This window comes from Diabrotica virgifera, chromosome 3, assembly GCF_917563875.1.
Source record: "Diabrotica virgifera virgifera chromosome 3, PGI_DIABVI_V3a".
In the NCBI taxonomy this organism is placed as follows: Eukaryota; Metazoa; Arthropoda; class Insecta; order Coleoptera; family Chrysomelidae; genus Diabrotica; species Diabrotica virgifera.
Genome location: NC_065445.1, coordinates 178336530 through 178624887, shown reverse-complemented (window position 1 = coordinate 178624887; position 288358 = coordinate 178336530). Strand labels below are relative to the sequence as shown.

The following is a 288358-nucleotide window of genomic DNA, read 5'->3' as shown; positions in this document are numbered from 1 at the left end:
CCGGTTAGTGTCGAGGATGCCATGTCTAGACCAGATAGTAACTTATGGTTAGGGGCTATGACAGAAGAACTGCAGTCTTTCGAGGATAACTCAGCATGGGAAGTGGTTGATGTTCCTGAAGATGGTTGTGTAGTGAAGTGTAAGTGGGTATACAAGAAAAAGGTTGATAACTCAGGTAAAGTGAAATATAGTGCAAGACTGGTAGCAAAAGGTTACACTCAAAAATTTGGTGTTGATTATAATGAAACCTTTTCTCCAGTCATAAGGCATTCTACATTAAGACTTTTATTTGCTTTGTCAGCAAATTTGAATTTGGATATTTTTCATCTTGATGTTGCGACGGCTTTTTTAAATGGTGATTTAAAAGAAAAAGTTTTTATGACAGTACCTGAAGGTTTAGAAATTGAAAATAATAAAGTATTAAGGCTAAAGAAAGCCATATATGGTTTAAAACAGTCAGCTCGGTCTTGGTATGAAAAAGTTGATAATTTCTTAATTAATCTAGGTTATAAGAAATCTGATTATGAGCCATGTCTATACACAAAGATGAAAAATAATCTAAAAACCATTATCTCTGTTTATGTTGATGATTTTTTTATTTTTTCTAATGATTCAGATGAATCAGATAATTTAAAGTTGAAATTAAATGAATGTTTCAGAATTAAAGATTTGGGAGAAATTAAGAATTGTTTAGGTATGAGAGTAACTCATAATAAAGAGAATGGTGTTATAACTTTAGATCAAAAATCCTATATTGAACAGTTGTTAAAAAGGTTCAATATGGAGGATTCGAAAGAGGTTTCTACCCCAATGGAAATTAGTTTAAATTTGAATAGAGACGATAATGCATCTGCTCAAGTGCCTTATCAGAATTTAATAGGTGGTCTTATGTATTTGTCAGTTTTGACAAGACCAGACATTTCATATCCTGTAAGTTATCTCAGTCAATTTAATAATTATCATTCAGAAACGCATTGGAAGCATGTAAAACGAATATTAAAATATTTAAAGGCTACAAAAGACTATGGTTTAACTTTTTCAAAAAATGATAATTATTTGAAAGGCTATGTAGATGCCAGTTGGGGGAGTAATTCTCATGACAGAAAATCTTATACGGGCTTCTATTTTCAGTTTTCTGGTGGACCTATTGTCTGGGAAAGCAGAAAACAGAATAGTGTTTCTCTGTCAAGCACAGAAGCGGAATACATAGCAGTATCAGAAGCTGCTAAAGAGGCTATTTTTTTAAAAAATTTGTTGTATGAGATGTTGGGTATTGATGAAATCGTTATACTATATAATGATAATATGGGAGCTCATAAATTAGCAATAAATCCTGTATTGAATAGAAGGACGAAACACATTGATATCCGATATCATTTTGTCAAAGAAGCTGTAAACAAAGGTTTGATAAAGCTGGAATATTTGGACACAGCTAACATGCCAGCTGATCTCTTGACAAAAAGCTTGAGTTCTGTGAAACATAATAAGTTTTTGAAAGAGATTGGTTTAGTTAAGATAGTGTAATAAACATTTGATACATGTTATTTTCTTAATTTGTTTATCTAGTGGGAGTGTTGGATATAGATAAATAAATTAAATATTTTTATAGCAGTGCCATCTACTGGCCGCTTTACTATTTACTGTATAGTGTGTTGCTTTCAACGTTTGTTTAACAAGCAGTCCTTAAAATACAGCCATTGGGTAAACAACGTTTTATTTGTTCCTTAAATCTCCCATTTTTGTTCCTCAACTCTACAATTTACGAACAATACCTAGATTGAAAGCTCTAATATGGACAGAACCTTATTTCCCCCATATTCTGGAAACTAGAATGGAAAATATGAACAAAAATAACATACAGAGGCCTTGGTCCCAAAAACTAATAAAATTATTTCGAGACAAGATACATTCCAGCTAATTAAGGAGGAGGTACCAGTGTCCATTACATCGGAAAGGAATCCAACCCATTTGTGTACTGTTATAGAAAACACAGAGAAACGTAAGGTATTTTGAAAATGCTTATCAGGATCTCAAAGAAGGACACTCAGGAATATTTTTAGCAAGTTCGTCATATCAAGCAAACCTCCAAGTGTGTGGCTAAACACCACTTTACGGGTTACGCCGTTTAAGCTCTCTAGATATATACCCCAGGCTGTAGGTGAAAGATAGGTCGATTTCAGGATATAATTCAGGAATTTTTGAAACCTATCAGGTGTTATAAAGGACGATGCCAGGAATAACTTCTACTAAAATGTAACCAAAAATATTGTACGCTTTTTTTTTAATTGCGATTTTCATTTGTTAAATTTGCAATTTTTATTGATTTTTAATTTTGTAGCTTATATTAGGATATTGATTTTAGAAAAAAACCTACAATTTGAGCTACGGTATGTTTAATTTTGTTAATTAGTTATTGCAAAACAGCCTGCGAAAGGTCCAAAATGGCCGTTTTTTACAATTGCATTATTTATTGTACAGATATTTTCTTTTTATTTTTTTAAAGCTTTAAAATGAAGACCTTTCAATTCCAAACATAAAAAAAATGGTAAAGCCAGATTAACGAATTTGTTGCTTAGATATTATAAATTGTTTATCCCAAGAGGTCAAATGTCGAAAGCTATAACTTTTTGAAAAAAAAATCGTATAGAGTTGGTGAAACATCTAATCTCCTTCTAAAGAGTTATATTTTCATATTCTGATGTAAATAAATGCGTAAAACATTTTTAAACCTCTAATTTTTGGGTTTGAAAATAAGGGGGCAAATTTCGATATAAACATTTAGAGCTGAAGCGGCCCTGTACATCCTATGAGTTTTTAACTTACAGATTATTGTTGCTGAAGTTGAAACAAAGATTTATAAAAAAATAAAAAAATTCTAGGACCAACTGAAGCCGAGATAACTTTTGGGTTTGAAAATAAGGGGGCAAATTTCGTTATAAACATTTAGAGCTGAAGCGGCGCTGTACATCATATGAGTTTCTGACTTACAGATTATTGTTGCTGAAGACAGAACGAAGATTTATAAAAAAAATAAAAATTTTCTACAACCAACTGAAGCCGAGATAATTGTTTTTTTTTTCTTAAGTCGTAGTGCCTTTATTTATAACAATTAAGAAATTATTTTACAGTCATTGACTAAAGAAAGACTTATATTATCTTAAAATAAAAATTATTATAAAATATAATTACACTGAATTATTAAAAATTATTTTTAAAATCGGTGCTTTTGCGAGCGGCCGAATTTTGCAAATCGCCCGGCTCGCTTCAAATCCGCGCGGTCGGAAAATTTTTACGTAGCTTGTATTAAATTTTGACAGAAAACAATTTAATAATATTACCATTATTATACAGTCTATTTACCACTGTATTTGTTTTTCTTGATAAACTTTTATATGTGAAATTTCATTTCTGAAGAAATAATATTACAAAAATGATACATATATATGAAATATATAACTATATTTTTAATTTTTTCATTGTTATATAAATATAATAATAATAATGTTACTTCTTACTATAATATACAATATAAAACTTTTTCTTCTTGTAGTGACTATTCTTTTTGGATTTCACATATAAAAGTTTATCAAGAAAAACAAATACAGTGGTAAATAGACTGTATTTTATAATGGTAATTTTATTAAATTGTTTTCTGTCAAAATTTAATACAAGTTACGTAAAAATTTTTCGAGCGCGCGAATTTGAAGCAAGCCGGGCGATGTGCAAAATTCGGCCGCTTGCAAAAGCACCGATTTAAAAAATAATTTTTAATAATTAAATGTAATTATATAAGTATTACTGTACTTATATTGTATAAGTATTTCTTTAGTCAATGACTGTAAAATAATTTCTTAATTGTTATAACTAAAGGCACTATGATTTAAGAAAAAAAAAAAACAATTTTCTCGGCTTCAGTTGGTTGTAGAAAATTTAAATTTTTTTATAAATCTTCGTTTCGTCTTTAGCAACAATAATCTATAAGTTAGAAACTCATAGGATATACAGGGCCGCTTCAGCTCTAAATGTTTATAACGAAATTTGCCTCCTTATTTTCAAACCCAAAAATTATCTCCGCTTCGTTTGGTCGTAGAAATTTTTTATTTTTTTAAAAATCTTTATTTCATCTTCAGCAACAATAATATGTAAGTTAAAAACTTATAGTATGTACAGGGCCGCTTTAGCTCTAAATGTTTATAACGAAATTTGCCCCCCTTATTTTCAAATCCAAAAATTAGAGGTTTAAAAATGTTTTATGCATTTATTTACATCAGAATATGAAAATATAACTCTTTAGAAGGAGATTGGATGTTTCAACAACTTTCTACGATTTTTTTTCAAAAAGTTATAGCCTTCGACATTTGACCTCTTGGGATAAACAATTTATAATATCTAAGCAACAAATTCGTTAATCCGGCCTTACAATTTTTTTTATGTTTGGAATTGAAAGATCTTCAATTTAAAGCTATAAAAAATAAAAAAATATTATTTGTACAATAAATAATGCAATTGTAAAAAACGGCCATTTTGGACCTTTCGCAGGCTGTTTTGCAATAACCAATTAACAAAATTAAACTTACCTAGCTCAAATTGTAGGTTTTTTAATTTGCTACAACTTTCTATTAAAAAGTTTTTCTCTAAAATCAATATCCTAAGCTACAAAATTAAAAATCAATAAAAATTGCAAATTTAACAAATGAAAATCGCAATTAAAAAAAAAAGCGCACAATATTTTTGGTTACATTTTAGTAGAAGTTATTCCTCGCATCGTCCTTTACAACATCTGATAGGTTTCAAAAATTCCTGAATTATATCACGTTTTTTCACCCACAGCCTGGGGTAATATGTTATGAGGTAGATTAGTTCCTATTTTCTCAGTTATATTTTTCTCCAGTTTCATTGTCCGATACCCGCCCTATCGAGGTCATTTATTATTTCTTCTAACCAAGTATAATCTAAGAGCTAACAACGTTTTCGAGAAAGTATTTTAAGACAGCTGATTTTTTCATATATTGATCCCTATGCTTCCTCGGACACCGTACCGGCCATCTGGCTGCTGATACAGGTTGCCTTCATTACCGCGCAGCACACCTATACGCTTTGAGCTCGTACGTAGAGGGGATATTTACAAATTCGCGAGCGCCAGTAGTGACAAGTCTGTAAACCTTTACCGGAAATTTGACATAAATGTTAAAGTGATTAATTTAAAATTAAAAACATTAATTATAAAAAATATTAGTTGGTCAAAGCTGTGGGATATATTTTTAATGTTTAATGCAGTGGCGAAGCGTCCATGTAACCACTGTTACCATTGGTAACAGTTACAAATCTTACAAATAAATATTTTATGACTACTACGAAATAATTCCATTTATATTTTTTACCAACAGAAATACTTGTTAATAGTACCTAATTCAGTAAATAGCCAACTAGACGCACGAAAATATTGGCGAGATAATGTGAATCCATGGCACGTTATCATAATATTATTATGCTGTTACCAATACTGGCACTGGTAAACGGTACGCAGGAGAAACCTCGCTATCGGTCGGGACTAGCTCTGAAAATTTGGAAGAACCGACGGGTCTAGAGACGGCGCGCGGGCACGCGGTGCATATCGTATTGTTACCATTTTGAAGAATGGTAAAACGTTGGTTTAGTATGTTTAGTACCTATTACAGATTACAGTGTGCGTGCATTCAAACATGGAAGAGTGTTGCTACGTATTGCGTAATTGATCAACTACTTGAAAAGTCATTCTACTTCTATATTTATTTTATATATTATTTTAAAGAAAAAATGATATTATTGAAAATGGAAGAATTAAAATATAAACAATAGTTTTCAAAATCTGTTCTTTTTCCTACTTGTTCATTTTTTATGTTAATTTTATGGTAGAATAATATGTTTAGTTTGTTTATTATTTATTCCCAGATAGCACATGACATCCCGAGGACGTCCGTTTCAGGTCCCAATTAAGTCCGAATGTACGGGGACCTCAATCGGACGTTCCCAGGAATTACAAATCCAGACGTCCCCAGGAAGTACGATTACGGACGTCCCCAGGACGTCTGTTTCAGGTACCGCTAAGTCAGAATGTAATGGGACCTTAATCGGACGTCTCTAGGAATTACGAATCCAGACCAGTTCAGGAATGAATGGATCTAATAACCTATTTGCCATTTGCAGTGTTGCCATACTTTAATTGTTTGATTCTTGTATAATTCCAATCAATGGTATAATATACAAGAATAGTAAGATTAATATATAGAGATAGATTTATAATCTAAACAAAACTTATACAGTTTATCTTCATTTATATCAGTTGATCTTCCTTTTTATAACAGTGTTGGTTAACTTTGAATATAATCTACTGAATAATTTAAATTTCAATTAATGTCTTAATAGTAATCATTAATAAAAAGAATTTAAATTATCTTTTGATTTAAAAACATTTATACAGTTGATCTTTATTTATCTTTTTTTGTAACAATTTTAATGAACTTTGATTTAAAATGCCTCTTTTGAGTTTTTTCTATCCAGTATTTACAGTATACTGATATTGTACTATTTACTTTTCCAAACTTTATTTTTTTGGTACTTCAAAACTATTGAAGCAGCTATTTTTAAATGTAACTTTATGTGACGTGGTTATGTTTGTGAAAAAATTGAGGATACGGCAACGGTGTCATATTATGTCAAGCTAGAACCCTGCCTGGCCAATCATAGGATAGGGATTAGATTAACCGTTATATACAGGAAGGAAATGTTAGGTTCTATTCATTCTACAAAAGATTAACAACTTTCTAATGCAAACAGAGACAGAGGAACAATTTGTACAGCTAGATACAATACTTCAGCAAAAACCCGATTTTAATCCTGGCATAAGTTTTTTTATATAAGGTAGGAACTTAGGTATATTCTTTTATCTACGATTGTAGGTAAAAGAATTATTATCAAAATTTGGAGGAGAAAGAACATAAAAAGACGTCTTATTGTTTGTTAAATTTTAATAAAAAATTGTTTGATATATAGGTATGTAATAGGTATGTGTTTTTTCATTTTAAATGCAGATTTCATCTTTAAAAATTATGAGTAAATTTATATAAAATAATTTTAGACTTTTTTAACATTGTTTAATAGTAATTAAACGCCATGTTTAAAATTTCTGAAAACATTTTACATAATGTCCTAAAAAGGTTTGGTCGGAGGTTCCAAGGAGGTTTTGGACGACCGTCCCAAGGAGGTTTTAGTCGGACGTCCCCAGGAGAGTTCGGTCGGACGTCCTGGGCACGGATGATTTTGTAACATCGGACGTTCTCGGTACGTACCGAGGATTTCCCAGGACCTGAAACGTACGCCCTCAGGAGGTACGAATGTCCTAGTGGTACATCCCGGGTACGTCCCAGGGATGTACTTGTGCTGTTTGGGTTGTTATACCTGTTGCATATACATAATTACATACATATAATTTGGGAATAGTGATTTGTTTAATTTTATCCCACAGGATTGAAAACAAAAACTTATATTTGGGCGGTTCAAAATATTTTTTTAAATAAGATTTTTTTACATCTGGTTTTGGTAACACTTTAGAAAAACTCACGCGTCGCCACTGGTTTAATGTGTTCCGTAATATGTAATTATAAATTATTCTAATAATCTTAGCGCCATCTACACGATAATTGTGAAAGTATCCGAAGTAAGAAATTCGGGTCGGGTATCATTCACAACTGTCACTGGAATGGGTAATACAGAAATCGTCACGCGCAGGTCGCAAAATGAATAAGTACCAAGTTGGATATGACCCTATTCATATACACCCAATTGGCATACATATTAAGAAAAATAAATATATGGAAGAATTGAAGAATATATTTAAGAAAATGAGTTAATGATGTCATGCTATTATATCGCTAAAAAGTATGGACCATGTATGTAATACTTTTATGTTAATAATAATTTGATGGATAATAATTTTGTATTATAAATGGGCAGAAAAACAGAAGAAGACTTGAGCTACCTACCTAACCTATTACAATGATTTGATTATGCTGTATATAAAGTAGTTTTTGAAGAAAGAAGTATATTTCTAAAGCCACAACTTCTACCAGACCAGCAGATCATAGATAAAACATTCATTGAAGTTGTTACACCAATGGACAATTTTTACAATCTTGACCCTTTGGAAATTGTTGAAATTTACAGATTTCAAAGCAGAAGGCAAGCTGGGGGAGAATCAGTGCAATCATTTTTCTAGGATTAGAGAAGACAGCAATGAATTGCAATTTTTAAGCACATCTAAAATCTACGATAAAGAACCAATTTGCCTTGGAATTGCATTCCAAAAGAATACATGCAAGACTTTTTGAAACCAGGAATCTAGACTTGGATCCAGCAGTGGACATTGTCAGTAGTTTGGAAACTTTTGAAAAGGACAGTTATCAATTAAATTACAATAATTCAATTCCATTTTTACATTCCAAATTGTATTAAAAATTCTAAATTATCACAATACATATTTTAAATTTTTTATTATTATACTATAATATACATAGGTATTCTAAAGTTAGCGCAGTTTATCGAAATACAATTGCAATTTTTTATTTATGCGATTGAATGAAAAAAGATTAAATGGCTACTTTTTGTGGACATACATTTTTAATCAAGCAACGATTTGTTCAAGAGAAAATGTTTTTAAAATTGCATAAACATTTAACATGTCAAATAAACCTGTTTTTTACCCAAAATGACTCATTTTGAATACCCCTACTCATCATAACACTCAACAAAACTTTAATAAAGCACATGTGTAAGCTTTCTAGAGTACAGATATTACCAAAGAATGAGTTTCTGACCTTACAGTTAGGTAAATATTACAAGTATATTGATGACAGTGAAAAAGTACAACATAAATTTATATACCTACAGTGATGAGCGCACTAATAACCGGCAAAATAACGCAAAAGATGGAAAACACTACATTGCGAAACAAAAGAGATGAAACTAGTGGAGGTGGAAATTATCGTTATAAACATATAAATTACCATTACATTACATAGTTTCCCACCTTTAGACTTATCAGAGGAGTATGACAACTATCACTGTGACAATAGAATTTTATAAAATATTCCTGTCACAGATGTCTACAGGTGGGAATCTATGTAATATAATGTTAATTATATACAGTGATGAGCACGCTAATAACCGGCAAAAGATGGAAAACATAATACAGTAAAACCTCGATACAACGGACTAATTGGGGGGACTAATTCCATTAAAGCCGAAAGTCCGTTATATAAAAATAACTTTAAAATAAATCAGATTATTTGGAAATGTGTCCTCATTTTGCTATAATAAAAAGTTTATTGAAATTCTTTGTAAAATACAACGTTTGGGATCCACGGGGACCCCGTTATTATGCAATGTATGTTAGTAAAGGCAGGGTTAAGTATGTATAAGATTAACAGGACGTTTTAAATTTTTTTACATTTGACCTTATTTTTGGTACGTTATATCCGAAGTCTGTTAAATAAAGGTCCGTTATATCGAGGTTTTACTGTACATTACGAAACAAAAAGAGATGAAACTAGTGGAGGTGGAAATGATAGTTATAAACTTATAAAATATCATTACATTACATAGTTTCCCACCTTTAGTGATCTGTGGCAGGAGTATTTTACAAAATTCTTCTGTCACAGTGACAGTTGTCATACTCTTCTGATACGTCTGTCTAAAGGTGGGAAACTATGTAATGTAATGTTAATTTATACTTTTATAACGATCATTTCCATCTCCACTAGGTTCATCTCTTTTTGTTTCGCAATGTAGGTTTTTTGTTTATTATGTTTTCCATCTTTTGTGCTATTTTGCCGGTTATTAGCATGCTCATCACTGTATACGTTTATAACAATAATTTTCACCTCCACTAGTTTCATCTCTTTTTGTTTCGCAATGTATTATGTTTTCCATCTTTTGCGCTATTCTGCCAGTTATTAGCGTGCTCATCACTGTATATGTATATACAGTAAGAGCCACCGTACTAGACACATGGGGAGGTACCTAAATGCCACGCTTATGGGCTAATCCGGTCCGTTCTCAGATGTGATTTTCATCACTGTCATATTAATCTGACGTTCTAAACAAGTGAAGGTTCATTGCAACAAGTGAAGGTTCCAGGACTGTAATGGCTCAATATTCCTATGTGTCTAGTATGTTGGCGCTGACTGTAAATATTATATATACATAAACTAGAAATGATCACAGCTGATTAGTTAATTAGCTGAAATGTTAGTAATGTTAGTAACAGCTGAAATGGAAGACTCAGTGTACTCTTTTCTACGATTCCAATATTTCGTTAACAGTCATTAACATCATAGGGACGCAGTTTGAGATTTTAGTCAACAATGTTATATATGTGAAAAAAAGCGGCATTAACAAAAAGAATTGCAGTGAATGTTATTAAAATACCACTAATTATTAAAATCTTTTAAAATTCTTCGCACAGAAAGGTTTCATTGATATAATTGTCTCTAAAACCTTTCTGTGCAACAAATTTTAAAAGATTTTAATAATTAGTGGTTTTTTGCATCGTTATATGTATTATAGGTAGTTATATTTTTCATTTTTAATAACATTCACTGCAATTCGTTTTGTTAATGCCGCTTTTTTGCACATATACCTATAACATCGTTGACTAAAATCTTAAACTGCGTCCCTAATGATGTTAACGATTCTTAACAACATATTGGAATCGTAGAAAAGAGTACACTGAGTCTTCCATTTAAGCTGTTACCCCAATAATTTGTAAATTGATATTATACATATATGTATATATTGTATATATATCTTGGAAAATTCCCTAAAAAAATACAAATATGTATTTAATAAAAGTGTAGGTACAAAATGTATTTATTTAAAAAAATGAACATGAGTAAAACAAATATCATGATAGAATAAATATGAATATAAATAACGTAAATATTGAGGTTGTTGAAGAATATATATCTACCTGTGTCAAATAATCAAAGCTAATAAAGAGATCCAATTATAAACAATAACAATTGAAGTACAAAGAAAAGTCAGATTGGCGTGGGCAGCGTTTGGAAAGTTACGATGGATACTAAAAAGCACAAATACACAAACCCATGTAGTTGATCAGTGTTCTGACGTATGGCTCAGAAACATGGACATTAACAAAGGTCAACATAAACAAAATAGAAATAACCCGGAGAAAAATGCAAAGATCCATGTTGTGAATAAAACTGAAAGGCAGAAAATCAAACAAATGGATAAGAGAGAAAACAAAAGTAAAAAATGAAACTGAACATATAACAGAGTTAAAATGGAGATTTGCTGGCCACAATGCGAGACAGGAAGATAAAAAGATGAAATGCTGAAATACAAAACTGGAGACCGTGGACAGGAAGAAGATAAAGACCTCAGATGCAATAGAGGGGCGATATTGTAAAAGCTGCAGGAACTCACTGGAAAAGCACAGCCGAGGACAGACAGATTATGGAAAGATTTGGGGAAGGCCTATGTTTAAATCCGGGTTGACATTACTAGTGAATAACGAACGTGGCTCACGCTTACGTAATTTGCCCGTGCTATTGTTAGATATTTTATTATCTATTTTCAAACTCGAGCAGTACATTTGTATTGCTATGCAATGCATAAATAATACAAATGTACTGCTCGAGTTTGAAGATAGATAATAAAATATCTAACAATAGCACGGGCAAAATACGTAAGCGTAAGCCACGTTCGTTATTCACTAGTAATGTCAACCCGGCTTAAAGTTCAATAATAGAAAAGGGCTAAAGAAGATTAGGGACTTACACATTATAAGTAATATGTTGGCCACATTCTTCTAAGAATTGGCCAACATTCATATTATTATAATTTCTTAGTAAGTTTGCTAATCTTCCATTTGCCCTCTGGTACCTATTATCTTGTACCTCCTCTAGTCCTGCCTCGAGACGGCTACTAATCAAATCTTGCCTCAGCTGCTCTTTGATTAGCTTTTCTATCAATATGTATGGATTAGGATGGCGGCAACTGAACATGCTATTAAATGCATGGTGAAAGGATTCCGCTGAATTTGTTGTTCTTGGTAACCCTTCCAGAGTAATATTATTGCAATTCCACATGTCAATTGCATAATATGGATTTCTTGGCGGAAGTGTACGTCCAACCCAGGTTGTAATAAAGTAGTCGATAAAACTGTGGCATCTTTCGTCTTCTCCAAAGCTATCAATTAACTCGGTCTCCAATAGTTCGAATACTTGAGAAACCTCTGCTGGTGGCACGAACGAAAGAGCACAAAATGATTTTATTAAGGTTTTAAAGAATTGTTCATCTCTGTAAAGTTGTGCTAAACCTAACTGCTGCACTTTACGCCATATTGCTTGACAAAAATGAAAGAAGCAACCGTGAACTCTAATATTGGGTACTAATCGTCTAAAAGTGTTAACAACTGCCATCTCAAAATCAATTACGATTGTATTAGGTCTTGCTCCAGGTCGAATGATATCGATTTTTTCGAAAATTTTAATCAAACTTCTCTCGTAACTCCGCTCATTTTTGTTTGGCAAAAATGCGTAGATGAATGGTAATGTTTTGTTGTGAAAGACCCCATGTATAATCCATAGTTGGTACCACAGATTCGGAGCACTTTTAAAAGTGCCATCGACAACCCATGTATCACATTGGATTAAACGAGTAAGGTCTAAAGTACAACCAAATATAATTATACGATTTTGATCATCTATTCCAGTATCGCTCAAAATGAAATCCTGAGGTATGGATGTTTTGGTTCTTCTCAACTCATTAGGGATAATTAATTCCCTAAATGAGTGAGGCACTCGTGGAATTACCTGATTTCTTCGGCGTACTTTTCTCACCATCTTTTGCATAGATGTCAGTTGTGGCAAATGAACCTTCGTGTCATCCGATATCCCTTCTAGGGCAGTGTTCACAACATCCCTAGGTGTATAATGACTGGAACTAGCTGCCTCTCTTATCTTGTGTTGCACAGTCATGGGTCCTATTTTATGAGAAGGCCCGTGATTGTGCACTCTTCTGATAATAACGTTTTCGCCATCGTTGCCATCACCGATAGTTATTGCAGAACCGCCACATGATTCGCCGCAGGTCCAATAAGTTCTGCCATTAGGAGTACTCCTAACTCTATGGTAGAAGTACTCTTGGAATATTAATTTTTTTTGGCCTCTCTTTGTCGATATGTACGTTGCCATTGCCACGATACAGGGATACAACTAAGACACTAAGAACTGAACGCACTGACTTTACTCTAAAGACTACTTAATTAACAGCAAATGACCTGCCATAAGAAGAATCACGTGATTTATCTTATGAAAGCAGACTGCACTTATATAGGCGGGGGGCAAAATGAGCGTTTTTTCCTGCTGGTACCTATTACACAAAACCATAGAAAAATTAATTTTTTAAAGATACCTACACAAAATTATTAATGGTCATATTATAATACTTAAATTAATCATATTAGACTGTGCAAGAGATATGCCAGTAAAACAGAACAATAATAACAATAATGATATAATATCTAAGTTTTGTTTCTTACACCGATAGGACATTGCGAAGATCAACGAAAATTTCTTAGAATTTATTAAGGTGACCAACTGTACTCATTTACTGAGTTTTGTACTCTTTTTTCGCAAACCGTACTCTTTGCAAATCCTGTACTCTGAAAGTACTCATTTGTATAATTTTATACTCATTGTGAACGGATAGAATGGATAGTGAACTTTAGAGCAGGGGTCACCAATTAGCGGATCGCGGTCCGCATCCGGACCGTGAGCTAGTTTTGTGCGGACCGTCAATAAATTCAGAATATACCTAGTGTTTGGCAATTTGACTATGTTTGGCTCAAATGAACTTTATTAAAAATCGGTATAGATCAGGGCCTATTTTACCACTAGGCCCATGAGGCCCCTGCCTCGGACCCGCATTTTATTGGGGCCCGAAAACATCACTAAAAGAAAATTTTTATTGAAAAAACAAAATAAATTTTCAAAATGATTTCATTTTACGAACAGGAAATGATAAATGATAACAAATTAGGTTAGAGTGATATTCATGAACCATAAGTCCATAAACCATTCTTAAACCATAAACCATCATAAAAATGCAATAAGAGTAGGTATAATAGATTGCCTTGTCGGCACCAATAACAATAAGCAAAATTTATACACCACTACGAAGAATTACAGATAGGTACAAGAGCCAAGAGGTAGAATTAAAAAGAGTCATCGTCACGTTTTGACGTATTTATTTAAAATGCACTTTTAAATTTAATATTTAGTTTGATGTTTAATGCCGTTTTATGCAAAGATAAGGTATTGCTTGATTGTATGTATTAGTTTTCAGTCCTGTGCATTTTAAGTTCAACTAATCTATTCATTAATCATCAGTCGTTTATTAAATTTCTGTAAACACTTATTTTTCTTATCTAAGTAATCGTTTCGTTATCATGAGTTACAATCATTTAAATGTCAGTAAAAACGAAAAAAGCAAAAAATTAAGAGAACAGAAACGGCAGGCACAAAAAGATGAAATATTATCTTATTTTACACCTCAAAACAGTGCGCAAAAAGGAAGTTCGTCCTCCATTATGAACTTCTTCTTCTTGTTCTATGGCACTACAACCCAAATTGAGCCTTGGCCTTCTTTATTTTTTGCCTCCACACTTTTTTATCTATGACTGCTCTTATCCATACACGGACTTCTAAAAATACTTGTGCATCGCTGGTTACTGTGTCTTCCCAGCACTTTCTAGGCTTTCCAACCGGTCTCTTTCCCTGCATCTGCATCCTAGCGTTCATTGCTTTTTTTGATATAGTTGATTCGCTAATCTGAGACACAACTGTCTACACTACAATCACAATAAAAATGCACTATGTAGAAATAAACAAACCAAGACACGTTGAATGTTCGAGGAGCACTCCCAAATCATGATTTGGGAGTGCTACTCGTGCTTGTTTATTTCTAGTGCATCTTTATTGTGATTGTAGTGTAGACAGCTGTGTCTCCAATTAGCGAATCGACTATAGCCTATCCTCTCCCATTTTTATCACATGTCCAGCCCATTGCAATATTTGTATTCTAATGAAGTCTGACAGGGGTGTTTCCTTATAAAGTTGATAAAGCTCGTTGTTGTATCGAATTGTGAAGATTCCGTTTCCCCTCGCAGGTCCTAGTATTCTCCTCAGTATACTTTCCTTTCGAATGTGTCTAGTTTGTTTTTGGATGTTTCTTTCAGGACCCATACTTCACTGCCATAGCATGCTATTAGTCGAATTAAGGTTTTATAGATTCTCATCTTTTTATTTCGGTAGACACTTTTAGACCGAAATATATTGGAGCGGACTAAATAAGCTCTGTTTGCCTGCGGTATTCTTTTCCGTATTTCTCCATTTTCTGATCTGTCGGCATATTTCTACTCCCAGGTATGTAAACTTTCCAACCGTTTCAATGTCATCTTCAGATATAATATTTTGTGGGACTATATTTTTTCTTGTCGTCTGTATCATTATTTTTGTTTTTTTCTATGTTAATTTCCAGACTTAGCCTTTTCGTTTGCTTTTTTAATTCTGCGTATGTTTCTTCTGCTCCCGTTGATGTTCTACTTATAATATTATTATCATCGGCATAAGCGGCCAATTGAACAGTTCGGTTGGTCAGTAGGTTTCCTTGTCCAATTTGCATTTGCCTAACCGCATACTCCAGTGCCAGGTTAAACAATGTTGGGGCCAGCCCATCTCCTTGCTTCAATCCCTGCGAGACTTTGAAAAAGTCTGTCCGGTGGTTTCGTACTCGTACACGTGCCTGAGTTTCATACATTGTGGCTTTAATTAGTGTAATTAGCTTGTGTGGTATTGCCAATTCAGCCAATATATGAACAGCTTATTACAGAAAGGGACCTAAGTCAGTCTTTTATTATTTTTTGTTAAGAGTGGATTTATTCACTACGGTGGTAGACATATAGTTTATTGTAGAAAGGAACCAGGTTAAATATATTATAATAATAGACAAATCGTATGGCGTACTTCTCGTTTACTATAGAAAAGCAGTTTATATCCAGACAGTTTTTTGCATATACATATCTCGAAAGTTAGTTAACATGACTCGAGTCCCTTTCTGAAATAAGCTGATCATATAGTATAGTCTGTTCCTTTTGATTGAGTCGTATGCCTGTATGAAGTCTAAAGACATGTTGTTGTGAACATGAATGCCGTGTCCCATGATTTGCTCAAGACCTGCTTCTGCTCGACTCTAAATATTTGATCCATTGTCGATCTTCCCCGTCTGCAACCCATTGGATACTCTCCAATTAATATTTTGTACTAGTGGTTGGAGCCGCTGGTTTATAATATACTTACGTGAGGACTTTATAATAATATGCTGTACATAGTAGAGAAATTCCACGGTAGTTTTTGCACTTTAAACAATTCAACAATGTTTAATTATTTAAATATAAATTTTATTTATTGTTAATAAAAATTTAAATTCCTGGTGCAACTATATTTCTATTAAATAATTAATAAATTTAAAAAATTATTATTTGTATTAAATTTTTGTTAGGGGCCCGAAAATTATGTAGTGCCTCGGGCCTGATTTGAAGTAAAATAGGCTCTGGAGATCTCACTTAAGAGATGAATATCTCAACTCCCTTATGAGACAGTTGCACTAAACTCACTCTAAACTTCAGACAGGTTGTACATAAAAAAATTTCATTTTTCTCTTTGATAATTTAATTTTGTAAAGAGTTTTCCCCCTTATTGTTATACTTACTTACTAATCATTAATTTTGAAATTAAGTTAGCTGTAATAAACAATTATCATATGCATTTTTTAATATTCATTTCCTCTCTACTATAAATATTATGTTAAGTAGGAGTACATTTCAGATGTGCATTTAAATAAAATAATTTTCAGATTTAATAAGTTTGCAACAAACACCTTGCACTGAAACTAATGTAGAAAAGATAACATGTTAATTAGCATTTTGTACTATGATTATTTATTTTAAATTCCTCAGTTTCCTTTCTAGAAAATTGAAGATGTCTAAAAACTTCATTAGCATTCAAAATATAAATTCATAATTTTTTAAATATTCTCAGTAACAATTTACAATACTGATTTTTTCAAAATATACCTACTGATAATAACATCAAAACAATACCCAATGAATTTTTATTTTATTTATTGTACCAGGAAAACTTACAGAAAAGTATACAGTAACCAAAAAAACAATCGGATATTATTAGTTTTCCTTTCCATATTAGTCCATGTGTGAGGCCACTTTAGTATGAAAAATGTTTCTGGCTCGATTTCTTTGCGGATTCCTGTTCAAAAATGTCCTCTTTAAACAAATCAGAAGGGTGCCGGGTAAAACAATTTTTTAAGCAAATTTAAAATTACTTTTTTGCCTCGAAAAATGTATTTTTAGGTTTCTTGGGTAATTATAAACAATAAAGTTCTCTTGTCATATTTCTGAAAAGTTGATAGTTTTCGAGATATAGGGGAGATATGCCTGAGACGGCATACTTTTTTTTAAATGTTTTGTAATCGATAACCGATAGAGTTAGAGATAAAAAGAGTTAGTAATAAAAATCAAAGTCAGTGCTAGGACCATTTACATAAATATAATATTATTTTTTAACAACCTACATATTATAGTTTTTTCTGAAAAAATAAATTGTAAAGTATTACATGTGCCATCTCACCCACATACATGTGGGTAAGATGGCATACCCTTGAAATAAAGGCACTAATCTCGACATAAGTCACAAATAATTTTTTTGTAGTCTTGGGTACACCGGCACATTCGGAATATGACCACTTGCCACAAATTTGGTATCTTAGTCAGGTTTCTCGAGAACGAGATAATGAAAAGAGGTCATTACAAAAAATGCAAGCAGCATCTTCCTCGTCACTTGCCTCAACATCGACGGAATCGATTTTGTCGGTTCGAATTCCTCTTAAAACGACTCATAACTGTAACGATAAACTTCAATCATATAACAAAATGAATGCAGTGTAAAAACGCATAAGGGTGAGATGGCATACCTATGCCATCTAATCCACATGCTTAATGCCATCTCAGGCAACATTGCAATCATACCGTTTTTTAACCTAATTTTTGTTAAGCGTATTTTTAAGATATAAATCGATACAGGCGTGATAGGCATAAGGTAAAAGAACATCACAAAATTTAAAAACTTAACTCAGGTGTAAAGACTCGCGAATTATAATGTGATACAAAGAAGGTGAATAAATATTTTGTCCTACTTAATTAACATTCCAAAGGCTACTGCTGTCAAAATAAAACTAACATGCATAAGTTCAACAATGTTGACAAATTTTAACTTAAGGAACTGAAAACTGTCACACTAGGCACCAAATTTGGAATAGTTTACGAAAAACGCGTGATATGCCATCTCAGCCAGTATGCCGTCTCAAGGCCGCGTTCAGAGTGGACGAGCAAAGAGCAAAGAGCAAAGAGCAAAGAGCAACGAGCAAAGAGCAAAGAGCAAAAAGTGCACGTTCATAGTGGACGAGCAAAGAGCAAAGAGCAAAGAAGTGCTAATAGCGGGTAGTTACGCTAGACGAGAGTTTAGTTCTTTTCCACTCGGCAGTGTGGATAGGAGCGGTTAGTTCAGAGAAATAAGGAAAAAAAATATCGTGTTGGTGACACAACCCCCTCCAGGCCGAAACCAAATTTTTCGAGTTATATGGTCATCTATAATAATAACCTATATGTTTCCTGCAGCCGATTTTGATGATATACATAGTTATAAACAAATGAAGATCAAAAAACGGTAAATTTTCGCTTTTTTCGTCTATTACTAAAAAAATTGGGCATTTTAAACAAATTTGAGAGTAATAAACTCATAAACCGTATAAAAAACTTCAATATCGCGTTCGCTGAATATGTCTACCCTTATTGGTTGCTTAGAAAATTGCCAAATAAATCATAAATTTTGAGTTTTTATAAATATTCATAACTTATGTAAAAATTAACTTAGAACCTTCTTATTACACGGAATGCTGAGACTTACGGTGCTTAAATCATACCCTAAATTTCAAAGCAATTGGCCAAATAGTTTAAAAGTTATTTAATTTGTTTATCCAAAATTAATTTTTTTTGCAACACTGTAAGTCAGAAAATGATGAAGTTACAGTAATATTTTGGATAGTTTATAAAAGAAGAAAATTTACAGTATTTATTTAATTTAAAAAAAATGACAAAAAATACTTATAAATATTGCAAAATAATTTTGCAAAAACATGTGAATTAAAAAAATGGGGGGGCTAACTTTGTCCCTAAATGTCCTAGAACAGTTGTTTTTCTTTCTAAATGTGTATAAAAATTCAGTCTTTCTAAATGTGAAAAAATAATTTTTCTACGGGTAACGCTTAAAAAGTTATTCTAATTGTTTATAAGTAAGCAAAAAATCGACATGTTTTTGCAAAATAATTTTATACTGTTTAAAATTATTTTTTGTCATTTATTTTTAATTAAGGTAATAGTATAAATGTTCTTCTTTCATAAACTGTCTCAAGTATTATTGTAACCTCGTAATTTTCTGACTTAAAGTGTTGCAAAAAAAATGAATTTGGGATAAACAAATTAAATAACTTTTAAACTATTTGACCAATTGCTTTGAAATTTAAAATACAATTTAAGTACAAGAAGTCTCGGCATTCCGTGTAATAAGAAGATTCTAAGTTAATTTTTACCTAAGTTATGAATATTTATAAAAACTCAAAATTTATGATTTATTTTGCAATTTTCTAAGCAACCAATAAGGATGGACATATTCAGCGAATGCCATATTAAAGTTTTTTATACGATTTATGAGTTTCTTACTCTCAAATTTGTTTAAAGTGCTTAACTTTTTGGTAATAGAAGAACAAAGCGATAATTTACCGTTTTTCGATCTTCATTTGTTTATAACTATGTATATCATCAAAATCGGCTGCAGGAAACATATAGGTTAATAATATAGATGTCCATACTACTCAAAAAATTTGGTTTCGGCCTGGAGGGGTATGTGTCACGAGAAAAATCTTATTTCTCTGGACTAGGTAGGATATTTGCTCTTTACTCTCACAGTAGTCCATGTAGTGAGACCGCTCGCGTCTGAAAAAATTTCCGATTCGGTCTCTTTGTGGATTCCTATTTAAAAATATTTTAAAATTTCCTTTAAACAAATCTGAAGGGTGCCGGGCGGAATTTTTGGGCAGAAATTGTTTAAACAATTTTTTTAAACAAATACAAAAGATCACGTTTTTTGCTCTGGAACATATATTTTTAAGTTTTGTGGGTCATCTAAACAACAATGGTATCTTGTAAATGTTCTCAAAAATTGATAGTTTTCGAGTTATAGGCAATTTAAAATCTGAAAAATGCGAAAATACCCATTTTCGAGGCCTAAATAAGTACTCATATTTAAATTAGTATTTTTGAGGTTGCCAGATACTTAAATTGAAGTTTAAACATTGAGCCTCAAGACTCTGAAGAGTGATCGCGTCTAACCTTAATTTATACCGTTGTTTTTTAATTGTTAAATATGCGTGTTGATTCGATTTTTTGCCGGTGTGGCGCGCTCTATTTCAAAAATCTCCTATTTTCCTCCGAAAATTATTTTTTCTAGATTTTTTGGGATTTTCTAAATAAAATAAGTTTCTTGACATTTTTCTCAAAAGTTAACAGTTTTAAAGTTATAAGCGATTTAAAATCCAAAAATGAGTTTTTTGTCATTTTTTGGATTTTAAATCGCTTATAACTTTAAAACTATTAACTTTTGAGAAAAATGTCAAGAAACATTCTATTTAGAATATCCCAAAAAATCTAGAAAAAATAATTTTCGGAGGAAATAGGAGATTTTTGAAATAGAGCGCGCCGCACCGGCAAAAAAATCTGATAAACACGCATATTTAACAATTAAAAAACAACGGTATAAATTAAGGTTAGACGCGATCACTCTTCAGAATCGAAGCTGAATGTTTAATCATCAATTTAAGTATCTGGTAACCTCAAAAATACTAATTGAAATATGAATTTTTAAGCCTCGAAAATGCGTATTTTCGCATTTTTCAGATTTTAAATCGCCTATAACTCGAACACTATTAATTTTTGGGAAAAATTACAAGATACCTTTTTTGTTTAGAATAACCCAAAAAACCTAAAAATATATAATAAAAATGGTATACATTTTTATTTTATAGTCGTATTACTCCGTAGAGTAAGTGCACACCTACATTGCCTACATTGGATCCGATTTTCTCCGATCAGATCAGATCAGATCAGATCAGATCCGATCCGATCCGACAGGCGGTGCCTACATAGGGCTTTTCATTCACAGTCATTTTTGTTTCGAGCTTCTGTCATGTGTCACATAATATTAATTTATCTACGTCATACGTTATTGGTATATAAACAATACAAACCAAAGACGTATGGCGTAGATATATCAATATTATGTGACACATGACAGAAGCTCGAAACAAATGACAGTCGATGAAAAGCCCTATTGGATCCGTCTTTCTCCGATCAGATCAGATCCGATCAGACCGGTTTTCCGGCGAGGGTGCCTACATTGGTTCAGTAATCTTCCGACCACCGACCACCGACAATAAGTTCCGATGAAGATGTGTTGAGATGATGACATTGAATATATTTAAACATGTTAGCTTGCAACCCCCAACTTGCAACAAACTTGCAACCAGTTTGCAACCAACTTGCAACCAGTTTGCAACCAGTTTGCAACCAATTTTCAACCAACTTGCAACCATCTTGCAACCAACTTGCAACCAATTTGCAACCAACTTTCAACTAAAATTGCAACTCAACTTGCAACCAATCGGAATGAAACCAAACACTTCTCGATGAGAATAGGAGAAGCTACTCCCGACGTCGGCCGATATCGGATCTGATCTGATCTGATCGGATCGGAGAAAAACGGATCCAATGTAGGCACTCCCATTTAATACTATGAGTTTATTTTTTATTTCGACGTCGGCCGACGTCGGATCTGATCTGATCGGAGAAAATCGGATCAAATGTAGGTGCGGCCTAACTAGGTGCATTTTCCGTTGGAACTTTACCAGCTGCAGACGGGGGATGTGAATTGCATAGTGTAGAATTCCTTCCCTCTCGTCTTCACTGCAGCATCCATTTGACTTGCAAATTGGTCTTGGAGGTGTCACCAGGAAAGTGTACCAATAAGTTTTCAATTTAAAAATCTTTTAGTAATATTTTTAATATTTTCAATATTAATAATTTACTATTAGGATTGAAAACTACTTCGTCTAAAAATATATCTTCCGGAGCAAAAAACGTGATCTTTTGTATTTGTTTAAAAATAGGTATTTATGAAACAGTTTGTGAAGTATGCTTTTTGCGAACGCACGCGATATTTAGAGCTATACATGGCGTAAGTTCGCAAAAAGTACTTCATGCACAGTTTCATACAATGTTTTATCTACTCTACCATAAACAAATAAAAAAACTGTAACTCTTCGTCACTGGAATTCATTTTTATTCTACAATTTTTAGAACTTTGACATTTAAAAATTCTAACTTCTTTCAAACCACAAAACTGTAAAAACTTTTGTCGTAATTTATTGCTCATTATGTCATCACCATGACAACGCCAAAGTTAAGGATATTTGATTATATGAAAGTGTGTTAAAAACAGTGCGAAAAAGTAAGTCCCATTTAAAATACATTGTTACTTCACGCTCACTTTAAACACTTCACGCACTGCCTATCTATAATGACAGTTTTCACAAACTAAAAACTTACACGTAACATAACATAGAGTAGATAAAATTGTTTAAACAATTTCTGCCCAAAAATTCCGCCCGGTGCTCTTCAGATTTGTTTAAAGGGGACAATTTTGAATAGGAATTGACAAAGAAACCGAATCAAAAATTTTTTCAGACGGGAGCGGTCTCACTACATTGACCAAAGAAATCAAACTTGTTTGGTTTCGCCGCTTTGCTCTTTGCTAGCACTCTGTGCACCTCCGTTGGCCAGTATGAGTTTGATTTCTCCGCTTTGCTCTTTGCTCGTCCACTCTGAACGTACGCTGGCATACTTCCCCTAAGCGATTTAAAATCTGAAAAATGCGAAAATATGCATTTGCGATGCTTGAAAAGATTTAATAAAATGACAGATCATTTTTATTTAAGATGGCCCAAAAATACTAAAAACATATTTTCGCGGACAAAAAAGGTGATGTTTGGAATTTGTTAAAAAATATATTAAACAATTTCTGCCCAAAAATTTCGTCCGGCACCATTCTGATTTGTTAATGGGGGTATTTTTTAACAAGAATCCACAAAGAATCAGAACAGTTAGACACAGGCGGATCCGGACCCCGGAAGTGTCATAAGTTTTCGAAACGGACCCTCAGAGAAACTAATTGGTGACCCCTGCTTTAGAGCATTATTAAATTGTTTCAAATGGACCCTTCTAAACAGTAAAATTGAATGGAAAGAAGTTTCTTCACCAGTCAAATTTGTAATGAAGGAAGTAAAAGAGTAAATTTATAATATTTAAATGAAGAAAAATTGAAGAAATGGAACAATAAGAAAATAGAACTTGACAAAAGATGGGTACAAATCTTTGGTCTCTCTTCGTCGATATAAACGTTGCCATTGCCACGATACAGGGATAGCGGAGAGTTGGACAAAACCGGGTAGGTTGATAAAACCGGGTCGTACCCCTTAATTCTTCTATAACTGTCTGCTGCTATCGATTAGACTATTAGACAATGTTAAAATTAGTGTCCCTTTACCACCAACAGTCGTGTGTATTCATTCTACCTCATTTGAATAATCTGTGCCGGAGCAGTAAGACCTTACCAGTTTTTTTATGCAGGACACTCGATTCTTAAGGTAAGTTTATAGCTGTTTTCTCCTCTAATGAATAACTAATGGCCATTTCAAAATTTAATACATGTAACCTAGTGGTACATTACCTTTAATAATTTGGCCAAAAATTTTGAATATTATTTCATAACTTAAAAATTTAAAAAACATGTAATGTCTTGTTTAGTCCTGTCGCCAGGGGGGGTACAACGGCCTCCTTAATTCAGATGGACTTACCCAAGTTTTTTTATATATTTTGACCCGTAGAATACGAATTTTTTGGGTAACAGTTGATCCGGATGTCGATAAGATTGTTATAGACAAAGAACTTGAGGAATTACATAACAGCGATTTCTCGCAAAACAAAACATCTTTTTGTATTTTTTGGGTCATTTTAAGGAAAAAATATTCTTACAAGTTTTTTCGTAGAATGCATAGTTTTCGAGATAACCGCGGTTGAACTTTCAAAAAATCGAAAAATTGCAATTTTTTAACCCGAATAACTTTTGATTAAAAAATAAAGTAGCAATTCTGCTTACCGCATTTGAAAGTTTAAGTCAAATTATATCGGTTTTGATTATTTGCATTGCTAAAAATTAATTTTTTTATTGTTAAACTAATCTATAAACACATAGTGTTTCCCGTGCCTAATACATGCGTTTGAACGCATGCTACGTAGAAATTGCCTCGCTTGCACTCGTAGCTACTCTACCTACTCGTTCGATTTTAAATGAGAAATCATTGAAAACATCACTCACATACTAGGTGTTTATAGCTTTGTTTAACAATAAAATAATAAATTTCTAGCAATGCAAATAATCAAAACCGATATAATTTGACTTAAACTTTCAAATGCGGTAAGCAGAATTGCTACTTTATTTTTTAATCAAAAGTTATTCGGGTTCAAAAATTACAATTTTTCGATTTTTTTAAAGTTCAACCGCGGTTATCTCGAAAACTATGCATTCTACGAAAAAACTTGTAGGAATATTTTTTGCTTAAAATGACCCAAAAAATACAAAAAGATGTTTTATTTTGCGAGAAATCGCTGTTATGTAATTCCTCAAGTTCTTTGTCTATAACAATCTTATCGACATCCGGATCAACTGTTACCCAAAAAATTCGTGTTCTACGGGTCAAAATACATAAAAAAAACTTGGGTAAGTCCATCTGAATTAAGGAGGCCGTTGTACCCCCCCTGGCGACAGGACTAGTTTACGAGTTTGACAAAACCGGGTAGTCCGAAAATCGACAAAACCGGGTACTCGATTTTATCAGTCCTGTTGTTACCTCCAGTTTCTGCAGTGGTTATTTTGCTTTTAGTTAACTACAACATGTGGCTTCTTCTATTGAAGAAGCTAGTTAGAAAGCTAGTAGGAAACATTAAAAAAATCTCCAGTCGTAAAAAAATTAAAACTAAATGAACTGGAAAAAAAAAGAAAAAACGTGGTAAGAAGGGCTGCACCAAAAACAAAATTTTGGAGAGTTTGGAGGAAGAAGATGATAATGACGATGCGTGTCTATATTACAATTAACTATTTTCAAATTAAAATGCGAAGGAAGGCTGGATAAAATGTGTGTCTTGCACCAAATGGGCTTATGACGCCTGTAGTGCATATGATGATGTACTTAGATGAAGTTTTTATTTGTGACTTCTGTTCATAGATTTTCGATTTTTGTTCACATACTTTTAATAAATATTTTATTTTCTACCCATTAGTCTTTTTACATGGTAATTAAGTTACTACCCGGTTTTATCATACCGGTTGGACAACCAACCGGGTATTTTGCAATATTTTCATAAAAATAAAAAAAAAGTAAAAATCTAAGAATATTTTTAAAAATTGACATTGGTATATCAAACTTAAGTCATTTGAGAATATTTCAATTTGCAGCAAACATTTGCTACTTTCACATAGCAAAAGATACAGACGGTTTTTGGAGTGGTACCCGGTTTTGTCCAACTCTCCCCTACAACTAAGACACTAAGAAATAAACACACTTACTCTAAAAGACTACTTAATTAACAGCAAATGACCTGCCATAAGAAAAATCACGTGATTTATCTTATGACAGCAGACTGCACTTATATAGGCGGGGGGCAAAATGAGCGTTTTTTCGTGCTGGTACCTATTACACAAAACCATAGAAAAATTAATTTTTTAAAGATACCTACACAAAATTATTAATGGTCATATAATAAATTAATCATATTAGACTGTACAAGAGATATGCAAGTAAAACAGAACTGTAACCTGAAAGAAAGAAGTACTGAAATTCGTAAGCCTCAAATTTCTATGTGTCAGGCGGCGAAACGGACTGAGTGGTTTCTGAACGTCGTTATAACCTATGTGAATGTCATGATAATTTTAGGTGCTTCAGAAAGGTTATCAGTTTTGCAACAAAAATTTTTATGGTAGAGTACTATTTTCGGTAATACGGAAAAGGTCACGAAAACGGTCCAAGCTTAAAATAAACAATACTTTCAGCAGGACGGGACAACCTCTGTCACACTGCCAGGGAGTTTCTTCGAATACTGTGCGAACATTTTGGGAGTTTTGACTCACAGAACTAACGCCACCAGATGCGTACATATGGGGAATGCTGAAGGAGTCAGTTAGAGCCACCGTCTGCCATTTTGAAATTGCGGACTAGGAATAAAGATTTTTTCATGCTAGAGGCAATGACGGATGTAGAAATTTCCGCTAGGAGGGGAAATTTGCCGTAGGGGGAACTTCCAATGAAAAACCAACCAAAAGACATAAAAAAGATAAACTCAGATTACATAAAAGACACAAATAATAACTTATAGGCATTAAGTTTTCTTGATTAATTGTTTATCTGTTTATTGAAGACGTTTCGTTTACTGCTCAGTAAACATCATCAGTTCATATACAAATGAATGTTATAAGTACTCTTTTGGATGTTGTTGCTTATAACACTCATTTGTAGATGAACTGTTGTTTACTGAAAAGTGAACGAAACGTCTTCAATAAACAGATAAAGTAGCCGAAGTCGTTGTCTTTTTTCTCCACTTACTTGACCGAAAGACCCTACACTCACGAGTGCTCCTTTTTTATATTGGAATTGACGGTTTTATTGTTTTCCAGTTGCAGGTCAGTAGGTATCTAGTTTCCTCTCCTACGCAGAGGAACACCGTCTTTTCCATGTTCATTATCAGACCCCGTTTTTCAAATTCCTCATTCAATTTTCGTGTCATGTATTCGAGATCCTCTTTGTCATTTGCACATATTACTGATCATCGTCAAATTGGAGGATATACAAACAAGTGTCAAGTGTCATCGTCCACCTGTATGCCCATTCCTTTGCATTTCGATTTCCACTGGTGGAGAGCTTTACCAATATAGATTTTAAAAAGTATCTGTGATATGCAGCACCCCTGTCATAGGCCTTTATTGACTTTGAATGGTTCCGATATTCTGTTGCCTACTTATTTTATCTGGGCTTCCATGTTGTTGTATTTATTCTGGACAGCCTTTATGAGTGTATGATTGATTGAAGTTTCCTGGAGTACCTGCCACAGTTTCTAAATCTATGAATGTAAGGTGTGTTGATCTCTATTCCGTGCTAGTTTCTTCTCTATAATTTGTTTCAAGCAGAACACGTTGTCTCTGCAAGATCTACCATCTCGAAACCCGATCTGCTCCTCTTCCCATGGGCAGGGGGGGCCGTAGCCCCCCTGAATTTTGGGGACTGTAGTATTGTATATGGTTATCCAGACCTATACAAAATGTAATGTGCAACATCTATACGCCTGCCCCCCTCCTAGAAATTTTTATATGGGCGCTGGTGCTCTTCCTCTTGGATTTAGTATTCATCTTCGATCATATCTCTGATTATTCTTCCACATATCCTACTCACCGTATACTCGTTACTGAAAGACCTCGGTAGTTAATGCAGTCTATATAATTATTTGTTACCTTTTTTATATATCGAGGTTATGAAAGCTGTTTTCCATTCCTCTGGGCTGCTTTATCCATTGGTGTACTTTGTGAATATGTATGCAAGATATCTAATAAACAATTTTTGCGTTCTGTTTATTATCAATTCTGCTGATATTCCGCAGGGGGACTTTTCCATTTTTACGCTGTTTTACTGCTTTAGTCTCTACTGCTACATCAATTAGTAGGTAGGTGAAACTGGGTAACTGCGAGACACTTTTTTTTCATTTAACCATAAGTCCACTACTATGACATGTATAAACAAAATTTCTTCAGGATTGTACTATCACATGTGTTCATTACACAAGAAAAAGTCAAATTTGAAAATAGCTCTGTCTGTTTAGTTTGTATTCGACACATAAGGTCAATTTGTCATTTGTCTCAGTGTGTTACCCATGGCATGGGTAACACTGAGACAGTATAATATTTATATGAACATAAAGACTTAAATCTTTATTTGAAAAAAAAAACAAATTTAAGTTACAGAGTACTAATTAATTCAAAAAATAGTGATTGAAAATTAACGTACATTTATTAAATTGAAATTTTTCTCGAATGAGAAAAATGAATTTTGCCGTTTAGTATGACTATATCAAACTGGCCTTGGCGATCTCATCTTTGTCTTTTACTAGAAATTTTAGAAAAAAAATACAAAATGTAATTTTTTATAACGTCTTAGTAGCAGTGAGACATGTCTCAATGTACCCCATCTCACTGTTACCCATTTGCCATAAATTTAAAAAAATATTATTTTTATTATTATAAAACTTAGTTTGCTTTGCTAAACTATGGCATCATGTTTACTAATCTACACACAATGTCATGGTAATACTAGATAAATCCTAATAATTAACATGCTTTTATAAAAAATTCTCAAAACACCTGTATTATTTTACAGTCCCCACCAAACAATCTCAATCACAATAAATGCTAAACTGAAACTGCAAGGCCGCCTGAAACATATTAGAAATAAATAACCATGACAGCAAACAAGCACAAGTAATATCTACACATGGCGAAAAGGAGGGAAATATTTAAAGTGTCTCACTGTTACCCAGTTTCCCCTACATACTTGTTCGCCTTCTATATTTATTTCATTTTGTGCTTGATCTCTGTATTCTGTTCTTTCTTCGGTAAGCAGATTCTTATAATGATCTATCCATTTTTTTTGTTGGTATTAGCTGTATTGGGTTAAAGGATTTTTATCGACTTTCATTGTTAATGAATTTCCATGCTTCACTGCATTGTCTACCTCGGATATAAGTATCAATCTATTTCTTTGCACTTTTTATCCCATGTTTCTCTTTTTCCTTGCATGACCTTTCGTCTTGTGTCTTTTTTTGTATTTTCTGCGATCTTTATCTTGTTTTGTGTTTAGTCATTTTAGATATAGCTCCTTCTTTTCCCTAACCAGTTCTTCAATTTCAGAGCTCCACCAATATTTAGCAAAGGAAGACCTAATTTCGAAAAACCGATAAAATTATTTTGATAAATAATAAGAGCATAGTAGACACGTTCAAAATATTTCCCTAATAGCACATGGACGTCCAATGAACATCCTTCCCGGACGTCCGTTTTAGTACGAAGAACGTCTTATTTTGGTCCAAATGTCGCGCTACCAAACATCCCGAGGGGATGGTCAGTGGACGTCAGTTGCACCTTCATTAGACGTCCTAGGTTGGTTCAAAATGTCGCGCTTACTAAGCATCCGGGGAGGATGTCCAATGACGAAAATTGGACTTTCATCTGACATCCAAACAATAGGTCCGGTGGACTTACTTCTATTAAGAATGTATTTTGGGGAATATAAAATAAATTTTTAAATGAACTTTTATTACATATTACATTAATATATTAATTAACTGATATTTATTTATTACTAACAAACGAGACAAACCCACTATCAAAGTTATATAAGAATGCAGCATTAAAGAAATATAAAATAGATAAAATTAGTAATAAAAATAAAATATAAATGAATAGGTACAAACTTGCGTTTCAGTGCTTTAAATACTACCTAAAGCTATTGGTACATTATAAGTTAAACAAATTATATCTCATGAGGTAACTGACTTGCACGCATAGCGGTCAGAGCATACCATACATGTATTTGAACTAATTATGGTCAGACCATAATTCGTTCTGCGATAAAGAATAAGGAAAAGTGAATTGTAACACAGTGAATGGGAAGGAATATAACAAATTAGCTGAAGCAATTCAGAAGGTTAAATTATTCCATTTCCATCCATTCAATGGCACTACAGCCCAAATCGAGCCTTGGCCTCCTTCAATAAGCTTCTCCAATCATTTCGATTTACCGCTGTTCTTTTCCATGAACGCGTTCCCAGGAAGTTCCTGGCATCCTCATCGACTTCGTCTTCCCATCTCTTTTTAGGTCTTCCAACCGGTCTTCTTCCCTGCATTCTTGCATTCAGCACTTTTCTGGGGATTCTATTCTCATGTATGCGGACCACGTGCCCTGCCCACCGTAATCTCTGCAGTTTAGTGTGTTGTGCTAGAGTTGGTTCGCTATATTGCTCGTATATTTCTCTATTATACCTAATTCGCCAGTTGTTATTTTCCCCTATTTGGCCCAGTATCCTACGTAATACTTTTCTTTCAAACACATCTAATGCATTGGCAGATTTCTGTGTCACCACCCATGTTTCGCAGCCATAACTTACTATGGGCCTGATTATTGTTTTATATACCCGGAGTTTTGTTTTCCGGTGTACGTCTCGCGATTTGAATATGTGGCCCATCGCGAAATAGGCTTTATTTGCCAGCACAAGCCTTCTATTTATTTCCGGTTCTTCTTCACTGCTTGCAACCAGATCCATTCCTAGGTACGTGAGTCTATTCACATGTTCTATATCGTCAATAAAGTGTTGTTGCGCCGGTCCATTTGATCTGGTTTGTATGAGTAGTTTTGTTTTATTTGTGTTTATTGCTAGCCCTACTGCTTCTGCACTCTGTTTCAACTCAACGTAGGTTTCTTCCGCTGCATTCATTGTTCTGCTCATTATGTTTATATCATCCGCGTATGCTGCTAATTGGGTAGATTTGTTTGTAAGTATGTTATTTCCACTTACCGTCAACCGTCTAATTACATATTCAAGAACAAGATTAAAAAGCGTTGGAGCCAGTCCGTCGCCTTGTTTCAGTCCTTGCGTTATCGTAAACGCATCAGTGATCTGTCCTTGAATACATACTTGTGCTTCTGTTTCTGTCATTGTCATTTGCACTAGTCGTATTAATTTTGATGGTATGCCAAATTCTTCCAATATATTAGGTAGAATTGTTCTATCTATTGAATCATAGGCTTGTTTAAAATCCACAAAGAGATTGCAAACGTCCATGTCATATTCCCATGCTTTGGCTAGTATTTGTTTAACTGTAAATAGTTGGTCAATGGTAGATCTATTTTGCCTAAACCCTGCTTGATATTCCCCGATGATTTTTTCCGTGAGAGGTTGAAGTCTTCGATTAAGGATGTTTGTGAATATTTTGTATTTCATTTACAAGCTTAAAAATAAAGCTCATATTAAAGTTAACTCTTCTGATAAGAAGAGAATTCAGATTCAAGAAATTGATCATACCAGATTAAGACTATGGCCTACACAATTTAAAAGAACAAGTACATCAGAAATATTCTTTTAACTCTCTCTAACTTTTCAATACATGCTTGAGTAATGGGAAACCAGATCACAGTTGAATTTCCAAGTTGGGGATGACAATTTCTGCATCTGTAAACATGCTAGAATGTCACAAATTTTAATAGTTAAGGAGTCAATATGGCTGTGAGTGATTAAGGGTCCATGACTCCACTCGCCTAAGCAGGAAAAAGAAGGATTATGGACACTGCTGAAGAAATTGGCAAAATCATCAACAATTGATTGTGGTCCACTAAAAACAAAATCATTAAACTTCATGCACCATGGCGTATTAAAATTATTTCTGTTACAATAATTAACATAATTCTAAAAAGAGTTTATATCGTAATTCAGCAATTCTTCAGTATCTAATCTTATAAAACTCTAATGCAACAAGTCACTCAGTGTGTCCGGTCCGGTTTCGATATGTAAAAATTGAATGACGTTTAATAAACTTCATTTTCTTTTGTTATATATTTTTTACAACAGCTCCAGAATGACTGAACTGAATTAGCCAATCTCGCTTTTAAAACATTTGTAGAAATCCAAGGAAAGTTTAAAAGGTGAGAAAATGTGATGAAATTGTTAAGAAAATACTGAAAACAACAATGTTATTGTCATATAGGTACACACAGTTTTATACTCCCTTAGATTTAAGTCACTAAAACTGTGGCTAACTTATCACCTATTTACATTTTTACGTTTCCTGTGAAATCCATGCTTTTGGGACTTTGTTTGATATAATTATGCTATAGTCCTTTTCATGATAATTTTTCAGTGCGTTACAGATGATAGAAAAAAAGGTAAGTCCGTGATAATACACATTTATGACATTTATTCTAACATGACATTTTAGTTAAATCGGACAGTTGTCACATTTTATTTGCAATTTGGCATAAAAACAAATCAATTGTGTTTATTGCATTTATAAAATGGTATTTTCTTTGATTTGTATAGTCTTATAAATTGTACAGATTATATCCGTAGATATAATTCGTAAATAATATTTTCTTTGATTATAGCGCCATGTATCGACAACTAGAATAAATGTTATAAATGTCTGTAATCACAGACATGCCTTTTTTCTGTCACATACAATTTAATGTGTTAGAAAGAAATCAAAAAACTGTGATGCACTGAAATATGCTCATTTACAATTATTATTTAGAATTATTTCATTAAATTTATAATTCTTAAAATTTATTGCATTAATGCACAAACTTTAATTTTCAACTTTATGGCAGAGAAAATAACATGTAACAGTCCCTATTTAGCTACATAAAGATTGTAACCTACAAAATTCATCATAATCGCTAATACAACATAATCCTTCTTCAATAATTCCATCAGCACTAGCACCAAGGAGTCCCGAATTTGTTAGCCATACTCCAGTTGGTAGAACATTACGACTATAATTTTATCTTAGGTGCTCTATGGGCCTATGGCATTTTTTTCATGGGTTCTGCCCCACTGAATGGCTTTTATATAATCAAGAATGTATTCACCTGCAAAGAAAAAAATGTTTTGAGGGTTATGTATACAGGATGGGCCAAAGAAAACAGTACATCTTGATATTTGGTAGTAATTATTAGGTTTTAAGGAAATGACGAAACAGGTCGATTTTTGTTCTAAGGGGAACATTTTTTTACGATACCTACATCCGTCATTTGTCAACTCACTCCTTTTCATTTCCCCAACCCCTTATTTTTAAATAGAAAATATACCATGTGCGGCACATCATTAGAAAGGCATTTAGATGGAGTATTCAGACAAAGCGACCATCCAAGTTTTTTCTTTCGACATCTGCACCGTCTTTGCAACAAACTGTTAATTGATTTGAAGTATAACACCTATTAAAAATGAAACGTAATGCCTATGGTTTGCTAACATGTCATAGTACATAAATAGGTGTTGTGCTTCAAATATATTAAAAGTTTTTTTGCAAAGACTATGCAAATATAGAAAAAAATCGTGAACAATCATTATGTCTGAATGCTCCATCTCAAGGCCTTACTAATGATGTGCCACACATGTTATATTGCCTATTTACAAATAAGGGGTTGGGAAAGGAAGTGGAAGGGAGAGGATTGACAAATCAGCGCTTGGATGTAGAAGTAGCCTATGTCCATTTTTTCTAATTTGATATTTTATGTCCATTTAACAGTAAAAGCATCGTAACATTGGATGCAGAAGTATTCTAAGTCCATCTTTACAACTAGCGATCATATCGGTCAAATCTTGAACTAGCCTATGTTAAGTAGCGCTGAAAAACAAACAAAAAAATGCTCTCCTGTAAAATTTACATCTTGTGACTTAGACTACTTCTGCATCCAAGCGACGAATGATAGAGGTGTTTCGTAAAAATGTGTCCCCCTTAGATCAAAAATTGACCTGTTTCGTCATTTCCTTAAAATCTAATAACTACTGCCAAATATCGAGGTGGACTTATGTTTTCTTTGGCCCACCCTGTATAACAATTATTAACAAAATCTCATTAAAAAAACAGAAGCAGAATAAAATTATCAGACCACAGTCCAGGCTTTTTATTCTTGTTTTTCATTTACTAGGTACAGTAATACACATACTTTGACTCACCTACAAGGATTTTCAACAAGCTATATGTTTCCTGTTTATCCAAAATATCTGGTTCCTTTGCATAGGAGACATCCTGTCTACTATTGGCCTTATCCATATCCCCTAATTCATCATTCACTAAATGTTTTTCTTTTTTTAATACTCTTCTCTATCAGTGATCAGTGGAATTTATTATTTCTTCACTGGACCTGTGGGCTAATATTTCTCCCCTAATGGCCATTAAGTCAATCAGTGAGTGACAAAGATTTTAGCAGATTTTAGATATGCTTGAAAATTGCAATTGCTGTCTTCTCTAAAATACTAGAAATTATTTACTGATTCACCTCCAATTTGGTTTCTGCGTTTCTACTCTACATAATTATGCTCAATGCTCTTCTACATTAAAACTTGAAACCTGTAAATTTCAGCATTATAAATAGGTTAGGTGTTTAGGTTTAGTCTTTAGTAGATCGTCTCTTCTTCTCTTTTTCTTCCCATTTGTAATACAAAATTATTATCCATCAAATATTTTCTTAATCTGTATGCGAGTTGGGTGTATAAGAATAGAGTCATATCCGACTTGGTACTTATTCATTTTGCGACCTGCGCGTGACGATTTCTGCATTACCCATTGCAGTGAGAGTTGTGAAAGATCCAGCGCCCAAGAAATTCATATTTTACCAATAGAACGTCAAAATGATTAGCAAAATCTTAAAAAAATCGATTACAATTTAATTATTTTTTTGCGTTGTAAATATTACGCGATAACAATTAAATAATAAATTTAAAAATTACCGGTGAAAGTTGAATTAGTAATCCGCTAGGAGCGCCACCAGCGAAGCTCAGAGCGTATACGCTGTGAGCTCGTACGTAGAGGGGATATTTACAAATTCGCGAGCGCCAGTAGTGACAAGTCTGTAAACGTTTACCGGAAATTTGACATAAATGTCAAAGTGATTAATTTAAAATTAAAATTAAAAACATTAATTATAAAAAATATTAGTTGGTCAAAGCTGTGGTATATATTTTTACTTTAAATATACTTACGTTTTAAATACTGAATTTAAGTTTTTTTAATGTTCCGTAATATGTAATTAAAATTTAATCTAAAAATCTTAGCGCCATCTACACGATAATTGTGAAAGTATCCGAAGTAAGAAATTCATATTTTATCAATAGAACGTCAAAATGATTAGGTAGCAAAATCTTAAAAAAATCGATTACAATTTAATTACTTTTTTGCGTTGTAAATGTTAAGCGATAACAATTAAATAATAGATTTAAAAATTACCGGTGAAAGTTGAATTAGTAATCCGCTAGGAGCGCCACCAGCGAAGCTCAGAGCGTATACAGGTACTAGGTAGTAAATACAAAATCAGGGTGATTGATTAGTGTGATAAAGCTTAGTAGATCCGCTATAGTAATAGATAGCAATAATAGTTAATAACAAAAATTGTAGTCAACTTTGAGCTTCACATTACAAAATTAGTTAAAATGTTATACGCTGTGAGCTCGTACGTAGAGGGGATATTTACAGAGGGAAATTTGACATAAATGTCAAAGTGATTAATTTAAAATTAAAATTAAAAACATTAATTATAAAAAATATTAGTTGGTCAAAACTGTGGTATATATTTTTACCTTATATATACTTACGTTTTAAATACTGAATTTAAGTTTTTTAAATGTTCCGTAATATGTAATTATAAATTAATCTATTAATCTTAGCGCCATCTACACGATAATTGTGAAAGTATCCAAAGTAAGAAATTATTATTTCATCAATAGAACGTCAAAATGATTAGCAAAATATTAAAAAAATCGATTACAATTTAATTACTTTTTTGCGTTGTAAATATTAAGCGATAACAATTAAATAATAAATTTAAAAATTACCGGTGAAAGTTGAATTAGTAGTCCGCTAGGAGCGACACCAGCGAAGCTCAGAGCGTATAGGGTGTTCGATAACATATAGTGGCAGACCAAACTTTTGTTTTTTTAAATGGAACACCCCATATTTTATTTTATATTCGAAATCTTCTTAACTTCCCCATCATAAAAATATAAAGGTTTGTTATATTATACAGGGTATGTACATAGTTATAATCACTGTTCTATGAAAATCGTAAAAGTTCAGCTCCCTGTATAAATAAAAATAAGCACAACAGCAATGGTTTATTGGTCCGAGACATATAAAGAAAATAGACTTGGCTACTGATATGCCACTCAATGCATCAGGGTGTAACGTCGATATCAAGTACGGTGGTTTAGCTATCTTTGTCTGTCGTGCGAGTGTGAGCTTATCTACCAAGAGGTGGGAGTAACGGAACGACAGTGACACACAGGCGGCGGCCATCATATGCTAGAGAGAGAGAAAGCTAAGCGCCGGTAGAGGGAGATAGATAGACCACCGACCCGAACTGCTCCGCGTTACGCTATTTTTCCGAGTTGGCCAAATCTATGCGTATAAGATCTTTGTTATTGGTATTCTTGTTCTCATGATCATTTTTCAGTGCGTCACAGTTTTTCGATTTCTCTCTAATGCATTAAGTTTGATGAGACGGAAAAAGCGGTAGCTCCGTGATTAAACACAAAAATAATGCAGCATTACAATAGTTATATACATAAGATGTCTATTCCTAACCTACGTTTGATTCGTTGACATTTAGAATGCGCGTTTTTTCTAGCCAATCAAATACACGTATTACGAACATTTGACGAAAACTTCGTCAATTTTGGCCATTTTTTAGAAGTGTCAAAGAGTCAAGTGACGGTTATTATTCAGGTCAGTATTTTGTGTACCTGTCATTTTGAAATTTCGAATTCGACTTCCCTTGTGTTTCACAACTTTTTTGTACATTATTTGGTGTTTTGGTTGAGAATTTAGTTCGTTAAAAGTTAGTTTTGTATTTTGGTTTAGACTTTAATTCGTTAGAAGTTAGTTTATACTCCAGGTCATTATGCAAGAAAAATATCCATAGTAAGGAGACGTAACTCATGGCTGAAGAACCTTAGGAACTGGTTTGGATGTAATAACAATGAATTATTTAGAGCCGCGGTTTCAGAAATAAAGATCGCTCTGATGATTACCAACTTTTTAAGTGGAGACAGCACCTAGAGAAGAAGATAAAAACACAGTTTATGGATAGTTTTGTGTCATTTCTTAATGTTTCCATATTTATAAATTTAATTAACATTATTGTTTACTTTTTAATTTTATTCCCCTTTATAAAAAATACCTACATGTTAACATATTGTGTAAAAATCAAATCTACTAAATTACTAATTAGCTTTATTCATCTAAAGTACGATTCTGGCATCTGTCAGATTCGTCAATAATTACATGAAATAAGTCTCGACACACCCAATACAGTTTATGACGTCATAATTAATGACGCACTGAAAAATGATCATGAGAACAAGAATATAATACCATATTTTTTTGTTGATTGTCAAAATTTATAAAAATGGTTGATATATATTGCTAATTTTCTTTATATCGAATACAGGGTGAGTCAAAACGAAGTACATTATTTTCTCAGTAATTTTAAATAGAATACTCTAATTAATTAAATTAAACTTGCTCTGTAACATGAAAATATCTCGAAAACTAACAAATTTAGGCATAAGGAATATTATACAAAAATTAGAGTACGGTAATGATACTTTTTGATAGTGATATAAAATACCATTTGCATTTAAAATTTCTGAGAAAAGAATGTACTTGCGTTTTGACTCACTCTGTATTCGATATAAGGAAAACTAGCAATATCAACAATTCTTAAAAATTTTCACAATCAATAAAAAAATATGGCACCAATAAACCATTGCTGTTGTGCTTATTTTTATTTATACATACCTGTAACATTAACTTGTTACGATTTTCATAAAAAATTGGTTATAACTTTATAAAAGCCCTATATAACATAACAAACCTTTATATTTTTGTGATGGGAAAGTTAAGAGGATTTCGAATACAAAATAAAATATAGGGTCTATATTCATAGCTATTTATAGCTATATATAGCTATTTATAGCTATTTATAGCTATATATAGCTATTTATAGCTATTTAAAAAACATATTTGGTCTGTCACAAAACATAAGTTGGCTACAATTTTTGTTATTAACTTTTGTTGCTATCTATTACTATAGCGGATCTACTGAGCTTTATCACATTCATCAATCACCATGTACATTGAATTTAAATTATTTTAGGACGAAAAATTGTTTTGTCATTACTTTTTAAACCACAGAAATGTCTGGCAATTATAGTTCATATTTCTAATAATGTTTAAAAACTAATGACAAAAAATTTTTCGTTTTACAATAATTTTAAATTCGATATATTTACCTGTACAAGTGTGCTGCGCAGTAATAAACGCAACCTGTATCAGTAGCCAGCTGCCCGGTACGGTGTTCGAGGAAGCATGGGGTTTATTAAAGAACCAGCTGTCTTAAAATACTCTTTTTTTCGACGTTGCTAGCTTAAGGTCCAGTAGATCTTGATCTTCCATGCCTTCTTTTGCAACCTGTGTTTATTTCAATATTGAGAATATTGACGTAGATGATCCTGATTTCTGATGATAGATTTTGTAGCTATTTTGCTCTTTGCTATTTTATTTTACACACCATATCTTTCTTAATTTCTTCCAGTAGCTCAACCTTTGTTCTTTGTCTAAATTCATGTTCATTTATTTTGGTTGGTCCCTGACATTGCTCTTACGCCCAGTTGCACCATCAGATGTTTATCAACTGATTTGATAACCGCTAATAGGGCTTTTCATTCACAGTCATTTGTGTCGAACTTCTGTCATATGTCGTATAATCCGTGTATATTAATACTATACACAGATTATACAACATATGACAGAAGCTCGAAATAAATGACAATCGATGAAAAGCACTATTGGACAATTTAAATCAAAATCATCATTGGTTATTTTTCAAACGAGTTGCACCATTCTAAAAATCGTATTATAGACCAGGGCGGATCTGTAAAAATATTAATACATTTGGACGTTGAGAGGTGACTCAAATTTTTTTGCAGAAATTGCTTGAAAATAAATCAAATAATAATATTTGAGTTATCCTCCCTCTCAAAAAGGTCCGGAACATTGTTTAAATAATCAAAATGTCAAAAAATTAAGGAAAAATTCGATTTTTTTCTTCGTTTTTTGATTATAACTTTAAAAGTATTCATTTCCGAGAAAAGTTGTACTGACATAAAAGTTGCATAATTAAATTTCCTACAATATATAATTGGCTAAAAATTTAAAAAAATAGTCACCCTTGTTGCAAAATAGCAATAATTGCGAAAAAACCATACAAAAACAAGTATGCGCATTTTACGTTTTTCAACCATTTATGCTACACTTACGACCCTCATATTTCACTCAGAAAAACTTTATGATACAGTAAAATAATACTGTAAATTTCGTTAAGATCGGTTCAATAGATTTTGCAAAATAAATTTTGCAATCCAGCTTTCGTAAAAAAAATTCATTTTTTCAAAATGTTACAGGACTGAAAATAAAGCTGTTCTGAAGCTATTTCCTTGTGGCATTTTTATGATTAATTATTTATATGGGAAATAAGCCACAATTAAAATGAAAAAAATAATTTTATTAACGTTTCGACGCCCAAATCGGGTGCCGTTGTCAAAATACAAAATATTACTAAAATAAACTAAAGTGTTGTTGCTAAGCAAAAAAAATTCTTCTAATAATTTATTTAATCTCACTCATTTATATTGGCAATTCAGACATATATTATACATTTTAAAGTAGAAGACTTTAAAATGATATTGCCAATATTTATGAGTTGCGTTCCTGGGACGACTTACTGAAAGATAGTTCATTCGATTACATGAAATTAACCCCAACTCAAGAATATCCGTCATAAAAAATTATAGCATGTGATATGTCTTTAAAAAGACAACCAAATGCAACGACAGTAAAATTCTCGCGTTAGAGACTTCATAGTAAATCACAAGGGAAAACCAGGAAAAACCTGTGATACTATCCCGACATCGTAAGTATTTGGTCTTACATTAATTTACTCTCAAAAAATAATACCAAATTCTGACTTGTAACATGTTTAAATTATAAATAATATTAATAATACTAGATATATAAGTAATACTAAAATATAAAATATGTACTAGCTCGATATTATTGACTTACTAATCTTGGTATTTTCTTTCTATTGACTTCCTCTTTCAGTATGGGTAACCACATCCTACTGCATTCTACCGAGGAATTTGCGACACAATTGGTTTCATTTAGCATAATTAGAGCCGCTTCTTTGATTTTTCTCTTTTTACTATCTGATTCTTTCAGGACTATACTTGAATCTCTCCACTGAACTCTATGTTCATTATCCCATGCGTGTTGACATATTTGAGATCTCTCAAATTCTCTATTTTTAATATAAGATTGATGTTCACTTATTCTAACGTCTAATGGTCTTGATGTCTCACCTAAATAAAATTGTTCGCATTCACAAGGTATTTTATAAATGCAATTCTTTGTTCTTTCTTGATCATTGTTAGGTTTAGTTTTAGATAGAATAGATCTCAATGTGTTTGTTGTTTTGAATGTTGTTGAAATGTTGAATTTATTTCCTATTGTTTTAAGTTTCTCGGATAGTCCTTTTATATATGGTATTGATATTTTCCTCGTATTATTTCTGGTGAATGTTGTAGGATCCCGTTCTAAGTTGTTCTGTTCCATTCGATCCAATCTTGACAATTCCTTATTTATAAACGATAAAGGATAATCATTTTTTAATAAAACAGATGTTAACAATTGTTTTTCTGCTAAAAAGGAATTTTCGTTAGAACAAGTAATTTTGGCTCTATCATATAAGGATTTAATGATTCCCTTTTTAACGTTGATGTTGTGATTTGACTTGTAATTGAGATATCTGTTGGTGTGTGTTGGTTTTCTATACACTTGAGTCTCATATCCAATATCCTTCTTTGAGATCAAAACATAGAGGAAAGGTAGGCTGTTATTGTATTCCTTTTCCATTGTAAATTTTATTGTCTCTTCTTGATCGTTTATAATATTCAGGAACGTATCCAACAATTCTGATCTATGAGGCCATATTGAAAACACATCATCTACATATCTCCACCATACTGTGGGTTTTAAATTTTGTTTAGAAATAATATTAGTTTCGAAATCCTCCATAAATATATTTATCCTCCATAAATATATTTATGGAGGATTTCGAAACTAATATTATTTCTAAACAAAATTTAAAACCCACAGTATGGTGGAGATATGTAGATGATGTGTTTTCAATATGGCCTCATGATCAGAATTGTTGGATACGTTCCTGAATATTATAAACGATCAAGAAGAGAAAATAAAATTTACAATGGAAAAGGAATACAATAACAGCCTACCTTTCCTCGATGTTTTGATCTCAAAGAAGGATATTGGATATGAGACTCAAGTGTATAGAAAACCAACACACACCAACAGATATCTCAATTACAAGTCAAATCACAACATCAACGTTAAAAAGGGAATCATTAAATCCTTATATGATAGAGCCAAAATTACTTGTTCTAACGAAAATTCCTTTTTAGCAGAAAAACAATTGTTAACATCTGTTTTATTAAAAAATGATTATCCTTTATCGTTTATAAATAAGGAATTGTCAAGATTGGATCGAATGGAACAGAACAACTTAGAACGGGATCCTACAACATTCACCAGAAATAATACGAGGAAAATATCAATACCATATATAAAAGGACTATCCGAGAAACTTAAAACAATAGGAAATAAATTCAACATTTCAACAACATTCAAAACAACAAACACATTGAGATCTATTCTATCTAAAACTAAACCTAACAATGATCAAGAAAGAACAAAGAATTGCATTTATAAAATACCTTGTGAATGCGAACAATTTTATTTAGGTGAGACATCAAGACCATTAGACGTTAGAATAAGTGAACATCAATCTTATATTAAAAATAGAGAATTTGAGAGATCTCAAATATGTCAACACGCATGGGATAATGAACATAGAGTTCAGTGGAGAGATTCAAGTATAGTCCTGAAAGAATCAGATAGTAAAAAGAGAAAAATCAAAGAAGCGGCTCTAATTATGCTAAATGAAACCAATTGTGTCGCAAATTCCTCGGTAGAATGCAGTAGGATGTGGTTACCCATACTGAAAGAGGAAGTCAATAGAAAGAAAATACCAAGATTAGTAAGTCAATAATATCGAGCTAGTACATATTTTATATTTTAGTATTACTTATATATCTAGTATTATTAATATTATTTATAATTTAAACATGTTACAAGTCAGAATTTGGTATTATTTTTTGAGAGTAAATTAATGTAAGACCAAATACTTACGATGTCGGGATAGTATCACAGGTTTTTCCTGGTTTTTCCCTTGTGATTTACTATGAAGTCTCTAACGCGAGAATTTTACTGTCGTTGCATTTGGTTGTCTTTTTAAAGACATATCACATGCTATAATTTTTTATGACGGATATTCTTGAGTTGGGGTTAATTTCATGTAATCGAATGAACTATCTTTCAGTAAGTCGTCCCAGGAACGCAACTCATAAATATTGGCAATATCATTTTAAAGTCTTCTACTTTAAAATGTATAATATATGTCTGAATTGCCAATATAAATGAGTGAGATTAAATAAATTATTAGAAGAATTTTTTTTGCTTAGCAACAACACTTTAGTTTATTTTAGTAATATTTTGTATTTTGACAACGGCACCCGATTTGGGCGTCGAAACGTTAATAAAATTATTTTTTTCATTTTAATTGTGGCTTATTTCCCATATAAATAATTAATCATGAAAATAAAGCAGATAGCAAGTTGAAATTTTTTTTAAGTATAGAAGTCTACTGTACCTTTCATTTGCAATGTTGCAAAATTAAAGTCGATTAACACCACGGCGTCAGGAATTTTTTTAAATAAACATTAATTATTGGTGCTATGCTATGGAGCATGTACCGCCATTAAGAAAAACAAAAAAATACACTTTCTTCAAATAAACTTTTTTATCCGATGCCTAGATTTTGTGTCATTTTGGACCTACTAAAATTTTTTATTTCATTAGTAGGTCCAAAAAGACACAAAATCTAGGCATCGGATAAAAAAGTTTATTTGAAGAAAGTGTATTTTTTTGTTCTTCTTAATGGCGGTACAGGCTCGTTTTTTATTTAAATATTGTATTTAATTGCAGAGTAATTTCCACATACTAATATATTTTTCAAATTTAGCTCTGTACTGCCATTCTTTATTATATTACGAATACGTGTGCCAAATATCTCGAAAAAAATATTAATAATTTCAGCCGCAATCTTGGACCGCGTTTTTGCTACCTGTTGATCGCTACTATTCCCTCTTAATTGCATATTATAACATAATTTTTAATTCCAAACAACTTTTCCTTGTAAGAATTTTCAATACTGTGAAATATAAAGGTACTTCACTCTTGAGCGAAATTCATATTTTTTACATACCTCGTATACTATTGACAAAAATTGATATCTGATAATTTTATCCTATGTTTTAGATATACCATGCAGAGCTTTTTGCAAAAAATTACTTTTTTTGTAAAATGACCACCAAAAAAGTTTTCCATACGGTTCCAAGTTACGCAGACACATTGTATATGAATCATAAGCTTCCTCATCGGACGCAAATTCCCTGGTTTTCTTTATTTATGTTATCTATTTTATGTGTGTGTAAAGTTAATAAAATATAAACCTAAAATGTAACTTATTTAATTAAAAGATAATTCCATAGTATCAATTTGAATTCCGAAACAAATATGGTACCACAGAGCACAAAACAAGTACACAGAATAATTAACAAGATTAACGATTACTTCCAACAAAAACGTTACTCTTCTGCTGCCTTTACTGATGTGTTAGAAACAAGTATTCGATAAAGTTTGGCGTATTGGCCTCACTTCATGTTAGTACTAAAATCCTACCTAACCAATAGACACTTCCTTGTCAGACAAAACTAAGAATACTCTTCTCTGAATGCCATAAAATCAGGTGTACCACAGGGCAGTGTACTCGGACCAATCCCGTATTTGCTGTACACAAGTGATCTTCCTACTATACCGATGGTGATAATAGCCACATTTGCGACGATACACGTATGGTGTGAATTGTTATCGCGTTTTAATGTGATAAGCAAACTATGGCAATCTGTATAAGTCCATTTGAGCGTTGCCCTTAAACATTTGCACATATATTTTTGACTGGATCACAGAATATCGACAAACTGGATTTGACAAATGCTTGTCTAATGCTCAACAATTTATTAACAGAAGCTGTTATGATCTGCTGACAGAATTTAAAAACAAAAGAGTAGAGAACAAGAAGAGGGTCTTTGATTATGAGCGCGAGGATCAACCTATACAGTGTCCCAATGAACAATTTTTTTAACACTATGCTTGATTCAGTTATTACCAATATGGATTTGAGATTTATGGCTTTAAATCAACATCATGAGAATTTCGGTTTTCTGTCCTAGGTAAATTAAAAAAATACTCACACGAACAAATATTTAAAAAATGTCAATATTTACACACCTACGAGTTGATGAGAGCAGTGACTTTCAACCTTACGAAATATATTAAGAATTACAAATAATGATCCCTAATTTACCTAACTTTATAACAGACGTGAAACAGATGCTTCCATACATTACAGAAAATAACTAAAGACATCCTCATTAGAATATTATTAACAATACCGATTAGCACAGCCTCCGCTGAAAGGAGCTTCTCGAAATTAAAACTCATTAAGAATTATTTAAGGAGTATGATGTCACAGAAAAGACTTTCTGCGGTCGCAATTTTGTCTATCGGGGCTGATATAGCATCCAAGCTGGATTACGAGCACGTAATTAAAAAATTCAGCAGTGTAAAAAGTAGAATATTTCTGTTCCTGTACTATTTAAATTAAACTGTTTTTTTAACGTTGGTTGGTCTTAACATCTTAAATATTTTTAGGTTTGTTGTTTGACTAGATTTTGCTTGAATAAAAGTTTAATAATGAAAATGACACATGCTTTTTATTTTAAAAAATCTGTCTTTGTATCTTGCCCACATAAAATTATGATCTTGCGCCAACACTGAGTATAATGTACCGGGTGTTCCAATAAGAATGGATCTCGGCCATATCTCAGGAACCGTTTATAGTACAGCTTTGGGAAAAAATTTTTATAATAAAAGTTGCCTCGAGAAAAGCCTGGAAATTATTTTTATAATTGTAAGTCCACCGCTAGAAGGCGTAATTGAATATCAAAAATTTTAAAATCAAAATTTACCTAACGAAAGGGCACTGAAGATCCGATCATCGTATTCTTCGAATATTTGTTTTCACAAGTTTAAGTCTACCTTTGCAAATAATAGGTGGGGGTGAGTGGGAACCTTGTTCTGAAAATATAGCTGTAAGTTCGGTTCTGCTAAATAGAAACTAATACTACTAAAACTATAAATATTGCAAACTGTGAATTGTTGAAAACAGATCTTTTTCGTCAATGTAAGGAGTTATAATTACGAAACAGCCTAACAAGTAATATGTCAGCTAAGGGGCGCTATTTTATGTTTTTCAGAAATCTAGTTTTCTTTGGAAACTATTAAATACAAGTATGCATTTTTAATCCTGTATTACAAAGTTAGACCAAATTAACAACATAATAGCGAAAACCACATGTCGATACCTTTTTTCTATCTCGAGATATCTTAAGAAACGTATAAATTAAAAAAAAACTGATAATGTCACCGGTAAACGAAGTTAAGGATATCAAAGGGAAAACAGGTAGTGTGCTATGGAAACAAATTAGAGCGTGGCAGTCGCGGAGTGCCGACAGAAGTAAATCTTTCTCATAGATTCGATTATATTTGGTTCGATTCAATTCGATTTCATTCGATTAGATTTACTTTTATTTGCATGAGCATTTTTCAGTGCGTCACAAATGATAGAAAAAAAAGGTAAGTCCGTGATAATATACATTTTAGTGACATGACATTTTAGTTAAATCTGACAGTTGTCATATTTTATTTGCAATTTGGCATAAAATCAAATCAATTGTGTATATTGCATTTATAAAATGGTATTTTCTTTGATTTGTATAGTCTTATAAATTGTTCAGGTTATATTCGTAGATATATTATATAATTCGCAAATTACTTTATTTTCGATCATGGCGCCATCTATTGACAACTAGAATAAATGTTATACATGTCACCGACGAAATGTAATCACCGACGTGCGTTTTTTTCTGTCACATACAATTTAATGCGTTAGAAAGAAATCGAAAAACTGTGACGCACTGAAAGATCCTCATGAGAAAAAGCATATATAAAATATACCCAATTTAATACATAATATATATGGTTTGTCAAACGTAGGAAAGAGTTTGAAAACTTTACAATCGCCGAAAGTTTTAAACTTTTTGCAACGTTTGACAAACTGTACTAGTGATTTTGCCCGTTAATTTTAGGATTAACAATCTTTCAAAAGAACTTTTACTTCAAATTTAATAGTGAATTTAAATATTATTATATAAAATAAATAAGATGTTTAAAAATACAATTTGAGGATAAGTAGGTTGAAAGGAATAATGGAATCAACAACTTTAAAAAGGTCACTTTTGTATAACGGTCTCCCCTTCAATGGGAGTATCTAATAATAAATGAACTCTTCCATGCATTATTTACGATTAAAATTTACACGAAGTATTTACTGTACTTCATCAGTAATTAAATTTTTCGCCAAATTGAAAAAAATATCCGTTACTTTATTAAGAAAAATAATTTAAAGGTTTATGTAACTTTATATTTTACTAATCCTAATATTAACGGGTAAAATCACTAAATCACTAGTATATATTATGTATTAAATTAGATACAGTGGAACCCCGATAAGTCGGCCTCAGATAACCCCGGAAGTCCGGCTTACCCGAACCGATCTTCATCAGAAAAAACAAACATTTTTTCAGTTTGACTGAGTTTTTTACCAAGAAATGAACAATACTGTAGTTTACGACTTACATAATTTAAATGTACTGTGCATATGTATTTCATGTTTTTGCAATTATAATGTGAGTTTATCTCGAAGTATATTGTATTTTATTAATTTTTACCATATTAGAGACTAAGTTTTTCAACCTAATAAAAATATTTGTTGTTTTGAAGCTATTTCCTTGTGGCATTTTTATAATCAACTATTTTTAATGGGAAATAAGCCACAATTTTACCAAAAAAATGATTTTATTAACGTTTCGACGTCCAAATCGGGTTTCGTTGTCAGAATACAAAATACTACTCAAGTAGTATCTACACAAAATACTACTCAAGTATACCCTATTCCACGAACATACGCCTTTTTTGGATTATTCCGACAACGAATATTTTACTGTGCAAAATAAGAAGAACGAAAATAAATTGCAAATTACATTGTTGTTTATTGGAATAATTATTAGCGCCATTTACTTTCGTACTTCTTATGTTGCACAATAAAATATTCGTTGTCGAAGTAATCCAAAACAGGCTTATGTTCGTGGAATGGCCCATAGTATTTTGTATTTTGACAACGAAACCCGATTTGGGCTTCGAAACGTTAATAATTTCATTTTTTTGGTAAAGTTGTGGCTTATTTCCCATTAAAAATAGTTGATTAAAAAAATATTTGTAAAATAAAATATTTTTAAACGATTTTTAATCGAAAAACTTATTAGTCCATTTCCCTGGTGACACCTCCAATATGCAAGCCAAATGGATGCTGCAGTGAAGACAAAAGGGAAGGAATTCTACACTATGCAATTCACAACCCCCGTCTGCAGCTTGGGCAAGTTCCCACGGAAAATGGACCTAGTTACTCTATAGGAGTAATACTAATATAAAAATAAAGAGCCTCTAACAAGAGGTGAAATCGTCGATAAGAGTGCTCGCTGCACTCTCTAATCTAAGTAAAAATTAAGACGGTTTTTGGCTTCGCATTGCAACTGAATAAAAATGGTATACATTTTTATTTTTATATTAGTATTACTCCTATGGAGTAACTAGGTCCATTTTCCGTTGGAACTTTACCAAGCTGCAGACGGGTTTTGTGAATTGCATAGTGTAGAATTCCTTCCCTTTTGTCTTCACTGCAGCATCCATTTGGCTTGCATATTGTAGAAGCCTTGGAGGTGTCACCAGGGAAATGCACTATTTTTCAATTAAAAATCTTTTAAAAACATTTTATTTTACACATATTTTTATTAGATTGAAAAACTTAGTCTTTCATTTAGCAGATGCCGCTACGCACCTACTACCTTCACGTCAGTTGCAATGGGGGACTAATATGTCGAAAAATTTTTACCAGGATTAGAGAAAGCAGTCTATGCATTCTCTGAAGAGGCTCTAACAAGAGATGAAATCGTCGATAAGAGTGCTGGCTGCACTCTCTAATCAAGTAAAAATTAAGACGGTTTTTGGCTTCGCATTGCAACTGAATAAAAATGGTATACATTTTTATTTTTACCATATTCTCCGGCTTTTCGATATCCCGGATCGGCCGCGGCCCCGATTAATCCGATTTATCGAGGTTCAACTGTATATATACAGCGTGTCTACTTAAGTTGGAAACATATGGGAAACTTTTTTGTTATGCATTTTACGAAAAAAAGTTATTCTTTATAAAAAGTTCTGCATGCTCTAAAACCTAAGATTCAATCATCAGATATCAAATTTTCTCAATATTATACGAGGTATGTCAAAAAATATGAACTTCGTTCAGGAGTAAAGTACCTTTATTTCTCCCAATATCGAAAATTCTTATTATGAAAAGTTGTTTGGAAATATAAACTAAGATCAAATATGAAATTACATGGTTCTAATTGGAAAAAAATATTTTCCAAATTTTTCTCAAATTTATTGATACTAACTTCGTTTTCATTTATTAAACATACGATAACTCTTTTATTATTACTTTTACGAAAAAAAGTATTCGTTATAAAAAGCTCTGTATGTCCTAAGGCCGAAGATGCAACCATCAGATATCACATTTTATTAATTTTATACGAGGTATGTCAAAAAATATGATTTTCACTCAAGAGTAAAGTACCTTTATTTTTCACAATATTGAAATCGGTTATTAAAAAAGTTGTTTAGAATTAAAAACTATGTTTCAATATGCAATAACATCCTTCTAATTGAAATATTGTGAAATATAAAGGTACTATAATCTTGAGCGAATTTCATATTTTTTGACACACCTAGTATAAAATTAATAAAAGTTGATATATCATGGTTGTGTCTTAGATTTTGGACCATGCAAAAGCTTTTTATGAAGAATAACTTTTTTTCGTAAAATGAATAATAAACGAGTTATCATATTTGTAATAATTAAAAACGATGTTGGGTATCCATAAATTTGAGAATTTTTTTCCAATTAGAAGCATGTAATTGCATATTTGATCTTAGTTTTTAATTACAAACAACTTTTTATCATAAGAATTTTCGATATTGAGAGAAATAAAGGTACTTTATCCTTGACCGAAATTCATATTTTTTGACATGCCTCATATAATATTGAGAAAATTTGATATCTGATGATTGAATCTTAGGTTTTGGGGCATGCAGAACTTTTTATAAAGAATAACTTTTTTTCGTAAAATTAATAATAAAAAAGTTTCCCATATGTTTCCAACTTAAGTAGACACGCTGTATACAAGGTGCGCCAAACCTCTGGTTTTCTTTGATTACGGCTAAATTATGGGATATACAAAAAAATGTTTTTAACAAAATTAATGTATATCAAAGCCGTCTATAATTTAAAATTATTTTCGATTATACAGGGTGAGTCAGAACGACGGTACGAACCAAAGTTGTTTTTTTAAATGGAACACCCTATATATTAAATCATTTTTAAATATATTTTTTAAAAATATTAAGAATTTATAAAAGCTATTATAGGCCTAAAGTTAACAATTTTCGAAATATGTACACTTTTATTGAGAAAAATGGTAATATTCAAAGGGCTGTAAATTAGGCTTTCCACGTAATAAAAATTTAAATGATATGCCAAAGTTTTTTTAGTATACTGTTATTTTTAAATAAATTAACATATTTGACATATAGCCATAGAGTATACAGTGTGATCACTATTTGCAAATACAAAATTTTCTCATTTTTTTTTAAATGGGACACCCTGTATATGAGTATTGCCTTTTGTAGCAAATATTACAACCTTTCTTTTGGTATAAGGTTGTATGCACCTAACATGTGTCGTTTTGTAGATATTTAAAAAAACTATAGATTTTACGTTTTTGCGGATTTTTTATTAAAAAAATTTTTTGCAAAAAAAATAATTATAATCTGGTTTTAGAAACATACATTAAAATATCAAATATGAAAATAAAAACGTAATTAAAGATTAAAATAAATCGTATACTAGTACAATTCAATTGAATTTAATAACTTAAAATTATTTTACAAAAAATATTTTACCATACTAATGAATGCATAAACTAAACTAGTTACTAAATTAAATAAATAACCAAATTTGATATCTACCCTAGAAATTTTTCTACCCTAGTAACTTTATTGTACCCAATTTTGTTAGTTAAATTGTATATCAGTTTTTAACTTCTTAATTTACCTAAATCTTGAGAACGTATAAAGTATGTTTTGAAACAAATGAACGTTATAGAAGTATATTATGAAGTAAATACATAGTTTCTACATATGTAGTTGTGTCACAAAAGCTGGTAATAATTTCTAATGGTTTCGCCCAAAACAAATGTCATATCCTACAAATGTTCGGTTGAAAAATTGAAATTTAAAATATAAAAAATTGTTACAAAAATTTCAACTATAAAAGTATTACCAGCTTTTGTGACACCAGTTAATACTATTTATATTAATAAATAATTTGGTTGATACATTTAACATTCATTTGTTTCAAAGCATACTCTATAATTATGTTCTCAAGATGTAAGTAAATTTAAGAGGTAGGTAAATTAAAAGTTTAACTGATCTTACTCGTAAATACAATATACTAACTATACTAACTAACAATTAATTTGGTACAGGAAAGTTGCTGTGGTAGAAAAATTTCTAGGGTAGATATCAAATTTGGTTGTTTATTTAATTTAGTAACTAATTTATGCATTCATTAGTATGGTAAAATATTTTCTGTAAAATAATTTTAAGTTATTAAATTCAATTGAATTGTAATAGTATGCGATTTATTTTAATCTTTAATTACGTTTTTATTTTCATATTTGATATTTTAATGTATGTTTCTAAAACCAGATTATAATTATATTTTGTGCAAAAAATTTTTTAATAAAAAATCCGCAAAAACGTAAAATCTATAGTTTTTTTTTAAATATCTACAAAACGAAACATGTTAGTGCACACAACATTATATACCAAAAGAAAGGTTGTAAGTTTTTCTACAAAAGGCAATACTCATATACAGGGTCTCCCATTAAAAAAAATGACAAAATTTTGTATTTGCAAATAGTGATCACACTGTATACTCTATGGCTATATGTCAAATATGTTAATTTATTTTAAAATAACATTATACTAAAACAAGAATGTGTGTGTACTTTGTACGCACGTAAGAAGTTATACTTCTATTATATGATTATATGATTATAAACGAAATTAATATACTTTTTATTTATATTTTATTTAAATATTAAACTAATTTATACTTACTACTTCTCAAACATTTTTATTAAAACAGTGCCAAAAATTAAAATAATAAAAGAATAAAACACACACAAACACATTAAAAATGCCACAAATGATTTCTGAACATTAATTGTCGGAAATTTTTTTAACTAAATACGTATTTTCTGAAAATAAAATTATATAACAAATATACTTACAATCATAAAATGTATAAAAAAAAATAAAAAAATAAAAGTTTCTATTGGGATTCGAACCAACTTACCACGCGGCTGGTATTTGCGTTGTATTGGGGTTCACTCGCATTAAAAGCTTCGCCACAGAGACAGTTTGTCACTATGTGCGAAGATCGACTAACTAAACGGATTAAACTTTTGACATTTTTAACTTATGTAAATCAAATTATTTTGATTTTGAATTGAAATGATTTAGAATTGAAAAAATACAACAAAACATAGAGTAAGAAAACAATATATTAGGTGAATATTGATAGAAATTTTGATGGTAATCAAATTATGTAAATAAAAGTATTACATACTACTTATGTATTTTGGTAGGTTCAAATAGGTAGATATCGGAGCCCGTATAACGACTAATAAATTTCGCAATCACTTGCATCGTGCAAAGTGGCTATGTTCAAATATCATAACAAAATTTGATCAACTATTTATAAAACACTTACCAGTGCAAGATTCATTAGCTTTGAATAAGCGAGATCTGCGGCACTCATACTAGTCACAGTTTGATGGGCTTTCACATTGGCATGCAACAATCATCTCTTCTATGTAAATAAGTCCAAAAATATAATATGAAAACTATTTAAAAAGGCAGTATAACCATTAACTAACTTTTTGTTTGTTGTTTCTCTTCCTACAAATTTTAAAACGCAACAACCATACATTATAACCAAACCACAGTCCCACATGGTCCCACAGCTGCCATATTGGATAATTTTTGTCATGTCATTTGAACATCCAATCAGAACAAAGTTATAATGCGCATGCGCCCGGTCGCTAGGTTTTACCATATAAAAATTCACCGTCATTACGCCCGTAAAGAAGTATAACTTCAAAAACTTTGGAATATCATTTAAATTTTTATTACCTTGAAAGCCTAATTCACAGCCCTTTGAATATTACCATTTTTCTCAATAAAAGTGTAAATATTTCGAAAATTGTTAACTTTAGGCCTATAATACCTTATACAAATTCTTAATATTTTTAAAGAATATATCCAAAATGATTTAATATATAGGGTGTTCCATTTAAAAAAAACACAACTTTGGTTCGTACCGTCGTTCTGACTCACCCTGTATAATCAAAAATAGTTTTAAATTATAGACGGTTTCGATATACATTAATTTTGTTATAAACATTTTTTTGTATATCCAATAATTTAGCCGTAATCAAAGAAAACCAGAGGTTTGGCGCACCCTATATACAGGGTGTCTGCGTAACTTGGAACCATATGGGAAACTTTTTTAATATCAATTTTACGAAAAAAATGTATTCTTTATAAAATGCTCTGTATAGCCTAAAACCTAAGACGCAATCATCAGATATCAAATTGTATTAACAGTATACGAGGTATGTCAAAAAATATGAATTTCGCTCAAGAGTAAAGTGCCTTTATATTTCAAAATATCGAAAATTTTCATTGAGAAAAGTTGTTTGTAATTAAAAATTATGTTATAATCTGCATTTACACTCCTCTAAGTGAAAAATTTTTTTTTGAAAATTTTTCTCAAATCACGACACCCAGCATCATTTTTATTTATGATAACTCCGTTATTATTGATTTTACGAAAAAAATGTATTCTTCATAAATCGTTCTGCATAGTCTAACAACTAAGATAAAATTATAAGATATTAAATTTTGTCAATTTTATACGAGGTATGTCAAAAAATATGAATTTCGCTGAAGAGTAAAGTACCTTTATTTTCACAATATTAAAATTTGTTATGATAAAAAGTTGTTCAGAATTAAAAACTATGTTTCAATATGCAATTGCATTCCTCTAGTTGGAATATTCTGAACTATAAAGGTATTTTACTCTTGAGCGAAATTCATATTTTTTGACATACCTCGTATAAAATTAAAAAAAAATTGATATCTTATGATTAATAATTACTGAGTTATCATAAAATAAAAATGATAGTTATCCCTAATTTGATGAAAATTTTCAATTTTTTTTTCAATTAAAAGAGTGTAAATGCATATTATACCTAACATAATTTTTAATTATAAACAACTTTTCTTAATAACAATTTTTGATATTGTGAAATATAAAGGCACATTACTGTTAAGCGAAATTCATATTTTTGGACACACCTCGTATATTATTGATAAAATTTGATATCTGATGACTGCATCTTAGGTTTTAGAGACTATGCAGAGAACTTTATGAAGAATAACTTTTTTTCGTAAAATTGATATTAAAAATTTTCCCATATGGTTCCAAGTTACGCAGACACCCTGTATATATATATATATATATATATATATATATATATATATATATATATATATATATATATATATATATATATATATATATAAGAGACCAGAAGGGAAGTCTTTGCTGACAATGTTAGAAAACACTTTTTACTTGATCCAAGCTTTCGTAAACTTTAATTAATTGTTTACATCATCAGGGTATACTGCAATAAAAAACGATGGTAGTTTTTTTGGAATAGGACCATATAAATAAATATACTTACAGTAAGTTGTGGTTGTTCACAAAAAGGTGTTGTAAAAAAGTTAATAAAATTCATAAAATGGTTTGAAGTGTAAAAATGATGGTTAAAATAATTTTTGTTACATTGATTACTACAATTGTTTTTTATATTATAAACAGTTTTTTTAAAAACAAAAATATCACAGAATATACTATGACAGATCGGATTATACAAGTATAATTGGCAGGAAATATTAGAATGATTTATCATGAAAAATTAGTTTTTTAAGCTATTCAGCCATGGTCTTGTTATTAATAAGTATTGAGGCAACTTCAATATGATTTGAACAATTATAATGGTGTAATTAAAGTCATTTGAGATTGGTATTAAGTTATTATTATTAAGATATAATCTTAGCTTAATATATAGTTAGCCTTATTATTAAGATATAGGGCTTACAATTCTGTGATAAGAAGGCATCTGTACCAGGCTCTAAGGATACTTGGAATTTTGGAAAAATGATCAGTTTAGTAAACATGACCTTAATGAAGACCGATAATAGGGTAAGGATAGAAGGAAGTCTAAGGATTTAAAGTTAAAGGGATTAAGCAAGGAGATCCGCTGTCCACAGTGCTCTTTAAGTTCTTGTTGGAGACAATATTGAGAGAGAGTGGAATAAGAACGAAATAATCTAAGAAAACAGCTAGATTCTAGCCTTTGAGGACGTGTAATGTTTATGGTAGATTGAAAGGGAACTGCTAAGTATTTTCAATCTTTGAAGTAAAGGCTAGGTAGTATGGACTGAGGTAACGAGTAATAAAACAAAGTATATGAATGGGACAGACCGCATATGAAGAAAACACTATTGATATTACCAAAGATAACGCCAGTAAAGAATATTGCTTTAAAGGTGACGGAGTTTGAGTATCTAGGAGTAACTCTAACAAGTAAGGGGGAAGAAAGCCAAGAAACTGAGAAAATAATTTCGAGAGGAAGGAAGACTGTCGGAGCTCTGCAAAAACTCCAAAGAGCAAAAATATTTCAGAAAGTCAAAATTGAGATTATACCGAAGTAAACCAACCCACAGTCCTTTATGGAAGCGAAACAGAACAAAGAGACTTAGTTGGCTATACGACACGCTGACAAGAAGGGAAGGAAAGAGGATAGAGAGAAAAATTGGTTAGAACATGTAAGGAATCTGGAAAAAATCGAGATAATTGAAGAAATGTGATGTACAGGAGAAGATGGAGGAAAACCGTGGAAAATTCAAGGTATGAGCCTTTAAGGCCTATTGAGCTACAATTATATATAATATGATATTAATATTAAGCGGTCAATCTCAATTTAAAGGAAACAAGGATACTATAATTTGTTAGTTTCTTTATGTTGGTGGTTTATCTTTAGATAGTAAATTGGAATAAATGACACTAAGGTGTTGTATATCAGTTCTTTTGTTTATACAAGAAGGAGTTAGGGCAATGTATGTCATTTCTAGAAATTTTCTTTTTATAGAATTACATTCACTAGACAAAATTTTGGTAGATTCCCAATCCATATTATGTTGTTTGTTTGTGATATGAGTGGCAAGTTCACATCTCTCTGGACGTAACCTGCTATCACTCTTGTGATACTCTTGTTATCCTACTAGATATGTTACTCCTAGATACTCAAACTCCGTCACCTTTAAAGCAATATTCTTTACTGGCGTTATCTTTGGTAATATCAATAGTGTTTTCTTCATATGCGGTCTGTCCCATTCATATACTTTGTTTTATTACTCGTTACCTCAGTCCATACTACCTAGCCTTTACTTCAAAGATTGAAAATACTTAGCAGTTCCCTTTCAATCTACCATAAACATTACACGTCCTCAAAGGCTAGAATCTAGCTGTTTTCTTAGATTATTTCGTTCTTATTCCACTCTCTCTCAATATTGTCTCCAACAAGAACTTAAAGAGCACTGTGGACAGCGGATCTCCTTGCTTAATCCCTTTAACTTTAAATCCTTAGACTTCCTTCTATCCTTACCCTATTATCGGTCTTCATTAAGGTCATGTTTACTAAACTGATCATTTTTCCAAAATTCCAAGTATCCTTAGAGCCTGGTACAGATGCCTTCTTATCACATAATTGTAAGCCCTATATCTTAATAATAAGGCTAACTATATATTAAGCTAAGAGTATATCTTAATAATAATAACTTAATACCAATCTCAAATGACTTTAATTACACCATTATAATTGTTCAAATCATATTGAAGTTGCCTCAATACTTATTAATAACAAGACCATGGCTGAATAGCTTAAAAAACTAATTTTTCATGATAAATCATTCTAATATTTCCTGCCAATTATACTTGTATAATCCGATCTGTCATAGTATATTCTGTGATATTTTTGTTTTTTAAAAAACTGTTTATAATATAAAAAACAATTGTAGTAATCAATGTAACAAAAATTATTTTAAGCATCATTTTTACACTTCAAACCATTTTATGAATTTTATTAACTTTTTTACAACACCTTTTTGTGAACAACCACAACTTACTGTAAGTATATTTATTTATATGGTCCTATTCCAAAAATACTACCATCGTTTTTTATTGCAGTATACCCTGATGATGTAAACAATTAATTAAAGTTTACGAAAGCTTGGATCAAGTAAAAAGTGTTTTCTTTTCACATAAAATTTGCTGAATTCCCCAATAATACAACCTTGTTTTATATATATATATATATATATATATATATATATATATATATATATATATATATATATATATATTAAATTATAGGAATAATATATATTAAATAAAATTAAATCTAATCGAATGGAATCGAATCTATAAGAAGTATTCACTTCTGTCCGCACTCCGCAAGTACCACGCTCTAATTTTTTTCCACAGCACACTACTTGTTTCCACTTTGATTTCCTTAACTTCGTTTACTAGAGACATCATCAGTTGTTTAAAAATTAAGACGTTTCTTAAGATATCTCGAGATAGAAAAAAGGTATTAACATACGGTTTTCGCTATTCTGTTGCTAATTTGGTCTAATTTTGTAATACAGGATTAAAAATGCATACTTGTATTTAATATTTTCCAAAGAAAACTAGATTTCTGAAGAACATAAAATAGCGCCCCTAGCTGAGATATTGCTTATTAGCCTGTTTCGTAATTATAACTCTTACATTGACGAAAATGATCTGTTTTCAACGAGACTAAGTTTGCAAAAATCAATTTAGCAGAACCAGACTTAAAGCCATTTTTTCCTAACAAGGTTCCCGCTCACCCCCACCTCTTATTTGCAAAGGCAGACTTAAATTTGTGAAATCAAATATTCGCAGAATTTTACGAAGAATACGATGATTGGATTTTCAGTGCCTTTTCATTAGGTAAATTTTGTAAAATTTTGATTTTTAAATTTTTGAATTCAATTACGCCCTCTAGCGGTGGACTTACAATTATGAAAATAATTTTCACGCTTTTCTCGAGGCAACTTTTGTTATAAATTTTTTCCCAAAGCTGTATTATAAACGGTTCCTGAGATATGGCCGAGAGCCATTCTTATTGGGACACCCGGTACAAGTCATAATTATTATTTGTCAACAAAAATGCTTATTGTCATTATTGATAAATTGCTGAATAGAGGAGTTAAAAAAATTAAAAGATAATAAAAAAATGTGTTTAATATTTTTATTAGTTATCTATCAAACATCTTGTAATGTAACTGCAATAAACTTAAATAAAATATATTATAATATTTTGTGGGTAATTTACCTACTTATACATAATTATGAACAATGCAATACCTAATTATTTTATTGAACAAAACATATATCTATTAGTGCAGTCACTGAAGGTTTTCACCTCCGATTTCGTTGAACCCCAATCGATTTTTATGAAAATTGGTGTGTAATTAGAGGATACCTTAAGGAACAAAGGTGACATGATGCCAACTTGCGCTTTTACCCTGGGGGTGGATGCCACCCCTTCTCGGGGGTGAAACTTATTTTATTAAAAATAATACCATAAGTCGATAGGGGGACAAATTATAAGCAAAATTTGTTATATAAAGTTATTAAAATAAATCAACACTTTTTGAGTTATTAAAGACCAAAGATTTTATTTTTCGTAAAAAAATGTATGTTTTAAATCGGTTTTTCACGTATAAATCAAAAACTATGTATAAGCTTTTACAAAAAAGTTATTATTACTGACATTGAAGATAATAAAAAATTGAATACATTCCTTACATAAAGAACTACACTAATGTTAGTTCAAAGTGAGTTATTGGCAATTGAATGTGTATTTTTTTCGACGAGTACCTACTCAAATCTAAGTATTCATAACGGGAAAACGATGCAATGTATTCCTGCTAAACATTTGCCAAAGTACTTCGGAATACCTATTTAATGAGCTTCAGAACAAGGTAATAGCGTCAAAATTAAGCAAGTTATAATGAAAATAAAAGAAACGTTTCGAATTTTTTAGGAAAAAGTGAAAAATAAAACATACGCCATTTCCACAAAAATTAAAATTTATAGTAATCCTTACAAGAACTTCTTTATATTAGCATAAGTAATGTTTTCGATAATTTTGACCGGTTTAGAATGCATATTTTTGAAAAAAAGATATAATTCAAAAAAAACATAATTTTTAAAATTATTGTAATTCTCATATTCTTTTGATAATAACTCCAAAAATACTCAATATACGTATCAAATGATATATAACCAAATTTTTGTTTTTTCTATGCCAAATATTCTACCTGTTTTACTATTTCTATAGGGTAAAAAAAATAACCGAAATAGAAACGTTTAAATCTTAAATTTTGCTGTGGGAACCATTTACTTTTTAAAAAGTAAGGGGTTTAAAAGATTAGGTTCAACGTGCTTAAATAGCACTTGGAATTATCTTTCTAACAGTTTTTAGTTGAACCTGATATCGTAAACACTAACGGAGTTATTAAAAAAAAAACAATAACATTTTTTGGAAAAATTTTTAAGATACATTTTGAAAACATTTTGGAGCATAAATTTTAACGCTATCAACATATTCGGGGGCTCATTTAATAGATATTTTTAAGTACTTTGACAAATGTTTAATAAGTTTATGTTATAAAATGCATCAATTTCCCGTTATTTCAGCTTGAATACTTAGAATTTTTTACTCGCCGAAAAAAAATATACCTATTCAATTACCTATAACTCACTTTTAGTTAACATAAATAGGTTTTTGTAGTAAGCGGTTTATTTCATTTTTTATTAGCTTCAATTTTGATAATTATAACTTTTTTGTAAAAACTTACACTTTTTGAGTTATTGATGAAAAATTGGTTAAAAACATGCATTTTTCTCAAAAAAATTAAAATCTTTGATCTTTAATAACTCAAAAAGTTTTGATTTATTTTAATAACTTTATATAACAAATTTTGCTTGAAATTTGTCCCTCTATCGAAATATGGGGTTATTTTTAATAAAATAATTTTCACCCCCGAGAAGGGGTGGCATCAACCTCCAGGGTAAAAGCGCAAGTTGGCACCATGTCACCTTTGTTCCTTGAGATATCCTCTAACCACTCACCAATTTTCATGCAAATCAATGGGAGGTTCAACGAAATCGGAGGTAATAGATCATATCCACCTTCAGTGACTCCACTATATGTAATTAATTATAGTCTATTATGAGCTAAAAATGGTTAAATCCATGGAAAATGTCGGTTGTGCGTTATTGCCCCGGACAAATAGAGTTTCTGCTTGACGTGTCGTCCTAGGTATTTATTAGATTAGATTATTTGACATTATATGAAAACATAACATATTACAAAGTAGCCTTACACCTGCGTAAAACAAAATCTTGAACAACTGTCAGACACTAATTATTATGGTGCAATAACCCCAGAGGTCAGCGATCCCAATCAGCAGTTTTACCTTTGATTCAGAGAATTTGTACTCTACGAGCTCCTTAGTGGGAAAATTTTGGGGTAGTTCTGATTTCTTTCATTATATGTATATGGATTTTGGGCTGCTAAATCCGAATATGAGGCTTGCGGACAAAATTTCTTGCCGAAACATTGAAAAAATCGAAAAATTTCAGCTTTTTTCCGCTTTTTTGCTCAAATCTCAAAAACTATTAACTTTTAGTAAATGGCCTGTTAACAGAAATTAAACTACTTAAAATTATCTACAAATATTACTATTTACTTTTTTTTCAGACAAACCGTTCCGTCTAAAGTGCAAGTTGAAAATTGCCAATTTTTAACGGTCTTGGCAAAACCCACTTTTTAATTCCAAAACTTTATTTTTTATTAGAATGTTGTCATTTGATAAATTTCTCCTAGTTTTCTGTACAAATAATAAATGTTAGTTCATAATATGAATATGGTATGTCTCTTCTCACAGCTTCCATGAATCCATTCCATCCTAAAATACCGAGAATGACTCTGCTTTTCCCTTAGAGCCACAGAAGATCACGCACAAATGGAGTCACAGTTTCAGTTGGTGTGAACATTCCCTTCGGATCTTGATTTCTGATAAACCTTGAGGTTTTGTCCTTTCAAAATGTATTAGTTGAACAGCTCTCTGACTTCCATAAACCTCAGGTGCGGGTTTAGTTTTTAGCCGAGGAATGGATTGGTTAGGAGCTATTGCATGTTTTGGTGCAATACAATAAATGCCATCCATGACGTAAAAAGTGTGGTATCCGTCGATTGTACAGTGGAACCCCGTTAACTCGGATTAATCGGGACCGCGGCCGATCCGGGTTATCGAAAATTCGGGTTAGCCGGAGAAAATGGTAAAAATTATTAAAATATGGTATGCTTACAGATAAACTCCGTTATAATTGGCACACAGACACTTGTAAACCACGTTCGCGTTCCACACATACAAAGCGTCGTCGAGAGTCTCATTTTTAGCTTTCTTAGCTTTGCACCGATTGTCCAAACTGTCTTTTGTTATCATTTTGAACAACATTTTAAGTTTTATTGCCATTACGTAGACAAAAAATCACGCAAACACAACAAAATATGAATATATTTACGCGGAACGAACAATGAGACTTTACTACACACACACAATACCGTCTCGCAACGAGAACGAACTTATGTTATTTAATAAGAGTGAAGACTAAGACCATTGTTTGAAAAATAATTTTTTAATAGTCTTTTCTAAACAATGCTAGACAGTTTCAAGTAAATAAAGGATACTACAGATGCCTATTGGTTTCGATAACACGAGAATGAGCGTTGTCTGCCATGCCAGTTATTTTTACTAAGGTATATTATGTATCAAATTACACAAATACGCATTATCTCTCATTGTATAATGTGTTTGACATTGAAAATTGAAACGAATGAACTACATAGGAATTCGCTAAAACGACAAATTTTTACGAAGAAAGTTTATTATGATAAATAAAATTAGCCTGAAAAATATAAGATATTATAGTATTCGAACAATATGTTTATAAGGAAAGATAAAAGAAAATATTTTAAGATGTTGAAAAGAAATTGGAAAATCCAGCATAAAGGACATACATTTTTATTGTTGTAATGTTTGTCTGATAAAAATCGGTCCGGGTTAGCCGGACTTCCGGGTTATCGGGGGCCGACTTATCGGGGTTCCACTGTATGTACGCTAATCCTTTCTGTCCCAACGCTGCATATATATGTTTTTGAAAAAGTGGGTCTGTATTCCCAGCCGCCGTATATATACGTTCAAGGTGTTAAGGTATCAATTTACCAAAGCCGAAAATATGCGTTGCTTATAAAATTTTAGACTCATTGATGTCCCAATGCCGTAGAAATATGTCCGAAAATGTTAGATTATTGTTCCCAGCCTCAAAATGTTGGCACATAAGACAGGTAATGCGGACCCATTGCCGTATATATTTGTTCACATATTTTAGATATATGCTATATTGTAGCACTGGTAGCAACGCTTATAGGTAGCTGCTAGAAGGTGAAGCGTTTGTAGCCACAGAAAAGACCAGAAAAAAAGAAGCGAATCGAGATACATATGTGCAAGATGCGGAGTCGGCCTTTGCGTAGTGTCACGTTTTGAGGAGTACCACACAAAAGAAAAGTTTTAATGTTAATTTACATTACATTATCTTTTTTAAGTTAGTTACATTTTTTCAAGTTGGTTTGCTCTCTGATGAGTATACTTTTGAAAAGAAAACGTTTCAAGTTGGTTAAAAAAAACTCATTAAAAACATGTTTTGGTCATTTATTTGTTTAATTGATCGATTCGACCGTTACTTGATGGAAGTTCATTCTATCTCACAATAAAACACTGAAAAACGTTTGTTTTCTATACTTCCACAAAATTTATTACAACTATGTTATGAGCGTGTACGAGCAACACGTTCGCAGAGCAGCCGATACTGAAATCGGCGCGTCGGGGTCTCGACCACGTGGTGAAGAATTTGTTGGAAAATTGTGAAATAATTGGCTTGCTGATCTTTTTAGATCAACTGTGAGTAAGACACAGTCAAGCAGGCCAATATTTCTCGGTTGGAAAACGAAATAGAAGAAAAATCTGTATCCTGGATGTGACTAGCCCTGGAAACTTGCATTTATTGAGTTTTCAAGGAGGTTACACTCCTAGATACAGGTAGAGACGAAGAAAGCGGGCCTAGTGCCCTCGGGATATAACTGTGCCTCCGCAGGAATGACACTGTAAGGAGTGGAATTATAGAAACCACTTCGTGCAGAAACGGACACCTGGGTCAGTTATTGAGAACAGTAAGAGGAACCCTACTTATCGCAAATTAAGTAGTGAGACAACCGTGAAGGTCCCTGGGACGGCACCCAGAACTTGGTTGGACAGCGGTCCAACCAAAGGAAAAAAACAGATTCGTCTAAATAGTTAATCCTGATAAGTCGATGGACAATCTTTCGTCCACTGAGCTCCATACTTACGATTTAATTGACATCACCCATTCACAACCCTCACCCATCCCAAGGACAGAGTCAGTGACTGACATAGCCACTACTCCAGTCCAAAATCCCACACACAGCCCGAATCTCTCGATCATAAACGAAGACTCCGAAATGGAGGATATAAACTCAGATTCTTCTATCAAAGAAAATATCGAAGAAAATATCAGAAACCCAGAAGGCTATCAGCTAGACGACCCTGATGATTTCACAGACGAAAGTAACCCTGCATCCCCTCAGGATAGACAAAATGGTTTGGAAATACCCCCTCAGGGAACAAGTAATGAAACAGAACCACTTCTAGACGCTGGATACGACAGCAGAAGATGTGACGGGAAGAAACCCAATAAAAGGCCTTGTAGCAGTCCAGATTCAGATAGAGGACAACCAGACCTGGCCAACACGGTCCAGCAACTAATGGTACAGCTGGATAGAAGGGACAAAGAGGCAAAAGCAGAACAACGTGAGTTCAAGGAAATACTCGAAAAAAGAGAAGCAGAAAATAAGCGCGAACAACAATCGCTCAGAGAACTGATAACTGAATTAAGAGCCATTATAGGTACAAAAGACAACGAAGCCAGACAAATGATGAGTCAGATTATGGAACTGACTAAAACAATCCAAGAATTGACGAATAAACAGACAGTAACCATAACAAGTATAGAAAACGAAATGACTTGGGAACCAACAGAAAATGGTTCAACACACGAAGTAGGACACGCCTCCAACGCTAAAGACACGCCCTACAAAAATAAAGCTTACGAAAACGCAGTCCTGGTAAAAAGGAAAAAACAGGAAGTTACTGAAAGAATAATGCCTAACAAAAAGGCAAGACAAGAAGTAGATGAAAAACCAATCGAAAAGACAACAAAAGACACAGACAATAAAAAAGCAGAAAAGCATAAGGCAGACGAAAATACCGAAGATGATGGCTTCACAATAGTGAAAACAACAAACAAAAGGAAAAATAAGAACAAAGCTGATAAAGAAAACCCAGCTAAACAGCAAAAAGCCACGACAGAACAAGATAACGACAAAAAGAACGAAAAAACAAATGAAAAAAAGAGTCCAGAAAATCAAACGGCCGAAGCCTCAACTCAAGGGGAAACTACACAACAAAAAAGTACCCGAAAACCGCCAGCAATAATATTAAAAACAGTAGCGGCTGGCCAAGATATACTAAACGAGGGTGCAAAACGAGGCATCATTACAGAGAACAAGTTTGCAAAGTCCGGTAGAAGCATTGTAATACAGACCAAAAATAGAGAGGACTACCACGGTATGCTGAAAATTCTAGAAAACATGGGAAATCAGATAGAGTATATAGCATATCCTCTGGACGAAGACATCGACAGGACAAAAAGAGTCGTTATAAGAGGTCTGACAATCTGGACAAACATAGACAACCTAGGAGACGAAATAATCAACCTAGGAATTAAAATAGCGAGGCTGAACAGAATGACGTCGAAAAAAGACGGCAGAGAGCTCCCTCTGTACATGCTCACGTACTATGAGAGTGATATAGAAAAATTAAGGAAAATCACCAACCTATGTCACATGAAAGTTGTTCTAGAAGACGAACACAAAAATAAAAGCGAAGTTTTGCAGTGTTACAACTGCCAGAACTTCTTCCACGGCTCCAGGGCATGCAAATGTTATTCACGTTGTGTAAAATGTGGTGAAAACCATGCCACAAGAAACTGTACCAAAGAAAGCGACACACCAGCAAAATGCGCAAACTGTGGTGAGGCACATACAGCTAGCTACAGAGGCTGCAAAAATGCACCTAAGAAAAAGGGTAGCACAAAACAACAAATACCCAGAGACATAGCCACACATAATGTACAAACAAAAACAAACATTAGCTATGCCGCGGCTACACAAGGAAAGAAAGATACGACACTTACAGAAAACAACGTACTAGCAGCGGTACAGGAACAAATGAAAATGTTCACAAGCATGTGTGAACAAATGACACAGATGTTTCATGCACTGGGGCTAGCTAAAAACGTTTAATGTCGGAACAGTTGGTGGATTTAAGAGTTGGGTCATGGAATTCTGGCGGCTTACGTCGAAAGCTAAACATACTTGACGAGTTTATCAACAGACTCGATATAGATGTCATGGCGCTGCAGGAAACTAAACTTACAGAAAAAGTAAAAACTAAGTTCCCGGGCTATGACATCTATAGAAAAGACCATAGATCTCTCTCGGGGGGCACGGCCATTATGGTTAAAAAAGGAATAAAACACCAACACATTCCGACTCCAGATGGTCTGGTCACCCTAGAAGCATCAATAGTTCGGATCATTGCGGCTGACGAAGCGCTGAAAATAGCCTCAGTGTACGTCAGACCGCAGGATCCGATCTTCGCAGAAGATCTAAACCTAATACTAGACTCAGACGAGCCAACAGTCATCATAGGCGACCTAAACGCGAGATCTCCCAACTGGTTTGACAGAAAAACAAATCGAAATGGTAAACAACTTTGTGGCTATCTAGAAAGAAAAGAAAACACCTTTGCAATCGGACCAGTTAAACCAACACACTTCCAAGGATTAACAGCAACTTACTTGGACATTGCAATCATACATAATATAAGACAACAATACGAGATAGAAACAGTAGATGAGGGAGACAGTAGTCACAACCCAATCATCCTGACCCTTGGTGCATTAGAACTTAATCACACACAACCATACAAGAAGAAAAAGACAAACTGGTCTAATTTCAAAAGAGTCACTAGCGAAAACATAGGAGACATTCCAAACATCAAGAACAAAAGGGAACTAGAAGACAGCGTGATTAAGTTAGAACAAACAATACAGAATGCCATAACAGTCAGCACCAAAGAAGAAACAACAACAATCAAAAGAGGTAGGTTCAAAGACATATCAGATGAACTAAAGGAACTAATACAAGAGAAGAATAGAAAAAGAAGAAGAGCCTACAGAACAAGGGATCAGGAAGACAAAAGAATTGCAAATGAACTGGACCGAGAAGTTAAAAAACAGCTGGAAAACCATAGAAACGAATGCTGGAACAAATATATCCAAGAACTAGATCCAAATAAATCCGGGTTCTGGAAGGTATCAAAAATATTAAGAAATGAAAGGAAACCAATACCTACCCTACACGGACAGCAGGGCTTAGTATACACAGAAGAAGAAAAGGCAGAAGTAATGAAAGACACCCTAGAAGTGGGTAATGAGCAAAACTTCCACGAAAACGAAGATATTGACTTTACAATAGAAGTAGAAAATAATGCAAAAAGAATAAGTAGAAGAATGGGAAGAATAAACCTAGAACACACGTCTCCTGAAGAAATTAAAGAATTAATAAAAAAGACAAATGCAAAAAAAGCGCCAGGGCCTGACAACATAACAAACAGAGCGCTAAAAAACCTGCCAACAAAAACAATAGTCTATATTACGAACATTGTAAACAGTATACTAAGATTAAGATACTTCCCGGATAGATGGAAAGAAGCAAATGTTATTATGATAGGAAAACCGGGGAAAAATGGGACCTTTCCACAAAACTATAGACCAATAAGCTTACTACCAGCGATAAGCAAAATAGTGGAAAGAGTAATCCTGAAAAGACTAAAAGAAGAATCAGAAGCATTAGGAACTATCCCAGAATCGCAGTTTGGATTTAGATCAAGGCATTCATGCGAATTACAAGTATTAAGATTAACTGAATATATAACAAAAGGATTCAACGAAAAAATGTATACAGCGGCAGCTTTCCTTGACGTAAGTAAGGCCTTTGACAAAGTTTGGCATGAAGGACTACTGCACAAAATGCATGAAAATGGTTACAGTGAGGCGATGACATGCCTCCTTGCGTCATACCTTGCGAACCGTAGGTTCAGAGTCCGGATAGGGTCCACCCTGTCCGGGGTCGGAACCATGGAGGCAGGTGTGCCCCAGGGGGCGGTGCTGTCACCTTATCTGTACACCATATACACAGCAGACACACCAACAGTCCCACGAACCCTACTAAGCCTATATGCAGACGACACAGCAATAGCAGCTAGTAGTAGCGACCCAAACCTAGCCAGGAATCACCTACAAAGAGCCCTAAACCAACTGCAAAAATGGTGCATAAAATGGAAAATAGCACTAAACCCCGATAAAACACAGGCAGTAGTATTTCAATATAGAAAAGGCAGACCAGAAAGACAACTAACAATGAACAATACCCTGATAGAATGGAACAACCAAGTGAAATATCTAGGGGTCACACTAGACAAAAAACTTACATATACGGAACACGTAAAACAAACGGTCTATAAAGCTAAAGCCTTAAGAAGTCAACTCAGCCACCTGATAGGGAGTAGGAGTAAATTAAAATTTAAAACGAAGATCAGGATGGCTAATAGTATAATAATACCAACATTAACATATGCATCTGCAGCATGGGGATACACATGCAAATCAAACAGAAAGAAAATTCAAACAATACAAAACCAGATAATAAGAGACGCCCTAAATGTACCTAAATATGTACCGATAAAATATCTTTATAACAAAGACACAAAGCAGAAAAAGATCCTTAGAACGATGGATGAAAAAGCATATGCAATATTCAACGAAATAAGAGACCATCCAAATAGAATACTAAGAGAGTTGACAGAATACGATGAAAATATACGTACTACACACAGAAGGCCTAAACATCAAATAACAGGATATAGGGATGTCCCAGAAGAAGAATAAATAACGAACTCATGAAAAAATAGAAAGTCACAAAGTCGTAGGATCATGCAAAATAGAAGTGGAAAAAAAAAAAAAAAAAAAAAAACACGAACGGCTTGGCTGTTCGTGGAACAGCAAAGTAGCTCACCAAAAAAAAAAAAAAAAAATTGCATACGAAACTTCTATCTAGCCTTCAGCTCTATAAAATATTAGTACTGGCAAAATCAAGGAGACAACAACATAAAATGAAATAATGGACCCATCAGGCCCATTATTCAAGCCACTTAGGCTATAGGCCCATCAGGCAGGTCAATGAGAGACCTAGCGCGATCCTGATCATTGAGACCGTGTCCGGCAAGCACGAGCTTGGTGATCAGACCTGCGGCTGCCCAGCTGGCGAGGAGAACAATACGAAAGTATTGTCAAATTGGCAGCTGTGTGGCCGACACACACAGAGGCTCCGAGCGGAGAGACGCCAATCTAGGTTGGTGTCTCCCCGCTGGGAGCACACACTTAGGGACTCCAGTCCAAAATCATGTTAACAATAGTAAATTCAGTAAAGTAAATAGGGAGAAAAGCTAATTAGCTACCCCTTGAGATAGGTGGCTTAACCACAACCAAGAATAGACGGAGGGTGTTATCATTACCCAATCACCCGAAGTAAAAGTTCAGCCTCCCCCTCGTATTCACGTATGGGGGAGGGGTGGAGGAAAAAAGCCTGGGGGTCAGGCGGGTACCGATCCAAATGATTCGCTCTTTGGGGCGTGACCTGTCTGATTTTCGGACATGCAGGTTCCGTCGACTGGTCGGCGGTACACGCATGTTCCTAGAGGCAGGGTTGAACGCGTGTGTGTGTGTGTGGCAACTATGTTATTACTACAGCTGTTTCGGCAAAGTGCCTTTCTCAAGTGATCACTTTGCCGAAACAGCTGTAGTAATAACATAGTTGTAATAAATTTTGTGGAAGTATAGAAAACAAACGTTTTTCAGTGTTTTATGGTGAGATTTATTTGTTTATTTATATTCGACGTATATATAAGGCAATGGGACTCTAAGCATGAAAAAACCTTTGGGATTGAAAGACCAACATGCAAATTAAGGCCTGGCATAGAAAGGGTTAAAATCAGCGTTTTCGTACACCTGTTGTGTAAAGCGCGGCTGGTCAATTTTCTGCGGATCGCCTGCGATTGCTGACACTTCCAGATAAGCAACACGCTTGCTCGAAGTCTTGTAGCGGCAGTAAGGCCCAGATAGTTGGTCTCGCCATTCCTTGCAGGGTTGGCCGTTTTCTCTAGAAAAAGTACGGCTCAAGAAAATTGGTTGATGTAGTTTCCTCTTTGGGGTTTGGTTCATCCTCTACAGAAGCTGTTCGCCTGGAAGTGTCAGCATTCGCAGGCGATCCGCAGAAGGATGACCTGCCGTGCTTTACACAGCAGGTGTACGATAACGCTGATTTTAACGTACATGCCAAGAAATGCAGTAGCTCCTAAGCAATCCATTCCTCGGATAAAAAAGAAACCCGCGCCTGAGGTTTATGGAAGTCTATGTAGCGTGCAAACCCGCTACTTTGTAGAATTTATTTTAATAAGACCCACTCTGCATTTAGAGGTCCTCTCAGGTAGCTGTTGATTTTCATTTGTAGCAAATATTTATTAGTCGGTCCATTTATATTCTTTTCGTGCACCCTGTATATACATTTTCAATTCTATAATGAAATTAGTGATGCCTGATTTAAATTAGAAAATTATTTCCATCATCTCAAATAATATTTATTGAGAAAATATTATTGCCATTTTCATTTTAAACAGTTTAATTATTTCCAGTTTTCGTTCTTTCTAAATATTTTATTTCTAGCAAAATTATTTATCAAGCCATTAATTTTTTGTAATTTTAAACGTTCAACTTTGTCAATTTCAATGAGAGTGTCTTTTTCGTTATCAGCTAATACTGACCTTCAATTAATTTCTTTTACCTTTATAAATACCATGCTGGTGCCTTTCCGGCTCATTTTGATATTCTTCGCCAAGTAGGTAGCAGCGAGCGCTACAGACCTAATAGGCACCCAGGAGAAGGGCGTGGCCCTAGCTTTTACACCATCTGTTTTGGCCCAGAGGATATAATGCCCCCAGAAAGTAAATCAAGTAAATGGTAAATAGCAGCTCCTCAAGACCCATGGGTTCGACGAACATTTAGAGAACTCCGGAGGCAACAACCGATCCACCAGTACATCAAAACCTGACGCCTCCCGAAGAAGATCATGAGGTGTGGATAACCTAGGACAGCACCGGAAGAAGCCTTCACACCACAAGTTAAGTCTTCCTTAGAATCTTATATTTGCCTGTCAGCAGAGACAGTTTTTTTTATATAAATTAACTTCATAATAATTTCACAACGATGTAGATCCTAAATTATAACCAAAGAAATGAGAAAATAAAGCATTTATACCGAAATTCATTCCTTTTTACTGATAGTGTACCGTATGCCTGGAGAATGCAGAGGAGTATGATGTAAGGACCTTCATAAAGTCTCATGCTCGCCGTGTTGGTGTTGGTGATGTTATGTCGAATTTGTTTCTTGGTCCAATGTTGACTTTGGAGATAGGTTCGATATATCATTGTTAACATGAATACGACAAGCTGTGCAACTAATTCATTTTAAAAGGACGAAACCTCAAGATTTATCAGAAATCAAGATAACAGATCCGAAGGAAAGTTCACATCAACTGAAACTGTGACTCCATCTGTGCCTGATCCTTTGTGGCTCTAAGGGAAAATCAGAGACATTCCCGGTCTCTTAGGACGGAATGGACTCATGAAAGCTGTCACAAGAGACATACCATACCTATGAACTAACATTTATTATTTGTACAGAAAACTAGGAGAAATTTATCAAATGACAGCATTCTAATAAAAAATAAAGTTTTGGAATGTAAAAAGTGGGTTTTGCCGAGACCGTTAAAATTGGCAATTTTCAACTTGTACTTTAGCCCGAACGGTTCGTCTGAAAAAAAAGTAAATAGTGAAATTTGTAGATAATTTTAAGTACTTTAATTTTTGTTAACAGACCATTTACTAAAAGTTAATAGTTTTCGAGATTTGAGCAAAAAAGCGGAAAAAAGCTAAAATTTTTCGCTTTTTTCGCGATTTTTTCAATGTTCCGGCAAGAAATTTTGTCCGCAAACCTCATATTCGGATTCAGCAGCCCAAAATCCATATATAATGGAAGAAATCAGAACTACCCCAAAACTTTCCTAGTCAAAACACAATTTTATTGAATCACTTTTATATTCAGCATTTTGATTTTATATAAAAGTAATACCATTGTAATTAATGTCAGTTATTTTCGATCAATTAAAAGTGAAGTATATTTGTAAAATTTAATCAAGGGTCTTTTTAAAAAGTACCTCTGAATCTGCTTCTGAGATTGAAAGTTTCGAAGTTCATCTGCCACAAACATTCAGGAAAGTTAATTCTGATTTTTACACTTCTTCAAGAAATTAACGCACCACCTTAAAAATGGGCCATTTTTGATGTTTAGAATTTCCTGTTGTCCGATTTATATGATTATTTAAATATGCTATACCCTTATTCTTTAACAATATCGCTGTAATAATATTGTTACTAGACAGATAAATTGTCATTGTATACCGGGAATGGGCGCCCATATACCATGGGCAGGAGGGAGGGCGTGAAACCCCCCTGGATTTTCGGGTGCTTTAAAGCATATATGGTTATCCAAAGTAAACAAAAATATAATGTGAAACACCTTCACGTCTGCCCGCTCCCCTAAAATTTTTTATATGGATGGGCGCTAGTGATACCGGGTGTACCAATCAGACTGATATTTTCTCAAAGTTCGCGTGACCCTGTGAAATATTCTAGCCCTTATAAAACACTGCAGTTAAAACCCAACTATAGCCTCATGTTTTCTTAACACTCTGTTTTTTGATTCATTTACTTATGTTAGATAATAAAAAAGTTAGGTACTTTATCAACTATCTTTGTTTTTCGTCAATACAGGGTGTTTTTAAATAAGTATGGCAAACTTTAAGGGGTAATTCTGAATGAAAAAATAATGACAGTTTACTTCATAAACGTATGTCCGCAAATGCTTCGTTTCCGAGATAGGGGATGTTAAAATTTTTCTTACAAACTGACGATTTATTTATTGCTCTAAAACCGGTTAAGATATGCCAATGAAATTTGGTGGGTTTTAAGAGGTAGTTATTGCGCATTTTCTAAAATACAATTAGGAATTTAATATTCACTATTGGCGCGCATACGGGTAATATGACCCTTATGTGTCAATGGTGAACATACAATTCTTAATTGTACGTCAAAAAATGCACAATAACTACCTCTTAAAACCCACCAAATTTCATTTGCATAGTTCAACCGGTTTTAGAGTAATAAATAAATCGTCAGAAAAATTTTAACACCCCCTATCTCAGAAACGAAGCATTTGCAGATGTATGTTTATAAAGCAAACTGTCATTATTTTTTCATGCAGAATTACCCCTTAAAGTGTGCCATACTTATTTAAAAACACCTTGTATAGACGAAAAACAACGCTAGTTGTTAATGTATATAAATAAATAAAACGGGATAGTTCCAGAAAGTTGGCTGTATAGTATACCATCTAGTTAAATAACTTAACGTGAAGTAAAAACTCCCCGGTGTAGTTGGTATAAAATTTAATTAAGAATTATTAAAGTTTTCGGGCTTAGCAGTCCATCATCACTGATCGCAGTCGCAGTTGCAGATGATGGACTGATAAGTCCGGAAAACGTTCTGAACAATGAATGTAATTGTATACAGGGAGTTTTTTTACTTCACGTTAAGTTATTTAATGTATATAACTTTTTTATTACCCAACACAAGCGAATGAATAAAAAAAAATGTTAAGAAAACATGAGGCTATAGTTAGGTTTTAATTTCACTATTTTATAAATGCTAGAATATTCCACACAGTCACGCGAACTTTAAGAAAAAACACAGTTTGATTGGTACACCTGGTATACAATGACGATTTAGAAGAAGAGTTTGAATGGAACATATGGTCACGTTTATTTGTCACTTCAAAATACTCGTTGATACTCTTGTAGAAGACGACTGCATAAACGCAAATAGCCAACGACGCGGCAGCGTAAACTATTATTAGGCTTGGAGGAAAGTGGGAAAAGAATACGAACGGAGTAATTTAAGTTGGTATCCAGATCAAATAAAATTTCGATGCCATTGATTTGCAAACTCTTTTTCACAAAGAAATTTTTAATATATTAAATTGTTATTTTTAAAATTTAAAAACTTAAAGAGGTATGAAAATTTCAATATAAAATTCAATTAAGTTCAATATTTGTTTGTTTATTGCATATAAATAAAATTTTATAACTTTGAATAGGGAACTTGCACATTTTTTTATTACATAATAATGGTCAGTTTTGTATAAAAATGAGATTTCTAAAATTTCACGCTTCAAAAACTCATAATAACTTAGAAGTACAAATTTAAAGTCTTCGGTATTTTAAAATAGTTCGAACGGCCCGTGACGTCACATAGTTTTACATTAGTTAATTTATTATGGTTATATTTCGCTATGTCTAAGTACACGCTAACGTGTACGCAAATAAAAAAGTTAGGTACACACGAATTAAACTTCATCAAGCCAGTGACGTCATTTTTTAACGTGCGCAGTGAGTGTATATTTTGGTACATGCTATTTTGATATGTTTAGTGTTTGTTTGATAGAAAAATATTTGTTAAGGGAAGGGAAGCAGAACTATTAAGATGTTTCAAACTTAATTGTAATAAATCAATGTATATATAAAAGTATATATTTAGGTTAGCCAAATAAATATATTATGTATTTAGTTTACATGACACGTACAAAATATTGCTAAAATAATTTTTATACGTAAGTTAATTATTATAATCAACTATTCTAAATGGGAAATGAGCCACAATTTAACTAAAAAAATGATTTTATTAACGTTTCGACGTCCAAATCGGACGTCATTGTCAAAATACAAAAATTAGTCAGATTAAATAAATTATTAGAAAAATTTTTTACTAATAAGCAAGAACATTTTTGTTTAATTTAATAATATTTTGTATTTTCACAACGACGCTCGATTTAGACGTCGAAACGTTAATAAAATCATTTTTTTAGTTAAATTGTGGCTTAGTTCCCATTTAGAATTTTGATTACAAAAATGCCACAAGGAAATAGCTTCAGAACAAGTTAATTATTATTAGGCTATTGATTATGTACTATAGAAAGGAACTACAACGTTAACGGGGTTTTATTATTTCATATGGTCAATGAATCTATGAAAAAACCGCGGAGTGCTACCATTTAAAGGGGTGCGTTTTTGAGAAATGGGTGAATTAGTCCCTGAGCACAGGTTACATTAGGGTAAGTTCTATGCACTTTTGGTACAAACACGTCTACATAAAAATTGTGTCTGGTTAAATTTCCTATCTAAATATAACTTTTTAAAGTCAAAGATACTTTTCTTTACAAAAATATATTCAAAAGAAAAAGCACAAAGAAAACCAAAAGAAAGAAATTTTTTTTTTGTCCCATAACTTTTGTCCACGGGGATATAGGTATAGACATTGCTTCACAGAAAAAAAAACTTACATATTTTCTCTTTAAAATGATGTTTGGTAGAAGTCATTAGAATTTACAGTTTTCGAAATATGATTTTTCAAAGTTCGCCACTCACAGCAATTTTGGGCAATTTTCCTTGTTATTTCGCAAATATTGTTCTGTAACTTTTTTCTACGTAACTTTAGTGTTGTATTACCTACCTTAAACAAGATTATAAAAAAGAAGAACACTTCTTTTTGACTATTGACTTTTATAAGATGTTATTACGTTTGAATGACGGTTAAGTTTGTAACAATACATATGTATTTTAATTAAAATAAAACTATTAAAATTAGTCTTAACTTCTATAAAGAGTTAATCCAGAGAACGAATAAAACATGGTGGCAGCTGATTTGTAAAAATACGGATGAGAAAACTCGAAAAATTTAGAGGTTGGTTAGTACAAAAATACAAAGTACGAAAACAGCACAGTTAAGCATCAATTGAAAAAAAAAAAATGCCTGATAACGCTCCAGTTCAAGAATCACCGTCGATAAACCTCACTTTATCACCTCCCGAATCATTTAATTTCCATCCAAGTGATTGGGCACAATGGAAAAACCGTTTTCAACGTTTTAGACGAGGGTGTGGCCTTGATAAAGCATCTGATGGAAAACAAATTGATGTGTTAATTTATGGATGTTAGGTGTGTGTGGTTCGATTAAGTAAAAGTCATTATAAAGTGTTCCGTCTTTAAAACCACTTTTATGCAAGAAATAGTGAAACAAATTGGGAGGTGAGTTTCACAACTATCAATGTATTTACCATTCATCACCTGGGATTACTAAGTTTTCTGTTTTAAAGACGTAGAAAGTAATTGCATACAAATAAACAAGACAAAACTAACCTAAAACCATAAATTTTAAAAAGATATCGCTCTGGTTTTTTGTGCGTTATTGACAAAAATTAAGTATAGTATAAAGCGTTCCATACACGTAAAATTAATAAAATACAATAAAAATATGCCTGATAGTCAAGATCGTGAATTTACGAAATTAAAAGAGTTTATTAAGGAAGAGAACAAGAGATTATCTGAATATTTCATATCTAGTCTTAAGGAGGAAGTAGCCTTCTTAAAAAAAGACATTGATGAACTGAAAGTTGAGAAAGAAAAACAAACTATTAGAGTTAAAAGACTGGAAACTGAAAATGTAGAACTAAAAAATCAAATTGAACGAATTGAAAATAAACTAAGAAAAAATAATATTGTTATTTTCGGCTTAAATGTACAAAAGTCAACACTTCTTGAGGATATCATCCAAGAGTTGAATCAGAGACTGGATATAAGTTTAGTAAATTCAGATATCAGTGGTTTCAATGTCTTTGGTAAAAATCCAACAAATAAATCAGTATTGGTAGAATTCGCAACATATTCAGCAAAAATTAGTGTTCTAAAAAAGTGCAAGCTTCTAAAAGGTACAACGGTGTTCATCGCCGAAGATCTATCCCCATCTCAACAAGCAGTAAGAAAGGAATTATTAAAATACCAATCTGAACTCAGGTCGTCAGGTAAAACGGTGAAGTTGAGAGGAAATAGGCTTATAGTTGATGGTCAATCTTTAACACTGGAAAAACTGTCTATTACTACTACTAACAAGACTGCTGAAGTAACCGACACATTATTGGATGAAACCAGAAAAACAAATCGTTACCCCACTAGAGCAGCATCTTCAAAAAATTAACTTTTTTTTACTGTATATTGTACTTATAGTTTTTTTTTCACCTTTTTTTGTTTTCTAGAATATTTTTAATTTAATAATCATTAATACTGGTACGCTATATTAATTATTGTAACATGAATTCGTTTCTGGAATACATTAATTACACTCCTATTGATACAAAAGTAGTTGACTCCATAAACGAATATAATTTGTGTTCCAATAAGAACTACTCTTTTCGTGTTTTGCACCAAAATATTAGGTCCATTATTAAAAATTTTGATGAGTTTAATATTTACACACAACAAATAGAAAATGATATTGATTGTTTTGTATTAACTGAGACCAGACAAGTGGCATGTATAGATATTTTTAAATTGGATGGATATAATATCCATTATAACGAGGGTAATTTCAATCAAAATGACGGTGTGATAATATTCATAAAAAATAACCTTGACTACGAGGTGGAAATAGTAGAGGTTAACATTTTTAAATTCTTAAAATTAAAAATTAAACTCAATAACATAATGATACTTATTACAGCAATATACCGTTCGCCTGCAACCTCAGAAAGTGCGTTTATTGTAGCCTTAGAAAGTTATTTAAATATAATAAAAGCAGAACCAATCACATATAACATTATTGTTGGCGATATTAATATTGACATACTTGCAGACGATGAAATCGCTAATATTTATTTAAATTTACTGTCCGAATATAATTTTCATTCATTAATAAACAAAATAACGAGACCAAATAAATCGGGAGGTAGCTGTATAGATCATATGTTTGTTAAATCCACTAAAGAGTCTATTGAAGATATTTGCTCTCCTTTCATTATTACATCTTTAACTACCGATCACTTCTGTACAATAGGAGAACTAAACATTAACATGAACATTATTTGTAAAAAAAATATTAATAAATTTAAAAATAGTTACATTAATTATAACACATTAAGAGAAATACTAAGAAAGTATGATTGGAGCGAAATTTTCCTTTTACGTGACGTACAAGATATTGCAACTAAAATTGTAACAACTCTTCAAAAGAAAATAAAAGAATCTACTTATGAAAAAAAAATAAAACGGAACGAAGTTAAACGGAAAAAATGGATAACGTCTGGCATAATAAAATCAATAGACACAAAAAATAAATTATATAAAAAAATGATCCAAAATCCACATAATGAAATTCTTAAACAAGAATACAAAAATTACAAAAATTTTTTGACAAATTTAATAAAAAATACTAAGGCAGAATATTTCAAAAACGTAATTACTAACAAACCCGATAGTAGAAATACGTGGAAGGTTATTCGTGAACTGACCCAAACTGAGGTAAATTCTGTAGGCGTTAAACAGTTAGTAGAGGGTGACCGGGTTATGAACTCTGATTTGGATATCGCTAATACCTTCAATAATTATTTTTCAACTATTGGTGAAAAACTGGCTAACAATATAAAAAAACCGCCATCCAATAATCCGAATAGAATCTCAGTCGCTCAAAGTGCTTTTTTTGATCCAATAACTGAAAGTGAAGTTATAGCGATTATTCAATCCCTTAAGTTGAATAAAGCTCCCGGACCTGATTTATTAAAGGCAGAAATATTAAAAGAAATTTCAGGAGAAATTGTATCCCCTTTAACATATTTATTAAATAAAATTATAGAAAATGGAAAATGTCCAACAGAATTTAAAGACGCAATTATCAAACCTGTATATAAATCAGGAAATAAGGATTTAAGCCAAAATTACCGCCCAATTTCACTAATCTCAAGCCTTGCAAAAATTATGGAAAAAGCGATTAAAACTCGGATGCTAAAATTTTTAGACCTACATAAAATCATATCTAATAATCAATTTGGCTTTGTTGAAGGCAGAGGTACAGATGATGCAATTGCTTCACTAATGGTTTGCATTTATGATTCAGTTGATAGAGGTAAGCCCACATTATGTGTATTTTTAGACTTGGCTAAAGCTTTCGACACAGTAAGCCATAAGCAACTCTTGGAAACTTTGGCTGATGTAGGTTTCAGAGGCAACGTATTAAGATTTTTTGAAAGTTATCTAGATAATAGGGTACAAAGGGTAAAAATAAATGAAAGTATGAGTGAGAGAAATGTGGTGAAGTACGGTGTTCCGCAAGGAACGATTCTTGGTCCATTGTTGTTTATAATTTATGTTAATAATTTATTGTCAATGAAATTAAAAGGTAAAATTATTAGTTATGCAGATGACACAGCTGTACTGTATACTGCAGATAATTGGGAGAATCTAAAATTATTGGCTGAAGAAGATTTAAAAAATTGTTTTGATTGGTTTGCACACAAACAACTAACTGTTAACTTCACAAAAACTTTCTTTTTGCCTTTTGGATCTTACAAAACAAGTCTGCCTAACTACGAAACACTAATAATATCCAATGAAGGATATAAGGATCAACATATTCTGTCTGCTCATTCTGTAAAGTATTTGGGAATTACAATTGATAGTCATTTAAAATGGAACCTACATATTGCGAATGTGACTAAAAACCTTCGAAGTTTACTCTATAAATTTAAATACTTAAGCAATATTTTAGAACAGCGCCTTTTAAAAACTATGTACTTTGCCTTAGTAGAATCTAGATTATGCTATGGGATTCTTGGGTGGGGCGGGGCGTATGGCAATCATTTGGAACAACTAAATGTCGTCCAAAGAAAAATTTTAAAATCAATTTATCGCAAGCCCAAGCTTTACTCCACTGAATTATTATACAAGGAAACTAATATTTTTGATATTAGGCAGCTTTATTTTAAAGCGGTTACTGTATATCAATATAAAAATAAACAAACACTACAGTTTCCGTTGCATGAATACTCCACCAGAAACAGGAATAAAGCGATACCCCCTAAAAGTGAAAAAACAATTGGACAGCGTTGTTTCACTTACCTAGGACCTAGGTCCTTTAACGTTTTACCCATAAATGTTCAGAATGTCAAGAACATAAAACAATTTAAAAATAAATTAAAGAAATATATTATAGATACGCCTCTTTCAGTAATACATGAATTAATTGAAGTTAGAAAATAAAACAAGTGTTTGAATATTGGACTCATAGTTGTTGTACTTAGTTGTGTTTTTTTTTCTCATTTGTTGCTGTTATTTTTTGATAAATACATCGTAGGGATGCTGTATTTTTAAATTTTTTCCAGATTTTGAAATATAATTATTTTCTTTAATTATTTAATTATTCAAAAAACAATGTAATGCTCTTTGCTTTTCCTTTGTTCTCTTATTATTAAGTAATAGATATTATATTATTGTATTGCCTGTGACAAGATAGTGTGTACCTACTCAGGATATTTTTGTTACATAATGAACCAAATTGACCACTGCACAAGCATTCTGCTTCAAGTGGTATTTTTGTGTTTATTTATAGGGAATTATAATGATTTTAATGTATTACCATTGTATGTATTGTATCTTTTCTCTGAATAAACATTATTTATTTATTTATTTAAATAATATGGGGGTAAGAGCTGAAGAAATATTCTCATCATTTTCACCAGTTCCAACTACATATGATGAGACATTAAAACAATTTGAAGATTATTTTATACCCCGTAGAAATATTATCTATGAAAGGGCCAAATCCCTAAATCATAAGCAAGGGAGTGATACTGCAGAGAAATTTATTATTGACTTACATAGTCTATCAAAAACATGTGATTGGGGGACTTTAAACAATGATATGGTTTTATTAGTGTTGATTATCGGAATGAGAGATACAAGCATAAGTGACAAACTGCAACTTGATGCTGCACTTACTCTCGAAAAAGCTGTAACCTGTCTAAGAAAACATCTAAGAAAACATGAGCTGATCGGTCAAAAACAAAACCTAAATGAACCAAATGTTTCTGCTATAAGAAAACAATCAACTTACAAAAAATCACAGAAGCCCCAAAATTGTCAACAGTCAAGTAAAGGTGAGAAAACGAAAAAATGCCCTAGATGTGGATATGATTGGCATGATAAATTAGCAAACTGTCCTGCAAAAAATGCTAAATGTGGTACATGCAAAAATGAAGGACACTACAGCAAGATGTGTTATAAAAATAAAAAGTCCAAAAACAAAAATGTACATGCCATTCAGCAAGATTCAGAGCCTGATAGTGACGAAAACTCTTATGTACATGAAATTAAAGCGAGTGATGACAGGAATGTGTGGACACAAAAACTACAAGTAAGCTGCAAAGAGAGAATGCTTGAACCTATCACATTCAAACTGGATACTGCTGCTGATGTAACAATGGTACCTGTCCAAGTGCTGAGTAATGTAATAAATGAACTACCTCTAAATGAATCTTCGAATAAAGTATTTAGTACAAAAAAGCAAGAAAGATTCAAAATACTAGGTACAGTAAAATTAAAACTAAAATATAAAAATAGGGAAATTACAGAAAATGTATTTATCTCTGAAGAGATTGATGTCCCATTGTTGAGTAGGAAAGCATGCCAAGGCTTATATTTAGTAAAAATAATTTATTCTATAAGCACTGAGACAAATTGGGTCGCAGAATACTCCTCATTATTCCAAGGACTAGGCAATATGGAGGGGGAATACAAAATTGAAATAAAGGAAAATGCTGAACCATATGCTATTTCTGTACCAAGAACTGTTCCAGTTCCATTGAGAGACCAAGTAAAGGAAGCTTTGGAAGAAATGCAGAGAAATGGTGTCATTGTTCCTGTAGATCATGCGACCGAATGGTGTGCCCCAATGGTAGTAAACATAAAGAAAGGAGAAAAAGGGGTCCGTATCTGTGTCGATCTGTCAAGATTAAATAAAAGTGTCAAACGTCAGTTTCACCCAATTCCCGTAGTAGAGCTACAACTTGCAGAGATTAGAGGGGCTAAATACTTTAGCAAACTTGATGCAAATCATGGATTCTGGCAACTTAATTTAGCCGAAGAATCAAGATACTACACAACCTTTTTAACCCCATTTGGAAGATTTAAATTCCAGAAATTACCTTTCGGCATTACGTCGGCACCAGAGGAATTCCAGAAAAGAATGTCACGTGTCCTCGAAGGAGCAAAAAATACTCTAGTCCATATGGATGATGTGCTGGTTTGGGGAAACACAAAAGAGGAACACGATGACCGCCTAAGAGAAGTGCTCGAGAGAATCAAAAAAGCACGTATAACCTTGAATAAGGGCAAAACTGAATTCTGTAAGCAGAAAATCGATTTCTTGGGATTTGTGTTGTCGAAGGATGGGGTAGCACCAGATCCAGGCAAGGTGAAAGCAATTGTAGACATGGAAGCACCAAAAATGTCAAGGAAGTTCAACGCCTCATGGGTACTGTAACATTCCTAGCGCAATTTATCCCTAATAGGAGTGAGATTATGCAACCAATTACAAGTTTAGTTAGTCCAAGCAATGCATTTCTATGGGGCCCAGCACAAAAAGAGGCGTTCCAGAAAATAAAAGAATTGCTTATATCAGCACCTTGTTTAACAATGTATGATGCAAATAAACCTACAATCCTATCCAGTGACGCTTCTACCAAAGGACTGGGAGCTGTATTACTTCAAGTTGAAGGTGGTCATAAGAAACCTGTAGCATACATCTCGAGGACTTTGACTCCAGCTGAACAAAATTATGCAAACATAGAAAGAGAAGCACTAACTCTGACCTGGGCAAGCGATCGACTAAAGAGTTTTCTGATAGGAAAACAATATACCATAGAGACCGATCACAAGCCACTTATACAAATATTTAAAACTAAGCATCTCGATGATCTGTCCCCAAGACTTCAAAGGTTTAGAATACGCATGATGCGTTATGACTACAATATTGTATATACCCCAGGGAAAAATTTATATATTGCTGATACTTTATCTCGTAAACCCATACCTTCAGAAGATGACAAAGAATTAGAAGAAGAAATCGATGCCTTCATTCATGGAGTCACTCTTGCAGGTATTCACACATCTGACGAGAATGTAACACGAGTTGCTAACTCACAAAGCAATGATCAAACCTGTAATCAACTGAAGAACTACATAATGGGAGACTGGCCTCACAAGTCTGCATTATCAGGTAATGTTAAACCATACTACCCAGTACGTCATGAACTATCAGTTGTGGATGGTATCCTTCTTAGAGGAAACCGTATGATCATTCCATGTGAGCTCAGGGCAATGATGTTGGAAAAATTGCACGCTGGCCACTTTGGAATAACTAAAACTCGTCGTCGTGCTCTGGGAACGATGTGGTGGCCAGGAATTTCTCAAGAGATAGAAGCCAAAGTAAGATCTTGTCCTATCTGTATTCAAAACTCGACAAACCATCATGAACCTTTATTGCCAGCTAAATTTCCAGATTATCCATGGCAAGTGATATCAATGGACCTTTTTAAAACTGAAGGAAAATGGTATATCGTCGTAACTGATAACTATTCCAGATTTTTTGAAGTACTTCCTGTTCAGAACATGAGATCACAGGAAGTAATAAACATCTGCAAAACAATATTTGCAAGATATGGTATACCACAGTTGGTTTGTTCCGACACTGGAACACAATTTCATGCTGTTGAAACATCAGAGTTCCAACAGTTCGCAAGAGAATGGGGGTTCTCTACATCGAGAAGTAGCCCACAATTCCACCAAGCAAATGGCGCAGCAGAAGCTGCTGTAAAAGTCGCAAAAACCTTAATAAAGAAGAATAAGAACAACATAGAGATGGCACTTCTGTCCTATCGAAACACACCACTAGAGAACGGATTCAGTCCATCCGAAATGATGTTTGGAAGAAAATTGAGAGATAATCTACCATCAATCGCATTAGCTGAATTTAAATCATCAAAGAAGCTAGTAAGCGCGGAGAGGAAATACCGCTCGAAATATAAAAAATGATGGAAAACATGATGGATTTTGTATGGATCACAGACCTGAAACGACATGGTGAAATTATTAACGAAGTTAATCCAAGATCATACATAGTTAAGACCGCCATAAGCACCATAAGGAGAAACGGTTTTCATCTGATCCCTGCTCCATATCTAAGCAGTATCCCCGATGGAGTATTGAAACAACTGCCAGGGATTCAACAAACAAATTCGACTCCAGAAACTACACCGACTACTCAACAACTAACATCCCAAAGACCAACAAACATTGAGAAAGGTAGTCAGGAAGTGGAAAGTCACCCAACTCAACCCAAAACGCCTGTACGACTTCCAACGCCAACGAAAACTGATGGACCATTTAATATTGAGCAGAGTAAGAATACAACGCGCTCTGGGAGAGCGGTTGTCAGACCTTTACGCTATCGTGAAGATTAATCAGTAGTTATGTTGAAGATGTATCATCTTGAGGGGGGATGTTGTATTACCTACCTTAAACAAGATTATAAAAAAGAAGAAGACTTCCTTTTGACTATTGACTTTTATAAGATGTTATTACGTTTGAATGACGGATAAGTTTGTAACAATACATTTGTATTTTAATTAAAATAAAACTATTCAAATTAGTCTTAACTTCTATAAAGAGTTAATCCAGAGAACGAATAAAACATTTAGGCATATGCAAAGGTACATGTAAGAGGAATAGAAATCAATTACCTTTAAAATGTTCTACTGTATAATGTTGTACGACTTCTTTTAAAGAGCTTATCTTTTTCAAGAGTTTATACTTTTAACGAGTTTTTATATTTTTTACGATTATTTTTGAAATTTTCCATTATAACTTTTTTTTTTACATTTAGGTATATATTATACAATAAAAAAGAAAGCTTATTCTGTTTACTTTAAAATGGTGTATTATAAAAAATTATAGGATTATTTTTGAATAAGATATGCTTTTTCAAAATGTAATAAGTACTTGCAACGATTTTTGATTTTAGGATTATTTTTTAAATTTCTCATTATAACTTTTTTATGTGAGTGTGTGTTATGATTGAATCTTATTTTTTATAGGTAATACTTTGGATCCACTTGACTCGGCCGGACAAACTTCAAAATATGGATTAATTCCAATATTTACTGTCACAGCTCCTGCACCACAAGCTTTGCTTGAAAAAATAGCATGTAAATGTACCAAAGGATGTATAAAAAACTGCGGTTGTAGGAAGAGAGGAATTAGTTGTTCAATATTCTGCAAAGGGTGCATGTGCATGGGTACTAATTGTGAGAAATCTAAGATAACTGAGGTGCCAGAGGAAGATATTGAAGCTAATGCAAACGAAGAGATGGACTTTGATTTTGAAAATTTTTTAAATGTCAACGTTTAAATAATTTTAACTAAATTGATGTTTTCCAAGACCAATGTTTATGTAATTCTTGTAAAAGAAATAATTTTATATAATACAAGTAAAAAAATATCAAAGAATCACTCGGTTTCCATTATTTAAATATAGATGATACACCATTTTAAAGAACAGAAAGTAAGCCCTCTACATTGAGCAATATAAAATATAGTATATTCATGTACAAGAAAAAAAAATTATAATGAGAAATTTAAAAAATTATCCTAAAAAGGATATGCAAGTACTTATTACATTTTGAAAAAATAATATCTTATTCAAAAATAATTCTAGAATTTTTTGTAATACACCATTTTAAAGTAAACAAAATAAGCTTTTTTATTATATTATAATATAATATATACTAAATGTAGAAGAAACAAAGTAATAATGAGAAATTTCAAAAATAAAAAAAATTTCGTAAAAAATAAATTTTTTTTATATTAGGTATTATGTAATATATAATATAATATATTATACATACTATATATAATAATAATAATAATAGTCTCCCGTTTTATACCGCTCACGTGGCTTTGGGAGTATAGCAGGGTAGTCTGCTATATCTAGGGCCTACGGTATACAAGGACTATATATAATATAATATTATATTAATATATAATATATTATATAATATTATTTTATTTTTATACTCTCATACTCTCTTTAAAAAAGTCGTACAACGTTATACAGTAGACCAATTTAAAGGTAATTGAATTCTATTCCTATTACGTGTACCATTGCATATACCTAGAATTACGAACACTATGACACTCTAACTTTTTTATTTGCTTACACGTTAGCGTGTACCTAGACACAGCGTTATATTTAGGTATATTCTTCTTCTCCTTCCTTAGTTTATTGGCCTCCACCTACTTGGGTATTTGGCCAGCTCGTCGTCGGGGAATAAAAGAAAAATATTTATATTCTAATGACATTTATCGTATGTCGTTGTAATAATATATACCAAAACCATTTTGTAAAAGTACAAATTTTCTATGAATAGTTCAAACGATCAAAAACACTTTTAACGTCACATAACTGTATTTTCTACTGACGTTTATAATGTCTAATTTAAAATTATATACAATTTTGTTTACTTTTTGGTGTAAAATGTAAACGCACAACCATATGACGTCACGACGCGTTTTTTGCTGGCTGGAATAATTTGAATTTTTAATCGTCTTTAGGGGAAAAACGAAAGACAAACAAAACTTTTTTATCATTAATACATGTTTTAAATTATGTTCTGTTGATTTATAACATTTTTTTCCAATTTAAAATTTTATGCAAGTTCCCTAATAAAAATGATTTTGTTTCAATACAACGAAAAACCGACACGTAACTCTTTGTTATAATTTATTCCTGTCCAAAAAAATCATCCAAGAAACTTTTTTAAAAAATTTCAAAATACATTCGACCAAAAATTTCAAGTTTGTCAAGACTTTTTTTAGTTAAACTTTTTAGAACATTTTCGAAATTATTTCATTGAATATTTTCCTGTATCTAAATTGCTAAAGGAAGTTGCTCCACTCTTCCACATTTTTTAGAACAGGCAGTTGCAGGCTTGTTGACGAGGGGTGTTGGTCGCGGTGGTAAGGAGATCGCGCAAGCTCCGTAGTCGTTGTCAGGTCACATGCAACTACTCAGTAAGAACACAAAATCCTATGCTGAAACGTTACCGGGTAGTACTCTTCTAGGAGAGTATATTATGCTTTGATATTGTTAAAGAATAAGGCTATATAATATGTTAAAAAATCACTTCAATCGGACAACAGGTTTAGGAAATATGAGACATTAAAAAGACCAATTTTTAAGGTGGTGCGTTAATTTCTTAGATAAGTGTATAATACTACACCAGCATCCAAAATTTCTTTTCAGCATGTGTTCTCAAATGTATTTTGAAATGACTTATAGTATTAAACTGTTTTAAAGAAATTTCACACTAGTTAGTTTTTTTCTGCAGTATGCACCCTCAAATGCGTTTTCAAAGAACCTGCCCAAGAAAACTGTTTAAAACAAATTTCACACTTGTGAGGTTTTTCTCCTGTGTGCACTCTCAAATGTGATTTCAAATTACCTGCAGTTCTAAACTGTGTTAAACATACCTCACACTTGTAAGGTTTTTCTCCAGTATGTGTTCTCAAATGTCTTTTCAAATGAGTTGCAGTATTAAATCGTTTTAAACAAATTTCACACTTGTGAGGTTTTTCCCCAGTGTGTATTCTAATATGTGATTTCAATTCATCTGATCTGCTACACCGCTTAAAACAAATTTCACACTTGTAAGGTTTTTCTCCAGTGTGCATTCTCAAATGTGATTTAAAATTACATGATTGACTAAATCGTTTTAAACAAATTTCACACTTGTAAGGTTTTTCTTCAGCATGTCCTCTTAAATGTGTTTTCAAATGACTTTTTAAATTACCTACAGTTTTAAACTGCGTTAAACAAATCTCACACTTGTGAGGTTTTTTCCCAGTGTGCACTCTCAAATGTCTTTTCAAATGACCTGTCTGACAAAACTGCATAAAACAAAATTCACACTTGTATGGTTTTTCTCCAGTATGCACTCTCATATGTATTTTTAAGTAACTTGCAGTAATACACTGTTGTAAACAAATTTCACACTTATACTTATAAGACTTTACTTCAGTGTGCACTCTCAAATGTGTTCTCACAGTAGCTGCCTGAGAAAACCGCTTTAAACAAATTTCACACTTGTAGGGTTTTTCCCCAGTGTGCACTGTTAAATGCCTTTTTAACCTACTTTTAGTAATAAACTCTGCTAAACAAATTTCACACTTGTAAGGTCTTTGTTCAGTCGCAACTATCATATTTGTGTTTGATGTTTTCCCTTTAGCGCCTTGAGTCATATAATTCCCTTCGTTAGATGAATCTTCAATTAGTGTGTCCATAATTTCCGTTTCGTGTTCATTTTGGAGATAACCTAAAATACAAACCAACTATAATATAAATAAGAAAAGACAGTTTTAGATTTAATTCAATTCGGGGCCACCACCATCGGCTGACCTAGGTTTCTACTTTTCAGTGTCTGCAGAACCGCTTGTGGTGTATCCCGAAGCGAACTAATTCTGGCTGTCCCAATAGGGCTTTTCATTCACAGTCATTTGTTTCGAGCTTCTGTCGTGTGTCACATAATATTAATATATCTACGTCATACGTTATTGATATATACCAATGAGACAAACCAAAGACGTATGGCGTAGATATATTAATATTATGTGACACATGACAAGCTCGAAACAAATGACAGTCGATGAAAAGCCCTATAGGCAAAAGTGATTGATTAGTAGGGTAAAACTCAATAGCTCTGCTATAATTTTAGCCACCTTTGAGCTTCACATTACAAAATTAGTTAGAATGTTACAGGGTGTTCGATAACATAGTGGCAGACCTAACTTATTTTTTTTTTAAATGGAACACCATATATTTTATTTTATATTCGAAATCCTGTTAACTTCTCCATCACAAAAATATAAAGGTTTGTAATGTTATACAGGGTATTTACAGGGTATAAGCAATGGTTTATTAATGCCATATTTTTTTATTTATTTGTCAAAATTTTTAGGAATGATTGATATTGCTAATTTTCTTTAAATTAAATACAGGGTGAGTCAAAACGCAAGTACATTATTTTCTCAGTAATGTTAAATGGAACACCCTGTATTTTATATCATTATTGAAAAGTAACATTAACGTACTTTAATTTTTATATAACATTCCCTATGCCCAAATTTATTAGTTTTCGAGATATTTTCATTTTTCAGAGCAAATTATTTTAGGTGTTTAAATTTATCTAAATTTTAAGTAAGCCATGACTGAATTGACAATTGAAGATTACCGATTATCGATCCGGTAATCAATGTAACACTGTAGCAAATAAAGAAATAAAAATAATTTTACAAACAAAAACACAACCACTACATGCAACATTTTTGAAACAATTAAAAACTATCTTTTTATGTAAATGCAATAAATAAACAAGGAAAATTAGTAATGACTTTTACAAAAAAAACACACAAACACAAAATACAATATTTTGTGAAGACAATTAAACACTACTTTTGTATGTAAATCTAACAATGTAACAAATAAAGAACGAAACATAATTTAAGTAATACATTTTGCAAAAAAACATGTTTGAAAAAATTAGAAGCTACTTTTAATAAAATATTTTTAATATTTAATTACATAAATGTTCAAAATGATCTCCTAACACATTTATGTACGCCTAAAAACGATCATTGAATGCGCTACTTACTCTACGGAGCATTTGTAAATTAACACATCGAAATACACTTTGTATTTTATTTTTCATCTCATTCCTTGTTGTTGGAGGTATTTTATAAACTTCATTATTAACGTAACCCCAAAAAAATCAGTCCAGTTTATTAAATTCTGGTGATTGGGGTGGCCACGCTACTGGTCCATTGAAAAATGAAAATATCTCGAAAACTAATAAATTTAGACATAGGGAATGTTATCTAAAAATTAAAGTACGGTAATGGTAGTTTTCAATAGTGATATAAAATACAGGGTGTTCCATTTAAAATTACTGAGAAAATAATGTACTTGCGTTTTGACTCACCCTGTATTTGATATAAAGAAAATTAGCAATATCAATAATTCTTGAAAATTTTGACAATACATAAAAAATACGGCATTAATAAATCATTGCTGTTTTGTTTATTTTTATTTATACAGGGAGTTGAACTTGTTACGATTTTCATATAAAATTGGTTATAACTTTGTAAATACCCTGTACAACATAACAAACCTTTATATTTTTATGATGGAGAAGTTCACAGGATTTCGAATTTAAAATAAAATATAGGGTGTTCCATTTAAAAAAAACATAAGTTTGGTCTGCCACTGTGTTATCGAACACCCTGTAACATTCTAACTAATTTTGTAATATGAAGCTGAAAGGTGGCTAAAATTTTTGTTTTTAACTTTTATCTATTACTATAGCGGAGCTATTGAGCTTTACCCTACTAATTAATCACCCTGTAGAATCTAGAGAGAGAGAGAGAAAATCCTCTGTAGGTCGGAATGTAGAATCCTTTGTGACTATAATATAGTCATATTATATTGCCTGGGCTTTTTACAAATTTATAAAGACACAGGCTGATAAATAGAGGACTATGGAAGAATCTACAATATACATTCATTACCTGTCCGCTTATCTAGATAAAATTCCAACAGAATTCTGCATCCCTAGTACTCCAATATGAGTAAAATAAAATAAGAAAATACAGCTTTAGATTTAATTCATTTCGGGGGCCACCACCATCGGCTGACCTAGGTCTCTACTTTTCAGTGTCTTCAGAGCTGCCTGTGGTGTATCCCAAAGTGAATTTCTGAAACGAACAAAGAATTGTGAAAATCTCCCACAATATCACTTTTTTTCTTTGACATGTTAGCTATGTGTATGCCAAAGAACCCCGCAGAAATCTTATGGGAAATGACTATCTGTCAAATGTCTGAAACTTTGGGTTCTGGTAGTCCTTGATGTGTAGAACAAAAGACTCAATGGGCGCGTTGCTCCAAAAAATCATGGTTTTAAGATATAAGCCTCTAAAGCAGGGGTGGGCAAAGTGCGGCCCGTGGAAATTTTTTTTAAATTCTTGCTAATATTAAGAATTAAATATAGATAATGCAGCTAATAATTAATACTTTTGCAGCGGGTCATTTTTCCGCAAATTTTCAACATACCGCGGGCAATTATTTGGGTTCCCGACACAGAGTTTTGTCGGCTCCCTCAATGAAATCCATGAAATTTCAACAAATGGAAACGATATGTTTAAAGTAGTTAGGAACTATTTAGAAAATTTTAAATTAACTCGTAGCCACCTAGTAAGTGTAACAACAACTGACGGAGCACTAAATTTAAGAGGAGCTAATATTGTAATGTTGAGAAAACTTAAAGATTACATTCATAAACAATTTCCAGAACATTATTTATTATTTTTTCACTGCATAATCCATCAGCAGGTATTGTGCAAAAATGTTTTGAAAGTAGACAACGTTATTTCAATTACAACAAATATTGTTAATTTTATTTGTTCAAAAGGAATAAATCATCTTACATTCATAGTATTTTTGGAAAAGTTTTATACCACAATATCACAATAGTGATGTCTTATACCACAATCATATTTGGTAGTTAAGTTTAAAAAAGGTTCTTAAAGGAAACTGTGAATTAGGGGAGGAAATTGTTATATTTATAGAAATGAAAAACTGCAACACATTTGCTAAATTTACAAGTTTTGAACGCAAAATGAAACTTTTAAAATGAAACACAAACTATTCATTGTTTGTATAAAAAAGAAAAATTAGTTCAATTATTTCCCTCATTAAAATCATTAAAAACAATGTACCTACCATAAAATTAGTTTAAAATTTATGAAGAAAAACTTTGTAACTTGCTGACGGAATTTGAAAATGGTTTCAAAGATTTTGAAGGTATATCATTTTCCTTATCACTTCTAAGAAATCATTTTTCAGTTCAAAGTGATTCCGTACCAGTCTACATTAAACTAGAAATTATAGATTATTTGCATATTTTTTCAATATTTTTGCATTTTACCAATCTTGTCCAAAAGTACATAGCTAAATTTATAGTTAGACTTATCGATACAATCCATTGAGGACCGGAATTGATGACGCTTTGACTAGATTTCCACCCGAATCATGAACAAGGACATAAAACTAAACTAAAACTTTATAAAACCCATTAAGATTCGATTTTCGTCTTTTAATAAATACTAATATACCTTAAATAAGTTTGGAAATAATAGATAATGTGTTTCATAAATATTTTTTTTATTATTTAATGTTTTCAAAGAAAACAAAAACAATGAAGGGAATCTAAGATTTTTTCAACTTTGTCTATTTTTATTTAAATGACGATTCAAAAACATATTCCGGTATTCATCACTTCACGATTTGACAGACAAAAAAAAAGAATTGAAAATAAAAGTTGTCAAAACTTTAAACGCGTTTTTCTTAAAATTGTTTTTTCAAAGGCGGTGGACATTTTAACTCGAAAGCTACTTGACAGATCCACCTGAAATTTTTCATATTTTCTTTAGAAAGTTCGTGAGATAACGCTGTCGATATATTTTTTTTATTTAACAATATGTTGATTTTCACCCTGTTTACAAAAAAATTTAGTTATTTTGACTTTTAAGTATGTACACCAAAAACTCAACAATCGTTAAAACAAAAAACTCGACAGCATTATCTCAAGAAAATCATAAGTCATAAGCTAATAAAATATTCTTGATTTTTTATTTAATATGATCCAATAAGTTTTAATGTCTACTGCAAAATCCATTTTTTTTAGGTGTCTGTAGAAATATGCCACCGTTGACTTATTTTTCAATATTTGGCCTTGAATTTTTTTTAATATTCTCCGAATTGTACTGAATATGTTTATTAATTCAGAAATAAAATAATTCTACCATAGTTTCAAACAAAATTCACAAAAATGTACTTGAAAAGTTGATTTCAAACCATATCCCCCCCTAAACAAAATTAGTAAGAAGTCGAACATGTTGAGGTAAAAAATATTGCGGCCCTCGGTAATAGACCAAAAACATTTTGTGGCCCTTACTAGAAAAAGTTTGCCCACCCCTGCTCTAAAGTTATAGGTACAGTGAGGACGTTTGAGTTGGAATAAATTCATTTCTCGAGAATGGGCGACTCTGGAGATAAATCCCGAAACAGGTCGATTTTTATTTTTAAATTATAATTTTTTGGCATATATATCATACTAGTGACGTCATCCACCAGGGCGTAATGACGCAATCGATAATTTTTTTAAATAAGAATAGGGGTCTTGTGATAGCTTATTTGAAAGGTTATTCAATTCTCTATTGATTAATATAAACATTAACATAATTATTTATACAGGGTGTCACATTTTTTTTTAATTAAAATAATTGAGACAAAAAGAAGAATGCATATAATTTATTTAATTCAAAATACATTTTACTGCTGTCAGAAAACAGAAAAAATGTTAATTTGAAAAATAAACATTGCTTTTCGCTTCAATTAAATGTTCAAACTGCTAAGAGGCAGGTGGGTGGCAGCTTTAGTATTGAATTTAAGCGAAAACAATATTTGTTTATCAAATAAACATTTTTTCCTGTTTTCGGACAACAGTAAAATCTATTTCGAATTAAATAAATTATATACATTCTTCTTTTTGTCTCAATTGATTTAATTCAAAAAAAAATTTTGGACACCCTGTATAAATATTTATATTATTGTTTATATTATTGAATATAAAATTGAATGACCTTTCAAATGAGCTATCACACAACTCCTATTCTTTTTTAAAAAAATCATCGATTGCGTCATCACGCCCACATGGATGACGTCACTAGTGTGATATAGGTATACGCAAAAAAATTAAAATTTAAAAATAAAAATCGACCTGTTCGTAATTTATATCCAGAGCCGCCCATTCTCGAGAAAATGACTTAATTCCAACTCAAACGTGCTCACTGTACCTATAACTTCAGAGGCTTATATCTTAAAACCTTGATTTACACATCAAGAACTGCCAGAACCCAAAGTTTCAGAGCATTTGACAGAGAGCCACTTCCCATAAGGTTTCTGCGGGGTCCTTTGTCAATCCAAGCAGTTCTTTAAAATCGGGAACAAAAACCGTGAATAAGAGACGATTGTAACTCATTTCCGAAAGAGTTATACAACTAATGAGATGTTATTGTCTTATGCTTCTTTTCATGAGCATTTTTCAGTGCGTCACAAATAATAGAAAAAAAGGTAAGTCCGTGATAGTGATAATACACATTTATGACATTTATTCTAACATGACATTTTAGTTAAATCTGACAGTTGTCACATTTTATTTGAAATTTGGCATAAAAACAAATTAATTGTTTATTGCATTTATAAAATGGTATTTTCTTTGATTTGTATAGTCTTATAAATTTTACAGATTATATTCGTAGATATATAATATTATATAATTAGTAAATAATTTTTTTTCGATTATAGCGCCAGCTATTGACAACTAGAATAAATGTTATTAAATGTCACCGACGAAATGTAATCACCGACGTGCGTCTTTTTCTGTCACATACAATTTAATGCGTTAGAAAGAAATCGAAAAACTGTGACGCACTGAAAGATCCTCATGAGAAAAAGCATATCAGCTTAACCTGGGAAAAATCTCTTTAAGAGGCTACACCAGCACGTCATCACAACGGAAAACGCAATCCCAGATTGCAGCTTTAATTTTGAATATTTTGTTGAGATATTTGGCACACATATTCGTTATATGTATAGTAAAGAATGGCGGTACAGAGCCCAATTTGAGAAATACAGTGCGTCCATAAAGTAACGCATAAATTCGTTATTTCGTAAACCGGTGACTATAAGGAAAAATCCCGAAACAGGTCGATTTTTGTTTTTAAATTACTATTTTTTGGCATATATATCACACTAGTGACGTCATCCATGTGGGCGTGATGACGTAATCGATGATTTTTTTAAATGAGAATAGGGGTCATGTGATAGCTCATTTGAAAGGGTATTCAATTCTCTATAAAATAATATAAACATTAGTATAATTATTTATACAGGGTGTTCAAAAAACATTTTTTTAATTAAACTAAGTGAGACAAAAAGAAGAATATATGTAATTTATTTAATTCAAAATACATTTTACTACTGTCAGAAAACAGAAAAAAAATTATTTGACAAATAAACATTGATTTTCACTTAAACGAAATGTTCAAACTGCCAAGACACAGGTGGGTGGCAGCTTTAACATTGAATTTAAGTAAAAAACAATATTTATTTGTCAAATAAACATTTTTTTCCTGTTTCTGACAACAGTAAAACGTATTTTGAATTAAGTAAATTACATACATTCTTCTTTTTGTCTCAATTATTTTAATTAAAAAAATGTTTTTTTGAACACCTTGTATAAATAATTATGTTAATCTTTATATTAGTGAATAGAGAATTGAATACCCTTTTAAATGAGCTATCACATGACCCCTATTCTCATTTAAAAAAAATCATCGATTACGTCATCACGCCCAGATGGATGAAGTCACTAGTATAATATATATGCCAAAAAATCGGAATTTAAAAATAAAAATCGACCTGTAACAGGATTTTCCCTTAGTGTCGCAGGTTTACGAAATAATGAATTTATGCTTTACTTTATGGACGCACTGTATATTAGCATTTAGCATGTAGAAATTACTTCATAATTAAATAAAACATTACAAAAACGAGCCTGAGCAGCCAATAAGAAGAACAAAAAAATACACTTTCTTCAAATAAACTTTTTTATCCTATGCCTAGATTTTGTGTCATATTGGAACTACTAAAATTGAATATCTACACTCACAGACACAAAATTCGGCCACTAAAAATGTTTGATTAAGTTTGACAACTTATACATTTTCAAAATTCTTGCATCAGTTTGAAGGAACATGTATTGATATCGTTTGCTATTATTCCGGTAGCAAAAGAAATTTTGCTTAGATAGAACTATACGGGCTGAATGGAAGCGTTGTATTTTCTCCCAACTTTAAAAATTCTGTGGAAAATTCAAGAACTGATTTTGTTTCATAGTCCTTTCGTATATAATCTCGGAGGCAAGAAATCGAAAATATTATTATACAGTGTGACCCATTTAGATTGGAAACACCCCTATAAAATTTGAAGTTGTTAACCGATTTTAATCAAATTTTTTTTAATGTCATGTAATAAAAGGTCTATTGCGGGACAAAATATGAAATATTTAGTTAAATTTTCAGGGCATTCTACGATACTTTTTCTTCGTCGAAAATGGAGAATTTGTATTAGCGATTTTTATTAGCGATAGAGTGGCTTCAAATAGCTATGACAAAAATTTCATTAAAATATATTTATTAATAACGAAGTTATGACAACTTAAAATTTTAAAACTCACTAAGCTATGAGTCAAAAAAGAACACCCTGTATCAACAGATAACCATAAAACTAATTATTTTTCAAATAATTTTAATATTAATAATTAACAAGATACTTTTTCTTCGTCGAAAATGGAGAATTTGTATTAGCGATTTTTTTATTAAAAAATTTCTACGCCACTGGATTTAGAGTGGCTTCAAATAGCTATGACAAAAATTTCATTTTAAATTTATTTTAAACATTTTTTTGTCTAGTAGTGGTTTATTATTAAAATTATTTGAAAAATAATTAGTTTTATAGTTATCTGTTGATACAGGGTGTTCTTTTTTGACTCATAGCTTAGTGAGTTTTAAAATTTTAAGTTGTCATAACTTCGTTATTAATAAATATATTTTAATGAAATTTTTGTCATAGCTATTTGAAGCCACTCTAAATCCAGTGGCGTAGAAATTTTTTTAATAAAAAAATCGCTAATACAAATTCTCCATTTTCGACGAAGAAAAAGTATCGTAGAATGCCCTGAAAATTTAACTAAATATTTCATATTTTGTCCTGCAATAGACCTTTTATTACATGACATTAAAAAAAAATTTGGTTAAAATCGGTTAACAACTTCAAATTTTATAGAGGTGTTTCCAATCTAAATGGGTCACACTGTATAAGATTATGTAATAACTGATTAAGCAACATAGAGAAATAGTCAGTCACTTTGACATACCTGTGTCAGTTTTCTAAGTGTAATAGCATGATTCTCTGATCTGTTCTATTAGTCGAGGAAATTAAGTATTTTGCCTGGCAATTTTTTCATCCAGCATGGATTTACTTGAAATTTACACAGAAGGTAGGGAATAGTCCAAGGATCATTTCCTATGACATGCTGCTGTACGCTAAAACCTTGGGGGTAGTTGCCACCCCATCTCGGGGTGGGATTTTTTTATTACATTTTAAACATGTAAGTGGAATGTATAATTCTAAGAAAAAATGTTTTTTACATTTTCTTCGTAAAACTAATATTTTTCGAGTTATTCGTGGTTGAAAGTAACAGTTTTTCGACGGAAAAATCGACTTTTTTAGAGGGTTTTTTGAGAATAACTCGAAATATGTGCATTTAATCAAAAAAACTGTAGATATCAAAATTGTATCTTTTAGTAACACAAACGAAACTGTTTTTCTATAATATTTTTACGACCAATACAAACCGAGATACGGCATGTTAAAAGTTAGCTTTTTTCGTCAAATGCATAATTTGAAATAATCAAAGCCAAATAACGGGAAAACTTTGCATTTTTCCAGGAAAACTTAGATGATGTTTTTTCAAGCATACAATAAGATCTTTCAAAAAAAAAATAATAAAAAGTTTCTAGCATAAAAATTGAGCAAATTATGATAAAAAAAAGTCGGTACCTGTTTTTCTCTACGAAATAAACAGCGAAAACAACCCCCTAACTACCCTTGTAATTAAAAATTGGTCTTCGCCTTTCTGTAATTCCTTTTATATTTAAATTTTCAATACACCCAAGAAGTTTGACCTATTTAAAAGGCCTAATTTTAGGAAAATTGAAGTTTAAAGAAAAATAGATTTTTGCAATTTCGCATTTTTTATAATTTTTTTCAAAATATCTCCGAAAGTACTGGAGATTCGAAAAAAATGGTAGATTACTAAATTGTAGCTTTTTTAATAACTAAAATTTCCTTATACACAGATTTTTATTACAGTGAACAGTTAGTGAGATATAGCTGTTTAAAACATCTATTTACCAGCAAACATCCCCTTATTCGAACCCTTTAAACCCACCTCAATCAAAAATTAAGGGATTTTACGGAATTTAATTTACACAGTCATATAACTCTTCAAAAATCCTACAAAACCGTTATTGAAAAAACTTTTTACCGACAAAAATGAAGGAGCTATGTTTATAAAACTAATTTTTTTTCGAAAAATTCGAATATGTAGTCCCCTTATTTTCAATTTCAATTTATATAATACCACAGATACGATTCGTATACTGGATGATGACTAAAAAACTATTTGTATGTGTATTTTTACATATTTGTAAATTCGTATTTTTGTGTAAATAATAGTTTTTGTAATTCTTTAATTCTACTTTTTTTTCTGTATAAATTACTTATAAAAATAATTGCAATGTTATTAAGGGTGGTTTTTAAGGGTGGAAATATTATATTATATCTTGAAGCATAAAACAATCATTATTTAACCAGTCAAAACCAAATTTTACCTATATTAAAGTTTACAATGTTTTTATATAATTTTTGACAATAAGGGGTAGTTTACACCTCTAAAAATAATCAACGCCCTTGAGCATGATATAGTACAGAGTAAGATGACACTAACCCCAAATTTTTATGTAAATTGATACAAGCCTAAATTATTCTTTTAGGATAAGTAAACTTTTTATACAGCTCCAACAAGGGTGGTTTTAAGGGTTGAAATATGGTATTATATCTTAAAGCATAAAACAATCATTATGTAACTAATAAGAAGTAAATGTTGTTGACAATATTAAAGTTTAAAATGTTATTTTATAATTTTTTACAATTAGGGGTGGTTTTCACCCTTAAAAAACCAAAAGCGTACAACGGCTCAATATAGAAAATGAACTAGAGGGTGAAATGAGCCTAATCCCAAATTTTTGTACAAATCGATGCTGGACGAAAAAATTGCGAGGTTTTGCCATTTTTCCAGCTTCATTTCCTCGACTATATTATCTGTATCTATATGTTCAGTGCAGTAGTGTATTATTTTCTAAGATATTGCAATTCGTTAGTGTTGATCCATAGGTAAGTAGTGTTTGTTTATAATTATTAATTTATTATATTTTTGTGTAATAGAACTAAGTTGTCGAACTATTTCAAAAAATAGATTATTATTAATGAGTTTTATACATAAGTATATTTTACGTAAAAATATTTTGAATTCTAATGCTAGTACATATATAAAGTTTTAGGAGGATTTTTATTCTAGAAATATCAGCAATAGTTAAACATGGCAAAAGTTTATCAAAAGAAAATAAAGTGAGACCTTCCAAGAAAAAGTCCAGTAAAAACCGTGCTAAAATTATGCGAAAATCGAAATTAGAGTTACCACAAATTTTAATAATGTATAAGAAGTAATCTACTGTCGTCATAAATAAAAAATGTGAAAAGCTGTTTCTCATGAAAATTAAATTTGTAATAAATCTATATTTAGGTATTTAGGTACCTGACTACAATACAAATGCCAATTTTTTTTAAGGTAGGTATTATATTCATTGGCGACCATATTTTCGAACTTACTTGTATCTGTCGTTCATTTTTTTATGACTAAACTATATGATACAATATATATATATATATATATATATATATATATATATATATATATATATATATATATATATATATATATATATATATATATATATATGCTTATACAGTACGTAAATCGTTCAGCTGGACATAGCGAATATACATTGAGAGAATTGTGGCAACTGCGCTAAGCTGTGTTAGTTGAAGCTTCTGTTCGAGTACGAGTTTTTGGTGCAATAGAGCTGTTAGAATGAATAGAGTGAGTCAGTTTTGAAGCAAGGCTGTCCATAAATAAATCAAGAACAAAGTTCATGATTAATGAGTTAATAATTTTACTTTAATTTTTAAAATATTCTTTATTTAAAAACTAATTTCAGAACTAAACAGTTTTCCCATTCCCTTAGACCAAAAATATTTAGCTACTACATTGTCATATTTTGACGTTTATTTGTGTCAGTCGAAACGAGTTGTCAATTTTCAGGTTAATGTCCCTTAATGCTAACAACCATATTGTCATCGAGAAAGCTTAGTTGCCACAATTAATAATACAATGTGCGAGTGGCCATAGTTGCCGAGCACGTTAATGTAAATAAAAAAAAAATAATACAATGTATGTATTTATGTATCTAAATATATACAATGTATGTTCCCTATGTCTAGCTGAACGATTTACATACTGTAGTGAAACTTTTAAGTAGAGCTCGGTTTATTTTATAAATATTTATTTACTAATAAAATTGTTTTCTATACATATATTGTCACAATATTGAGCCTTCATCTTAGATAGTGCCAAATACTGCGGACCCATTGTTGCCAAAGTTTCGCAGAACTTTCGAAAAAATGTGTGATACTATCTCCCGAATTAATATTGATGACGCACAGATTTGGCCTCTCAAAAGTGATAAGAACCATTGATAAAGAACTTCCTATTATAATTGTAGCTGATTAGAAAAATATTAATAATATTCTAAACAAGGTTCAAAAGATATAATATTGAGGATATATATCATGAACCATGATATTACAGTCCCTGCTCAATTTATTAGACTCACCCTAGAAATATCAGTTTTTTTCATTCGAAACACCTTAAAAGTATGCTCAAAGTCATAAGAAATTGCTGAATGGGTTAAATAACAATTACTTAATAATATTGTTCTACATAATTAAGTTAAAAATGGTGAAAGTTTTTGATTGAATTGTGAAAACTTGGCAGTTGGCAATAGAATGGGCTAAAAGGGCGCAATGACTCGACTTTTTTCAACTTTAGTTTTTTAGTTAAATTAGTGATTGGTGTTATTCGTAAAATTTACAGTGGTGTGTTAATATTGTTGTATATGAACGTTAGTTTTCAATTTTTTAAATTTATATTAAGATATTAATAGAAATATGTTAATTTCTAAAAGATTGTTAATTTCTAAAATCTTCGATTGGAATTTTTTCATATGGGTGATTGTAAAAATCTTTTTGTTGAGCAAATCTCTTCTGTTGCTGCTTTTTTAGAAAATATTGCATGTTGTCAAAAAGGAATAGCAAAAACATGCAGTGTATTTTAATCTTTAGTTCGAAGGTGGAGTCAAAAACCTAAAGGGAAACATCATGTTACATCGATTTGGAGGGGTTGATATGGAAGAAAGATTTCAGTCACTCCCAGAGGGCAACGATTTTTAATAAATTTGGCTGTAAAACACAGAAGAGTCACCCATAGCGATATACGGAATGAATTGGAAGAATCAGATTGTTCAGTATCGAAGTCCAATGTATGCCAAAATTTGCACAGTATGGGATTCAAATGTCATAGGCCAGTTAAGGAAATATCTAAACAACCAACTATCACCATAAATGCTCAAAAAGGCTTAATTTGGGCCAATTTGCATTAATATTTTATAGTCATATAGTATTTATGCAAATTGGCCGAAATTAAGCGTTTCTTGAGCATTTGTGGTTTTGGTTACTTAACTGGCGTATGACATTTGAATCCCATACTGTACAAATTTCGGCGTACAGTGGACTCCGATACTGAACTCTCTGCTTCTTCCAATTTATTCCTTATATCGCTATGGATGACTCTTCTGTGTTTTACAGCCAAATTCATTACAAATCGTTGCCCTCTGGGAGCGACTGAAATCTTTCTGCCATACCAACCCCTCCAAATCGATGTAACATGATGTTTCCCTTTAGGTTTTTGACACAACCTTCGAACTGAATATTAAGATACTCCGAATTTTTTTGCTACTTCTTTTTGACAACATGCGATATTTTCTAAAAGAGTAGTAACAGAAGAGATTTGCTCAACAAAAAGATTGTTACAATCACCCATATGAAAAAATTCCAATCGAAGATATTCATCTTTTAGAAATTAACATATTTCTATTATCTTAAAATAAATTTAAAAAATTAAAAACTAACGTTCACATAGAACAACCTTGGAACAATATTAACACTCACCACTGCAAATTTTACGAAAATTGAACGCACCAATCACTAATTTAACTAAAAAACTAAATTTGAAAAAAGTCGACTCATTGCACACTTTTAGCCCATTCTATTGCCATCAATCAAGTTTTCACAATTCAATAAAAAAAATTTACCATTTTTAGCTTAATTATGTAGCATGATTATTAAGTAATTGTTATTTAACCCATTTAGCAGTTCCGTATCACTTTGAAGATACTTCAAGGTGCTTGAAATTTAAGAAAAACTTATATTTCTCGGGTGCAGGGCCGCGTTTAGGTCAATTGCCGCCCTAGGCAATTCTCTAGTAGCCGCCCTTCAAACATGTACCATTTTTGCGAAAAAAAATGCAAGCAGAATTTTTTATTTAGGGAGCGTTCAAGTATTATGTAACGCGATTTTTGAAGATTTTTGAGCCCCCCTAACCTGCGTTACGTAATACTTGAACGGTCCCTTAAATAAGAAATGTATTGTTTGGAAATGTATTAAAATGAGGAACATAAAATTTATAAAAAATAATATTTTACACAAGTGAGAAGAACAAAAATCACACTGATCACAGTATGGTATGAATTCACTTTTGACCGGTGAAAATAAACACAGAATGTTTTACATAAAAATGAAAAATTATGATTATGTATAATTTGCAATTTGCACTAGTATAAGATAGGAATGTGTTGCGATAGCAGTAGCCGTTATTTTTTAACTGTTATTTCACTGAAGCTATTTCACACTGTTACATCATTTTCATAATAACTGAAATATTCAGGTAGCTGACTACTTTTTTAATTATTGTAGACCTATAGAAAGAAAACCTACCCGTGTCCTGTCTAGAGTTCACGTCCGTTTTTTTAATTATTAACAATTTAATTTGTATGTAATTTCTACATACATTACGTATATGCAATTTTATTATAAATGTATTAATTAATAAAGGGTCTAATTTGTTTAAACATTTCTTGAAAAAATTATTTTTTTCCAAATACCTATTTCCTTAATCATATCATTATAGTATGGTATAACTAGATCCAAACCCAGACATCCAAAGTGAAAGTTATCCTCCAACAACAAATTGTTCTATATGGTCTACATAATGTTCAGAAAAAAGTCACACCATTTTGAGCGTCGGGTTTAGGGGGGAGAGGGGAGAGAAATCGGTAAATTCGTAGTTTTTTTAGTTTTTCGTCAATATTTTTAACACTATGAGGATTAGCATGAAAAACCATCTATACAAAAATGTTCTACATTAAATTTGAAACAAAAAAGGTCCTCTGCATAATCCGTCTAAAATGAAGGGTTCCAAAGTTATGGAGGTAGTATAGTATAATTGGTCCAAAAAAGGCCTAACCCAGACATTAAAAGTAAAAGTTTTCCTCCAACACCAAATTGTTCTATATGGTCCAGATATTATTCTGTAAAAAGTTACACCATTTTGAGCGTCCGGTTTGGGGGGTAAATAGGGGAGAAATCGGTAAATTAGTAGTTTTTTATGTTTTTCGTCAATATTTCTAAAAATATGCTCTAATGTTCTATACAAAAATGTTCTACATTAAATTTAAAACAAAAAAGGTCCTATACATAATTGTTATAAAATCAACGATTCCACAGTTACGGAGGGTGAAAAGTGGAGGTTTTCGATACTTTTTATATTTTTTGAGCAATTTATAATATTTTTACTGATTGAAAGAAATTTTCTTTAACAGGATTTGCTATTACAGTGGCCGATGGTATGTTAGTGATAAGCCCTTGAAGAAACGTCAACCTCACCACCCAAAATCATCTTCAATTGCCCAAGAAATATAAAAAGTATCGAAAACCTCCACATTTCACCCTCCGTAACTCTGGAACCGTTGATTTTATAACAATTAAGGATAGGACATTTTTTGTTTTAAATTTTATGTAGAACGTTTTTGTATATAACATTGTTTGCGCTTAAACAAAGTTTTAGAAATATTGACGAAAAACGTAAAGAAATAACTAATTTACCGACTTCTCCCTCATCTCCCCCCCCCCCCAAACCTTACGCTCAAAATGGTGTTAACTTTTTACTGAACAATATGTGGATCATATAGAACAATTTGGTATTGGAGGAAAACTTTTACTTTGGATGTCTAGGTTAGGCCTTTTTTTGGACCAATTATACTATACTACCTCCGTAACTTTGGAATCGTTCATTTTAGAAGGATTATGTCTAGGGGCATTTTTTATTTCAAATTTATTGTAGAACATTTTTGTATAAAAGGTTGTTCATGCTAAACCTCATAGTTTTAGAAATATTGACGAAAAACGTAAAAAACTACGAATTTACCGAATTCTCCCCCCTCTCCCCCCAAACCCGACGCTCAAAAAGGTGTGACTTTTTCTGAACATTATATGGACGATATAGAACAATTTGGTATTGGAGGATAACTTTCACTTTCGATGTCTGGGTTATGTCTTTTTTTAATCAATTCTATCATACTATTAATGATCATAGAAAAAGTTAAAGTACCTATATTTTAATAAATAAATTATTTTTATTAAATAATAATTTATTGAACATAATTTATTCATTAAAATATACCTTAACTTTTTCTATGATTAATAGTGATAGTATCATTACAAAAAATATTTTTGAGAAAATATTATTTTTTCAAAAATTGTTTAAAAAATTAGACTGTTTATTAATTAATAAATGTCTAGACAAATTGCATATTTGTAATTTACACAAAAGTACATACAAATTAAAAGAAGAAATATCAAAATTCATTGAGTAGATCCCAAGATATAGAAAATGGTAGTAGTTTTAAGTTGCTTTTTTAGTTTTTGAACTCGTGCATTTTTCGGCTCCCGCCAGGTAGCTGACAACTATTTTAATTGTTGACCTATAGGATGAAAACCTACATGTTTCCTGCCTAGAGTTCGCGTTCGTTTTTTAATTATTAACAATTTAGTGCAATCAACGCAGAAGCTCCCCCTTCACTTACTATGACTAATCATCATTTGAACTACATTTTTAAAAATTCGAGTAAAATATCATCTTTCCGAATACCTATGTAAGAAGATGTTTTGTAAATGTTTATAAACTAGTATTTTTTACTATATTAGATAATTTTTTATCTTTTCTTAATACATTTTGATAGGATCACTTTTCTACTTGCATTTGGCATACGCAGAATTGTCCTATCTTTATTATTTTCTGTCATTTGTTATTGCAAAACAAAGGTCTCTGGGATAAGCAAATAGAATACCTAACTTTTAAACTAATTAATGGATCGGTCTCAAATTTTGGGAGTTTGTTATGTACCCCAATACCCAACTTTGAGTAAAGCGAAACACTACAGTTCTAAGTTAGTTTAGGAAAATAAATAACGATTTTCAGTTATTTTGCAGTTTACAAAGCAACAAATTAACTTTTTGACTTTCAAAAATCGTCATTGTGAAGGTTTTTCAATGTTCTAAAAAAATAAATTTTGTAATTTTATGTCAACTATTTAGCTTTTTAATTGAGTGCAAAATATGGAAAAAATCACATTGATTGCACCAAATTGTTAAGAATTAAAAAACACGATCTCTAGGCAGGAAACATGAAGGTTTTCATCCTATAGGTCAAGTCCACAATAACTAAAAAAGTAGTTAGCTACCTTGATATTAATTTCATTGTCCCGAACATGGTCTATTTCTTGCTTATTTCCCTGGCTGGAATATTATATCAGTGCGACGACACGAATGTTATCTCCTTGTAATAATACAGTTTGAAAATCCCAACTCTAACTCGATTTCCTACTGGTAATCTTTAGTTTCTGCAATATGTGCAATATTGATGTTTTCAGTCAATTCACCGTGTTTGCGGAGCTTCTGGCGGCCCAATAATCACTAAATTGATGACTTCTGTTCTTTTTGGATGAATAGTGTTAGGTTTAAGATAACAGAATGCTATGTTTGTTTTATTTTTGATATGAATGCAATTTCTTTTATTTAGAAACGAACGCCCACTTCTATTTCATTGATGGATGAATGATGAATATACATATTTGTTATTCGATTTTAATTTTTAAATATAAATATTTTTTGTACAGTATTTTTGCCGAACCAGGGGCGTCATTTGATAGGGTTAGGGGAGGCAGTTGCCCCCTCCCCTGAAACTGAAAATGACTGAAATTTACAAAAAAATACTTTCAGTTTTCATTATTACATCATATAATATAATGTATTGTATATTATATAATGCTTGCCCCCCCCCCAATCAAAATTTCAAGCCCCTGTGCCGCCCTCTCACAATTTGCCGCCCTAGGCAGCTGCCTATATTGCCTAATGGATAAAGCAGCCCTGCTCGGGTGAGTCTAATAAATTGAGCAGGGACTGTATATATCACGATATTTATGTGCTGATATCCATTTATAATACAAATATCGAGATATTGAAAAAATTACTCTTAAAATAAGCTTAGAATCGGTATTTTATTGATGGGAAAACGAGATTAATAGAAATAGGAAGGAAACATTGGAAACATTGGAATATGCTTTAAAAGAAGAGCGAAGAAGAGAGAACTTAGGTTTAGGTCCATAGGTTTCTTGGAAGACGAATAAACAATGTACAAAAAGAACAAGCCTATCAGTTTACCAGTGAGATAATACACTATTTTTACCATTTATGATGGCATTCATAACTCACTCCAAACTATTTCAAAACTTTGTATGGTGAACATTTTCGAAAACAGTGCCATTGGTGTGGTAGAAATCTTTAACTATAGCTGAGAATCACTGGCCTTCAGGAAAACAAAGATTTGTTGAGTTTTGTGAGCAATTGTTAACAGCTAATGCAGCAACAGCAGTTTTAGAGAGATATCTTTTCGATTAGTTCAGTCCAAACTTCGAAATAAGTTAAGGTGTCAAAAAACAGCTACATAAGCTTGTTTACCCTTATATTTTAACAAATATAAGTACCTTTTATAAAGGATTTTAGCCCGATCAAGAAATACAAAACTTTACGAAAACCTCAAAAAAAAATAAAGGAAGGATGAAAATTTGGGAATAGGTAGTTGAAATTGTCTATTATTATATAAGACAAAGTTTACAATTCTACATCCCCTCCATTTTACAAAAATAGGAAATAAGGGTTGGTTTTTCATTAAAACTGCTGTATTTTAAAAATAATGAAATAATAAAAAAAATGTAACAGTGAAAAAAAAAATAGTCATCAGAGTGATTTACCTTTAAAGATTGGTCTTAAAATTTTTTTTAGATCTCGACCATTTTATGAGATAAAGCTTATTTTTAATAAGGGTTGAAAGCCAAAAATTTTTAAAACGGTCTTATTCGTTTAGTTTTGTATCAATTAATCTGAAAATTGGTGAACATACTCTTTACAGATCTATTAAGGGCTTGAAATTAAGATTTTCCAAAATTTTTCAAAAAAAATTTCCGGCCAGTGGAAAAATTTTGGAAATATTTTTTTGAATTTTTGAAACAAGAACTGAAAACTTTGGTTTTCCTTGTAAGTATGTACTTACCTAAACGAATTACATGCGCGTGTATGTATCCTATATTATTTTCTTTTTGAATTAAGTTAATAATTTAAAAAACTATAATTTTAAAATACTTGTATTTTTAAGTTAATTATTTCAATATAAACAAATAAAATGAAAATATATGAAAATTTCTCAAAAAAATATTTCTTTTACTAAATATTTATTAGGTTTTCTGAAGTTCATTTAAAAATTAAATTAACTTAATTAAAAATAAATATACTCTATTAAGAGGCTACACCAGCGCGTCATCAATATTTCTTTTCGATAGTTCTCCGAACTTTCAACAGTGCGGCAACAGTGTGTCGGCAGTGTCAGTGACACTATACAGTATACTATCAGAAACAAAGGCACAGTATTGTGTTAACAATAATTATTATACTCATAGGCGCGCTAAATGTTGCCACGTCAGTGAAGTTCGATTTCTTGTTATAGATAATCGTTTTTTAGTAATTCCATTGTGACACAAAATCTAGACATTGGATAAATAAGTTTATTTGAAGAAAGTGTATTTTTTGTTCTTCTTAAAGGCGGCACAGACTCGTTTTTTATATTTAATTTAATTTTAGAGTAATTTCTACATACTAACATGTTTCTTAAATTGGGCTCTGTACCACAATTCTTTACTATATTGCGAATATGTGTGCCAGATATCTCGACAGAATATTCAAAATTAAAGTTGCAATCTTGGAACGCAAATGAGCATGAGGTACTAAAATGATAAAAGGTGCAATGAAAAATCGTTTATTGTATATCGAACTGGATCGTCACTGTTTACATTTAATTAATTAATCTAAATTATTCAAAGTTCATTTTCATCTTCGTCTGATGTAAATTTGTGTCTGAATCAACTTCATTTATAATAGAATCAACTGTAAAATCATAATTTTGGGTCTCTTGGCAGCTACCATCTAAACTATTATCATCTTCATCATCAGAAACTATAATGTATTCATTTTTATGATTTGTTCAATTACCAGTTTGACAACTTCCGCATGCAGCATGAAAACGTTTCTCCTCTTTTTAATACATATTTTTGTCTACATTCTTTATGCACTTTAATTTCATCACAGTCCAAAAGCATTTTGTGTCTATCATCTTTTCTTTCTAAACTTACACTTTTTAATGTTTCAATTCCACGTTTGACAATTACAACTTTTTCGTTATCACATTCTATAGTTATTTTCCTAACAAGTGCAGAAAGTCATACTTTTCCGCACGCGACTGCAGTTTGCCGAACCACGCGAAGCGGGAGTTCGGCAAGCAGTCGAGTGCGGAAAAGAGACTTTCTGCAAGCGTTAGGAACAATATTTTTTCTACGAGTCTTTAAAAAATGACCAAATCTTAATCAATTAATTTAATTAATATGATTATTTCATTCATAGGAGATTCTGACCAATAGAAAGCTACAGACATGCAAATTAAGGTGATAATTTTTGATAATCTTCCGTCGTTAAGCATATTACGTCAGATGCCCTTCGTTGCTACGAAAAAATACATTCAGTGACATTAATGCAAATGTTTTAAAAATTATAAAAGTGATGACTTTCAACCGTCAAATACATATTTATAACAACTGTGTGTTTAATTTCACTAATTAGTACTTACATATATAAATTACAATAAAATTTTGGTTTTGAACAGTTTTATTCATGAAATAATCGCAACAAATTGCACTCGAACTCTAAAATTAATATAGAATTTTAGAGCTCTTGTGCAATTACTACTGAAAATACATACACAAATTAATTCTTTGACAAGGTTGTCAAAACCAAACTTTCAGCATAATTGGTTAGCATGACGACGATCTTGGTTTCCATGACGACGATTCAAAACCACTGTTATTGTCTACTGATTTGACTTTGAAATATTATGTCAAAATTATTTTATTTCATCGAATTCTCGCGTTAATTTCATTAAAACATGAACACAATAAATTATATATTTGAAATAAATTAGTAAATAATATCTAAATATTAGTTTATTGCATGTATTATAATTACTTTAAGGCCATATTAACATATCTAAATTAACACGCGTGCGGAAAAGTAAAACGCGTGCGGAAAAGTAAACCGCCTGCGGAAAAGTAACACGCGTGCGGAAAAGTAAAACTTTCTAAACTAAAACGCGTGCGCGAAAGTAAACATTTTTGCACGCTCGTAGAAAAAATGTTTTTCACAAATAAAACAAGAATTATTATTATTTGTTTCACTGTTCGCACTCATTGTAAATATTTACACAATTATTTTTTAACAAAAACAGATCACTTTTATTGATAATAAGTTATAAATTCAAAAACTTTGACAGCCGAAAACGATAACAAAACACTGCAGTGTGAACAGTGCTTGCTCTAATTTTTTAGGTTATGTTCGTTTACTGTGTTTAGGAAGCGCGCCGTTTTCTCTTTTAAGCAACTTTTTCACCTGTCTTTACGTGCCCCATATATTTTTACCTTTGCAATAGGCGTGTTGTATATATATGTAATATGTTATTCAAGCCTTTTTTAATATGTTCCCATAATTTCATTTAAAAAAAGGCTTTCAGAAAAGAATGGCATCGATTTTATTAAAACATGACATTTTTTTGTAGTTGTTTATAACAAGTGAGCCTTATTTAAAAAGTATGCTATGCATAAGAAAAATAGATACCGTTTTCGAAAGAGTACATTTTCAAGTACGTACAAGAATATTTTAAAAGTTTTTTATGAATTTTCAACAAAGATATTATTGATTGAAATCTTGAAAATTGACTTAAAATAAAAATCAAAAAAATATCCATTTTTTATCGTCATACAAATTTTTATCCTTTAAAGTAACGTTGTGCAATTTTAAATCTAAATGTTAATTAGCCATCTTAAAAGGTAAATCTAAAAGGAATTTTAATTTAAATGATTATATAAATTTTTGTGACAAAAAATATTTGTTGCTCTCAAAACGTGTATTAGTATATTTTAAAACATATTTTTCTAAATTAAATAATTTGTAATTCACAATGAAAATATATTCACGTTAAAATTGATATTTTTCTACAGGTATTATGTTTTTTTCGTACATTTTAATGTTTGATAAATGCCCAAAATTATCGATTTAAAAGTTAGTTAATTTAAAAATGTGACATTTTTGTTGCGCGCGCAATTCAAATAAGCGCCTCTGTTAAGTACTTTAAAAAGGGCTATAGATTAGAAACGAATCAAGATGCAAACAAAGTTTTTAGTCAAAATGTTAGGATAAAAGTACCTCGATGATTTCTAAATAATTTTTTTTATTGCCTTATTTTCCGAAATACAGCACTTTTAATGAAAAACCAACCCTTATTTCCTTATTTTTGTAAAATGGAGGGGGTGTAGAATTGTAAACTTTGTCTTATATAATAATAGACAATTTCAACTACCTATTCCCAAATTTTCATCCTTCCTTTATTTTTTTTGAGGTCAGATTGTTCTTTGATCGGGCTATTTCACGGTTTCTTGTTTACCCAGTTAAATCTGGGACTTCTCATTTCTTTAACTAACAGATGTCGCTACAGCGTCCAATACGCGAATTATTTTTATCTTACTAATGAAGTAAAAACCTCACATGTAGGTAGGTGGTATATAATTTATTAAAAAATTTTTTCTAAAAATGATCCAAGATGGATAAAATCACAAACGTTTTCGGACCAATCAGTCCATCATCAGGTGGTAGAAACCTAAAATAAGCAAACCACTGTATTAAAAAAGCCAAGATGAAATTTGACTGTCTGAAAGTTAGGAAAATTACAACATGTGGTTACTTACTTCAGATCCAAAGTAGTTGGAACTAGCTACATATTTAAGTCAAAAGACCTTAATGTAATAATAATTATGCCATTTAGGCTACAAAAATGTCGACAATAAGTCGATGTCACAAGAAATTAAATTGCAACGGTATTACAAAGTGGTCTTCATCTTGGCCTCAAACTGACAGAATAAAATATGACATTGAACGGATATTGACATCAATTTTTTAGATCTGTCCATTACCAGACTTAATAATCAATTCAACTTTGATATTTGTCGCAAGCCTACACAAACAGATCATGTCATTCACGCATCCTCCAATCATCCTCTCTCCCATAAATATTCAGCTTTTAGAAGTTTCATACATAGACTATACACTATTCCTTTATCAACTCATGAATTCAACAAAGAACTCAATATAATTAAACAAATAGCTGTAAACAATGACTACAGTCCTGACATCATTGATAAACTTATCCGTAAGAGAGAGTCCAATCTCCTCCGGCAATCGGCTTACAATTCTAACCCAACCATCCCTCCTTTATATAGATCATTACCATTCCATAACTCATCAATTTCTGAAAAGATTAAACATATACTTAATAGCTCTGACAATATTAATATTTCATTTAAAGTACATAACACTCTTGGTAAAATCCTATCCAACACCAAAGACTCCATCCACTATATGAATCGCAGTGGTGTTTATAAATTGTCATGTTCTGACTGTGATGCTACATACGTGGGCAGAACTTTTAGGTCTCTTACAGTTCGAACTTCTGAACACTCCAAACGTGACAATACTTCTGCTTTTTCCCATCATCTTAAAGTCAATAAACATCATCTCAAGGTTCCAGAAGGGGTTTCTTTGATCCACAACATTCAAGATAAAAATACACTCAGGTTAGATTTGTATGAGGATTTGGAGATTATCAAGGACATACGTACTAGCCCCAATTGTGTTAATCGTCAAACTTCATTAAACCGTGACTTTACTCCTATACACCATCAATTATTTCCATAATTTAGAATTAACCTTTTACACTTAATTCATATTTTTCTAAATACATCTATTTTATTTCCACAGGGTCCATGCTTCACATGATATTTCTCTTCATTTTTATTTTAAGACATTCTTATTCTTCAGCTTGATAACTCCGAATCCACATCTTTACCTAACTACATGTTACTTAATATACATTTCACAAACCCTCCATCCATTTACAATATATTTTTCTGAACTATTTACCTTTTATTCTTATACACAGGTCTTTTGGTTGTGGTTCGGTTGCTGGTGGTTATTGGACACCTCTAATATACAATCCTTCAGTTCATCTAAGTTAAATTGTTGTTATTAGTGTTTGTGATCATTGGACTGGTAGATATGTGTGTGCCTTTACATGTCTCTTATCCTTTGTGGAGGTAGGTTTAGGCATGTTTGTCTCTTGTCAGTTTGTTGACCACAAACATTTTCATTTTGCTTTCTATTGGCTTTGTTATATTCAACAAGCAAGACCTTCCTCTACTTTTTACTATACATTTATCACACCATTACCTACAATGTTAATCTGAGAACTGTTTTGCCAATTTGTCATGATTATTATGTGATCATTGAGCTGACGGATATGTGTGTGCCTTTGCGTGTCTCCTATCCTTTGTGGAGGTAGGCTTAGGTTTTCATGTCTCTGTTGGTCCAGTAACCACATAAAATGTTCATTTTCTTTTTAACTTTAATTTAATTTCTTTACCTAATTTTATTTTCAATCTCTCTTCAAGTTAGACAACCATTAATTCAAGGCCTACAATTTTTGTTTTATTTTATAATGCATCATTTCTACCTTATTTTCACCCTCGTTTTATTCCCTCTATATTTTTATTTTTAATTTTAATTTTATTATCACATAATTTTCAAACAATAATTTGGCATCATATCATTATTTACTAACTTTCACTTATCGTTTTCTTATTTACAGTTCACAGTACTTTCTCTTAAATAATACATCCATTTAGTACTTTAATCTCAATTCCGTTAAACCATAGTATTTTACTTAGTTGTGTTTTATTCACCCTATTACATCTACTTGAAATTAGACAACCAGTTATACTGTACATTATGACTATCAACTATATTACATTTCATTATAGCCAAATTCCAGATTTATTCACTAATTCTTTTACCTTATAATTATTATCTAATAATTTTCTTTTTATTTTATTTTTATTTTTCTTCAGTTTATTTTTCTTTTTGTTCTTCTTTTTACCAAGTGACGTCATTACCTGTTGGCAAAATTTTCGCTTTCACCGCCATGAAATTTTCATAAATAATTTCATGTGACTATTAATTTAAATTGTTTATTCTTACTCATTTATTTAATATCTAATTAAATTCATTCAGTTAAGTAAAAATATTTTTTATATTTTTTGCATTTCTAAAATACAATATAACTACATACACATAAAATTCCCTAGGTCTTGTCAATATCCGTTCAATGTCATAATTTAGTCTGTCAGTTTGAGGCCAAGATGAAGACCACTTTGTAATACCGTTGCAATTTAATTTCTTGTGACATCGACTTATTGTCGACATTTTTGTAGCCTAAATGGCATAATTATTATTACATTAAGGTCTTTTGACCTAAATATGTAGCTAGTTCCAACTACTTTGGATCTGAAGTAAGTAACCACATGTTGTAATTTTCCTAACTTTCAGACAGTCAAATTTCTTCTTGGCTTTTTTAATACAGTGGTTTGCTTATTTTAGGTTTCTACCACCTGATGATGGACTGATTGGTCCGAAAACGTTTGTGATTTTATCCATCTTGGATCATTTTTAGAAAAAAAATTTTTAATAAATTATATACCACCTACCTACATGTGAGGTTTTTACTTCATTAGTAAGTTTTTATTATGGTATACAGCCAATGAGAGGAATCTTTTCCTTTATATTTTAATTATTTTTATAATTTATGTGTTTATGTGTGTTCACCCACTTAGGAGGTCTGGAGAGACTGAAACATATGTATGGTGATGGATCATCTCTGAACTGAAATGAAACATAAGCTGTCTTTTATTTTACTCAAATTTTGAGTACACGAAACCAACTTTCATTAGAATGTTTCCTAGGTTAATAGACGGAATGTGACTGCATATTCTAGAGTCCCGTTTATCTCCTTTATTTCATTGTCTACTTGCCTTATAATATTGCAAAAGGCAGATATTAAGGATGTACCCAGAAATTGGTAACACGAAAAGTTTAAGATTTATTGTTTACATCTGAGACTTCTCCTTTCATAAATAAAATGATATCTTTGTATGTTAAAATGACTATGAAAAGCAAGGTTGGCAGGTTTAAAACAACATGCTTGAAACCTTGGTTTAAACCAACTGGTTTTTTAAGAAAAAAAAAACCTTCGAAACAGGTTGGGCACAGCAAAAGCCTCCAAACTGGTGTTTTTATTTAAAGTTTTAATACATCTGCAGCAAATGAAGAAAATGAAGATAAATAAATTCTATGTTTGTATTTTCGAACTTAATTATTTTGAATATTATTACATTAAGGGCCGGTTGTTCGAACGCTAATCAACAATGATCACTATCAAATATTTAATTACTGTCACAACTGTCAATGTCAACTTTGTTTGGGTTGCTAAAAACATAATTATGGATTACAATTATGAAATTAGTTGATTAATTATGTTAATAATTGTTATGTTAATTGATTAACTAATCTCATAATTATAATCAATTATGTTTTCAGCAACCCAATCAAAGCTGACATTGACAGTTGTGACAGTAATTAAATATTTGATAGTGATCATTGTTGATTAGCGTTCGAACAACCGGCCCTTAAAGTTTTTTTTGTTATATTAATTTTTTGTGTGTGTACATAAAAGTAAAAGTTGTCTTAATTATTTTTTTCATTGTAGGTCTGGATCCCGCGTATGAAAAAAAAAGTTGATTAATAGCAAGCTGAAAATTTGTTAATAGCTTAAGGGTGTCTAGTCGGACAAACTTTGATATATGGGAACACTGGAACAGGGTCAGTTTCAATTGTGGAACAGGTTGAAAATTTGGAACGGTCAGACCACGAAAACGGCACATTTATTTTGTCCGACAGAACAGACTTAAACTCTCCGAACAGAGATTAAACTCTCATGCAAAAATCAGACTGCTATTTATCACCAAATGGGCGTTTAAATAAGTGGAACTTGTAGAATATGTCAAATGACAGGAATTATGACAGGTGATAAATAGCAGTCTGATTTTTGCATGAGAGTTTAATCTCTGTTCGGAGAGTTTAAGTCTGTTCTGTCGGACAAAATAAATGTGCCGTTTTCGTGTCTGACCGTTCCAAATTTTTAACCTGTTCCACAATTAAAACTGTCCCTGTTCCAGTGTTCCCATATATCAAAGTTTATCCGAATAGACACCCTTAAGCTAGTCACAAATTTTCAGCTTGCTATTAATCAACTTTTTTTCATACGCGGGATCCAGACCTATGTTTATTCCTAGTGTTTTACAAAATAATTTATTCATTTTTAAAGTATTTAGACTGCTAATACTTTAATCAAATAAACCTGGTTTAAATAAAAAAACCTGTTTTTTTGGTTTTTTTTTGGAAAAACCTTGGTTTGTGCCAATCTTGATGAAAAGCAATAGTTTAAGTATGTACTTAGGATCGGTATTATAGAGTAATGGAGAAATAGATTGAGATGCATGCAGTAAAATTAGGCCTGGATGGATGAAGTAGAAGGAAGCAAGTGAGGTGTGTGACAGAAAAATTCCAATCAAGCTGAGGGGAAAATTCTATAAAACAGCCATAAGACGACTATGATGTACGGAACTGAATGTTGGGGAGTTAAAAAGAAAGAGGAACAATGCATGCATGTGACGGAAATGAGAATTCTTAGATGGATGAGTGGAAGTCTAGGTGTGGCACCAAATGATGCCAAAATGAGGGAGCATGGGTTAAGATGGATTGGTCATGTTCAACGTCGAGACGTTAATCACCCAATATGAAGAATTGCTGATTCCTGGAAGGAATAGGAGAGGAAGACCAAAGAAGATCTGGGGAGGCAATTAGGCAGGACATGTTGGTAAAGGGGATTAATATTGATATGACCCAAGATAGAATTGTATGAAAAATGCAATTAGGGAAGCCGACCCCGTATAGCGATAAGGCAGTGGTCGGCTAAGTGCGGCTCCAGAACCGCATGTGACTATTTGGCTCCTTAAGTGGGGCTCCGGCACAAATATCCAAGGAAAGCGCAATAATATTTTTTTATTAATAAAAAATTTGTATGAAAAAAATTACATCTTATTTTAATAAATTAGCATTGGCAACCTTTGTCAAAAATCCTCTTAATAGCCGAGCTGAAATTTTCTCTTTTTAAAGTTGACATTGGTAGCTTTTAAAAATCAAGGAGATATGGCGCTCTAAATTCGAATGTTGTTGTCATGAATTGAAAACATTGGAGAAGATAAAATGTGATCTTAGTTCACAACATAAGTGGTCTGTGTTGTTGTTTTTTGTTTTCAAAAAGTTTCTAGCATCAAAAGTAAGTCAGTTACGCTCAAAATAAAGTTAGTCCCTTTTCTTGGTAAAAAATATCGTAGAAATCACCCATTAATTAGCAGCCCAAATGAAATGAATTGCTACCGCTTTAAAATTTGGTTTAAATTTTGGTTTAAATTTTGGTTTAAAAAATGGTTTAGCCCGGAGTTAAAACGATTAATAATAGAAAAAAAAATATCATAAAAGGTATAAGATGTTCAACAATTATGATGATTTTATTATTTTTCATAACTTAAGATCTGAATGTAGTAGACTAAGTAAAGATTGTTATAATTTATATGTTAGAGATTCTGAATTTAGAATTAATAGTGACTAGTAATATAGCGACTATTAATAGTGAATAGTAATAATAGAAAAGAAAAAACGCTGGACGGAAGAGCCGCCCGAGAACTTTATCGTACTGATCTATTATCGTTATCGTACTAGATACTGGCATTCTATAAAAATAGCAAAGTTACTCGTAATTTTGGAATTTTAGAAACACCTTGTATACTTGAAAATATTTTATGGTTCTACGCATCATTAATTCCTGCATTTGAGAAAATGGTCGATGCCATATTTCGGGGACACACTATAGATGTATAGATTATTGCATAAATCAATAGAATATTATAGTCATACTTTCATTTGAAATTAGTTCATTTTTCTGAGAAATTAATAGTTTACAATATTTATTCTATTTCTATTACGCCAGATAAGAACAAGATATTAGGTACCTCCGAATTCTATCCTACTGCATGGATTTTAATGAAATTTTGGGAGTAGCCCAATCTGATTCAAAGTCTATCCTATAATATACTATGGCGCTTTTACAATGGGGGCGGTTCCCACCACTTCTCGGGGGTGGATCATTTTTATTTTCGAATTACATGGAGAAAAAGGAATATTTTTAAGAAAATTTAAAAATGCATTCTATAATTTGATCACATTTTTTACAAAAACCATTCATTTTAAACCCGTTCAATTTTTTGAAAGTAGAAATAACACTATATTAAAAGGTATTGCAGAAGAAAAATAATGCATTTACATTCTGGTGGATGAGGGGTTAAATGAATGTACTTTTCATTTTTCCTTAAAGTACATTAGTCATATATTTTTTTGCACCCTATCTCGCTTAGTTTGAATGTAACCGGCATTTAATGGTGCTCGTCTTAAAGGCCTTTTCAAACACTACAAAAGGCGTTGATAGCATTATACACCTAAAACCTACCGTTCCTCTGTTATTTCAAGTTGAATACACCAATTTGAGCATGCACCCAAAAACAAACTCTTTTCACCTACCATATAGGCTATTGATTATGTACTATAGAAAGGAACTACAACGTTAACGGGGTTTTATTATTTCATATGGTCAATGAATCTCTATATATGAAAAACCGCGGAGTGCTACCATTTAAAGGGGTGCGTTTTTGAGAAATGGGTGAATTAGTTCCTGGGAACAGGTTACATTAGGGTGAGTTCTATGCACTTTTGGTACAAACACGTCTACATAAAAATTGTTCCTGGTTAAATTTCTTATCTAAATATAACTTTTTAAAGTCAAAGATACTTTTTTTTTACAAAAATATATTCAAAAGAAAAAGCACAAAGAAACACAAAAGAAAGAAATTTTGTTTTTTGTCCCATAACTTTTGTCCACGGGCATATAGGTATAGACATTGCTTCACAGAAAAAAAACTTACATATTTTCTCGTTAACATGATGTTTAGTAGAGGTCATTAGGATTTACAGTTTTCTAAACATGATTTTTCAAAGATCGCCACTCACAGCAATTTTGGGCAATTTTCCTTGTTATTTCGCAAATATTGTTCTGTAACTTTTTTCTACGTAACTTTAGGCATATGCAATGGTACATGTAAGAGGAATAGAAATGAATTACCTTTAAAATGTTCTACTGTATAATGTCGTACGACTTCTTTTAAAGAGGTTATATTTTTCAAAATTTTATACTTTTAACCAGTTTTTATATTTTTTACGATTATTTTTTAAATTTCCCATTCTAACTTTTTTTTCTACATTTAGGTATATGGATATCATATAATAAAAAAGAAAGCTTATTCTGTTTACTTTAAATGGTGTATTATAAAAAATTCTAGGATTATTTTTGAATAAGATATGCTTTTTCAAAATGTAATAAGTAGGTACTTGCAACGATTTTTGATTTTATAATTATTTTTTAAATTTCTCATTATAACTTTTTTATGTGATTGTCTGTTATGATTTAATCTTATTTTTTATAGGTAATACTTTGGATCAACTTGACTCGGCCGGGCAAACTTCAAAATATGGATTAATTCCAATATTATTGTAAAAGCTTCTGTACCACAAGATTTGCTTGAAAAAATAGAATGTAAATGTACCAAAGGATGTACAAAATACTGCGGTTGTAGGAAGACAGGAATTAGTTTTTCAATATTCTGCAAAGGGTGCATGTGCATGGGTACTAATTGTGGGAACTCTAAGATAACTGAGGTGTCAGGGGAAGATATTGAAGCTAATGCTAACGAAGAGATGGACTTTGATTTTGAAAATTTTTTAAATGTCAACGTTTAAATAATTTTAACTAAAGTGATTTTCTAAAACTAATGTTTACGTAATTTTTGTAAAATAAATATTTTTAAATAATACAGTAAAAAAATATCAAAGAATCACTCGGTTTCCATTATTTAATTATAGTTGATACACCATTTTAAAGAACAGAAAGTAAGCCCTCTTTATTGAGCAATATATAGTATATTCATGTACCGGGTGTCCCAATAAGAATGGCTCTCGGCCATATCTCAGGAACCGTTTATAGTAGAGCTTTGAAATAAAAAATTGTATAACAAAAGTTGCCTCAGGAAAAGCCTGGAAATTATTTTCATAATTGTGGGACCACCGCTAGAGGGCGTAATTGAATATCAAAAATTAAAAAATCTAAATTTTACAAAATTTTCCTAATGAAGGGGCACTGGAAATCCGATCGTCGTATTCTTCATAAAATTCTACGCATATTTGATTTAACAAGTTTAGGTCTACCTTTGAAAATAAGAGGTGGGGGTGAGTGGGAACCTTGTTATGAAAAACTGGCTGTGAGTCCGGTTCTGCTTAATCAAATTTTGCAAACTTGGTCTTGTTGAAGACAGTTCTTTTTCGTCAATATAAAAGTTATGATTTCGAACCAACTTACTGAGTAATATGCCAGCTAGAAGGCGTTATTTAATTTTTTTCAGAAATCTAGTGTTCCTTGGAAAATATTAAATACAAACATGCATTTTTAATACCATATTACAAAATTAGACAAAATTAGCAACAGAATAGCGAAAACCGCATGTTAATACCTTTTTTCTATCTCGAGATATCTTACAAAACGTGTAAATTTAAAAACATAACTGTTACTGTCACCGGTAAACGAAATAATTCATTAAAAGTAGTGTGCTATGGAAACAACAAAGAAACATTTTCCAGCTGTCAACGTATATTAGGTCTTTTCAACGCTTCTCATTTGTTTCGAGCCGTTCATATCTCGTATATTAATATTATACACGGATTATACGGCATATGACAGAGGCTCGAAACAAATGAGAAGCGTTGAAAAGCCCTATTACAAAGAAATAAAAACAACTATTTAGTGATGACATAAACGTTCAAATTTTTGCTTAGCATTTTCGTTGCAAACATTTACTCTTTCAAGAGTAGATTGAACAGCAGTCTCAATTTCTGCTCTCGATATGCTTTGAATGGCGTTTAGTATTCTCTGGATAATGTATTCTAGAGTAGTGTATGATGGGCAACAATTTGAATATTTAGGTCGTCACTAAGTAGTTCTTTTTGTTCTGTGTTATATTTAATTTTAATAGTATTGTTTCTCTTTATATTGTTTTAATTAATTATATTTTTATACGTTGACATCTGGAAAATGTTATTTTGTTTTTTTCCACAGCACACTACTTTTCATTAACTTAGTTTACCGGTGATAGTAACAGTTATGTATAAAATTTACACGTTTCTCGAGATATCTTGAGATAGACAAAAGGTATCGACATGCGGTTTTCGCTATTCTATTGCTAATTTAATCTAATTTTATAAAGTATGATTAAAAATGCATACTTGTATTTAATATTTTCCAAAGAAAACTAGATTTCTGAAAAAAATTAAATAACGCCTCCCAGCTGGATTATTACTTATTAGGATGGTTCATTTTTTTGGCTCCCATTTTTTTAAATTGTTGTAATATTTGAATCAGTCATTTTGAATAGGGGTCACTTTTTTAAATATTACAGGAGAGTTAAAAAAACTTCTGATCTTTAAGACTATTAGTAAAATAATTGTTTCAATTAAAATTATTTTTTTTTTAGTATTTTTTGGTTTTAACATTCACTAGACAAGCTGATAAATACTTTGAAAAATGTTTTTTTTAATGTTAAAAGACCTAGAAACAGCATTTTTTTTTAAAAGAGATGACCCGTTTTCAAAATTAACAGGTAGGTATTAAAAAAATAGTCATTATAATGCGAGTATTGTTTATTATACACATTAAATGGCTAAATACAAGCTGATGAATATTTTAAAAATGTGTAAATTTTAAAAAACCTAAAAACCGCAATTTTTTTAAAAAGAGATGACCCATTTTCAAAATGAACAGATTATGTTGTAGAATGGGTATTTCTAGGTGACCCCTTTTCAAACTGAACTGGTTTGCAGGGTATGCTATACTTATGGTAATATTACTGAAAGTTGACCCGTTTTCATATGGAATAGACATGTGTATGTGTATTAACACATTGACGGAAAGTGCGTCAAATGTATAAGCTACATCAATGGAAATTAGATTTCTATAGACATTCTGTCCCTCAACGTGTTAAATACAAATTTAACAAAAGTGGACAATATTCTGTCATATTATGTCAAGAAAGTGGAGATGACCCTTTTCAAAATGACTGATTCATTTATATTTGGCTCTTTGGCTAATAAGTTTGTGGACCACTGGGATAAGGCAAAGAGAATGGTGATGGTGATGACTACTTACTGCTAATAACTTTTGCTAGATCCCATTCGCCTATTCACCATCAATATTTTATTAATAATACTCCTGTCACACATGTGAACGAAATTCGGGATTTAGGTATAATATTTGATTGTAAATTAACATTTTACTCTCACATTGACCATACTGTTTTGAAGGCATTTAAGATGTTGGGTTTTGTATTACGTTCATCAAAAAATTTGTCAATTCACACAATAAAAATCTTATATTGCAGTATCGTGAGATCAATTATTGAATATGGTTCTATTGTCTGGTCACCTAGTTATGCATATCAAATCCTAAATATTGAAAAGGTTCAAAACAAATTTTAACGTTTTGCAGCTTTTAAGATGGGTTTAACAGTTAGAAATTATACTTATGACAATATATTAATGAGATTAAATTTACAAACTCTTGAACGCAGATGAGTCATGTTGGATATTTGTTATCTTCGCAAAATTATCTCTGGTGTTATTAACTCCGAAGAATTGTTAAGTCTTGTATACTTTAATATACCTACTAGATTGACACGAAATCCACAAATATTCAAGAAACATGGTACAAATTATGGTCAATATGCACCAATTAGTAGATTGACCCTGTATGGAAACAAGTTTAGTCATCTAATAGATCTGTTTGGTTCTTCAGTTTCCTCTATTAAACAAGAACTCGGGCGTCGTGAATTTTGAATTTAAAAAATTAAATAGATTTAACAGTTATAATTGATTCAGTTGTTTTCATCATTTGAAAATATTTTATATTCTTTTTATTTTTATGTTTGTGTTTTATAGTTGTAGTTTTACGTGTATCTAAATTTTATATTTTCATTATTATGACGAAAGCTCCGCTTTATTGTATTTTGTATGTATTGGGTTTATCCCGTTAATAAATAAATAAATAAATTAAAATTTACTTTACTTATGTATTTTTTATATCATCTTCAAGCTCACCGTTTCAATTTAAATGAACAATTTTTTTTTCTTAAAATGTATTATATTACCTATAGGATTTTTTTTAACAAAAAAGGGACAAACTTTATTTTAAGCATAACTTGCTTACTTTGATGATAGAAAAAGACAAATATAAATGTTTTTTAAACCCTTAAAAGTTGTGATGAGTTTTCCCCTAAAAGTGCTTCATTTTTTGGTTATTTTATGTTGAAATAATCGATTTGGTATTTGACGAATAAGAACCTACTTTTCATTAGCTACAACTCTGCTTCTACTTGAATTACAGACTTTATACATACACAATTTTTTCCAATTTTTTATCCGCTATATTTTTGCTAAGGATATTTTTTCGATAAAATACTTTTAGAGTTTTTTCCGAAAACTGTCTAAAAATGTGTTTTTTTTTTTGTTGAAAAATGAACATGTTCACTGGCAAATAACTCAAAAAATATTGACTTAGTGAAAAAAACTTTATAGAAGAAAAGTTGTTTGGTCAGTTATCTACATCTTGACTTATTTTAAACATACATTTGTTCACCCCTGAGAAGGGGTGGTACTCGCCCCCAGGGCAAATTTTCCTGCACATTTTTTCTTTGACATAGTAGCTAGGACTAAGTATTAGCCAAACATCAAATTTAAGCTGTTCTTTAAAATGCGGAGCTTTTGCAATATTTTATCATGAGTTAATTTACGAAATAGGCTGATTTGGCTCCCATTTTTTTAAATTGTTGTAATATTTGAATCAGTCATTTTGAATAGGGGTCACCCCCACTTTTTTAAATATTACAGGAGAGTTAAAAAAACTTCTGATCTTTAAGACTATTAGTAAAATAATTGTTTCAATTAAAATTATTTTTTTTTAGTATTTTTTGGTTTTAACATTCACTAGACAAGCTGAAAAATACTTTGAAAAATGTTTTTTTTAATTTTAAAAGACCTAGAAACAGCATTTTTTTTAAAAAGAGATGACCCGTTTTCAAAATTAACAGGTAGGTATTAAAAAAATAGTCATTATAATGCGAGTATTGTTTATTATACACATTAAATGGCTAAATACAAGTTAATTTTATTGTTAGTTATAGATAAAAAAATGTTGATTTATATTTTGGCCAACCCCCCAGACGACTAATGGTCATGGGGGAAAATGTTTTATTAGGTGAGCTATTATGTTACTTTAAGCATTACTGTAGTTAAAAGCAATAAACATTTCTGAATCTGAAATACAAGCTGATGAATATTTTAAAAATGTGTAAATTTTAAAAAACCTAAAAACCGCAATTTTTTTAAAAAGAGATGACCCGTTTTCAAAATGAACAGATTATGTTGTAGAATGGGTATCTCTAGGTGACCCCTTTTCAAACTGAACTGGTTTGCAGGGTATGCTGTACTTATGGTAATATTACTGAAAGTTGACCCGTTTTCATATGGAATAGACATGTGTATGTGTATTAACACATTGACGGAAAGTTCGTCAAATGTATAAGCTACATCAATGGAAATTAGATTTCTATAGACATTCTGTCCCTCAACGTGTTAAATACAAATTTAACAAAAGTGGACAATATTCTGTCATATTATGTCAAAAAAGTGGAGATGACCCTTTTCAAAATGACTGATTCATTTATATTTGGCTCTTTGGCTAATAAGTTTGTGGACCACTGGGGTAAGGCAAAGAGAATGGTGATGGTGATGACTACTTATTGCTTAAATATATTGCTATACTAACCTTTATCAGTATTTTGGTTTTTTTCAAATGGGTTAAGTTCATTTCCATGTTCTATTTCAGTTTTTATGGGACATTTAATTAAGTCAAAATAATCATAATATGTGCCATGTGTACTTTGCCCATTGGATTCCTCCTTAATTTCACATTTGACGCCATCCAGAAGAGTCTCATCCAAGTCATTATACTCTATTTCTACTTTACAAGATTCCTCACTAATTTCTTGTTTTACTTCCATTTGATTACTCGCGTCCATAGAAAAAAGTGTTGTGTGCTCGCGTCGCGTCTAGAAATAAATTTTATATTTTGGCTCCTTGGCAGTCCTTGGCTTCCACAAGGTCAAAGTTGTGACAGTTCTATGTTCTATGAGAATGTAAAATAAAATGCCGCGAAATTCAAATATATTTAATAAGGTTATGTTTCAACTATTTGAAATATTGATGTAATATTTGTGCTGATTAAATTTGTATGTATTATTAGTAAATAATATTTGTGCTGAATTAATGTTACAAGACATTCATAATATAAATTGCTGTCAATCTAGTAGATGTTCTTAAACTATATAAGGCCTACAATATTTTGAGATTATTATTTACTATAAAGGCGGCTGCACAATTGCCCGGGAACGGGAACGAGAACGGAAACGGGAACGGGAAAAAAGTTAACCACTATGTAAATTAATGTTGTAGATGCACAATAACCGAGAACGAGAAGCTGTCCGGTAACGGGAACGGGAAAGTTGACCATGTTTTAACTTTCTCGTTCCCGTTGTATTCCAGAACCAATCAGAAGGCAGTATTAAAAATACTGTCAAATGCCCAATAAAAATTTGTTATTATAAGTATGTGTTTTAGTGACAATTTTTATACATTTTGCATTAAAATAAATGACGAACGATTGATTTCTTTATTGGAAAAATGTCCTCATCCGTATGATTGATGTAGATCATAGTACGTACTTATAGTAATTAGATACAATAATAATATAAATATTTGAATGATATGCTTTTTATCTTTATGCTGACAAACCTTTGCGATTGCACACATATTGTGTAAATTAGTTCCAAGATTATAAAAAACGAAAATATTATAAAAGCTCGTCATCAAATAAATCCATATTTTTAGAGTTAACAGACATGTTCTTTTAATAAAATTAGAAAAAGATCGTTCCACAAAATTTATTTTGAGAAGACAAATAATTAATAACACAAGTGACAGTGACACAAAACAGCTGTTTACCATTTAATTGTGAATCTGCTGATGCTTTCAGTTTCCGTTCTCGTTCCCGTTTCCGTTCTCGTTCCCGTTCCCGGTCAATTGTGCAGCCGCCTTTAATCTACATATTATTTTAAAACTATTTCGGCTAAAATAGGAATATATAATTGGAACATATATGCACGGAGTGTATCGATACTGATTAAAAATTTGGCAACACAGCGGAATGAAGAGAAAAAGGCAACATCGCAATTGATGACGTCCGTAGTCTGACTTTCGGACTACCGCTTTCGAAACTACGATTTTAAAGTACAGATTCTGGTAAAATTTATAGTATTTTTTGAGTCGAACAAGAAAATATTATTAATTAGAAGTTTGTACAAAATAATATTAAAAGTAATTCCTTGTAAGTAACGTTTATTATACAAAAAAATCCAATAACAAGAATATAAACGAGATTCATTTTTTTCGAATCCTAAGAAAACTAATAAGTATTTTTCAAAAATTTAAACGCAGAGTGAAAGATTACGTTAGGACCAAGGGCCCAAAGCCCCTGAAAACTTCTATGTTTATTTTAATAAGTTACAGGGGTGAAAAACTAAGAAAATTTAGTGTGAATTTTAGTTTCAAATATGTCATTAAAAAAAACTTTTTATTCATTCTAAGGGACTTTTGGCCCTCGGTAATAAAGTAGTATTTTATTCTGCGTTTAAATTTTAAAAAAATACTTATTAGTTTTCTCAGAATTCGAAAAAAATTATTACATTTAAAATACAGGCGTCAAAATTATTCATTTTGTTCCTTTCCGCTTAAAGTTTGTCGCACTTATTTAGAAACACTCTGAATTGATAAAGAACAAATCTAGTTGTTAAACATAAGCGAATTAATCAAAAAAACAGAATGTTAAGAAAACCGGAGTCTATAGTTGGGTTTTAATTTCAGTATTTTATAAATGCCCGGTACACCATAAAAATTGAACTGGTTAGCAACAATATTATTACAGCGGTATTGCTAAAGAATTAGGCTATAACATATTAAAAAAATCACTTAAATCTGCCAACAGGTTTAGGAAATAAAAGACATTAAAAATGACAAAATTTTTAAGTGGACGGATTTCTATATGCACGCAAGTTTATATAAAAATATATTATATTGAACTAAAATCATCTTAATAACATACCTTTTAGGCCCGGTCTTTTCACCTCCGAATAAATATTTATTAGGAAGTTTATCCGGCAGATTACATGTAAATCTGTCAAATAAACCTCCGAATAACTTTTATTCGGAGGTGAAAAGACCGGGCCTTAATGTTCTTTATAATTTGGAGCACGAAATATTGTAAAATATTTCAGTTTCCCTGTAAATACAGTGAAAATTATTTAAAAACAAATGAGAACTGTCAGAATTAATCGGTCTACCAATAGATGTTGCCAAGTTTCAACTTCATGGCTTGTTAAGTAAAGGTGGCTATGGTTGTAACATTTATCCGTACCTCTAAAAACTAAACAACACTACTTTAGCTGGCGAGCTTCTAGACAATTGACAGTTCTCTGGATTTGGCGGGCAATTTGAAAAGCACATACATATATTGCACACATAGCACTTATACATATCATTAAGTTTAAGACAGACCTCACTTCGCTTTGTCGATTATCTACATAAATGAAATTCAAAATATACTTATTAATCTAATTATATAATATTAGCAATATTTTAAATCGCAAATTACCCAACACCGGTACCGCCCAAAATCCCGACAGCCAAAATCCCGACAGCCAAAATCCCGACGGCCAAAACATCGACACCATAGAGTTATATATTAACATAGAGAGAGTGTCATTCAGAGCGAAGTGACGACACCATCTTTTTTATTTGGATTAGTGCTGTTTCACTCTTACGCATCCCAAGTAGCAATTTGTCAACGCGACAACGTTGTCTACTGCGTGGCAACGTTTTCTTACAACGTTGTTATTGCCTAAAAGACGACCCTATTCTGCACTGATTTGGTGGACGATTTTTGAGTTGTCTTGACGTTGCCTAGGCAACCTCCTGTTTAAGCAACATCGTTTCGTAACCGTTGCATTAGACAACTGAAGCGACTATAAAAAGCACCTGCGCGTGCAATGGTTGTTTAAGGAGTCAGAGTAGTTATGTTTTTTTACCTATATTTTTAACACCTGTATGGTGAATGCGAAAACCAAAAAGTAAACTGACATCGTATTGGGTATTTAAATTTATATGATATAAATACATAACGGACTTATTACCTGATGTGAAATTTATAAACGCATCTCAGATTACCGTCAAATATGGATATTTCACCTTTAAAAAACACACGCGCTGCTTTTTTTATGACATTTTTGACAAAAAATATGCAAATTTAAAAAATCAAATTTTAATATAAAAGTCAAAATTTATGTTAAAGATGTTCTGTATAAATTTAATGTATTGATGGTGCTTTTAAAGTTATCAGAAAATGCCTGCATTTTTTATATTCTGTGTTTTCATTTTCTTTACATCCCAAAAATCTCAAGTAAAACCAAAATGGCGCATTAAACAATATTACCAATCATTACTAAAAAAATACCTAATTACCAACCTTAGACGGATAAGACAACTTAGAAGTCCAATCGCCAACCAAACCCGGCCGCGCCGACTATCAAAACCATTTTAGAACGCGCCCTCTTATTGGGTGACAGAGGTCATGTGACCAGTGTCAAAAGTGTATCATTCTCATTAACAGCGTTGCCACATTTAGTAGATTTCTACTTTTTTGGCAGATTTTTGATATTTTTTAAAAAAATTCTAGTAGGCAATATTTTTTAGTAGATTTTTGGTATATTTCAACAGAATTTGATCCATTTTTTTCGCATCATGAGGAAACTATAATAAATCTTTTTGAAAAATTTAAACGCAGAATGAAAGACTGCATTATTTAGAAAAACCAAAACGTTTCTTTTGAACGAGATATTTGGAATTAAAAGTCACTAAATTTTTTCTTTTTTTCGCCCCTGTAACGTATTAAAATAAACATTATAGAAGTTTTCAGGGACTTTCAGTCCTCGGTAATAACGTAATCTTTCTTTGTGCGTTTAAATTTTTTAAATACTTATTAGTTTTCTAAGGATTCGCAAAAAACTAAAACATTTAAAATACATTGAACATTTTAACAGACGACATTTTGCGCCTATCCCCTTAAGTTAGCTGTTGTTTTTATTATAAAAAATCCCAAATATATCCCAAAACTTCTTAAAGGCCGCGTCTCACCATCAAATAATTTGAGCAAACTCCGGAAGTACGTCAAAGTGACGTCACAATTGCAGTTTTTTTGAAATTCTAAAAATCTGTGCTCTCACTATCAGTCTAGTTTGATCAAATTTTTTGTATTGAGTTGTCTAACTTGTTTGTACTTTATTTAAAATTACAATTTTTCATTATTATCCACAATGAACACTCAGGATGTGACGTCACTAACTGTCACTTTCAGTTTGCTCAAACCAGTTTGATCAAATTATTTGAAGGTGGGACGCTGCCTTAAGTATATTTTAGTTTTTGATTTAGTAGATTTTAGCTAAAAAATGATAATTACCAGTTGGTGGTTTGGAATAATTAGGTTTCCAATTTTGTGGAATTGCTCCTGGGACATTTAGGACGGATGTGCATATCACTGTATTACTGTATATTTACATGGCCTAAAAAGAATCTACTGATTTTGTGAAAACAAAACTACTGAAAGAGTTAAAACTGACCTGGCAACCCTGTCTACCAAAGCAGATACAAAGATGGTTATCAAATCTCAAATCTACTGATAAAACAATGGAATGGAAACCAGCTATTAAAAAAAAAAACAAATAAACAGGTAGTTAAATAAATCGAAAATTTCCATCAAAATAAAATATATAATAATTAGTTTAGCATTATAACATTTTTAAGTCGTTGCGATTGTTGAAAAAACTGAAGTGTGATATGTAGTTGTCAAAATGGTAATAAATTAGTTGCCCGTATAACTACAGGTTGTAACATCGTAATGTCAGTCGGGGTAGGGGACGTTGGCCGAAACAACTGAAAATGCTCTCGGGCAACGTTGTAGACAGTGCATTTGTTTGTACTGACAACCAATGCGTCGAAAAATTGCTACTTGGGATAGTAAAGCTGCTACAGTTGTCCTCCTCTTCCGTGCCTATATTCACACTGAATGTCATCATAGATTTTCGATACAATGTGTTAGAAAGAGATGCAGCAAACCAGTCCATGAGATCTTGTCGTCAGGAAGCGCGGAAGGTAGGCTCCCTCTATGTTAATATATACCTCTATGATCGACACGCCAAAATCCCGACACGCCAGAATCCCGACAGGCCAAAATCCCGACATATGCAACAATCATCGCGTAAGTAAAATTTCCGACTTTTGTTTAATAATTTTAATACAAAATACTTTTGTTTAGTAACAAAAAATAAAAAACAGATGGCCATAAACAAAAAATAAGAAATAAATGTAATTGTATGTTAAAAAGAACGCTGTGTCTAGGTACACGCTAACGTGTACGCAAATAAAAAAGTTAGGTACACGCGAATTAAACTTCATCAAGCCAGTGACGTCATTATTTAGCGTGCGCAGTGACTTTATATTTTGGTACACGCTATTTTGATATGTTTAGTGTTTGTTGTTTGTTTGATAGAAAATATTTTTATTAAGGGAAGGGAAGCAAAACTAATCAGATGTTTCAAACTTAATTATAATAAAACAATATGTCAAAAATGAATAACCATTTTAAATTTCGTTGCAAGACGAAAATACAGCCGAGCCATATTCTAGTCCAATCAGAGAGTACAGCAAGCACCTCTACCGGTTTCGAAACTTATTAGTCTCTCATCAGGAGGCACATATGCTGCTCTCTCTGATCCAACCAAAACAAACCACAGCGTGCAGTCCAGGATTGTAACGAACGAAATGGCATAGATGCCCTAGCGGCAACTACTAGCAAAAAGATTAAGTTTTCATTCTAATGGCATATAAAACAACATAATGCTTATTCTACATCCCACCAGAATGAAAACAATGGGAACCTTCTCTGATTAATCTCCGAGACTTCTACAAATTGCAAGCCATACGGATGCTGAGACTAAGGAATATAAGGGTTTTCTACAATTTACAATTCACGTCCCATCTGCTCAGCGCGGTAAAGTTCCAACGAGAATGGTTCCCTTCGTACTCCAATCGGAGTAAATGTAAATAAAAATGAATAACCATTTTCAATTTCGCTGCAAAACGAAAATACAGCCGAACCATATTCTAGTCCAATCAGAGTGCAGCAAGCACCTCTACCGGTTTCGAAACTTATTAGTCTGTCATCAGGAGGCACATATGCTGCTCTCTCTGATCCAACCAAAACAAACCCCAGCGTGCAGTCCCGGATTGCAACGAACGAAATGGCATAGATGCCCTAGCGGCAACTGCTGGCAAAAAGACTAAGTTTTCACTCTTTTTTTTTTGTTTTATATGCCATTAGAGTGAAAACTTAGTCTTTTTGCTAGCAGTTGCCGCTAGGGCATTTATGCCGCTATAAGGCATCTATGCACGCTGGGGTTGTTTTGGTTGGATCAGAGAGAGCAGCATATGTGCCTCCTGATGAGAGACTAATAAGTTTCGAAACCGGTAGAGGTGCTTGCTGCACTCTCTGATTGGACTAGAATATGGTTCGGCTGTATTTTCGTTTTGCAACGAAATTGGAAATGGTTATTCATTTTTTATTTACATTTACTCAGAGGAGGTTCCCATTGTTTTCATTCTGGTGGGATGTAGAATAGCATTATGTTGTTTTATATGCTATTAGAGTGAAAACTTAGTCTTTTTGCTAGCAGTTGCCGCTAGGGCATCTATGCCATTTCGTTCGATTCAATCCGGGACTGCACGCTGGGGTTTGTTTTGGTTGGATCAGAGAGACTAATAAGTTTCGAAACCGGTAGAGGTGCTTGCTGCACTCTCTGATTGGACTAGAATATGGTTCGGCTGTATTTTCGTTTTGCAACGAAATTGAAAATGGTTATTCATTTTTGATTTACATTTACTCCGATTGGAGTACGAAGGGAACCATTCTCGTTGGAGCTTAACCGCGCTGAGCAGATGGGACGTGAATTGTAAATTGTAGAATTCTCTCATCTTCCTTAGTCTCAGCATCCGTATGGCTTGCAAATTGTAGAAGCCTCGGAGGTGTAACCAGAGAAGGTTCCCATTGTTTTCATTCTGGTGGGATGTAGAATAGCATTATGTTGTTTTATATGCCATTAGAGTGAAAACTTAGTCTGTTTTTAAAACAATATGTATATAAAAGTATATATTCAGGTTAGCAAAATAAATATTAGTTAACATGATATATCCAAAATACTGCTAAAATAATTATTATACGTAAGTTAATTATACCAGTTTATATTGGTGTTTATTTTTGCTGTGGTGTTTATTTTTATTTATACAGGGAGTTGAACTTGTTACGATTTTCACAGAAAATTGGTTATAACTTTGTAAATACGTTGTATAACCATGGGCGCCCATATAAAAATTTTCAGGGGGGGCAGACGTGAAGATTTTGCACATTTTATTTTGTACACCTTGGATAACAATATATAGTTTAAAGCACCTGAAAAGCTAGGGGGCACGCCCCCCTGCTCATGGGTATGGGCGCCTATGTGTATAACATAATAAACCTTTATATTTTTGTGATATGGCAGATAAGAAGATTTCGAACATAAAATAAAATATAGGGTGTTCCATTTAAAAAACATAAGTTTGGTCTGCCACTATAAATTATCGAACACCCTGTAACATTCTAACTAATTTTAGTAATTTTGTAATATGAAGCTCAAAGTTTGCTAAAATTTTTGTTACTAACTTTTATTGCTGTCTATTACTATAGCGGATCTATTGAGCTTTATCACACTAATCAATCGCCCCGTATATTTTATCTTATTTTTTTCTGCTACCCCTAATCACCAATTTTTGTCTCCTATCTTTTTCATACTGTTTTAGAATGTTGTTAAACTCATTAAAAGAACTAAATAATTGTCCAGACTCCATAGTTAATTAAAAAAAAACACTAAACAAGTAAAAAATAAGGAAACTCTTTACAAATCAATATTAAAGTGTAAACATAACGCGATTAGACAAATTCTAACCACACTCTGACACTCGCGATACTTACAGATACTTATACTACAGCATACACGCGGCTCAAATTAGCGTGTACCAAAAAACCCAGTCATAGTACACGCTAAATAATGACGTCACTGACTTGATGACGTTTAAGCGTGTAGCTATCTTTTTTATTTGCGTACACGTTAGCGTGTACCTAGACACAGCGTAAAAGAAACTTATCAAACCTGTCGGGACATCAAAATACCAAACGTCAGACCGCGTATTTTAAATTTAAGAAATATTTTCAAAAAATTTAATATTTCTAAACTAGACATTACGCTTTCGAGGTGTGAACAGTTTCTGTTTTGCAGCAGTTAAAGTTTGCCACTAGTTTAGGGTCTTAACCTAGCTAACAACCGCCGGTGTTGTTGCTTAAGTGTTTGCATATAGGTAAGTTGAGCATTTTTGCTTATATTTTTTTTCAAGCGGCTTTCTTTTATGCTATTTTGCTTGCTCTTTTTATTTCTTTTTGCTTTCTAGTTATTAATACTTCATTGACTGGTTTTTTCTTACAATGAGTGAGGAAAAGGGGGGCTCAGTCCCCCCTTATCCTGATACTTCTTCTCCGGCTAAAATTGCAATGACTAATAATTCCGAAAAAAATCAAAATCAGACTTCCGACAATAATTCTCAGGAAGAAAAAAAGGTTAATACATACTCCGAAAAAGATCATGGACCTTTTGTAGTATATCTTGAATCTACAAATATACCGAATATAAAAATTGGCACATTCAATACAATTAAAATAGCTCGAGATATATTCAACCTCAAACTTAATGACGTTAAAAAAATAGATAGTAAAGGGCTCAATAGAGTTTCAGTTGAATTTGCCAATTTTCACTCGGCTAACATGCTACTTAAGAACACTCAACTTCTAAATCAGGGATACCAGATATATATACCTTTTAACTTCGTAACCTGCAAAGGTATCGTCAGACAGATTGATACAGATATTGATGAAAAAGAACTTCTTCGGTGTTGCGATACAGGAAATGACATTGAAATTTTACATATAAAAAGATTAAATAGAAGAGTAATTAAAGATGGAGTAACTTCTTATGAACCCACAGGTACGACACTATTTACATTTCGAGGCGTTCTTATGCCCAAAACTGTGTTTTTTTATGGCATACCAAGACTAGTGGACACATATATTGCCCCAGTGACACAATGCTATAACTGTCTTAGATTTGGCCACACAAAAACAAACTGTAAAGGGAAAGAAAGATGTTTTAATTGCGGGGAAAACAAACATGAAGACGTATGCATGACAAAATGTTTTTACTGCAAGGACTCTCACAAATCTATTGACAAGAGCTGCCCAGAATACACAAGGCAAAAGAATATTAAAGAACTGATGGCGTATGAAAATTTGACATTTTTTGAGGCAAGTGAAGCCATTCCAAAATCGTACATCTCAAATAATAAATTTATTTATAACCCGAGAGATTTTCCAAATTTTAAAAATAACAGCAGGCCATTAGAAAATACTCCAAGTACCAGTACAAATAATTCTAACACCATAGAACCATCGCAACGAGGAACAAACAATTTTAGATCATCTACAGTAAAACGTTCCTTTCAACAGGTGGTTCTGAACTCCGACAACAAACGGAGAGTCGTGCAAAAACGTCAAGATAAGCAACCAAATGAAAAGAGTACTTATACACAGCAATTAAGACTAGAAAAGCCAACCTCTTCCCCCACTAGCTCATTTTCTCGTTCAGAACCTTTCAAATCAAGAACCTCAGCTAATTTATCACAAAACTCCAATCAAGCCTGGCAATCCAGTGCATCGCAAAACTTTCAAAATATTGATACCTTTTCTTCAAATGACTTTTTAAACTCATGCCTAAATTTTATTAGTAATACATCATCAGAAAACTTAAATTTACTTAAAAACCATTTATTTTCCCGATTAAACGTAGAGTCCTATATGGACCAAGAGGATAAATCTGATTCTGATTTTAATTAATTAAACATATATCAAATCACATAATCATGAATTCAAAAAAGAAATTAAAAATTATTCAGTGGAATATTAGAAGTATTAAATCAAACAGGGAAAACATAACGAACTTAATTTTCAAAGAAGACCCTGACATAATTGCTATTAATGAAACTTGGCTTAAACAAGATTTTAATTTTTCTTTGAAGTATTATAATGTTGTCAGACAGGACAGAGATGACGGATATGGTGGAGTAGCTACTTGTATCAAGAAATCTATTATTTTTTCTACAATTCAGAAGTACAACTCAGACCAAATCCAATACATAACAACAAAAATTGGTAACTTATACATAATAAACATTTACTCCAATACAAATAATGCCATAACTCTTCCTTTCTTGAGCTCAACAATAGAAAACATAACTACAGAAAACTTAATTATACTAGGTGATCTGAACTCTCACCATCCCCTATGGGATAAATGTCCTACCAATAAGGGAGGAAAAAATATTTATGATTTTATTTTTGATAAAGAATTAATTATCCTAAATGATGGGTCAGCAACATTGTTTCAACCTCCTAATAATAATCTTAGCGCTGTAGATCTAGCCATAGCAAGTAATAATATGGCTCTATGTTCTACTTGGGGTGTCATACAAGATTGTGGAAATAGCAACCATTTCCCCACCTTTGTCATAATAAACAACTGTGAGTTTAACAAAAATGATAGCATCTATACACAAACATACAAAATGAGAAATATTAAAAGAGCAGACTGGTATACATTCCACACTGGGATGATAACAGGAATGCTTGATTTACCGGTAAACTCTAATTACAATGAGTTTTTGGAGGTAGTTAATCAAGTAGCAGATAACTCAATTCCCTATAAAAACTGTAGAACACAGGGTAAACCTTCAAATCCGTGGTGGGATGAAGAATGTTCACTTTGGATTAAAAGCCGCAAACAGGCAATTCAAAACTTTAAACAATCTGTTTCCTTAGAGAACTATATACACGCTAAACGTATAATCGCCCAAACTAAACGAAACCTCAGAATTAAAAAAAGAAATAAATTCATAAACTTCTGTGAATCATTAAATAAGGAATCTAACACTACCTATGTCTGGAATAAAGTTAAAAAATTCTCAAATAACAAAAATTACGGCCAGACATTTCATAACCCAGCAGATAACATTAAAACAGAAATTCTACAGAACATGTCTGCAGTTTTTATTGATCCAAATTTTGAGCTTGACGATATAAACGAGCAAGTTTCCCCTTTTACAATCTGGGAACTTAACAATGCTGTAAATAATAAAAAAAATTCGGCACCAGGTATGGACGACATTCCTTACCTTATGATAAAACATCTACCACTACAAGCTAAACATTTTCTGTTGAATATCTACAATAATTGTCTAAATGGTGACAACCTGCCTGAAGATTGGAAAAACCATAATGTTATAAATATCTTAAAGCCACACAAAAATCCACTCTTGGCCAGTAGTTTCAGACCAATAGTTTTATCCTCATGTGTGCTTAAAACATTAGAAATATTAATCAAGAATCGCCTAGATTGGTCCTTAGAACATAACTGTTCATTCAACAACCATCAGACAGGTTTTAGAAAAGGAAGAGGCACTGCTGACAACTTGACCATCCTTCATTCCACAATTGTGGAAGCCTTTGAATCCTCCCAATCGGTTTTGGCCATCTTTCTTGATATCAAAGCAGCATATGATAATGTCAATATATACAAACTTTATAGCAAACTAAAACTTCGAAATATTCCATCTGCAATAAATAATATTGTGTTCAAAATTTTACAGAACAGACTTTTATATTCAAGATCTAATGATGGTGACTTTTTGGGACCTTTCATGGCAACTAAGGGGCTACCTCAAGGTTCTCCCTTAAGTACCATTTTGTTTAATATTTATATAGCAGAATTGTTTTGTATTAGCAATAATGAAGTTAAAATATGTGGATATGCAGACGACTTGGTTTTGTATATTAAGGGATATGATATCCAAAGCATGGTAAGTAAAATAAACAAAGAATTGGAAAACACATTACACTGGCTTGCAGAACATGACTTGTCCTTATCCAAAGACAAATGTGAAGCTGTATGGTTCACAAAGGGTAGGCGAAGAGATAATCTAACAGAAATCAAAATCAACAACACAGCCATTCCTCTAAAAAATGAAGTGAAATTTCTAGGCATAATTTTTCATAAGCATCTATCATGGGACTTACATGTTGACAATATTATACTCAAGGCAAAGAAAAATATTAACATCCTACGTGCAATATGTAGAGTCTGGTGGGGAGCTGACCCACGAACACTCCTAATGGTGTTTAATGCCTTGATCAGATCTCACCTCGATTATGGTTCCTTCCAATTCAACCCAATATCACAAAAATGCAACAACAAACTTAATGCAGTATTTTTTGAGGGACTTAAGATATGTTTGGGGTGCATGAAGTCTACACCAAATTTGGCAATCTTGGCAGAGTCTGCTCAAATGGACCTAGAACATAGAAGATTATTGTTAGCCTCTAAATTTTTAAGTAAAATCATCATTATTGAGAATCATCCTATAATATTACTCCTAATTGAAATACGTAAAAGACTTATAAACAAACCTAATTTTTATACAAGGAATAATGTACCATACTTGGTTTCGGCATTAGAATATTTTTTTCCATATTTTAAAAAAATATACAAAAGCCCAAATTTTCCATGCTATGAATTAGACTATGATACACTAATGAATCCACTTCCAATTCTAAATTGTAGTATCAAAAAATATGACCCGATGATTAAAGAAAAATTCCTTATGACTACTGAACAATATGGGAAAGACCATACCTTTATATATACTGATGCCTCAAAAAACAAAGAAAGGGTAGGTTTTGGGATATGCATCCCGAGTATTGAATATAATTTCTCCTCAAGACTTCCTGGAGCTCTAAGCATAAGCAAAGCAGAGAGTATAGCAATACATCAAGCGGTGGAAGTCGCAACTACAAAACATCTAAAGAAAGCTATAATATTTTCTGATTCGCTCAATGCAATAACCAATATTAAAACATGTAACATATCTGCTTCAGCAGATATAAGGGCCCTAAAAACAAAGAAACTTATATCTTCAGCCAATGAGAATGGTACCAAAATTCTCCTTTCCTGGATACCTGGACACTCCAATATATTTGGTAACACCCAGGCTGACATACTGGCAAAAATAGGAAGAGACCTGAATGTACCCATGGAAGTACAACTGAATTCCCAGGATGCCCTATCAGTCATCAGAGGAAAAATTACAAAAGAGTACCAAGAAAAATGGAAATCTTTAGTCCATAAGAAGACTTCGCAATACAAAACAATTCAAGACTTCTTTCCTACAAAACCTTGGTATTCAAATTTTCCATATAGAAATAGAAGACACACTACCACCATCATTAGAATGCGCACAGGCCATTGTTTAACAAAACAACATCTGTATAAAATGAATATAAAAGATAATCCTTTTTGTGAATGTGGTCGTCTCGAGGATCTAAACCACATCTTTTTTGAATGCCCGATTAATGTGATTCCTAATTTTGATATATACACAAAATTTATTTCCATGAACTTCAAAACACCGCTCTCTATATACAATATTCTAAGTTCCTTAACGGAAGAATCAGTCAATGTAATTATGCGTTTTCTTGCAATTAACCAAATAAGCTTATAAACTGCAATGCGTTTTCTAGCAATTAACAAAATAAGCTTACAAATTGCAAGGCTCAACTGTTTATATGTATCCGTGTTATATTATGTTGCTATTTGTCATTTAATTTATGTTTTAATTTTTAATCATACTTAACCTGACCCAATTAATCTCATTTAATTATAATCATCACACCTCATCAAAAGCTTCCTTACAAGAACATAGTCAGCGATTTTGGTATTAGAGCCAGACTACGTCAAGATCGCTTATAAATCGTGCTGGTAATCGCCTTGCAGCGAAACCAAAAACAAAAAAAGAAGAAGAGAAGAACCTGTCGGGATTCTGGCCTGTCGGGATTCTGGCGTCTCGGGATTTTGGCTGTTGAGATTTTGGGGTAGACCCATGGATACCTATGTTATACATATAATAGTTATTGGGGACTTAACCATTTTACACCAGTATTTTGAATTTCTCTAATAGAAGGTTTGCTTAAACAATAATTTTTTCTTTTAGGTTTGTTCTTATTACCTGAAAACAATCACTTTTGTTTAAGAAAATTATTATTATCTGGAATATTTCTATCTTCCTTTGGTAGTAGGTGGTAATAATACAACTTTGATATAACTTTAATTATATCTTTTTTATTTGTGGTAATAATATAACTTTCCTATGGTTAATTATTTTATAGAGAAATTCAAAATATACTTATTAATATACTAAAAAATACTGTAAACTATATATACTATATACTAAAAAAATATACTGTATGACACTATGCATTTTCTTGTATCATTTCTATAATTCGTAATAAAAACATAAGTACGTAATATGAGCAACTTAATAAAACATTTACCGTACACAAATTTTTTATTTTAAATACACTTCATTTTTTCATATTAAATACTCAATCCATAACAATACCCCAAAGATACGTCGCTGATCAAAATCTCTGGTGGCGGTTTGGCTTCACTTTTGGTCATAGGATTACTCGTCATCTCTCTTTCCTTGTCTAAGCAAGAAACGATACAAGAATTTGTGCCAGACACAGATTCTTGTACAAGAACTGCGCCAATTTCTGCGCAAAGAAACTTACGTTGCTGCTAGAAGAAACGTATAACCTGCTGGTAAAACATAAATGTCATAATGGCGGCTGAAAATCGGATCATATGATTTATGTCTTGATGAATTTATTTGTGTTTTTGTAGGTATTATTTATAAATATTTTATTGATATATACATATATATATATATATATATATATATATATATATATATATATATATATATATATATATATATATATATATATATATATATATATATATATATATATATATATGGACTACCTAGTCCAGTACAGTAATAACCATATATTTAGCTCCTAGTAAAGCTGAAACTACCAGCCGGGGATTGTAGTCTGCAGTAGTTGGGACTAGTTCCCTCCTCCTGCGGATTGCAGACCCACGGGGGGTTGACCACGACCCATCTGGCGCGTCCCAATGGCTGATAGGGTGAGCCAGTGAGAGGGGGAGGTGCGACATGAAGTTCCGGACTTGTCGGAGGGCATGACGCTCCTTGCACACTCGCTGGTAAGATTGCTAAATAATGTGGGCTTTCACAGAATAGGCACCGCGGATCATGTGGTAGCACAGTTTAGGGGAGGCAGCTGACCTGTGCTTTGAGAGGATGAATGACGAGGACCCATGTGTCGCAGGAGGCAGGACCTGGTATCAGCCCAAATCGTGCGACACATGAACCCTTCCATGAGAGAGTGAATGACTGCTATCATACCGTGCCTGGTAGACGGGTGGTTGCTGAGGAAATGTTTGCCAGGTGTGGGGGCTTGCCTTAACCGGCCGGCCAAGTGGAAGGTAACCACAATAAAAATCCCCTCAAGCTAAGGTGGAACAGCATAAGCCGAAGGTTTGGCGTAGTAGAGGATGCTCCTACGGGACTTAGGGGTTGCTAAGCCGCTATTATGCGAACTCCGGGAAATGGGCGAATCCCTGGTTTTATTAGCCTTCCTGTGTTAATGCGGGGCTCTGGCACAGGTGACCAAAACTTCCCTAGCTACTCGTGGGATAAAACATGGACCAAGAACAAAATAAAAGAAAAGAGGCTGGAGTGATCTCGGACTCGGACGAGTCCTCCAGCTCAAACACTGTCGTGGAGACAATAGAATACGACAGTGAAGCATCAGCGGGAAAACAGGGAACCGCTGATACAATCACGACAGGGACTGAAAGAATGGACCTGTCGGACAAAAAACGTTTGTCTGGGGCTCAGAAGAGGAAACAGACAAAGGAAAGAAAAATGGCAGAAGGTACGTGGGAACAACGACCACGGAAAAGGATGCAGAGGAAAGTGGGCACTTCTAGACCTGCTATCGGGACAGACAAAGGACCCGATAAAGAAGGTAAGAAGAGACCCCGAGAGTACTCTGCTACACCACCCCAGGTCTCCAAAAAGACGAAGCAGGCTCCCAGACCTGCTGACTCTTATACAGAGGCCGCGCAAAGACTCAGGATGGCGATCATAGATCGACGACATTCTGAGGTAACACTGGATCAGGCTCAAGCTGACCTGATCCAGAGTAGGATTGCGGATGCAATGGATGAAGCTCCTTCGGGGAGCAGTAATCCACTGCAGTTCGCCAGAACTACCTTTAGCGGAGGCGTCTTATGGATTACCCCCGCTAATGAACACACCAAAAACTGGCTGGAAGGTGCGGTGGAACGGCTGGGCCGTTTGTGGGAGAACGCGGATTTGACGGCTGTCGAATCCAAAGATCTTCCCAAAAGACCCAAAGTTCTTGTATTCATACCAGGCCAGGCACAGGAAGAGGGAGTTATCCGAACACGACTGGGGCAACAGAACCCAGAACTAAGAGTGGGAGGCTCCTTCTAAACAAAAAAGTAGAGAAGGAAGGAGTACTCCTGGCCTTCTCTATAGAGGAAGTGTCCTTCAGGGCCCTCGAGAGGAACCGTTTCCGAGCTTAGTACAGACTCGGAATGGTCATCTTTAAAGTCCTTGGAGAAAAAGATGGAGGGGAGAATCAGAATCCTCCAAATTAACTTGCAGCACAGTAAGGCTGTTTCGGCTGCCCTTACGGCTGCAAAAAGGGAATTCGATGTGGCCCTTATTCAGGAACCCTGGGTGAACAGGGGAAATATTATGGGGTTAGGGGGAGTTGGAGGGTAACTCATATATGACAGAACCTCCGAGGTACCTCGAACCTGCATTATTATCAAAAAGAAATTTAATGCTGCCGTTAACAAATTTTTGTTTTAGAGACTTGACGGCAGTCAAGATAAGGCCAGGGAAGAGAAGGGTGTCAAGAGCGATTACGCTCGCATCGGCGTACCTTCCATATGATGCACCTGGTTCTCCTCCAACTAAGGAAGTGGAGGAGCTGGTAAGAGACTGCAGGAGATCCAGAACCCAGCTGATCATCGGCTGTGATGCTAATGCACATCATACAACGTGGGGAAGTACGAACACGAATGTAAGAGGTGAATCTATACTCGAATTTGTTATGGAAAACGAGCTGAACATAATAAATTCAGGTAATAAACCGACTTTTGTGACTAGTGCTCGAAAGGAGGTCATAGACATAACGATAGCCACCAACTACGTTAGCAATAAAATTACAAATTGGCGTGTGTCTGATGATGCGAGTTGCTCGGATCACAGACACATACAATTTGAAGTAGGGGAAAAAACATGTACCCTAGAAACCTATCGTAACCCTAGGAAAACTAACTGGGAGGCGTATAAAACAGACCTGGAATATAGTTTAAAACAGACTAAGAATACGATAAGAAATACAACAGACCTCGAAATGGTTGTGGAGCAGCTGCAAAACACAATCATCTCGGCGTATAATGACAACTGTCCTTCAATCAATAAGGAATCCAATAGGAAAGTGCCCTGGTGGAATGAGGAACTACTGTGAGGATATAGAAGGAACTCCAGAATACGCCAGACTCCATAAGATTCTCTCAAAAGGACCTCAGAGTTCGATATATACTCTCCAAACAGAAAACGGAGAGTACACAGAAACAGGGGAAGGAACTATCAGAGAACTGCTGAAAGTCCACTTCCCCGGTTCCCAAGTTACAGACTTAACTTTGGAAAACTGCCAGAAATCAGAACTAGATACCCCTCTGTGGGCATCCAAGGAGAACTGGCAGGCAGCAAAGAAAGTAGTAACTGTGGAAAAAGTAAAATGGCCATTACACTCATTCGAACCTTATAAATCGCCAGGATTAGATGGGATTTATCCAGTACTATTGCAGAAGGGATCCGACCTTCTGGCAAATAGAATATGTACAGTGCTTCGGAGCAGTTTGGCTCTAGGATATATTCCAAAGACATGGAGAATGATCAGAGTAACTTTTATACCAAAACCTGGAAAAACTGGACAGGATCGGGCAAAGTCTTTGAGACCAATAAGTCATGTCTGTTCTGCTTAAGACGCTACAAAAACTGCTAGATAGGCATATACGGGATGGCGTATTGGAAAATAGACCGATACATAAGAACCAGTATGCATATAGAGCAGGAATGTCAACAGAGACAGCATTACATCAGCTTGTATAAAAAGCTGAATATGCTCTCAAGCACAAAGAGGTAGTATTAGCGACCTTTTTGGACATAGAAGGATAGAAGGAGCGTTCAATAACATATCCTTAGAAACAATCTCAAGAGCATCGAGGAGAAAAGGGATCGATGAAATTTGTTGCAAGTGGATAGACCACATGCTACAACAGAGACTCGTATATACGTCCATTCTAGGGGAGACCATTATCGCCCAGGTCTGACGAGGGTGTCCGCAGGGAGGTGTTCTCTCCCCGCTAATACGGAACCTTGTCATGGACGATTTGCTTGAGTCCCTGGAATTGAACGGCCATGAAACCCTGGGCTATGCAGACGACTTGGTAGTCCTTGTTCAGGGAAAATTCCAAAAGATAGTAAGGGAACGCACGCAGCAGGCCCTTAATATTGTCACCAAATGGACTGAGGAAGAAGGGCTGAGAGTCAGTCCTTCCAAAACAGTCACAATTGCGTTCGCCAGAAGAAGGAAGCTGGAGGACTTAGGGCCTCTGATCCTTAATGGTGAACAACTGGAGTTGTCTAAAGAGGTAAAGTATCTAGGGGTTATACTGGACCCAGAACTTACCTGGACTGGAACCAACAGCTTGCAAGAGCAATTAAAAGAGCGGAGGCGACATTAATGCTGACCAGACGCACACATGGAAAACATGGGGACTCTGTCCGAAAATGGCGTACTGGACATATACAACGATAGTGAGACCCATGATAACATATGCATCCTTGGTATGGTGGACAAAGATGGAGCAAAGAACCGCTATAAACAAGATAAGCAGGATACAAAGACTTGCATGCTTGGGAATAACGGGAGCAATAAAAACAACACCGACGGCGGCACTGGAAACCCTGTTAGACCTACCCCTCTTGATATATTTATCAAAGGGGAAGCGAGGATGGGAGCATACAGGCTGCAAGGAAAACCAAGGGATAAATACGAGAACCTTGGGCATAATCAGATTTGGAACCAAGGTGGGGTAAGTATATCTGATACATACACTGCCCACATGGTACCAAAATACACATTTAATAGGAACTTCGGAATAGAAATCAATGACCGAAGGGAGTGGAACAGCATCAGTACCCAAATCAGGGGAACGATCTGGTATACGGACGGATCAAAAACCGATGAAGGCACTGGAGCCGGTATTTTTAGTGAAACAAAGAATGTAGGACTCAGTTTCTCACTAGGAAAATACACAGCTGTGTTTCGAGCGGAAATGTACGCAATTCTGCAGTGTGTCACAATGAACAACTTGAGGGCCTATAAAAATAGACGGATCAATATACTCACAGACAGCCAAACATCACTGAAGGCACTAATGAGCCCGAAAGTGACGTCAAGGCTGGTATGGGAATGCCGGCAAGAACTGGAAGAACTGGCCGAAAGAAATAGTGTAACTCTATTCTGGGTGCTAGGACACACCGGAATAGACGGTAATGCGAAAGCAGATGAGCTGGCAAGGAACGGTTCATCAACTTCATATTTTGGCCCAGAACCTGCTCTAGGAGTACCTAAAACAATAATTAGGGGACAAGTCAGGGAATGGGCCAAAAACAAACACAAAGAACACGGCCGCCTCTACCATGTGTGCTAAGTGTTCATCGCACACGGGCGGCCAACAATAGGGGCGGCCAAAAGCAGACTACTGATGATAATACTTTTTTTAAAACGAAAATAAATTCAAATAATTAAATAGTAATGACTCAGATAATTCGGTAAACTATTATTATTATTACCTGCTAATACTAAAATGCGTTTCATTTATAATTTATAGTTCTTTTTTCATCCTAATATAAACAGAAATATCAGAAAATATTATTTATTGTATGCATTGCTCTTTTGCAAGTATAGTCATAAAGCAGTTCCGGGAATACTTTTTCATTCAAAGCGGCTGGCGGCTTTCGGACTTTTAGATATTTTTCTCGTTCCCATGTAGAGGCGGGCCGCTAAAGTAGAATACCTTCACAGCTTCTCCTGCTCATCGTAAAAGGCAACAAATTGGAGCAGCTGTCCACTCTCCTCTAGCCAAGCTCCTAACCTATCCATGTGTGATAGTTAATACTCCCAACTATCATACGACACCCACTCCTACCCATCATACACGTCCCGATTCCCAAACCTATACCCGAGGAGAAAACCTCTGAAACCAGTGGAGGAAACCACTGAAAACAAACGGATATGCATAGGGATGACGGCTATGTATCATCCTAATATACCGCCACCCCAACCTCAAAGTGTAACACCATCATCCAAAGGGGTGATGGCCCAGAGGTAACAGAGTGGGTTACATGCGATGCCTAAGGGAGATGGCCAATCCGAGTGGAAAACAGCCTTTGAGGGGCAAGGGCGTACTGCCCCATTAAACCGATCAGCACGACGCATTTCGTGGAAAGAAAAATGGGACAAAAAAAGAAAAACAATAAAGGTGGAAGAGAGAGCAGGGGGTTAAAGGGAAAGCAAAAGAGGGAGGGAAAAAGAAGGGACGAAAGTCGAGGGGAGAAAAACTGGAGGCGAGAAGTGGAAGAAAAGGAATAAATCGGATCTAGAACCAGCGCAAACAAAAGCAATGGAAAAGACAGATAAGATAAGAGAGAAAAGAGGAAACGAGGAGAGAAAGAGCAAACCAAGAGAGAGGAAGAAATAAATAGAACAGGAAGAGGAAAAGATGTTGAATATAACAGACAGACAGACATGTCATTTATTAAAAATAATAGGTGAAAATAGTTTTTATCCTTGTGGAATTTGTACTCACCGGAGGGACTGTAGATGTTCAGATACACCTAGCGTCTCTTTGGAAGGACAATGAAGTCGACATTTCAAAGTAACAAGACATTTACTCAACACATACACTACACATAACTCCCCTGAGCTAGATGTAAGTTTAATATGTAATTACGTGGCTAAAGGTTCAACACCAAGGCCAGAGAACAAACAAAAAAAGCATTGTCAAAAACACTGTTAAACATTGCCAACAAGTTTATCGAAACGAAAGCCCGAAAAGTCCGTTTTTAGTTTTTTTATGTGTTTATGTTATCTAGTCACGGTTTATTTTAATTAAGGTGATACAGTAGCGATCAACAGGTAGCCAAAACGCGTTCCAAGATTGCGGCTATAATTTTGAATATTTTTTCGAGATATTTGGCACACGTATTCGTAATATAATAAAGAATGGCGGTACAGAGCCCAATTTGTGGAAAAAATATATTAATATGTGGAAATTACTCTGTAATTAAATACAATATTAAAAAAACGAGCCTGTACCGCCATTAAGAAGAACAAAAAAATACACTTTCTTCAAATAAACTTTTTAATCCGATGCCTAGATTTTGTGTCATTTTGGAACTACTAATGAAATAAAAAATTTTAGTAGTTCCAAAATGACACAAAATCTAGGCATCGGATAAAAAAGTTTATTTGAAGAAAGTATATTTTTTTGTTCTTTTTAATGGCGGTACAGGCTCGTTTTTTTAATATTGTATTTAATTACAGAGTAATTTCCACATATTAATATATTTTTTTAAATTGGGCTCTGTACCGCCATTCTTTATTATATTACGAATACGTGTGCCAAATATCTCGAAAACATATTCAAAATTACAGCCACAATCTTGGAACGCGTTTTCGCTACCTGTTGATCGCTACTGTTTCCTCTTAAATGAACGTTTAAATTAGGATATTAGGATACACATGTAATGGACGTTGCCTCGTCATGGATATTAGTCTAAATGTTCAAGTATTTATCTATTTACAAATTATTATTGTTGTGCATCATCTGCACATTTCATTAAATACTAGTATGTACATTTTTCTAAAGTGTTGAAATTGGAAGAGGGCTGCAAAAATTAAGTCGCACACGGGCGGCCAACACCTTAGCGGCGGCCCTGACAAAGAATACTGGGGGAACGTACCTGGTCAGCGACACGGGAGGCCCTTAATAAGGGAACCCTCAAAACGGAGAGCTGAGGAACTAATAAAGTTACATAGGAGTCAGCTCCTCATAATTACAGGTCTTCTCACGGGTCATTGTGCCCTGAAAGGACACCTGAATAGAATTGGGCTGTACGAAGGGAACCTTAACTGCAGACTGTGCAATAGGGGAACTGAAACAGCATATCATGTACTGTATAAGTGTGAGGCTTTGGATCACAAGAGGCAGGCTATTTATGGACAACCAAAATTAAGTCCAGCAGAATATGCCACCCAACCCATGCTAGGGATATACAATTTGGTACGTGGAACCAAGCTTGTGGATTGGGTGACATAAAAAGTAGGATGGTTGGCACAATAAGCCCATGAGGCTTATGGAGGTCAGACGACCTCCAAAAAAAAGCTGAAACTATAACCAAATATAACTTTAGCTTTCATTGTGTTGCATAATTTTTTAATTGAAGAAAATACAAATAATTCCTAATTTGAATTAAACTGAAGATAATTCTAATGCACATAGTGGGCACAAATATCAAAACAAAATAAAAACACAAATAATCAACCTCAAAGAGCCAGCATAAAAGTTTTGGTTAACATTAAAATGTTAAATTTATAAGTTTTTAAAAGTTTATAAATTTGATAAAATCCTTACAGTGCGCTATGTCAGCGCTTTGAAACTGTTTAAGATTTTTCGGGTGAACGTCATGTCAATTTAGGCTAAACTTCAACGTGTTGACGAAGCGGTCGCCATTTTATTCAACGTAGTATTTGCATCGCTTCAATATTGAACGTGTTTAAGAAATATATTGTAATAGCGCGCTGATTTGAAAATATTTACTTTTTACAATGGTTTTAATTATAAAGTAATTGAAACTTAGGAGATACATATATTGAGGAACAATATTTTCAACATAATTCATATTTCTCGTGACAATTATTACTTATTTATGGTGGGATACTTCATCATCATCCAATGGTTCTGCCAAGTCCAGCACAGCCAGCAGCACTAAAAATTATTTCTTGTTCATTTCATTATCAAAAAACAAAGTTATCGTTGAGCACGATATAAAAATGAACAAAATCAACGAATCTCGTTTTATGTTTAGTTCATAATTCCTAAAACATGCGAGAATACAAAACAAAACCAACTATGAAAGTGTCAAACGGAAAAATACCATTCACCAGACCAGAATGAACGTAGTTTTATTAGGGCTGAAACACAGCTGTTCAGTTGAAACTTATAACGCTGTGTCTACGTACACGCTAACGTGTACGCAAATAAAAAAGTTAGGTACACGCGAATTAAACTTCATCAAGCCAGTGACGTCATTATTTAGCGTGCGCAGTGACTTTATATTTTGGTACACGCTATTTTGATTTAGTGTTTGTTGTTTGTTTGATAGAAAATATTTTTATTAAGGGAAGGGGAAGGGAAGCAAAACTATTCAGATGTTTTAAATTTAATTGTAATAAAACAATAGGTTTGTTCCAACACGACCGAGAACCGTCACGAAACGGTAACGCTCCTGCGCAGTAAAGAAAATCCGTTCCAACAAAAATATGATCGTCATCGGATCGTCCTTCCCACTGTTCCAACAAGAATTGTGATCTTTCGGTGACGGTTTCGTGATGATCATTTCAGTAATCGGGCAAATGCATAATGTGCTGGTTGGACTGACTTGATCACTAGGATTTAATTCTTTAAATTTTTTGAGCCTTTGATCGACTAAAAGCACACAAGCTGTCACCAACAAAAATGACAAATATATGATTACCGTCATGGGACGATAACTGGGCGATACAATTACGAACATGCGCACAACAAACGGTACAAGTAGTTTCGTGACGGTTTCTGGGCCGTCCAAAAGTTCATGTTGGAACAAACCTAATATGTATATAAAAGTATATATTCAGGTTAACAAAATAAATATTAGTTAACATGATAGGTATATACAAAATACTGCTAAAATAATTCTTATACGTAAGTTAACTATATCAGTTTATATTGTTATTTATTTTTGCTGTGGTGTTTATTTTTATTTATACGGGGAGTTGAACTTGTTACGATTTTCATAAAAAATTGGTTATAACTTTGTAAATACCCTGTATAATATAATAAACCTTTATATTTTTGTGATATGGAAGTTAAGAAGATTTCGAACATAAAATAAAATATAGAATGTTCCATTTAAAAAACATTCTAACTAATTTTAGTAATTTTTTAATATGAAGCTCAAAGTTTGCTAAAATTTTTGTTACTAACGTTTATTGCTATCTATTACTATAGCGGATCTACTGAGCTTTAGCACACTAATCAATCGCCCCGTATTACTTCTGCTACTCTTAATCACGAATTTTTGTCTCTTATCTTTTCATACTTTTCATACCTTTTCCAACAAAGTGGAAGGACAGAATTCGAAATAGAGGAAAGAATTATGAAAGGAAAGAAGGTGATAGGAGCTTTGAACTCGCTACTTTGGTCAAAAACCATATCAAAAGAAAAGAAAACACAGCTTTATAATAGCATCTTTAAAAGCGTGGTACTGTATGGATGTGAAACCTGGCAACTGAATAAGCGAACAGAACAGAAGTTGCTTGCACTGGAAATGGACTTCTGGCGAAGATCGGCCTGCATCTCCAGAGTCTCACATATAACGAATGAACGGGTACGAGATGTTATGAATAGAAAAACAAACATAATTGAAGAAGTCCAACAAAAACAACTTTGTTGGTATGGCCATGTACAAAGAATGGAGGAACATCGACTCCCAAAGCTAATAATGGAATGGCAACCCCCGGAAAGAAGGAAAAGGGGCAGACCGAAAACAACCTGGATAAGTGGAATCCAGAAAGCCATGTCTGAGAGAGATCTCCGACCAGGAGATTGGACAGATCGACGCGGCTGGAGAATAGGAACCGGAAGGCGCAGGACGCTATAAACCGGTGTTATATATATCTTTTCATACTGTTTTAGAATGTTGTTAAACTCATTAAAAGAACTAAATAATTGTCCAAACTCCATAATTAAGTAAAAAAAACACTAAACAAGTAAAAAATAAGGAAATTCTTTACAAATCAATATTAAAGTGTAAACATAATGCGATTAGACAAATTCTAACCACACTCTGACACTCGCGATACTTACAGATACTTAATACCACAGCATACACGCGGCTCAAATTAGCGTGTACCAAAAAACCCAGTCATAGTACACGCTAAATAATGATGTCACTGACTTGATGACGTTTAAGCGTGTACCTAACTTTTTTATTTGCGTACACGTTAGCGTGTACCTAGACACAGCGAACTTCGCTACCGATTTTTTAGGCATTCCAAATCACGTGATATAATATGGCTGCTGGATGGCGAAACTGTCATCCATAGGCGTATCCAATGTTTAAACCACTTCATATTTAATTTGCTATCACAATTTCACAAATTTCGCTACACAATTAACAAAAAAAACAAAACCAAACAGGATATTCTTTACAAATTTGTCAATATTCAAGGTAAACATTAGATACGCCATGACCACCCCCCTTAACTATGTCTATGGCCATGTCAGTTTAGCCATCCACCGGCCACCACTGACAGTTCATTGGAATCCCTAATTTTGGTGAACGCAGCCATGGATCATATAGGGCTTTTCATTCACAGTCATTTGTTTCGAGCTTCTGTCATATGTCGTATAATCCGTGTATATTAATATTATACACAGATTATACAACATATGACAGAAGCTCGAAACAAATGACAGTCGATGAAAAGCCCTATGGATGTGACATTGGGAACATGACAACTTGAAAGTGACGTTTCGTTTGCGTTTCGACAGTGACAGTCGACAGTTCCTGCTCTGTGTTTCAGTTATTTGTTTGCATTTTCGATTTCGCTAACGGAAGCGAACGGTAAAAACTATTTAATCCAAAAATAGAAAGCTGGAGTTTATTTCTCTAGTAGTAAGTGAAACTAAATAACCATGGCTCCCGTTGATGTGGATACAGTTCCTGTAAGTACATTTATTTACTTATATCATGATTCATTGTTCCAAACAAATGTAGGGTGTTTCCTTTCCTTGTAAAAACAACTTCTTTTTATTAAATCAAAGTTATAAATTAGAATTCTTTAATAAACTATACAGATTATTGCAATGTATTTTATAAATTTCCTTTCCTTCTTCTCATTATAGTCTTTTTAAAAAATGTTGGTGTTCAATTTGTACCCCTACACAAAAAATGTTTTGTGCAATTTTATTGTTTGTCATTAACATGCATTAAGGTCTGTACTACCTACTTACCCACATATTGGTTAAAAAGGAAGGTTGGAATTGCTTAAGCTGAATATAAATACCTTGGTTAAAAATATTTTTGGTTTAAGAGTGCACATGATTAATAATCATAATAGGGACCTTGCATAAAATTTAAAATTGGAAAAAAATGTTATAAATCACAACAGAACGTAATTTAAAACATGTATCAATGATAAAATGTATCTGGCCACCAGCAGAAGGTTAAGGTTGGATCCTTTCTGTCAAACTCTATTGCAGTTACATCGGGCGTTCCTCAGGGTGGGCACTGCTCACCGATTTTCTTTGATCTGTTTGTGAATTCTATTTTCGACTGCTTTGAAAACAGTGATGGTTTAGCTTTTGCTGACGATTTTAAAATATCAAAGATAATTTCTAGTCCTTTAGACCAACCCCTTCTGCAGGAAGACCTGGATAGATTGACACATTGGTGTACAGTAAACAAACTCAACCTAAATGTCTCAAAATGCTGTTACATTAGTTTTTTCAAAGGTAATAGGAAGATCAATACTTGATATAAAATAAATAATGAAGATCTGAAATATGTTTCAAAAGTTAAAGATTTAGGAGTGATTTTTGACGAAAGTTTGAGTTTTGTTGAACACAATAATTACGTAACAGTTCAGTCTTCAAAAATGTTAGGATTTATTTTGAGACACTGTAGTAATTTTTCAGTTGACACTGTAAGAGGAGTTTATTGTTCTTTGGTGCGATCTAAACTTGAATATGGCTCTATAGTATGGTCTCCATACCATGCAGTTCATAATATGACTGTTGAAAAAATTCAACACAAATTTTTGAGGTTCTGTGCATTTAAATTAGGTGAAACTATTGTAGATCACGATTATTCATTAATAGAAAACAGTTTAAAACTTAATACACTAGAAAATAGACGTAATCAAGTAGGATTAGTATTTTTGTATAATTTAATAAATGGAAATTTAGATTGCTGTGATCTATTACAGTGTATTAATGTTGATATACAAACTATAAATCGAAGAGATGATTTTATAACATTTTATATTCCTTTCCATCACACAAGTTATGGCCAAAATTCACCTACAGATCGTTACTGTAAACTTATAAATGACAAACACATTGAAATTTTTGATATATCTCTGAATATGTTTAAAATTAATTTAAATAGAGTATTTATTTAATTTTTTTGTTAGTTCTAAGGTTACAAGTACCTACCTATTCTTATTCTAATATTTGTTATCTAATTATAATGTTGTTAAAGTATTATTAGTACATATTTAGCTCGTAAACTTATTATTGTTAATTGTATAACTTTTAATGGGGTAATCCAGTCAATAAATAAATAATAATAATAAAAAAGTTTTGTTTGTCTTTCGTTTTTCCCCTAAAGACGATTAAAAATTCAAATTATTCCAGCCAGCAAAAAACGCGTCGTGACATCATATGGTTTTGCATTTACATTTTACACCAGAAAGTAAACAAAATTAATTAGACATTATAAACGTCAGTAAAAAATACAATTATGTGACGTTAAAAGTGTTTTTGTTCGTTTGAACTATTCATAGAAAATTTTTACTTTTACAAAATGGTTTTATTTTCAATAATAAACCTTCTTTTCTTTTCTTCAAAAACGGTATCAAACTCCAATCTCAACAAACTGGAATATATTATTTAAACGACATACGATAAATGTCATTAGAATATAAATATTTTTCCTTTATTACCCTACGACGAGCTGGCCAAATACCCAAGTAGGTGGAGGCCAATAAACTAAAGAAGCAAAAGAAGAATATACCTAAATATAACGCTGTGTCTAGGTACACGCTAACGTGTACGCAAATAAAAAAGTTAGTGTCAGAGTGTTGGAATTTGTTTAATTGCGTTGTGTTTATACTTTAATTTAAATATTGATTAGTAAAGAGATTTCTTATTTTTTATTTGTTTAGTGTTTGTTTTTAAATTAACTATGCAGTGTGGACAATTATTTAGTTGTTTTAATGAGTTTAACAACATTTTAAAACAGTATGAAAAAGTTAAGAGACTATAAATTAATATGTATATTTTTAGTTATAAGTGAAATACAGTATTTAGTATTACAATATAGTACAATATGTTACAATTTAGTATATACAATATTTAGTATTACCGTCCAAAATTAAAATAAAAGGAAGACCTAAAGCTTTCACAATAATAATTAACTTGTTATGAAGCTATTTCCTTGTGGCATTTTTGTAATCGACTATTCTAAATGGGAACTAAGCCACAATTTAACTAAAAAATGATGTTATTAACGTTTCAACGTCTAAATCGGATGTCGTTGTCAAAATACAAAATATTATTAAATTAAACAAAAATGTTCTTGCTTAGTAAAAAATTTTTTCTAATAATTTATTTAATCTGACTAATTTTTGTATTTTGACAATGACATCCGATTTGGACGTCGAAATGTTAATAAAATCTTTTTTTAGTTAAATTGTGGCTCATTTCCCATTTAGAATAGTTGATTATAATAATTAACTTACGTATAAAAATTATTTTAGCAATATTTTGTATGTGCCGTGTCAACTAAATACATACAGTCCGTCTAATTTACTTACTGCTGCACGTCATTATTTATGTTAGAGATCTAAGTTGGCATTGTTGCCCAATTACAAAAAATTCTTGAATTTATTTTAAATCTTTTAAATACATCACACACTTTTTGCGGAAGTGGATTATACAGCAAAACAAATTAATATTCAATTTAAATAAATAAAAACTTTAGAAATAGAAAACAAAAATTAAGTTATAATCTTACGTTAAAGTACATAATAAAAACAGTAAATATAATGAAACAAATACTTATAGTAAAGAATATAAACAAATATGAAGTGTCATCACCGCAACTGTCATATAAATGTTACCAATTTATGCCAAAATATCACCTTCGTTCGATTATAGTTACAGTGTATTCCTAACAAATGTGCTACATAAAAACGCTTTATAATCCATTTATACAAATTAAATGAAACATATTATTGTGTATTTCGTTAAGTTAACATTAATAGAAATCTTTAAATATTATTTCTACGCGTATATATAAAATATGCCTAGTGGCTGTAACGCCAGTGTACTCGGAAAAGTGATTCTAAACAAGAACACAACTACCGCCTAAATATTTCGTGTTGGTATCATGTGACGTCTCGGGCTATGACGCGAATGACGTGTAACAGTAAGTAAATTAGATGGAGTATATATTTATTTTGCTAACCTAAATATATACTTTTATTATACACATTGATTTATTACAATTAAGTTTGAAACATCTGAATAGTTCTGCTTCCCTTCCCTTAACAAATATTTTTCTATCAAACAAACACTAAACATATCAAAATAGCATGTATTTACCAAAATATACAGTCACTGCGTACGTTAAATAATGACGTCACTGGCTTGATGAAGTTTAATTCGCGTGTATGTACCTAACTTTTTTATTTGTGTACACGTTAGCGTTTACCTAGACACAGCGAAATATAACCATAATAATAACTAATGTAAAACTAGGTGACATCACGGGCCGTTCGAACTACTTTAAAATACCGAAGACTTTAAATTTGTACTTCTAAGTTATTATGAGGTTTTGATGCGTGAAATTTTGGAAATCTCATTTTTATACAAAACTGAACATTATTATGTAATAAAAAAAATGTGCAAGTTCCTTATCGTTGAATGTATTCCAATAGTAATTCCAATCCCCATAACTGTTATATTTATTATGTGTATTTTTTCATATTTGTTCCGCATTTTTACTGTTTCCTACTCATCTACTAGTTCAATATAATATTTCTTAATTTTCAAAATGATTTGTAGATAAAGAATCGAAACGTCAAAACAAATATAAAATGTAATTGAATGGTGGGCTGCAACAATGTTGTAAGCGACATATTGGGTCAAAGTGAGGTTTTAATGCAATATTATTGTATATCCAAAGACCAATGCGAGTATCTTTCAATCTGGCTAAAAACATTTTGCCTTCCCTGAGTTTTTATACCGCAATGTTGGTATCCGTATGTTCATAAATAGCTTGTCAATATGTTTTTTTTCATCTCCTGCATAATTTAAATTCTGTTGCTTACAACATTGTTGGAGCCCACCATTCAATTCTCATTTATTAAGTGTGTAGCGAATCTATTTCTTACTTACTTAATGAGTAGACCCATTGATACCTTTTGGTGTTGGGCGAATCTATTTCTATTTCTTCTTATTCTTCTTCTTGATGTGTGTATCCATGACAAATGTTGGCGATCATCTTGGCAATTTTTGTCTTATGTGCAGCAGCACAGAAAAGCTGCATAGATGTTGTGTTGAACCAAGTTCTGAGGTTCTTTAACCAGGATAGAACATCCATCTCTTCTCTTTTATTTACATCTCATAATATTGAATTGTAGAAGTAGTTTTAGTCTTATGTACTTTGTAAGTGCTTTCTATTTCTTTCCTGGATGTTCCTTATTTATTTTACATCAGTGAAATAACCCTTTGTTTATTAAATGTGTTGTTCACTACATTTTTTTCATAACTACCTATTAACCCATTCAATGCGGAAAGCGCACCAGTGCACTTTGTTTATTTTTGATAAAAAGTGAAACGTGCAGTGGTGCGCTCTCGTCACATTAACTTTTAATTTAAATGAAGCATGGCAGCACAGTGCAACTCCCTACTATTTAAGGCCGTACTGAAAGGGTTAAACACTCCCAAATTTATTTTTATTTTTTAAGCTTGGCCAGTCACCAAGGCCCTTAATCCTTTTTTAGTTTTAATTAGGTAAACAGCGTTTCCCAACTGGTGGGTCACGACCCAGTAGTGGGTCGCGGGTGGATTTCAGATGGGTCACTGCGTGGCTCTTACAGTAGCTGAATAACGTAAATATGTATCATCACATATGAGCGATGGGTCGCGAATATGAAAAAACATCACAAGATGTGAGTGGTGTTCTTTGAGATTTAGCTGAGAGAATCATAGTGAACATGCTTGTTGAACTGATGCTCTTTATCAAAAAATATTGAAACTTTGTCACTGATACGATTGCTAAGCCTATGAAAGCGAAAAGTAGATGGATAGTGGACAAGTGAATGCAGCGCAAATGTTTGAGTTTTTGAAAAGCATAGAGCAGATGCAATGAAAAGCTGATAAATCTCATACTACTTCCATATTGGTGTATAAGCTCAAAAAAGAAGGTTGAGTAAACATTTGCCCAACAGTGTAAATACCAAATAAAAATCTAAAATAATGAAAAGCGGAATCTGTTAATCTGTTCACCAGAAAATCAACTATGATACTATGAAAATTAACCTGGGGGTGCCAAACTTTTGCGGTTATGTTTATTTACTTACTACTTCATCAGTAATTAAATTTTCCGCAAAATAACAAAACTATTGGTTACTTTATTAAGAAAAATATTTTAAAGCTTTTTGCTACTTTATATTTAAGGGAATTAGATGTTAAGGGGTACAAATGATAAAAAGGTTTAGTTGAGAAAAATGAAGTCAAAGTTAATTTCACATGGTCAATTCTACAGCGAATTAATCACTTATGGACTTATTTTGAATTAATTTATACATTTTATTTATCTAACTGTAAAAGTGTTTTAAGGGGATGAGCGCAAACTTTCGGCTCCAATGCTATTTAAATGGGATTTATTTTTTTCGAATCCTGAGAAAACTAATAAATATTTTTGAAAAATTTAAACGCAGAATGAAAGATTACGTTATTACCTCGGTTATTACTGAGGGCCGAAAGTCCCTGAAAACTTCTATAATGTTTATTTTAATAAGTTACAGGAGTGAAAAACTAAGAGAAAATTTAGTGTGATTTTGGGGCCATAGGAAAATCAATGAAAAATTTTAAATTATTGAATTCCTGCTTCCCTAATTATTTTACATCAAAAGTCGCAAGAAACTATTTATAGATAATTTAAATCTCTATTCAAAACGAATGTTAGTTTTGTTATACAAATTGAACACATTCCAAAATTTTACAAAAATATAATACATTTTCCAGAATTTTATTAGTACAATCGTGAGAGATTTGACCTCTAAAAATCATCCGCACAAGCTGAAATCCGCACAAAAAGATGCAAAAAAAAGTTTGTCACTACTACCCTACGGGGTATTCCCTAAAACCTCCATATAAATGGTAAAAAAATGGCAGAAATCGCGCAATTTTTATTTATTTAACAGCTGTAAAGAAACTGACTTCATTTGCGACAAAATGCAAAAATTGGTTACGAAAGCTGCTCTTTTCACCTATAAAACACATTTTGATTTTTGTCGATAGGACACTCCACTCAAAATCAATTTTTTAAATAAAATGTGTATAGCCTAGGCGGCAAAAATTCGATATTTTTTAATCAGAGTATCCTATCGACAAAAATCAAAATTTGTTTTAAAGGTGAAAAGAACAGCTTTCGTATCCAATTTTTAAATTTTGTCGCAAATGAAGTCAGTTTCTTTACAGCTGTTAAATAAATAAAAATTGCGCGATTTTTGCCATTTTATGATTTATATGCGGGTTTTAGACGGAAGCCCGGGGGAAGTAGTGGCAAACTTTTTTTGCATCTTTTTGGAGTGGCAAAATTGATATTCTCAGCAAAATTCAACTTGTTGGTATGATTTTTAGAGGTCAAATCTCTCACGATTGGACTAATAATACTCTGGCAAATGTATTAAATTTTGTTTAAATTTTGGATTTTTAGAGGTCAAATGTCTCACGATTGGACTAACAATACTCTGGCAAATGTACTAAGTTTTTGTAAAATTTTGGAATGTGTTCAATTTGTAGAACAAATCTAATATTCGATTTGAATAGAGATTTCAATTCTCTACAAATAGTTTCGTATGACTTTTGACATAAAATAATTAGGGAAGCAGGAATTTAATAATTTAGAATTATCTATTGATTTTCCTATGGCCCTTTTGTCGATTCACCAACTGGTATATATACACCATTTTTAGGCGTCAACGCACTTCGGTAGGGATCTATGGAGGAGTATCACCAAGCTGCAAGCCCTTATCCCTTGCTGTACCGCTCCTCCATAGGCCCATCAGACGCCAGTTTATTCCAGACCAAGTCGTAGATTCTATTGAATTTTATACTACGGCATTGGCCTTTTTATTAATTTCAAATGACCTGGCTGAGGTTCGAACCTCGATTGCAAATCCACTAAACTTGTCGATCGACTGTGCCTTAGCCAACTGGGCCGTCTAGACTGACTATTAGTTTTGTCAGGATTTGAAAAAAATGAACACCATGTCCGTGGTGATATTTTCCAAATCGAATATTCGCTATCTTTGTCATATAACGCGCTCATTCGAACGGAGTGTGCTGACAAGACAGTGACAATTTCAAATATTTGACACTTCTTCTTCTTAAGGTGCCTATCCGTTCCGGATGTTGGCGACCAGCATGGCTATCCTAACTTTGCTTGCTGCTATTCTGAATAGTCCGGTTGTCGATGTATTAAACCACTTTCTCAGGTTTTGAAGCCAAGATATTCTTCTTCTCCCTGGTCCTCTCTTTCCAAATATTTGACACAGTTTCAGGTATATTTTGAGTTATTTATTAAATAATATTGATAGTGTATTTGATATACAGTATGTCCCTGTAAGTTGTATCCATATGGAAAACTTTTTTATTATTAATTTTACGAAAAAAAGTTATTCTTCATAAAAATCTCTGCTTGGTCCAAAACCTAAAATTTAACCATCACATATCAAATTTTTTGAATATTATACGAGGTATGTCAAAAAGTTTGAATTTCACTGAAGAGTAAAGTAGCATTATTTTTCACAATATTGAAAATTGCTATTATGAAAAGTTGTTTGGAATTAAAAACTATATTCTAGTATGCAATTACATCCTTCTAATTGAAAATTTTTTTTTTTTTAATAATTTTGGATAACTAACATTATTTTCAGTTATTTTAATTCAGATAACTCTTTTATTATTAATTTTACGAAAAAAAGTGATTCTTAATAAAAAGTTCTACCTGGTCTAAAACCTTAAATACAACCATCTTATGTTAAATTTTATCAATTTTATACGAGGTATGTCAAAAAATATGAATTTCGCTTAAGAGTAAAATACGTTATTTTTCACAATAGCAAAAATTGTTATTATGAAAAGTTATTTAGAATTAAAAACTATGTTTCATTATGTAATTACATTCTTTTAATTGAAATATTCTGAACTATAAAGGTACTTTACTTTTGATCTAAATTTATCTTTTTTGACTTACCTCGTATAAAATTGATAAAACTTCATATAAGATAGTTGTATTTTAGGTTTTAGACTATCCAGAACTTTTTATTAAGAATCACTTTTTTTCGTAAAATTAATAATAAAAGAGTTATCAAAATTGAAATAACTGAAAATAATGTTGTTATCCATAATTTTTCAAAAAAATTTTTTTCAATTAGAAGGATGTAATTGCATATTAGAATATAGTTTTTAATTCCAAACAACTTTTCATAATAGCAATTTTCAATATTGTGAAAAATGAAGCTACTTTACTCTTGAGTGAAATTCAAACTTTTTGACATACCTCGTATAATATTCAAAAAAATTGATATTTGATGGTTAAATCTTAGGTTTTGGACCATGCAGAGCTTTTTATAAAGAATAACTTTTTTCTGTAAAATTAATAATAAAAAAGTTTTCCATATGGATACAACTTACAGGGACATACTGTATAATTGATTTAATTTAAGTCTAAAGTTAAGTAAATTAATAAAAAGTTATTTATTGTTTATTATTTATGGAAGATCTAAGCACAGAATACACCAGGGTATATTCTGTGATCCAACTATTTTGTTGTTAAAGATGTTCAAAATTTAACCAAGCGTTCCATAGTAACAATATATTATTAAAAAAATCACTTTATAACTTTTCCTCTTTTCTCGATTAAGTCTTAGTTTTTATTGTATAGTATATAAATTATTATAATTAGTGAATACATAGTTAGTGAAAAAATTATCATATTAATTAACTGAATTAATAATTTAAGCGATTATAGAAGTAACAAGTAACAGTTATCCAAGAACATTCAAAAGCCATCTCTTTAGTTAATGATGACAATGTCATTGTCAAGTAATGTTTACATATCCATACCAGTAAGAATTTTACTACACGTAATTTGCCGTGTAAAGAAAGAAAACGTAGGGATAGCCATAAAATATTTTGCGCCTACACTCTTAAAGTTAGTATTTATTATCATTCATCATATTTGAAATTTTGAAAAAACGTTTGCACTTGTCTGCTTCAAATCTGGCATTTGCTTCTCTTTGTCATCTACGAGCTTTACGCATTTCTTTGAGTAAAATAAAATAAAAACTATGTTTAACATTTTATTCTTAAAAAAAAAACACATTTATTCATCATAATCTAAGACCAGGCCCAGTTCAGTGTCTTTTTCATATTCTAATTGAATGTCCACTTCCAATTCTTGGGAGTTTCTTTCATGTTGTGGTTTATTAAAGGTTTCGCGATTTCAAACAAAGCGTGGTGAATGGGAGGTATAAAGGGTAAAAGTTGCATCAAATTTTTGTATTTTGGGAGTTTTATTTTGATGGGACCTTGGCGGAGAGGCGGAAGTTCGATAACCAATGAAATTTTTGCAGGTCCTCGCACTTTTTAGTTTTTCTCAAATCAACAGTGCTAAAGGTAAAACTTCTGACAGTGTATACTTATAAAACAATGTGCAAGGTATCTGCTTTTCAAATAAAACCAGTGCATTCTTCGTAAACCCTTCTCCTTCACTTTGCCGTCCATTATCTCTGTTAAGGGAGCTACAGGAGAGAGGCTTGTACCTTGAACCGGATTTTTTCAAAGCTCAATTATTTTTAAGTTTTTAAATTTCAAGGACAAATTTTTGGACTAACTTGTAGTTTATACACCATAGTCTCTATTAAAAGGTCATTTTAATAAAACAAAACCAAACACATTTTTTAGAATTTTATTTATTAGAGCTAATTTGGTCCAAGGTACAAACCGGTACTGTACCTTGAACCACGTAGTCCTGTACGTTGAACCACCAGTAAATCTTTAAAAATATGTAAAAAAAATTGTGTTATTCAACATTGAACCTCTCAAAATCTAAGTCAAACACATGTACTCCTTTTTGCCTTTCAGACAAACCAGCCAGACTTGGTTCTTTAAGTTTGAGCAAAACATCTTCAATGTCAATGTCAAATTGTTCACCACTTGGGCCAGAATACTTGTTGCTGTTCATAATTCTCTTCAGTTACTGGACCGTTAAGTAGGGACTTACAGCAGTTACTTGTGCAACATAAAACTGTGTCTTCTTTTTTCCCATTAATTTTGTACGGTCCAACATACAAGACGTGATGGCGGTCCAAGGTACAAGACTCGGCCGAAAAGAAAACAAATGTGAATTTAACCTAATAAAACGGTTTTGTTATATTTCTCTCTATGTTGTTTAACTACCTATTAGTAGGGGCACACAAACCTTCTGATTTAATTTACGATATTTGTTAACACAAAAATTAGAAAAGAAAATTTTCTATCCTATAAATAGTTACTTTTCAGGAAATAAAACACGATATTTTTACGATAGCCGCAAACGATTTTTAATCACGTTCTACAACTCTCCCGTGAAAAGGAAAAACCTAGTAAAGTGACTTACTAGGTTTATGCTTAGTATCAATTGTGTGAAACCCCATGAAGCTCTTTATCGACTGGTACTTAAAACTTGTAAATACTTGCATTTTTAAGAAAGTTATTTCAGATGGAAAATCCTAGCAAAATGGTAATTTCAATAAATTTGGTTGGAAAAACCTAGCATCTTGTTATTTTTTTAGAATAAACATAGCAACTTATACAGTGAACGATACATTTCTACTTATTTCAGAAGGAAAAATATAACAAAGGCTTTTACTAAATATTTCCTTTGAAAAGTGTATATATAAATATTTTTTTTAAATTGGAAGTTCCTAATAACATACCTTACCATTTTTAAGCCGAAAGACAAAAACGTCATATTTCTAAACAAAAAACTAGCAAAGTCATTTACTAGATATATCCATATTTTTTCCGGTCATTTAAACTCGGCGAATTATTTTAAAGTGTGTATGCTAGGTATTTCCAATTTAATTCCGCTTTGGCGCGAAAACGAAGGATCTTTTACTATGTTCTTCCAATGCACTTCGTTAAATTATTCAGTCTGTCGAGCCAGTCTCAACTGTGTATACCTACATACTCGTCTGGTGGTGAATTTGTTTTAATCTAATTATATAAAGTTTTGAAAACTATGTCTAAAAGAAAAAACATTATAATGGCTTTGGCTAAGGAAAATAAAGTAGTTTGTGTTCAGGAAGTGGGTGATCTTGAAAAGCGGTGAGTATTAGTTTTTACATTACAAACAAAGTACAATTTTGTTTGTTTGATTTTCAAAAAACAAACAATCAGTAAAATGGTAGATAATTCAAAAGAAATGCTGTAACGAATGCATTCTTTTTGTTATAGGTATAGTGAACTTGCGTCCTTTGGTCAAGATTGTTTGAAATCGATACAAGATACTGTGAAAGACGATTATTTGGTTGATAACCTGATGATGGACGGCTTACAAAATCAAAAGTAGGTTTCTAGATTTATTTATACGGACTTCTGATTATAAAATTAACATATTCTGAATAAATCAACATTTCTTGAAACAAAAAATAATATGAACCGACTTATTTATTACTGTAAAAGGTGATAGGTTACAACAAATTAATTTAGTTGATATTTAGAAAATTCGCATGTCAGCTGATTGTTAATAAATATTTAGGTTACCATTACTTATGTAACAAAAATCGTTATATTTGTGTGCAGTGGATATTCAATTACCAAAACATTTTTCTATTGACTATGTTTCGTGGAAATTATTTTAATTATCTTGCTCATATTCGTATACTAAAAAGTATTTCTTAAACACATTGTGTATTTATAGCAAATGTAGCAATTTTTAATTCTAAACTTCAGAAGTTAAAATATGTGTATTATCATTATTTTTAGAGTAATTTATAAACAAAAATCAAATAAACTAAGCATAACAGTTTATTCAGAAGAGCCTTCGAACTCAAAAGCTTTTGGTTTGGAGTATTATTACAATGATAATAATAATATGGACGTTTGTCGCTAGCATTTTTGATTTTTATTTTTTTATTTTTAGTGATAATGATAACCCCTCTACTAATGAAAACCATTTTTATGATATTCAACCAATATGTTTAGTAAGAGATATTAGGAAGGAAGAAAACACAAAAGTTTATACCGAATTAAAACCGCTACCATTAATTGATGGAACAAAGGATGGTAGTCAAAATGATACGGATGTTAATAATGAATGTCACAAAGAAAAATCGGTTGATGTTATAGACGTTTGTCAGCATAATAAAGGTTACTAAATAAAATATTAATTATTATAAACAATTAGACCAAACTTATACTTTTTAGATGACACAGTTGACGATGACTCAGATTTAGACCCTAGTTATGACCCACAAGAATCTGAAGAAATAAGTTATGAGACAAAGAAAAAAAGGAGAATAGCAAAATTTTTTCAAACTGAAAATGAAAAAAGTGTAGTTGGCACTGTTATGGAAAATGAAGGTTTAGTAGATAAACAATTGAAAGATATAAACCAGGAAACTCTGCCAGGTAAAAATGCTTTGTATTTTGTGTTTCACATGAATTAACTAATATCTACGTTTTTTATAGAAGCACAAATCAGTGATAAAACCGATGAAGGATACGAGAAAAACAGAAAAAAAAGAGCAAGAACAGCGAAAGAGCAAATTGAGAGGCATCTAGAAAAATATCAGTTATTAGAACCATGTAATTGTAAAAAAAAATGTAGAGAATTTTTATCAGAAGAAAGAAGACAAAATATTTGCCAGTCATTTTGGAAAATGAGTTTTGGCGAGAGAAGTCAATATTTTAATGCCAGTATAAAGATTGGGGGTATTAAGAGAAGAAAAGTAGATAGTGAAAATAAACGTCAACACGTCCTTACATACTCGTTGCTCAAGGATGATGGTATTGAAATGAATGTGTGTAAGCAAATGTATTTACATACACATGGAATGAAAACTGATGGTATGATAACGGACTTCAAAAACAGATATAAACAATCTATGGGGTTAGAACTGGTTAAGGATAAACGAGGCTCGTCTGTTCCATCTAACAAGAAGGATCCCATTCTAATAAGAAACCATATTGAATCTTATAATCCGCAAATATCACACTATAAATTGCAACATGCTCCCAATAGAAGATATTTATCTCAAGAGCTATCTATTACTGATATGTGGAAACATTTTTGTGAAACTCATGAAAAAATATCTTATGACAGATATAGAACTGAATTTAATTCACTTAACATTGGATTTGATCAACCAAATCAAGATGAGTGTGACATTTGCGTACATCAAAAAGAGCACAAAAAAATATGTACAATTCCAGAGACTTGTGATCAATGTAATACGTTTAATGATCACCATATGGCATATATTGCTGCCAGAAAAGCGTATGATAATGACAGACAGCACGACTATCCAGACTCATTTAAAGTTTATTGCGCGGATATGCAAAAAGTGTTACTACTTCCAAAGTTATCTTTAAAAAAATCTGTCTTTGTTAGTAAATTAGTTGTGTTCAATGAAACTTTTGCTTCGTTAACAAAAGATGAAGAAAATATTTGCGTTTTGTGGCATGAAGCTATAAGTGGTCGCTCGGCGGAAGATGTGGCATCAGCATATTGCGGGCTTATTCAAAGATCCTCAGTTAACGTAGAGCACTACGAATTTTGGTGTGACAACTGCAGTGCCCAAAATAAAAACTGGAAATTATTTACGTCATTTGTGGTAATTGTCAATTCTAACTGGGGTCCAAACAGTATTACTTTAAAATACTTTGAAGCTGGGCACTCTTTTATGAGAGCCGACAGTGTCCACGGAAACATTGGCAAGCTATGGAAAAAGAGATCCAACATTTATGAAATGAACGACTTAAATGAGCTAATATTAAAAGCCTCTAGAAAAAATAAAACCTTACTAATGAAACATGATGATTTTTATCGCTTTAAAGACGGTGTAAAACAAAGAACAAAAAAAGATGAAAATTTCCCAAAACTTAACGTGATTAAAGTAGTACAATTTAGAAAAGGGTCAAGACAAATGTTTTATAAGAAAAGTCATACTGAAAACGAATTTATTAATTTTGACTTTTTAAAACCTAAATTTAATCTGGAAATGCCTGAGAGCAAAACTGAAGATAGGGGTGTAAATGTTCAAAAAAAACAAAAAATAATTACAGAGCTTCTTCCTGCAATGCTAAGCCAAAAAAGATTCTTTTGGGAGAAACTACCTGTTTCTGAAACATCAAATGATTTACTAAATAATCGAGTTTAGTTTTTATTATTTTTGTTTGTTTTATGTAATTAAATGTTGAATTCAAAAACTTTTTGTAATTTTTCTAATAAAATATATGTAAAAATTATAACTTTACCTACTTTTTATTTTTAAAAACCAAAATGTACCTAACTACTTGATTTTACATAGTTTTAAAGCAATCATAAAGTATCATATTAGCAAGTGTAATATAGTACCTACTAGTTTTTTCCTTGGCAAAAATAGTATGAATTAGGAACTAAGTAAGCATACTAGCTTTTTCCGCAGCAAAATCAATATTTCTTTGCATTTCAAAAATAGTAAGTGACATAGAATTAAAAAAACTGCAAATATTTGGAAAAAACTAAGTTACAGTTACAGGGACATACACTTGAAATCCACTGAACGAAAAAAAAAAACAAAAAATAATATAATTCTATTAAACGGCGATATACTTTTCTTTCTTTTCGTTTCCTGAAAAGTTATCAAAACTCAGTTACTAGGTTTTTCCTTTTCACGGGAGAACTATCCACAGAAAGACGACGATTGTAGAAGAAATTTAGATAAGAAACATTGACAGTTCGCGCGCAAAATAAAAGAAAAATGGGGTGGCCCATGGTACAAGCTGGCCCAAGGTACAAGCCTCTCACCTACTTTTAAAATCATTTACATATATATTTTCTATATTTGTATAGTAGGTTGTATACAGGGTGTTTCATTAATAATTGTCCATATAGTAACTGGAGAAACCTTATCACAAAATACGAAGATTTAACCTAAAACACTTAAATAAAATGTGGTTCCTTACTGAGTTACAGGGTGTTTTATATTTAAAAACTATTTTTGCTCAGAATTTTAAAACTGTTTGACGTATCCTTTTCATACTTGGCAGAAAGTGCAACTACTACTATCAAATACCAAAATTGTAGAAAGTGACGCATACTTTAAATGTGGACCTTTGCGGGTCCAAGGGGAAAGGAAACCGACGAGTCATGGGCGTGCGGTTATTATTAAAAAAAGAATAAGAATTTTAGAACGAATTGATCGTCATAAAAATTATTTTCTTATTTTATAGATTTCTTATATGAAGAAAACGGTGCTACTATAGTATGCGTTCTACCCTGGGGATGCGATCTGCCTGTGAATATCATTATAGTGTTTTGTGGCTTCTTCCCAACTAAAATAGTAAATTGATATGGCAAAGTATAATTTATAAAGTTAAAATAATAATTCTTCCGATTTATGGGTTTCATTTACTTGGTAAAAAATTTTTTGTCGGCACAGTATACCTGTGCCGCTAAACGATAATCTTTTCTCAGAGAAGCGTTACACACAATAATGAAAATCTTTACAAAGTGAATAAAATTCATAAATCAGAAGAATTATTATTTTAATTTTCCAAATTAATACTTTGTCATATCAATGTACTATTTTAGTTGAGAATAAGCCATGAAATTAGCTTATTCCCAACAAAAATAGTAAATTAATATGACAAAGTATTAATTTGTAAAATTAAAATAATAATTCTTCTGATTTATGCGTTTTTATAACTTTGTAAAGATTTTATACCGGCACTTTAATATAATAGAGGTTATACCCCGCAACCAACGGTAGACCGCGAGGTATAACAGAAACGCGACGATAGACCGCATATTATAGTAGCACCAAGCAAGCAATTTGATTCAACCCAGCCTGAGAGACTTGCTCAGCCCTTGATGACATTCGGGTGTAACAATTCATTGGAGCGAGGTAAAACTCGAGTAAAACAGGAGACACTCTACCGCGCTCCAATGCTCCAGACCATCCCTTTCCCCCCTATAGCACTCTGATGCGCGATAGGGGCACAACTATCAGCCAAATGCTCTTCACGTGGGAGTTTTGCGTAACAGAACTCCAACGTGGTGCCCTAATCGATTGCAAATTCAGGCTAGCGTGAGGCGCTTTAATCCTGTTTCATCTAGTGACTTATCCGCGTAACTAAAATTGCTTGCTTGGGCCCCAAGCCTCTGCTCTGGGCTAGGCCCGGATCAGAGACTTGGTGCTCAAGGGTTTGGGCCCTACGAGCCCGTGTTTTTTGCTGTTTTTTTTGTTATTTGGCGGCTTGCGCCGGTTTTTGTTAGTAATTTTTTAATTTTTTTGGAGGCCGAAGCCGTTTTTTGTTTTTTTTTTTAATTTTTTTTGGTAGTATGTCTCTGAAAAATAAAATCTGATTAATGGGGCCTAAACAGTGTTGCGCTTATCTACGTTGATAGAGATAAATATAAAAAATATGTTCAAATAAAAACTTACGTTATATATCACCTAATCTGAGTCATCTATGTCGTCTTCAGATTCATCACTAGTATCTTCACCTAGATGCACAACTATTGGTTCAATGGTAATTTCAATGAAGTTATCAAGGTTCCACATTTTCTTTTCTTCTTTCACTACATGTTCGATACATTTTATCCACGATTGTGAGGTCACATTGCTGACGGCACCATTAAGTAGATTTTTAACATCATTTAATTTATAAGTAAAGTTGTTCCTTGCTACTTCATTTTTTATTTGAGCCCATATAAGTTCTATCGGATTTAATTCGCAATGGTATGGCGGCAATCGAAGTACAATTACGCCTCGTTCTCGCGCCATTTCATCTACTACATATTTAATATATTTATCTTTATGACACCGTGCTAAGTTTAGTAATTCGGTCTTCAAATTTTGTTCATTGAATTTAATATTTTTTTTAGTAAGCCAATTCGCAATCTCTGCTTTTCTCCATTTAGTGGTTGGTAACTGTTCTACACGCCGGGAGTGATATGGAGCGTTATCCATAACAATAACAGATCCTGGTTGAATTTTTAATAGAATATCTGAAAACCATTTTTCATAATGATCTGCATCCATTTCCTCATGGTAATCTATAGTTTTTTTAGAAACAAATGCATTTAAACCTCCTTCAACAAATCCAGAGTCGCTACCAATATGGGTAATAATAAGGCGTTTTCCCTTTCCAGATGGGGCTTTTAAACCTGTCGACAAACCATCTAGGAAAGCTTGTCGTTTGTTTTTCACATTTAAATCCTGCCAAATTTTAGTCACTGTATGTCCTTCATTTAACCATGTTTCATCTGTATAGTATATCTTTTTTCCATCTCTTCGAAATTCTGCAATTTTTTTCAGTTACCGTCTGCGCCATAAAATGATTTCTTCTTTTTCAATAAGAGTACTATTCCTCTTTCTCTTTAAATACCTAAAGTTCATTTCACGTAAAGTACGTAACAAAACACGTCTTGATATTTTTGGAATATTTTCATTAGATTGAAGGGAAAGAGCAATTTTTTTTATAGTTGGTAATTCGTTTTTAAAATAAAATTCATGTACTGCACGACGAATGGCCTGTTTCGTCGTATCATCCAATTCTATTTGTTTCCTTCCTCTTGTCTCAACCTTCAAAGTATTACTATCGTTTGTTTTATCTACTGTTTTAATGACTCTGTACACACTAGCTTCCGAAACTTTTGTTAAAATACTACATAATGTAACTACATCGCTTACATTCATATTTTGTTCTCTGGCTCGAAGTCCTTCAAATACATTTCCGATCATAGCTTTTTCTTCAGGTGTTAAATTGTGGCGTTTCTTTTTAATACACGGTTAACTACTACTACTGTCAGACATATTTATTTTTTGTCACTACAGTGGAACCCCGATAAGTCGGCCCCCGATAACCCGGAAGTCCGGCTAACCCGGACCGATTTTCATCAGACAAACATTTCAACAATTAAAATGTACTATCCGTTGCAAGATAATTCAGATGGAATTCCCCAGATTATTTTGTGCTTGATATCGGCCCAGTCTCTTAATCTGGGGAATTCCATCCGAATTATTTTGCAAGGGATAATATTTATGTAATATAATATTTGAGAGATAATGTGTATTTGTGTAATTTGAACTAAGTATACGATAGTAAAAATGACTCATGGCACACGGCGGCGGCGGCAGAGCGACGGTCATTGTCTCGGATTTATCGGAAACAACAGGCACCTGTTATTCCTTTATTTATTTCAAACTGTCTTAGCATTGTTTAAAAAAGACTAAAAGACTATTTAAAAAATTATTTTTTAAACAATGGTCTTAGTTTTCACTGTTGATAGCATCGTTCCGATTGTGACTATATTGTGTGTAGTACAGTCTTGTATTGTTTGCTTCCGTTTGCTTAGGTTTGTGTTTGCGTGTTTCTAATAATTTAGATGTGTAGTTCACGTTATTGCAATTATAACGGAGTTTATCTGTAAGTATACCGTATTTTATTAATTTTTGCCATATTCTCCGGCTAACCCGGATTTTTGATAACCCGGATCGGCCGCGGTCCCGATTAATCCGAGTTATCGAGGTTCCACTGTACTTAAATTGAATTAATTAAACTAAATTACTCACAGTTTAGTAAATGTAAAATCACCTTCCACTAATAACACTACAAATAATTCTGTTTTTAATTATTATTTGTCACTACTTAAATTGATTTGAATTAAACTAAATTACTCACAGTTCAGTAAATGTAAAATCACCTTCCACTAATAACAATACAAATAATAATTATGTTTTAATTCTTATTTGTCACTAAATTGAATTAAACTAAATTACTCACAGTTTAGTAAATGTAAAATCACCTGCCACTACTTAATAACACTACAAATAATTCTGTTTTTAATTATTATTTGTCACTACTTAAATTGAATTAAACTAAATTACTCACAGTTCAGTAAAGGTAAAATCACCTTCCACTAACACTACAAATAATTATGTTTTTTATTATTATTTGTCACTACTTAAATTTAATTAAACTAAATCACTAACAGTTCAGTAAATTTAAAATCACCTTTTACTAATATCACTACAAATAATTCTGTTTTTAATTATTATTATTTGTCACTAAATTACTCACAATTCGCAAAACGTAAAATCAGCTGTCTGGTTTATGAAATACCTTTCAGCGCGCTCATGAAATGACTTACAGAAACACACGTACCCTTGAACGCTGCCGCTGTTGCCAGTTACATCGCCTTAATCTGCGACGACATTGTCGATCTCGGACAGTGCCTAAGGTTAGAGAAAGATATAAACTACGACCTTGCAGATAACGTTCAGTTAAATTATATATGCTGGCAACGTTCAATATTCTTAGAACTGCAATCTTGTCAAAAAGGTTTTAAATAGACCAGTCAAATTATTATTGAAATGTATTTGATATAAAATGAGATCTCTTCTCTCGGAACGTATATTCTAAACAGTCAGACAAAGAAGGTTTTTGTCAATTTTTAAGCGATTAAACAGATTCTGCAATAATCGACTAATTTGTTTATTAAATAGTAATTAAATTTTCTTATTTTGTCGATTTTCCGACAACAAAAATATTTTTTTAAAAAGGGTAAACGTCTAATTTTACTTGCCTATGAAAAGTTATTAAAACATGACTCACTTTCTACAATTGTGGTATTTGAGAGTAGACACCCTACTAAATTATGATAAACAAACGTTTCTAGCTACTACCAGAGGCGTACGACAGGGGATGGTGAATGGTTGACCCTTCTCAAATTCTACGCCACTGGAGGAATTACTATTTGAGTGCCATTTTTAGATTCTCCAATACCTTCTACGTAAATAATATACTCCTCATTGGTAACGATAAAGTCATTAGTTTTCGAGATATTTGAAGTTAAATATGAAACATCACAGTTATTTTGATTAATTTATGATATGATTCATATGATTAAAATTTAAAAATATTTTGTACCCAGTACTTTAAAACTATTTGACGTATCCTTATTATACTTGGCAGAAAGTATAGGTACTGTACACCCTACTAAATTAAGATAAATTAACGTTTCTAGCTTCTACCAGAGGCGTACGACAGGGGATAGTAGCTGGTTGACCCTTCCCAAATTCTACGCCACTGACGAAATTACTATTTTAGTGCAATTTTTTGATTTTGCAATACTTTTTATGTAAATAATATACTCTTCATTCGTAACGATAAAATGACTAGTTTTTGAGATATTTGAAATTAAAAATGAAGCGACACAATACATTAATTAAAATAACCGTGTCGTTTCATTTTTAACTTCAAATATCTTGAAAACTAATGACTTTATCGTTACAAATGAAGAGTATATTATTTTCACAGAAAGTATTGGAGAATCCAAAGATTAAACTAAAATAGCAATTCCGCCAGTGGCGTAGAATTTGGAAAGGGTCAACCATTCACTTTCCCCCGTCGTACGCCTCTGGTAATAGCCAGAAACGTTTATTTAACATAATTTAGTAGTTTGTACAGTATCTATACTTTCTGCCAAGTATGAAAAGGATATGTCAAATAGTTTTAAAATGTTGAGCAAAAATAGTTCTTAAATTTTTAGATAAAACACCCTGTAACTCAGTAAGGAACCACATTTTATTTAATTGTTTTAGGTTAAATCTTCGTATTTTGTGCTAAGGTTTCTCCAGTTACTATATGGACAATTAATAATGAAACACCCTGTATAAATATTTTGTGTTATTATTTCGCTCGTTTGGAATACTTTTTTAAGAGCTCGAGTTATAAAGATGATAAGCGATTCACCAAAAATAATATTCAACACCTTACAGGCAAATGGATAAAAGTGTAAACTAAATTTACATTCAAGATGCAGTAGAAATAAACAAACCAAGACACGTTAAATGCTACTAGGAGCACTCCCGAATCCTAATTTACAATGTATAAACTTTGTAGATCATGATTTGGGATTTACAATGTACAGTAGAACCCCGATTATCCGTGCTCCTCGGGACCGAAGGGTGGCACGGATAATTGAAAAGCACGGATAATCCGAACATGTATTCCTTATGTATAATACATATTATGTACGTATACACATACATATGTACCTACCATAAAAAATTACAGAAAAAAATAAATCTTTCATTATGAGTATCTCTTTCGTCATATAGAGTTTCTGTCAAGTGATTTACGATGACGCTATTTTAATAAAACCTCAAAAACGCAACTTAAGTAATAGAAAATCATAGCACGGATAATCCGCACCCGGATAATCGGGGTTCTACTGTATATACATTGTAAATTATGATTCGGGTGTGCTCCTAGTAGCATTTACCGTGTCTTGATTTGTTTATTTCTACTGAATATTTATTGTAAATTTAGTATAGTTATATCTGTTTGACGCAAGCTCGTTTTATATATTTCGTAAGTAGCCAAACTAGAACTTGCGAAATGTCACCACCAGTAGTTTAATTCACCTGTATCTCTTTTCCATTAAATTTTTAGTACTATCTAGTATTATTTTGTGCACTTCACTCATTTTACAATTTTTGTCACTTATATTAGCATCTAATCCCCTCATTTACTTGATTTACATGCAAGACATTTTTTATTATTTTAAATTTTTTTTTAAAGTTTGTTGATCCTAAAATTTTGTAAAAAATTGAGTGGAGTCACTGTAGATGATTGCCATCTACAGTTGATTGATTGGATCCGCCGTCGCATGACGATGGGCAAAATCACTATGTAGTAGTGAATAAATTCGTTCTAAAAATTGTACACTGCACGTTTCTAGTTTACTACCTCTGACCCTTTTGCATGCTATCAGCCATTAAAAAATAATGTATAAATTGATTTTTGAACAATAACATCAAGGTTCTCTAATGGCCGTCGCCATTAGCTCCGAAGCATAAAACCAATTACAAATTGTGTTGTGATCCCCTAAGAACCGTTACCGATTTGAAAATTGGATGAATCTCAACCCTAATGTTTATCAACCATTAATAAAACAATACCGGACTAGATCACCGAGGTTATAATGCGCGTGATGTTTTAATTTACATAAAAGGGTAATTTCTTAAATAATTCAATCACTAACAGCCCGGTAAATGAACGTTTTGGAATGTAATTTTCAGCGTCACGATGGATTTGCTTGAAAATTTGGACTTAGGTTCGACTTACCCTCTGCTTCAAAGTTGGAGTTGTGCCGTTAGTTGCTTTTACTTTGGGGGTGAAAAAACATGCTTTTAAAATAAGTCTGAGAATGGATAAATTGACTAAATCTAAGCAACTTTTGTTCTACAGAGTTTTTTTTTAACAATATGTACTTTTCGAGTTATTTGCTAATGAAAATCTTCAACAAAAAAACAAACACGTTTTTTCAGATCGGTTTTTCGCAAATAACTTAAAATGTACCTAAGTATTTTATCGAAATATATATTCTTAGCAAAAACATAGCCTATAAAATACGAAAAAAAAAGGCGTATTCATGAATTCTATATCTATAGACTCAGTAAAAGCAAAGTTGTAGCTCATGAAAAATACGTTCTTAGTGTAGTGTGTGTTGAGTAAATGTCTTGTTATTTAGTAAAGTCGACTTCATTGTCTTTACAAAGAGACGCGTATTGTAGAGATTTTCGCGATTTTTTTTTAAAGGAGCTAACTTTATTTTGAGCGTAGCTCGCTTAGTTTTTGATACTAGAAACTTTTCAAAAAATAAAAATAACAAAAGTTTTAACGAGTTTTCCCCGAAAAGTGCTTCATATTTTGGATATTTCACGTTGAAATATTCGATTTGGAATTTGACTAATAAAAGCGCATTTTTCATGAGCTACAACCAAAGAATATATAGCTCCTAGAAGAAGCTTTTATATGAAACAGATGGTCACGTTTATAAGCAGGCTTGTTGACGAGGGATGTTGCGCCGCAGTGCGGGCGGTGGTACTATGCACCTCCATGTCACCTACTCAGTTGGAACGCAAAATGCTATGCTAAAACGTTACAGGGCCGTATCTTTCTATTAGAGTAAATATTCGTTGCTACAACTTTGCATTTACTAGGTTTATAGATTTCATGAATACAGAATACACCATTTTTTCGGTTTTGAAGTGAAAACTTCTTTAGGGACGTTGTGCACTTTTTGGATGGGGAAAAAGTATTAAATTAGCGACCATCATCGCTTCGACGAAATAAATTTTTGAACTGAAAATTTCTTTAGGGACGTTGCGCACTTTTTGGATGGGAAAAAGTATTAAATTAGCGACCGTCATCGCGACCATCATCGCTTCGACGAAATAAATATTTAAAGTGAAAACTTCTTGAGGGACGTTGTGTACTTTTTGGATGGGGAAAAAGTATTAAATTAGGGAACGTCACCGCTTCTACGAAATAAATTTTTGAATTGAAAATTTCTTTAGGGACGTTGTGCATTTCTTGGATGGGGAAAAGTATTGAAATTTGCGACCGTTATCACTTCGCTAAAATAAATTTTGTACGTATATAAATTACGTGTATGTATACATAAATAGCATAGGGCATACGCATCGCGTATATGATATAGGTATAGCACTTCTTTTTGGATGGGGAAAAAGCATTGAGCTCGTAATTTATTTACTATACAGCGTTTCCCAACCGGTTACAGTAGCTGAATAACGTAGATATATTATATCATCATGGGTGAGGGATGGGTCGCAGACATAAAAGGTTGGGAATCACAGTACTATATGTTTTCACTTCTTTCGGCACTCCCACGAGTGCCTTCAATTTTTTTTATAAGCTACATTTTTGCTAAGAATATTTTTTTCGATAAAATACTTATCGTCCGTTTTTTAACGGTAAAATATTGCAAAACCTCGAAATTTTAAAGAACCGCTTGTATTGACATGAAATTTGGCATACACATAGCTAATAAGTCAAAGAAAAAAAGTGATATTGTGCCGATATGTGCTTTTGCCCTGGGGGTGCTTTTCACCCCCTGTTGGGGGTGAAGAAATATTCGTCCAAAGTAAGTCAAAGATCACGGCATTTTAACCCTTACATCTTTATATATTTTAGAAACTGTTTGCTTAATTCGTAAACACATGCATGTTTTTCCAGCAAGGCCTCGTCATGACTACTCCACCAGAAATTCAAATTTTGATGTCTATTTACCGATCCCGTCCTCTGAGTTAGTAAAGAAATCTATATTATATTCCGCAAAGAAACTATACAACCATCTTCCTTTACAACTCAAATCTGCAACATCTTTCCCCAAGTTCCGTAAAATGACAAAAGCTCATCTATCTAAAAGACCATATTATTCAGTAGAAGAGTTTCTTAATGACTAACTAAGAAATTACAGTAATGTACAAGTAACCAAACTTATCTATATTTGGGTGTCACATGCAGCAGCTTAAACTTATTAGTTCCTATGTCTATAAATAGTTTACTTTGTTGTATATTCACTTTGCAATTTCTATAAATTGTTGCAATATATCGATTTTGTTTTTTTTTTCTTTACTTTATTAACTTATATTTTGTATTTATGTATATTTTTTTATATTGACGATTTATCAAATTTCAGAAAATTGTATTTGTTATTGTTATATATTATTTACTTATTTTTTCTGACTTTAATTAGGCTTTGTCCATAAAATTTGTATTTTCAGTGACAATAAAGCATATTTCTATTCTAAGTCAGGAAATGGATAAACTGGCTAATTTTAAGTAACTTTTGTTCCATAGAGTTTTTTCACTAAGTCAATACTTTTCGAGTTATTTGGCAGTGAATATGTTCATTTTTTTTTAACAAAATAACCACGCTTTTAGACGGTTTTTCGGAAATAACTCAAATAGAAAGTATTTTTTCGAAAAAACATTCTTAGCAAAAATATAGCTTACAAAAAAGTGAAAAAATGGTGTATGTATGAGGTCTCTAAACCTAGTAGAAGCAGAGTTATAGCTAATGAAAGATAGGTTCATATTCGTCAAATTACAAATGGAATACTTTAACGTGAAGTAACCAAAAATGAAGGACATTTCGGGGAAAACTCATTACAACTTATTTAAAGTGTTTAAAAAAAGCTTCATTTTTGTTTTATAAAAAAATTTCTAGCATCAAAAGTAAACAAGTTACGCTCAAAATAAAGTTAGTCCCTTTTTGTTTTGGTAAAAAAATCGAGAAAATCACCCCCTAATTAGTATCTTAAATGAACTTAATCGTTACGACTTCACAAGTTTCTTGACTCGTATATGTATTGTTTATATGATCTGTAAGTTTCATCGTTTCAAAGACCTTATTATTGAAAGGGCTGTAGTAAAAAGGGGTTGAACGATTCACTGATCGCGAATGTATGCAAATTTAGAAACACCAAATCTTAATCAATTTTTGTCTAACAGAAAAACAAAAAAAATACATGATACTCAGAAAAGCAATGCTGACTTTTTTTGTTTCTCGACATTTTTGTTATCTAACAATTTTTAAGTTATTTTGAAAAAAAAGGATATTTTTCAAAATTAAAATTTTTAAAAATTTTACTTTGAAACCAAATTTTTTCAAAAATAAGCACTTTGAATCGATGAAACTTACAGATCATATAAAAACAACATAAGTTAAATAATTTGTGGAGCGGTAACGATTAATTTCATTTAAGTTGCTAATTAGGGGGTGGTCTTCCCGATTTTTTTTTTGCCAAAACAAAAGGGACCAACTTGATTTTGAGCGTAACTTGCTTAATTTTAATGCTAGAAACTTTTTGTAAAAATAGAAATAAAGCTTTTTTTAAACACTTTAAAAAAGTTATAATGGGTTTCCCCAAAAAGTGCTTCATTTTTTGGATATTTCACGTCGAAATATTCTATTTGAAATTTGGTGAATATGAATCTATTTTTCATTGGCTATAATTCTGGTTCTACGAGATCCAGAGACCTAAGGCGTACACCACTTTTTTTACTTTTTTATAGGATATATTTTTGCTAAGAACGTTTTTTTCGACAAAATACCTACTTTTTGAGTTATTTGCGAAAAGCCATCTAAAAATGTGGTTATTTTGTTGAAAAATGAACATATTCACTCGCAAATAACTCGAAAAGTGTTGACTTGGCGAAAAAGCTCTATAGAACAAAAGTTACTTAAAATTAGTCAGTTTATCCATTTCCGGACTTATTTTGGACATATATTTTTTCACCCCCAACAGGGGGTGAAAGTCACCCCCAGGGCAAAAGCACACATCGGCACAATATCACTTTTTTTCTTTGACATGTAAGCTATACGTATGCCAAATTTCATGTCAATCCAAGCGGTTCTTTAAAATTTAGAGCAAAAACCGTGAAAGAATGCACTATTACTTTTTGTTTTATTTGCGAAAACCGCCCGAATACGTGTTTTTTTTTTTGTTGAAAATTAAATTTTGACTCACAAGTAACTCAAAAAGTATTGACTTACTTAAAAAATTCTATAGAAAAGAAGTTACTTAGAATTAGTCAATGTATCCATTTCCGGACTTATTTTAACCGTATGTTTTTTCACCCCCGAGAAGGGGCGACTTTCACCTTCCAAATAAAAGCAACCAAGTGTCTATATAAACGACACAAGTCGAACTTTGAAGTGGAGTAGTAAGTAGAACCTAAATCCAAATTTTCATGCAATTCGGAGTTGCCCCTGAAAATTACACGGTATCGCCGTATTTCGTGTACATTTACTAGGCTATAAGTTATTGCACTGTGAAATGTTTGTATATATTTATTCACCCAACGTGTATAAAAAACAGATAATTTCAATTTTGCTTTTAAATGATAGTCTTTAATATTATGTTGTTAACGTAGTTTTTTTTTTAATAATTTTTTGTTTGTTTAAATGAATATCTTTTAATGATTGTTTATTTCAGAACATTTTGTTGTTAACACTAAACATACGAACGGTTACTCCTAATGTTGAATGATCATTTGGTATAAACAAAAAATAAAGAGAATTTAAATGGGGAATTAATTAGAAATGTAAATTTTGTAATTTTTATCAATTTCGTGACGAGAAAGTTAAGAAAGTTAACGTTCAGATTGCATTTATTTACCTCTGAACTCATAACCTTTGTTTCACAATGGACATCGAACTGAAAAGTTTCTATGAAACTGTTTGATTAAAACAACCTTAGTCGTGTGTTACAGATTTATAATGTACTAAATCATAATTAATAGTAACAATTTAAAATATGTATTATTTACGTAGTATGAAAGTTGTTATGATAAAGATATTAGTTGTTTTTGCTTACGGAAAATTCAAACAAGATAAAACTTTTTGTAATTTCATTAAGAAATGTTTAATAAACAACATATCAAAAGTTCTACTGCAAAAGTGGGCGCTTCACTTTTTATTAAACAAATGAACTGCGAAATTAGTTGTTTTTTAAATGCCTACGAAAATATAAATTTTAGAAAAAAACTGATTTGACCATTGAAAAGTTCAGAAAATTTTACACAAAACACCTTATAAAAAGATTTTTCTAAAATTAAATCTACAGCTTCTATAATTTCTTATATTATAACGCTCAAGTTACTCCTCTCACAAACATAGGCGCACTGTATAGCAGCGTTCGACGAAGCTCGCGTTTGAGTTAATTTATTGTATTTTTTTAACTAATTGATCACATTAAATTTTACAAATTGGAAATGAAAGAAGAACACTAAACCTATCTTACACTTGTAATAAAAAGAAAAAAATATGGGTATAAGTACGGAGTGGGCGGACTTACATGACTTTTGTTTAAAAATACTTTTAGACACGTGTAACTAATACAGTTGTACCTATAAAACTCTAAAATTTGCACAACTTACTTCTCAAACGTCTTAGAGCTTAAGATGGATTCTTTAAAATATACTAAATTGTTTTACTTTAAAAATGATATAAACAACTTCTTTTTGAGACAATTTAAAAAAGAAAACATGTTATACAAAAACTGAAAATTAAAAAAAAATGTTTACAGGAAAGTCGCCTACGATGGCATAGTGCCTATGATGGCCTAGTGAGTGTATTTTGGAACGCAGTCCACTTATTCTGAAAACTGATGTATTAGTGTATGCTAGATAGTCAGTTTGTAGTTTCGTATAAAGTTTATGGTGCTCGGATGCTTTTTGTGAGAGTAGGAAAATTATACATTTTTCGGCAAGTCCCGTAGTAATATTACACAAAATTAAAATTATAATTCAGTACAGTAAATAGAAGAAAAGATTAAATAACGCCTTGAATATTTTTGTTAGACATATTATATTTGTTGTGTGCGTTATTTTGAAGTTATCTTTCGATTTAAAATTTTTTTCTCTTCTTTTAATAAAATGCCGATTCTATGATGGTACACTTCAGGGTATCCAATGATGGCATAGGTATGCCATCATAGATAGTCCAGAACAAAAGCGTTATAAGCATCCATTATTCACTCCAAAAATAGTAATGATGAAATATCTTATATTTAAATAAATCTGATATTAAAATGCCAAAAGCTAATGTGCGTGAACCTTCATTTGTACAAAACATAAGAACCAGTATTAGTCCAGGAACTGAAGCTTTTCACCTCGCAATTTTTACAGAATGGATCGATTTGCTTGAAAATTTGAGAACAAGTAGTGGAGAGTCCAAGGATTAAAATCTATATGATGCCAAAAGGCGCTTTTACCATGGGGGTGGTTGCCACACCATCCCGGGGGTGAAAATTTTTTATTATATTTTGACCGCAAAAGTTGATAAAAACGTTCAGTCTAAGCAAAAAATGTTTTACACATTTTTTGGATAAAATGAATAGTCTTCGATTTATTCGCTATCGAAAGTTAGTTTTCTATCAAAAAAATAAGTGTTTTTCAATAATATACTAATTTACGATTCACTCAATTTTTGCCGTAGAAAAAATTTTCACAAACCAATTTCTTAAGAATTAAATAACCTACTTTTTATTTTTTCGTATCTCTGATGCTAATCTTTCTATTCTGAAGAAATCGACGTTTTTACCAAACTACAAAAATTCGTTATTCGCTTTTAACTCCAGTTTTTTAAAAACTAATCTTTCTAAGCCAGTCAAACTTCTAAAATCTATTATTAATACATAAATAAAGAAGAATGAATAAGGCCAATGACTAAAAACACCGCTAACTTACATTATTATGCTTCCAATTTCTCCTTTTTTATTCAAAAAAAATATATTGATTTTTTATTCGTAACTTTTCTATTTTTTATCTTAGAAAGTTTGGCAAAAAAGAATTTTGTAGGTCTTTATAAGGTCTATAAGCCTATTAATACTAATTCTTTTTAAAATCCTCAGTCCCAAAAAGAGGTGACTTTGAAAGGGTTGGTAAAGGTGGTTTTTGCATGTTATTACAAGTTTTAATTATCAATAGCTCACTCAATTTTTGATATAGTAAAAATTTTTGCAAATCAGTTTCTTGAGAATTAAATAAGCTACAATTTCGTATTTAAACATTTTTCGTATCTCTGATGCTAATCTTTCTATTCTGAAGGAAAAGCCATTTTTTTCCAAACTACAAAAATTCGTTATTCGCTTCTAACTCCATTTTTTTTAAACTAATCATTCTAAGCAGGTCAAACTTCTAGAACCTATTAATAATATAAAAATAAAGAAGACCAAATAAAGTTAATGACTAATTTTAATTAGGGTGGTGATTAGGAGGTTGCTTCGGATCACTTTTTCGCTGAAAAAAGTAGGGACTAATATTCTTTTCAATATACGTCTCTTAATTTTTGAGCTAAAGACTGTTTTTATTTCTGGAGATAGATATTTTAAAATTCTTTAAATTAGTTTGAACAAGTTATCCTCGAAAAATGCATAGTTTTCCCATCTTTTGACTTTGAAACTACAGTATGTAGCATTTGACGAAGAAGAGCTAACATTTAATAATGTATAGATCTATTACTATTGGTCTTAAAAAAAAATTAAAAGAAACGGTTTAGTTTATCGTTTCACAAGGTACATTTTTGTTAAGTAAAGTTGTTTTGATAAAACGAAAACTTTTGGAGTTATTAGCCGAAAACTTATTAACAACATTGATTTTTTCAATATAAAACCAACACTTTCGATAGCGAATAAATCGAAAACTATTAATTTTATCAAAAAAATGTATAGAACATTTTTTGCTTAGAATGAATGTTTTTACTAACTTTTGCGGTCAAAATATAATAAAGAATTTCCACCCCCGAGATGGGGTGACAACCACCCCCATGGTAAAAGCGCCTTTCAGCATCATATAGATTTTGATCCTTGGGCTCTTAACTACTTAGTCTCAAATTTTCAAGCAAATCGATTCATTCTGTAAAAATTGCGAGGTTTTGTCCTATTTTAAGCTTTATTACTTGGACTATATTGTAAAATTGTAAACCAGAAAATGAAAAAAAGCGAAAACGTAGACAGAAGTAAGAAGAAAAAGCAATTTAATAAAGAAAAAAACTGCCCAGAAGAGTCACGAAGAAAGTTTTCGTGGAAAAAATAGCAGTTAAGAAGAACAATTCTGGAATTATCTTAAAGACGACAACCCTGATGTCGATTGTTTTATTGTAATGAACTGTACTCCCTATCGAAATCAAAAGAAATATGGATTCGGTGTCAGACATGCAATTCACGGTGCCATGCATAATGTGCGGATGTGGAAAAAAAGTAAAACAGTTGATATTATGGGAATTGTGTTTATAAATAATATTATTTGCTTAATAACATTTTAGTTATGGTAGGGGAGCAAAGTATGCTAAATTTGCAGTCACTCGAGCGTTATGGGGATCTATTGGGTTGTGATTATTAGGTCCTAAAACCAAAAAAAGCTAAGTAAAATTTTCCATTTTAGTGGGGACTTTTACTTTTTAATTTAATCTTCCATTTCCAACAATCGTTTTTTCCGATTATAGCGCTATCTATCCATGATTCGAAAAAATGTCTCGAATAAAAGTTGCATATTTTTACGTAGAGAATCCAAATCTGCAATAAAAATTTGGAGTTCCCATTTAAGATTTTAAAGTAAACCTCCACCCCACCTCCGTGAGGGGTCGTATTTGGTACCATTCGATAGATTTTTCAGAAACATTTTGAAAGTGTATTTTGCAATTTTTCGATCTGATGTTCATTTTGCGAAATATCGTGGGGTTTGAATTTAAAATTTTAAATTTACCCCCACCCCTCTCCGTGGGGGGTCATGTTTAGTACTATTCGATAGATTTTTGAAAAATATTGAATACGTATTTTTTAGTTTTTCGATCTGACGTTCATTTCGCGAAATATTCGCTTTTTCACTGTAAAACTTTTTGACTCACCCATTTCCTTACGCCCCGCTCAAATCGTCAGATTTTTGAAATATACACTCTTTTGCATGTACTTAACTTACTTTATCTTAATCTGACAATTCCGAGTATTTTTTAAGGATAGATTTTTTTTTCGGGTCCCCCTTAACGAACTTCCCTGTGTTCAGAGCCAATATATGGTAGACGTACATCTTCAGGGTACCAAGTTTCTCCCAGTATGATAATCTGACGCGCTCGAGTAATTGCAAAAATCCCCGCTTGGGCTCCCCTACCATTAGTAGAACATTACGAATTTACTTTTTAATTGTTGTTGTTATTTTTCGTAATAAAACATGAGAAATTAAGTTCTTTTGTTTTAAAATAAATGGTGTGCCATCACATGAAACGTGTATCACCTATGATGGCATACTTGCCATCATTCTATTGCATTAAAAAAAATTAAAAGCGTGCAAAAAACGTTCAAAATCAATATTATATTGTACAAAACTTAAAATGTAGCTTAAGTTCGAATCACTTGGCACCATAAAAATGCTTAGAAAATTTTAAATGCACTTAAAAAATTGAGTTAAAATTAGGTATGCCATCATAGGCGACTTTCCCCTATACAAAGTCATCAACACTTTTTTCTGTATAACTTACCTAAAATACATTCAATAACAAGCTTAAACAATATACTCCAGAAAGCCACTGCGCATCCGCTAGGAAAAATATTCTGATTCGGATTTTCGGATCTTACTCAAAAAGGACTCCTTTTAACAAATTTGCATGTTGCCAGGACCAAAAGATGGTCAAAAATTTTTTAAACGTTTTTTTTGTTTTTTCCTAAAATTATTTTTTTTGCATGGAAGAAAGTTTTTTTTAGGTTTTTTGGATCATTCCAAACAGAAAAGGTCTTTAGTGACTTTTCTCTAAAAATGATAGATTTTGACATATAAGCGATTAAAAATTGAAAAATTGCGAAATCGGCCATTTTTAACCCTCAAAAACTATGTGAAAAACTGAAAATTTGAATGTTGCCAAGGTAGGTAGATATTCTTTAAGCATCGATTGATGAAATCCCGAAGAGTTTTTTGCAATACAATATTCAAAACTCCTTTGTTTTTTAATTTGCTAATCAAGCGTGCGCGACACTATTTTCCACAAACAGTATGGTGCAAATGAAAGGAATAAATTTCGTAAACCGGCGACTTTAAGGAAAAATCCCGAAACAGGTCGATTTTTATTTTTAAGTTATGATATTGTGGCATATATGGTATACTAGTGACGTCATCCATCTGGATGTGATGACGTAATCGATGATTTTTTTAAATGAGAATAGGGCTCGTGTGCTAGCTCATTTGAAAGGTTCTTCAATTCTCTATTCAGTAATATAAACATTTACATAATTATTTATACAGGGTGTCCAAAACGTTTTAATTAAATTAAATTATTTGACAAAAAAGAAGCAGAAGGACACCCTGTATAAATAATTATGTAAATGTTTACATTACTGAATAGAGAATTGAAGAACCTTTCAAATGAGCTACCACACGACCCCTATTCTTATTTAAAAAAATCATCGATTACGTCATCACGCCCAGACGGATGACGTCACTAGTATACCATATATGCCACAATATCATAACTTAAAAATAAAAATCGAGCTGTTTCGGGATTTTTCCTTAAAGTCGCCGGTTTACGAAATAACGAATTTATTGCTTTCATTTGCACCATACTGTCGCACAGTGGTTCCAAATGCCGAAAACGTGGTCATGAACCTTTAAAAGCGTATATTGTTTATACATTTTGGAATTACTTTCGTTCTTAGGGGTTTTTGACATCGCTGATTACTAATCTGACATTATTTTTTGGGAAAAACAAAATGGCGGATCCAACATGGCGGAAAGAAATTGAAAGTATCAATCAAAACGCAAATTTTTTTGTCAAATTTGATAATTTAAGGTCGTTGATTACAAATCTAACATTACTTTTTATTAAAACAAAATGGCGGATCCAATATAGCCGAAAGAATTTCGAAAATTTTATTTTAAATGCATATGTGTTTAAAAATTTATATTATAAGGATTTTTTTAAATTGCTGATTACAAATACATTTTGATTTTGAAGTACAATATTCAGAACCTATTACTTATGTAGGTACAACCGCCCATACATACTCCACAATCGCCAGAATCATGTAATATGCGTCATTTTCCACTTTTTTATTCAAACAACTGCCAGCAATGCATAGGCAGTTATAGGCAGCTAAACCAAAATGATTATGTATCTTCTTACAGTATGTTTTAAGACTAATAAACATTACTCGCAGAATTATGCAGAATTTTGTACTTTTTGAATGTATCTTTACAAAATTTTGGTTATTTTAAGTATATTTTCACTATTTATGTAGTAACAAATTTAAGGCATTTATTGTTACTAAGACTTAAGTTAACTTACATCTTACATTACTACATACTTAAAAAAGAAGAATCTGCTTTATGGCGATAAAATTGATAAACCCCAAAACGTTTTACAGCGTTTTCAATATACGCGTTCTTTTAGACTTTCTCTGCCGGCCAAAATAACCTCGGACATGGTTCACTTGTTCCTGAGCTGTGAACCAAAATACGTCTAGTCTGATTCTTATACCTGCGTATTACGACTTTACGATAGTATGACAAAACAACTGTAAACATGAAAATCCCTAGATAGGGACTTTCTTCTTCGCATCATGACCACGTTTTCAGCATTTGGAACCACTGTGTGTCGGTGGAAAATAGTGTCGCGTACGCTTGATTAACAATTAAAAAACAAAGGAGTTTTGAATATTGTATTGCAAAAAACTCTTCGGGATTGCATCAATAGATGTTTAAAGAATATCTACCTACCTTGGCAACATTCAAAAGTTCAGTTTTTCACATAGTTTTTGAGGGTTAAAAATGGCCGATTTCGCAATTTTTCATTTTTTAATTCCTTATACATATGTCAAAAACTATCATTTTTAGAGAAAAGTCACTAAAGACCTTTTCTGTTTGGAATGATTCAAAAAACCTAAAAAAGTTTTCCATGAAAAAAAAATAATTTTAGGAAAAAAACAAAAAAAAAAACGTTTCAAAAATTATTGACCACCTTTTAGTCCTGGCAACATGCAAATTTGTTAAAAGGAGCCCTTTTTGAGTAATATTGTGCAAAAAATCCGAATCAGAATATTTTTCCTAGCGGATGCGCAGTGGCTTTCTGGACTAATAATATATGTTCAAAAACAATGTTTGAACTCTTATACAGGATGTATGGGTAACTTTGAACCTATTGAAAACTTCTTTATTATCAATTTTACGAAAAAAGTTTTTGTTCATAAAATGCTCTGCGTCGTATAGAATCTAAAATGCAACAATAAGATAACAAATATTATTAATTTTATACAGGATGTCCAGAAACTCTACCGACAAACGAAGAAAGGAGATTCTTCAGATAATTTTAAGATAATTTAACCCAATTCACTTAGTCCGAAAATGCTTCCTAAGGGAGCTAGAGCTCTTTAAAGATGGCGTCTTGTAATCAGTTTTTCTTAAATACCTCCAGAACGCTTCTATTTAGAAAAACAAAAATTGGTACGCGTATTTATTTTCAAGATATAAATCTAATCCATCCATTGCAAATTTCTAGTACCGATCATAGGCGTCCGTTTTGGGTAGGGAAACGGTTATTTTATCGCATAACTTTTTTATCTTTGACTTTTATGCATTTATGCATTTCTGATACTGGATTATTAAATTGGGAAGTATTTTAGTACTAAAAGGTACTCTTGTTTTAAATCGGTAGGACATACCGTTTTCTAGAAAAATCGATTTGAAAACTTTTCGCTTTTTGAACTAAAAAAAAAACTGTTTAGAAAGACGAAAACTGGTACATTTATTTATATTCCAGAGATAAATCGATTTCATTAATTGCAAATTTCTAATACTGGTCATAGGCGTCCGTTTTTGGTAGGTCAACAGTTATTTTATAGCATATCTTTTTTGTCTTGAATTTTTGAGAATTTTTGACACTAGATTATTAAATTATGAGGTATTCGAGTACTAAAAGTTACTCTTACTTTATGTTGGTAAAATACTTCATTTTTTTGTTGAAAAGTTCTTTCAATTTTTTTTCAAATTCCAAAAACGAAAAACTTTCAAATCGATTTTTCTAGAAAACGGTGTCCTACCGACTTAAATCAAGACTACCTTTTAGTACTAGAATACCTCACAATTTAACAATCCGGTGTCAAAAATGCATAAAAGTTAAGGACAAAAAAGTTATGCGATAAAATACCCGTTGCTCTACCCAAAACGCACGCCTATGACCGGTACTAGAAATTTGCAATGGATGGAATCGATTCATCTCTGAAAAGTAAATATGCATACCAATTTTCGTTTTTCTAAATAGAAGCGTTCTGGAGGTATTTAAGAAAAACTAATTTCATGACGCCATCTTTAAAGAGCTCTAGCTCCCTTAGAAGCATTTTCGGACTAGGGGAATTGGGTTAAATTGTCTTAAAAGGAATTATCTGAGGAATCTCCTGTCTTCGTTTGTCGGTAGAGTTTCTGGACACCCTGTATAATGTATGCAAAAAAAATTAATTTCGCTCAAGAGTAAAGTTTCTTTATATTTCACAATATCGAAAATTGTTATTAAGAAAAGTTGTTTGGAATTAAAAACTATGTTTCAATATTCAATTACATCCTTCAGATTGAAATATTGTGAACCATGTATAAAGGTACTAAGCGAAATTCATATTTTTTTACATACCTCTTATATAATTAAAAAAAATTACATCTTAGATTTTAGACCAGGTATACCATTTTATGAAGAATAACTTTTTTTAGTAAAATTGATAAAAATATAGTTATCATAATTTTGTAATAAATTGATGTTGGGTGTCGGTAATTTGAGAAAAATTTGCATTTTTTGTTTAAATTAGAAGGATGTAATTGCATAAAAACATAGTTTTTAATTCCAAACAACTTTTGATAATATGTAACAATTTTTGATATTCTGAAATATAAAGGTACTTTACTCTTGAAAAACTACTGTATAAGAGCTCGAAAAACTTTTTTTGAATTCCCAAATTGTATTGTCAGATTCTGATTTAGCATAATCAAAAATTAAATAGAAACATTTTTGATCAAAGTAAAATGATGAATTCAACGATATTTTTTTAAACAGTTAATAAACAATTAGCGGCTAAATCTGTGAGCAGAACTTTTTACTTTAACATGAGTTTACAACAAACACTTGTTTGAATTTTTTCAAAGCAATGCAAGTTTTCGTTCTATATTGACTCCCCTGTACATATCGTATGTATTGGAGAGCAGCACAAATTAAATGAAAAGTAGGAAATTTTGACGAAACAATGTCTGATGCATTTCTAATAAATATTTCACTCGCCATAATTTTCAATTGTTTATTTCACCTAATATTTTTATAATTTCTTTGTAATTTACATGAATCTAGGTTAAGGCATTGTTTTGCAAAAGTTAATATTTTGTTTATTTTTAAATACGAGTACATACAAATGAATAAGTAATCTATAAATACATGTATTTTAAAGATACCGATAAGGCACATACAATTAAAAACGAACAAAGGAATCCTTATAAAAGTGTCAAGGATTTAAAAGAATTATTCAATAGATTATTATTAAATATTATGATGTCCGTTGAAAAACATAATATCGAAATACGGTAGAAATTTTAAAACAACAATCATATTTAAAAATTCTTTAATTTTTGTTTATATTAATTTAATAACATGTTAAATAATGTATTTTATTGTGGGTATAAAATGATATGTCTCGTATTGTCTGAACATTGTCTGAAGCATATACCTAAAATAAAAAACAAGATACAAAACACTACAATATTTTCACAGATTCTTGAATTTTTGAACATAATTTTACAATAATTTTTTTCCCAATTAGAATAATAATTTTGCATTTATACAATGCATTTATGGCTTAAAAAGTTTGTTCTTTCTTCGTTTTCACTTTTCTTTATGTACTTTGTCTATCTTCTCCGGTTTGATAGGTGATTTTCTCCACTCCTTCCTGTTATTTATTTTTCTTTTCTGACTTTCTAGCCCCATTCTTTCCACAGCTTTTTAGACCTCTTGGTTCCATCTATTGTGCGGTCTTCCTTTTATCTTTTTTGAGGCTATAGTTTAGTTTAGTACCATTTTTGGAGTCCTCTTGTTCGGCATCTATTCTAGGTGACTTTGCCATCTAAGTCTGTGTGTCTTTATCGCTCCTATTAGGTTGGCTGTATAATTCCTTTAAAACATCATTTGATATTTTTATCCATAAACTGGTAATTTTTTGTCATTTTCCATGTCTCACTGCAGTATGTTACTATTGGTTGTATAGTTGTTTTGTATAACTGTATTTTTGCCTTTCTTGATAAAAACTTGCTTTTCAACATTCCATTAAGCGCATGTACACTTTATTGCCTGCCATTGTTCTAGCTAGCTTGTACTCCTTTAATGTTCGGTTTACGTGATATTATTGCTCCTAGGTACGTAAATCTTTATACCGTTTCGAATTAATATGACTTTCCTTCTTTTACTTCTACCTCTATACTTTGTTCTATTTCTGAGCTGACCATCTGTCCATTCCATACATTTTGTTTTAATTTCATTTACGTGCATTCCCATTTTTTCGCTGCTTTTACTATTCTCTCTACTATCTCCTGTAGCTCTTTTTTCCTCTTACCAGCAACACCACATTATCCGCAAATGCCACAACTTGAAATCTTTTTTGAAATAGGACTCATTCTCTATTGAGTTTCGTTTCTCTCATTATTTTTTCTGGGCATAAGTTGAAGAGTAATGATGACAAAGGATCGCCTTGCCTTAATCCTCTTATAGTTATATCGCCTTATAGTTTACTATAAATGTAAATGTATATCATCGATTCACTGTAAGTAGTGAAAACAAAGAATTAGATATTGTATTGAACCCAAAATCATGTACTAATGTTTGTTTTGTTGTGGATATATCCTTTATGTCAAACTTAATACTGATTAAATTTAAAATAATTGATCGCAATTTAAAAGTTTTGACATCATCAGAATTTAGTACTGTTGTGAAGAAAGAAGAAACCTATATTCAAAAAGCAAATATTAGTAAACAAAAATGCAGAAACACAAGGGAAACAAATTGGAGTTCATCATGACCTATCTTACAATTGGACTCACACAATTTTAGAATGCCTAGCAGAATTCAATATAAAACGTATTAAATGCCAAGCGTATTGCAGTTTTTCATTATCTGGAAAGCTACTTCAGATTTACTACAATGACAAACACTATTGTTGACAATGATAAATACTGTGTGACAATGATAAATACTATTGTTATCAGTGGTCCCAATATAAGAAAATACCGCTACCTGGTCACTATTCTCCAAGACAATTTCGTGGAATATTTGATTCGAGTGTTATTGGTCTTTCCAAATGGAATTGTAGTAATTGTGGTAGCGATATTGTACTTTCAGATGTGCAATCACATGAAATAAACTGTAAACTAGGTAGACAATTTAGTTGCCCCATAGAAAATTGTTGTGAAAAAGGAATTGCTAACCAAATGATCGAACACTTGGAAAAAGTTCATAGACGTACTGCATTGTCGTTTCCTTTTAAACTGACTTATGATATTACAGGATGTTATGTGTTTGTAAAGGAGCATATTACATATTTAAGAATTGATAGTTATATTGGGGATGATAATAGTGACGTGTATCTAGTGACAAAAACTGACAAATATAAAAAAGAAACAACATCAAAACCACATGTTATGTTTTAATCACTGCAATAGGATTTTAAAGGGCCGTTTTAATCTCCTGAATGCACATTACTCTGAAATATTTACAAAAGTTGTTGTAGTTAGTGAAACCAAATATTAATTTTATGAAATAAAAGTAGATATCGAAAAATAAATTAAATAATAAAGGTAAACGAGTCGCAAAGAAGTCCACTTACCGTTTTAATCCTTCCAACTCCAACAGAGGGCCCTCGACTGCAGTTATCACCAATAATTGCGTACAAGTCCATATACAAAAAAAACCTTTCAAGTTAGGCTTTAAAACACCAGCAAACTAGCTTAGCCGTGGGTTGTCGATCAACTAACATCTTTTGCCTTTTTCAAAAACACAAGGCTTCAGTTTTTGCACTCATTAAGCAAACCTCTCTTTTAATCGCGATAGGAAGCAAAGTAAATAGAGTTGTGATTGTTTGCCTTCCTCGCGTAAATAAATAAATTATTGAAAACCTAACATTCTCCCCCACCAAAATGCAACTTTAAATGGTGCGTTTTAAACTAATACAAACTTACAACTAAAAAATTAAATTAAGTCATGGCACTTTGGAATAAATCCCAAAAAACAAAAATTAAACAATATAATACTAATAATGTAAAATCAAACAAATCAACAAAAAAAAACTAAGGAATTATTTAGATACAGAGCTTGACTAGGGGGCGTCGAAGAATTCCCTTTGTGGTCTTAATATCCGCAACTCTTATAATTCCATCCTGTCCCAGAAAGACTTGGATATTCGTCCCAAACGCCATCGCGAGGGAGGGATATTATCATCCTTTATAAGGACCATCGTTCCTAGTTCGATGTGTTTTAAACGATCGGATGAAGTCCATTTACTGCGCTGATGTAAAGTATGCAAATATTCTTTGCTCCAGCGCTCCCAAAAAATTTTATGCATTTGATTTATTAACTTCTATCTCATCAAATGAGATGCAGGAATACAGGGTGTTAGTAAATAAGTATGAAAAATTTTAAGGGCTAATTCTACATGGAAAATTAATGCCAGTTTGCTCTATAAACATATGTCCGCAAATGCTCAGTTTCGGAGATACGGGGTGTTGAAATTTTTATTTCAAACTGCCAATTTATTTATTGCTCTAAGACCAGTTGGGCTATGAAAATGAAATTTGGTGAATTTTAAGAGGTAGTTATTACGAATTTTATGACATACAATTAAGAATTTTGTATTCATCATTGGCGCGCCTACGGGCAATGGTCTGAATTATTTTAAAGAAAAAAATAGTACGCCACCGAGATATTTCGAATTAGAAATTATTTTTAAATTCCACGTCTAAGTTATGATAAAAAACCTTTCCTGCCTTTTTTTCATATGATGCACCGTTTTTATGCAAAAAAATAAAACATCTTGGCGCATATTTTTCATTTCTTAATACATCATCAAGAACTATCCAATATAATAATACTAAACTAGAACAATAACAGAAAATATTACTAATACCATTTCAACTAGGTGCAAAGCTGCAAGAAATGTTTAAAATGATCTCCTTTACAGGTAACAGAAGAATTTTATATTCATCATTGGCGCGCGTACGGGTAATAGTCTAAATTTTTTGAAGAAAAAAATAGTACGCCACTGAGATATGTCAAACTAAAAATCATTTTTGAATTCCTCGTTCAATTGACGACAAAAAATCTTTCTTGCCTTTTTTTCATATGCGGCGCCGTTTTTATGCAAAAAAATTAAACATCTTAACGTTTAAGTATTTGAACTAAGTTTCTATGCATATGGAAACTACCTCAAATACTTGGTAAGCGTTAAGATGTTTTATTTTTTTGTATAAAAACGGCGCCTCGTATGAAAAAAAGGAAAGAAAGATTTTTTATCGTAAATTGAACGAGGAATTCAAAAATTATTTTTAGTTTGACATATCTCAGTAGCGTACTATTTTTTTCTTCAAAAAATTCAGACCATTACCCGTACGCGCGCCAATGATGAATATAAAATTCTTCTGTTATCTGTAAAGGAGATCATTTTAAACATTTCTTGCAGCTCTGCACCTAGTTGAAATCTTATTAGTAATATTTTCTGTTATTGTTCTAGTTTAGTATTATTATATTAGTCCAGTGTAATAAGGTTTTTTCCATGACACTCGAGCAGCCAGGGTACTGAAGCGTTTTTTCGACAGGTAATACCTATGAGAACAAATTGTGACTATTTCCTGCGTAGGATCTGGCGGCCATTTTTATTTATAAACAATTTAATGTCGAAAAACGGCATTTTTTCCGATTTTTTTCAAATCAATGGAAAACAGTGCACCTTCTGGTTACATTAGAACAAAAATCTTCGAGAGCATAGAAAAACCTTTAAAATGACGTATTACAAAGGTTGATACACTTATTTATTGTTAATATAATTGAGAAAAAAGGTCTAAATTTCAAAAAAATTAATTTTGCAATAACTATTGTAAAAATTAGTGTACAACTTTAAATTTTTTGTCAAATGAGGGTTAATTAGTGCTTAACACGTGACAAAAATTTCAAAGCGATTCATTTAATTGTTTATATTTTATTCAAATTGTTTATCCCACAGAGCTTTTTTTTGCAATAACATAAGTCAGAAAAACAGAATGTTAGAACCACTCTGCAGGTGTCAAATGTAAGAGCATAAGCTAAACTTTCAAGCCTGTTTAAAAAATGTTAATAAAGAGTGCACTTATTAGTAATAAATAATTATGAAAAATTCTCGTTAATTTTTCCTTATAAACAATTTGAATAACTTTCTTGTTATGGCCGGTACAAACATTTTTTTTGCACATTCTAAAAGATGGCATTTTTATACGAACTTAGGAAAAAATAAGTTAGCCTAGGTCAATTAGGGCCAAAGTTAGCAACATTTTTTTAAAAATCCACAGCTAATTTGTTTATGATAAATAAGAATCGAAAATAGCGCTCTTCCACTTTTAAAGACACGAAGTATTCAGAAAAAATTTTGGATTTATTTGCTCTTTAAGGGAGTCGTCAATAAAGCTTCAAAAATGAAGTAGAAGCATAAAATCCGTGCGACCTAAAATTGAAATATCAACTTCAAAATCCTACAATTTTTTGTAACTTGGGAACCAACCAATGGATTTTAATGTTTTTTTTAATCTGTATGTACTTTTAGCGTACTTTACAAATATGGAGTCTGTTGATTTATAAATTATTTAATAAACAATTTAATTTGTTTAAAAAAATTTTTTTCAAAAAAAATTTTTTTACCGTATTTTAGGTGAACAACTACAATGTTATGTATGTAATAATTGATAAAAAATTGTAATAAATATATTATTACTACACTCACCGGCACAAAATTCGGTTACCCAAAATTTTTGATTAAGTTTAATAGTTTATAACTTTATTATTTGTGCTCCGATTTTTAAGATTCTTGCACCAATTTGTAGATACATATATTGATATCGTTTCGTATTTTTCCGGTAACAAAAAAATTTGCTTGCGTGGCATTATACAGGGGTGAATGGAAGCGTTGTATTTTCTACTAACTTTAAAAAATTCTGTGGAAAAACGGAAGGGCTCATTTTGTGTCATAGTCCTGTCATATTATCCCAGAGACATCACTAAAATTTTGTTTTTTGAATTATCCGAATATCTCTTTTCGTGTAAGAGCTGTACCATTTTTTGTAAATAAAAACACTGATTGACTCATAAAATAGAGGTTGGATTGATAAGATTAGAATGGCCCGCATGCAGCCCAGATCTCAATCCTGTTAAGCATTTATGGGATGAATTAAAAAGAGCTATTCGCCGTTATCCCAGGCCTCCAGAAAATTTGGTACAGTTATGGCCTTGGTAGAGGAATATCGGACTATTCCCCAGGTAATATTATTTTTTATTCATATAAATATAAAATCTAAGACATAACAATGATTTGATAAACAATGAATCAAAAAAATTACTGCAACTGTAAGCAAACTTATAGAGTAAAAGTCACACTTTTATAGAAATTTTTCTTTTATTATAATAATATATACAGAGAAAGCTAAATTATGGAATAAATTCATTTTCTCTAAAATCGACGACTTTGAAGAAAAATCCCGAAACAGGTCGATTTTTATTTTTAAATTACAATTTTTTTGGCATATATTTTATACTAGTGTCGTCATCCATCTGAGCTTGATGACGTAATCGATGATTTATTTAAATGGGAATAGGGGTCATGTGACACCTCATTTGAAAGGGTGTTCAATTGTCTATTCAGTAATATAAACAATTATATCCTTATTTATACAGGGTGACCAAAATAATAATTTTTGGATTAAATTAATTGACGCAAAAAGAAGAATGTATGTAATTTATTTAACTCAAAATACATTGTACTGCTGCCATTAAATAAAAAAAATTATTTCACAAATAAACATTTCTTTTCGCTTAAATTAAATCACAGACAACCTCTTTGCAGTTTTAACATTTAATTTGAGCGAAAATCAATATTTATTTGCCAACTAAACATTTTTTTCAATTTTCTGACAGCGACAGAAAGTATTTTGAGATAAATAAACTGTATACATTCTTCTTTTTTCGTCAATTAATTTAATTCAAAAATTATTTTTTTGGCTACCCTGTATAAATAATGATATTAATGTTTATATTACTGAATAGAGAATTGAACACCCTTTCAAATGGGGTGTCACACGACCCCTATTCCTATTTAAAAAAATCATAGATTACGTCATCACGCTCTGGTGGATGACGTCACTAATATGAAATATATGCCAAAACATTGTAATTTAAAAATAAAAATCGACCTGTTTCGGGATTTGTTCACATTCTTCCATTTTAGAGAAAATAAATTTTTTCCATAATTTAGCCCCTCCCTGTATATATTATAATATATTCATAACAATTTTTTATCAATTATTATATACATAACATTACTTGGTAGTAGTGCACCTAAAACACGGTAAAAAATTAAATAAATTGTTTTTTTTTGTTTAAATAAATTAAATTGGTTATTATAATTTATATCAACTGACTCCATACTTGTAAAGTACGCTAAAAGTACATACAAATTAAAAAAACATTAAAATCCATTGGTTGGTTCCCAAGATACAAAAAGCTGTAGGATTTTGAAGTTAATATTTCAATTTTAGGTCGCATGGATTTACATACTTCATTTCTAAAGCTTTATTAACGACTTCCTTGAAAAGCAAATAGAGCAAAACAATTTTTGTGAATACTTCATGTCTTTAAAAGTGAAAAAGCGCTATTTTCGATCCTTATTTTTTATAAACAAATTAGCTGTAAATTTTTAAAAAAATGTTGCTAACTTTGGCCCTAATTGACCTAGGCTAAATTATTTTTTTTAAAGTTCGTGTAAAAATACCATCTTGTAGAATATGTAAAAAAATGTTTGTGCCGACCATAACAAAAAAGCTATTCAAATTGTTTATAAGGAAAAATTGACGAGACTTTTGCATAATTATTTATTACTAATAAATGCACTTTTTATTAACTTTTTTTAAACAAGTTTGAAAGTTTAGCTTATGATCTTTTATTTGCCACCTGCAGAATGGTTCTAACATTCTGTTTTTCTGACTTATTTTATTGCAAAAAAAAGCTCTCTGGGATAAACAATTTGAATAAAATATAAACAATTGAATAAATCGCTTCTAAATTTTTGTCACATATTACGCACTAGAGAACCCTCATTTGACAAAAATTTCAAAGCTGTACACTAATTTCTACAATAGTTATTGCAAAATTAATTTTTTTGCAATTTAAACCTTTTTTCTCAATTATATTAACAATAAATAAGTTTATCAATCTGTGTAATACGTCATTTTAAAGATTTTTCCATGCTCACGAAGATGTTTGTACTAATGTAACCACAAGGTACACTGTTTTCCATTGATTTGAGAAAAAACGGAAAAAATGCCGTTTTTCGACATTAAATTGTTTATAAATAAAAATGGCCGCCAGATCCTACGCAGGAAATAGTTACAATTTGTTCTCATATGTATTACCTGTCGAAAAAACGCTTCAGTACCCTGGCTGCTCGAGTGTCACGAACAGGGTATATTTTTGCCTTATTACCCTGGCCTATATTGGATAGCTCTTGATGATGTATTAAGAAATGAAAAATACGCGCCAAGATGTTTTAGGTTATTGATTATATTCAAAATAAGATAGCTAAAAGGAACTACAACGTTAACGGGGTTTTATTATTTCATATGGTCAATGAACATCTCTTTATGAAAAAACCGCGGAGTGCTACCATTTAAAGGGGTGCGTTTTTGAGAAATGGGTGAATTAGTACCTGGGCTTTCTTACCTGGCTTTAGTACCTGGGGTTCGAGTTTGGCAAGCGAGGCGAGAGGTCGTGTGGCAGGTGTATTGGCGATAAGGTAATTTCGAATTCGAAACCTATCACAATAAAAACACCGGTTTTTTAAAAAGACCTATCGTTATCGATAATCGTTAAACTTAAAAAGCGTTCTTGTGCGAAATAAAAATAAACTTCTAAGTGTATAATAATAATATTTATATTAGTGCTGAGGTTAACATTTAATTTAAAATGGCCAGTGGCGGAACAGGAACAATCCGAAAGGAAACCTATAGAAAGAATGAAGAACTATCTGATAGTGGCGACGAAGAATCTAAGAAGAAAAAATATAAAGAAGATAAATTATATTTTGAAAAGAGTAACCTGACGAGACGAACACCGAATAAAAGCAACGACACAAATGAAGAGATGATAAAAATGATGCGGGAAGTTATGTGGAAAAATGATGAAATGATGGCAGAAATAAGAACCATACGGAAAGACCAAAAAGAAACGATGGAATATATTAAGGAGCTGAAAGAAAAAAACGAAAAATTGGAAGAAGGTTTAAAAATGGCAAACAATAGAATAGAACAATTGGAAAAAGATAGACGGAGAAATAATATAGTATTAAAAGGCCTAACACTAGATGCTACCGATGGAAAGCCTGTAAAGGAGTCAGTAGAACACTTCATAGGAAGAAATCTGAAATTAGAGGTCAGACTGAGAGGAGCGGTGAAGATCGGCGACCAAATCTTTGTAGCAGAAATGGAAAACCTAACGGATAAGATGAGTGTACTAAAAAACAAAGGAAAACTGAAAAATCTACAGGGACAAAAGGTGTATATAGAATCAGATTTAACAAGAAAGGAAAGGGAAATACAAGCAAAAATTAGGAAAATGGCAAAAGAAGAAAAAGACAAAGGTAATACTACGAAGATAGGATATATGAAACTGGAGATTAATGGAAAGGAGTGGAAATGGGACCATAATAAAGAGAAACTTATACTAACTCACAGAAATATCGGGGAAGGGACTTCAAAAAACTAAAAGAAAATAATGAGACCGGACCCACAACAATGACAACCAAGGCAATGAATGGGAAAAGCGATAGGGAAAAAGATGATGCAAAGGTAAACAAGGATGAAAATAGGAAAAAGGGGAAAGCTAGATTGCAGAAAAAAGGAGAGATAAAAATGGGAACATGGAATGTGAGAAGCATCAATGGAAAAGAGGAAGAACTGGTAGAAGATATGATAAGACAAAAAATAGAAATACTAGGAATAACAGAAACGAAGATGAAAGGAAAAGGTCTTAAGAAAATACACAAAGGATATTGGTTACTTTGGGTAGGAGCGGATACAAAAGAGAGAGCAAAAGAAGGAGTCGGGATAATAATTGCACCGAATAGACTACAACACGTTATAGAAGAAACATATGTTAACCAGAGAATATTATCGGTGAAAATTAAACTGATGGACGAAGAAATATGGACAATAATAACAGCCTACGGAGTAAATGAAGATGCAAGAAAGGAAGAGAAAGATAAATTTTTCGAGGAGCTCCAAATGCAAATTGATAATGGGGAAGAAAATATAATTGTAATGGGAGATCTAAACGGTAGAGTCGGAAACAACAACAGCGGAATAGAGGAGTGCATGGGAAAAGAAGGAGAAGAAATGCTAAACAGAAATGGTGAAAGAATAATAGAAATATGTATGGAGAATAAACTAGTTATAACAAATACAAAATTTAAACATAAAGAAGTACACAAATACACGAGAGTACAAGACAGCAGAAACGAAAAATCAATCATAGATTACTTTTTGGTAAGCAGCAACAAATGGAAAAGAGTACAGGATACGAAAGTGAAAAGAGGCTCGGAGATTGGCAGTGACCACCATCTAGTAATAATGAGAATGAGAACAACAGAGGAAAAAGAAGAAAAGAGAAGAAAGGTAGTAAATGAAAAAATAAAAAGTTACAAATTAAAAGAGGAAATATATAAGAAGAAATTCCAAGAAAAATTAGATAATACTTTAAAAGGTAGGGCAAAAAATACAAATATAGAAAAAAAATGGGAATATCTAAAAACCAGCATAATCAAAGCAGCTGAGGAAACTTGCGGGAAAGCAAAAATAGCAAACACTAACATGAGGAGAACAGAATGGTGGACGGAAGAAATACGAGAGAAAATAAAGAACAAAAAAGACAAATGGAAAAGATACCTAAGCACAAAACACCCGGAAGATTACGAAGCATATAAAGAAAAAAGGAAAGAGGTTAAAATAGCGGTGAAAGCAGGAAAGGAAAGGTCATGGGAGATATTTGGACAAAAAATGACAAAAAATTATAGGGAAAACCAAAAACTCTTCTACGGCGCATTAAAACAACTCAGACAAAAGAAAGAGCACACGATGCCGAATATAAAAGACAAGAATGGAAACGTACTAACAGAAGAAAAACAAATAATGGAAAGATGGAGAGAACATTTCAAAGAGCTAACTCATGTAGACAAGGACAACATAGGGGAGATACAAGAAAGGAATGAAGAACAACAAGTGGAATCCATAACAAGAGAGGAATTAGAGAAAGCAATAGAAAGAGTAAAACTGGGCAAAGCACCAGGCAAGGATCATATCACCCCGGAAAGGATAAAATTCATGGGGACAGAGGGAATGGATAGCATGAAAGAACTAATGAATGATATCATAAATAGAGCAGAATTACCAAAGGACTGGAAGAAAGACATTATATTACCAATACACAAAAAGGGAGACAAGAGAAACTGTAATAATTACCGAGGTATCACCATATCAAGTATCCCTGGGAAGGTATTAGCAAGAATACTAGAGACAAGAATAAAAACACAAATAGAAACAACTATGGAAGACACACAGTGTGGATTCAGGAAGGACAGAAGCACGCAAGACCTAATATTCACATTAAGACAAGTAAGTGAGAAGGTAATCAAGAAAAATAGAGAGATACATATGTGCTTCATTGACCTGGAAAAGGCGTTTGACAGAATCCGAAGAAAGGACGTTTGGAAGACACTAACAGAAAGGGGAGTCGACAGACACATAATAGAAGTAATAAAGGATATGTACAAAAATAATACAAATACAGTAAGAACCAATAACGAGGAATCCAGAGAATTTTCTACAAGTCAAGGCGTCAAACAGGGATGCGTGCTGAGTCCACTGCTATTCTCAGTGGTACTGGATGAAGCGATAAAGAAAGCCAAGAGAAGAATGAGAAAACTAACATTAGGATACTGGCAAATGAAACAGACTCAACTATCGGAGCTACTATTTGCAGACGACATGGTATTGATAGCAGAAAACAGAGAAGACTTACAGAACAATCTTGAAATCCTAGAAGAAGAACTATCAAACATAAATATGAAAATTAATACAGAGAAAACAAAAACAATGATAATTTCAAATACGAGGAAGACACACGCAATAGAATTAGACGGGAAACAACTAGAGCAAGTGGAATATTTTAAATACCTAGGAGTAATAATCGAATCAAATGGTAAACAAGACATGGAAATAAACGAGAGAATGGGACGAACAGGAAGCTTATTTAACACTATGAAAACAACATTTTTTGGGAAAAAAGGGATACCGGAAAAAGTAAAAACGGCAGTCGTTAAATCAGTAGTTAGACCAACAATCATGTATAGCAGCGAGACATGGACATTGACGGGGAGACAAAAATCCAGAGTCAATGCTATGGAAATGAGGTTCCTGAGGAAAATAGCAAACAGAAAAAGGACAGACAAAATACGAAACGAAACAATTAGACAAAACCTAAAACTAGAACCAATCAATGAAAAAATAGTAGAAGGACAACTTAGATGGTTCGGGCACGTGTGTAGAATGTCGAATGAACAAAACGAGTGTTCGAAACGAGAGTGCAGGGGAAAAACAAAAGAGGGAGACCAAGAGTTATGTGGGTAGATGAAATCAGGAAAGAAGTCGAGAAGAAGGGATTGACATTGGAAAGTGCAAGAAACCTAGCGCAAGATCGGAAAGCATGGAGACTACAATGCCAAACTCAACTCCACCAGCCTTACACCTAAAGGTAGAAAGGCTTAGGACTAAGTAAGTAAGTAGTACCTGGGCACAGGTTACATTAGGGTAAGTTCTATGCACTTTTGGTACAAACATATCTACATAAAAATTGTTCCTGGTTAAATTTCCTATCTAAATATCACTTTTTAAAGTCAATGTTACTTTTTTTTACAAAAATATATGCAAAAGAAGAAGCACAAAGAAACCCAAAAGAAAGAAATTTTGTTTTTTGTCCCATAACTTTTGTCCACAAGGATATAGGTATAGACATTGCTTTACAGAAAATAAACCTACATATTTCTTCTTTAAAATGTTGTTTAGTAGAGATAATTAGGATTTATAGTTTTCGAAATATGATTTTTCAAAGTTCGCCACTCAGCAATTTTGGGCAATTTTCCTTGTTATTTCGCAAATATTGTTCTGTAACTTTTTTCTACGTAACTTTAGGTATATGCAATGGTACACGTAATAGCAATAGAAATCAATTACCTTTAGAATTGTCTACTGTATAACGTTGTACGACTTTTTTTAAAGAGATTATGGTTTTTCAAGGTTTTATACTTTTAACGATTTTTTATAATATAATATAAAAATAAAATAATATTATTATATAATATATTATATATTAGATATTATATATTATATAATATTATATTATATATAGTATATATAACATAATATTATATTATATATTATACTAGCTGACCCGGTGAACTTCGTTGCACCTTAGATAGTGTGTCATAATTAGATAATCTGTCATAATTTTGATTATAGATCAGTTGCTTGAACGTAATGGCTAAAAATCAATTACTCAAAATCAACTGCTCGAAAATGAATTTCTAGACATGAAAATTGATCGAAATGCAATTTCCTCGAATAAAAAAGAAAATTATATATCCAAATATTTTATGCAAAATTTGTAAGTATGGTCGAATTAAATCCGATAGTTTTAAGGCATTCCAGAAGCCGCTACAGATAAAATGTTTTAACAACTTATTAATCATTCAGAATTAGTCGACACTTATTAAAAGTTAAAATAATTAAGACAATAACTGGACGATAACGATTTAATGAGTGGAAAACAATTAAAAATTATTTTGCACATCATATTTGAGACAGTATTTGGTTGAAAAATCTCATTTTTGCTGGCCAAAAATATATTAATTTGTCTGGACTAAATTACAGTTCTGTTTATCTTAAAAGGGATATGATACTATCAACATTCACACAGTGTTGCCAAACTGGATTTTGTTATTTTGAGTCTAAATTTTCCCAGCGATCTCCGAGGGTACAATACATAAGAAAGATACATAATATGACAAATTATATGATATTCCACGTATACAGTACGTAAATCGTTCAGCTGGACATAGGGAACATACAATATATAGATTTAGATACATAAATACATACATTGTATTATATTGAGATAACTGAGGCAACTGAGTTTTCTCGATGACAATATGGTTGTTAGCATTAAGGGGCATTAACCTCAAAATTTACAAATCATTTCGACTGACACAAATAAACGTCAGAATATGAGAATGTAGTAGGTACCAAAATATTTTTGGCCTAAGAGAATGGAAAAACTGTTTAGGTTTTAAAGTAAAATAAATTTTATTATTTTAATTCATACCTTAAACTTTAACTACACGCGCTGGCGTATTTTTGTACGCCACATATAAGAATTCTACTACAAATGAATTTAAAAATTTAATTTTTGTCTTTGTTTATTTATCTAACCTATCACTGGAATGTGCTTTACACTGGATTTAGTTTCGTTATAATCGGCATTCTAGGAAGATCGTAATTTACAATTTATTATTTGTTGTTTCCGGTGGTGGATAACATACGCCACAATTATAGTAATACAATTAGTAATATAAGTACATATTTCAAATGTTTTTTAGTCATTATGGCACAAATATATTTTTCTTTATAAACAATACTTTTTCTCAGGTAAAAAATATCGTTTCAAAAAAATATTATTAGCAATTTTATTTATCATGGAATCAGATTCCAGTTATATATCCCAAATTGCTTACTGAGAAGGAACTCCAAGTATCCGCTGACGCCGAGTAAGGTTTATAACAAACAAATAAGTGTAATTTAAAAAAAAAAACAAATCCGCTGTTTTTAAGTATATTTTCTTGTGGCGTATAAAGAACGCCACGCGTGTAGTTATGTTATATTTTGATGTGCGGGTAGTTAAAGGTTAAAATTCTAAATATTAATTAATTATCACAATAACAAAAAATATTATCAATCATTTAATACATGCAATAGTGTACATGATATTTTTCGTTAGTTCATCTACTAAACATAAATAAACTGGATGGTTTGCCCACGCGAAAGCAAGATTTTTTGAAAATTCGTAAAATTAAAAAATTCATATTTTATCCAATTTGAGTCCAAAAGTTAATCTGTTGCAGTTTTCTTTTATGAAATTTCCCATTCGTTCTTCTTCTGTGCTCAGAATTTTGCTACGGCTTACGGTTCGCTATTTCGGAAACGGACTGCGCTAGAGAAGAAAAAATAGCAGCGTTTTGTTCGGAATAGGGAATCTACCTGCCAAATTTCATGAAAATCGGTCAATTCGTTTCGGAGGAGTATGGCAACAAACTAACAAAGTGTAACTAACATAACTCGACTTTCTTTTATATATATAGATGTAAAATATTTAAATGGCTATTAAAAAATAACGGTTGAAGATAAAAAAGTGAAAATTTAGGATTGTATGTATCTTTTGCTTCTACATCATAAAAAATTAAGAAAAAACGGTTTGTCAAAAAATTTAAAAAATATATCAGGGGGGCAAGCCCCTTTATGACGTACGGGCATGAATTCAGAGTTATGCCTATTCCCAGTCCGTTAGAATACACTTGTAAAATTTCATAACAATCTGATGAGCCGTTCTCGAGTTATTATCAGTGTAACTAACATAACTCGACTTTCTTTTATATATATATAGATGTAAAATATTTAAATAGCTATTAAAAAATAACGGTTGAAGATAAAAAAGTGAAAATTTAGGATTGTATGTATCTTTTGCTTCTACATCATACAAAATTAAGAAAAACCGGTTTGTCAAAAAATTAAAAAAATATATCGGGGGGCAAGCCCCCTTATGACGTACGGGCATGAATTCAGAGTTATGCCTATTCCCAGTCCGGTAGAATACACGTGTAAAATTTCATAACAATCTGATGAGCCGTTCTCGAGTTATTATCAGTGTAACTAACATAACTCGACTTTCTTTTATATATATATAGATGTAAAATATTTAAATGGCTATTAAAAAATAACGGTTGAAGATAAAAAAGTGAAAATTTAGAATTGTATGTATCTTTTGCTTCTTCATCATACAAAATTAAGAAAAAACGGTTTGTCAAAAAATTTAAAAAATATATCAGGGGGGGCAAGCCCCTTTATGACGTACGGGCATGAATTCAGAGTTATGCCTATTCCCAGTCCGTTAGAATACACTTGTAAAATTTCATAACAATCTGATGAGCCGTTCTCGAGTTATTATCAGTGTAACTAACATAACTCGACTTTCTTTTATATATATAGATGTAAAATGTTTAAATGGCTATTAAAAAATAACGGTTGAAGATAAAAAAGTGAAAATTTAGGATTGTATGTATCTTTTGCTTCTACATCATACAAAATTAAGAAAAAACGGTTTGTCAAAAAATTAAAAAAATATATCAGGGGGGGCAAGCCCCCTTATGACGTACGGGCATGAATTCAGAGTTATGCCTATTCCCAGTCCGGTAGAATACACGTGTAAAATTTCATAACAATCTGATGAGCCGTTCTCGAGTTATTATCAGTGTAACTAACATAACTCGACTTTCTTTTATATATATAGATGTAAAATATTTAAATGGCTATTAAAAAATAACGGTTGAAGATAAAAAAGTGAAAATTTAGGATTGTATGTATCTTTTGCTTCTACATCATACAAAATTAAGAAAAAACGGTTTGTCAAAAAATTTAAAAAATATATCAGGGGGGGCAAGCCCCTTTATGACGTACGGGCATGAATTCAGAGTTATGCCTATTCCCAGTCCGTTAGAATACACTTGTAAAATTTCATAACAATCTGATGAGCCGTTCTCGAGTTATTATCAGTGTAACTAACATAACTCGACCTTCTTTTATATAGATGTAAAATATTTAAATGGCTATTAAAAAATAACGGTTGAAGATAAAAAAGTGAAAATTTAGGATTGTATGTATCTTTTGCTTCTACATCATACAAAATTAAGAAAAAACGGTTTGTCAAAAAATTAAAAAAATATATCAGGGGGGCAAGCCCCCTTATGACGTACGGGCATGAATTCAGAGTTATGCCTATTCCCAGTCCGGTAGAATACACGTGTAAAATTTCATAACAATCTGATGAGCCGTTCTCGAGTTATTATCAGTGTAACTAACATAACTCGACTTTCTTTTATATATATAGATGTAAAATATTTAAATGGCTATTAAATAATAACGGTTGAAGATAAAAAAGTGAAAATTTAGGATTGTATGTATCTTTTGCTTCTACATCATAAAAAATTAAGAAAAAACGGTTTGTCAAAAAATTTAAAAAATTTATCAGGGGGGGCAAGCCCCTTTATGACGTACGGGCATGAATTGAGAGTTATGCCTATTCCCAGTCCGTTAGAATACACTTGTAAAATTTCATAACAATCTGATGAGCCGTTCTCGAGTTATTATCAGTGTAACTAACATAACTCGACTTTCTTTTATATATATAGATGTAAAATATTTAAATGGCTATTAAAAAATAACGGTTGAAGATAAAAAAGTGAAAATTTAGGATTGTATGTATCTTTTGCTTCTACATCATACAAAATTAAGAAAAAACGGTTTGTCAAAAAATTAAAAAAATATATCAGGGGGGGCAAGCCCCCTTATGACGTACGGGCATGAATTCAGAGTTATGCCTATTCCCAGTCCGGTAGAATACACGTGTAAAATTTCATAACAATCTGATGAGCCGTTCTCGAGGTATTATCAGTGTAACTAACATAACTCGACTTTCTTTTATATATAGATGTAAAATATTTAAATGGCTATTAAAAAATAACGGTTGAAGATAAAAAAGTGAAAATTTAGGATTGTATGTATCTTTTGTTTCTACATCATAAAAAATTAAGAAAAAACGGTTTGTCAAAAAATTTAAAAAATATATCAGGGGGGGCAAGCCCCTTTATGACGTACGGGCATGAATTCAGAGTTATGCCTATTCCCAGTCTGTTAGAATACACTTGTAAAATTTCATAACAATCTGATGAGCCGTTCTCGAGTTATTATCAGTGTAACTAACATAACTCGACTTTCTTTTATATATATAGATGTAAAATATTTAAATGGCTATTAAAAAATAACGGTTGAAGATAAAAAAGTGAAAATTTAGGATTGTATGTATCTTTTGCTTTTACATCATACAAAATTAAGAAAAAACGGTTTGTCAAAAAATTAAAAAAACATATCAGGGGGGGCAAGCCCCCTTATGACGTACGGGCATGAATTCAGAGTTATGCCTATACCCAGTCCGGTAGAATACACGTGTAAAATTTCATAACAATCTGATGAGCCGTTCTCGAGTTATTATCAGTGTAACTAACATAACTCGACTTTCTTTTATATATATAGATGTAAAATATTTAAATGGCTATTAAAAAATAACGGTTGAAGATAAAAAAGTGAAAATATAGGATTGTATGTATCTTTTGCTTCTACATCATACAAAATTAAGAAAAAACGGTTTGTCAAAAAATTTAAAAAATATATCAGGGGGGCAAGCCCCTTTATGACGTACGGGCATGAATTCGGAGTTATGCCTATTCCCAGTCCGTTAGAATACACGTGTAAAATTTCATAACAATCTGATGAGCCGTTCTCGAGTTATTATCAGTGTAACTAACATAACTCGACTTTCTTTTATATATATATATATATATATATATATATATATATATATATATATATATATATATAGATGTAAAATATTTAAATGGCTATTAAAAAATAACGGTTGAAGATAAAAAAGTGAAAATTTAGGATTGTATGTATCTTTTGCTTCTACATCATACAAAATTAAGAAAAAACGGTTTGTCAAAAAATTAAAAAAATATATCAGGGGGGCAAGCCCCCTTATGACGTACGGGCATGAATTCAGAGTTATGCCTATACCCAGTCCGGTAGAATACACGTGTAAAATTTCATAACAATCTGATGAGCCGTTCTCGAGTTATTATCAGTGTAACTAACATAACTCGACTTTCTTTTATATATTAATAGATGTAAAATATTTAAATGGCTATTAAAAAATAACGGTTGAAGATAAAAAAGTGAAAATTTAGGATTGTATGTATCTTTTGCTTCTACATCATACAAAATTAAGAAAAAACGGTTTGTCAAAAAATTAAAAAAATATGTCAGGGGGGGCAAGCCCCCTTATGACGTACGGGCATGAATTCAGAGCTATGCCTATTCCCAGTCCGGTAGAATACACGTGTAAAATTTCATAACAATCTGATGAGCCGTTCTCGAGTTATTATCAGTGTAACTAACATAACTCGACTTTCTTTATATATATATATATATATATATATATATATATATATATATATATATATATATATATATATATATATATATATATATATATAGATGTAAAATATTTAAATGGCTATTAAAAAATAACGGTTGAAGATAAAAAAGTGAAAATTTAGGATTGTATGTATCTTTTGCTTCTACATCATACAAAATTAAGAAAAAACGGTTTGTCAAAAAATTAAAAAAATATATCAGGGTTGGCAAGCCCCCTTATGACGTACGGGCATGAATTTAGAGTTATGCCTATTCCCAGTCCGGTAGAATACACGTGTAAAATTTCATAACAATCTGATGAGCCGTTCTCGAGTTATTATCAGTGTAACTAACATAACTCGACTTTCTTTTATATATATAGATGTAAAATATTTAAATGGCTATTAAAAAATAACGGTTGAAGATAAAAAAGTGAAAATTTAGGATTGTATGTATCTTTTGCTTCTACATCATAAAAAATTAAGAAAAACGGTTTGTCAAAAAATTTAAAAAATTTATCAGGGGGGGCAAGCCCCTTTATGACGTACGGGCATGAATTCAGAGTTATGCCTATTCCCAGTCCGTTAGAATAGACTTGTAAAATTTCATAACAATCTGATGAGCCGTTCTCGAGTTATTATCAGTGTAACTAACATAACTCGACTTTCTTTTATATATATATATATATATAGATGTAAAATATTTAAATGGCTATTAAAAAATAACGGTTGAAGATAAAAAAGTGAAAATTTAGGATTGTGTGTATCTTTTGCTTCTACATCATACAAAATTAAGAAAAAACGGTTTGTCAAAAAATTAAAAAAATATATCGGGGGGGCAAGCCCCCTTATGACGTACGGGCATGAATTCAGAGTTATGCCTATTCCCAGTCCGGTAGAATACACGTGTAAAATTTCATAACAATCTGATGAGCCGTTCTCGAGTTATTATCAGTGTAACTAGCATAACTCGACTTTCTTTTATATATTTAGATGTAAAATATTTAAATGGCTATTAAAAAATAACGGTTGAAGATAAAAAAGTGAAAATTTAGGATTGTATGTATCTTTTGCTTCTACATCATACAAAATTAAGAAAAAACGGTTTGTCAAAAAATTTAAAAAATATATCAGGGGGGCAAGCCCCTTTATGACGTACGGGCATGAATTCGGAGTTATGCCTATTCCCAGTCCGTTAGAATACACGTGTAAAATTTCATAACAATCTGATGAGCCGTTCTCGAGTTATTATCAGTGTAACTAACATAACTCGACTTTCTTTTATATATATATATATATATATATATATATATATATATATATATATATATATATATATATATATATATAGATGTAAAATATTTAAATGGCTATTAAAAAATAACGGTTGAAGATAAAAAAGTGAAAATTTAGGATTGTATGTATCTTTTGCTTCTACATCATACAAAATTAAGAAAAAACGGTTTGTCAAAAAATTAAAAAAATATATCAGGGGGGCAAGCCCCCTTATGACGTACGGGCATGAATTCAGAGTTATGCCTATACCCAGTCCGGTAGAATACACGTGTAAAATTTCATAACAATCTGATGAGCCGTTCTCGAGTTATTATCAGTGTAACTAACATAACTCGACTTTCTTTTATATATTAATAGATGTAAAATATTTAAATGGCTATTAAAAAATAACGGTTGAAGATAAAAAAGTGAAAATTTAGGATTGTATGTATCTTTTGCTTCTACATCATACAAAATTAAGAAAAAACGGTTTGTCAAAAAATTAAAAAAATATGTCAGGGGGGGCAAGCCCCCTTATGACGTACGGGCATGAATTCAGAGCTATGCCTATTCCCAGTCCGGTAGAATACACGTGTAAAATTTCATAACAATCTGATGAGCCGTTCTCGAGTTATTATCAGTGTAACTAACATAACTCGACTTTCTTTTATATATATATATATATATATATATATATATATATATATATATATATATATATATATATATATATATATATATAGATGTAAAATATTTAAATGGCTATTAAAAAATAACGGTTGAAGATAAAAAAGTGAAAATTTAGGATTGTATGTATCTTTTGCTTCTACATCATACAAAATTAAGAAAAAACGGTTTGTCAAAAAATTAAAAAAATATATCAGGGTTGGCAAGCCCCCTTATGACGTACGGGCATGAATTTAGAGTTATGCCTATTCCCAGTCCGGTAGAATACACGTGTAAAATTTCATAACAATCTGATGAGCCGTTCTCGAGTTATTATCAGTGTAACTAACATAACTCGACTTTCTTTTATATATATAGATGTAAAATATTTAAATGGCTATTAAAAAATAACGGTTGAAGATAAAAAAGTGAAAATTTAGGATTGTATGTATCTTTTGCTTCTACATCATAAAAAATTAAGAAAAACGGTTTGTCAAAAAATTTAAAAAATTTATCAGGGGGGGCAAGCCCCTTTATGACGTACGGGCATGAATTCAGAGTTATGCCTATTCCCAGTCCGTTAGAATAGACTTGTAAAATTTCATAACAATCTGATGAGCCGTTCTCGAGTTATTATCAGTGTAACTAACATAACTCGACTTTCTTTTATATATATATATATAGATGTAAAATATTTAAATGGCTATTAAAAAATAACGGTTGAAGATAAAAAAGTGAAAATTTAGGATTGTGTGTATCTTTTGCTTCTACATCATACAAAATTAAGAAAAAACGGTTTGTCAAAAAATTAAAAAAATATATCGGGGGGGCAAGCCCCCTTATGACGTACGGGCATGAATTCAGAGTTATGCCTATTCCCAGTCCGGTAGAATACACGTGTAAAATTTCATAACAATCTGATGAGCCGTTCTCGAGTTATTATCAGTGTAACTAGCATAACTCGACTTTCTTTTATATATTTAGATGTAAAATATTTAAATGGCTATTAAAAAATAACGGTTGAAGATAAAAAAGTGAAAATTTAGGATTGTATGTATCTTTTGCTTCTACATCATACAAAATTAAGAAAAAACGGTTTGTCAAAAAATTTAAAAAATATATCAGGGGGGGCAAGCCCCTTTATGACGTACGGGCATGAATTCAGAGTTATGCCTATTCCCAGTCCGTTAGAATACACTTGTAAAATTTCATAACAATCTGATGAGCCGTTCTCGAGTTATTATCAGTGTAACTAACATAACTCGACTTTCTTTTATATATATAGATAATATCCAATATAAAAAAATATTTTTTTTACATTTTTTACGATTATTTTTGAAATTTCTCATAATAACTTTTTTTTTCTTATACATGAATATACTATATTATATTGCTCAATAAAAAGGGCTTACTTTCTGTTCTTTAAAATGGTGTATCATCTATATTTAAATATGTAATGGAAACCGAGTGATTTTTTGATATTTTCTTACCTGTATTATTTAAAATTATTTCTTTTACAATAATTACATAAACATTAGTCTTAGAAAACATCACTTTAGTTAAAATTATTTAAACGTTGACAATTAAAAAAATTTCAAAATCAAAGTCCATCTCTTCGTTAGCATTAGCTTCAAAATCTTCCTCTGACACCTCAGTTATCTTAGAGTTCCCACAATTAGTACCCATGCACATGCACCCATTGCAGAATATTGAACAACTAATTCCTATCTTCCCACAACCGCAGCTTTTTGTACATCCTTTGGTACATTTACATGCTATTTTTTTAAGCAAAGCTTGTGGTGCAGGAACTTTGACAGTAAATATTGGAGATAATCCATATTTTGAAGTTTGCCTGGCCGAGTCAAGTGGATCCAAAGTATTACCTATAAAAAATAAGATTTAATCAAAGCACACAATCACATAAAAAAGTTATAATGAGGAATTTAAAAAATAATTCTAAAATCACAAATCGTTGCAAGTACTTATTACATTTTGAAAAAACATATCTTATTCAAAAATAATCCTAGAATTTTTTATAATACACCATTTTAAAGTAAACAGAATAAGCTTTTTTTATTATATAATATATACCTAAATAAAAAAAGGGGGAACTTTAAAAAATAATAGTAAAAAATATAAAAACTCGTTAAAAGTATGAAGTCTTGAAAAAGATAACCTCTTTAAAAAAGTCGTACAACGTTATACTGTAGACCATTTTAAAGGCAATTTATTTCTATTCCTATTACGTGTACCATTGCATATACCTAAAGTTACGTAGAAAAAAGTTACAGAACAATATTTGCGAAATAACAGGGAAAATTGCCCAAAATTGCTGTGAGTGGCGAACTTTGAAAAATAATATTTCGAAAACTGTAAATCCTAATGACCTCTACCAAACACCATTTTAAAGACAGAATATGCAAGTTTTTTTTCTGTGAAGCAATGTCTATACCTATATCCCCGTGGACAAAAGTTATGGGACAAAAAACAAAATTTCTTTCTTTTGGGTTCCTTTGTGCTTTTTCTTTTGAATATATTTTTGTAAAAAAAAAGTATCTTTGACTGTAAAAAGTTATATTTAGATAGAAAATTTAACCAGGAACAATTTCTATGTAGACCTGTTTGTATCAAAAGTGCATAGAACTCACCCCAATGTAACCTGTGCCCAGGGACTAATTCACCCATTTCTCAAAAACGCACCCCTTTAAATGGTAGCACTCCACGGTTTTTTCATATATAGTGATTCATTGACCATATGAAATAATAAAACCCCGTTAACGTTGTAGTTCCTTTCTATAGTACATAATCAATAGCCTATTTTATTTTTCTGCATAAAAACGGTGCATCATATGAAAAAAAAGGTAAGGAAGGTTTTTCATCATAAATTAGACGTGGAATTTAAAAATAATTTTTAATTCGAAATATCTCGGTAGCGTACTATTTTTTTCTTTAAAAAAATTCAGACCATTGCCCGTAGGCGCGCCAATGATGAATACAAAATTCTAAATTGTATGTCAAAAAATTCGTAATAACTACCTCCTAAAACTCACCAAATTTCATTTTCATAACTCAACTGGTCTTAGAGCAATAAATAAATTGGCAGTTTGAAATAAAAATTTCAACACCCCGTATCTCCGAAACTAAGCATTTGCGGACATATGTTTATAGAGTAAACTGGTATTAATTTTTCATGTAGAATTAGCCCTTAAAATTTTTCATATTTATTTACTAACACCCTGTATATGCTCCATCAAGAGGTTCAAACACAGCCGAAAGGGGTTCTATGTTTAAAAAATGACCCGGCGTTAGAACTGACAAATCGTTAGGATCAGAACTCATAGGAATCAAGGGCCTAGAATTAAGATACGATTCAATCTGAATTACAACCGTGTTTAGTTCCTCATATGACAAGATCTGATCACCTTTAACGCGATCTAGATACGTCTTTACTGCTTTTATTCCTGCCTCCCATAATCCGCCAAAGTGTGCAGCAGATGCAGCATTAAAATGGAAGGAAATATTTTCATTTGAAGCAGCATTTTTCATGAGGTTAAGGTATTTAGCAGCGCCAACAAAATTACTGCCACGATCAGAATATAAATTATCAACCCTACCACGACGAGCTATGAAACGCTGCAAAGCAGAGAGAAAAGTCTCACTAGATGAATCACTAGCTAACTCTAAATGAAGAGCTTTGGTGGCCATGCAAACAAAGAGGCAAAGATACACCTTAAAAGATTTAGCTCCTCGATAGCGATTTATCACAACATAAAACGGTCCACCAAAATCCATACCTGAATTCAGGAAGGGTTTAACTTGGGAAATTCTAACTAGGGGTAAGTTACCTATTGGAGGTTGGTAATTTCTAGGATTGTGCCTCCAACACTGCATACATTTTGACAAAACCGAGCGTATAGCTCGCTTAGGAGACAAAATCCAAAATGACAGGGCAAGCAAAAAACTAACTGCGCGGCCCAGCATGACAGTATCGTTTATGGTAATAATCAATCAGCAAATAAGTTGGCAAATAAATGAAACGGGCAAATATCGAAGACGACTACCAACCCGTAATACTCCTTGATCATGGATAAAGCAGCACAACTTTCGAAAAGGTTTGGAAAAAACATTTCCCTCAAACTCCTTTTCAAAATATCTATGTTGAGTATATTTAACTAGAGTCATCAAAGACTCGTAAAGTTCCTTTTCACTTAAGGATCCTCTCTTCTCATTGGGACATTTTGAGTTCCAAGTAAACCTCAAGATCCAAGCTATAAGTCGTCGTATAAACGAGAAATCTGAAATGTCATAGATTCTCAAGAAAATTATAAACATTAACACAAGCTAAAGTTACCGTACGCTCCTCATCAAGCATTTTAGCACACTCAGAAAAGAAACGGGAAGCGTTTGGAATGGGATCTCTGTTATACAAAAACTCAGGACCTGCAAACCAATGAGATTGCTCTAACATTAGAGCAGATAAAACACCTCTGGAAGCCAAATCAGCGGGATTCTGAGCAGAAGGAACATAAAGCCAACTATCAGGAGAAATGCGTTCCTGTATGTATACGAAACCCGGTTGGAAACAAAAGTCTTCCAACGATGAGGAGAGGATTTTATCCAACTTAGAGCTATCTGAGAATCGGACCAAGCTACCAATTTTTCGATTTTAAGTTTAGGATCTAATACTCTGACTACAAACTGCATGAGTTTAGATAATAGAACTGCAGCGGACAGTTCCAAACGTGGAATGCTTACAGTTCGTATAGGAGCCACTTTTGATTTCGCGCAAACAAAAAAAAACACGAATCTGACCATCGGGTAGAACACAACGCAAATAAATAACAGCAGCATAACCCTTTTCACTACTGTCACAAAACCCATGTACCTCACAACAAATATACCTGGACACGAACATACACCTATGTATTTCAAGCTGTGCAAGGGATAACAGTTGTTCCTTGTACTGGTTCCAAACTTTACAAATTGAGTCTGGAGGAAAGTCATCCCAATCTATTCCCGACAACCATAAACGTTGAATAAGATGCTTCGTGAACAAAGTCATGAGAGCTAGAAACCCTACAGGATCAAACACTCTGGCCAATTCAGACAACATACTTCTCTTAGTACAAGATTTGTCCAGAGCTGTCACTTCAAAAGAAAAACAATCCAACTGTGCATTAGCATTCCACACAATTCCAAGGATTTTTAGAGGTGACGAACAACTATTATCATCAAAGGAAATAGGTTTCTTACCAATATGAGACAAAATACTAAAATTTTACAGGAGATTTTCAAAATACGAAAAAAATATTTGCTTTGATTATTTCCTAATACATTTTTTATTTTAGTTAGTATACATTTAATTTTTGTATCAATATTTTACCTGTTACAACTAGTCTAGAGTAAAATAGGAAAAATATTTGTTGTAACAACCAAAAAACGACATTTTGATTCGAAATAATCGAGTTTTCGTCCAAAAATTTGATTTACGACATGTTTTCTCGAAAGAAACATTATAGTCCTTGGACCCACAATTTAAAAAAATATATTACCTCCCTGATGAGGCTTTTTTTATTCAGTCTATTATTTTCTATTTCAGAAAGTTTTCGGGAGAGGGCGTTTCGTAAATATAGGGGTTTCTAAGCTTTAGTGCGTCCGACAACTGACGTACCCTTAAAAATTTGTCAGATGAAGTACCAGTTAATTGTAAATATTTTTATCAAACAATCCTGCAAAAATCAGCTGAGGCTATAAACTTTATGACTCTAGGATGCGAGAGGGGGGGCGTACTATGGAGTCATAATGATGATTTTTTTGCAGGGTCGTTTCATAAAAATACAATTTACTAGTAATATTGTCAACATTAATAACACAAGAGACTAGAAATAATAATGCGACAATTTTTTGAAAACTTGTTAGAAAACTTGCAATAGACACGAGAGCCCGCAGGGCTCAAGTGTCTATTGCCGAATGGAAACAAGTTTGAGAAACAAATTGGAGCATTATTTTCTTATTTATTCTTACTATCATGTGACAGATATTTTTTAATACTTACATACAAAATATAAATCTTTGTAAATAAACATTCAGTGACATTTATCACAATTAATGTTTTTTAACTTGTCAAACTAAACAGCACAGTTTAGCAAATATTCAGACGAAGATATCAATAAAATATTAATTAATATTATTTATAAATACAGTTTTATTCATGAAATAATCTTACCGAATTACACTGGACCGCTTAAAATTGCCAACTTGTATTGTCCTCGTAACAATTTCTAAAAGTTTATTATGGTTCATTTTCTTAAATGTGACAGTTGTCAAAACTAGCAAACTCGTTGTAATTAAATAGAAACAAAATACTTAAAATGTATTCCCAGTATAATAATGTATAAGTAGATTATTTCTAGTATAATAATAATTTGATTGGACAGAATTAAACACGTAATAAAAAATTTTACTACACAATTGAAAATTAGAAACATCTAGAAACATAATAGAATAGAACATAGAAACAAAATAATCCGTTAAATTTTTAAGGTACTAGTACACTTTAGAATACCAAACAAGCATTTTTTCAAGATTGTTTTTCTCAGAACCTTTATTAAAAATCGTTATTAAAAACGTCGAGGCCTCGAAAAAAGGTAGTTCCGATGGCGGACAATTAATCCCAGGATTGGGATCTCTGAAACAAAAAAAAATCGTACGGCATTTGAAAAAGGAAGGTTTTTTACGTGACATTTTACCACCGTTCGTTAGTGAAAAATTCCGCAAAAAAAGATTTTAGCGAAATTTGAAATATGTGTCTGAAAAAATCGCCCATTTTTCTTTAGTTTTTCGTGGTTAAAAATATTCATTTTTTATTTTTTGGTCAAATTGTGGTAAATTGTCACGTAAGAAACCCTTCTTTTTCAAATGCAGTACGATTTTTTTGTTTCAGATATCCCAATCCTGAGATTAACTGTCCGCCATGATTTTTCGAGGCCTCAACTTTTGCTCCCTCTACAATATTAGTGTACGTGCATAAATGAAAAAAGATATATTTTTTTGTACTCTGTAAGAGTTATAGATATTAACATGTAAAAAGTTCTATGTTCATTTTTAATAAAGGTTCTGAGAAAAAAATTCTTGAAAATAATGATTATATTTGGTCTTCTAAAGTGTATTAGTACCTTAAAGGTACTCCAGTTGTCGGACGAACCAAAGTTTGGAAGCCTCTATTTTTAGCAACCGCCCCCTTCACGGGAATTTTCCGAAATAGAAAAATTGTCGGATTCGACATAAATAACCGAATAAAAAAAGTCTCATGAGGCAGGTAATAATTTTTTTAATAGTGGGCCCAAGGACTTTTAAAACAAATTGGTGTTATTAATATGGGCGCTTTTTGAATCGAATCTTTTTTTAATACGTTTTTCACGGGAACCTAGATCACCTTCTTGTGATGATACTGTGACTATGTTTCTTCAAATGATACTGTTTTACCGGACCATGAGCTTTAATTTTTAATATTACCGTATCTTGAAAAAAAGATGATGCATGCGTTTTGTTGGTGAGAAACACAAAAAATAAATTTTTTGAGTTTTTGCTCTTTTGAATGCACTTTTGAACAGGACGTGCGACATTTTATAGTATGTAGTAATTCTTTACTCTTATTTTATTTGTGATTAGAAACTTTCATTTGTTACAGGTGGAACCTCAAATAAGGAACTTAAACTTATCAGGTCATGTTGGCTTTGATTCATTACCAGACCAGTTGGTCTCAAAGAGTGTCCAGAATGGTTTTATCTTTAACATAATGTGTATTGGTAAGTATCTTTATTTACTAGGAGTAATACTTTGCTGGCTATATTAACCCTTAACCACTGACATGCGGTATGCCATCCCGCGCCGAAAATATATTTTCCACCTACCTCTACCGAAAGTATACTTTTCCGGATCTGATTGTAGGGAGCAAAGTTGTACTTTTCCTCCCTAGGGAGGAAAAGTAAAAGTGACGTCATGGTATTTCATTCATGAAATATAACTTATGACGCCCTGTACAATATCTATTTTCTATTACGTAAGTATCTATACATTTTAACGTTTATTTATAAAACACCCTGTATTTTGCAGAATGGTAAAAAACAGTAAATTGTTATTTTGATTTAACAATGTTTACATTAATAATTTGACTTATATTTGACAGTTGACAGTTATATTATACCTACTTGTTAGTTTTAGTTCTAATAAATTTTGTTGGTTAGTTACATAAATAAATTAAGTAAAAATGAAAAAATGACTTGTTATTTGAGGAAGGTGGAAAAACCATATGTATAACATGGGAGTAAAGTGCCTTTTCCTCCCTTGAATGATTACTGCCCTCCGCTACGCGTCGGGCAGTAAACTTCATTCTCGGGAGGAAAAGTAGCACTTTCCTCCCTTGTTATACAAATAGCTATTTGTTGTAAAACGTGTTTTATAAAAGATTCATAGAACACAATCTATGTACAGTGGAACCTCGATTATCCGTCTCTCTATTAACCGTCACCTCTGTTAACCGTCAGGGTCCATACATAAGTTATATTGTATACATAAGTAAAAATTTAGTCATCAATTCATTTTGTTTGAGCATTGCGATAAGCCAAACGAAATTCGTTGAAATGTACATGTGCAGTTATGCCACCACCGCATTTTTTATGTGATTATTTTTTTCACCTGTCAAATTCTGACGTTTTTGCTTTTTCAGCCAATCACCACGCGTCGTTCTAGCCAATCATTGAGTGTAATACTGATAAAACAGCCTCTTACTTGATAAAACAGTCTCTTCCCTGATAAAACTTAAGGTACCCTAAATTTCACATAATAGGGCTTTTCATCGATTGTCATTTGTTTCGAGCTTCTGTCAAATGTTGTATAATCTGTGTATAATATTAATATACACGGATTATACGAGATATGACAGAAGCTCGAAACAAATGACTGTGAATGAAAAGCCCTATACGTACGTACCTGTGTTTACTAACTTAATTTATGACCAGCCCTGGTACATAGATATTTTAAAAACACTAACCACGATATACTCAGATTTTCTACAGTTTTTATTTTCAAAATAAATATTTCTAAACTTTTCATAAACGTCAAACAGAACCGATGTAAACCGTACACAGAACACAGAACTAATTCTTCTATTTTGTTGCCGATTTCAACAAACCAGTGTTATCACATAAAAGGATTCGAATATTTACAACGTAATATTTTGGAACAATAGTTACTTTTAAAATACACATTATATTAGTAGAATTAGTAAAATAGTTCTAAAATTACATTCTCCTATTTTATTATTACAAAAAGACGGGTGGGGTGAATAATAATTAAATAAAATGCATTCACCTGGGTGTTAGGCAAAACCAATTACACCACTGCACTGTGGTGAACTCACCCAGCGTAGCTGGGTAAGACCACGAAGCAAGTAGGCCGCGCAATTTTGACCGATTTAAATTTTCGCGATTTAACATCGTCATAATTTAATTTAAACAAAATGGACGTTAGCGTTAGATTTGGTGACAATAATCATGAACAAATTAAAGATTTGTTAAAAAATAATACGCCTCAAAATACAATTAAGGCAAAAAGGTCTGTTTGGACACAATTTGAGCAATTTTGCACAGTAAGGAACTATCAGTTGAATGATAATACAGTATTCAAGAAATTGCAAAAGTTCTTGAAGATTGGGGAATGAATATGAAGAAAATGAACGGTGAAGATTACAAGGAATACTCTGTTAAAACTATTTGGAGTGTAACAGCCAAAATGATTCAAGAAATAGTTATTTTCCTAACAAGTGCAGAAAGTTATTCTTTTCCGCACGCGACTGCAGTTTGCCGAACGACGCGAAGCGGGAGTTCGGCAAGCAGTCGAGTGCAGAAAAGAGCCTTTCTGCAAGAGTTAGGAACAATATTTTTTCTAAGAGTCTTTAAAAAATGACCAAATCTTAATCAATTAATTTAATTAATATGAAAATACATACACAAATTAACTCTTTGACAAGGTTGTCAAAACCAAACTTTCAATATAATTAGTTAGTATGACGACGATTTTGGTTTCCATGACGATGATTCAAAACGACTGTTATTGTCTACCGATTTGACTTTCGAATATTATGTCAAAATAATTTTATTTCATCGAATTGTCGCGTTAATTTCATTAAAACAGGAACACAATAAGATATATTTGAAATAAATTAGTAAATAATATCTAAATATTAGTTTATTGCATGTATTATAATTACTTTAAGGCCATATTAACATATCTAAATTAACACGCGTGCGGAAAAGTAAAAACCGCGTGCGGAAAAGTAACACGCGTGAGGAAAAGTAACACGCGGAAAAGTGAAACTTTCTTAACTAAAATGCGTGCGCGAAAGTAGACATTTTTGCACGCTCGTAGAAAAAATATTTTTCAGAGTTTAATATAAGTTTTAACCCGTTTACCGACATTGAATTCAAGAAGGCAACAGACGTGAGAAATGCAAAAAGGAAAGAGTTACACAGTCGTCCCGAAAAAAGAAAACAAAGTGCTATAGCGCTGGATGAAAAAGAGTATTTGAGTATTATAGACTCGTGCGATGAAAATAATCCGCTAGGATTAGAGATGAAATTTTTTCATGTTGTCTCTTACGAGTTAGCATGGCGCGGTGGTGAGGGTGTTCATTGTAGAATTGATTATTTCAAATATGAAATAAATAATGCCGGCAAAGAAACAGGAAGGATTGAATATAATCCAATTTTTACCAAAACATGCCAAGGTGGTCAAAAAAAGTGTTCGGATTCAAAATGGCTGACACCAAACATTAAAGATCCAGAAAGGTGCCCAATAAGACTATATAAAAAAATCATGGAGAAGCGTGGTAAAAATATTACCAGCGATAGATTTTTCCTCACCCCAAATCCATACTGGCAAACAGGTAATGGAATATGGTATAAAAATACTCCCATTGGACCAAATGAAATGGCAAAATGGTTGAAGAACTCTGCAAAAAAATGCGGATTGGACACACAAAACCGAAAAATAACAAATCATTCAAGCCGATCCAGTGTAGTATCTCATCTTGTTAAGGCAGGAATTCAAGAACAGGAGGCAGTAAAAATAACTGGACGTGCCACAGCTTCTTCGTTAAAACCTTATTTACAAGTTAATGAAGAACATCATAAAAAAATTATTAATAAACTTAGAACAACTACTACAACTGAGTGCATTGCCAGTACATCAACTGCGACTGTAATTAATGATACTGAAAGTGACGACAAATTAGACGTTACGAACGACATTGGAAAATCTCATATTAGTTATAAAAATTGTGTTTTTAATAATTGTTCATTTTCGATTTAAACAGTTTTTTATGTATTAACAATATAATAAATAAATTGGTTCATTTTTAAATCATAAAATAATTTATCTATAACCTACTTAAGACATTGATCCTAGTTGTCTTAAAAATATTTCACAGATGCCTGTATTTACTAATAATACATATTGGTTCACAAAATAATCTTTTCAAATACCACTCGTCCTCTAACTTTTGCTTGATAAATTTAGAGGACTCGTGGTATTACCTTTGAATAATTTTTGTTCTTATCCAGGGCTCTGGATTAAATTTCAATTTAAATAGGTAATGATAAATGACACTGTGCTTTTAGAGTTCTATTTTTTGAATCGCAAGCCGAAAATAAAAACGCAATTATTAGTCAATGTCTGTCTGTCACCATAATTCACTGTGTCACCATAATACTATGAATTTTTTTAAATGTTCTGTTAACCGTCTTTTCGATTATCCGTCATAACCTTGGTCCGGTGCCGTGACGGATAATCTAGGTTCCACTGTACCTTCAAGTGGTGTCTAGTTGTTCCTACTCCCAATTGCTGCAGTTTTAATAAGCTTTAGTCTTTAAGCTACGTCGACGTAAAGTTTTCTTGCGGTATCAAGTACCGCATGTCAGTGTTGACGTTTCTACAGTTCATGCAGTTGTTCTACTTTTAAGTGCTTTCAACATTATTTTACTATTTTTTTAGGTACCAATATGTACTCAAGTTTTTTTGTAATTCAGTTTATAAAGGATTTTCAAAGAACCTCCACCGTTTTCTTAATACCGGGTGTCCACTTATACAGGGTGAGTCATCACTAACGAAGATTACAGCGAAATGGTAAAAGATTTGAAAAAAATTTTAAATTAGTAGTTTGTAAGTTGATAAAATCTACATTTTAAAATTATTTTGAAATATACAGGGTGTCCCAATAAATGGCGGCGTATCAAAGTTATATTTTTTCTTATGGAACACCCTGTATTTGATTGCATTTTTAATTGTCCGCAAAAAATAAGGTAGAGTTTCATAAGTCTTCCCTATACCTATGTACAGAGTGTTCTGAGTTATGGTGACTTTTCTTAAAATGTAAAGTTTTAAAAAAAGGCTTATTGTCAAGTTATTTAAGAAATTATGAAAAAAATACTTTTACATCTAAATAGTTGGATATTGGTTGAATGTATTCCATGATTAATTATTACACAATTATTTAGAGGGTGTTCAACATTTACAGTTTCATTATTGGATTATTCAATGTGTCATATGATGCTTATTTTAAATAGAACATCATGTATATTAATACACCATTATACTAAACGGAGTCACTTCTTTCGAATGGTATATGGATGTCCTATATCTAGGTCTAATAGTTATTGCGTAATTTACAATTATTTAAATTCTTAATCTGTAAATCGAGTTTAAAACAAAAGATGTATCTCATTGTATGATATCGTCATTTTATGACAGTACGGTCTGGTAATTATCAAAAATATAAACATCCGTGTATGATATTCAAATTTAATTGTTCCTAAAAATGAATAATCACGTTATCTACGAAAGAGTAGACATGGTACTTTGCATTGGGGAGTGTTTGCAAAATTGTATCTTATCCTGATAGAAGACACCCAAAAAGGACGTTTTTGAGAGATTTCAATAGATTCCGTGCTACTGGTAATGTTGCATACGAAAAGTTAAATAAAAATAAACCAGTTATTTGTGATGACGTCAAGGAGCTTGATGTTCTGCTTTCTGTTACGGAAAACGCAAATACTAGTAAAGAAAAAATTTCGGGTGAATTGTAAATCAGTCAAACGACTGTTAGAATACTTAAGAGAAACCACTATTATCCATATAAAACTCAAATACACCAGTATTAGACCAAACAGGATTATGATAAATATTTAACTTATCGTTTATGGACTTCATAGAAGATCCTGATTTTTTTAATGTATTGTATACAGACGAATATACCTACTTTTCATAATAATGGTCTAGTAAATAGACATAATTTTCATTTCATTATGATACAGTAAACAAACATTTATTTCGTACAGTTTAAAAATCGAGAGTGGCTATAAATATTATTTTTAAAATCAATTTACCGTTTAAGAAAATTTTAAATTACGCAAAAACTATGACTCTTAGTTATAGAATATCCCTATACCATTCGAAAGAGGAACCTGTGCTTAGTACGATAATTTATTAATATACATTGTGTTTTATTTAAAATAAGCATCATATAACATATAACACATTAAATAATCCAATAATGAAACTGTAAATTTTGAACACCCTGTAAATAAATGTGTAATAATCAATCATGGAATACATTAATTATAAAATAAAAACCAGACCGTACTGTCATAAGGTGACAATGTCATACAATGTCATTAATTAACTAAATCTTTTGTTTTAAAATCGATTTATAGATTAAGAATTTAAATAATTGTAGATTACGCAATAACTATGAGACCTAGGTATAGGACATCCATATACCATTCGAAAGAGGTAAAATTGTTTGGTATAATTATTTATTAATATACATGGTGTTCCATTTAAAATAAGAATCATATGACACATTGAATAATCCAATAATGAAACTGTAAATTTTGAACACCCTGTAAATAAATGTGTAATAATTAATCATGAAATACATTCAACCAATATCCAAATATTTAAATGTAAAAGTAATTTTTTTTATAATTTCTTAGATAACTTGAGAATAAGCCTTCTTTTAAAACTTTACATTTTAAGAAACGTCAACAGAACTCAGAACACTCTGTACATAGGTATAGGGAAGCCTTATGAAACTATACCTTACTTTTTGCGGACAATTAAAAAATGCAATAAAATATAGGGTGTTCCATAAGAAAAAATATAATTTTGATACGCCGCCATTTATTGGGAAACCCTGTATATTTTAAAATAATTTTAAAATGTAGATTTTATCAACTTACAAACTACTAATTTAAATTTTTTTCAAATCTTTTACCATTTCGCTGTAATCTTCCTTCCCGTTAGTGGTGACTCACCCTGTATATTTTCCCTCATTTTAACTGCCTATAACTTCGAAACGGCTCAAGATAGAAATTTGCGGTTTTCGCTGAAATGTTTTATTTTACTAAAAGTTTTGTTTGATGGGATTGAATTTTTTATATCGTTTTCAATTACGAAAAAAAAATGGCGGATTTTTGACAAAACCGTTGACTTTTTTTAAATGGAACACCCAGTATTTTTTTGTGTAAATTGAAAGAACGGTCATTCACCTATCCAGCGATATAAAGTTTTTTAAAATCGGTTGTCAAATAACTGAGTAATTAATTTTTAAAATAAGAGATACAACGTGGAAAGCACATACCTAACTAAATAACATATTATTGATTAAAATAACTAAGCAAATTGATTTTATTTTATGTGATTTCCACATTGCATTTCTCATTTTAAAAATTAATTACTCAGTCATTGAACAACCGATGTTAAAAACTTTATATCGCTGGATAGGTCGAAAGACCGTTCTTTCAATTTACAAAAAAATATACTGGGTGTTTCATTAAAAAATAAGTCAACAACGGTTTTTTAAAAAATCCGTCATTTATTTTTTTAAAAGCGAAATAAAAAATTTAATCCATTCAAACAAAACTTTTACTAAAATAAAACATTTCAGCGAAAACCGCATATTTCTATCTTAAGCCGTTCAGAAGTTATAGGCAGTTAAAATGGGGTAAAAAGTGGACACCCGGTATTGTGCATGCGTTGATAATTTTAATGAAAAATAAAGTTTAATTTATTTGGAGCAGAATAATTTTATTCTACAGCAGTGTGAAGAATCATTCCGTAGTTGATGTAAAAACAAATACAGTGATATAAGACAAATTCATATTAAAAACAAAGGAGCATAGACAACGGTATGACATACCGCATGTCAGAGTCTACGCCCTGAAACATTCACCTCAGTAGTTAAGGATTAAGAAAAAGGATATCATTTAAAAAAGTACATATGAAATATGGAAGAGGGTGGATACATACAACTACTTAGGAACATGGATAACATTAAGTATAGATCAAACTCAAGAAATTAAGATATGAATTGAAATAGCATGTGTATTATGTATTCAATAAAAGTTTCTTTGTTGTCGGGATATAAGGTTAAAACTAAGCCTAAGGATGCTTCGGCGTTACGTGTTCTCTACTCTTCTTTGCGATTTAGATGCGTGGACACTAAATGCATCTGAATAAGTTGACTGCCTTTGAATTTTGGTCTAATTTGAGCTGAATTCGAGAATACTACAAATATCATGGATTCAAAGAATGTCAAACGTGGAAGTAACTAGAAGGATAGGAAATGGAACGGAAATAATAGTCACTATCAAAAGACGAAAATATGAGTACTCAGGACATGTGATGAGAGGGCAAAAATACTCATTATTACAAGTAAATTTAATGAAAAATTCGTCTTGGTAAAAGGTATATTAATTTAAAAAGCCCCTAGAAGGGCTACAAATATAAAAACAAAACGTTTTCGCTCTGTGACAAGAGTATCATCAGTGTTACAAGAACATGCTGAGTCACCCTAAAAATACTAAGAAAACCTTTTAAAAATATACTAAATGTCTTATACAGGGTGTTTCATTGGGAAACGGAAATACTTGAATGGTGAATAGAGGTCACTGAGGCGGATCTAGATAAACCACATTTATTGCCTTTTTTGTAACCACCGATTTTTATAACCAAGTTACAGGATGTTTTATCAATTTTGCCCATTTCTTTCTGGACCCGTGACTTTAGAACCACCCTGTATATTTTTTTGATATTTGATACACACATGTCTCATTTAAAACACAAATCATCCAACTACTAATCACACGAAAAATCCAGAACCGTACTAAAAAAATTATAAATTCTTTGTGACCTTGAAACAACACCGTCTATATTGAAATTTTTAAAATCTGTTTGCATATTTGAAAAGAACACAAAAAACCAAGTTTAATGGTTTGCTTAAATTTTTCGGCCAGACAATTTAATGGCTTTTAATTTAAAATTATATTGAACCCTTTTATTAAAAAACTAGATTGAAAAGCAAGTATTATTAACTTTTAATAATAAATTATTAAAATTAATGAACAAATACTCATTTTAACAATATGTAATAAATACTTATTTATCATATTAGAACGACCCATTTACTAATCACAAGAAAAATCCAGGTCCGGATTAACAAAAAAATATAATGTGATAGTCACCTTGAAAAAACACCCTGTAAACAAATTTTCAAAATCTGTTTAAACATTTGAAAAGAGCACAAAAAAAGTTTAATGGTTCGCTTTAATTTTTACGCGGACAATTTAATGAAAGTACATACTTTTGAAATTATATCAAAATTTTTGTTAGAGTTCTTAAACCTAGTTTTTTGTGCTCTTTTCAAACGTTCAAACGGACTTTAAAAGTTTTAATATACAGAGTGTTTTTTCAAGGTCACTCTTACTTATTATTTTGTTACTAATCCGAACCTGGATTTTTGTTGTGATTAGTATGTGGAAAACCAATTTGGAAAATTTCAATATACAGGGTGTTGTTGCAAGGTCACAACTACTTTATGTTTTTTTGTTAATCCGGACCTGGATTTTTCTTGTGGTTAGTAAATGTATCGTTCTAAAGTAGTAAATAAGTTTTGATTATTTTTAAAATGAGCATTTGTTCATTAACTTTAAAAACATTATTAAAAGTTAATAATACCTACTTTTTAATCTAAGAGTTCTTAAAAACGTCAATATGATTTCAAAATTAAAGTCATTAAATTGTGTGGCCGAAAAATTTAAGCGAACCATTAAATCTAGTTTTTTGTGCTCTTTTCAAATATGCAAACGGATTTTAAAAATTTCAATATACAGGGTGTTGTTTCAAGGTTACAATGAATTTATAATTTTTTTAGTCCGGATCTGAATTTTTCTTGTGATTAGTAGTTGGATGGGTTGTGTTGTAAATGAGACATATGTGTACTAGATATCAAAAAAATATACCGGGTGGTTCTAAAGTTATGGGTTCAGAAAGAAATGAGCAAAATCGATAAAACACCCTGTAACTCGATTATAAAAATAGGTGAGGCAATAAATGTGATATATCTAGAACCGCCTCAGTGACCTCTATTCACCATTCAAGTAGGTATTTCCGTTTCCCAATGAAACACCCTGTATAAGTGTATACATAGTAAAATCCAAAGGATGGATATAATTCCTATCGATATGGCCTTAGGACAACATATGACTCCCACACGTGGTACATGGGTTGCTAGGTAATAATTAATTAGGTCATTACGTTGAAAGAGGTGAAAGATAACTGAATTATTAGAACTTATTATGTAAAGCAAAATTCGAAGAAGAGAAAATGAAGAGTATCCTGGCTTGGGAACTTGAGGAAATGGTTTGAGTGCAGTAGCGAAGAACTATTTAGAGCAGCAGTCAACACGGCCCGCATAATTTTTTTTAATGGCATGGACTAGGCGTCAATCAGCAGGTCACAAAATTACTAATACATCAAGCAATACGCGTAAATTAATCATAGATGTTTTGTATGATTATATTCATTGATTTTAAAAAACGTATAGTAATATAATTTTTGATTACTTTTATTTCAGGTGAAACAGGTTTAGGTAAATCAACATTAATGGATTCCCTTTTTAACACAAACTTTGAATCATCACCGAGTCCCCATTCCTTACCTACAGTAAAACTAAAGGCACATACCTATGAGCTGCAAGAAAGTAATGTAAGATTGAAGGTAAGTAGAAACTGATAAACGTAAATGGTTGAATATTATACGGGGTGTTTGGTCCACGTTTCCAGTAACATTCGGAAATACTAGTAAAAGATGCCCGCTGTTGGTTCTTCCGAGCTGGAGATTACTATATGTCTACTAGTCCGGGATCCCAGGCCTATTTTCACCATTTATTACTAACAAGTTAATTTTTCGTGAGTAGCTTCATTGTGATGAGACGTCCAACTTTTTTCCTTACAACAATTTCCGTTTGTGGTAGCTAACAAGGGTAGCAGCGATGAAATATGTTGATTTGACGATTCTCAAAAATTTATTACTAACTGATTTTTTTCTAATTTTCAAGATAATTATATAAATTAGCCGGAAAAATATTTGTCCTACAAAATCCAACGTTTTATCAAAGAGTCCCCCTTTCCAACATGTATCATCAACGAGGTCATGAAATATGATTACTAACCACCTGATTTTTTTTGTTGGTTAGTTAATATTTAAATAATTTAACACCCACATTGTCCTACAAATTGCGTGGTACGTTGTCCTGGTCCTACGTTCAAAAGCTGTTAGTACCTCAAGACCATTTTATTATTAGTAACTGTAGGACAAAGGTACCACGTGGTCGATATGTGTATTTTTTATTCAAATAAAATAATGTCCTAGCTAGAAGAAAACAGGTAAGTATCGCTAGTCCGACAAGAATTGTCATGCGCACAAAAAAATGTGATGAAAAGCCCAATGCATCTATATTCGTTGCTCATGTAAACAACGCTCTGCGCATGCGTACTTGTACCGCTCTATACAGGGTGTCCCCGAAAATAGTGCGTTCGTTTAAGGTATGGATATAATACACAATGTAGAACAAAAAAGTCCTATAACATTTTTTTATAAAGTTAACCATTAAAAAAAATAACATTGTTCGCCATATAAGCGAACTTTTATTTTCATAAAATTAACTAATTTGGCATCACTGTACAAGAACTGTTTGTTTGATACCACAAATGTAGGTCAGACAGGTACATCTGCAAAATAATTGTACCACCCCATGTTTGAAAATCCAACAAAACAAGAATTTGTTTGTTTGTTTAGGATGAAGACAGGGTTTAATGGAAATACTTATGGCTAAAATCCTGCAACTATTTTTGAATTGTGATTGTCTATGTTTAGATTTTTGTATACATAGTTGTCAGATTTCAATTTGCATACCAAAATGTATTTTGGTTTTTTAGCCAAACGGTTGCATTTAGAAAAAAATGTTATAAGACTTTTTTTGCTCTACACGGTGCCTTCTACCTATACCTTTAAGGAACGCACTATTTTCGGGGACACTCTGTGTAACTCCGCTCTAATAGCAGAGAATAAATTGATTTGTAATTTCAAGATATTCAAATATGTATTTAATTGGAGGACTGAAAAAACGGACCAAGCAATTTGTAGGACAACGTGAGTGTTAAATTAAACAAATAACCAACAGAAAAATAATCAAGTGGTTAGTTATTATTTTTCATAACCTCGCACGGTGAGCTTGAAACATGTTATTATCTAATTTACGATATCTTCAACTTTTTTGTTGGAATATCTTCTACAACTCAAAAGTAAACAATACACGACAAAATTTAAATCCGCTGAGCGTCCATTTGAAAAAAAAAAACGATTTTTTCTAAAAAAAATATAAATTTCAGAAATTTCTGAAGAATTTCTTGAACCCTCCCGCATAGCCTCCACCCGCTGCATTTTTTTTTTAATTTGCAAACTAGGGGATAAAAGAAAAAAATTAGATATGTATTTATTTATACAAGGTGGCCAAAGAAAAGAGTTCACCTCGATAGTTGGCAGTAGTTATTAGATTTTTAGGAAATGCCGAAACAGGTCGTTTTTTATTTTTAAATTACAATTTTTTGATATATATTTCATACTAGTGACGTCATCCATCTGAGCGTGATGTCGTAATCGATGATTTTTTAAATGGGAATAGGGGTCGTGTGGTAGCTCATTTGAAAGGGTGTTCAATTCTCTATTCACAACAGATGGTTAGTAATTTTTTTTTCAGGACTTCGTTAATGATGCATGTTGAAAAGGGGGACTCTTTGATAAGACCTTGCATTTTGTAGGGCAAAATTTTCTTCGGCTAATGGAGATAATTATCTTGAAAATTAACAAAAAAAAAACAGTTATAATAAATTTTTGAGAATCGTCAAAACTACATATTTCACCCCTGCTAGCACTGTTAGACTGCACCTACATTGGATATCGGCCGACGTAGAACTGAGTAGCTTCCTAGATTCTCCTATCAATCGCCCGACATCGGATCGGGCTTCCCATTGCAGTGTAGGCACTGCGCTTTAATAGCTTAAGTTTGTTTTTAATTCGACGTCGGATCGGATCGGAGAAGAGAGATTCTGTGGTGGGCACTCAATAAGAAAGGAGTCCCTGGTGAATATGTAAAGATTGTGAGGGATATGTATGAGGAAGCAACAACTAGTGTTAGGACAGGTGTGGGAGAGACTGATAAATTTCATGTGAAAGTAGGATTGCACCAAGGCTCTGTGCTTAGTCCGTATTTATTCTCATTAGTTATGGACCAGATAACAGCGAAACTACAGGGTAACATTCCATGGTGCTTAATGTATGCTGATGATGTCGTGTTAGTAGGAAATAGTGAAAGAGACTTAGAACAAAAACTGGAACAGTGGAGACAAGCTCTGGAGGAAAAAGGTTTAAAACTTAGTAGGACAAAAACAGAGTATTTGGAATGTTCATTTAAAGATGGAGCTACTACAAATAAAATGGTATCTTTGGATGGTGAAATGATTGTGAAAAGCAATAGTTTTAAGTACCTAGGATCGGTATTACAGAGTAATGGAGAAATAGATGGAGATGCATGCAGTAGAATTAGGGCTGGATGGATGAAGTGGAAAGAAGCGAGTGGTGTGTTGTGTGACAGAAAAATTCCAATGAAGCTGAAGGGAAAATTCTATAAAACAGCCATAAGACCGGCTATGATGTACGGAACTGAATGTTGGGCAGTGAAAAAGAAAGAGGAACAACGAATGCATGTGGCGGAAATGAGAATGCTTAGATGGATGAGTGGAGTGACAAAGAAGGATAAAATTAGAAATGAGTATATTAGGGGAAGTCTAGGTGTGGCACCAATTGATGCCAAAATGAGAGAGCATAGGTTAAGATGGTTTGGTCATGTTCAACGTCGAGACGTTAATCACCCAATACGAAGAATAGCTGAAGTGCAGATTCCTGGAAGGAGTAGGAGAGGAAGACCAAAGAAGACCTGGGGGGAGGCGATAAGGCAGGACTTTTTGTTAAAGGGTATTAACATTGATATGACCCAAGATAGAATTGTGTGGAGAAATGCAATTAGGGAAGCCGACCCCGCATAGGGATAAGGCAAAGAGAATGATGATGATGATCGGATCGGAGAAATACGGATCCAATGTAGGTGCAGCCTTAGCTACCACAAACAAAACTTGTAAGGAAAAGTTGGGCGTCTCCAGTGGCGGCTTGTGACCTCAGTATGCGGGTAGGCGACACATATACCTTTATATATACTCTATAATCTAATATTCTTTACATATTATATTCTCATATACCTATATACACAGTGTGTCGCATTTAAGATGAAGACACCCCTATATTGCGGCTATCAAAATAAATACAGATTTAAAATTTTGCTATCTACTGCGAATTTACAAACAGGGCGAATTTTCGATATTTTGCTTCGCGTTAGAGATATCGGAAAAAGTTATTTGGAAAAGTTGTTCCAAATATTATTCTAACTCCACATACCAAATTTTATGACAAAATTCGCACTTTTAGTTTTTTCAGTATTTGTAGTCAGGATCCTAAAACATACAATTGGATATCCCGAGATGCAGCTCGAGACAACCATTGCCGAAGGCGCAAACAAATGTAGGCTAACCTTTTTTTTTTTTTTTTTTTTTTTTTTTTTTTTTTTTTTTTTTTTTTTTTTTTTTTTTTGGGAGGTGAGAATCTTCAAAAGACCCTCTGGGAAGATGTCCCAGGTGTGTCGGATTCAGTCCGGCACGCTTCACCGCGGGCCGAGGCCGCCTACCGACTAAACTCACCCCCTCTTTCTTCAGCCGACGGGTCTGGAACCGCACTTAGCGTGCATATCTGACCCGCCGACCTTACTCTTAACTCCCCTCCGGCACTCTTCGCGTGCATTCCATGAGTTTGGCGGCCTCCTAGCCTCCTCCCCGCAAGAGCCTCACGCCAGACCGGCCGGTGAAGCGACCGTCCAGCGCAACCCTCCCGCGGGCAGGGCGACCAGAATGCCCCCCCCTCACGATGGAACTAGCAAAACAGAACCAGTTGGTAATTACGAGCAACGCCAAACATTCTTACTTTCATCAATTCATTCATTCAATACACATATTCATTAAAAATCTCAGACTTAAAACAAGGAGGCAGTTGGCGTAGGTTGGATGTAAGAGGTCCTCCCCCTCCAGCTGCCCCAGGACGAACACGGGTAGAACAAGGCAAACATAAATCAAAACAGAAACAGAACGAGAAACACAAGAGGCACTCAGCCTGAGTAGAAGGTAAAAGTCCCCTACTGAATGCCTCTTGAGACATGCACCACATTTAAATAAGATTAGAACAAAAACGGTAAAATATTATATAAATAAAATTGATAAATAAATAAATAGATCGATAAAACATAATAAATAATATAAAATAAGGGCAGTCAGCGTAGATTGGATGTAAAGGGTCCTCCCCCGCTGACTGCCTTGCATGACACAAACACGTTAAAAAAATGAATAAAAAAATAAATAATGACGATTGGTCATCCCGCTTGCAGACGCCTCTCTTTTTCCTCTTTGTGCTTGATTGTCTTGGTGACAAAAGCAATGATCAGGTCGAAGTCTCTCTTGCTGTCGATAGCTTTATCGACTAGCTCATGAGGCTCGCCTAGAGGGGATCCCAGCCCCAGCTGCAGCTCGGTACGCCCCGCGTGATATGCAGGGCACTCAAACACAACATGCTGCGCGTCATCCACCACTCCACAGTCGGGACACAGATCGTCCCCGGTCTTCCCTATACGATAGGTAAATTTCCTAAACGATCCATGTCCTGTCAAGAACTGTGTGAAGTAATAGTTGACGCGCCGATGCCGGCAATCGTACCATCTCACCACATCCGGAATCAGGGATCTTGTCCAGGCTGCCTTCTCGACTTCGGCTGTCCATTCCCTCTGCCACATCTGTAGACTTCTCGTCCTTTCTTGTGGTCCTGAACCTATTGCCTCCTTGCCCCTTTGGTACATTCGGACTCTTTCTCCGGCCAGGATGTGCACCGGTACAGCACCAGCTACCACCTGTAAGGCAATGGTTGATACGGTTCTGTACGCGCTGCACACCCTGATCAGAGGTTTTCTCTGGGCCCTAAGAAGCATGTCTTTGTACTTCCTCATTCGAAGGACCTCGTGCCACACTGGGGCCCCGTATAAAACTATAGATAGGATTGATTGTAGCATCACCATTCTTTTCTGGGATCCTGGACCCCCTATATTTGGCATCAACTTGTTTAGTGTGGAGGTCCTTTTTTCTGCCTTCCGACATGCTTCCTGTACGTGTTGTCCGAATGCAATCCTGCCGTCGAATATTATACCTAAGTATTTCACTGTCTTCTGGGGTCTTATTGCGGAGCCTTTGTATTCAAATATAATATCATTTCTTTTTCTCGGTCCCCTCAAGATTATGGCTTCCGTCTTCTCTACTGCTAACTTTAGGTCGTTTCTTTCTATCCAAGCCGCGGTCTTTCGTATGGCTCTATTAACTTTTTCTATTATTCCCCTATTCGTGTCGTCTTCGATTAGTAAAGCTAGATCGTCCGCGTATGCAATCGCTCTCACTCCTCTCTCCTTGTTTACTTCTAGTACCCCATTATATAATATATTCCATAGTAAGGGTCCCAGGACTGACCCCTGGGGTACTCCCGCGGTCATCTCTTTCTTCTTTTTTTTCGACATTCATACGGTTCTGTCAGATAGGTAGTCCTTTATTATGTTGGACACATATTCTGGGGCCCATTCGACGATTCTGTCTACTATAAGGCCCCAGTTTGCTGAGTTAAAAGCATTTTTTATGTCCAACAGAACGAGGACCACCCATCTCCTCTTGCTTGTTTTTGCCGCGTCCCTTATCCAGGTCGCGGCGTCGACTGTCGATCTACCTTTACGAAACCCATACTGTTGATTTGATAACACTCTCTCATCTTCCAACATGCCCTCCATCCTCTTCCTGATAAGTCCCTCATAGAACCTACCAAGGCAGTCAAGGAGGCATATTGGCCGATAAGAGGATGCTGAGTCGGGGGGTTTCCCAGGCTTCAGGAGAAGAACTAGGTTCGCCTCCTTTAAGTCCCTGGGGAACTCTTGTTTCTGCAGTAGGTCGTTATATATTCTTCTGATCAAGCCTGGTTTCTCAGTTGCTACTATCTTAATTGCCTCTGGTGGCAGCCCGTCGGGGCCGGGAGCTTTCCCCGTCTTCATTTCCTGACCAGCGGTTCGTATTTCCTCTTCTGTAAACTCCTCTACCATTGTTGGATAGATTTTTACAAAATTCTGGGTTTGCTTGGTGGGGAAGAGGAGTTCAGCTGATTCCATCCGCTGGTCCTCGTCAAGTTTATATGGGGCCATGATCTTCAACGTCTTCATGGTAATTTTATATGCGTCGCCCCATATATCGTCTTCCAATGCTTTTATCAGGGTCTGCCACTTCTCTCTTTTTTCCTGTCTTATTTTTTTATTTAGAGTTCTCTTTAGATCTTTGTATATTTCGTAGAGCTCGAGGTTGCCCTGGCTTCTCGTGTAATTCCTACGAGCCCTGAGGCATCTCTCCCGTAGACCTTCTATCTCATCCGTCCACCAGTAGGGGGATTTTTTTATTTTCCTTTCTCTTCACGGTGGCCAACTTTGCAGCGTTTTCTAGTGCTCTTCTCAATTGGCCAAGGTCAGAAATCTCTTCCTCATTGATCTTTCTGACCTCCGATAGGTACATGGTTTTATTGAAATAGATTTCCGTGTGACCCATCGACCGCCTTACTCCCCCTTTTACCTTTATTTCATATTTTATATAACGGTGGTAGGTGAATAATTGATCGTCGAGGACATCCCACTCGTGTACTCTTCTGGATAACCCCTCACTCGCGAACGTGACATCAATGTGTGTTTGGCTGGCCCCCCTCACGAAGGTTGGTTTATCATTGTTTAATACTTGGAGGCCAGCCTGGGCTATCCATTCATTCCACAGGTCCCCCTTTTTGTCATTTATGGGGGAACCCCATAACCTGGATTTCGCATTTATGTCCCCGGCGACCAGAATTTCTTTTTCATCCGTGGCGGCGTTCATTATTTCATCTACAATGGCTTTGTATCTCAACATAGGGATGTTGGGAGATATGTAACATGCCAGGAGGCAGAAATCCCTCAACCTAATAAGGATATGGTTTCCCCCCCTGACGATGCTCCGCACCCCCACATCCCCGTTTTTAATGAGCACCGCCACGTTTTTTCCGTCATCCTGGACCCAACCACCGCCTGAGGTAATCTTCTTGTTTGGTTCTGGGACGATGAGCAGGTCTGTTTCTAGCTTGCAGGCTTTTGCGTGGACAAGGTCGTGCGCACGGCGCGCTCTGCCCACGTTCACCTGCAATATCCGTATACCAGGTTGATCCTTGAGGTCCGTTTTGGTTCAGTTCCCTGAGGTCGTTACTGCGTCGGATTCGCGTCTCGTCAATAAATTAAAACACCTAAGAACTAAAATAAATAAATAAATAAGTGTAGATAAAATAGTTAAATAGAGTAAATAAATAAAATTTGTATAAATATAAATAAAATAGATAGGGTTTGTATAAATAAAATTTTTCGTTAAATAAAAATAAAGAAATATAAATATATTATTAATATAAATAAATAACAGTGCATTAGGTCTATTTTTTCTCGTAGATGTTTCAAACGAAACCCTGCGAGAGACGGTCTCCTGTGCCACAGGTGGACTGTATATGGGCCCACCCCCGTTCTCCAGGAGACCATCTCTCACCTTTTCGCTTTTTTTCTTCTTTTTTTTACGAATTTCTTAGAGGGCTCCCTTTCCCACTCTGCCATATACACACGCCCTATAGGCTGGGCATGTCATGCGATCCATGCGGTGCCCTTCTTCTTTACACGTCAGGCAGTAGGCAGTGCTGCTACACTGCGCCGCCGTGTGACCGCCGTTAAAGCAGTTGTAGCAGCACGCTACCCTGCTTTCACCCTTACATTCATATGTATTGTGCCCATATAAGAGGCATTTGTAGCATCTTACGGGCGTATGCTTTTCCATGATCGGGCATACCACCCAGCCTATACATATTGTGCTATACTTCCTCAGTTCCTCGGCTTTTGTTGGGCGTACGGCTATAGTAGCCACCTGTTCCCCGTGCCTATTAGTTCTTAGCGTTTTTATATCCACTTCTTCTGTAGGGATACCCGTATAGGCTTTTATGGCGTTATGTAGTATCTTCTCTGTTACTCCAGGGTCCAACTTCGTTATCGTAAAATAATTTTCTTTTTTCCGTATGGCCATGTTCATACCAGACATCCTTGTATCCATTTCTTTTTTTAATTTTTCCGCGGCTCCCCTCCCTTTTAATTTAACGAGGATATCTCCCCCTTCGGTTTTTTTTAATCTGTCGACTTTTACTCCTATCTTCCCGATATCGATCTTTTTATTCATTTCTTTAAGCACGTCCGTGTATGTCTTTTCTCCCGTTTTAATTAGGAGGGCTTCCTCTTGTTCGTTTCTCACCTCTCTATCCATTTCCTTTCCTCTTACTATAATTTCCCAGTTAATATTCTCCCCCCGACCCACGAATTCTAGTGACTTCCGCACATCGTCTTTATTAATTTCATTATTGACGATTACTCTAACCGTTTCCGGTTGCTTCTCCCTTTCTTTTATCTGCTTGATGGCCTTCTCGGCCATCTCATATATCCCGTGTCTCTTTATTTTTGTGACGTATGTATACCACTGGTTTTTTTGACTAGCCATAGAGCTTCTCTTAGCATTCTCGATGTACTCTATGTCCCCCTCTTTGCATCCCTCTATGAGTTCAAAGACTTCCTCCCTATATGTTCTTATTACACTTTCTATCCCCCCCTCTGTTATTTCGTTTTTCGTTATTATTAAGCATTCTTTCTTTTCTACCGTTTCCTGTAGTCCACCTTGTTCCCACTTCGTTTTTTCAAAGACCTTTTCTTCCCATTTCTTTTTGTAGATTTGGCTAAATGCGTTTGAGTCTCCCCCTTTGTTTAGGATCCCTATTATTTTTTCTGTCTCCTTTCTCTGCCTGTCTTGTTCTACCTTTAATTGACATTGCTCGCATTTTATCTCTTCTTCCTCTCCTTTTGACACTTGGATATGGCTGGTTTTATTTTGAATCGTGTTTATTTCCCCCAGTAGCTTCTTCATTCTAATCCTCTCTTGTTCTATGGATCCATCCGTGTTTAGGATATCGAGCATCTCCCTTATCTTCCTCTGGACCCTCTCTTTATCCGTTTCTTCAGAGTATTTCTTACTCTCTTCTAATTTCTCCTTCTTAAATTTCTCATTAATCTCCAGACTATCCCCCTTTCTTTTTTTTACTTGTTGCATTTCGATTCTTTCCCCCTCATCGAACAGGAAAGTTGCCAGGATGCTTCCTTCTATATCCTGCCATCCTGCTTCCCCTTGGCTTTCTTTTTTTCCTTCAGCTTCTGCTTCTGCATTCTCTACAATTTCTGCCGAGGAACCTTCCTCTCTTTTGCCTCCATCTTCTTTTTCTTCTTCTTCTTCTTCCCTATGTATTTCTCCTAGAAGCTCCTCCCCTACCAGTGTCGAGTGTTTTTGGACACCCGATCTGTTCATTTTTGGCTGCTGACTATGCCAATTCAATAGTTCCAATTCGAATTTTCTCTGCTCTTCTTCGTCTACTTTGCCGTCTAGCGGCTGTTCTTCCCTATTCACATTTTTACCTGTAGCGTTATCCTTGTTCGTTTGCGTTTGGTCGTCTTCGTCTTCCCTCTTTGCTTTCTTTGTTTGATTTGGATTCATATGAATTCCCACGAGTCGGGACGTGCTATTCGTCCGACGCAGCAGTGCGCCCTTACCGCGTTAAGGCTGTATTACTTCGGGAGGTCGCCAGGTATCCCGAAGGGATCGTTTATGATGCTCTAACCCTCGCATCTCTCATATCTTTGGCACGATGCCTTCCACCGTGATAATGGGGATTTTTTATTGAGGTTTACTCCTCTAGGCTTTTTATCACGGTTGCCTCCGGACGCAGTGGCAGTCTGTATTCACAGGCTACCTGGAGTTTCCGCGTAACTGCTGCCTCCCCTGTTACGCGGGATTTGGAATGGATGTGTGGTGGGAAAGGTACATTGGTGGGGTAAGACATGGCGGCTACTCGCATTGGGTATATCGAAAAAGTTTTCGAAAAAGTAGGCTAACCTAGCCCCAAAAAGTTCCCGGAAATTCTCGTTCAGTAGGGCTAGACAAGCCACAGCCACAGTAACAACAGCCCTGTACTTAGCGTAAGAATGAGAGACGCATATGTTCTGTTCTTTAGGTTAGGCAGATTTTAAAGTGCCTGACCATAGGGTAGTGCCATAATTTAGAAGTCAGTAGTACTACTACGAGGAGCGTACAATAATTACAACTTTGAAGAGAAATTAAAAAGTAGCTTTTTTATTTTAGATACTTACGCATTGTGTCAAAATTTATAAATTACAATTTTGAAATAAGAAATTTATATTAATAAATAATTTGTTATTGTATTGTACATTTGAAGAGGTTAGGCAGCGCCTACCTTGCCTATCCCGACGTGCCGCCCCTGGGCGTCCCGTCAAAATGAAGCTACTCACGAAAAATTAGCTTGTTAGTAATCAATGGTAAAAATGTGCCCAAGCTCCCGGACTATATTTGTTTATTTATTTATATCCTACAGTTAACAATAGTGGACACAGTTGGTTATGGAGATCAAATTAACAAGGAAAACAGTTTCAAAGCCATCGTCGACTACATAGATGCACAGTTTGAAAATTACCTACAGGAAGAATTAAAAATTAAGAGATCTCTTTCCACATTCCACGACACAAGAATTCACGCCTGTTTATATTTTATATGCCCAACAGGTCATGGACTAAAATCAATAGATTTGGTATGCATGAAACAGCTGGATCAGAAGGTAAGTTTAACTAATACAGAGTGAGTTTTATGTATGGAAACCCTCAATTATCTCGGAAAGGGCTTGCACGGTTTTTATAGATTTTGGTGGGTAAGGGTTTTCTAATGCAGCCGATATTATAGTGGTAATTACATTGTTGTCAGATTTTCCGTTTTGCTGGAAATCTCATGAACTTTCTTATTTCAAGTGGTACACCCTGTATATTTTTTGCGTTTTGAAGTCCTTAGGAAACACTGATTATTTTTAATGTTATATTCCCTTTACCTAAATGCCATAATTTCGGAGTTATTGCTACATTTATTTAAAAAAAATTTAAACAAATTATAAAAATCTATTTTTTCGGCCCAGGTAAACATGATTTAAGGTGCTTTGGATTATACGTTTGTATCCCGCGTATGAAAAAAAAGTTGATTAATAGCAAGCTGAAAATTTGTTAATAGCTTAGGGGTGTCTAGTCGGATAAACTTTGATATATGGGAACACTGGAACAGGGGCAGTTTTAATTGTGGAACAGGTTAAAAATTTGGAACGGTCAGGCCACGAAAACGCCACATTTATTTTGTCCGACAGAACAGACTTAAACTCTCCGAAAAGAGATTAAACTCTCATGCAAAAATCAGACTGCTATTTATCACCGGTCATAATTCCTGTCATTTGACATATTCTACATGTTCCACTCATTAAAACGCCCATTTGGTGATAAATAGCAGTCTGATTTTGGCATGAGAGTTTAATATCTGTTCGGAGAGTTTAAGTCTGTTCTGTCGGACAAAATAAATGTGCCGTTTTCGTGGTCTGACCGTTCCAAATTTTTAACCTGTTCCACAATTAAAACTGCCCCTGTTCCAGTGTTCCCATATATCAAAGTTTATCCGACTAGACACCCCTAAGCTATTAACAAATTTTCAGCTTGCTATTAATCAACTTTTTTTTCATACGCGGGATACAGACCTATAATCCAAAGCACCTTAAATCATGTTTATCTGGGCCGAAAAAATAGATTTTTATAATTGAATCGATTTATCTCTGGAAGATAAATGTACGTACCAATTTTCGTTTTTCTAGCTACAACCGTTCTAGTTCTAGAGGCATTTAAGAAAAACTAATTACAAGACGCCATCTTAAAAGAGCTCTAGCTCCCTTAGGAAACATTTTCGTACTAGGTGAATTGGGTTAAATTGCCTTAAAATTATCTGAGGAATCTCCTGTCTTTGTTTATCGGTAGAGTTTCTGGACACCCCGTATAAGAGTAAGATCAAATACTTTCCACAGCGGGATAAAATCAGAGTTTTTTCCTTATGATTTACAGTGGAATTACTAACGAGATAATTTTACTTTCATGGCTGGGCGTGGTCGTTATTAAAGACTAATCACATGCTATAATTTTTCCAACGGGTATCCTCAAGTTAAAATTTATTCCATGTAATCGAAGAAACTATTGTTCATTAAAGTCGTCCCAGGAAAGCAACTCAAAAATATTGACAATATTCATCGCCTTATACAGTATAAGAACATGGCAATGGAGTCCTTATGAGAGTTTTTTGCACGATGATGCCGATTTTATCAACAAGAATTTGTAATCGAACATTAGAGAGATTAAATTAAAACTGTTTTAAAAAGACAATCTCCATTTTTAGGATTCGTATGCGTTTAAGTTTATTTGATATACTATAGTTATTACGCATATGAATCCAAAAATTATAGAATGCCTTTCTTAAACAGTTTTAATAATCTCTCTAATGTTCGAATACAAATTCTTTTTGATAAAATCGGCTTCACCGCGTTAAAAACTCTCATAAGGACTGCATTGCCTATGTTCCCTATACTGTAAAGTCAAGGTGGGACGGACTGTGTGGTTCAACTGATAAATATGGGTGCCCTGTTTAGAGCAGATCTGCCCACATCAGACAAGTGGATACTGCGCTAAATGAGACATGCAGGATAGTAACGGGATTCATGAGATCGACGTTGCTCTCACATCTATACAAAGCAGTGGGTTTTTTTAAAGGGCATTTTTAATTTTTTTTTAAATCTTTTTCTCCATGTGACTCGAAAGTAATAAGAGATAAAAAAATGTGGTACAAAAATGAATTGTTGTTTAGACAAAAATTTTGTTTCAGTTTTTCGTTACTATATCTCTTACCATTTTCAAGTTACATGGAGAAAAAGGAAGATTTTAAGAAAATTTAAAAATCCGCACTATAATTTGATCTTATTTTTTTCAAATCCATTCATTTTAAACCCGTCCAACTTTTTGAACATGAAAACGATGCATTTAAATTCTGGTGGATGAGGGGTTAAATATACTTCCATTTTTTCCTAAAATACAGTACCCAACATTTTTTCTTGCACCATATCTGGCTTAGTTTGAATGTCATCGACATTTAATATTGCTCATTTTAAAAGTATTCAAGCACTACAAAAAGTATTGGTAGCATTATACACCTAAAATCGACCGTCTCTCTGTTAAAATCGACCGTCTCTCTGTTATTTCAAGTTGAATACACCGATTTGAGCATGCACAAAAAAACAAACTCTTTTCACCTACCATATCTCTTTTTGTATTATAACCAGAAGATTTGTGAAGGAACGAATTTCTTTGTTTTTTGTATAAGCCACAAAAATGGATTATATAGTTTTTTTATTTAGATGCACAGTTTTTAAGCTATTCGCAAAAACCGTCCGAAAAGGTGTCATTTTTCAATGAAAATTGGCCAATTTTCGACTACGAACTCAAAAAGTATTGAGTTTTGAAAAAATAATTGTAGAACAGTTTTTGCTTAGAATTAGGCTCTCTAGCCACTTCCGTGGTTATTTTGACCAAAAAATTTTCCATCCCTTTGAAGGGGTGGGAACCGCCCCCAAGATAAAAAGCGCCATAGTATATAGACTTTGAAGTAGGAGATAAGTAGAGGTATTCCCAAAATTTCATTAAAATCCATGCTGTAGGATAGAATTCGGAGGTAATATCCTGTTTGCTCCCATTAACTGCAGTATTGAGAATAAGCCACAATTTTACTTTAAAACAAAGTTATTTTAACTTTTTGAAGAAGTGGAAATCGAAAAATAAAAGGAAAATTGTGGCTTATTCTCAAGAAAAATAGTAAATAGTCAGTTAAAAGGGTGACGTATAATCAGAAGAAATTATTAGATAAAATATTTCATATTATACATTCCTTTTGTAGGTTAACGTCATTCCCATAATAGCCAAAGCTGACACAATATCGAAAACGGAACTACAAAAATTCAAATCTAAAATCATCGCTGAACTTCAAAACAATGGTGTTTCAATTTATGAATTTCCAGTAGATGACGAATCCGTTTCTGATATCAATTCCACCATGAACTCTCATGTACCTTTTGCAGTTATCGGCAGCACCGACTTTATTAAAGTAGGAAATAAAATGGTCAGAGCGAGGCAATATCCATGGGGTACTGTTCAAGTCGAGGTAAGTGTAGTATTTTTATCTAGCTTATGAATTTATTATTGTTTAATTGTTTGAATTAGTTACATTTCAAACTGTAAAGTTTCTGCATAATTTCTTCCGTTCATCATTTCGTTTAATCCTGAGATAACTTTCTCACATTATACCTAGTTTGTATTTTCCGTCACTTTTATATTGTCCTACACTTTTTTTATTTCATCATAATGTTAAAGATACATCTGCGTTAACTTTAATTGTTTTAATTTTCATTTTTCTTGTTCATTTTTTTGATCTTGGTTTTGATAGTATATCATTATTATATGTGACGTCATGGAAATGCCGACGGTCACTCGAAAAGAACATGCAAATAGAGGAACTGCAGGTTCTGCAAGCACCAAGAGGAAGTAGAGGATCAGATTTTAAAGTTCAAAACCATAGAGGGCGGAACTGACGAAGAAGCTCTAACCAAAGGAAACTCCTAGGCTGAGCAAAAGAAAGATCCAGAGCTGCGACCAACCAATCCATGGAATGCACACTGGGAGTGCCAGAGGGGAGCTATGAGTAAGGTCGACGGGTCAGATATGCTCGCTAAGAGCGGTTCCAGACCCGTTGGCTGGAGAAAGAGGGGGTGGATCTAGTCGGTAGGCGGCCGTCAAGTTACAGATAGGACGGACTGAATCCGATACACCTGGGACAGCTTCCCAGACGGTTTTCAGAAGATTCCCACCTCCCAAGAAAAAAGCAGTGAAAAGCTATTGGCTTCAGTGGGACCCCTTGTAACTGTGAGATGACGTCATCGCTCGTAAATGTGAGAGTCCAGATGAAACCAAAACAGTGTCCCAAATTGTTCTTCCAAGAGCATGTGTAAAAACTTCATGATAGCCGCTCCGGGGGGCATTTGCTCTATCGGATTTAAATATAATATGAGCTATATGGTGGGCAATATAATTTTTAAATTGTATCTCATCAAGGTAAGTATTCATTTTTCTAATTGTGCGTCATATCCAATATGGCTTACAAATGGCAAAACATGATGTCAGGTGTCATTCATCTAATCACCTCCACAAGTTCGGTATGTCCTTTCCAATAAATACCACTCCATAGTGCTCACCACCAAAATTAACGCTCAGTATGAGGTTACAACTGGCATACCGTTCACCATATGGAAGCATGATTAACAAAATTTCGTCTACAGAATAGTTAGCCAACGTTACGCCAGTTGTAACCTCATCTTTCTTCAATCCTGAAGAATCCCCGGAGGGAATGTAGTAGTCGACGTGATGTCGTGTATTGTCCTTCTCAGAAGATTCCTGTCTCTGGTCATTTCTTTTAACTCATGCATAGATCTTTTGCATATTCCTGTAATTTGATCGATCCATCTTATTGGGGATCTTTTTTTTTTATTTCCACGGGACAAGCCCAATAAAGTTACAATTGTTTACAAATTTTGGAACAATTTAGTATACTAAATATAAGTCATATATATATATATATATATATATATATATATATAACACATAAAATATAATAGTTAAAATAGAGTTAACATAAATAATATAAATTACATACTAAACAAATTAGAAACAGACTGGTAAAGGTGGACATAACAAAACAATTAAGAGGCAATATTAATTTGTTGTAAGTTGCGTATAAATTGGTTGGGTGTGGAACTAAAATTAAGCCTCTCGGTATTTTGATTTGCTAGACGTAACATTCTAGTTATAGGTTCATTGAGGCCATAATTACATCGATGAAATGGTACATGAAAAGTGGTTTCGACTGCATTTCGAGTACTGTATGAAGGAACTTTAAAACCAACCTTAGACAATAAATAATGACTATTTGCTGTACCATTTAACAAACTATATAGAATTTTCAAATCATGGTGATAACGACGTTCTTCCAGGGTATTGATATTTATAAATGCTCTAATTTCGTCATAACTGTAAAACCTGTTACTCCCAGTAATAGCTCTAATTTTAAATCCCAAAAACCTAAGGAATTTGTTTTGGACCTTTTCAATTTTTTCTGCGTAAACATTATAGTAAGGTGACCAAATACTACAACAGTATTCCAAGTAAGGTCTAACAAGAGAACAGTATAACAATTTTAGGGTATTGGGACTTTTAAAATCATAGCAGTTTCGTTTCATGAAGCCAAGCATCTGTAAAGCCTTTGAAATAATAGAATCAATATGATCTGTGAATTTTAGCGATTTGTCAAACAGTATTCCAAGATCTCTTATTGTATTAACACAATCTAGTGGTGTGTTATCAAGTTTATATTCAAACGGAATACACGTTCTACCTTGATAAAAACTAATTTTATGAAACTTTTTGACATTTAGCTCCATTTCATTTTCTTTACACCAATTCTGTATTTTATTTAATTGAAATTGCAGATTTTCGCAATCGTCAAGAGTAGATATTTTCGAAAAGATTTTTAAATCATCCGCAAACAAAAGCTTATCACAGTTTATATCTGCAATATCATTTATAAATATAATAAATAATAGCGGACCCAGATGTGAACCCTGAGGGACCCCAGAACTGACAACTACATCCTGAGATAGACAATCCTGGATCCTTACTGCTTGGCGCCTTCCTATTAGGTAGCTTTCCAGCCATTCAAGCAGTTTCCCATCTACTCCAGCAGCTTCTAATTTAGACAATAGGATGTTATGATTTACCCTGTCAAATGCCTTGGAGAAGTCTGTATAAATAGAATTAATTTGATACCCACCCTCCAAAGCACTTGACAACGCATTCAAATAGCAAAGAAGATTTAATTCCGATGATTTGTGTTTCTGAAAACCATATTGCTCATCTACTGGAAACAATTTGAAACATACCGAGAGGCAGTCGGACACTAAGCTTTCAAATAACTTAGGAATGGTACTTAATATAGAAATCGGTCTATAATTTGTAATGTCAGATCTACTACCAGCTTTATGTATTGGCGTTAAAAAACTTAATTTCCATGAATCAGGAAAGTAACCAGTATACAATGAAGAATTAAAAATTTTCCACAATGGTCTGGCCAAAATAAAACTGCATTTCTTCAAAACTATAGGAGGTATTTTGTCAGGACCAGCACCTCTGTTCACATCTAACGCCATCATCCTTTCATATACTTGAGATATTGTAATATTACATGAATTAATCGTTATATTGGTGGTGGGAGGTAAAACACGTTTACTGATTACTTTCTCAGAATAAACTGATGAGAAATATAATGCAAAAGCATTTGCAATATCACTTGGAGTTGTATAAGTGATATTGTTCAAAGACATTTCATTTGGTAAACCTGTCCTCGTTCGTTTTGAATTTATGAATGACCAAAACGATTTAATGTTACTGTGAATGGAATTCTCAGTTTTTTCTATAAAGTTATTATGACAAGTTTTTGTTAGAGCTTTACATTTACTTCTAAGGCTCGAGAATGCATTATAATCATTTAGAGAGGAACTAACTTTAAATTTTAAATGTGATAACTTCTTTTCAATTACTAGTTTCTTTAGTTCTGGCGAGAACCATTTTGGAAACTTTTTTGTTGACATTATTTTTTTTGGCACAAAAATTTCAAAAGCACAGTACATGACTTCATAGAATGTATTTAACATTTTATCTAGACTTTGATTTTCAAGAATTTGATCCCAGTTAACACAAGAAAGGTAATCATTCAAGGCGTTAAAATCAGTGTTATTAAAATCCAAATAGTAAGAGCTGTTCAGGTTTGTTGAGCAGCCATTACTACAAAGAAAATCTTTTATGGCAATGTTCAGGGCAGGATGATGCCTATCTAATGGAACTATTTCCTCATCAGAAGCTATAACTTGAATAGAACTGTCATTAGCAAATATCAAGTCCAATAAAACCACACGAGAATTGGATATTGTGTTGATTTGAAATAAATTGTGAAAATTACATAGATTTGACAATATCCAAGCAGATTGAGTTTCATTAGGAGTACAATATTGACTAAAAGTAACATTGGAAGACAGTTCATCATTAGACCACATAATGTTTGGCAGATTAAAGTCTCCGAACAAAAATAGTTTGGAAGCTGGATACTTCTCACTAACTTCATCAACACTTTCACTGAATTCGGTATATACAGCTGGTTCCGCTTTGGGTGGAATATAGACAGTTCCAAATATTGCCATAGACTGACCACTGCCAATAGTAATAAACACCTGTTCAATATTACTGCTGCTTACAAATAGGGCACTCGAGATTGACTTCCTGACCGCAATCAAAACACCGCCACCCCTAGTGTGGATGCTAGTTTCACTTGATCTATCTTTTCGGTACACAATGTAACTCTCCATACCAAGTTCAGAGTCTAGAAAATCAGCAGTCAGCCAAGTCTCAGTTAGAATAATTACATCATAGGAACAATGTGAAATATTTAATAAGAGAGTCTGAAGTTTAGTTCGAAGCCCATTTGTATTTTGGTAATAAACATTTAAGTTATTATGAGGCGTGCCACGTGGAGACTGACTTAGTTTTTTTGAACAATTTTGGGTATATTGTTAAAATATTTAATGGTTAAATTAAGTTCACCTTGGTCTTGTCTCTTTAATAATTCACTTCGAGTTTTACTAAAAAGCTCACGTTGCATTTGAGTTTGATCGAGACTTATAAAGATTTTTTTGTCTTTGTTGGTATTGTGTCTATTTTTAAACACCATAAAAGCTTCTTGAGCAGAAGATAGTGTTAGTTTTAGTGGTCGATTGCCATTTTTATTTTTCTTACCCACTCGGATAATTTTTTTAACTTCAACGCTGGATGGGTTATCTACGATTTGAGTTATGAAACTCTTAACTTCTTGAACATCAGAGTTATGATTTGTTTCTGGAAAATTAAAAATCATGAGATTATTTGCTCGTTTTTGCCTCTCCTGTATTTCTGTAATCACTTCTTCGGCACTAAGATTTGACCTCTCTTCTTTTAGATTTTGAATTTCCACTTTCATTTGCCCAACTTCTGCCTTAAGAGCTTCAATCTGCCTCACAAGATTTGGCACATTTTTAAACGCAAGCCTACAGTCAGTACAGAAAAAGTATAAAGATCTCTTCTGCAGAACCACTGCACGTAACTCACTGGCACTGAGACTGGTGCACTCTTCAGTATTATGCAATATTATGTGACAGCTGTCGCACACTACAGATTTATCTCCCACAGGATTTTGACAATTTCCACAATTTCCATTCATGATAATACTTTGAACTAAATTCCTGGACTATAAGGCTTATTAAAAACCAACTTATATTTGGAAACAAGTTAAATTAGCCTCTACTAATTGATGTCAGCAAAAAAGAAGGAAGCAAAAACCAGCTCATTAATAACTTACTGTGGATTTATAACACAATTTAGTCAATTAATTGCACAACAAACACAGGTTCAGCAAAACAAGGTAAATCACTGAATCACTTTGATTTTTCTGCAAATTTACATATAAAATAAAGTTTATTTACTTAACAAAAACCTCTTAAATTCAGCAAAAACATGGCATGACAAATTGTTCCACTTGTATTTAAGAATGTTGAAACTATAATATCTCGTGATCTTTCTCGTGATCTTCGGCCTTCCACCTTTCCTTGTATAATGAGTCGTTCCATGTTTTCTGTGGTTGCTCTCATAAAATGTCCAAAGTATTTTAATTGTTGGAGATGGGCTTTACTGAAGAGTCGTTTGCTAACTATTAACTATGTAACCTCAATAGTCCATTAAGATGTTACATTTTTTAAGCCACACCTTGCATTTGCTGGAGGAGTCAATTTTATTTCTTTAATGTGTAGGGGGGATCAGTAGAAGCTTAAGTTCAAGTTTTTGGGGTCGCCACCTTTGTCCCCCGGCCGCCACCTTGGAAATGGGGTGCAAAGGGGTTTCGCGCTATATCTCGTAAACTACCAACCCTACGGAAAATCTAATTAAACATAAAATGTAGCAAATTAAATTTTCTACAATTTTGTTTTTATTTCAATTTCAACAATTTCCACTATAAAGTTGTTTAATTCTATTTATTTATATAGGTTTTACTGCGCTCCAAACTTGACCAGATTCTCTAATGCTCATAGGGATACAACAAAAACAAAAGTTAGGCTTACTTTTCTATCTATATATATGTTTTATTCATACAATTTATTATGATTTTAACATTTCTATGCTATTATTAATCTGTTTTTGACCTTTCTCCCCACTATAAAACTTATAACCCTAAGCATATATAGAAAAGGCACTAGAAGTTCTTTGAGGACAAATTCGCCGGTTCAGAAGAAGAATGACGCAACCGCAAAATGCAAAATTCTTAAGAAAAGCAAAAAAACGATTTTTGATATCAAAATCATAAAGTATGATTAGCTATTCACCACACCGTGGTCAGGATCTCGAGATATAAGCGTTTTTTGGTGTGTGCCGCTTGTCTTTGAAGTAACATAACTTTTTTCCTATTGTATATTTTGACTTAAATTTTCCAAAAAACTTCTTCATGAATTATATTTTATTGCTGTGTTGGTTAAAATTATAAACTAAAAAGTTTGTCACTCAACTTTTTTAAGTAAACATGAAACTAACGAAATATGATGACAAAATGTTTAGAAATTAACAACTCCTTTTTTAATGTGTTTGAACATTTTGGACTAATTTCATTGTTATCTACATACTTCAAAGATGACACAGTAACATTTTCAAAAGGAAATATTTACAGCGACCAAATATACAGCGAGGTAAATTTGAAAAATCATCAAAATCGAATTTTGGCCTTTTTGTATAAAATTTTATTTTTGAACATGTTCCACCAACTCTAGATAAAAATAAACTGCATATTCGGATTCAGCGACCTCGAAAACATAAAAATATACCAAAATTGGTCATTCACCTTAAATTTGATTTTCGTGGTCGGTGGCATAACGGTTGCTGTCGCGCTCGTCTAATATATAGATAGAAAAGTATTGTTTTTTTATTGTATTCCTATGAGAATTCGAGAATTTGGTCAAGTTTGGAGCGCTGTAAAACCTAGATAATAAATGAAATTAAACAACTTTATAGTGAAAATTGTTCATTGAAAAATCCTCTACAAAATCGCTATGATGTTCTTTTATTGTGAAATGAACGGAAAAAAGTTATAACCTCCAAAAGGAAACTTCTTACGAAATTTTCTCTTATTTTTGTTAATAACTTTTTTGTTGGTCACTTGACGATAAAAAGTAATAGATATAAAATTGTAGAAAATTTAATTTGCTACATTTTATGTGTAATTAAATTTTCTGTATGATTGCTAGTTTAGGAGATACAGCGCGAAAGCCCTTTGCACCCCTTTTTCCAATATGGCGGCCGGGGGGACAAGGGTGACGACCCCAAAAACTTGAACTTAAGCTTCTACTGAACCCCCCTACGCATTAAAAAAAAAAAGAAAATTGACTCCTCTAAGTAATGCAACCGTAAATGTAGCATTTCAATGGCCCACATACAGAGCGTTAATTTTTGTGGTGGCGGCATAGTGCTATGGAATGGTACTTCTTGCAAAGGACCTACCAAACTTGTGGAGGTGATTAGGTGAATGATAGCTGACATGGAGCTGGATTAGGTGAATGACAAAAAACATTTTAGATCATGTTTTGCCATTTGCCAGCTATATTGGATATGACAGATCCGTGCTAATGCACGTTAATGCACGTCTTCATGTCGCTAGGATAGTGAATACTTACCTTGATGAGATTCAATCAAAAAAAATTTAAATACGATCAGGATTTATATGACACTTTAAAATATCGCATTCAGAAAATTAATCCTAAACTTGTGACATAGAGAGAGCTAAGGATCGCAGCACAAAAAAAATTCACTTCACATGATAATTTCAAAATATGCAATATTTTTGCGCGTGAGTGTATATCTGATGATTGTATAGTTTCCAATTTTACTTTATCTAGAGTCTCTTTATTCTCCCTTTATAACATTAGGATTAGTAGCCCAAAAAATTTTATTTGGTAGATTGATATTAAAACGTTTAGTATATTCCTAACATCACTTTAATTTTAGAATGAATCTCACTGCGATTTCGTAAAACTTCGCGAAATGCTGATCCGCACAAATATGGAAGACATGCGTGAAAAAACACATTGCAGACACTACGAATTATACAGGAAGAAACGTCTCGAGCAAATGGGACTAAGTGATGTAGACGAAGACAACAAGCCAGTTAGTTTTCAGCAGACATTCGAAGCCAAAAGATCCACTCATCTGCAGGAATTGCAACAGAAGGAAGATGAAATGAGGCAGATGTTTGTAGTGAGAGTCAAAGAAAAGGAATCTGAATTAAAAGAAGCCGAGAAAGAGGTAATGAAATTGATTCTGAGCTGGAGAATATTTTTTAGAATTCTATACAGAGCTAGCTGAACGTCCCCTCCCCCTCGTACCTTTTGAACGGTTATACTTGTAATAGTGAAATTTGGAGGGAGGAAATAAAAGGACGTAGGCTTCTCAAAAGCCATAACAGGTGATGTAATAGTGACAGATGACGTCTACAGAGATACTTTGACGGATAATTTTAAATGGGACCTTATAGCAAGTGCCATCTTATTTGAAATTCAATTCAATCATACTAATTTTGTTTGGTTTTAAGTTGATTTTGATGAATAAATTAAATAAATACTAAAATTGTAAGCTCGCATTTAATTAATAAAGATTCAAACGTCCGTCTATAGTTATTTGTCAAAAAAAGTTGACGTTGACGTAAAAACAACTAGGGAATTCAAAAACGTCAATTTTTTTGAGAAATAATCATAGGCAGACGTTTGAATCTATTAGTTAAATGCTAAACTACAATTTTATTATTTCTTTAATTTATTCATCCAAGTCGATTTAATCCCAAACAAAATTAGTATGATTGACTAGGTATTTTCAATTCGTTACACCTACCTACAAAATTATGGGTCAAAGTCACTCTGTAACGACATTTGTCACTATTACGTCACCTACTATGACTATTTGAGAAGCCTACATCGTCCGTTTATTTCCTCCCTCCCAATTTCACTATTATAGGTACAACCGTTCAAAAGATACGTGGGGGAGGGGATTTTTGGCTAGCACTGTATAGTTTTTGATTAGTTGAGTGAGGGCCGATTTCTCATACCTAGTTACCTGAGTTAATCTATAGTTCAATTGACTGAGGTTCATCTTTGTACTTCAGTTTTGTTTGGAAATGCAATTCTCATTGTCAGTTCACGTTTTACACCTTAACGTTTGTTGGCAATACAAAAATTCCTAGATTCTAGTAGCTTTCCAGAAATGCCAATAGATGGCAAAAGGTAAGTAAAACTATCGCCATTCTGTCTGACCTTTTTTATGCTGTTTCTGAATAAAGTTAAATTTAAGTCAAAAATGAATAACCATTTTCAGTTCAATTCAATTTTTATATAACATTCCATATGTCTAAATTTATTAGTTTTCGAGATATTTTCATTTTTCATAGCAAATTATTAATTACGGGTCTAAATCTATCCAAATTTTAGGCAAGCCATGACTGAATTGTCTAAAACTGACAATTTACGATTACTGATTTATCAATCTAATCAAAGTTTGCTACAATTTTTGTTATTAACTTTTATTGCTATCTATTACTATAACGGATCTACGGATCTCTACCTCACTAATCAATCACCCTGTATGGATAAATCGATTTTTTTTTTATTTCAAACTATTTTAAAAGTGTAACTAATGCAATGATATTTTAAAGTACGTTAATAAATCGATATCTACAAATTGATGGTGGGTCAGTGGCATTAGACTGTAGATCTAGAGTTCCCTAGTTCGAACACGGCTGTTGCGTATCTTTTTTTATTTTTTTTTTTTTTAATAAATAATTAGTCGAAATATATATAAAATATTAGTCGATCGGATAGCTCAGTGCGACTAGCGGCTGACCTCCACTTCACTTCGACGTGAGGTATGTGAGTTCAAGCCCAGCCAGGCCATCGGAAAAACAAAAAGGTTAACGCGTCAGTATAAAATTCTAAATATGAATCTGGCGCTTAGACTGGAATATGCGGGCATCTGATCGGCCTATGAGGGAGCAGTGCGGCAAGGGATAAGGGCTTGCGACTCGGTGATACTCCCCCATAGATCCCTACCGGAAGGGAGTTCACGACTAAAATACCGGTGTATACATACATTCATACAATAAATAATTAAAAATCGTACAGAATAAGTAAAAACTTCGTTTGTATAATGGTATAAAAAGTTTATTGAAAAACTATTAAAAAGTCATCCAAAAGGATTCGCAAAACGTTTTCGATCTAGATCAGATCGTCTTCAGTGCGTTCTGCTTAGTAGATGAAACTAGCAACCTTATAGAATAGGTGGCATCGAGAAATATGATTTACATTTCGAAAAAATGGTGTTAGTAGCGACTCTAAGCCGATGTTAAAAGATGAATTTAAGAGTGCTCAAAGGGCAACATGATTCAATGCTCGATGATAACGCGTGGTTCTTGCCAGTTCAATGGACACAGACCAACAATAATTAAATAATTAAAAGTTGATATACTTAAAATTCATATTTTATAATTTAATTATTATATATACCATTTTAAACAACCGTGGTATTATAAAAAGTACTTTTTTTATCCTAGTGTAAGTTTTGGAATTATAATTTTAACAGTTAATATACCTACAAAAAATTCATATTTTATTCTTTCGAAACATGTTGTGTCCTGTATATAACAACACAGTGTTATTATAAAAAGTACGTTTTTATTATAGTGTAATTTTTGGAATTTTATGCATTTTATATCGTCAAATTATTTTATATCCTCTCCTATAAATAATAAAAACGTTTTGTTATAAAAAAAGTTCTTTTTTATAAAAGTGTAGTTATTAGGTATTTAATTTTTGGTATCATTTTAAATATTAGAATTAGTTTAATATGTAATAAAAATACAATTAAACTGTTTAAAATATATTTATTTTATTGAAATCATAATATATAACTTCTTACGTGGACACGAAGTACACACACTCTTTTTTGTTGGGAATAGTCGTAGAAAGATCATGTACAGCTCCTGGAGCGAATCATGGCCGGTGAGAGAAACCCTATCTGGGTAAAGATTAGGTGGTTGTAAAACCGACGACAGCGTTTGTCACCGGCCATGGTCCGTTCCGGGAGCTGTATACAACTTGCATTTAATTATTGTCATTATGATGCTCATTGCATAATATAGTATTCTGTATTGTGTGTTGTATTATGTATAATTGTAGATGGTGTGTATCTGACAGTAGTTGTTCTGAAGCTATTTCCTTGTGGCATTTTTATGATTAATTATTTATATGGGAAATAAGCCACAATTAAAATGAAAAAAATAATTTTATTAACGTTTCGACGCCCAAATCGGGTGCCGTTGTCAAAATACAAAATATTACTAAAATAAACTAAAGTGTTGTTGCTAAGCAAAAAAATTCTTCTAATAATTTATTTAATCTCACTCATTTATATTGGCAATTCAGACATATATTATACATTTTAAAGTAGAAGACTTTAAAATGATATTGCCAATATTTATGAGTTGCGTTCCTGGGACGACTTACTGAAAGATAGTTCATTCGATTACATGAAATTAACCCCAACTCAAGAATATCCGTCATAAAAAATTATAGCATGTGATATGTCTTTAAAAAGACAACCAAATGCAACGACAGTAAAATTCTCGCGTTAGAGACTTCATATAAATAATTAATATTTCCCATATAAATAATTAATCTGACAGTAGTATTGGCAACCAGAGCTCGCTCTGGTGATGGGTTTCCTACACATTTTTTTTATTAAGTAAGATGAGAGCTGCTTCTTTTATTTTTATCTTTTTTATGTGTTTTTCTGGACTATTTATACATCTTTCCATTGTTGTACCCTCTGCCCTTTGTTCCAGCCATGTTTGTATATGTGTGATTTGTCGAAGTCTCTGTTTTTGATGTATTATTTCATGCTTGTGAAACGTAATGGTTCTCCCACATAAAATTTGTTACATTCACGAGGTAAATCCTTTGATCTCTCTTGTGTGTTGTTAGGTTTCGTTTTGGAGATAATATAGCTATGTATTGGTTGTTTTGAATATTGTTATGATGTAGGTATTTCCTATCCTTTCGTTTTTAACTTATCAATATTTTTTTAGTTACATGCCAAATTTGACAAACTAAAGAAGGACCATACGGAGGAAAAGAAAAAAATAGAAGATTCCCGCAAAAAGCTTGAAGACGAAATTGTAGAATTCAACAGGCGAAAATCACAGTACCAACAAATGGGTCAGAGCCATCACACTCTCACCCTTGGAAAAAGTAAGAAAAAGTAAAATGCCAGTGTTCGTTTTTGTACTTTTATACAGATTCTTTTATGTTTTTAAGTATTATTTTAGAGGGCAGTCCTAATTTAACTAATTAACCAAAATAAGTTAACCATACCATAAGCCCCCTAATTATATTTTATACAGATAATTGAAAATTGAAACGTTCAAGGATCATTTTCAGCTTGCATATTTAAATGATCAGTTCTCTGATTCAACGATACACATATTCACCGATTTTTACTGAAAGACTGAATCTATAATAAGACTGATATGATATTCCTGGCTTATACAAGAAAATCGAAAAAATCAAAACTATTTGACGAAAATACACACGCGTTAGAATTGTTCATCGTACGCTAAAGATTCATGAAACTCCCGATTTTTTCAGCAAATGATTATTTTACATTTTCTATCAGACAGCCAAGCGGAACAGGCGGCCGAATCACTTTCCTTCACTGCAAGATATGTGTGTACAAACCGTGGCCCGGTGAATAGATAAATAAAAATGGCTAACGCAGCAGTTTAAAATTCTAATGAATCTGAGGCTTAGACTGGAATACGCTGGTGCCTGGTCGGTCTATGAGGGACTGTACGGCAAGGGATAAGGGTTTGTGGCTCAGTGATACTCCTCCATAGATCCCTGCCGGAAGGGCGTTGACGCCTAATATACCGGTCTATACAATACATATATATTATTTAAAGTTTGTTATTTCCTGTTAATATTATTTAATATTAAACTTAATTGTATGGATGCTCTGCTTCTTAGCATTTTTATACTTTTCGATAGGGATCAATGAATAAGGTATTACTTTTGATTCTATACTCTTGGATTTGAAAAATTCCTTTGGTGGGCGTGTGGCTTGAACTACGCCAGCCAGCCTAAGAAAATGGTTGTAAATATTTTGTCATATGTCTTTATGCACAAGATACATCAGGTACTGGCTTACATAAGATACAGGTTTAGTACTTCTTGTAAATTTTCTAAGTAAGACACTCGTGTTGGAGACAGTATAAAGAAAAACATCCGCATGGATAAAATAACACAGCAGAATGTGCATTAATACCAATGTAGTAGATTTAGCAGTATTCTTTTTGAAGCGAAGCTTCTATACTGGTCTTGTACTTTTTCTCTATAGTAAAATGCTGAAGCGAGCGTCACGGAGTAAGTGCCACGATACGGCGTCACGACACGAAAGAAAGCGCTGTGTGCTATTTAAAAATATAGAAAACATGATGAAGGTATAGTCGAAACGCAAATCGGTGGGAATGCGCATTTTATCAATGAAATTCGATATGTATAAGACATTCCAGAAGCCGCTAAAGATAAATTGTTTTAACAACCCATTAATCATTCTGAATTAGTCGACAGATATTAGTACAGTTAAAATAATTAGACGATAACTGGACAATAATGATTATGCAACAGAAATTTAACGTTTTTTCTACTTTAATAACAAAAAAGCAAGTTCATTAGCGGAACCGAATTCAAAATTATTTTGCACATCATATTTGAAACGTTATTAATTGGTTAAAACATATAATTTTTGTTGGCAAAAAATATACTAATTTGTCTGGACTAAATTACAGTTATGTTTATCTTAGAACGGATATGTTAATATCAACATTTACACAATGTTGCCAAACTGAATTTTGTTATATTCGGTGTAAATTTTCCAACCGATTCCCGCGCCGACTATAAATACAAAAAAACATAATAGCTATGCGTAGGAAGGGAAGAGACAAAGCCTGACCCTGGAAGAGGAGACAATTGCAAGCCGCAATGAATACGTATATCTGGTAATAAAACTAACGAGTACTGGACGAAACGAAGAAAATATTAAAGAAATTATAGTAAAGGGAAACAGGTACATAATGGGAGCCCTGAATTCGGTACTGTGGCAAAAAATATAAGAACAGAAAATAAAAAACGATACCACCAGTATAATACCGATAAAACCAGTATTAACCTATGGCGCTGAAGTCTGGCAATTAACCAAAAAGTAAAACGATAAATTACTAGTCACTGAGATGGATTTTTGGAGGAGGTCAGCAAGAAGATCTAGACTAGAACACATAAGAAACAACGATGTTAGACAACAAATGGGAATAGAAAGAATAATCATAGATGACATCGAAAGACAACAGCAATATGGTATGGACACGTAAGACGAATGGAAGAAAAAATAATTCAAAAAAAGTGTTAGAATGGACTCCCACAGAAAAACGAGAACGAGGAAGACCAACAACCACATGAATAAAGGGCATCTCCAAGGCGATGTCAGAAAGAAATTAAGACAAGAAGACTACCACAATAGAAAGGGGTGGCGATTAGGAATGGAAAGGCCCGGAAAACTATAAAAGTGGTTTAACATAATGTATGAAAAAGTATGAAACTTCGCGATAGTCTACTGTACCACTTTTTTTTCTATCTTGACTTGCAAATGTGTAAATGTGAAAGCAACAAAACGAGTATGTATTAGTTGCGTGAGCAAATTTATAAAATTGTATGCAGTTGTTTTCTGATTCTTGAAAGTATTGTAACAGTTTCAAATTCAGTATATTTTAGGACTGTCTGCATATTTTGTGAGTATGTGTTTAGAAACGCTTAAATATGAAATTTTAGCTATTAGATTTCATATTTCTGAATGGTGTAAGTTTAGTCAGATCTTGAATATTTACATTAATAAATAATTAGGTATACTATATTACAATGAATTAAAAATTATTTATACCGTAAGAAAGATTAATGAAAGATTTATTATGTGTTTGCAATTATATAGTTGTTAATACTAACAAAACATTTTATAAATGTATAAAATACCTATATAAATCTATTGATTGTATTAATTTTGTATTGTAGAATTATAATCGATATAAAATATACCATATAATACCAACTAGTATCGTTAGACTTTTGACATTCTTCCCAAACTCTAAAAACTCTACAAGAGATCCTAAATTACTTCAAAGAAGTTTTTGCCATAACTATAGAAATTATGTATTTTAGCATGAAGGCGAAACATTTATAATCTTGCTTCGTGCGATAAATTCACAGTTGTTGAGATAAAGGCCAATATGATTTCATTTAAATTTCATATATATCGCCGGTCCGGAATAAGAATGACGTAACTGCAAAAAGGACGTAACTCCAAATTTCTCAGGAGAGCAAAAAACAATTTTTAAATATTTAAAATAGGGTTTAAATGAGGAGTAATCGTCCAGGAGCATCGGTATGGCATTTATTATTACAATGATGGCTTTTATTTTTATCCCTATTGGTTCGAATTTCATTATCTTAATTTAATCCCCCCATTTCAACCCTTTTTACAGTTGCGTCGTTCTTCATCTAAAAATTTTTAAATACACTGGCGGGCAAAAAATTTAGTTCACTAGATGAATTATACACGTTTGATGCCTCGAATTTCCTAAACCTGTTGTCCGATTTGAGTGATTTTTTTAGTATGTTGTAGGCGTATTATTTAAGAATATCGGTATAATATTGTTGCTAGACAAGTAAATGTCATTTTATACCGGGTGTAACAATCATACTGTGTTTTTCCTTAAAGTTCAGAACACTCTGTGGAATATTATAGCATAGATAAAATATTGAAATTACAACTTAATTGTAGCCTTAGGCTTTCTTACCATTTTCTTTTTTGATTCATTTGCTTATGTTGGATAATAAAAAAGTTAGGTACTTTAACAACTAGCCGTGTTCTTCATCAATACAGGGTGTTTCTAAATAAGTGCGAGAAACTTTAAGGGGAAATTCTGCATGAAAAATAATGACTTATTGTTTTATAAACATATGTCCACAAATGCTTCGTTTCCGAGATACGAGATGTTGAATTTTTTCTTACAAACTGTCTGTTTATTTGTTGCTCTAAAACCGATTGAGATATGCAGCTGAAATTTGGTAGGTTTTAAGAGGTAGTTATTGCGCATTTTTTGACATACAATAAACAATTTTATATTGACCATTGGCGTGCATACGGGATGTATCTAAAATATTTATACCCGTATGCACGCCAATGGTGAATATAAAATTGTTTATTGTATGTCAAAAAATGCGCAATAACTACCTCTTAAAACCTACCAAATTTCAGTTGCATATCTCAATCGATTTTAGAGCAACAAATAAACAGACAGTTTGTAAGAAAAAATTCAACACCTCGTATCTCGGAAACGAAGCATTTGTGGACATATGTTTATAAAACAATAAGTCATTATTTTTCATGCAGAATTTCCCCTTAAAGTTTGTCGCACTTATTTAGAAACACCCTGTATTGATGAAGAACACGGCTAGTTGTTAAAGTACGTAACTTTTTTATTATCCAACATAAGCAAATGAGTCAAAAAAGAAAATGTTAAGAAAGCCTAAGGATACAATTGAGTTTTAATTTCAATATTTAATCTATGCTATAATATTCCTCAGACTGTTCCGAACTTTAAGGAAAAAACACAGTGTGATTGATACACCCGGTATAAAATGGCATTTACTTGTCTAGCAACAATATTAATACATTGAGATTCTTAAATAATAAAGCTATAAGATACTAAAAAAAGCACCCAAATCGGACTACAGGTTTAGGAAATTCGAGGCATCAAACGTGTATAATTCATCTAGTGACCTAAATTTTTTGCCCGCCAGTGTATTTAAAGTAGTTATTAACTACAGAGTAACCCTCCGGAGCATAGGTATGGCGTTTATTCTTACAATGATGGCTTTAAGTTTCATCCCTATTGGTTCGAATTTAATTATCTTAATTTAATCCACCCACTTTCAACCCTATGTACAGTTGCGTCATTCTTGATCTTAAAATTTTTCTGCAAACAAAATTATTTTTAAATATTTAGTATGCCGTTTATTCTTACAGCGATGGCTTTTGTTTTCATCCCTATTGGTCCGAATTTCATTATCTTTATTTATTCCCCCCTTTTGAACCCTATTTACATTATTCATCTGAAACAAGGTCCAAAATGGTGCATATATCAATAACGACGCAACTACCCTGCAGTGGCTCAGCACATAGTAACAGCTCTGTTGATTTTGTATCATAATATGTACACAGTATTTTAGAATTTAATTACGCAATAAACAGGAATTGACAAAATTTGCAGTTACGTCATTCTTATTCCGGGCCGGCGATATTATGGTTTCTTCATTATTGTTTTTCATATACAGTCTTCCAAAAGGGATATGATGGTTTGGTGCCTAAATAAAATAAAAAGAATATAGTACGGGAGATACTGCTAGATTTGAAGTAGTCATCTTATACTGACTGAAAATTCTATAAAGTAACAGTTTTCCCTTGTAATTGAGGCAGTGGCAGCTGCCCCAATAACGGTAAAGTTAGAGATGACAGCATATGAAAGTCCTTTAACGAAATTGACTAAGTATATGCATACCGTGCAAACATTTATGAGGCAGTTCTTTAGATGATTTTAAACTAAAAAAATAGTAATCAGCTATATTGAATACAGGAGATCATATTATTATGTCAGTCACGTAGAACTACTAGTCTACATGAAGATATCTAATTTTTGTAATTAAAGTAAATTTTTTACCTATACATGGGATCATATGTCAGTCACATACATGAAGATATATTTTAATTATTGAATGATATTGACAGAATTAAAGTCATTTTAGTTATGAAATTCATACAGTTGTCACTTTGAACGTACACACTATGACCTTTGGGTTATGAGGCGATCGCTGTTGTTGTTATTTTGGATTCTCCTCTACCTAATAGCGATAATTCTGCTTATTGACGTGTCTGTTCAAATGAAATCTTGCAGAGTGGTGAGCAGTTCAAAATTGGTGAACCTTTGTAGCAATTCACTGATAAATCTTAAGTTGATTAGCGTAATCAGAATCCTTCAGTTTTTACATCAACGGGGTTTTATAGGCTCTGAAACAGTAAGTTTTTTTAACTAATCATAAAATTTATTTTTCGATAGTGAATGCTGGTCCCTTTTTGTAAGTGGATAATGATGGATTTTCTCTAACTGTACTCTTTAATCTAGGATCAAAAGAAATAAACTTTTCAAAAATGCACCTCCGACTTAATCGAAGTATATTGTCAGATCCACAGACAAAAAAAAGTTGGTTTGTACCAAAAAAATGAATGTGCAAATGTGGTATCTGAAATATGGTTAAATGGGGATCTTCTTCTTCTTCACGTGCCATCTTTGCGACGGAGGTTGGCAATAATCATGGCTATTCTAATCTTAGATGCTGCTGCTCTGAATAGTTCGGTTGATGTGCATCTGTACCATTCCATCAAGTTACGCCACCATGAGATTCTTCTCCTTCCTACACTTCTCTTGCCCTGGATTTTCCCCTGTGTAATTAATTGACGTATAACATGCCCCAAGTATTGCAGCTTTCGTGCTGGGGATGTTTCTAAATGGGGATGTTCCTAACTAAATAATTGATTGATTGAACACAAGCTTTCCTACGATCAAAAACCAATTTCATCATCATTCTCTTTGCCTTATCCCCATGCGGGGTTGGCTTCCCTAATTGCATTTGTCGACACAATTCTATCTTGGGTCATATCAATGTTAATCCTCTTTACCCACATGTCCTGCCTTATCGTCTCCCACAGGTCTTCTTTGGTCTTCCTCTCCTACTCCTCCCAGGAATCTGCACTTCAGTTATTCTTCGTATTGGGTGATTAACGTCTCGACGTTGAACATGACCAAATCATCTTATGCTCTCTCATTTTGGCATCAATTGGTGCCACACCTAGACTTCCCCTAATGTACTCATTTCTAATTTTATCTTTCTTTGTCACTCCATTCGTCCATCTAAGCATTCTCATTACCGCCACATGCATTCGTTGTTCCTCTTTCTTTTTCACGGCCCAACATTCAGTTTCGTTCATCATAGCCGGTCTTATGGCTGTTTTATAGAATTTTCCCTTCAGCTTTATTGGAATTTTTCTGTCACACAACACACCACTCGCTTCTTTCCACTTCATCCATCCAGCCCTAATTCTACTGCATGCATCTCCATCTATTTCTCCATTACTCTGTAATACCGATCCTAGGTACTTAAAACTATTGCTTTTCACAATCATTTCACCATCCAAAGATACCATTTTATTTGTAGTAACTCCAGCTTTAGATGAACATTCCTTATACTATGTTTTTGTCCTACTAAGTTCTAAACCTTTTTCCTTCAGAGCTTGTCTCCACTGTTCCAGTTTTTGTTTTAAGTCTCTTTCACTATTTCCTATTAACACTACATCATCAGCATACATTAGGCACCATGGAATGCTACCCTGTAGTTTCGCTATTATCTGGTCCAAACTGAGAATAAATAAGGACTAAGCACCGAGCCTTGGTGCAGTCCTACTTTCACCTGAAATTTATCAGTCTCTCCCACACTAGTCGTTACTCCCTCATACATATCTCTCACAATCTTTACATATTCGCCAGGGACTCATTTCATATTGAGTGTCCACCACAGAATCTCTCGAGGAACTCTATCATATGCTTTCTCGAGATCAATGAATACCATATGAGCGTGGGTCTTTTTATTCCTGTATTTTTTCATCAGTTGCCTTACAATGAAAATTGCATCTGTTGTTGATCTGCCCTGCATAAAGCCAAATTGATTATCGGATATTTCGGTTTCTTCACGTATCCGTCTATCAATTACTCTCTCCCATATTTTCATGGTGTGGCTAAGTAGTTTTATAGCCCTGTAGTTTGTACATTGTTGTACGTCTCCCTTGTTTTTGTAGACAGGTACTAATATACTGCTTCTCCATTCGTCTGGCATTTGTCCAACTTCCATAATTCTATTAAGTAGACCTGCTAGCCAACTTATTCCTGTCTCGCCCAATGCTCTCCATACTTCCCCAGGAATATCATCTGGCCCGACTGCTTTTCCTTTCTTTATTTTTTGAGGCGCTTGAGCCACTTCCTCGTTTGTTATTCTGGTAACCATTGCTGTTACTGTCTCCGTTAACTCCCCAGGCTGTCTGTCAAATTCTACATTTAATAAACTGTCAAAATACTTTCTCCAACTCTTTTTGACATCCTTTTCGTGAATTAGTATTTTATTATTTTCATCTCGGATACATCTAATCTGATTAAAATCTCTTGCTTTCTTTGCTCTCTGTTTGGCTATTTTATATATCTTTGCTTCGCCTTCACTGGTATCAAGTTGATCGTATACGTTTGAATACGCTTCTGCTTTAGCTTTTGCTACTGCTACTTTCGCTTCCTTTTTGGCGACCATATAGTTTTGAAGATTTATGTCCGATCTGGTTTCTTGCCACTTTTTATATAATTTTCCCTTCTCTTATTTTTCCTTGTACTTAAGATAAAAATAAAACAATTATTTAAGTCTGCGTTATAGGTTTTGAAAAGGCGTTTAATACTGTACAACATGATAGGCTGTTTAAGTATCTAGAAATGATTTGAATAGATGATAAAGATCTGAGACTTTTACAACGTCTATATTGGCTTCTATTCTGGTTGTGTGTTACCCCCAACTGTGTTTAACGTGTACTCGGAAATAATATTTAACCAAGCCTTGGAAGGGCACCATGGAGTTCGAATTGGGGGAGAAACCATTACCAACACCAGATATGCAGATGACACAGCGATCATGGATGGAAGTGTCGAAGATCTTCAATTCCTTATAGATCGAGTACTTGAGAATGCTCCAATAACGGGCTTGCTATAAATAGATAAAAAAAAGTTACTTGTGGTTAGTAAACAAGACGTTGGTCCTATGCAACTATTGTTGGCCAATTGTCAACCATGGGCCGATTACAAACGTTAACCATTTTGAATGCCTAGAATGTTGGATAAATGAGACACTAAATCCTGATGAAAAAATTAAAACTCATATCAAACTTAGATAATATCTATATATATTAGCGTATATTATACGCTGTGCAATTCTCAGCTGAATTTACAACTAAGAATTAAGTTACTAAACTATTATGTGTATCCTGTATTAATATATGGATGTGAAACCTGGATCATGAAGGTTAATATAATGAACAAATTAGAAGCCTTCGACATGTCATATCGTAGAATGCTCAAAATATCATGAGTTCAACGCATTTCAAACACAGACGTTTAAACAGAATAGGTCAAGGCGAAGGTGACTTGACGAAAATGATAAAAAAAATAAAATACTAAGTTTTCAATCTAATAGCACATAAAACAACATCAAAAAATGTTACTCCACATCCTACCAGACTGAAAACAATGGGAACCTTCTCTAGTTACACCTCCGAGGCTTCTACAATTTGAAAGCCATACGGATGCTGAGACTAAGGAAGATGAGGGAATTTTACAATTTATAATTCACATCCCATCTGCTCAGATATGCAGATGACACAGCGATCATGGATGGAAGTGTCGAAGATCTTCAATTCCTTATAGATCGAGTACTTGAGAATGCTCCAATAACGGGCTTGCTATAAATAGATAAAAAAAAGTTACTTGTGGTTAGTAAACAAGACGTTGGTCCTATGCAACTATTGTTGGCCAATTGTCAACCATGGGCCGATTACAAACGTTAACCATTTTGAATGCCTAGAATGTTGGATAAATGAGACACTAAATCCTGATGAAAAAATTAAAACTCATATCAAACTTAGATAATATCTATATATATTAGCGTATATTATACGCTGTGCAATTCTCAGCTGAATTTACAACTAAGAATTAAGTTACTAAACTATTATGTGTATCCTGTATTAATATATGGATGTGAAACCTGGATCATGAAGGTTAATATAATGAACAAATTAGAAGCCTTCGACATGTCATATCGTAGAATGCTCAAAATATCATGAGTTCAACGCATTTCAAACACAGACGTTTAAACAGAATAGGTCAAGGCGAAGGTGACTTGACGAAAATGATAAAAAAAATAAAATACTAAGTTTTCAATCTAATAGCACATAAAACAACATCAAAAAATGTTACTCCACATCCTACCAGACTGAAAACAATGGGAACCTTCTCTAGTTACACCTCCGAGGCTTCTACAATTTGAAAGCCATACGGATGCTGAGACTAAGGAAGATGAGGGAATTTTACAATTTATAATTCACATCCCATCTGCTCAGCGTGGTAAAGTTCCAACGAGAATGGTTCCCTTCGTACTCCAATCAGAGTAAACATGTAAATCAAAAATGAAAAAATTGAAAATGGTTATTCATTTTTGAAAAAAAAAATACTTGAATAATATCTGAAGCATATAATGTTATGTAGCAGATACTGGATACTACAGTTAATACTCAACGGAAACATTGAGGAAAAAGAGGAGTTAGTAGGAACAAATATTCATGGTTTCGAAACCTTCCTCAAGGGATTGGTTTATCAGCAGATTAATTATTATATACCGCGGAAGGTTGAGAACAATATCGGCAAATTGAAAAAGATGTTACAAGAATGTTTTCAGGTTCGACACTCCGTTGTATCTAAAAAAAGTTCATTAATAGCAAACTAAAAATGTGTTAATAGCTTAACGGTCCCTAGTCGAACAAACTTTAATGTACGGGAACACTGGAACAGGTTACAGGTTTCGAACGTCAGACTACGAAAACGTCCCTTATATTTTATCGGACATAACTTCCAATTGATTTGTTACCGTTTCTTTAAACTCTCATGCAAAAATCAGACTGCTATTTATTACCAACATAATTCCTGTCATCCTCGACACCGTAAGGTACAAGAGGACGGCTTAAGTAAGTAAGTAAGTAAGTATAATTCCTGTCATTTAACATGATCTACGTGTCGGACTTATTAAAATGCCTAACATATTTGTCGGATAAACATTTTTTCATATATTATATAAAGTTTGCTACTGATAAACTTCTGCTATTTTTCACAATCATAAACTTGTCAGGATACGTTCCACAATTACAACTTCCCCTGTTCCAGTGTTCCCATACATCAAAGTTTGTCCGACTAGACATCGTTAAGCGATTTACAAATTTTCAGCTTGTTATTAATAAACTTTTTTTGGTACGCGGGATTTAGGCCTATTCTTTTTGCCAATCGTTTACTAACGAGTTTATGGTAAACTTTATCTCTATTTCTCCACATTATTTCCAACTCTAGAATTTGTCTTGGTGACCATTTACTTGTCATACTTTTGTTTCAGTAGCAGCTCAATTTTTATTATATTTTCTTATCTTCTTTATTATCGTTTGTTTTCTGTTGCCATACATTATTATTAATATGGTTTTTTATGCAACCTTTGCAAATTTAAATATCAGTTTATATGGTATTAAACAAGAATTAAAATATAATGAGAGTCACATTTTACATTTTTTGTTTTGTCGTTTCAATTTCCAATACGGAAATCGTTTAAAAACATTAGGTCTGGATCCCGCGTATGAAAAAAAAAGTTGATTAAAAGCAAGCTGAAAATTTGTTAATAGCTTAAGGGTGTCTAGTCGGACAAATTTTGATATATGGGAACACTGGAACAGGGGCAGTTTTAATTGTGGAACAGGTTAAAATTTCGGAACGGTCAGACCACGAAAACGGCACATGTATTTTGTCCGACAGAACAGACTTCAACTCTCCGAACAGAGATTAAACTCTCATGCAAAAATCAGACTGCTATTTATCACCAAATGGGCGTTTTAATGAGTGGAACATGTAGAATATGTCAAATGACAGGAATTATGACAGGTAATAAATAGCAGTCTGATTTTTGCATGAGAGTTTAATGTCTGTTCGGAGAGTTTAAGTCTATTCTGTCGGACAAAATAAATGTGCCGTTTTCGTGGTCTGACCGTTTCAAATTTTTAAACTGTTCCATAATTAAAACTGCCCCTGTTCCAGTGTTCCCATATATCAAAGTTTATCCGACTAGACACCCTTAAGCTATTAACAAATTTTCAGCTTGCTATTAATTAACTTTTTTTTCATACGCGGGATCCAGACCTAATAATAAATATAATTTATTAATGATCTAACCTAACCTATAAATGTTTATAAATTGGCGCTGGGTAGAAATAGCAATTTGACAGTTGACTTACTTGGCCCCGATCTTGTAGGAGGTAGCCATATTTTTGAGTGGAATTCTGAGAGGTATTCCGCTGTATCCTCGGATCGATATCAAATTTTGCTGCCAAATTCTGATCCTGTACTTATGTAGTTAAGTATATATGATATGTCACTGACCTACTACTGTCTCGTTAATGTTGGTATAGTCTTACTGCTGACTTCTTTCAATATTCTGATACATGGAATTCTTTCAATATTGGCAACGGAGTCAATACATTTTTCTTCATTTAATAAGATAATGAGCCGACTGCATCTTATAAGTACTTGGGACATGAAATTCGTTCGGGAAGAGATAACCAGACCTGCGAGCTCCCACGTCGCATAGGATTAGCCTGGGCAGCGTTTGGTAAACTGAACTATGTATTTAAATCGGACATGCCCATATGCCTCAAAAGAAAAATCTTTGACCAGTGTGTGTTACCTGTACTCAGTTATGGAGCCGAAACATTAACACTAACAAAAACGGTAGTGAACCAGATTCGCGTAACTCAGAGGGCTATGGAGCGCAAGATGTTGGGTGTCTCCCTGAGAGACCGAATCCCAAACGAAGAAATACACCGTAGAACAAAAACCACAGACGCTGTCGAAAAAATCGCGTCGATTAAGTGAAATTGGGCAGGACACGTCGCCAGATTGTCAGACAACCGATGGACAAAACGTATTGTCGAGTGGAGGCCGCGAGAAGAAGCACTACGGAGCAGAGGACGCGCACTAACCAGATGGGCCGATGATTTGAAGCATGCTATCGTAACTGGATGCAAGCCGCACAAAACAGAGACAGATGGAAAGAGCTGGGGGAGACCTATGTCCAGCAGTGGACGAGTACTGGTTGATGATGAGTAAGATGAGAGCTGCTTCTTTGAACAGCAAAACTAGTTTCCTGATTTTGCTGTTCGTTTCTATTATGACTATCTATTAGGGATGGGAAAAACCTACCGGTTATAACCAAACTCGGTTTTTTACTCCGCAATAGTTGTTTTTTTGTCCCGGTTATAACCGGTTTTTCTTTTTAAAATAACCGGTGAAAAACCGAACACCGGTTTTTGGAATAACCGCTTTTTTTGACCGGTTATATCCGCCAGGTCAAGCCTCGAGTAAAAAAACTGTATAACCGAAAACCGGTGTTTTGTCAACAACCGCCATCCCTACTGTCTTTCCGTTGAACTCTGTTCTCATTATTCCAGGCAGGTTTGTATCTCTGAGATCTGTCAAAGTTTTTTGCTTTTAATGTATCTCATGCTTATTGGTCCTAACACTTAAAGGTCTTGATGTTTCCACCAGATAAAAATTGTTGCATTCACAAGATATTTCACAAATTAATGCAGTTCTTAATGAATGTCCCGTATGTTGCTGGTTTGGTTTTGGAAATAATAGATTTGAGTGTTCACTGTTTTACTTGTGATTTATTTGATTCCTATCCATTATAATTTTTCTAGTAAGCCTTTTACATATTATCGTACTGTTGTTATCTTCAAATCCCTTCTTGTGAGTATTTCTGGATCGTTTTTGTTGTTTTTTGTTTTCTAAATTTATCTTATAAATGTATTAAAGACAAACTTATTGACTTTAACTTGACTGGTTTTTATCCAACTTGACTTAATGCTAATGTCAACAAAGATCTTTTTAGCGGTCAATCGTAATCGACTGTGTATAATAGCAAGCGAATGCCAATTGTTATCTTTATAATAGTAAAGAATAATAATAATAATGAATAATAATATAAATTATAAAAGTTTAACAACGAACTTACACCATTTGACACACTTTGAATAACAACATTAAACAATACTAACAGCCAGTAATTTTCAGTTTATAACATTACTTACTATTTGTTTTTTTAATATTTTTATCAGTTGTTTAGTTAACCTTATATCCCTAAATCATATGTTTAGAAAGAAAAAGTTAAATAATATACTATGACAAAAACTTATGCAAAAATACAGACCCTAACCAAATATTTTGCATATAACTAAAATATGACTAAATTATTATCAAAATGGCATAATACCCCAGAAAAATAAACTTTTTTCATTCATTTCAATATTATAGATTGCGTAAAATTGCATACGTAAAACTACGACTGTAAATGGAAATGTTTAACAGGCGACTTTCTTGAAAATACTTGAAACAAGAAAGTTATTGCAAATTAAAGCAGAAAGTAAGCCTTTGTATTCACTTGTTTATAATCGTTATTTGATAAGTATGCGAGGTATATTTATCAATCAACGTTATAATTATTAAAATAAACAATAAAAATATTTAAAACAAATTGCTCAATGTGAGTGTTTATGTATAGGGTTATTCACTATATTTTGACCCCCTGTAAACTGCCTTATTTACAAAATTAGAAAAAAAATGTAAAATACAAAAGTTATTCGATTTTTGACATATATATCGTACTAGTGACGTAATCAATCTGGGCGTAATGACGTAATCGACTATTTTTTAAATGAGAATAGGGGCCGTGTGCTAGCTCGTTTGAAAGGTTATTGAATTATCTTTTCAGTAATATAAACATTAAGATAATTATTTATACAGGGTGTACAAAAAAATTTTGTTGCATTAAATTAATTGGCAAAAAAAGAAGAATGTATGTAATTTATTTAATTCAAAATATCTTCTACTGCTGTCAGAAAACAGAAATAAATGTTTATTGAACAAATAAACATTACTTTTCACTTAATTTCAATGTTCAAGCTGCCACCCATCTGCCTCTTAACTGACAGTCTGAACATTGAATTTAAGCAAAAAGCAATGTTTATTTTGTGCAATAAACTTTTATTTCTGTTTTCTAAGAAGCAGTAGAAGACATTTTGAATTAAATAAGTGACATACATTCTTCTTTTATGTCAATTAATTGAATTAAAAAAATTTTTTTTGGATACCCTGTATAAATGATTATCTTAATGTTTATATTACTGAATAGATAATTCAATAACCTTTCAAATAATCTAGCACACTACCCCTATTCTCATTTAAAAAAATAGTCGATTGCGTCATCACGCTCAGATGGATGACGTCACTAGTACGATATAATATGTCAAAAAATCATAATTTAAAAATCGAATAACTTGTGTATTTTACATTTTTTTCTAATTCTGTACCTACATAAAGCAGTTTAAAGGGGGGTCAAAATATAGTGAATAACCCTGTACACTGCTCGTCAGAGAAAACGGGCCATCCACAAAATGTGTCATTTTTGATGTCTAGAATTTCCTAAACCTGTTGTCCGATTTAGATGATTTTTTTGTAATATGTAACCTTAGGTATTCTTTAACAATATCGCTGTAATAATATTGTTGCTGGGCAGGTACATTGTCTTTGTATACGTCAAACTGTGTTTTTTTCTCAAAGCTCACAACACACTGTGGAATATTCTAGCATTTATAAAATATTGAAATTAAAACCCAACTATAGCCTCAGGTTTTCTTAACATTATGTTTTTTTATTCATTCGCTTATGTTAGATAATAAAAAAGTTAGGTACTTTAACAACTAGCCATGTTCTTCATCAATACAGGGAGTTTCTAAATAAGTGTGACAATTTTTAAGGGATAATTCTGCACGAAAAAATAATGACCGTTTTCGAGATACGGGATATTGAATTTTTTTCTTACAAACTGACGATTTATTTATTGCTCTAAAACCGGTTGAGATATGCAAATGAAATTTGGCAAGTTTTAAAAGGTAGTTATTGGACATTTTTGACAAGCAATTAAGAATTTTATAATATCCATTGGCGCGCATACGGGTCATGTTACCGTGAAAAATTGGATACCTTTTCCATATCTTGAGAGGGAAAATATGCAATCCCTCAACTAATTATCCAAGGAAAGATTGAGGGCAAGAGGGGAGTAGGTCGCAAACAAATATGTCGTGGCCGCGAAATATAAAGAACTGTATGCGCCAACGCAGTATATGTGACCATAAGAAGAAATAGGTAACTACGTAAAAACTTATATTGTGAAATATGCTTTTTAACTATTTTTATTATTTATTTTAATAATTGAGGGGATTAGATGCTAAGGGGTACAAGTGACAAAATATTGTAAACTGAGTTAAGTGCACAAAATAATACTAGATAGTATTAAAAATTTAGTGGCAAAGAGATCAGGTGAATTAAACTACTGGTGGCGACATATCGCAGGTTCTAGTTTGACTACTTACGAAATATTTAAAAAGAGTTTGTGGCAGACAGTTATAACTACACTTGTATATCTACCTTTGCCTGTAAAGTATTGGATACTAAAAAGTGACAAAGTATTAAGTGGCAAAGAGAAACAAGTGCAAAATTTGAAAAAAATGTATAAAATTAATTCAAAATAAATCCATAAGTGATTAATTAGCTGTAGAATTTACTATGTAAATTTCTTCGACTTCGTTTTTCTCAACTAAACCATTTTATCACTTGTACCCCTTAGCATCTAATCACCTCAATTGTAAACAATTAAAAAATGTTTTCTACGAAAATTCCATTTTAAAGAGCGTGTATTTTAAAGAAAGTCGTCTGTTGAACGTTTTCATCTAAAATGCGTAGTTTTTTCACAACACTGAAATTAATGAAAAAAGTTTATTTTTTGCTTAAATGGTCCCACAGATATTCACGTTAAAAAATATCGCCCAGTAATTTTTCGTTTTTTCACGTGCTTTTTCGGATTCCTTTCCTGGGGTATAAGAACTTAACACGTTGGCTGCCATAATGTTAAAAAAGTAGGTCAATACGGCCACGAGTCTCCCGTCTCTATGCTTTTGAGACAACTACGGTGTGTCGGGCGGTTGTTATCAACAACAACATGAGACACAACATTTGTGTCTTAGGGAGCATCCATAAACTATGTCGTAAAAAATTTGAACTTTTTAATACCCTCCCCCCCCCCCCTACCGTCGTAATTCGTCGTTTAGAGACGACCCCCTCCCCATGTCGACGTCGTCGTTGCAATTCACGACCCCCCTTTCATTGATTTAAAAAAATCAATATTATTTCTGTTTTTTTAATCAAATATGAGGGGGTAGGCGTAAAGTCTTGGTCCAATGCTATTTAAATGCATTAATTTTTTTCGAATCCTGAGAAAACTAATAAATATATTTGAAAAATTTAAACGCAGAATAAAAGATTACATTATTACCGAGGGTTGAAAGTCCCTTAGAATAAACAAAAGGTTTCTTTTGAATGAAATATTTGAAATGAAAAATCAGACAAAATTTTCTTTTTTTTCACCCCTGTAACTTATTAAAATAAACATTATAGATGTTTTCAGGAACTTTTTCCCTCGGCAATAATGCAATCTTTCAATCTGCGTTTAAATTTTTAAAAAATCTTTATTAGTTTTCTTATTATTCGAAAAAAATGAATGCATTTAAATAGCATTGGACCAAATTTTTTCGGGGTATGCTTTCTTAACTGCATCATATAAATCTTTATATTTATTTTGATTTGATTTCGATGCCATTTCTTCTAAAGTATAAATACGACTTACTAACTAAATAGAAAACAATATTTTATTTCTATTCGTTCTTTCAGAACTGTTGTTTCACACACAGTATGCAGCACATAAATGAACTAACAATTTAATATTTTTTGCTTCCAGACGTTGTTCTGTATATAGAAGCGATTGTTTAAACCCAAAGAACAATGTCTTATTATTTGTTGTCCTGTACAAAAGTGCTACCTAATATTATTTTAACGCCGTGACTGATAAAAACGAAATGAAAAGTATGCGATAAAAGTATCTATAATAGAATTATTCTTTTTAATTTTAACAAAGGTATATTTATTCGTAAACTTTTTGTTTTGTTTTCAATTTCATATCAAAAACTATACGTTTTTATATGAATATCTGATACTTTAATGCTGGTAGAAGCTAGTAAAAAATTATTTTTATAGACACAATAGCGGCAAATTTAAATATACTAATATATTAAACGACGTCGAATGGACACTCATACCCCCCTCCCCCTGTCGTTCTCCGTCGTAATAAGCAAGTCCCCCCCCCTCTTCTCAACGACGTAGTTTATGGATGACCCCTTACGGCAGTCAACGTGTTTAACACATTCGAGAGTGAGAGAGAGAGAGAGAGTGTGTGTGTGTGTGTAAGTTGTCACTTAGTGCCTCACTTCCTGATTTGTTGGCGAAACTAAATTTTCTTCCGACTTTTGTACTTTAATTTGCAAGATTGTCGTTGTACCAGGGTACTTTCTCGTTTAAATTCCTTACTATCTCCGGGTAATTGTCTTCGAACGCCGACATGACAACTTTTTGAAATTGTTCTGCAGCCATCTCTAGGTCCAGTGTATGCCTTATAACCCCTTCTGCCGGGCCCTTCCCTCTGCCCAGGCTTAACGATATTCCAAGTCCTCTTAATATGTTTCCTTGATAGTCTCATTACCTGTTATTTCAAAACAGTTATGTCTAATGGTTAGATGGTCAAAACGAGACATGTAACATCTGGCGGATCTGACTATTTTTTGACCGTTCTAGCCACGTGAGTCGTGGCCATTGTTGTATGTGAAGTTACAAAAGTTGGTTTGTTTCGTTAGTTTAGTATGTCTATTTAGTATTTAGACTGGACAGGCATGGACCCACATTCGATACTAAGAATCGCTCAAGATGAAGAGCACTCTAATGTTTGTATTTCTCACTCTGTCTCTTATTGTTTTCCCCACTATTGTTCTTAGGGTTTTCATTTCGGCAACTTTAGCATCTGTTTCGTTTTGTTGGTGTCTTCGCCCACTTTTATGTCATATGTCATGATCGGTCGTATGCAAGTCTTGTAGATTCTAATTTTACTATCTGTGCGCATATATGGATTTGACCAGACTATCTCCCGCAGACATCCTGACAATGCAGATGCTTTGTTGATCTGACTCCTCAGGTCCTTTACAGGGTCGTGGGTGCTTGGTATATATATCTATGCCCAGATATCTGAATTACATCACCTGTTCTATGGTATTGTTCTCAACCACTAACTTACACCTAACCGGATCTTTTGCTATTTTCATACATTTAGTTTTGTTTGTAGAAATGTTCATATTTAGTTGCCGGATTATTTGAAAGAACTGAAAGAGCTGTCTCTGAAGATCATCTTCTTATTCGGCAATAATTGCTGCATCATCTGCGTAACACACCATACCAATTCTTTTGTTCCAATTCTATATCCGAGATTAAGAGAGGTTACTTTCTTTATAATTTTTCCCATGAGTAGGTTAAACGTTAAGTAGGTGCTTAACTGTTGCCTTGTCTAATTCCTCCCGGTGTTGGAATATTTTCAGTGAACTGGTCTTCTGCTCTAACTTTGGTTACGTTGTTGTTATTTAGGTTATGGACTATCTTTGTTATGCTGGTCGGTGTTTTATTTTCTATTAATATATTTGGAATATCTCCCAGGCGAACTCTGTCAAACGCCTTCGTCAGATCAATGAAGCAAATATACGCTGGCATGTCGAACTCTATAGCTTTTTCTTTTATTTGTTTTATTATAAATATGCGTCTGTTATAGACCGCCCCTTTGTGAAACCCTGTTGTTCTTCAGCATTAGTGATTTGCCTTTCCAATTTGTCCTTAGGAATGCCCGTGAAAAGTTTCATCGTTGTATTTAAGAGGGTTATTCCACTGTAGTTTTGTGGGCAAGTTTTTTGCCCTTTTTTAAATATGGGGATTGTGATGGTATTATGCCATTCCTCTGGTGTTTCTGTTTCGTTTAAGATTTTTTTAAACAGTTGCGACAGTTTACTTGCAAGTTCAGGGCCTCCATATTTTAAAAGTTCATTGGGTATACCATCCGTTCCAGGTGATTTTCTGTTTTTTAGCTTCTTGATCTTTGCTTGTACCTCTTCTTCATTGATTGTAGCACTTATATGTGTTTCGTATTCGTTTATATTCAGCGTTTCTTCAGCATCATATAGCTCTTTAAAATGCTGTTGCCATGTCTCTATAGGTACTCCCTTGGTCTGCACGAACTCGTTAACTGTTTTTTTCCTGTTTCGAAGCATTTTCCATACTTTCTCTTAGGCACCATATAGGTCGTAGCCCATGTCGCTAGTGAATTTAGCCCAATGTTCTCTTTTGATTGATTTTATTCTTGGACATATTCTACGAGAGCTTCTTCAAATTGTGTGCTTTTATATCTCAGGTAGCATTTGCGTTTTAATTCAGAGTTCTTTTACCTCTTGACAAAACCACGGTTTTGGTGTTTGGTGTGGTTTGTCGCTCTAGTGTTAATTTTCCGCTTTCCAATCGCTTCTTCTGCTGCTTCGTTGATGCATTTCTTAATTTTTGGCCAAGTATCTTCTACTCCCCATTCTGGTTGTAAGTCGATCTCTTTTAGTTTGTTGATAATCCTGTTTTCATAAAGGAGTTTTGTACTCTCTGTTGCTAGCGACTCTATATTGTATTTTTCGATGAACATTGGGGATTTTCTGTTTCGTTGCGGACGTTCTAGTAGCATCTTGCATAAAACAAGGTTGTGATCGGTCACCAGGTTAGCAGATGTAAGGGCTCTGACATCAAGTACTTGTGACGGTGTTATTACTCGATTTGTGATTATAAAATCGTATCATTGATCGCTGGCCTCGATTATTGTTAAAAGTGTATTTATGTTGGTCTTTATGAAGAAAGTATGTGTTGTTGATTTTCATTTCATTTCTAGCGCAACAGTCTATTAGTGCTTCTAACAATAAAACACTGAAAACGTTTGTTTTCTATACTTCCACAAAATTTATTACAACTAAGTGACTAATAGACTGACAGAAATTCCCATGACAAAAAATAACTTCGAGATAGAACTAAACATCATTAAACAAATAGCAGTAAACAATGGCTATAACGAACAAACAGTTAACAAAATTTTAAACCAAAAACTCCATAAGAAAGCCCTGAAATTAGTGTATCCACCACCACAGAAAGAACCCAGTACCTTCTGCTCTCTCACATATACTGGCAAGATAACAACAAAAATAGCCAGATACATAAAAAAGAAAGGAATAACACCAGCCTTCAGAACTAACAACAACTTAAGTAAATATATTACGAACAATAAAAGCCAAAAGAGAAAGCAACTACAGAGTGGTGTGTACAAACTAACTTGTGGTGACTGTCCTAAAACTTACATCGGTCAAACTGGCAGAACCTTTGACAAACGGATAGCAGAACACAAAAGGGCTTTCAACAATAGAGAAACAGACACTTCTACATACGCACTTCACCTTCTAGATCATAATCATTCTTTCAATGAAGAGTTTCAAATTCTGCATATCCAAAATAAAGGCCTTAAGCTATCTTTTTAGAATCTATGGAAATTAATAAATTGAAAAATACAGATATAATTCTGAATGACCAACTCGAGACAAACAGCTCGCCACTCCTCAACCTCTTCAGTTAAAGATTTAAAAAGGCAAACACATTGTAAACTATATCACTTGAGAAAGGCACTCTGTCGAAACAGCTGTAGTCACTTAGTTGTAATAAATTTTGTGGAAGTATAGAAAACAAACGTTTTCAGTGTTTTATTGTTAGATAAAATGAACTTCCATCAAGTAACGGTCGAATCCATCAATTATATTAGTGCTTCGCCGTTTTCATTAATTATTTCTTCGTTGTACTTTTGTTTGATACATGGTATGACATCGTTTCCTCTCCGTGCATTAAGATCCCCGAGTACGATAATTTTGTGTTTAGCATTTATGTTATCTACGACGTTTTGTAGTTGCTGATAGATATTTTCAGTTTCTGCTGTGGGCTTAGATATGTCTGGGGCATACGTGCTTTTCAGGTGTGTTGTGATGTTACGCAACTTTATAGAGATTTTTAATAACCTATGGTTAATGTATTCGATAACTTCGATGCTTTGCTTATATTTATCGTGCAGCAAAATTCCAACTCCTGAATGCGCTTTTTCTTGTTTAATTTTTCCGCTGTATATGAGCGTAAATTCACCGTATTTTGATGTTCATTGCCTCTTTTTCTTTGTTTCGGATATTCCGTAGATGTCAATATTATTTTAACTATTTATAATGGGAAATAAGCCACAATATTATTAAAAAATGATTTTTATTAACGTTTCGACGCCCAAATCGGGTGCCGTTGTCAAAATACAAAATACTACTAACATAAACAAAAATGTTGTTGCTTAGTAAAAAAATTCTTCTAATAATTTATTTAATTTGACTCATTTATATCGGCAATTCAGATACATATGATACATTTTAAAGTAGAAGACTTTAAAATGATATTGCCAATATTTATGAGTTGCGTTCCTGGGACGACTTTACTGAAAGATAGTTCATTCGATTACATGAAATCAACCCCAACTCAACGCAACTCATAAATATTGGCAATATCATTTTAAAGTCTTCTACTTTAAAATGTATCATATGTATCTGAATTGCCGATATAAATGAGTCAAATTAAATAAATTATTAGAAGAATTTTTTTACTAAGCAACAACATTTTTGTTGTATGTTAGTAGTATTTTGTATTTTGACAACGGCACCCGATTTGGGCGTCGAAACGTTAATAAAAATCATTTTTTAATAATATTGTGGCTTATTTCCCATTATAAATAGTTAAAATTGTAAAAATGCCACAAGAAAATAGCTTCAGAATAACGTCAATATTATGTTTCTTCATTTCTATTATGATCTGGTCTCTTCCGTTCCACGACGTTATAAGTATAGCCAACCTTCAGTAATAGAGAAGGCACCTTAAGAAGAAGATTTAGTATTTCGTAAGTTTAGTATGAACGGAACGGTGAACGGAGTTCCCTTTAACAACATTAAATATGGGGATGATACAGTCGTGAAAGTCTTAGCTGAAAATATTGAAGATCTTCAGAGACTGGTGAACAGATATATAGCCAAAAATACGGTCTAACAATGAACATCAAGAGGACAAAATTTATGAGAATATCTAAAACTCAAAGACATAACGAGAATCTCGTCATAAACAGAATCAAGGTCGAACAAGTAGACCAATATGCATATCTTGGAACAATGATCATCTCCACAAAAATAATTACTTCCAGAAGATTAAAATTAGAATAAAAGGCTACAGCGAATTTTAACAAAATGAGAAAAGTGCTCTGCACAAGAGATCTAATGTTAGAGCTAAGAGTAAGGTTGGCTAGGTGCTACGTTTTCTTGACTCTGTTTTACGGAATGGAAGCTTGGACCTTAAATGCGACATCAATGAAAAAACTGGAATCATTCGAGTTGTGGGCATATAGAAGAATTCTGAAAATATCATGGACAGAACACGTCACAAACAAAGAGGTTCTGAGAAAGATGAGTAAAGAAATGGAAGTCTTAAATACAATCAAAACCAGGAAATTGGAATATCTCGGACATATTGCACGTGGAGAGAGATACAACTTGCTCCAACTCATTATGCAGGGAGAGATTCAAGGAAAAAGGAGCATAGGGAGACGCAGAATATCGTGGCTGGGCAACCTGAGAGTGGTACGGATGTACATTAAATAAACTTTTCAGAGCAGCCGTCTCCAAAGTCCTAATAGCTATGATGATTGCCGACCTCCGTCACGGAGATGGCACTTGAAGAAGAAGAAGTTTAGTATGTATATGTCTCATAACAAAATATAGTGATAACTCACCTCATTTCATTGGTGTTTGTGCTGCCACAGGTCGTTCAGTTCTTTTTGATTGAAACTTTGGGGGCCTACCGCATCTTCTTCATAATCACTGTGCTTGTCGAACTGTGAATACTCAACGTCAACGGACATTGACGTTTCTATGCCATTTTCTGGAAATGTTGGTAGACTAGTAAATGTTGGTTTCAGTCACGGTTCTTAGACATTACTACGGTTGCCTAAATCGACTAACCAATGAACATTAAGGGTGAGATTACGTCACGAGAGTTTACTGTCATTTGAATCGTAATATGATTTTTTTCGAATACTGAGAAAACCAAGTATTTTAGAAAAATTTAAACGCAGGATGCAAGATTACATTATTACCGAGGGCGGAAAGCCCCTTAGAATAAACAAGCAGATTCTATTGAATGAAATATTTGAAATTAAATATCACACTTCTCTTTTATTTTCAGCCATGTAACTTATTAAAATAAACATTATAGAAGTTTTCAGGGACTTTCAGCCCTCGGTAATAATGTAGTCTTTCATTCTGAGTTTAAATTTTTCAAAAATATTTATTAGTTTTCTCAGGATTCGAAAAAAATGAATACAATTAAAACACATTGAGAATTTTGACATGCGTCAAAGTTTTGCATTAACTCAATGTAAAATTCTGAACTGTTGAATTCCAGCTTCCCTAATAATTATTTTACATCAAAAGACATTAGAAACTATTTGAAGAGGATTGAAATCTGTATTGGAAATAACTTAAAATTGGTCTACGTGATTAAACATATTCCAAAATTTTGTAAAAATGTAATAGGTACATTTTAGTTTTCAGCCCAAACTTAGGCCACACACAATGCAATAATGTTCACATTTTTGAACTGTCAATATTTTTATTTTATCATCTATTGTTTAAAAACAATACAGTTGATAAGATACCCTCAGTTGCGGAGAAAGGATTAATAATAAAGATTTTTTATTCAGTCAATGGTGTGAGCACTGTCAGTTAAATAGTAACGTGTGGCCTTACTTTTACACGCATACCTATTGTGGCAAATGTATCATATTTTTCAAAATTTTTGAATGCATTTAAATCGTAGAACAATTTTAACTTTTGATTTTAATACAGATTTTAATTCTCTACAAGTATTCTCTCATGACTTTTGATGTAGAATAATTAGGGAAGCAGGAATTCAACAATTCAGAATTTTACATTGAGTTTCCTATGGCCCTTTTTACGATTCACCACCCGGTATAAGATAAAATGTGTACTATTTGTCTTATTATTTCATAATAACACAAATAATACACATATATACACAATAACACACATTCAATGATCGAAAATAATTTAAAAATATGGGAATGTAAACTCTTGTGACGTAAAGTCAAAAATATAAGTCTCCCCACCACCGTCGGACAAGACAACCGTAATAAAGTCTAATAACCGTGGGTTTGAGTATTTCATCAGAAGGCAGTACCGACATCCTTTCTAGGTTAGAATACGCCCATTTTTGTTCATTGTTTCGATTTGTACCTTTCTAAAATAACATTCATTATAGTGGTTCCTGGATTTCCAACAAATCATTGGTACTCCAAACTTAGGTACCTACTTTCCGTTGATCATTACCGCAAAAGGTTCAACGCATATTTTACATACCAAATCTTGCCCAAGATTGATTCTGATCTCCCAAGCGAACGCCAAAATAGGCCAGACAAACTGTTTTCACAAGGTCGGAAACAGGTCTTCCTTCTATCAAAATATATTCACTAAATATCTAACAAAAAACATCGGGTGGATTAAGGCACACACGCCGGCTTGTAAATGTCATGATGATCTTAATCTTAATTATTTTATTACATATTGATGGGTTTTTGACAAAACGTCGTAACCGACAAACGCACATTTTTGAGGAGACGACTTTTACTTCTAACAGCTTTTTGGCTAATATAATTATAATTTTTAAACTATGATAAATTAGTAGAGTAGGTATTTACTAATTTATCATAGTTTAAAAATTTCAATTATATTAGCCAAAAAGTTGTTAGAAGAAAATGTCGTCTCCTGAAAAATGTGCGTATTATCGCTTACGATGTTTTGTCAAAAACCCATCGATATAACAGAAATCGAGTCTTAAATTCATTTATAAAACTAATGGTAAACCGAAAATTATAAGGTTTATTGGCACACATTAAGTATACAGTGATGAGCGCGCTAATAACCGGCAAAATAACGCAAAAGATTTTTTTCCTCCGATTCTGGCCTTGGCTTAGAACTAGAACCTTTAGCCACGTAATTGTATAACTTATCACTCACTCAAGTGTAATGTGTAGTGTGTGTGTGTGTGTGTGTGTGTGTGTGTGTTGAGTAAGTGTCTTGTTACTTTGAAAAGTCGACGTCATTGTCTTTGCAAATAGACGCTAATTGTATCCGAACGTCTGCGGTCCCTCCGGTGAGTACCGATCCCACAAGGACAGAAACTATTTTCATTTATTAATTTATAATAAATGAAAAAATTCCTGACCCTGGTGAGATTCGAACTCACTACCATTCGGAACTTTCTATCCATTAGGCGCTCTTACCACTGAGCCACAGAGGGGGTAACGCAAAAGATGGAAAACATAATACATTGCGAAACAAAAAGATGAAACTAGTGGAGGTGGAAATTATCGTTATAAAGTATTCCTACCTTTAGACGTATCAGAGAAGTATGACAACTGTCACTGTAACAGTAGAATTTTATAAAACACTCCTGTCACATCCGTATAAAGATGGGAAACTATGTAATGTAATGTTAATTATTATTAGTCGTTTATAACGATAATTTCCACCTCCACTAGTTTCATCTCTTCTTGTTTCGCAATGTATTATGTTTTTCATCTTTTGCGCTATTTTGCCGGTTATTAGCGCGCTCATCACTGTATAGCCCAGGTAGTGAAATTTGTTCGTGATGGTTCGCCATGTATCTGAAATTTGGGTTTTACAATAATGGGAACATGCAAGTATCTAAAGCAAGGTGAATGGATTTGAATTTTACCTTCAAAATTTTTGTTTTTTACCTGTAAACATATTTTCTTTCTTTCCCAGAGCTTCCTTCCTTACAATACTATTCATATACATACTTCTTTTTTTTTTTTACTAATATGCTGATAATTCTGGCTATTTTTTATGTAATTAGACACTGTTAGTGCTTTTGTGTATTGTGTTTATTTTTGCTAGCCATCCCACTTTCATTATGCATTTTAATTTGTGATTTATTTGTGATTCTTTGACCCAAACATTAATTGCAACAACAATTAGATGAAATTTTCTTAGGTTGGTCAAGAAAATGTTAAATCAAGAATAATTTGTAGAAAAAAATATTATGCTCTAATATTGGATGAGATAACAAACAATTAGATGAAATTTTCTTAGGTTGGCCAAGAAAATGTTAAATCAAGAATAATTTGTAGAAAAAAATATACACTAATATTGGATGAGATATCAAAATACGTAAGTAGTTTATTGGTGTGGAAAATATTAATAAAAATACAATATTCTACCTCGTTGGCTACGTCTTTGACACTAAACTTACTTCAAAGTTTGACAATAGACTATTTTTATAGTTACTGTTGCTTTGTTATTATTGTAACAAAAATGTGCTACTAGCAACAAGAATTTATCATCAGAAATTTCCTGATAGACGATAAACAAGAGGAGCTTTTCAAATTTACTAGAATGGTTCCAACGGACTGGAAACGTACTTAGATCGCAAGAAATCTGATAGAACAAAAACTATTGTAAATGGAAATAATGAATAAATGTAACCATATTAGTGTCACCACAGGTGTCACTGAGAATCCGCATATAAACACCAGGGAAATTGAAAATGCTTTTGAAATTTTATAGTATTTTCCAATTAAAGCGAGTGGATGGCGCCAGTGGCTTCTCAAATTGACGGCTCCAATTTTTGTCCACATCTGGGTAGTGATTTTTCCGACGAAAACTCAAATTTTATGTGTCCACAAAATAATATCGAATTTTTTTGATTGTAAAGTGAGTAAAGTTACAAATTAACGATTCATTATTTTGTGATCGGGTCTCTCGGGTGTCACCCCCGATCCATAGACGTACGTATATATTAACATAGACTGAGCCTACCCTCAGCGCTTTCTGACGACAAGATTTCTTGGACAAGTTTGCGGTATCTCTTTCTAGCACATTATATCGAGAAACTAACATGAAACTAAATTAGGCTATATAGTCGGAGAGATAGAAGCGGATTTTGTGCGTGATAAGTAATATGGAAAAACTATACGGGGATATGTTGAATTAGTTGTGTACATGACTTTCACCAACTACCGGAAACCAGAGTTGGGGCCGAGGGTAGTTATAAGGGGTCAAGTCGCGGATTTTATAATTTTTTTTATGACGCTCATGATCGAGATAGTGCACCAAAATTTGGGAATAAGTAGGTCATGACGTAACTAAGTAAAATCTCTAGGGGCAACACGCTGCGTGGCCGACAAAGGGGTGGGGATAGGGGTGAATATAAAAAATGTAAAGGGTTTTTTGCGACGTTCGTGATTGAGATAGTGGACCAAAATTTGGGAATAAGTAGATCATGACATTACTAAGTAAAATCCCCAGAGCCGGAAACCAGAGTTGGAGGTGAGGGGTCAAAGTCGCGGTTTTTATTATTTTTTTTGTGACGCTCATGATCGAGAGAGTGCACCAAAATTTGGGAATAAGTAGGTCATGACGTAACTAAGTAAAATCTCCAGGCGTGGCCGACAAAGGGGTGGGGCAGGGGTGAATACAAAAAATATAAGAGGTTTTTTTGCGACGTTCGTGATTGAGAGAGTGTACCAAAATTTGGGAATAAGTAGACCCTGACTTAGCTAAATAAAATCCCCAGAGCCGGAAACCAGAGTTGGGGATAAGGGTAGTTTTAAGGGGTCAAAGTCGCAGTGTGTATTATTTTTTTTTTGTGGCCCGGCACAACATTTGTCCCCATGCAGCGTTCCGCCCCTGGAGATTTTACGTAGTAATGTCATGATCTACTTATTCCCAAATTTTGGTGCACTATCTCGATCACTAACGGCAAAAAAAAACCCATATATTTTTATACTCACCCCCGCCTACCACCCCTTTGTACCCCAAGCAGCGTTCCGCCCCTCAAGATTTTACTTAGTTACGTCATAACCTACTTACTCCCAAATTTTGGTGCACTATCTCCATCATGAGCGCCACAAAAAAAATAATAAAAACCGCGATTTTTAACCCTTATAACTACCCTCGTCCGCCACTCTGGTTTCCGCCTCTGGGAATATTACTTATGCCATGGTCTACTTATTCTCAAATTTTGGTGCACTATCTCAATCACGAACGTCGCAAAAAACCCCTTACATTTTTTTATATTCACCCCTGCCCCACCCCTTTGTCTGCCACGCAGCGTTCCACTCCTGGAGATTTTACTTAGTTACGTCATGACCTACTTATTCCCAAATTTTGGCGCGCTATCTCAATCATGAGCGTCACAAAAAAAATAATAAAAGACGGAACTTTGACCCCTTATAACTACCTTCGTTCCTCACTCTGGTTTCCGGCTCTGTGGATTTTAATTATTTATGTCATGGTCTACTTATACCCAAATTTTGGTGCACTATCTCAATCACGAACGTCGCAAAAAAACCCTTATATTTTTTATATTTACCCCTACCCCCACCCCTTTGTCGGCCACGCAGCGTTGAGCCCCTAGAGATTTTACTTAGGTACGTCATGACCTACTTATTCCCAAATTTTGGCGCGCTATCTCGATCATGAGCGTCACAAAAAAAATAATAAAAACCGCGACTTTGACGCCTTATAACTACCCTCACCTCCAACTCTGGTTTCCGGCTCTGGGAATTTTACTTAGTAATGTCATGATCTACTTATTCCCAAATTTTGGTCCACTATCTCAATCACGAACGTCGCAAAAACCCCTTATATTTTTTATATTCATCCCTACCCCCACCCCTTTGTCGGCCACGCAGCGTTGAGCCCCTAGAGATTTTACTTAGGTACGGCATGACCTACTTATTCCCAAATTTTGGTGCACTATCTCGATCATGAGCGTCATAAAAAAAATAATAAAATCCGCGACTTTGACCCCTTATAACTACCCTCGGCCCCAACTCTGGTTTCCGGCCGTTGGTGAAAGTCATGTACACAACTAATTCAACATATCCCCGTATAGTTTTTCCATATTACTTATCACGCACAAAATCCGCTCCCAGCTCTTAGACTAATAGGCACGGAAGGGAAGGACTACTGTCGCAGCTTTACTATGCGTAAGAGTGAAACAGTACTGAGCAAAAAAAAAGATTATGTCGTCACTTCAGTCAACATGACACTATCTGTTAATATACGTATATATCTATTCCCTGATCGGGTAGCACCCTTTGAGGACCTCTCCACTACCTCACCCTACCTACGCCATTGATGACATGATCATTTATTACATATAAACGTTAGCCTTCCTTAACCCTGTGACGATAATATAATTTTATCGTCGAGAGTACGCCAACGTATTAAGCAAAACGTGTTTTTATACCATCTTTGACAGTATAAAAGACGAAACGGAAAGTCATTTGAATATTCTCGGTGTACTGAACGGAGAATAATCAAGAAGGTATAATAGCTGAGTTAAGTACATATATCCCTACCATATTCCGAACCCATTGTTTTCTCAGGCGCCAATGTGTGAAATTATCGGGTAGCAAATTCAGTCCAAGTCAGAATTCGTTTTTAAGATATTTATTTTAAAACCAAAATATACAAAAGATAAGATGAATAGCGTTAATTACAATCTACATATCGGACTTTCGTAAACCTCGGGGCGATGTGACGATATTTGATACATGAATGAATGATACTAAACGACGATAGGAATTGCATTTATTTATTAATTTGAAATGGACTTAAGGAGAGGGCATCTCGTTCAACTCGCCAGGGGGAAAGACATGTAAGGAATTACGATCACCTCTCGTATAGGATGGGTAAATGAAACGTCGAAATCGCTCAACACGCCAAGTCGACGGGGTTCGGAAGTGTTTCGGAATATGGTCGGGGTCTCAGCACACCGAGAATGACCTTCGTATCGTTTCGTCTTTTATACTTTTAAAGATGGTATAAAAACACGTTTTATAAAAATTAAATGTTTTATAAACACAAAAAATGTATTAAATTGGCGTACTCTAGACGATAAAATTATATTATCGTCACAACCTAAGATATAATAAATCTCATAATTGGATGAAAACTCATAATTTAGCGTAGTGTATAAAGATATATCGGTACTGTATATTTTTTATTTTCTAGGGCTACATAATAAATTTTTATGAAGAGGCCATTTATATGGAATAAATAGAACAATTACACTTGTAGTTCCATGTACGTCCATAAAAATACAGATTAATTTATGAATATTAATGTAATAATGTTATTCTGTTTACAATGTAAGTACCAAAGTTAAGAAATTAAATATCTGCTTTTAAATTATTATTAATCGTAGGTTTAATAATGTGTATTACGTCAATGATTTTAACTTATTTAACGTAAGTATTTTTATTTGTATTAATATTATCTTTTCGATCCAAATATATATTATATTAAATTTTAGTGTTTTTGTTTTATATTATTTATAGTTAAAAATCAGCAGTAGTCGCTTTTTTACAAAATAGTAATACAAAATAATTAAAAACAAGCGTAATTTTATTTCCTTTTGAACCGTTACCTATTATATTTAAACCTTCTTCTTCTTTTTGTGTAGAGATGACACTGTCTGTTTTTCAATGTGCGTCCAGTAAGTTGGCATTCCATCGTTTTCGTGATTTTCCCACTGATCGTCCTTCTATTGAGGAACCGTTTAACGACGTCCTTACTACTCTATTTGTTGTCATTCGGCTTATGTTGTCGTTTCGTTCTACTCTTCCGTTTTTGACCCAGTTATTAATGTTGTCCACTTTGCGTCTTCGTCGTATATCTGCACTTCTAGCTCTATCCCGTAGTGTCTTACCGTCGATTTTTCGAAGAGTGTTCATTTCTGCTGTTTCTATCATTATTTACGTCCTTTCTGTATCAGGTCGTGTTTCTGTCGCGTATGTCATTATTGGTCTAATGACTGTTTTGTAAATTCAGCCTTTTACTTCTTTTCCGATATTTTTATTTCTGCATATTGTTTCATTCAGACAACCTGCGGCTCTGTTTACACAACAGTGACTACTTAGTTTCGAGGTTACTTTATCTCTGATCTTCCCAGCTCAGCTTTGGATCTAGCATCAGTCCTAAAAATTTTATTACTTCAGCATTTTGAATGTACTTGTGATCAATCCTAGATAAGGATCATAGTCAGGGGCTATATTCTTTGGTAAAAATCTCATAAAGCTGGTTTTTGTTGAATTTAGTTAAGGCCGTTGTCCTTGCAATACTTACTAAATTCCTGAGATGCTGCATTGCCTTTGCTAAAAAGCTTGTATCAATGAAGCTTGTATCATCTGCATATTCAACAATTCGATTGGGAGTAGTGCAAACTTCGTTGATATCATTGATAAAAACAATAAAGAAAAGAGGACCAGATACTCCCACAGAAGACTTCATTGGATCTGATAGCGTATGATCTAATATTAATGTTTTCAAACGATTCGACAAATATGATCATACCCAGTCATGTGGTATACCTTGTGTTGTGTATAACGGAACCCACCTTGCGAGTCGTGACAGATGACAGATGTCGAGGATGAAAGGCAGAAAAGCGCGCTTACTTCTTGGTTTTTAGGTTAAGAACCACGGTTATTAGACTTTATTACGGTTGTCTTGTCCGACGGTGGTGGGGAGACTTATATTTTTGACTTTACGTCACAAGAGTTTACATTCCCATATTTTTAAATTATTTTCGATCATTGAATGTGTGTTATTGTGTATATATGTGTATTATTTGTGTTATTATGAAATAATAAGACAAATAGTACACATTTTATCTTATACCGGGTGGCGAATCGTAAAAAGGGCCATAGGAAACTCAATTTAAAGTTCTGAATTGTTGAATTCCTGCTTCCCTAATTATTCTACATCAAAAGTCATGAGAGAATACTTGTAGAGAATTAGAATCTGTATTAAAATCAAAAGTTAAAATTGTTCTACGATTTAAATGCATTCCAAAATTTTGAAAAATATGATACATTTGGCACAATAGGTATGCGTGTAAAAGTAAGGCCACACGTTACTATTTAACTGACAGTGCTCACACCAATGACTGAATAAAAAAATCTGTATTATTAATTCTTTCTCCGCAACTGAGGGTATCTTATCAACTGTATTGTTTGTAAACAATAGATGATAAAATAAAAATATTGACAGTTCAAAAATGTGAACATTATTGCATTGTGTGTGGCCTAAGTTTGGGCTGAAAACTAAAATGTATTACATTTTTAAAAATTTTGGAATATGTTTAATTACGTAGACAGTTTTAACAGTTATTTCCAATACAGATTTCAATCCTCTTCAAATAGTTTCTAATGTCTTTTGATGTAAAATAATTATTAGGGAAGCTGGAATTCAACAGTTCAGAATTTTACATTGAGTTAATGCAAAACTTTGACACATGTCAAAATTCTCAATGTGTTTTAATTGTATTCATTTTTTTCGAATCCTGAGAAAACTAATAAATATTTTTGAAAAATTTAAACTCAGAATGAAAGACTACATTATTACCGAGGGCTGAAAGTCCCTGAAAACTTCTATAATGTTTATTCTAATAAGTTACAGGGCTGAAAATAAAAGAGAAGTGTGATATTTAATTTCAAATATTTCATTCAATAGAATCTGCTTGTTTATTCTAAGGGGCTTTTCGCTCTCGGTAATAATGTAATCTTGCATCCTGCGTTTAAATTTTTCTAAAATACTTGGTTTTCTCAGGATTCGAAAAAAATCATATTACGATTCAAATGACAGTAAACTCTCGTGACGTAATCTCACCCTTAATGTTCATTGGTTAGTCGATTTAGGCAACCGTAGTAATGTCTAAGAACCGTGGTTAAGAACCATGTATCTCTTGTAATCTAAAATAAAGTCAATTTCATCATAGTACGCTATTTAATTCAATACATATCATATTGGCGACGAATCGGAAAGAACACCACGTTGGTATAAGTCAATAAGTCATTGCAAATTTTGTGTTCAGGGCAGTAGTCAATATGCCAAAGTTCGACGAGTTTAATGCTGTGAAGGAATCGTTTGAAGCCTGGGAAGAGCGCTTGCAGCAGTATTTCATAGTGAACGACACTGAAAATGAAGAAAAGGTAGCAAATTTAATAACATTTATGGGTGCGAAAACGTATGATACGTTGAAAACATATTTATTCCCAGATACCCCTGCAATGAAAACATACGATCAGTTAGTAACGATACTTAAAGCCAGATATGCACCAGCTACAAGTGTAATCTATGAAAGATACAGATTTC

At 32.7% G+C, this 288358-nt stretch overlaps 2 protein-coding genes across 4 annotated transcripts; one reads left to right on the top strand and one right to left on the bottom strand.

Moving 5' to 3' along the window:
• Positions 1 to 85410: 85410 nt before the first annotated feature.
• Positions 85411 to 124264, bottom strand: LOC126882238 (zinc finger protein 235-like). The gene is made up of 2 exons (XM_050647060.1): positions 123994 to 124264; positions 85411 to 87699 (listed from the first exon to the last, which is right to left on the bottom strand). The coding sequence occupies exons 1-2, from the start codon at positions 124244 to 124246 to the stop codon at positions 86699 to 86701; spliced, it is 1254 nt and encodes a 417-aa protein (XP_050503017.1). The 5' UTR covers positions 124247 to 124264; the 3' UTR covers positions 85411 to 86698.
• A 26172-nt stretch (positions 124265 to 150436) lies between these two features.
• On the top strand, positions 150437 to 285517 carry LOC126882235 (septin-2). Of its 3 annotated transcripts, XM_050647057.1 has the most exons (8): positions 150437 to 150607; positions 216803 to 216920; positions 227084 to 227226; positions 238222 to 238461; positions 241647 to 241910; positions 249929 to 250225; positions 254052 to 254214; positions 285218 to 285517. In XM_050647057.1, exons 1-8 carry the CDS (start codon positions 150578 to 150580, stop codon positions 285238 to 285240), a joined length of 1278 nt encoding a protein of 425 aa, XP_050503014.1. In that variant the 5' UTR covers positions 150437 to 150577; the 3' UTR covers positions 285241 to 285517. The 3 variants fall into 3 exon arrangements, with proteins under 3 accessions (XP_050503014.1, XP_050503016.1, XP_050503015.1); XM_050647059.1 differs by lacking the exon at positions 238222 to 238461; XM_050647058.1 differs by lacking the exon at positions 285218 to 285517 and having other exon boundaries at positions 254052 to 255884.
• Positions 285518 to 288358: the final 2841 nt, after the last annotated feature.

Coding starts and splice junctions, on each gene's coding strand:
- LOC126882238 (XM_050647060.1), bottom strand. CDS start 124,246: ATGGACGCGAGTAATCAAATGGAAGTAAAACAAGAAATTAGTGAGGAA. Junction 87,700..123,993: donor AAACCAAAATACTGATAAAG/GTTAGTATAGCA, acceptor TTTGTATTTTAG/GTTATCTCCAAAATGAACAC.
- LOC126882235 (XM_050647057.1), top strand. CDS start 150,578: ATGGCTCCCGTTGATGTGGATACAGTTCCT. Junction 227,227..238,221: donor AAAGTAATGTAAGATTGAAG/GTAAGTAGAAAC, acceptor TATATCCTACAG/TTAACAATAGTGGACACAGT. Junction 238,462..241,646: donor TGAAACAGCTGGATCAGAAG/GTAAGTTTAACT, acceptor TTCCTTTTGTAG/GTTAACGTCATTCCCATAAT.